The sequence below is a fragment of the Anopheles marshallii genome, chromosome 2 (genome assembly GCF_943734725.1).
Source record: "Anopheles marshallii chromosome 2, idAnoMarsDA_429_01, whole genome shotgun sequence".
NCBI lineage: Eukaryota > Metazoa > Arthropoda > Insecta > Diptera > Culicidae > Anopheles > Anopheles marshallii.
The window spans coordinates 25,263,371-25,551,728 of NC_071326.1; the positions used below are offsets into that span (position 1 = coordinate 25,263,371).

At 44.7% G+C, this 288,358-nt stretch overlaps 5 protein-coding genes across 5 annotated transcripts; 2 read left to right on the forward strand and 3 right to left on the reverse strand.

Moving 5' to 3' along the window:
- The first annotated feature begins 39,069 nt into the window (after positions 1–39,069).
- On the forward strand, positions 39,070–43,524 carry LOC128719753 (cyclin-L2). The gene is made up of 4 exons (XM_053813384.1): positions 39,070–39,345; positions 39,749–39,933; positions 41,981–43,093; positions 43,164–43,524. Exons 1-4 carry the CDS (start codon positions 39,070–39,072, stop codon positions 43,522–43,524), a joined length of 1,935 nt encoding a protein of 644 aa, XP_053669359.1.
- A 4,055-nt stretch (positions 43,525–47,579) lies between these two features.
- LOC128719189 (uncharacterized) lies at positions 47,580–162,786 on the reverse strand. The gene is made up of 23 exons (XM_053812811.1): positions 162,721–162,786; positions 157,431–158,504; positions 93,095–93,142; positions 89,918–90,268; positions 89,469–89,596; positions 85,591–85,815; positions 85,084–85,487; positions 84,866–85,012; positions 78,915–78,929; positions 76,545–77,084; positions 76,364–76,426; positions 72,054–73,128; positions 53,317–53,406; positions 53,033–53,228; positions 52,288–52,653; positions 50,643–51,731; positions 50,108–50,283; positions 49,215–49,331; positions 48,491–48,980; positions 48,222–48,330; positions 47,998–48,130; positions 47,821–47,919; positions 47,580–47,745 (listed from the first exon to the last, which is right to left on the reverse strand). Exons 1-23 carry the CDS (start codon positions 162,784–162,786, stop codon positions 47,580–47,582), a joined length of 7,167 nt encoding a protein of 2,388 aa, XP_053668786.1.
- Positions 162,787–217,046: 54,260 nt separating this feature from the next.
- LOC128717455 (ubiquitin conjugation factor E4 A) lies at positions 217,047–220,243 on the forward strand. The gene is made up of 2 exons (XM_053811443.1): positions 217,047–219,714; positions 219,783–220,243. The coding sequence occupies exons 1-2, from the start codon at positions 217,047–217,049 to the stop codon at positions 220,241–220,243; spliced, it is 3,129 nt and encodes a 1,042-aa protein (XP_053667418.1).
- Positions 220,244–220,849: 606 nt separating this feature from the next.
- LOC128719966 (mitochondrial inner membrane protease subunit 1) lies at positions 220,850–221,645 on the reverse strand. The gene is made up of 2 exons (XM_053813609.1): positions 221,544–221,645; positions 220,850–221,473 (listed from the first exon to the last, which is right to left on the reverse strand). Exons 1-2 carry the CDS (start codon positions 221,643–221,645, stop codon positions 220,850–220,852), a joined length of 726 nt encoding a protein of 241 aa, XP_053669584.1.
- A 24,433-nt stretch (positions 221,646–246,078) lies between these two features.
- Positions 246,079–261,769, reverse strand: LOC128709540 (peripheral plasma membrane protein CASK). Its single transcript, XM_053804546.1, has 11 exons — positions 261,737–261,769; positions 252,108–252,308; positions 251,774–252,007; positions 251,324–251,348; positions 250,886–250,998; positions 250,663–250,801; positions 249,400–249,453; positions 247,200–247,322; positions 246,963–247,085; positions 246,530–246,813; positions 246,079–246,258 (listed from the first exon to the last, which is right to left on the reverse strand). The coding sequence occupies exons 1-11, from the start codon at positions 261,767–261,769 to the stop codon at positions 246,079–246,081; spliced, it is 1,509 nt and encodes a 502-aa protein (XP_053660521.1).
- Positions 261,770–288,358: the final 26,589 nt, after the last annotated feature.

The following is a 288,358-nucleotide window of genomic DNA, read 5'->3' on the forward strand; positions in this document are numbered from 1 at the left end:
GAAAAAAAAGCGAACGAAACCTTTAAAAGGGATACATAAACCAAACGGTCCAAATTGTGTTACTCACACGCTTTCCGATACCTGAGCTGCTGCTGTGTTGTGGGTTTTACGCTATTTTTTGTACTTTTATGATGCACTATCGTCCTCTTTCGTGGGGGGTTTTCGGAGGTAAAACTCAGTCTACTCCACTCTCTCCTCCCTCTTTCCCAACCCCTATCGGCGCACAGCTCGGGGGGGGTGATAAATAATTCAGCAGCCAGTAGTTGCATCGTTCGTGGGACGCTCTGGATGCAAATGGTACCGCAAGCCGTTTAACAGCCGCGTGATCTCCACCACGTAGCAGACGGGGTGGGACGGAAGAAGAGGGAGGAACAGGCGGATAGCAGGGTGTCGTCAGTACGGAGCCAACCCGGTGACGAGATCCGCCAGCCAGCTAAGCTCCCCGTTTTGGCTTTGGCGCCAGTTGTCGGAACATATTGAGTGATGTTTTAATTGAAGCTGCTCGATTGTGCGTTTTGTGCATCCGCTAATCCCACCATCCGGCCGGGCCGGGCACTGTTTTTGACGGACTAGCTGACTGGATGACTGACTCACCAACACACAAACACCGCATGTTTGAAGGGTCCACCTTTTCCTTTCGACTCCCAGCTTTCTTGGGCCACTTAAGTGCACACTCAAAATCCCTCCACTCGGGAAGGATCACTTACGGATGATGGACGGGACTTCCCCAGTGACAGCGAAATGAACCCACCTCCCCCCCACTCATGCCGGGAATCTTATTGCCCTTGTTGTCTCCCGCTTTCACTCTCGAGACGGAACTCACGGACGGACTCAAGTGGCCACTGTCTTTCATCTCGCAACAGTACACACGCGCCACCGTGCCTTTCGGTTTGGAGATCCTACTAATTAACCGTCCTCCTCCACCCAAATACCGGCTGGTCTCCCCAGCTCCAAACATCCAGCGACTCAAGTGCCAACTGCACAAAATACAGCGGATCAACTCGTAGCAATGCAGAACATAATTTAATAAATTATTTCTCTACGATTAACCACGATTCGGCGCGATGCACAACGGCCAGTCCCCGGGCAATGATTTAATTGCGACGAATCGCATCTTATCATGCGAATGCAAGCGACATGCCCAAGTGCACACGACGGAAAGCAACGGCAGGAAAAGCATTTTCTTAATCTGAGTTTAAATTAGAGTAACATTTTCACCTTCTCGGTGATAATGCTGTTTCCAAACAACCCGAGTAGAGCGGAGTGCAATCAGGACTGACTCAGGACTCGTCAGTCAAATTGGCCGCTTTACCATATCATTTGTACAAATGCTAACTGCATTGCAAATACGTGCCTGGAGTAGCTTTACGTCACGCAACACTTCAACAGCCTGAAGGTGCCCTGCTAAACCATAAACAAACAAGCACGTGGAGTGGTACGTGGAGTAGCTCGTGTGTTCCTAAACATAAACATCGAATTAAACAAATTGCTCCTGCTATGGTGAGCGCAACAAAAATGGAACGAGTGCATGTCCCATTTCCATTCTACCATCGCTCGCTGTTGTCTAGCCATTTTAATATGGCAGGATGAAAAAAAAAGCAGGTCACTACCCTATTGGTTAGACTTCCCATTCACATGTAGCGTTCTGCGAAAGTAGTGATAAATATTGCATGTGTAAACGTCACTAAACAATGGCTAATGGTAACGAGCTGCAAAACATTGAGGCATTCGCGAAACATTTTCCACGACCGCCTATTCGCCGACGAGCTTTGTATTTCCGATTGTCTGAACTACCCGGAACCATTCGTCAGTGTGCGAGCGCACGTTGCGTACAAAAGGTGAATCCGGAAATGGAAAGACGCTTCCATTAACGAAATGAAGTGTCATTTTGTATGGCAAATAATCTCCTGTTTTTTTTTGTGATTTTCTTTTTCAAATAATGTTTCTTTTGTGATGTTACAGTTTGTGTGGAACGTTGAAACATTTTCATTTCCCTACCCACACCAACCATTTTGCCGGCTGAAACACGGAAGACGAAACACAGGGTGCAGGAAAAAGGATTTAATTCTTATTAAAATAGTGGATTTTCCTCATCGTTACAGACAAAAAAGCTCTCACTAATAATGAACCCTTAAATCCTGTGGGAGCTTCGGCAAAAAAAATGACGATTTTTCAACGTTCGCTTCCAATTCGTGACCAATCGGCCCGAGTGACCCTCTCATCGCATCATCGCCCGATTCCGGATCGACCAAAACAAACGAAACGCCGTAACACAATTTCAAACAACACGCAAGCCAATTAGATAAGAAATAAATTCCAATTTTATATCGACCAATTAGAGGTTCAAGATCAATCCGATCTGGCCGGTTGGGCAAACGCAGCGGCACCAGTGGCTGCTTGTAATAATGCCCCGGGCACATCGGAAGCAATTAAACCCTATCTTCATCGCCGCCCAAAACGTGATAGAATGAAAAACGTGCAGCTTTTTTCACCCGAATCAGCTCTCACTTGCACTGTGCCACCGTTCCGGTACCGTAAAACCGATGCCGTCCCGATTCCCGGACATACTTTCACCGACGGTTTGGGAGGATTTTTTTTCCACTCCGCGAATAGAGTTGGAGCTTCTTTTTTCCGCTCTGGCTGTGAATCCTTCTTGCTGTTGGTGGTGTTTTGCACGAATTTGATTCTTGTGATGGTATGCCGTTGCAATCGCATTTGCCGTCTGCATGGTTTGGTTCCTATGCAATGGGCGCTGAAGCTTCATTGGCTTCATGCGTTCCATATGCCACGGAGCGACCCGATCCGCCATCCGACCAGCAGAAGACGCATTGGAACTCCGCAAGAACCGCATATCGGAGAGCGGGAACATGGCTGGGACCAGACGCTCACGCCGTACAGTGTCGCATGCGAATAAGCGATAATCCAAAGTCTATAATAAAATGGAATTTAATCTAATGTAAATGTTATCGGCAAAATGAAAACGCAGCACATCGGGACCTGCCCGCCATTACTGCAACGTGCTATCCGTCCTGCCGGTGGCCATTCGTATCGCTTATCGGGCAGCATAAAAGTCAGCGGGATTATGGATAAAAACCGTACCCTCGGTGTGTGTGTGTGTGTGTGTTTGGGTAAGTGGCGGTGTATTATCTGCGTGATGGCAAGCGCACGATATCGGTGCGGTAAGCAACCTGCCAATGTAACTCGCAGCATGCTCGGTAGCGGATTTTTTCTATCTCTCTCTCTCCTTTTTTTGCCCGGAAAGAACACATATCGAACCGGATACACAAATGATTGGTAAGGGTTAGAAACCTCTGAAATATTTGTCGACCCACCCAACTCCGCTTTCACCCATCCCCGGGCTGCCATTATTCTCAGCTCGATTTTTATCACGGATTTACAATATGATCTCGGAAAGTGTTTCGTTGAAAGGTGAATTTGCGAAAATGGCAATAATGCTGGCAATAAAACAAATGTACCCCTTCCCCTACACCAGTGCCCTTGCCGGCTACCACACAAACATCACACCCACCACGGGGTAGCTCGCGTTAGCATATCATAAAACACGAACCTGCATTTTATCCGCGCGCGCCCGGAAAGTGAGTTAGATTTGGGTTTTTGGTGGAAAATCCTTTACCGTAATCTGTTGCACGTTTGCTTGCTGGGGGTTTTGTTGCAATTTCGTCTGCTCGTCTCTTCCAACCATTCTGTAAAACACAGAAATACAGCATTGAAAAACAAAAAACAAAATCAACACAAAATGAAAAGGTCTTGTGTGTTAACGATAAATCCCACCGTGAATTGCCTTCATGCATGCTCAGAGGGATTTTAAATCGTTTCCGCGGCGGTCCAGCAGTCAATGGTTTCGCTGCTTTTGCACTTGTTCCTTCACGACCAACGACTATCGTGGAATTGCGACCTCGTGGATAACTGGGCACTGTGCATTGACTTGATTGTAAATAAAAACAAAATTGCCCTCAAACATGTCATCCACATCTCTGTTCGCTAAAGTTTTAATAACAATTCTACCTGTTCCGGTCGACTTACTTCCCGTACCGCCTCCTTGCCCTATGCTTTGGCAAATATCTGCAATCTTTATAAATATGATAATGAGCAAAGTATGTTGTCAACGTGACATGAAACGAATATGGCTAATTGAAAAGACAAAACACAGCGGCGCACACTGGCGCAAAGAGCACACGAAACGGTGTAATTAATGAGATAACTTTCCATTAATGTCAGCTTCGGTGCATCGTTTTTTCCACTTCATGTTTCCATTTAGTACATTATTTTCACTGCTGCGAGTTTGCTTTGAAGTCGAACGCGCTAGTTTGGTGGAAAACGAACCATTTGCACTGACTTTACATTCCGTTCTTTCTTGCTCGTTCTTTATTTCCAGCCGATGGCGTGCGATCATGAGCAATTATTTTCGTTAAATTTATAATTCTTTTTACCCTGTGGGGTGGGAAAAAAGGAAAATGAAGGATCGATTTCCATCCCCTCATCTACCGCAGAATCGCCACACAAGAAGCAGAAGCATGTCCACTACAGCATCAACAAAAACTGTACTCAACGCCCTTCAAGATGCAAGTCGATCATGGTTCAGCGCTAACTGTTTTCAACCTTCTGTCCATACTTGCAGGGCTTCAGTTCAGTTCAGGGTTGTAGAAAAAACTTTGCAAAAATCAAAGAAGTCCCAAGGAAGTTAGCTTTCTTTGCTAACTCGCCCGGATTTTCCTTCCTGGTTGCTTGCGCGGCCAAATGGTAATTATCCCTTTTTTTCCGCGATCACATTCAGCAGCGCCATCGCTGAGAAGCTGCTGCCCAAGACAGCAGCACTCGATGTAAAGTATTATTAATTATGCTTCCTGGATGGCTTCGGAATATTTCATCCGCAGGCAGCGGGGTTTCGAGCTGGTCCACGCTGGTCCGTTTTCGCCTACCCGGAAGATACTTCTCGCACTAGCTGCACTAGTTATTCGTCCGATTGAGAAGTCGTATTGGTGCAAGAATTTGAAGGGTTTTCCTTAATGCTTTCGAGTTTTTTTTTTTGTTCTGCCCGTTCCACCGGCACCGATTCATTCCCACCCGGAAACGATGGGTATTAAAATTTCGAACAATGGATCCAAGCTGTCCCAGGATTCTTCACTCAATTAACCTTCAACAAGTCAAACGATTGAACTGGTTTAGCGGCGAGTTTCGTTTCGGTTTCTTAAGATGGTTTCGACTTATTTGACTTACCTTCGTTTTTGCCCTATTCCTACCGGCGAAGGTGTACCGTACGTGCTTCCATTCTATTTTCCCACCCCCCAGTTCATTGTGTCACACATAAAGCCTCGATCCCTTTCAGTGGAGTTGTGGGTAGGTGCTTGAATGGTATCCGGTTTGGGACACATTACGGAACTACATCTGGGCCACCTTGTTTCTGCACCACCAAACGGCTGGAGCGATGTAAAGCAGCTCGAGCATGAAACCAACCTTTTACTGATTCGTTCTTCATTTGCTCACCGTGTCCCTACCAGCTGGGAACTATCCGTAAAAATCCCCTTTCAATTTACAACACTCGAACCATTTGTTCTACAGCATCTAATTTGGTATTCAATTCCCATCGGAAGCTTCGGTCGTTTCTCTTCCTACCGCCGTGCGGTTGCTGCCCGCCCGGTTGTTGGTTCGGTGGGGCCGCATGCTGTCGTTTTGCGGGGGGTGAAGATGTCACACTTACCACGTGAGCCCGTCGTTCCACATTCACCGGTCGAAAGAATCCTGATTAGGCAAAACCTCTACACGGCGTTGCCCGGTTGGCTTCCAAACAACATCAAACAATGTGCTTCACTGTTGTGTATGTGGGTTTTCGCAAAAAAAAATAAACCTTTTTTCTCGCCCAAGATGCTACTCCTCTCGGTCGGTTAGTAATACACGTCAGGTTGGAAGCGTACGATTCACCAATCTATCTCTCCTCTCAATTGGTTCCTATGTTTCGCTATTCGGTCCAATCTACCGCTCAATTGATGTATTCCACCGTCTGTCCGTTCTTATTACGCTTCGGCTCCGGGAACACTTTGCTTCTTGTGTGCTTTCTTTAGCAGGAGTGTCTTTTTAGTTCCTTTTTTCCCAAAACGAAGGCAAAAAAACCAGGAACTGGGAAAAATTCATCACGGATCGAAATGTTTGTTTAGGAAAGCTTTTCCCTACACAACTCTTCCGTACACTCTTGGAAGTTTGGGTGGGGTTTGTTTTTGGAAGTGAAAGAAAGAGAGGAAGAAGTAGCCCAACGTGACGTTACAAGCGCTATTGCTGTTGCTTGCTTTGTGCAGGTGGATCAGTTCACGAGGAACGAGTTTGAGAATGACCAGCCTGTTAGTGTGTGTGTGTGCGTAGTTTTCAGCTTCCCAACTGGACGAACATTGAGAAAGAGTCAATTTGTGTACCTTTTGTGTCACCGTAGCTCAAGTTTATTTAAATTCCAGAAAAGCGAATTCCAATAACTTCCACCACTCCGCTGGGAACGAAGGAAGACTTCATAAACACGGTGCAAGTTTGATGAGTTTTATTTATTGGATATCCGTTATGGTTGCCATCCAAAAGGTTTTGTATTCAATTCTATACAAGATAACATCTAAATAACAAACTATTTTAATAGCCCTTTAAGTTAACTAAACACCCAAGCTCAATTATTTATATATTTCTTACACTAACGATACAAAACCCCCAATTGTGTCGATAGCACATTGGCAAAAAAGTTCAATCGTTGCAAAAACTACAATCACAGTGCTTCAGGATGTAATCTAACGAAACAGCAGACAAATCTCCACAAAGCCAACAGACAAATACTCCTACCGACAATCAGACCAAGTTTCAAAACCGTCTCGAGTGCTTCCGAGGTGCTTCAAAGCCCATTCTATCGGAAATGGTTCAATTGATACGAAAAAAAAAACCATCTCCGACCACCGGCCTAACCATCATGACAGCCCCATGCCCATAAACCTCCAAATCAGATCAATATTTGGTAATAACGTTATGATTTCATTTACCTTAAGCGCTACGTGAGTTTTATATTTGATAGACTTCTTAAGATTGCAATTTCGGCTGAACTACTTCCGAAGCAACGACATTTTACCGGTCCGATTGGGGGGAAAAGAAGAAAAAAAATGGAAACCCAGTACCTGAAACCAGCACGACGCAACCCGATTGCAATGTGGCCAATTACTACCGAACAGCAAACCATCATGTGCTTTAATCAGTTTAAGAACTTTTCCTCTACCACTGGTGACTTCCGTCTGCTATCGGCACGGCAAACGGGCACCATTCTTACGGCAGCACAACTAGTCAAACTTTAGTCATCTGCTTGCCGGCTACACTCTTCCGTTTTGCTTCTCCACAAGATATTCCGGCCCACCCCGATCGATGGATGGGCATCTTGAGATTTGAATTAATTAAACTTTTACGCCACGACAGATAAGCACTTCGCATTCACAAGTGGTTGAAACTTTTGCTTCCGGTGGCATCGTGCACCACCTGGCCATACCGGTCGGGCCGGACCAGTTTGACATCATAAGCGACTGTGCGGGTGGTTGACGGTGGTGGGGCCAGCGTGCACGACGTTATAAACTTTCGCAGCATCAACGCAGCATATCGTGCGGCACGCTAACCTGAGATTGGAACACATGTCATTATAAAAATACAGGCAAATGTCTAATTTATTCCAACACACGTGAAACAAACGCAATGCAACAAAAAACAATATTATGTTCAACGTCATACTTTCGATGCAAATAGGAGCGTAAGAAAATTTGATTGCAATTTCCATTATGGCCGAGTCAAGCACAAGCACCGTGCGGGAACTATTTGCAGTTTGTTTCATTTCAACCAAGTTTCTATGCAAACAAACTAGCCGGAGGCAATTGTTTCTTTGCTTTGATGAAACGAAGCGCATTCTGATTCGGGTTTGAAAACAACGAAAGCCGTACGGTTAATTTAGAACTATTTGCTGGCTTGATTGTTTTCTTGGCGTTTGATTGTGCTTTAAGGCTATTAGTCTGATTTGAAAAGAGTATGTTTAGCATCAATATCTATGTTCCAGGTATAATTAATTAAAATTAATTGCTTCCTAACAACCTTTCCCGTAGTTTTCCGTATCATTTAATGTAGAACAATTTTAACAAAGTTCAAAACTTTAATTAAAATTAAGCTGAAAAAGGTCGTTTAAACAGGGGGTATTGCACAGTGCTAAGAAACTCAGCGTGGGCAATGAAAGGAATCCAATAAGTTTAGTAAAAACTATTCGTTTAAACTCACAAATAACAGTCCAATAAGACCAATTATTCATGATGATATAGCAAAAAGGCTCACCGCTCAGAAGAAAATTCCCAAAACACTTTTTTGATGCATCGCAGACATCATTTTTCAAGCCTATTTTTTGATACATAATTTATTTGTTTTTCCGGTCCGGCCGCTTTACTTTCTTGATGCATTATTTAACACTATCAACAACCATGCGCCTCCATCACTTTTGCCTCATGAGTTTACCTAGTATAACATGTCTCCGTTTCAAGCACTGTTGGTCGATTCTAGCTATTGTGCCTTTAGTAAATTAATTCTTTAAATTTCGTTCACAGTATGTTGTAGGTGGTGCTTAGTAGCAAACAAATATAACCTTACCAAAATACAAGCCAAACGGTTATGAACCCTTCGTTACAGACACATTAGTTACAGTTACTCACCGTCTGCTATTTGGCACTGTATCTGAGTTATCAGACGCGTAGCCTCGGTTAAAACGGTAGCGTTATAGGCGCGACATTGTCTAATGGACTTTACATGTTGAAAGCTACCCGAAGATTCCACCGTCTTTTAAGTACTGTCTCCTCCAAACAGTAGAGAGCTTCCATCCACGCTAAGTAAGAATGGAATGATAACAAATAGCTTACATTAGGAAATATATACAATGTGTCTGTGTACGTGTTTGAAAACGCTCATTTTGGGCTTACCTGTGAAACTTCACTTTACCTCAACGAACCTGAAACACCAAAGCATCACCGGCAGCTTTCTGAGAAAACTCACAACAGACACTGCACTAACAGATTTGTCAAAATCCATGCAAATATGTGCTGCCATCTAGATCCGAGTCCGCCGTAAGCTGCTAACAAGATACACAAATCTCGCTGTAAATCAAATATCTAGCTTCTGACAACGCCACACTAAAACCAATAACTATTAATCAACGCAGATAGATACAGCGAGCATCACCACACACACACACACACAAAACACCAACACATAAACACACATCCGATTTCGACACAAGTGTGGCGCGTACCCTTAACCAAACACAACAATTTATCTAACTTTGCAATCTTAGCCAGCTCGACACACTGGCGTGAAGCGAAAAAAGCGGAAAGCAAGGACGCAATGTCGAAGCGAAACACAACAAGCAAAAAAAACCCACGCAACAGCAAGTTTTCATAAGTGTTTTCGCAAAATGATACAAGTTCGGCTCACGAGCAACCATCCGTTGAATCATATCAGTCATCATCAGCGTCACTTCGCTCGCTTCGTGCGACCGGGGGCACTTCCTTCGCCACATGTTCCCGAACCGCCTGGGTTCGTCTCGGCTAAAGGCACTGGTTGTCATCTTATCTGATTACAGTGGCAAGCCGGTTCCGTCATTCGAGTTGTACGACACATCAACGCCGCCGTGCTGACTGACACCGCTGCTAACTGGGCTGTGGAACAGGCAGAACCGAGGTGGAAGGAAAGAAGGTTTTGTTCACGCGGTTTCCACTGCGACACCGATCCACGTGCGGCGCTCTCGCCCGACATGATATCCCTGCTGCCTAGCGTGGCTGAAGGCAGAGCATGGTGGCGGTGTATTAGCATTGTAGATGAATTTACAAAATCCCTTGTCAGTTTGGCTGAGCCACTGTAGTGATGCGGCACCGTGCAACCTATTGTTGTTACATGGGAATTTCCCCCGACGAAACCACCTCAGCGACGCGGCAAGCAGTATGAGTTCAATCTTTACTAATTGTTACCCAAAAGCCTAGCTTAGAAAGCATCTGTTTTCAAACACACAAAAACAAACAGTTATTCCCGTCTGGCAGCTTCGTTTCATGATGCCAAACATGCAACTGTCACGTCATTAGAAACGTGTTGCTTTTACGGGAAACAACCTCCCTAGTTATCGAAACCAAACTAATGCATCGAATAGAGCTATTTTTATGTTTAGTTCTTGACATTCACACTTACTTAGTACTGCACGTGTCGTAACAGAGGTTTTTCCTGGGATGTAGCAGGATGCGACTAGTAAACATGCATAATTCAACAGTACAGGAACTGCCATTATACCAGCCACTGTAATGAAAGTAACCCAAACAATGATAATTACTCCATTTGCACATACACACACACATACATTGCGAAACAGCCTTTTCCCTGCACTCATTTCGTTACTCAATAGAGAGAAGGAAAGACATTTTCAAAGGAAGGCATCCTGCCATCGTAGCCATTATTCTCCTATCAACTCGTATGCGTTACGACTGGACGCACACGACCAGAAGGACTTATCTTTTGCGTATGTGTGTGTGTGTGTGTGTGAGCTTTTGCTTTTAAGTTTTGCTCCATATCCCCTCCCTCCTTCCCTCCCCTCCTCCCACTCGCCTCGCAACCTAATCACCCCGCCGAGGGGTTGAGATAAAGCTTATTTATGAAAGCTGCATCCCGGAAAGGATACGAAAACCGTACACCAACGACATTTCACTCGATGTTCCGCCATCACATTTGCCAAATGCTCATTGTGCTCACACGCGAAACTACCATACGGTAGGAGCCCGTGGGACGGGGGATAGTGACAACTCTTCCTTGCGAAAGGTCGCTCCATTTGATGTTTCCCATCCCAGCGATAAAGATGCCATTTCTTTTTGCGCTTTTGCATGGCGCTTGTTTGAAGCATTTGGAAACGGGGGTTCGAAAAAGTTTTGCTTAAATTTCTGCGCCTTTCGCCTCGCCTACACTCCGCCCCTCGGCTTTTGTCGAAAAATGCCCCCACTTACTGGTCTGTTTATCTCGAACTCGTGCAAGAGGTCCAGAGGATGACCTCTGCCACGGAACCGCCAGTACTGGAGCGATACCGAACGCACTGGCAAAGTCTTCGCATATCAGCGCATATGGTGTGCAACTGTTCTCACATCACATCGTGGTGAACAGTACATCGCACCGCCCCATATACCGCCCGACAAAACCCAGTTGCATTACCCGCCGTACGGCCAGCCATCTTTTTCGGTATGTCGATTTCATAAGTTTTAAGTGCTTTTCAAAGTGATTTTAAAAGCTTCCGGGAGTTTATGCACTCCAACTTTTGTGCACATTCTCCACCTCCAAGTGTGCCCGTAAGCTAATAGAATAGTTTTATCAGTTTTCTAATCTGCCAAGCCAACCAGCTTCTGCTGTACTGCCGGTACTATTGCCCCCGATGTCACACACGCATCTGCCCCAATTTGCTCGACGGTGTGACTACACCGGGTCGGGTTTTGCCTCATTTCGCCACGGAGCGCACCGTGAAGCTGGATGGAGTGTGCGATCAAGAGTGCCACTCTTGGGGTGTTTGGGAAAAGAAATCTGTTGTGCTTACTGGTGTAGCGACCGAGCGGGAAAACATTTCTCCGGGAGTCCGATCCGTACCGTGCCGGAACGGAAAGGGAATTCGTATAATATACTCGTATTAAATGCTATTGCTCATTAGCTAATGGATAATTTCGGTTTCCCGATTGTTTGTGTGTATGTGTGTGTGCGTATCTACATCGACGCATTCACACAGTCGCTAAAATTCTAGTGCACCTTGTGTGTGTGCGCGATAGTCACTGGAAATACATTTCATTAGCAATGGGCTGAGGCAACTTTCGGGAGGCTCTACATGCACACCATGTACCATGTGCCGTTATCTTCGCTTTCGCGGCATAAAAGAAGATTTTCCCGGGGTTTTTGGGGCCCGCCAGCAAATGGCCGCTAGCAAAACGCAATATTCAAAATTAATTTCACTCACTCTCACCCTCCAGGTCGTACGGTGTGGAGGTTTTTCATTATTTGCTCAGTTTTTCCACCTGCTGGGCATCGCCAGGATTTGGACAAGTGGAAATGGTTGGTACAGTGGCGAAGTGCAGGGGAAAGATAATTCCATAAATGATGATTTTGCATGCTGTATAGTACGTTCGCCATTTCACCGGAAAATTATTGCCTTACACAAAGCTCTTCGAATAATTATGCCCGCACAGCCCGTAATGGGAAGATGTGGCACGTGGCGAAGTATTTTTCGTACAGGAGTTCATCTTTTTTTACGTAAATTTATGTTCGAACAAACACGTTCAAAAGTGATGGTAAACTAAGAGTAGTAATAATCTAAATGACGAATACCACGCTGATAGGAAGTTGCACCTTTTAAACCATCGCAACATAAACGCTTAGTTGTAATATTGTTCACCAACCTCAAAGGCTCGCATTAAGCCGAATGTAAAGCACTGCAGACTGGAGAACTCTCTCCTCCCTATTGCACATTTTAGGACATGCCTGCAACATCGTCAACTAGCGATGTGATGATCGTAAACAATTTTACCAAGGTAATTGCGTTATCATGATACGCCTCCTGCCTCCAACGGTATGTTAAGTCCACATTATTGCTGCATACTCCTAAACCAGTGCACGCGCACACAACTGTCCATCCCGGATGGCGACCGGGACATTCTTATCAACCAGCAACCAAAACCTCGTCCCGATGCTGCCATGCTCCTGTTTGAAAGCGAAACATGCTTTCTACTTGCTGTGCGATGTAATCTGAATACCGTTGACCGCCCGTACCGTGACGTACCCGGGGCAGCACGTGTTCATGTTTTTCGCCTATCTAGCCGTTCGCAGCCATGTTCTTCCGCCATGGTACAAGCGCTGGTAAACTTTAGCTTAGGTTCTACCCGTTCCCTGCTCTCGTTACTGGCCTTGCAAATCGGTTTCGAAAGGTAGGCGATGTTAGTGTTCCCAACATCACAAAACGTCAGTAAGCCTGTGCCTCGTCGGTACAGGCGCACTCAGAGTCCCTTCTCGGTCGGATCCATTTGTATCATACCCCTGTCGTTGTCACCTTCTCCTCCCACCATACCAATGTCCCTTGGTAAGGCTCACTAGCGGAAGACCAAATGCCAGCCGAAACAACTTTCTTAGCCGACCTTGACGCCAGGAGACAGCGAAGCGAACCAAGAGTGTTAAGAAAAATAGCACCACATACATCTAATAATTTATAATAGAAAGAGTTTAAAAGCTTTATCTTGTTATCCAACAGCGGAATGGATGTTGCTCTAGCAAACAAAGTTTAATTTTTATTTCATCGATTTTTCCACTTCGTAACCGGCACCGTCGCTCTGACTCGTGGCAGCCCTGGGGCCACACAATCCCATCCCAGCCAGCACGGACCTCGGTGAGAACTTTCCCCGCGTTGCGATTTAACTGCTGCTCCGGGGAGGGCAAGAGAACCCGAGAATCCCATCGAGTGGGAGACACCCTACGTACACTGTTACCGCTTATCGCTTCGCCACATATACCCCACACCGGCCACGGAGTCAAACTTGGCTTTCCCCGGGCACCCTCATCATTACCGATCGGAAACGGACTTTTCCGACCTGCTTGCTTTGCTTGTGCCTTTCCCTTCTTCGCTTTTGCTCTATTTTCTCACGATTTGTTCCGGGTTTGCACCCGACGGTAAAAAGTTTTCTTAATCCTTACACCCGTTCTCCGGTCCATTCCGTCCCTTCCAGCTCCAGGAGTTGCCCTCCAGGGAAGGTGCAAAAAAAAACCCCTTCCAAAAAAGTGAAACGAGCAAAAGAGTAAGACAATAACGGATTACAATTTTTCAACAGCTTTCGCTTGTCGATTCTGGGCTTTCATGCTTCGTCTTCTTTGCCAGTGAAGCTGAACTGGTGTGCTGGTATTCCTGGTTGGCAATGGTTGATGCAATGCGCACAGAGCAACACAGGGTGCGGCCCGCTATATCGGGAAAAGGGATTTTGAAAACAAAACACCGAAAGTCATAAAAGCATTCTTTTAAAACATCGCATTTTCATGATTGCACGTCATCGAAGGGAGAAATTTATTGAGGTGCCGTTAAGCGGTGGGAAATCATACAGACACACACACACACAAACTCACTTTCGATGTTTTCTTACAATGCTTACAAGTTGCACAATACAAGGAATGTAAAGTACCCGAACAAACACAAAATACCGTTTAATTACTTATGGGGAAACGGCAACAACTCTTAATCTTTTTTCCCACCCCAGTTTGTGTTTGGCACCATTTTGGGTACGATCTTTTTTCCGTATGAAAAAGTTTTGCTCACCTTCCGAGAAGGAAGATTCTAGTGATTGTTTGAAGAAATTCCATGAAAATATCGTGCAATATTAAAACATTTTTTTCTACTTATTTCAAAATAAATGATGATGGAATGGAACAAACGTTCATCTCAAGTTTGTTTACCCTTGTTAATCGGTCTGCTTACAGGGATACACAACATAACTTCCAGTGAGTTATTCCTGGATTATTCCTGGATGGATCTCCTGAACCTTCCCAAGTAGTCTTTACCTCGCTGCATAGACAGTCTTTTATAATAATGAAGTAAATTATTCTTAGAATATACTCGTAATTTTGGGGTAGGAAACAATTGATTCGCGTTCAGTCTTTTTTTCCGGTGGCTAAATATTCATTGAACTGTGGCCCCGCCAATAAGGTGTCCAATAAAAAAATATCTATAAGGATTTAATTATACAACACGTCCAGCTTGGGATCAATTCCCGATTGTACCTTACCAAGGATGTCCTCTAGAACAACCAATAAATATCATTTATCGATGGGCAAGTGGTCACTCTGAGTATATGTCTGCAGTTCTTCAGGTTCGCTGGTATGTTTTTAATATTATCGTTTCGCTGGTGAATGTGTTAAGCAACAATCATAAAAACGCACTGTATTTTACAATTGTGGTAACTTAATATACTTAAAACATAATAAAAAAGGAGTTTTGCATTGTTTAAAATGAAAGACTACCATCCTAACTTAATTTATTGCGATACTTCGGACGAATTTTAAATGCACGCGTACCTCCATAATTGACATGATAGGTTAACGAGTCATATATCGTTAACCCACGAACCTGTACAAACATTAACCGATGTTGCTTTCAATTTAACTCCCTTTTTCTGGTCGCTTATTTACATCATACACATTTGAGTATTATCAACATCACACGCACGTTGTTTGTTTGTCCTGTATCGAGGCGTTGTAAAGCGATTTCACGGTGCTCAGCAAAATGAAAAAAAAAACGAAGAGTATACAACAACATTCTTTGCCAAATTCTAATTATGAAATCATGTTTTTCTAACCATGTTCACACACGCTTCCATCAATCCCTCGCGAGAGAAACAACAGTAGAGCCATCTTCGTAAATTTGCAACCATTAAAGCGATCGCTCGACGTGCCACCAATTCATAATGTCAAGGGAAGCGTATGTGTGTTATGTTACGTACGCCGCAATTCTAAGATATCACCTTCCGCGGGCATCCACCCCACCAAACCACAAACCTACCTCCCTGCGCACACACACACATATATGCTCCAGTGAATGCGACGAACCAATTTAACCGTACCGTTCCGTTACAAACCCTCAACACGTCACCAACGCTCAACACCGACAGGGAAGCGAAGGGCTTTTCATCATTGTCACACATAAAACGAAACATGCGTTCAACCGGAAAACTCATAAAATATTCAAACAACATCAATCAACCAGTAAACACACTAAATCAAATCGATATACCGAAAACCTGGCACGGCTGGCAGGCAGACTGGCTGGCTGACTGACTGACTACCGTAGCACTCTACCAATGGTTCTACGCTCCACGCTCCATTCCGGTGTGTTTGGCTTTGCTTCACTTCATTATAAAACATGCCCACCCAGTTTTCCTTCGTTTTTCAGGGCCAGCATGCGTTCTCCTGTTGCTGCCAGCGTTGGAGGTAGTCGTTGACTTTGCTTCTTTTGAAAAGTTCATCCCATCGGAGACCTACCCACAACACCTCCGCAGTGCGCACTGAGCCATATCGGAAGTGGAGAATAAAGTGGTAGCGCTATAAGGAAAGATTTCCCCCACAACCTTTCCATCATCCCGGTCATGGTCCCATGGAGCCTGGTGCCGTACAGAGCCTGTGCGTTGTTCACCGGTGGAGTAAAAATGGATTCCTTTTGTTTGCACGTTCTACACTACACCCGGCGCACACAGGCCCAGTTGGGAACGAATCAATCGAAAGGAATGTAAATTATTGATCTTATCCGAGCGTTCCGGGAGGCGGGCTCGGGGATAAACCGAGCGCCGCACACTGCACACACAATTTGAACTGCCTCCGCCCGGAATCGTTTTCTTCCTCTAACGCGTATATTAAAAGTTCAACCACACTTGAAACCAATTAAGAAGCACCACATATGCGTCAACGGTTCTTTCTTATGTCCGGACACAGTGGTTAAGGGTGGAAGGAATCAATTTTCCCTCCAGGCGAACAAATGGTTCTCACAGACATGCGTCCCACACTCGCGTACGGGTGAACTATAGGTGGGTGAGTTTTAAGCAAATCAATTAATCAAATCAAAGCGAAACGAACACTTTAATGCGCAAGTAAAGCGTTACGATAAGAAAAGATGAAAAGCTTCTTAGACTGTTTGCTTCACATAATAAAACACCTTATACACGCTAGCTACTTTCTAAATTCGAACCTATATTTTTTATTTAATTCGTGAAATAAGTAATGTATCGTTTAAAATCCGGAACGTAAATATATCTTATTAGAATTAACAAACTATCTGAACCATTCACAAGGATATCAAAAGGGTTGCTATTTCGATCAAGTAACTTAAAACTATTGTCTTAAACTAAACTCAAATCTCTAGAACTATTTTATCCATGTCATCAATTGTCTTGTTTTCACTAGCGTTAATTTATTCAGCTATTTCAGAGCTATTTTCAGCTTCAGACTCCAGTGACTGAAAGTCCAAACGCAAAGCAGACCAGTACTTTAATTCCATATTTTTCCCAATAAAATTGACTCGTTACAAATAACAATAAACCCAACCCTCCCACCCAAATAAACTGAAATAAAACTAGGGTTTCGTTGCACAATTCTAGTGGTTGTCTACATTACTTCGTTGAAAAAACGATTTATGGATAACAATGGAATGAAACAGATTTCCAAGAATGCAATAAACTCTGTCCAGAGCATTTTACAAGGAATAAAAGCAAGTAAAAACATGCCTGTGACACAACACTCGACCTACAGGAAACGAGATTTTGTGTGATGTGAAGCATTCGGGAGCATTTTTCAGATCCGTAAATGAAATAGTCGGCAACTCCATCGGGATCCTCCAGATATTATTTTATTTAATCATTAAATATTGCTTAAAGTTAGAAGAGATACTCTTTCCACCTCTGTAATAATTTATATTAAAAAAAAATTTAATATGATTATTTAAGGCCAGTATCACCCACGCCGTTTTGTTTCAACAATCTAACTCTTATTTATTTACTTTTGTCTAATAACATCATTGAAATAATGAATATCGTATCATTTCCTCCAATATTACCACTTTTGGTAAGGTTTCTCGTTTTGGTAAGTTATCAACCATGGCAATTCTTTCCGTTATTTTTTTACTCAAAACCAAAAAAAGTCGACATTCCTCCCAAACTGGTATAATAAGGCGTGCCCACAGTGTAAAATACCGAAACACAAAGCAAATGTCCATATCACATTATCGGAAAGTATTTTTCCACATCGGAGGATAGCTTGTGGTGGAATAGATGTAAAACAGCCACTAAAACGGAAAGAGATACTACTAGGATTCCCTCCCTCCCTGGAAGCTCACCGCATGCATAATTCTGCCATTCCTTTCCAAACAAAAAAGAAAAATAGAAACCCCTCAAGCCAATCCCGCTTTTATGCGCCCATTTGCAAACTCCAAACCCATTGCTGGGAAAATTAAAATCAATTCACTTTGAATTCGTTCCCCGTGGTGTGTACACCGCGTTCGAGCCGCCGTCACCATCACCAACATAATTGTCCATTAGGCATCGTTAAAAGATGGAGTTGAAAATTGTTCTGCTCACCCAGCCGGCCGGGGGAATGGGAAATATCCATCCCGGGCATAATGATGCCGTATCCGAAACGTGGAGGTTGGCGCGTTGCTACGCTTACGCTTACGCTGCCACCGCCAAAAGGATGGCGCATGCACAGAGCTACATTTATTCAAATCGTATTCATTTTATGCTACCGAGAAGACAATATGCTGCCCGAAGGTACTAAAAGCATCTAGCTCACTTGAAGCCCGTTCCCGTTGTGCGGCATAATGTTTAAGGAGGACATTTGAAATGGAGAAACCCGCCAGAACGTACATCCGATGCCGCACCCGGTGGCGCGTTCGTGTTGCGTGTGAAGACAAGTCTTCTTTCGCTCGTGATTTTCCACCTCAAGTAGTCCAATGAAGGCATCAAGAGTCGTGGCGCACATGTAGTGCATACGGGAAGGAATGGAACCACAGTACGCCCACGGACGAACAGGGACTAGTGCCTGCGAGTTTCGGTCGACCGAGGGTTCGGTGGAATGGTGATGATGATGGCAGTACTCATCCGGTGTTCGGATGGTATCGTTGTTCCCTTTTTTTCGGGTGGGTGGTGGGAGGGGGAGAGTCTCCCCCCAATTGCCCAAAAGACTCACCAGGGAAAGATTGGCAAGCAATAACTGCTTTTCCGCACATAAGATGGAGGACGAAACGGTTATCCCTTCACCATTATCTTCCCATTTCTCAATGGCCGATCCGGTGGACGCTGCCACTGTTGATGGAGAAGCAGGGCAGGCTATCAGTTTCCCTTGCCGTGTGGAGTTGAGCGTGTGGCCTACATCGTTTGCCGGCAGTAGCGATCTTTTTACGTTCTATATCTCGTAGTCGAGCTTTTTTCATGTTCTTTCGCCACTTCCTAGAGCAAATGCTCAAACCTCCCATCGATGCTGCATATACGAAACCAAGCGGATGGGAAAGCAAAAACCAACTGCAACTACCAAAGAATACACACACAATGCGATAGCCGAGCGGAGAGTGTGCTTTTCGTTGCTTTCGTTACCCTGCACTAAGGACGCCGAGCATTGGAACACGGGTTAAAGAGAACCTTGTTTATATGAAAATAACGATGGATGTTAATAATAATGTCATGTTCGTTGGGAAGGCCAACACAAAGCCATCGAGACTCCCGATCACCTTGCGGAGTAAAGTGTGTGCAGCTAGATATGACATCGGTTTTTGTTTCGCTCAACCGTTCCAACTTTTATCGGCCATGTTTCGATGGGTTGCGTGTTGCATTGCCTTAACAACAACGTTACGCGATATGAAGGTTATGACGAAATGGAATAAAAAACGACAATCACGTGTACATTGCAGGCAAACCATCAATTAATGGAAATATGTTCACCAACGACACACGTAACATGGTGATTGGCAAAAAAATGGAACATAAGAACTTTATCGTGAAAAACCATTCAAAACAAGTAAATTAATTATTCATATTTTTTCCATATTTTTCATACAAATGAAAGAGTTGTTTTAGAATTGACCAAATTCTTTATTTCAATCAACGCATAATAATAGACCCACGCGGCTAACTAATCCCGATCGGGATAGAATCCGTTTCGACTTTTCTTTCTTTCTCATCGCTTTGGCTGTCCTCGTAGCTTGACATTTAGCTTAGTAAACACAAGCCCACATGTGTTTAATAGGCCAGGAGTTAGATGAACACGCAACTTTCCGACCAAACAGCTTATCCCAACCGAACCGAAACCCGTTTCTAGTTTTTTTGTTTTGCTTTGTTTCGATATGTTGAAGTTTTAAATGTTCTTTCTGGGAGGGCAGAAAATGCTTTCCCGAAGGCCGGATACACACGCACACCAAATATGAAATCGGTTTGTGCGGGTATATATGTGTGTGTGTGTGCATGTTCCCTGAGAGACAAAGTTATAAACATATTAACAACCTCATTTCCAGCAGGATAATGGCGGTGACTAAGTGGGATGTCGGATCTGTTCCGTTCCGTTATTTTTTGTTCCCCGTCCCGACACGCTTTTCCCGATCCTCCCCATTTTCCCTTCGCATTTGGACCGGTGGCATAGACAACAAACGGAAACCCCGATGCTTTCGCTATGATGCTAGGCTACTGGCACAGCAGCACATGTTGCGAAAAGATCGCGAATTAGCTGTCAGAGTGGTAACCGAACAGAAACGAAACTTACGGCTTTGGAGTGATACACGTCGCTTGCCACGCTCTCGTTGACACCTCGTTGAGGGACTGGTTTTCCACTGGAGGAATGGAGAATATTTTAAACACACTCACATACGCAGTCTCGTTCCATAAATGACTACTTACAGTCGTGTTTTAGAAGTACTGATGTACTGTTCCTTTTAGAACGCAGGAATACAGGGGTTTTGAGTAAAATTGGCATTAAGGTTGAAGATAATTAAAGTTACCAAGCTCATACCTTTATACCGCTTATACAGTTGTGACATTTGTCGACCAGTTGATCATATCTGTTATCAAAAAAAAGGCTTGAAAATGAGTATAAAAATAACAAATCTGTACAAACAAAGATTTAATAAACTATAAGATAATGATTTCTGAAATACAAATCATTCATTGCACCAATCGAGAATGCATCTTTTCGTTCTGAATACCAAGTCCAGTTATTCAGTTGATTGAAGTTGATATCCACTTTCTTCCTACCAAGAACCAGGGAGGTGATGGTTTTCATGTTTTAGAATAGTATATAAAGATTTAAAAAATTTATTGTTCCGAAACTAATTTGTAGGCACTGTCAAATTTTCGGGGGGTGTATTTGGTAGCAGTAAGGACCTCATACGACAGGCCCGAGACGGAATCCCATCCGAACTATCTTATCTCGTACCATAGTAAGCACTGAAATTTCGGTAACATGGTAAGATAAATCGAAACGTCCAGGCAGTTCTGACAAAAAAATAGTAATTTGCGCGATACAAATTAAAAAATAGTTTAGTTTTTCATAATATTCACCAAGTAATTCTTTACAAACAATAATCCGATATGATCGTTTAGCATAACAGTAGATGAAAGGTTTCAAAAAGAACCAAACAAATTGTTTAACATGATACAAGCAGACATCAAAATATCGTTCGATGTCTGTTCGATTGTTTGACAGAAATCTTGTTAAAATATGAGCTTTCGCAATTAAAGTTACGCTACACCAACTTGAAAACCCCTGCAAACCGTAATGCATAAGATAAATACCATCTCGCACCACGATGCAACAATTTATCACTTATGGCATCCGTTCGAAAGTGTGTGCTCATGTTGTGCCAAATGATGGCCGGAAGTGAAGCTGTGGATGATGACTGCAACCATACGGGAAAAACGCTTTCGCCACGTCGTATCCCCCCCCACCGTACTGCTTTGTTCTCTCTAATTGCAGTCATCATAAGGTAAACAAATTAAGCTAATGGTTGTCTAATGTCTGTACATTGCTTGTGGCTATTGTGGCAATGGATTTGCATTTTAAGAAGCTTATTTTGTGCCGGAACTTTCCAAACTCAAATTGGGCAAAGTTTTTAAAATGCATTAAACACAGCCTTTATCAAAAAGCTTCAATTGCACCATCAAACGCGCATTTTGATCTTCGGTCAGCGTTATTAAAGTTTTCCACCGAGTGCATTCACCATTTATCGACGATTGAAATCGACATCAGTGAAACAACGGTTGTGCGCCCATTATTCATGCCTTTGATTTATCCTCATCAATTAAGTTTTCCCCCGAATTGCCGGCCCAAACCCAAAGCGCATTTGGTGGGTAAACGACACATCACACACACACGCACAGTCACACATACGCATTCATCAACGAGCTGCACGTGAAAATCGAACCGAATCGCGTACGCATATTTCGCCAAATTGTCAGTATAAAGTTTACCGACCACCCACAAGCTTCGTGGCGGGCGGTGGGCGAACCACGGCTAGGGCACGTAAGCTGAAACTTTCTTACCCATTAATTTATTCCATGTCATATTTAAACTTATCTCGTATTTCAATCGTGAAAATCAGCATGTATTATTCATTCACACCACGCGCACGCCCGTCTCGCGTACGGGGTGGGCCGCAACTCGTCCTTCAAACTCCACTCTCATGCGCGGTATGAGAGTTGTGCGGTCGTACGTATGTTGCTTGACGTGCATTCCAGTCGGTAGGGAACGTTGGGGAAATATCTCAAACTGTATTACCACCATAGGCGCAGGAGGTGCGTGTGTGTGTGTGCACACTCCCAAACGCGAGGAAAAAAATATTTTTCCGAGCGCCGAAAAACTTTTTGATTCGTGTAATTATTGTTTAAATAATTTAAGTTGATTTCTGAACATCACGTGAAATCCACCCATCCAGCAAGAGTGGAACATGGAAGAAGAGCAAAAAAAAGAAACAAGTTCCAAACGTGGATGGGAAAAAGTGTAGCGAAAAGCCGACTGTTCCGAGAAAACCAAACCCAAACAAAAAAATATACACGAATAAGCCAACAAAAAAGGAATAAAATCAGAATTCGGGGTAAAAATCAACGGTACAGAAACAGTGCAAGAAGAAAATAAAAATCACCATGGCGTTGCGGGAGGAACGGGAGCTGGGATTTTCGCGTTCCTCTTCCTGCCGCACCCTTCACCACGCACCATACCCGGTTTCATTGTACCGGGCCATGCATGCGTGCTTACAATTTTTTAATATATATATATTTTGTGACATTTTTTTCGCTTCTTTTCAGGCTTTCCACTGTTTCCTTTTTATTGCTGTATTTCATTTTACCTTTTTTTTTCTTTTGTTGTTAATAGGCTTCATGCACATCATCTCATATTGCACGTGCTGCATTTCGAGGGGCCTGGATGGCGGTCTCGCACATTATTTATTGGAAATTAAATGTTTCATAATTGACTTATAATATGTGTCGCTTTTATTTTATGCTTTCACCCGATGTTCCCATTTCTGTTCCATCACCGCCGGAACCGTCGCCCGTCCGCCTGGTAAATCCACTCCATCCATCCAAGCGGGAGATTTTCGTTTTTTGTCATTTGCAAAGTGTGGTTGCTGGTCATATTTCTAGCCGAATTTCGGCATGTTCGCGAGAGGCTTGTTGCGTTGGGATGTTTTATTTCCCTTTTTTACGTTTTTAATTTTTTTTGTTGTTGCTTTGGTTATGGTTCGTTGTGCCAAAGCGCGTTTTTGTTGCACCATCACTTTACCAGATGTACTTCATGATTATTTCTGTTTCGCTGTTGTTTGCCTTTTCCACATTTTCCTTCGGCCCCTTTTAATAAGCTGCTCACCGTAAAAAGGGGGCATTTTGCACTGCAAATGCTCTTGCGTTCATTTGCAGCCATTGTGGGAAGTTTTTGTGGGATGAAAACGTGCAGCGCAATGCATGTTCATTACAGCGTTTTAAAATGCTTGCGTTCACTCACACCCGGAAACGTTTTGCGAGAGGTAAAGGGCTTTCATAGAGCTTTTATTTTTTGTTGCTGTTCGCAATGATTTCCTTCCGCACAACGGACACTGATCATTGGGCACGGATTGGGCGGATTGGAACATTTTTACCAACAACCCCTGGCTGACGATTTGGCTGTTGCTTATATCAAAGCCAAACCTTGCATGTGTATGAAATGTGTTCTTCCTTTCAACAGTTGCAAAAAGTCCGATCCTTTGGGTAGACAAATTTGTTACTCTATCGTTCATTTGCTGCTTTCATGTTCCCCGTGTCCCTTCTCGCTGTCACGCTACGTACTTTTTTTTTATTCTCAATTATAGCGCAAGGACACGTTTTCCAAAATGATACGTACCGTAACCGTCAACCACAGGAGGCAAAATGGAATGAAAACCCCCGCTTGACACGGAATGGGTGCAACACATCGCAATGAAAGTTATTTATTATTAAAAATTTATATTTATTGCTAGCTCAATGATTCGCAAATTAATTCGATTCAAATAACGCTCATAAAACAGTACCGTGACCGGTACAGATGCTTTCGCGTTCTGCCACGCTGACGTGGGGGTTTCGGACGCAGAAAAATGCATTTCAAATTTTTATTTCAACGCTTACTGTGTATTTTTCTTTTATTTTTAATAAATGGATTGTTTTTTTTTGTGTCAGATCTTCCCCGTACATGTTTGGATGGTTGTTTCAAATGGAGATGATTTAATTATGATTTTGCCATTATTTGCTTTCTATAATGCAATTTAAATTGTTCAGGCTGAGCTACTTGCTGCTTGTTGGGAAATATTTGAAAATTTCCATTTTTGTCTTTGTTCCAGACTTATGACTTTATTATTAATTTTATCTGTTAGTGTGATATAAAATAAAATATTGAACAATACAAATTAGTTCAACTGCTGTTCAACTTTTAAGAAGGGTTGTTCTGAATTAAATAACATAAAAAAACATTGATTAATCATAATAAATCATAATTAACAAATACTTTTAATGTTGGTCTTACACTTTTTTGTATAAACACCAATCATTTTCATTTAAAGATTTACCCATATTCACATCACTAGTTATGTATCGATTATATTTTAATGGATAAATTACTTTATTGTTTAAGGCCATGAAAGGTTACTAATGTGGGAATGCAATTAACATAAGTACAACCATAATGAAAATTGGATATCATTGTAAGCAATCCATTTGCAAAAGAAAATAAAATGAATTAATTGAATGCTTTGTAATGATCAATGGCATTAACTAAAGTGCTCTAACAAAACCATCATAATATACCAATGGAGACGCCTAGTACTTGAGACTAGTGGATATTCGAGGTAAAGTAATTGCTTAAACCTAGTAACTTAAGCCTAGCATGGTATTAAGCCAAGAAGAAAGTAGATGATCTTCGGTTTATTCAGACTGTCATCCATGAACGTTACAGACAAAATTTCTTTCAAGAGAGATATTTCTTTGGTGGTATACGCATGCTGTCGGAAAATATTCTTTAAACAAAATCTAATACACGGAAAATGGGTACTTAGTTTGTGGAAAGTTTTATGACTCAAACTCCCCATATCTATTCATAAAACTAGCATGAAACATACCTTCATACCTTCTGATTACTCGTACTATTGTTCAAAGTGCTTTTAAAAATTGAAAAAGAATAGATTGCTTGCTGTTTTGTTACCAATACTGAATATTCCATTAACAAAGCACACCTATTTCTGCGGTTCACTATGCGCCCCTGGTATGATCTCTCTTCAAACGAACGCACTACAATGGCTCGAGTCCACTAACGCCCCAGTACCCGCTTGTCACCTACTTTTTAAAACCATTCTCCATGCGTGCGAAAGGATCCATTCAATGGTTGGCATACATTTTCATTTCGACACCATTCGCTACAGCACTTTTGTTACGTAGCCAAAAAGAAACGAAACTTACTATAGCGAAGTGCTTCAACCTTTAAGCTGAATGTGCGTGCAGATTCTACGCTACTCGGCTTACAGTAACTCTAGGGTGGTATAGGGAAAAAAAAACGCCATGAAAAAGAGTATCAATAGAGTTTTATTTATTAATTTTACAATACCGGCTGGTCTGGCCTAGGTAGCGAATCGTAATTCAATCGTGCTAACAAACAAACAAACAAAACAAAAAAAGCTCCCCGGTCGTACCGTGCGCTGTTGGTCGACCGTGGCATCTCGGTCGATCCCGACCAGCACAGCCCGGAATGTTAGCCCGGGGACATCGGTGGTAACGGGTGGGGGCAGAACAGGCACGACACCATGGTGACATTTCAAAACGATCGTTGTTACCTTTGTCGTCCGCACTGTTGTCACCGCCATTGTCGATGTAGCTGGTATCATTCCGGCACTATGTTTGCGCCGAACGATTCCATGCATCCGAGCGAACTGGCAGGCCGGTGAACCAGCGGTCGGGATCGGGAGACACCCGATGCTGTTGTGTACAACCGAGGCAATACAATCAGGGCACAAATGTTCCCGTACGCCAACGTCTGTGAGGATGGGACGGTTACGGTGGGTTGGGCTGGCGAGAGCAATGTTTGGAAGGTTGTTTTGTGCGCGAGTCCTTGTAGCGGTGACACCCCCAAAACCTCACCCGGCCGGATGCCAACAGTTCACTGCACAAACACTCAACTAACCGTAAAAGTACGCGCGCTCGTACACAAACACAGCGCACATGAGGCAGCGGATAGAAAAACGGCTTCCAGCAGTGGCCAGCGCTGGTGGTGGGCCGGGTCGAGATTGCAGGACAAAGTAGACGGTAATGCTACAAAATCGAAGACACATCAGGCCGGCCGAACTTCAAGGAATGCTACAAATAGCGCATCGGGGGACCCGACCGGACCGCACAACCGCGGCCCTCGTCCCAACCCAGTGCTCATGTTGTGGGGTATGTTTAAGGAACGAATCGACAGCTTTCAATAAACAGAAACCGTGAATGCAAATTTCAATTTCATCCATTCGGGAGCGTTGCCTTTGCACTCACCCGTTCAAGCTCTCCTCGCTCAACCACTCCACCATTGTTTGTGTTTCCTTTTGGCGACATTGTTTGCATGAACGGCAAAACAGTAGCGATACTGTGTATGCCTGGGTGTGTGGGTTGGTGTGCGAGTAAGGGATGCTATTCTAGTGCGGATTGGTACCACCGACCCCTGGCAGCAACAAATGGTCTGTCCTGGTACGCTCGGTACCGAATCGAAGCACCGCAAGCACCCAAGCACTGTCAAGCACCCTTGACGTGTGAGGAGAGTACAGTGACTACAGGGAGCGCGGGTGAAATTTGCATCTGCCGGACGATGGCATTCGATCTTCGTTTCGCCAACACAATACGCTAACGCTCGGTGCCGCTGCCTTGAGTCAACAGCTAATGATGGTGGGAGAAAATTCAATCATCACAATGAACACAACCAGGTATTCTTCGACTTTGCGTTTCGCATTTTTGCAGGCGATCAAATTGATTGTGAACGGAAGATCGAGCTCTCCATCACGAAAGCCCCTTTGATCGCACCGGTGCCAGTCCATTGAGCTAATTGTGAAACCGAGAATGGTGCTGAAGCGAACAGGGTGAACTGGAGATCATTTTACGGAATCAGTGTCATGCAACGAAGCGTTTAATTTCGAACAAATGGGATACAAACGAATGAGTCACGTATCACACTGAAATTCCCAGTTTGCATTAAGTAACTGGTGCTAACCGGTGTTTACGATCTTTTCTTTAAACAATAGTTAATTAATTAATTGTTTTCGAATTATATTTGAGTACTCAATCCTCTTGGGGGAAATTACAGGTTTGAAGGTCAATGAAAGACTACTGCCATACCCATCACGATTTAAACACATCATCAAACACCGTTGAGCAAGGGCTATGATGTCTGGCAATGAAGTTTAATAGGTATTTTTAGGGTGTTCATCTGGACAACGAAGATGTGGTAGGCCTAAATTGAGGTATATAGGTGACGACTGAAGATGGCAGTATATAGGAGTAATGTATTCCAGTACTCACATACGCCTCTGAGGCATGACCTTTGTCCAAAACTGACGAAACCCTCTCAGCAGCGTTCGAGAGAAAGATGCTCAGAACGATTTTTAGCCCCGAATGTGTGAAATGACAATAGAGGAGCCGCTATAAAGACGAGCGCTACGGGCTGTATGTCGAACTTACTCTCGTATAGCGGATTAGACTCGCTAGGCTCCGGTACGCTGGTCACCTCATGAGAATGACACCGGACGACCCAACCCTATAACGTCCTTTTAGTTCGTCCACATGAACAGAGGAGGCCCAAATATATACTCTGCAGAGGTTAACTTTCTGCGGGGACCTCTTGACAGCGGGCTTCTATGTGACTCTACTCTGCCTGCCATTAGAACAGATAAGTACTTCAGGTGATCTTGATGATCGTCACCTCTTGAAGCTCGATGCCCACCGCAGCCGCTTAGTCCACCCCATGAATGATCCACCTCTGAACATTACGGCTCGTTGGATCATTTCCAGCTCTGTCAGAGTAAACTCAATGTTATCTCCTCCTTTAAATATATTCATGTTTCAGTTATTTATTATCATTATGATGGTTCATCGCAGTGTTGATTGTAATTCATGTTTCGTCAGTTAAATTTCGTTGTATTAAAGTTTTTTGACTCGGGATATTGTATCTGAAGGTAAGTCTACCATCTGTCGTTTATTACCGTACGAGAATTATTCATTAGAATCGAATCTATAGACTGATTTGAGACAAGAAACCTTGCTTGTGATGCTTTTTAGGAAGAAATTTAATTACCTTTCTCTGAACTGATCGTCCCTAATTCGTGTTTCATTTAGCATCCCGGACAACAAACACTGTTTACCTTACCTTATTAGTCTCGTAGAAGGTTTTTTATTATTCCTGAAGTTCTCAGGACTTGCAAAACAATTTTATATCTACATTCGTGTACAGGCGCACCTGACATTGACCTTCGTTGCACCATACGTCTTCCAGCAACCATCGGCGACGGTTAATAATTTCAGCTTGCTACATTTGCCGCACTCAGCGCTTTTAAATACGCTAAAAATAATGCTCGCGTTCTTGGTAAATTCTTTAGCCTAATCGATTCCAGGTAACTGCACCAGCACACAGCCAACCTGAACCAGTGCCTGCTGTACGGATCAGGGTTTCGAGGTTCGGTTGATTGCTTTCATTTGAGATAAATTCTATAGCCCAGAAGCGGATTGCAGGCGGGCCGCGAACCGCTGTATCTGATATCACGACCGTCCGCCTTCATTACACGATGAGAGCCTCGAATGGCTCGAAGCGTTTTACCTTGAGCTGCTGCTGAGCTGGAATATTGGCAAAATTAATGAAAGTACATTTTCAAATCGAATGAAGCACGAGTGTTTGAGGGACAAAGCGGTAAGAGGAGGAAGGGGAAGGGACGAAGGATTCCCAGGATCGGGATACTTTTTATTCTTTCTCTCTTCCAGCCGGTTCCGTACGCTATGTTTCCGTTTCCGCGTAAATTAAGCGAGCGAACATTTAGAGACATCAGACGGAAGGACGCGGGGAACTAGACGGAAGCGGCTAAATAAGAAGGAAGCAACCAAAAAAAACCTTTTAATCCCTATCGGCGTACCATCCCGTCCCATGTCAGCTTTCAGCTCCCGAGACACATTGGGGAAACCCGTTTTATCTCCTCCTTGGGCCTTGCTTCTTTTTGCCCGGATGGTATTTGATGAAGCATTTCCTGTCCACCTTCCCTGGCCGGGTTGCCATCTTCCACCTCAACCCACCCACCAGACAATTGTCCGCCAAGGTGTGCGGATCTTTATTTTATTTCTTTTCCCTGTTTTTTTTTTTTGTCTTCTTTTGGCGAACGTTGTAACACGAAAATCGTGTAAAAGCCATCGCGACCTAGACGATGCTCGGCTAAGAGAGCTCATTTGGAAGCACTATTGTCAATCGACACACTGGCTCCGGTGCGCAGCACCAGAAACACCAAATTGGAACCAAATTTGGCCCTCAGGCCTTCATCAACCCATACCCCATGGGGGCCCTCCTCCGGGATGATCCAGAGCGCTGGGAAGATTATTTGCCGAAGATACGACAACATAATGGAAGACACCGAATGGATGCAACAGGGAAAGATACTCAAACCTCCCAGCCATGCGAAATAAACAGGGACAAAATCAAAAAGTTCTTCAAACGGCTTTACGAAATCATTGCGAGTGCCATTGTGCCTTTTTCGGAAGGGGATATATGTGTATTCGTCTGTTCCCCATGTTCCACCACACTTCCACCAGTCGGGGCTTAAAAACTCATTCATTACATCGTTTTCCGTTCCTGCTCAGCGTTGAATCATTGATAGGAAGCTTCAATTACGTTTGCTTTTTCATTTAAATAATATTAAACCCGAAGACCATCTCCGGGTATCATTCGTTTTACGCGTTCAAGGTTGTTGAAGTTCGCTCGGAATGGAAATACCCGAAGAGCAGACCAAATGGAACTTGGGCCTAACGGGAGTCACGTGTCGGTGGGATTTATTTTTATTACAACACTTACAACCAGCAAACAATTCAACAGTCCTGAAGCATGATTTCGGAAGTAAAACATTCATATCAATGGTTGGGAGTAATTCTGGGAATGCTTTACAGCTATCTTGGTGTGGAAGCTTTTCGTGAAATTTTATAAATAGTCATATATGAAAAAAAAGAATCACACCAACTACAAGAAGAAAACAATTATTGCGAAGTACCCGAATGACCGGTCTACAGCACGCTCTGCAGTTGACAATTCCATTCCCCAGTAATGTTCCAGAAAATGAAAGATTTTCTTTGTCTTCGATGGAAGCTCTTCAAGATATAATGTTATCGTGCCTCATAAGCTGAATAATTTGCCTCAATTAATTCGATTTCTGGCTGCTTTCGCTATATTACTATCACCAACTCATTAACCACGACCCAACGTTTGAGGATATCGTTTGCTATGTACACTGGCTTCCTGCTGTGCCTTTCATCGCCGTCAGCAAACAGTAACCAATTAAAAAAAGGGTGCGATATTTACCATAATTTTTACAAACCCATCCACCAAACAAACCACGCTCTACAGATCCAGCCCAGAACAGTCAATAATAGGGAGTTAAGAGCAACACTCTCGTCGAGTTTCCAAAAGTGGGAAAATTGTGATGAGGTCAGGACAAAACAAAACTACCACCAACGTGAAACGCATGGCCTTCGGTTGGTGGACGCGGAAAAAAATAATCCTTACTTACGAGGCGAAATAATTGAAGTGACAAAACTAAGGGGGCAGGGGTGGGCGACGAACAAAAATAGCCCGCGAGCTTGGGAGCATTAAACCGATCCATTATGCTATAAAATCACGAAACGAAGAAACGTTCATCCCGGCAAAGGCTAATTTGCATTGCTCGTGTTTGCTGATTCGCGAATCTTTAAAAATACAAAAAAAGGAAAGCTCCCTTTATCGTTTCTCGTCCCTCGGGGGGGAGGAAGTTCAGCCGAAACTGATCTGAAATCATTATGAGTTAAACCCTGCGCCTCGCTTAAGTAGCCCTCTAATTTGTTTGCCTGACCTGTTCGTTTGGGGTGGTTCACCGTCTGAGGGTGGGGTTATTTTTTGCTTCCCAACCAATAATCAAGGATTTTCCATCCTATTTTCTCCGAGCAACATGCAGTGAGCGAAAGGATATCGGTATTTGTGGGCTGTGTGTATGTGTGAACAAAAATGTTTTTTTTTCTCTCTTGCTTTCCCCCCGTTGCGCACGTGATTAAACGATAAGGAGGGTGGTTCGGCGCTCGAGTCCTTCCGGAAGAAAGATGATGAACCGTACCGTAATCGTTCCCCATTTCTTGCTAATACTCTATCCGGTGGGAAAACTCCATTTTCTGCGCACGGCACAGCAAGCATGAACGTCCGACCACCCGTCCGACCACTTATTGGACCACCGTTCATTCACTGCTAGTGACGCTACCGGGTCCGCCGGGTATTGAGAGTTTGTGTTTTTTCGTTGTTGTTGCCTCGTCGAAGATAATTCCCTTCCCGCCTTCCCGTCATCCGTTCGAGAAGGTCTTCCGCGATGTCATCACTCGTTTTGGAATTTTGCTTTCCACCAACCGGCAGTACACCGGTTCTGATTTAATTTGTTTCCCACCCATTCACCAACGTAGACCAATCTTTGAACCTTTCACAGGTCGGTACGGAACGCCGTCACTGTCTCGCCGTCTTAAGCACAATACCAATCGAACGGGAACTCCACCTCCGTCAGCTTTCCCCCGACGGAGAACTAAATAAAAATGGGTTTTAATTAAAACGCTGCTGCATCCGTTCCCACCAGGTGGCTACTATGCTAAATGATCACCGTTACTGGCACCCACGGTCTCTTCCGGTTGAGTACTGAAAGGAGTGCCATATCATGTCACCTGAACAGTGCTGCCCTCCCCCTTCAAGTGCCGGAAGTTGGGCACGGTGAACTGTGAACCTGGGAATGAACAGCTCCACCTTATCGATAACGACACACCGAAAAGTGGTGGTGGTGTGAGGAGGGATGGTAAAATCATTCCCCTTCGGGGCCAACAATCACAATGCTCTTGCTATCATTGACGAAGATTCCGACACAACACACCACGAAAGGCTGCTGGCATCACTGTAACCAGAGCATCACCGTCTTCATCGCTGCGTTCTAGTTCGATGTCATTTTATTTTTTAGATTTCCGCTTTGAACTTCATCGGTGCATTCGTTGCCATTTCGTTGCTGGCTGGTTGATATGCAAAGAATGCTTCGGATTACATAGGTGAAAACTAATTAATTTGTCTTGGAGAAAGCACGGTATGCAGCTAGGCACCATGGCGCTTTTTCTGGTGAAGATTCGCGAATAGTTCAAAAAGCAGGAAAAAGTAAACTCCATCCTTTTGGACTCCGCTAGTTTGAAGGTGGTGTGTCATCTTCCACCGTACATCGACAATGGATACCGATAACAATGCCATGATTGAAGACGCTGCAGTGCTGCTTCACTTCTGATAAAGGATTGTGCTGTTCTATGAGTAACATCCACATATGAGAATTGGGGCGTTTTGAACCAAACTAAGCGAAAAAAATAATGGAATAGCCATCAAAGAAAATCTTATTAAGTAAAGTCAACATTTATGGAGACTAGACAAAATGATTTTATCTCAGTGAAATTCATAGTGCTGCTACTTCTCAACAGGTGGCGCTGCCTCATATAGCAACACGTGTTTTTTCGTTTTTATTTTTATTTGCTACACCAGGGGTCGGCAAAGTGCGGCCCGCCACTGAATTTTATCTGGCCCGATAGGAAATTTTTAAAGACTATGAAAACAGCACGTAATTTCCACACCACGACACTAACAATGTATATATGTGATCCGTCATCGACATCAACTGTATTACATTTTGTAACAAAATTTATTTGGTCATCTTTTCGCAACCAGTTAATTATCGGTCGGTCTAAAAGCTTACTAAAGTTGTTTCCACGCGAAGTCCAGAGCGCAAAACACTGCGAACAGATTGCGAGTACCAGCAGAACCGATACGCCCCCCCTCCCATAACACGCCCTCTCAGCTACCGTTTCGGTAATGGTTTGGCCGTATTATTGGATTAATTTCTGGAATGGGAATAGAAAAAAAAACAACAAGAAAATTCCAAGAAACAAACCGCGCCGTCTGGCCAGAACTGTAGCAAAGGTCTACAGAAAGTGAATTTTATCCTTCCGTTTATATTGTTATTCTGGCAATCAACTGTTTCTCCTTGTGGGATAGATCCACCGTTTGAGGTTAGGATCTAAAATATTATGCTCTTCACTTCTGTGTGCTGTTAGGAAGAATGATTTTCCTCTGTATAATTTTATCCTTTAACAGACCCAAACCTTCAGACATTGTTTGAGAGAGGTTACCATCTGCTCAGATCCGAATGGTCTGTGCAAACACTTGCATAAGCATAAGCATAGCTAAGTTTATAAACAAGGTTTATAAACCTCCAGAAGGACCGAAGAGAACTCTTTGATTTCTAATGCCATCTCTACCGTGCATCTACACCTAGCGGTCTTCCCAGGTACGTTAGCAAGAGAACCATGGATTTTGGTCTCCCAAAAATCATTGTAATTGAAAGGCACGTTGGTAATCGTACCTGGGAAGTTCGCTAGGTGTAGATGTACGGTTAGGTTTTGCTAGATGCCTACAGTTCTAACTAAGCAGTAATTCTAAGCAGTTGCCTGACTGCTTTCGTAGTAGCTGCCGTAGAAGCGAACAGCACGAGAAATTCGAGAAAGTCTTCAGAGGAGTTTTTGTCAGGATGCAACCTGACAGTTAGCTACATGGTGTAGCTGTTTTCTTTGCAAACACTGTAGACAAAAATGTCAAACTCTTAACCTAAAATATACACATGTGCTTCTGCTCTTCTCGATAGGAAAGTCGTCCGTGTCGCCTCAAGCTTCTATTACATCCGAAAAACTATTTCAGGTTATGGGCCCAGTATAACCCAAACCTAGTTCATCTGTTTTTTTTTTTTTCTCATCGTAGTCTCCCTGAATACTGTTGATCCAATGGAAGAAGAAAAGAAAGTGTATCTTTTCGATGGTACGAATTTCAGCAACTGGAGCTTCCGGACGGAAGTGTTGCTGGAGGAGCTGGATCTGATTGATTGCATTCGTGTTGAAGCGGAAAAGGCTTTGGAATGCAAAGTATTGGCTACTGATTCGGCTGAGGTAAAGAAAACCAAGGAGGACCAGCTGAAGAAGAGGAAAAAGAAGGATGCTAAATGCAAATCGGTTTTGGTGCGGAATATTGCCGACTCACAGTTGGAGTATATAAAAGGTAAACAGACCCCGCGAGAGATTTGGACCACTTTGGAAAACCTTTTCGCACGTCAAGGAACATGTGGCCAGTTCTATATTATGAAAAAGCTTTCAGCGATGAAGTTTGTGGAGTCAGGTTCTCTCCAAGCGCACCTACTCGGGTTCGAGCGGATGGTGCATGATTTGGAAGCAACCGGAATCAAACTACAAGAAAGTTTGGTTGTGTTTTACCTGTTGCAAACCATGCCGAGTTCATATGGACAGCTAGTGACTGTCATAGAAACACTGCCTCCGGAACAAATGACGCTGGACTTTGTAAAGGCTCGTCTTCTCAGCGAGAGTTTGAAGCGAGAAAATAATGGAGAAATGAGCGAGAAGAACGATTCCATGGCGTTTGCTGGAAAAGCCCAGAAACATAAACTGAAGTGTTTCTATTGTAAAAAGTTTGGGCACAAACGCACTGAATGTCCCATATTAAAAGATCGGCAAGATAAGAAAAGAATGTTTGCACATGCGAAACCGAGAGCAAATTTCGCTGATGCAGAAAACCATGGTGGTGGATCAAATAAAAGCGTAAGTTTCGTGGGTGTGAGCAGGGGAAATACAGTTCCCATTGAGTCGAATCGTATACGATGGTATATCGATTCAGGATGCTCGGATCATCTGGTAAACGACAAGACGCTATTCGAAAAGTTGCATCCGTTGCAGAATCCAGTCGAAATAGCAATTGCGAAGGACGGTGAAACAATCGTTGCAGAATACACCGGTACAGTGAAAGTAATAACGCTTAAGAATGGTAAATATGCTACATATACCATTCACGATGTACTATTTGTTCCTGAGCTGAGATGCAACCTATTTTCGGTATTGCGTGTGGACAAGGCAGGTATGCGTGTAGAGTATTCGAACGGAGAAGTAAAAATTCATTGTGGATCTGACATCATAGCGTGTGGTTCTCTACAAGGACAATTGTACGAGCTCAAGTTCTGGAGATCGAATTTCGACAGAAACAAAGTGATGTTGACACATGGTCGTATACCGGAAAATATGGATTTATGGCATCGTCGCTATGGACACTTGAACGGTAAAAGCCTTGAACATCTTTTTCGTAAGCAAATGGTATTAGGAGTAAAAATGCCATGCGATTCGAAAGATTTCAAAGACATGAATTATTTCATGTGTAAACCGTGTTTGCTTGGTAAGCAAACTAGAAATCCGTTTTCAATACGCGAAGGAAAAAGATCGTCACGGGTACTGGAACTGATCCATTCTGATGTATGTGGACCAATAACTCCAATTGGAATATGTGGTATGAAGTATTTTGTTACTTTCATTGATGATTGGTCGCATTTCACAATGGTGTTTCTCATCGAATCAAAAGATGAAGTATTCAATATGTTCAAGGAATATGAAGCTCAAGTAACCGCAAAATTTGGGCAGAAAATAAGTCGACTTCGCTGTGACAACGGTGGAGAATATCGAAGCAAAATGTTCGAGAGGTTTTGCAAACAACGAGGCATCTACGTAGAGTGGACGGTTCCCTACACTCCAGAACAAAACGGGGTTAGTGAACGTATGAATCGAACTCTAGTGGAAAAGGCACGTTCTATGCTGGAGGATAGTGGTATCGACAAGAAATTTTGGGGTCAGGCAATACAAACTGCAGCATATCTTACGAATCGGAGCCCATCATGTGCGATTCCATCTGGTGTTACACCATACGAAATGTGGGAAGGTAAGAGACCTGATATTACTAACTTACGAACATTTGGTTGTAGCGTATTTGTACACATTCCGAAGGAGCACCGAAAGAAAATGGACGCGAAGTCATGGAAGGGAATTTTTGTTGGATATTCCCATAACGCATACCGTGTATGGAACGAAAGATCCCAGCGAATTGTGGTTGTACGTGACGTCATATTTGATGAATCTAAGCGATACGAACCGGTTTTTGAACGAAAAGCACCTTTTATGTATCCTGCAGCTGAGAATGATCCAAATGATAAAAATTGTGAGTCGTTAATGATAAATGATGATGAACCTCAAACATTAATTGAAGAAGAATCGGATGACGAATTCGAGAGTTTCTCTGAAGGAAGCGGAACAGCATCGGGAGGTTACCGTGATCAATCTGAAGCTGAGCCAGAAAGTAGTGAGGAGTCAAGTGCGAAGCAACGACCGCAAAGAAACCGCAAACCTCCTGAATGGCATAAGGATTATGATGTCGAGTTTGCGGCATATGCATTAAGTGCAACGGCATATGTGGAAAACGTACCAAACTCCTTGGCAGAAGCCAGAAATCGAAATGATTGGCCCAAATGGGAAGCTGCGGTACAGGATGAGATGTTTTCGCTGGAAAGGAATAATACCTGGGTTTTGACGAAATTACCTTTGGGTCGTACAGCCATCACCAGCAAATGGGTATTCCGAATCAAGAGAGGAATAAACGGACAACCTGATCGGTACAAGGCACGTCTAGTGGCCCGTGGTTTTAGTCAACGACGTGGTTTTGACTATAGTGAGACATATTCTCCTGTTGCGAAACTTGACACTATACGTACTGTGCTCGCAATGGCAAATCATGAGAAGATGCTTATACATCAAATGGATGTGAAAACGGCCTTCTTAAATGGAGAACTGCAGGAAGAGATTTATATGCGTCAGCCAGAAGGTTATGAAACAGGAACAGATTTGGTATGTCGTCTAAAAAGGTGTTTGTACGGATTGAAGCAAGCATCAAGGGCATGGAATGAGCGTTTTCATTCATTCGTTAAATCTAGATTGAGATTTGAAAGGAGTATGATCGACCAATGTATGTACATCTGGAAAACTGATAGAGGATTGGTGATCATGCTGATATATGTGGACGATATTATCATCGCTGGTACGTCATTGCGGCTGGTGGAGACGGTGAAGAACTGTTTGGCACATGAGTTCGAGATGACTGATGCAGGGGAAGTAAAATACTTCCTTGGTATGCACATCGATCATGACTTGAAAAACTGTGTGATGAAGATCAGCCAGAAGCAATATTTGGAAAGCTTATTGCAGCGATTTAAAATGGAAAATTGTAAGGTGGCATCAACTCCAATGGAAACCCACTTGAAGCTTCCTCGCGGTGAAGAGAAGGATCGAACGAATCAACCCTATCGAGAGTTGGTTGGCTGCTTGACATACGCTACGTTGACTACACGACCAGATTTGGCAGCTGCTGTTAATATTTGCAGTCAATATCAAAGTTGCCCAACGGATTTACACTGGACTTACTTGAAGCGAATTTTGCGCTTCGTCAAGGGAACTTTGGATGTTGGCTTAGTGTTTCGTGGAAACCCTGAGGCAGCGACGATGGAAGTGTTTTCGGACGCCGACTGGGCAAATGATCCTGTAGATAGGCGATCTATCAGTGGTGCAGTGTTCAAAGTTTTTGGGTGCACTGTTGCTTGGATTACCCGAAAACAACAGGTTGTCTCTCTTTCATCGACGGAGGCAGAACTAGCAGCATTGTGCGTAGCTGCATGTCATGAGCAGTGGTTGGTACGACTGTTGCGAGATTTAGGATACGATCCTAAGGAGCCGATATGTTTCTACGAAGACAACCAGTCGTCCATAAGAATTGCTGAAGAGTCGAAGGATTTTGGACGCTTAAAACACGTTGATGTAAAATTCCATTATCTTCGAGACTTGATACGGGAAGGAAAAATCTGTCTGAAGTATATACCATCTGCAGATCAACAAGCGGATATGATGACTAAGAGTCTTCCAGTAGCGGTTTTTCGTAGACATTGCTCAAGCATTGGTTTGGCTAACTGTAGCGGTTGAGCAGGGGTGTCAGGATGCAACCTGACAGTTAGCTACATGGTGTAGCTGTTTTCTTTGCAAACACTGTAGACAAAAATGTCAAACTCTTAACCTAAAATATACACATGTGCTTCTGCTCTTCTCGATAGGAAAGTCGTCCGTGTCGCCTCAAGCTTCTATTACATCCGAAAAACTATTTCAGTTTTGATTCAGCGAGTGTGCAAGCAGGAGCGAAATAGCGGTTAAAGCGAGCACTTCGAAATGTTGTATGGCGTTTGGTCAAAATATGGTGCTTGGGAAAGGTGGCGCTTGGGTTGGTCAAAATGTGGGGAAATCTGCTGAACAGTGCTTCTCTTTAAGACCTATATTTAGTTGTATGAAAAAGGTCTTAAACAGCTCCAAAAAACATTCAAATGTCCACCGACATGAATGTTCAATGACATGACCGAAGCTGTACAAATGAACTATGGCCAACTACCGTTGTAGGGCTCTATTTTCGCCCTAACACTTTTTAATTCTTTTGAGTGTTTTTATTCCATAAAAATGTCAATATCACTGAATTTATTCGTGAATGTTGTCCAAAAAAAATTCTCAATGATGTTATGACAATAAATACGAATAAATTGGTCGTTTATTCTTATTCGCGCTCTGTCCTCGCTTGTACCCGTCAAAAATGTAGCGTCAGTGTGTTGGTGAAAACGAAGCTGTCAAACAGCATACGCTTTGTTCTGCACACCAACACCACCACACCTGCTAGCTGACAGATCAAAAGTTGCTTTTTCGCGGAACGAGCTACGCTGTGTTTCCGTGTGCCGGAATTGTTTTTTCTCCCCCACTTGATGCGTAGTTACAGTGCACGTTGCAAATCATGAGCGTGAGTAAAACAATCACCGAAACGGTTACCAGCAACAAAACGGCATCGGCGGTAATTGCGGCACAAGCTCCGGCAGCAACGGGCCCGACACCCGTCCAGCGCCCATATGGGAAAATTGTGCTCACGCTCGAAAACTGTCTGCTTCCGGAAGTGAAGCTCGACCAAACCCCGTCCCAAAATGATGGGCTGGATCGGGAAACGGAAACGGATCTTCGCATCCTGGGCTGTGAGCTGATACAGACGGCAGGCATTCTGCTGAAATTGCCCCAGGTAAGATTGCTTCATCCCGAGCGACAGTTTCATAAGCGCCTCCGACGCCATCTTGTCGTGTGCGTGCATGTGTGTGTGTTTGTGTGAGTCAGTGTGCGCGAATGTAAATTTCAGCAGTATGAATGTGGTAGCATGTACGGAAAGAAAATCCTTCATTATTCATTGAATTAATTGCTATTTGAATGATTCACAGCAAACTTCCGTGGGCAATTTACCCAGCTAACGCACTAACACAGTTCCATAGACAGTGCTTTTATTGTGTTTACATGTCATTGGAAATGTCCTCCAGTATCAACTTTTGTCACTTTAAGGCTATCCTGCCTATACAACAATAAAACCATATTTCACATTATGACCGAACACAAAAGCGCAAGATTTTAAACAGTTTCTATTTCACTTTTAGGTTGCTATGGCGACCGGGCAGGTGCTATTCCAGCGCTTCTTCTACTCGAAATCTTTCGTGCGCCACAGCATGGAGGCGACGGCGATGAGCTGCATCTGTCTGGCGTCCAAGATCGAGGAAGCGCCACGCCGGATACGGGACGTGATAAACGTCTTTCATCATATCAAACAAGTCCGAAGCCAAAAGTAAGTATCCCGGGAGCCGATCCGTACGATCCGGTTACCGTTTCACTGTTCCGCAAGCAACACGTCTGCTGCTGCTGGCCCGTTTCGCTAAGCGACTTCTATTAACTTTTTTCACTTATAGTTTTGTAGGTAAGACGCTCAATCTTACTCAAAACTCTGTCTCCTTCTAAAAGCCAAACCCAAAGCCCAAAGCTTTGGGGAAACTCTTCCCCCCCAAAAAAAAAAAACAAAAAAACAAAAGATCAAAACTAAAAACAAATCAAACAAAACTACGGTCTGAACAGAACAAAACAAAAACCAAATCGCCATCTCTGAAACATGCTCTGCTGGGGCGCTGCGCAGCGACGAGTAACCCAAATACGGCCAATGCTCAATATACCCAGCGGCCAGGTTAGTTTAAACCAGTGTGATCAAGTGTCCTTAGCAACTGAATTCAGCCATCGTTAAGACAAATGGTGGCCTTCATCCGGAGCAAGAAGAAAACCGCCGGTTTATCCCGCTTGCCGATCGTCCGAATGTATGGCCTGCGATGTGTGGTACAGCGCACCGTTGACGAAGGTAATGCTCCTGTGTATGTGTTGCCTTCACGATTCATCAGCAAATAAACCGCCAAGGCCAACAAAAGGTGTACGAGCAGAGTGGAAATATCGAATCCATAGCCGGTAATCATCGTCCTTCACCTCTGGAACAACCAGCCGGTTCGGCTCGGAACGTGTCCGTGTCGTCAGTGGGAGAATCAAACACTTCAAGGAAGCAGCCAAAAGATCCCCTTGCGCTCTCCGGAGCCGGTGTGCACATTGCAAACGACACGAGCGCGCGTACAACGTACAATTGAAAATGGGGAGAAAAGTGGAGCAAAGAAACAGAAACCAACTCACCAACCCAACGGATGTGCACCGCCGCCTGGGGAGGATGTGACAGATAGTAGCAGTATATCCCATACTACGCTGTGTGGTCACTACTCTTGCTTTGTGTTTCTTTCTAACTTCTCTCTATCCCGAAGCATAGTATGTTCTCTCTCTTTTTTTCTTTATGTTTTCTTATCACACTGAACCATCCTGTACGTAAGCGAGCGTCTTTTAGCGCCACCGGAAGAAGGAGCGAGATCTAGCGACTACCGTGAACGTATGATTCGGAACCGCGAACGACATTGGGACGGTTTGTGGCCGACTGTGTGACGGTGTGTGCCAGAGAAGAAGGTGAGATTGGCTGGATGAATATGATCGATATTTTCGGCACCCGGGCAACCTTGGACGACCACGACGCCTTGCCAGGCAAATGAAGTCCATGGATGAGGCGCGCGAGCTAACACGATCGCCACCACACGGATACAAGGAGACCGGACACATTGATCTGGACCATGCGGTGATTGGTTTAGTGTTGTAATAATAAGCTTTTTAAGATATATTTTAGTCCTGTTTGGTTTCTACACGAATCCGACTGGAAGATGATCGTGAAGGGAAGTAATCGGGGGATAATGTAAGCGGGAGGAGCGGTTTGGTAAGTTGGCAGGTAATTTGTCCAATTCATAATGGACCACGTTGTGCTACGTTTCTAGATTTACGTATATCGAATATTGAGAGTATTGACTACAGTTACAAGTAAGGATTACGAACAATATCAATTTTTTTTAACAATAGTTTTAATAATTTATTTTTTTTATTTTGGCAATTGTAATGATAGAATTTTCATGGAATTCGTCAGTTTTAGGCAAAAATTTATTTGAAGAATCTAGATTATACTAAGCAGATTAAAATATCGGAACGGAATGTGTTCGAACGACGACAGTTCTATTCCATTCGCTAGATGAAGCGCATATAGCGGCTGGTAAAGCGTGTAACGAGATGCGTTTTTGTTTTGTTTTGTTTTGTTCGTGCAAATTTTGAACTCACCCAACCGGGAACGGTTCCATCCAGAGTGTTACAGAAGCATGCTTACGAGAGGCAGCCAGCTAAGACGCGCCACCGCGTTGTGTTTACTTGCCTTTTTCTTTCTTTCTCTCCTTACCCGATTGTTTTTTGCTATCTTTTCGCTCTCAACTGTGAAGGCCCATGATGCCGATGATACTGGACCAGCACTACATCAATCTGAAATCGCAGGTGATCAAGGCCGAGCGGCGCGTACTGAAGGAGCTTGGGTTTTGCGTGCACGTGAAGCATCCGCACAAGCTGATCGTGATGTACCTGAAGTATCTCGAGCTGGAAAAGCATCAGAACATGATGCAGATGGCGTGGAACTTCATGAACGATTCCTTCCGGACGGATGTGTTCGTGCGGTACCAGCCGGAAACGATTGCGTGCGCATGCATTTATTTGACCGCACGCAAGCACAACATTCCACTGCCAAGCAGCCCGCCGTGGTTTGTGATATTTCGCGTCAGCGAGGATGACATGTTGGATGTTTGCTACCGCATCATGGCACTGTACAAGCGGGGCAAACCGAACGCGGAGCAGCTAGAGGAAGCGGTAGAAGCTTTAAAGAAAAAGTATCAGGAGCAGCGCAAAAAGGATCGTCCCGAAGCTAATCCGGCGGCTGCTGCACCCACCGTCATAACGGTCGATCGGAACAATGGATCCCACAATGCATGGGGAGGTTTCATTCAGAGAGCCATGCCATTGCCGTTGAATTCGTCCGGCAATGCAAGCAACGCAAACAGCGGCGGTAGTAACGCGGCAACGGCCGGTGGTGTTGCTGGCGGTGGGACCAATGCGAACAGTAACAACGCCGGTCTAAACAACAACGAATCCGATGCCGGTGGACCGACGGCCGATGGGAAGAAGTCGCGATCGCGATCAAAATCGTTATCGAAATCTTCTCGCTCGAAATCACGCTCACCACGGTCGATGTCGCGTTCCATGTCACGGTCACGTTCGCGCGGTACTCGCTCCCGTTCGCGCACGTCTCATTCACGCTCACGGTCGAAAACACGCACCTCACGTTCACGGTCGCGTAGCGTAGTTTCACGCTCACGGTCGAGATCGCGATCACCACACTCGCCTCACTATCCTACCGAGAAGGGTGGCTCCCGAAGGACGTCGAAAAAGTCGCGTCATCGTTCCAGAACTCCGACGAAAATTTCATCGTCGGCCAAGAAGAAATCTTCCCGCCATTATTCATCCCGTTCTCCATCGCCCGAATCGCCTCAGAAGTACAAAAAAAGGTATGAACGAGTGGAATTTTATGTTTAAAATCAAGTACACTAAATTGATTCTCATCTTGCTTTGTTCTAGTGATAAGAAATACGATCGTCGGTCTGGAAGAGGAGGAGAGGACAGAAACAACGACAATCGTTACACCAACGGCTCCGAACGAGATCGTGATCGTTCGAAAGGGACGAGCAACTCGTTGGATCATTCGCGGAATCGCGATCGCGACAGGGATCGGATGAGATCGGACGGTGGTAAGGTAGGTAGTGGTGGTGGAGGAGGATACGATCGGGACGACTACAGACGTAGCGAAAAGGATTACCGAGGCAATGGGAAGCATGATAAATATGGCTCTAGTCGCCATAGTGATAGCAGCAGTCGGCATCGCTCATCCAAGCATGAGCGCGAACGATCACGAGACCGTGATCGAGACCGTCGCCGATAGGGAAGCAACGAACGCGAGAGTGTAGGACAATTCCGATCATACCGTTTCTAGCCCCGTTACGAAGTTTTTCATGCTGCCATGTATGTACGATAAATTATTCATCCTCTGTTGTTCTACAACTGTAAGTGACCGATTACAATAAGTTCCAAAAACTACAACTCTCCACTTACACACATCTAAAACTGGTGGGCCCATTCGACTGTGTGCGTTCGGTCGGGTCGAATGATTTGTGCCGAACATTAGCTTTAATTTAATTGACCGCTCGTTAGCCAATTACAGTACCGGTAACTCAATCGTGCGTGTGTGTCAATAGCGATGTTTTTAAAACACATTTTAATTTTTCTACAACTTTACAAACCACAAACGAATTTTGCGTGACACACAAAACGATAACAACCCATATATAGAACGATTCGCTCACCCATATAGCACTTACGAGAACTGAAAGCGGAAAGTGTTTGATAGGAATAGAATGGCCACTAGTAGAGCGATTCACCGTCGCGAAGGAAGGTACTTGTAAAAATAGGTTTATAAGAATTTCAAACTAAAGGAGAGCACTTGAATGCGTCGATGTGTACAGAAAAATTGGTCCTCATACTCAACAAAGGATACGTGAGGGGTCTAATAAAAAAAGTTAAAAATGTTATTTACAAATCTAAACAAGGCAACAACTTGTTATTATTAACCTAATTTACAACTTCATCAATATCACAATGAAGCGTTTTGTCTGTTTCCATTTGTTGAAATCTACGACCGCTGAGAACGGGAACTCTTTAAATTACGAACAATCCCATGATTTTCGTTTAAAACAAGTTATGATGCCAAGAAACTCTGACTCTGAGGTTTACATGATGTGATTTGTCGGTCATTCAACGATCCTCCAGACTTGCTATTCCGGATAAAGAGTTTAAGGACATACTGGATAATAATTTCAACGACGATAAGAGTGGCAAGGAGTGACTTGTGCTAGAGAACAGAGAATAATGTTGGGTTTTTTTTTAATCTAAATGTAAAATGTTGTTCCTTGCCACAACAGCTCCGGGAAAAGTGTGTAGAACGCTCTGAATGATGGTCGATGTTTCAACAATACCAGGTTTTATATTCATCAACAAAAGATATGACTTCAAGCAATTCTGGGAATAGCTTCGATGCGAACGAAAACAACGGCGTGACTACGTGTTTGATATTTGTTTAACTTAACGCCAAATTGTAAGTGGTGCCAACTATATTTATATAACATCCCAAATAGAACCAGCAACATGCTGTGAAACAATGTTGCTCGCGACAACATTAGACCATGCCCTTATTATGGATACAAACTAGATTATACATTGCATAAGTATCAGGCGCATCTGTAATGCGAATAGCATACCTTGACAGATGGTGTTATATACCATTTAGTAGACATGGTATATTATAATTTGCATTTCGTAGTATGATTTCGAGTCTTTTTAACCAAACACATAACACCGACTGTTTTAGTGTAAACCGACAGCAATGACAGAACAACATTTGTTCGCTGTTCGTAGTGATTGTTTATTATTTCATGAAATTCACTGTAAACTATATACATTGGTTGTTATTAATCGAATCATGCATGTGTTTCAATGTGTTAATAGTGATGATTTCCGTAAGTTAAGATCGCACCGAAACCATCGCACGTATAACGGTGAGACCGAAATCTTGCCGCACTAAATTGATACCGTTCGATTGTGTGATAGAATAATTTAGGTTACTACATAAGGAAATAATTTAAGACCAGCGTGATCATTTTTCCGCACGTGATCGAATTTTTGGGGTGGGCAGGGAAACGTAGACAAGGTAAGGGATCTCATCATTTACCTAGCTCTGGCGGAACCGAATGGATAGGAGAGGGGCAAACAAAAATAAAAGATCGATTTCTTTTAACTAAACAACAATAAAAAAACAAGTACATCTCTCTTGTTCTGTGCGCTGTGTTTGACGGCTTGCACGAGCTTTAGATAGGTGGCCCCTATTGCTTCTGTCTTACACTTTCTAGCGACGACTAGTAATGTTTTCTTCCCGTGGGTTTTCCACCTGCTGATATCCTTATTGTTTGCTTTTTCGAAGTCCATTATGTTCAACGTTTTGTATGCTTGTGTGCCGTTCAGAAGAAACCGTTCATGATTTGTTGGTTAGAAAAAGTGTGCTACGTTTGAGGTTATACGATTGCGACCTGCTGCCTTGTTGTGTGTTACGCCGTGAGGTTCTGAATCCTGATACGGTGTGTTATTTAGTATTAACATTATTGCTGTTTCCCTTACGCTCACTGGATTATCTGGTACATTGCATGTTTCCTTTGTCGATGAGGCACACCGGGGGGTTTTTTTTCATTTCATGAGCTACATGGTTACGTGTGTCTATTGAACTGACCTTTCTTCTATGTTACTACCGCCCCGTTACTCGATCTATTGCGGACTGAACCGCAAACTGTTTTTAATAAGTTAACATTCGATTCGGTTCCGTGTTCGTTATTCTCATTAAGTGGCGACCGTACATGAAAAGGGGTTTCTTTTCACTTTCTCAGTTACTAGTAGCACTTAGTCGTTCGTTTTGTATGTTTTTTTTTTGTTTTTAATTCTAGTAGTAACAACGTCCTTCTTTTTCCTACCTTTGCCAGCGAAAGCACGCAAAGCGAAAAAAAAAACATCATATGCGATAAAACAATTTCTTGCAAATGCTATAAACTTTCGTTTCGCTAAGAAACAATTCATGAAGAAAAGTCGGGTTTTTTCTATCGAAATGCCCAATTTAGTAGTGCGTAGACCAGAACATATCTGCTAGCGTGTGCTTCTTTGTGCTAAACACCCTAAAGGCAAGAAAAGGGGATCGAATAGTCATGGTGGTGTGTTCGATCACGTTGTTAATAAAAGCGTGCTTTGTTTTAAATGTTTCTGTTTCAGTTTTAGTTGTTTTTTTTTTTACGTTAGTTAAGGCAAACATGCAGTTGAACTTGTTCCCGATGTGGAGATCTCTTCCCGCCACCCACATCGTCTATTTTCACGATTGTTTGGTTCCACGTTCGGATTTTTTTTCGATGATCGCACGCAAAGTGAGCGAGACTGCAATGCCACGCGTCCAATCGGAATGAGTGTCCAACACGGCAAGTTTTCATTTTGCTACAACAAACCCACAGTGCAGTAATCTGTGTCCGTGTTAACAGGAGAAAAGAAAAGCTTTTGTTTTCGCATTCCTATATATTTTTTTCTTATACACACAACTGTTTAACAACGTTTAGTTTTAGTTCGGGAAACCTAATCCAATGCTGTTGTTACACCGGCTAGCAAATGTTCAACCATTAGCGCTTTTCCTCACGCTCACTGGACAACGCAAAATAAAAACAAAAAACTAGTTCGAACGTGCGCTCCGTAACTGTGACTCCGTGTCTGTCCGCAGACGGAGAAAACGACGGCATTGGAACAAGTAGTGCGTTCCACTACAAATTCGCGTACAGACAGAACGTATGTTAGTGTTCGTTGCTTCCTTTGTAACACATGCACGACGAAACTAGGGGTTACACGCGTCGGGCTGTTGCCAACCCCTCGGCGCGTCTACGGTATGGCTAAATTATAGTAAGTAATAATTACACAATTACACGAATATAAAGTATGGTAGTTGGCGGTTGCTTGCTGGCGAAAACAGGATGGCGCACAGTACAGCAGCCCTTGGCCGATCGATGCCGATCCACCATCCGGGGCGCTATCTCCGGCACCATCGGTTAACACCCGATTAAGTATTTTAGTATCCTCTTGCTTTCTGCATTCAATTGCATTTGTGCATATTGCGGTGCTGTGCGTGTTAAAATCGTTTACGCCCTGCTTTCTTTTGCGCTTTTGCTTAATAATGCACTGTATATTTTCGTTTTGTTTTATTAGTAAAATTTACTCTTCCTTTTGTCGCATTTGTTATTGCTTGTTTACGCTTGTGCGGGTGTGTATGTCAGAGGGAGAGAAAGAGAGTGTGTGTTTGACGGAGTATGCGTGCTATTACTACGCGTTTTTTTTGTTTGTTTCAGCTGAATCTCGGGCCTACTACTAGATTGCTCTGGTAACTGCTGGCTGCTGGCTGGTACCGGTCAGCACCTTGTTGGCGAACTGCATGATGGCCGCCGCCGGTTGCGTTGGTTCCAGCTCGCAGAACACATGACACTGGTTGTCCGCCGACGAGGGCGACCGCTTCGCAACGAACGCGAACATACGTCTACAGCGAGAAACAAACAGACGTTAGCAAAATTGCTTTGCACGTAAACGGTATCGCGCTGGAGGTTATGCTTACTTTGAAGCGGGAATATCTCCCGTAGTCGACTGAATGCTCCATCGACGATCGTCCGGATCGAGTGCGCAGAATGACACATTGTTCGATGGGTAGTGGCGTCTGTCGAATGAGAAGCATACAACTGTTAGCTGATCACGGTACGAAAGGGACCGAGGTTTGCGCTTAAACGATACCCACCTGAAGAACAACTGTCGCGTATTGTCGGTCAGTGTGATTCCCTGCAGTGAGGCCTTGAAGTGCACTTGCGTTGGTTTCGGCAGGGGTCGTAGCGCAAGCAACGAGCTGACTGCCTTCCTTATTGCTTGTGGTCCTGTACAGCAAAAAGGAGGGAGAGCAGTGTTTAGTACAGTGTTTGGATTGCTTCGAACAAGAAAAGGCTCGGACGTTCGGATCGTACTCACCGGTGAGTGACTCTGTATCGCAGGTGAACAAATATAGCACGTTACAGGCAGCACCTTGCTGTAGCAACTGCTGTTGCGCCGGTGTTTGATTCTCCAACTGTTGAAGGTCCTGTAAAACGCGAATAAAACCATGACGAACGGTTTCTTAGTATCGCTAAACCCATACAAAGCTCACTGTTGCCGTGTGGATTGCATACTTGCGGGGGCATTTTGGTTACGCACCGTGCCGCTGTATTTCCACCCAATAACCTTGTATGACTGACACTTACCATATCGGGGATGATCAACCGGCACGGTAAGGCTAGCGTAGTAATCGAATGCTGATACACCAGCGCAGACAGTGAGGTGAAGACGGGCTCGTTCGCACAGCCCTTCAACCGGACGCCCCGGATCGTCGGTTCCACCAGGAAGTGTCGCACCAGCTCCTCACTGTTCGGTCCGGTGTACTGTACACCGGGCGGTGGTTGGTTCACCTTCACCACCAGCCCGTACGCGTTCGCGAACGTGGTCGAATCGCGCACGATGAACGTACCGGGTGGCGCGTTGCGCAGCAGTGCGATCGCCTCCTCCCGGCTGATGTTCGGCTTGTACCAGTACTTGGAGGAGTCGCGGGCAAACTTCACGAACTGTGGTGCCACCTCCTGCGGTTCGCTGTTGGAGTTCGAGGTGGTTGAATTGCGGCGCGATGTGTAGCAGGACAGTGTTTCGTTCTGGTTGATGATCTCTTGCGCCCGCTGGTTGCCACTGAACAGGTCCTTGCTGTAAGCGTGTTGAGCAAAAGATGCATTAGTGCCGATGTTCGGAAGGATTGCTTGTTCTGTGTGGTACAAATCATGCAACGGATTCCCGCAGGTACGACGATACAACATTGGCAAAACAAGACACAGATCGGGGAGTTACATTGGGTTAGGCATGTGCTTTAGAGTGCAAAGATCACTTGTTAGGAGTTAGGTTACGGAGGCACACGATCCTGCTACAGTGACTTCTACTCACTCATAGTAAAACGTACATCCCTGTGCCCGTTTCTCAAGGACCGGTGCAACGCACTGAAACAGGGATGCTTTCGCAAGCGCAAGCTTTTCGAGCTGTTTGTATAGCACATTTTTTCTGCTGTCGGGTTGGAGTTTGCAGTCGAAAGGAATCCAAAGGAAGAGAGATTAACGTGGAAGTGGCACCAATCTATCTGCGACTACCGATCATGCTTGCGTATCATGTATGGTGAGCGTGTTATTGGGTGTTGTTTTTTGTGCTCGCGACCCGTGTTAGCAGTGATGCTGGCATCGATCCAATACGCCAAAAAACACACCCATCGTATCCACCCACAGATTAGTCGGTGGGGATGTGATGTAGTTGTGAGTGATTTAGCCATGCCCCGCACTACCATGTTAGCAAGAAGAATCGAAGAATTCTCCACGAAAGCAGCAGTGGAGAGATTTAGTCATGCCCCGCACTAGAATGTTAGCGTTATTGCAAGTGTTTCGCTTGAGTGGAACTGTGAACTATTCCGCCATGAAACGCCAACAGGGTGCACACAAACACAACTAACGACCCGTGGGCACAACAGCAAAAAAAGAAACCAAAATATTCTACGAGAGTGCAGCAGAAAATGGTTGGAGCGAATGGCTAACCTCACGTCGTAAGTTGAAACGCTGGATTTCTGGCTTCGTAGCGACCAAGCGGAGTTATATCTTCTGGAAAAGCCCACAGACCGGGGAGGGGGAAAACAAAAAACCCCCGACATCCCACAGAGATGTTCAGTTCAGGTTGTGAAAAGAATGGGGAAGAAAACGTGTGAAGGGTGTGAGTCGTGGTCGTGGAATCTGTAGTATGACTCCCGGTAGGCTCCAGCGATCTCGGTGGGAAGAAAAACACACACACACACTTACCGTTGTGATGTCGGACTCTTGGGTGGAAGAGCGGGACTGGAGGTACCGTTGCTCAGCCCGTACGGTGTGCGTGGCGTTACCGGGAAGGCCGGCGTTTCTGGGCGCGGCGATCCACCCATCGGTGAGTTGTCCGGTTCCGTTTCCGAGCGGTACGATGAGAACGATTCTTCACGTGCCTGCAACCAGAGCGGAAAGAGTCACGAAAAGACACACGTTAGTAAGGCACATCCACACTTCCCAACAGCGGTTGGGGATTGTTTCCGTTCCCGTTCGTAAACCTTATCGGCTAGTAATTGGAGCCGGGTGCGGCTGTTAAACACTAAATTAGTGAGCTTTGTGTGATGATGTCAGGTGTCCTCACACAGCAGGTACAACATTGAAAGCATGCACCTACGGGCAAGATGATCATGATGGGAAGCGGTAGTGAGAGTGAGTGAGAGTGAGTGAGAGACTCGATTCGATAAACACATCTCGCAGTCGTTGAAGGCTGTAAGGTATAGTGGAGTGACAGAGTGGAGAGCATGTTGAACGTTACCTGATCGCACCAAGAGATCGCATTGCTGCGTTCGGATAAGCTAGGCGAAATGGATGAGATGGTACTGTCGGTTTCGGAAGCAATGCGTCGCACATGGTTATTCATTAGTAACGGATGATGGGGATGATTGTGATGGTGATGCGGTGGTAGTTGCTGCTGCTGCTGCTGCTGCTGTATGTTCGGAGAGCTGTTCTGCGACTGCTGGTGCTGGTGCGACTGTTGTGCAACGGTTGCATCGTTGCTACCTCGGCTGGTACTGCGCTGAAGTTGCCCGGGTAGGTGGTGGTGCCCATTGCTTAGTGTGTACCCGTTCACCAGCTCGAACCCGTGGGCCGGATACAGCCGATAGTTGCCGTTCGCGGTATCAACCGACGGCTGCTGGTGGTACAGGTTACCATTGCGCTGCATTTCGGTCAGATCGTACGCGGCCAGGTTGGCCAGCACGTCCGACAGTTCGCTCGAGGGATGAAAGTCGACCGTGGGCCGCTGTTCCGCATAGCACCCGGTCGTGTTGGTGCGCCCCTCAATCTTGGCCAAATGCTCTTCCGTAACGTCACTCTCGAGCGCTAGTGAGGCGAGCAGCTTATCCAGCGCTAGCTGCCCATGGCCGATCACAGTGAGGGGCGTCGTGTCGTGACCATTTCGTCGCTCACCATTCACGACGGTGGCGCCCGTTTGGGCGAGCGGTTTCTCATCAACGCTACCATCGGGCGAGGACAGTTCCATCGGTTCCTGTTCGCCGGTCGGCGGTTTGTGCCCATTTCGGTGACGGTATTGATGGTCATGGTACGAGTCGATTAGATGATGGGTGTGATTATTAATGAGGCTTGCACTATGATTGCTAGTGGACATGGAGGAAGAAGACGAGCTGTTGGTAGTGACACTGGCAGTAGTAATGTTAGGGCTAATGCATGCTGGGCCTCCGCTTGCAGCGGTCCCGGCCCCTGTGGACTGCGGTTCCGGTGAGGTTGCAACGGATGCCACCACCGCCGCACTGTTGGTTATTTCGTTTAGCAGGTTATTGAGCTTTTCGCAGTTATCGAGATTATTCAGACTGTGTATGTTACTGAATATTATCTGTTCGGACTCCTACAGACCGTAGCGCAACGGAGGGGAAACACCGAAGAAAGGAAGAGAGAGAAAAAAAAACAAAAAAAAACAAAATGGCGATCATGGGTAAATGAGTCAATGAGTTTGGTGTGGCGATATTTTGTTTTTTTGGAGGAAATTTCCGAGGATTAGAAATGGTAAGGAAGAAGGGAAACACTAACTAAAGCACACAACATGGGTTTAGTATTCAAACCAAAGCACAAAACACAAATTGTTAGTTTTGATACACACATTTAAACACGAAACAAAAAGGAAAAACATGAAAGTGTGTTAACGTAAATGGAACATGGAAGATGAAAGGAGTGGTTAGAGTAGAATAATAGGAGTAAAGTAAGATCCAACAGGTACAGAAGATCGGTAGATATCGGTAGAGGTACGTGCTACCATTGGCACAGCGCTAGCAACGATCGAAGTAGGCAATCGTCGAGAAAAGAACCACACCGGAAGGACGCTGATAGATGTTAGCGGGTGGAGTTGGAGCAGTTACGTAGAGTGGAGTTCGGCTTCGGAGCTGTCAAAATTCTAGCAAACCTACCAATCGAACCTGTCCGTGTTTCGGAGTCGAATGGTCCTGTTCGGCAAGGGACAACAGTCCACTGCTACCGTTCAGGCTGCTGTTGTTCAGCTGCTGCTGCTGCTGATAGTGCACGCCATTGCCGTTGATGTGCCGATGCTGTTGTGGTGTCGCATGTGCCTGCCCATTGACCGGGCTGCCGGTGGCACTGCTGCTTCCGTTGACCGTCTGATGATGGTGCTGGTTGGTGATCGTGACCGAGGTGCCCGTGGACGGTGCCGGGGACGATACCGTCCTGTGCGTGGACGACGGCGATGGTGAGGAGGCTGTTTGTGCTTGTGCAATGTGACCGTGCGGTGAGGCATTCAAAATGGAGAGCGGTGCATTCTGAGCATACCGTGCGTTGGGGTGGGGGTGCAGAGTGTTTTGTGGTTACGAGTTCGAGCATACATGGGATGGATAAAATATTATGGTTGAATCAAAACAAAAATCATAACTCAAGACAGCTAATGTGCATTGAAATGCAATCCAAACAGAAATACTTCATCTCCAAAGGTGGCAAGCCATCAGACCGCTAAGTGAGCAAGTGCACGGGGCAACCACACTCACGAAACTGGTGCTACTAAAACACACACACACATTCGAACCGAAACGGAACGGTGCGAATGTGTGTTTTCCTTGAAGCTGGCATACAATTTAGAATTTTCAAACCCAAAGCTGGCAGATTTCCATCAGCCCACAAAACCCCCCTCACAACGGTACTCACCCCAATTGTCTGGAGCTTCGCGTTTTCGTGAGCTCGCTGTACCGCCACGAACGGCCGTTCCGTCGAGTGGGTCCGGGTGGTCGTAAGCGTGTGATAGTTCCGCTCGTTCCGTACCGGCGACAGCGTCTGGCTGCGTCGGTGCGTTGTGTTGTAGACGTTTTCGCCGGTCGGGAATGCCGGACTGCCATAGTTGTAACTGAGATGGAAAATTTGTGGTTTTATTTACCCTCCATTGGTCCTGTGTTTGCTTGGCTGTTTTGCCGGCTTTCCAGCATTTTACCTACCTAAAACTATTCGAATGTTCTCGCCGCTGCTGTTCCCGGCGGGCGCGTAACTTTTGCTGCTGAAGTTGCAACCATGACTGACCGGATATTCTGTTGATGAGAAGAACAAAAAAATGGAACGAGATTGTTCTTGATGAGATTGGAACAGTAGCGATCTTCTTTAGAAACAACAATCGAAAGTTCATTCTTAATAGAAATTTGGATCTTTACCAGAAACTTTTGCTTGTGTCGAAAATATGAATTCCAATTTCCCTTTAGATCCCCCTTTTATGTGTGTTGCCAGCGTTATGGTTCGTTCTAAAGCAAATTCCATGGAAGTGTACAGAACACATACTAAATCATTTTCTTTTTCGGTTTTGGCACAAATCCAGTCTGGGTTTTCCACCCCATACCAGCTTCGGTTTGATCCCAATTTCCCATTCAACGTTAAACATCAGCTTTCAACACAAAATCCGTACAATCCCTGGGGTAGTTCTTGCTAACAAGAACAATAAATCAACATAAGCTTGCGAGGCTTCCTAATAGGAATGCGTTGTTTTACCGATTGCATACTTTCAGGCAACAAAGCAGTTCAAATTTCACTTGCTGCCCGATAAAATGCCTCAATAATCGACTGTTTTGGGTCACATTTAACGAGATGAGACAAATGTTTTCACCAAAAGCATCCCAATCTGGTACACGCTTTATTCACGCATTGTTTCGCATTGTCGTCCCCGTTTTGCGTTGCAGCCTGTGCTCGCACATCAGCTCCAACTGCCGCTGTTCACCGGTTGGCTTCTTTGGCGATAAGAAAGTTGTGCACGGCACAGTTCGGAAATCGTGTAAATGTGGCACATACCGCGCCTTGTTGTCAAGTTGCCCTTTCCCCTGGCGTGTAGTGCGGCGGGGGAAACTGTCCGAAAAAAGAAAAAGAGAGTATAATGCAAAAAAAAAAAACGGAACGAAGCCCCTCCGTCATTTTCTTGACTAGCCCACCGTAAACGGCAATTGATGTCAACCGGACCGGGGGCCGATTTAACTCCATATGCTCCGCCGGTACCGCCGAGCGTCAGCAGTACGCTATCGGCTATGATGGACAACCGGTGTCGCCACCGCAACAAATGCACCCTAAGCTATTTGCCAGTCGTAATCGAACGACGTTAAAATTGCTGACCGTGATCGGTCAGCACTAAAGGTGGAAAAAGCGATATGTTGCTAGGTGCCCCAAAGGCACTGTAATTAGATATAAGCAAATACGAAGGCAGGCGCGACAATAGGATGTAAGAAACTTATGTGTAAAATTGCTGACCGCGATCGGTCAGCAATAATTAGGTATAAAACCCATAAGCTATGAAATAAACGGAGGCATTTCAACCCAAACGAAAACGAGTCAGAACTTATTGATCTCTAGTCGGCGTGACCTGCGCCTGTCTAGAGAAAAGCGCCGCGAGGTTAGCTTCGCGCACGCAACAAATGGTGGCTCCAGAGAGGAAGATCAAACTCTCCCTGGCTCGTTTCCTTGGCCTAAGTTCTACGCCAGTTTGGTGAAGTGACTCATCTCGGTCGGCCCGACGAAGTACAACGCGTAACCGTGAAAGTGTGACTGCAGTGCTAAGTTCAGCCAACCGATTTTACGTGATTAGTTAAATTTACGGCCCGACAAAGTGCAACACGCAACCGCGAATGTGCGACCGCAGCACTAAGTTCTGCCAACCGACTTCCCGCGAAAAGTATAACGCGTAACCGCGAAAGTGCGACCATACCCATAAGTTCTAAAACCAACTTCCACGCGATTTGGTAAATAAAGTACGTTCACAGTTCTAGAGCCAACTTCTACGCAAATTGAAGAATGGACGAACGGCCCGACAAAGTACAACGCGTAACCGTAAAAGTGTGACCGCAGTGCAAAGTTCAGAAAACCGAATTTCAGCGATCAGTGAATCTAAGGACCGCGTGAAAAGTGCAACACGTTACCGTGAAAGTGTCACAAAGATTCGCGTTCAGCCAAACAGTTCATGTGTGATCCAGTAAAATTCCGGTATCAATACCATAAGACCGCAAAGACGGCACCATAAGACCGCAAAGACGGCACCATAAGACCGCAAAGACGGCACCATAAGACCGCAACGACGGCACAATAAGACCGCAACGGCGGCATAATAAAACCGCAACGGCGGCATAATAACACCGAGACGACGGCGTTAGAGGACTGCAGAGGCGGTAAACAAAACGAACCAGTAGTGAGAGAGCAGCTCACGTGAGGCGCAAAGGTGAGCGGACGGCTCAACCTGCATCAGGTGGACAAGGTAGAGCGGACGGCTCAACCTGCATCAGGCGGACGAGGTAGAGCGGACGGCTCAACCTGAAGCGGCCAGCCCAGGTGAGCGGACGGCTCAACTTGCATCAGGCGGACGAGGTAGAGCGAACGGCTCAACCTGAAGCGGGCAGCCCAGGTGAGCGGACGGCTCAACCTGCATCAGGCGGACGAGGCAGAGCAAACGGCTCAACGTACATTGTGAAGAACAGCCGATAGTGAGGAGCTATCCACGTGAGTGGACCGCTCAGGGCGATACGTGTGAGAAAGCAGTAAACGACAAATAGGTGGGCGGACGGCCCAGCCTGCATCGCGTCGTGAAGAATCAACAACTGAAGTGGAAGACTTCCCCGTGGACGCGCTGTCCAGGAACCACTCACAAAGTATCTACAAATTCAAAGTGAGTAAAATGGAATATAAAAATAATCCTAACGGTCACTGCAAGCTTTGCAGTGACCCAGACGAAAAGGCAAAGATGGTAGGATGTGTATTGTGCGACCGATGGTTTCACATCACTTGCTTAGGGATAAAAACCAGCCAAAAAAATTATCAGTGCCCAAAATGTAAGGAGGGGGAATTAGAAAGGGATCGCACGAGACAAGCGTTAAAGGACGCAGAAAAACTCTTAAAGGAGTTTAAGGATGAAAGAGACAGGGAATTGAAAAGGAGAACTGAGGCTGATAAGGAAATAGAAAAACTACGACAAACGCTGGAGCACGAACAGACGATAGAAACACAAGACCGCAGCGACTCACAAGACGACATAAGACAGCTGACAGAAAGTATCAGCTCGATGGTTAAGGCCTGGACGAATTCATCAAAAAAAAGCCTTATCGAGCTTCCCGTATTTGATGGTAACCATAAAATATGGCCAAGGTTTAAGACTACCTTCGCTGAAACGACAAAGGCCGGCCAATTTTCCAACCTTGAAAATATAAACAGGTTACAGAAATATTTAAGGGGCGACGCTCTTAGAGCTGTCGAAGGTTTACTAATAAACCCTGAAAATGTTGATCTGATCCTACAGCGCCTAGAGAAGCTTTTTGGTAACCCGGACCAAATATATTCGGCTCTCCTTAGGGATCTATTGAAGGTGAAACAAGTGACAATGGAACAGCCGTCCACAGTCATTGATTTCACTAACGCCCTCCACAACATGGTCGACAATATGACCATTCTCAAACATGAGGGATACTTAAACGACCAGAGACTGATAAAGGACCTAACGGGAAAACTACCTTCGAATATTAAAAACAAGTGGATCATAGATACCCTTAAAACCCCAGGGAAACTAAAAACGTTAAGGGACCTTTCGGAATTTCTTAAAACATCTGAGGATCTAGCGGCAGCGCTAATAACAACGGAAAATAAGTATGACAAACAAAGCAACCATAACTCTCATCACTCTGTGGTCAGACCATTCAGAGAGAATTCTTGTCTTGTCTGCAATAGAGCGCACGAAACCACCTCTTGTAGACAGCTGATAAACAGTCCCATAGACGAGAGATGGAGAATCCTCACCAGAAAGAGAATCTGCACAAACTGTTGCAAGTACATGAACCACACCGCAGAAAGGTGCCGCCTAGCTCCACAATGCACAATTGCGGGATGTGGGCGAAGGCATAACACGATATTGCATAATAACAGATTTGCTGCCCCTGGCCCAAATCGTTTGAACTACCACCACCACTCGGCAGAATACCTTTTTCAAATAATCCCTGTTACCTTGTACAATGGAAATAACTCAGTAAGAACATATGCTTTCATTGATCCGGGATCCTCTACCAGTTTAATATCTGAAGAGATCCGTCTTCGTTTGAACGCGCAGGGACCAATAAAACCGCTATCACTCGCTTGGACAAATGGACATTACCAAGTCGAAGATAAAAGCGTGACCATAGCCCTTCAAATCCAAGGGACTAATGGAAGACTGCTAGATATCAAAAACGTGCGCTCAGTAAGAGAATTAGATCTTCCGAAGCAAAGCATCAACGCAGCCGTACTAAAGAATAGATTTGGACATCTAAAAGGAGCTGCCATTGAAAGTTACAATTGTGCCACACCAACGCTCCTACTTGGATTACCACACGCCTACTATACTCAGGCGATGCAGTGTCGTACTGGTGGACCAGATAATCCCGTAGCATATCTAACGCGACTGGGATGGGTCGTATTTGGCAAAACTGGTGAAAATTGCGAATCAAAGAATCACCATCTTTTTACCGTGGTAGAAAAGAAGGAAGAAGAGGAAAAATCGCTCAGAGACCTCATGAAGGGGTTCTTCTCTACAGAGGAGTTTGGGGTAAGAGCAACTAACCACCCATCCGGCTCAAAGAATGACGAGCTTGCCACCAAATTAATGGCAGACTCGTTAAAATACAACGGAGAGCAATATGAAATAGGCCTCCTATGGAAGGACCCGAACACTTTGCTTCCAAATAGTTATGATCAAGCTTTGAGGAGGCTAAAAGGTCAAGAAAGAAAAATAGCTGAAGATAAAAAGTTAAAAGAGTGGTACTGCGAGCAAATAGCGGACTACGTCAAAAAGGGATACGCCCGCAAGGCCACTCCCTACGAGCTGTTAGATACCAGTGGTAAAATAAACTATATACCACATTTTGTCGTAATTAATCATAACAAGCCGATACCCAAACCAAGGCTAGTATTCGATGCCGCAGCAAAAAACCAAGGTATATCCTTGAATTCAAAATTATTAGCTGGCCCAGACGCTACATCATCTCTCTTGGGCGTCCTAATACGTTTTAGAGAATTTCCGGTAGCCTGTTCAGGGGACATAAAGGAGATGTTCCATCAGGTGCGGATTCGCAATGAAGATCAATGCGCGCAAAGATTCCTATTCAGAAACTCTCCAAGCGACACCCCAGTTGTCTATGTGATGAACGTAATGACATTTGGAGCAACTTGCTCCCCGGCATGCGCACAATACGTAAAGAACCATAACGCACTAACCTTTAAGGAAAAATACCCTGATGCTACAAACGCAATAATCAACAATCACTATGTCGATGATTACTTGGACAGTTTCGACACCACAGAAGACGCAATTAAAACCCTAAAAGAAGTATGCCTCATTCATGATAAAGCCCACTTTTTTATGAGGAACATTATATCGAATTCTCAACAAGTAGTGGATAGTATTCCAGAAGATAGAACAACACAGAACGCACTCTTCCCGATCAACAATAAGGAGCAAAATTTTGAAAAAGTCTTAGGACTTTACTGGGATAAACACGATGACTTCTTACGATACAAATTAAAAGACTTTTCATCCCCAAAACTCTCAAAAAGGGAAATGCTTTCATATATTATGCGCATATACGACCCTCTTGGGCTCGTTGCAAACTACATAATGAAGGCGAAAATTATACTGCAAGAATTGTGGAAAACAAGTCATGACTGGGACAGCGAAGTGCCAGCCAGCGTCAAATTACAATGGAAACAATGGATGGATAGAATCAAGGTTGTCGAAAGCATCAACATTCCTAGATGCTACTCCAAAGCCACAGGAATCGAAAGAAGAGAATTACACGTTTTCACAGACGCCTCAGAAAAGGCGTTTGCAGCAGTCGTATACCTAAGGACCATAAACAAAACAGGTATTGACGTTAACATAGTTGCCGCAAAAACAAGAGTAGCGCCTATTAAACCGCTTTCAATCCCAAAACTAGAGCTCCAAGGTGCAGTACTCGGAGTCAGACTCGCCGAGACTGTGAAACAACAAATGAGAATTAGGACCACAAAGGACTATTTTTGGACTGACTCCAAAACGGTCTTAGCGTGGTTAAATTCTGACGCACGAAACTACAAACAGTTCGTGGCCGTTAGAGTCGGAGAAATTTTAGAATCTACTAACGCCGGACAATGGAACTGGGTTGCTTCCGAGAACAATCCCGCGGATGAAGCAACCAAAGTCGTTACAGGAAAATCAAAATGGTTAACGGGTCCACGATTTTTAAAAAATCACGAAATATCGACTCAAACTCAGATATTACATACCACATTCGAAGAAGTTAAACCTGTGTTGACTCACACAACTATAGTGAGGACAGATTGGAGCGCCATTACTACCGACTGGTGCTCTAATTGGATACGACTAAAAAGATCGCTTGCAATAGGCATAAAATACATGGAGTGGCTCAAAAGCAAATCAAACAAAACACCATTCTCCGCCTTCATTAGCAAGGCTACCTTGGATAAAGCCGAGCAATACCTGATAAAAAAAGCACAATGCGAAGCATACCCATCAGAAATGCTAAACCTCGAGTTAAAAAACCCAGTAAGCCAGAGCAGTCCAATACGTGGACTTTGTCCAACGATTGACAACGAAGGTATCATGCGTTCAAGAGGAAGATTAGAGCACGTACGATACCTTCAGTATGATGCAAAATATCCGATCATCCTCCCAAAGAATCATCACGTGACAAAACTCATACTAGTTTATTATCACGAAAAATACTACCACCAGAAATCAGAATCAGCAATGGTAGCCATAAGGCAAAGGTTCTGGGTGGTAGACCTAAGAACCGCATTTAAACACATAGTTAGCAATTGCCAACACTGCAAGAACGAACGCGCCAAACCGACTCCTCCACTAATGGCACCACTACCGGAGTGCCGGACCGCTGCAAGGAAAAAACCATTCACGCACACAGGCGTCGACTATTTCGGACCTCTTACCGTTGTCATAGGGAGACGCGTAGAAAAAAGATGGGGAGTGCTTTTTACATGCCTAACCACCAGGGCTATCCACATTGAGATCGCCTCGGATATGAGTACAGACACCTTTATAATGTGCCTTAAAAACATGCAGCATAGAAGAGGAAAAATTTCCTGTCTGTATAGCGATAACGGCACCAACTTTGTTGGTGCCGATAATGAATTAAGACGCCTCCGAGAAAGATTCGCCTCGGAAGGTATCGACTGGATTTTTAATCCTCCCAACGCGCCTCACTTCGGTGGTGCATGGGAAAGAATGGTAGGCGAAATTAAAAGTTTGCTACCCTTAACGGAAAATTATAAAGAAGACGTACTTAGAACAGTTCTAACAGAGATAGAATTTATCACAAATAATAGGCCCCTGACTCATATACCCTTGAATATAGAAGAAGACGAACCCTTAACGCCTGCGCACTTCTTGATAGGATGTTCCGGGGAAGCTGAACCCAACATTTCGGACTCCTCTAAAGCATCGCGTGCCAACTGGGAGAAGGCTCAAGCAATAACACAAGAGTATTGGACACGATGGATCAATGAATATCTACCTAAACTCGCAGTACGGGAAAAGTGGACAAATCCTACTAAACCTCTTGCAGTGGGCGACATAGTGACCTTCCCTGATGATCAAAAGAAAGGAAAGTGGAAAAAGGGCGTAATCTGTGACATAATTCAAGATAAAGACGGACACACTCGATCCGCACGTGTAAGGGTAGGTGACTACGAACTAACTAAACCTGCTGTAAAACTGGCCGTATTGGACGTAAAAGAAAAAAGAACAAGGGCTAACGGATTCCTAAATTGGGGACAAGTAAGAACTAGAGATACTGAACAAATCAAAAGGAAAACAGCCGAATTTGTAACCCAAGGACAAGCAAAACGATCCAAACAAAAAATAAGGGCGGTAAAATGGAAGCTCTCAAATTAATTACAACACTATGCGTTCTCGGCACTACAGTTAGTCTATCAATTGTACCAATACCCGAAGCAGGCATATTTTTCGACCTCATCGGGTCACTATTTCTACAAAAAGGAATATGGGAAACGAAATTTCACACGCAGACATTTCCAGACAACGATACGAACACGATTGTACTAATCGAGAAAAATCTCCATGTGGCCTTTGAATCGATCAATAACACCGATCCAAAACTCACTGCCCTAAGAAACACACTCCAGCGTGAATGCAGTTATGCGATTCAGCTGATTAGAGATTCGTTTCGATCAAGAACGAAGCGATCCAATGGAATTTTCGGTTTCTTGAAAGACTTGCTATTCGGAGGAGATGACGTGGATGAGCAGCTAGCTCTCCTAAGAACCTCCGAGGATGAAAAAATTATTCATGTGTCAGAAGAATTGGCACGCGCAAACAAACAACATGACCAAATGACGAACGAACTCCATGTGAGATTAAACGGACTTAATAACGGTTTGGACGAACTAAAGAAACAGTTTAGCATTAACAAAAGAGACGCGTTAACAAAGTTCACCCAAGAAACAATAATGCTAACGGTTACGTTAGTACAAGAAATCATAAACAAATATAACGCCATAGAGACAATCCCCTTTGGCATCAGTGATGAGGAACATATAGTGCGTAAAATAAATGAGAGGATATCAAAGGATCACATCGTCTTGGACAGGCCTCAGATAGCCGGCAAGAAAATAGAAAATGGAGAAATAATTTTGCTGATCAAAAACTCAATAATTCTCAAGCAACAGTTTGAAATGTTTAACATCATTCCGATACCAGATTTGAAAAAACTCATCACTATAGACACAACCCAGAAAGTTATAGCGATAAATGAAAATAATTTCCTCTATCCCAAAGAAACAAGTAAACTAAATGATACCCACTACGTAACTACCGAAACGATCATTCAAAGAAAACCAGACTGTGTTGCGTCAGTATTTCTCCATGAAAATAATGATCAGACCTGTAGCGTTAGGCAAACCGAGACAGAAATCATTGAGTTTGTGAAACTCAAACAATCAAACAAATTCCTCTTTTTTACAACAAACACAAGCGAAATTTTCATAAAATGTAATGAGACACTCACTCACCCAACTTGCAATGTTGGAATAATACTATTAACGCAAGATTGCAAGATCCAAACGCCCAAAATATAAATACAACCAACACTGGTAATTAAGGACGAGTTATACGGCAACTATTTCAAACCCCTAAACAAAATTATTCCAGATCCCGAAAAAGAGCATGACAAAGGAATGAGACAGACTTTTATTGTACCCTTGATTATTGTCTCATCGATCGCCACCTGCAGCCTATCGCTTTCAATAGGCTATATCATATATAAAATGTTAACCCATACGCAGAGTCCTCCCCCATTCAGAACATCAGAAGAGTTTGCATTGTAACACCTCTACGAGGAATTACGGGGGCGGGGATGTCGCCACCGCAACAAATGCACCCTAAGCTATTTGCCAGTCGTAATCGAACGACGTTAAAATTGCTGACCGTGATCGGTCAGCACTAAAGGTGGAAAAAGCGATATGTTGCTAGGTGCCCCAAAGGCACTGTAATTAGATATAAGCAAATACGAAGGCAGGCGCGACAATAGGATGTAAGAAACTTATGTGTAAAATTGCTGACCGCGATCGGTCAGCAATAATTAGGTATAAAACCCATAAGCTATGAAATAAACGGAGGCATTTCAACCCAAACGAAAACGAGTCAGAACTTATTGATCTCTAGTCGGCGTGACCTGCGCCTGTCTAGAGAAAAGCGCCGCGAGGTTAGCTTCGCGCACGCAACAACCGGACTGCTACGACTCCCAGGCACTACCACCATTCACACCGCTCCCTCCCCGGGTCGGACAGTGGACGCTCACAGCCAAAGGACAACAAAGTCCGTTATGATTTTCGTTTGCGCACAGCTTTTTAGCGCAAAAAGGGAAAAGTGAACCACGCACAGTTACGGCGTTAGGAATGTGGAAACTTGTTCACCTTCTGGTCGACCCGGTCCGATCGATGGGATCGCATTAGATTGGATGTTCCCTGCTTCGCTTCTGGAGTGCGGAATTTCCCATCGGAAAACAACCGTTCCGCACGACACCGCGAAGGTCGTCTATCGTTCCGGTGGCACAACGGGAAGCATATCCGGTTGGGATCGTATCAAGCAAGAGGATCCTGCCGCTAGCACACATACCTGACGATCTCAAAAAAAAGCGGTTGTTTCGCTAACAAACAAAGGAAGAATGCACGCAAACCGAGTGCAACCGGGCCATTGGGGCACATTCAGCAGGGTGCGCAGGTTAACTGCCTGCGATCGTGATTCATTCGTTTCCCGCTCCACACCACGGTGTTCACCGCCCACCGGGGGGAGGATGATCGTTTGGCTGTCGTGCACTAATTTTAGCGAACACACAAAAACACTAAACGAGAGCAATGGTGGGTCTGGCGCATGTGTAATTGTGATTGGATTAATCATCAGTGCAAGCACTATGTGGGGCGTTAGGGCTGGCGGCGGAAGTAGGCAGCTGACTGCAGATGTTGGACGCCGAAACGCGGACGCTCCCAGCCATCTTGGGCCGCAGTGCACTACGCAGTGCGCGAGCTCCAAGAAATCTGCCACCGAACCGGATTCTAAACGTAGAGCGCGCAGTGAAGAAAACAAACTCCTTCAAAGAACGCTTACGTGCGTGACATCCCCTCGAAGCATGGGATCGAGATCGAATAAATTTATCACCCTCTTCCGCTGGGTGGATGGAACGGAAGGATGGAAGGAAAAAAGTATGGTGAAACATAAGTTTTGCTCCACCTACATCACTCTTCTGCAGTGCGCACTGTGGCAGTAAACAAAAACGGAAAACAGCACAGCCCACGCGCACTTGGCGGGGGTAGTTTTCGGTGAATTCTGGTTTTTTGGATGCGAAGCGAAAAATGACCACGGGGACATGAGATATCACGGTGCGCGCGTCTATCAAACCGACCTCCGATCAGATCACTTCCGAAAGGTGGAGGTGACTTTAATCTACGATTGTGGACGATCGTCGCCCACTAGTGTCCGGTGGCCTTTCAATGACCCATCCTGGGAAGGGGTTTGGGCGAAGGTGACGTCGATGGGCAGGCCGGTTTTTGTTTACATTCTGGGGGCAGGGTGAAGAGTGAAAACCAAGTTTAAAAATAGCAGAGTCCCCCATTCGTCGCCCCATTTGCGAGCACATGATTACGTCCTAGGTCTGGTGTTCTAACGGGTTGGAAGGAATAGGATAGAAATGGCACACACACACTCCTACGCCACCGTTCCATTCGCGTGTCCCAACTACACCTCCACACGGGTTAGTGTTTCGTGTTTGACTTTTCGTGACGAGCAACGGGACGGCTCAACAACGTTCGTCATCTGCCAAACTCTTTACCACATCTTGGAACGGTCAATGGCGTGATATCCTTCTGCTTCGGTGGGCAGTGGACGTTTTCTCCATATAAGTAAAGTTTGATGCAAACATGGATGTAATTGTAATATAATAATTCAAGATTAAAGTAAGTCGATGTGGAACAGAACCCCGTTTAACAACCCTGTCCGCACACTCACATGGAGGACGCTACAAGACGTCACCTGGCAGATCAGATGTCTAAGCGTGAAAGAGTTCAACCCAGGTACGGACGGTCGTTTACGGTTTCATGGTTAGACGTTATTATTTTTACCACTCGCTTATTGCATCGGCTTTTTAAAATAACCTTTTTGCGCAAGAAATATTACCCGCACGTAGATGGTGTGCGCGGGTGGCGTCCGTTGCTCCTGGTACGGGACCTTCACGGGTGTGGGATGGCTTAAACCCCCGGAACTCCCGACATCGACACGGGACCGTCCAACGTCCAAATCTATGCAATTTGCCCACACTGTCCGGACCATATACAGGGAACAATGGTATTTGTGTGGCGGGCAGAATTTATTGGGCAGCTTGTTTGCTTCACGATCGAATCGGATCCTCACCGTACGATCATGTGCGAGGCATTGTACGGTACAATTGAATTCAATAAAGATGAACCACTCGAGGGTGGGACAGCGCTTTTCACAACATTAAGTAGCGTTATGTGGGTCAAAGCAGAACGCATCGCCATACAAATTACGGGGAGGATCCCTCGATCACCTTTAGATGGTTTGTGGAGAAGTTTTTGTAGTATTTTTGTCTATTTAATTGAATTAATTGTAAAACAAAGTAATGAGGCGTTGGATTTTACATTACATCTAAAGATTTTCTGTTCTAAAGATTGATGTTCTCCAAACTTATCTACAAGCTTGCAGATCACTGCAGTCGGAGATTTAGATTTATATCTTAACGACCTAAAGTGCAATGGAACATAATTAAAAGAAAAATAGGTCGATTAAAGCAGTAAAGCAGAAGAAAATTAATCACGATCGCGTCCTTCGGCTTAGTTACGAGGCACGGGCACCGCACAATCGCCCTCACCAAGGACTCTTTAAACGTGGGCACAGGCGCTCAGCGTTACTTCCGCTTTGCGGGTTCGCTTCTTCCATCGAACCATTTCTGCGCTACCGAGCGCGGTGAGATTGTTTTCAAGCGGTCTTTACCTAATTTGGGACCCGGTCTGGAGGTGAACCGGAACACCGGTTTTCTGCCGATGCGCGACGCACGCTCGTCAGGTAATCTAATCGAGGCGGCACAACGAGCACTTCCCTTTGCAGCAAACAAGTGCTCACCCCGCTGAAGGATGTTCAATGACCGTAAGGAGCAAGTGCTGGCCCGCAGAGTAAAAGCCCGAGGTCGGACACACACACACACACGGTCGGATCATGACGGACGGTGGGTGCGTGTACGTCTGGCGCCAGGCAGATGTGAATCTCTGTTTTCTATAATTAAATGACCATAAAGCATTCATGATACGCGGCAACCAGAGGTGTTTCCCTTAAATGTGTACGCAACGCTCGTTTATATGGTGGCTGGGGCTGGGTGTCATAGTGTAAACCGATTAGAATGGGATCGCGTTGATCGCGCCCATATCGAGAGCTGTTAAGTTGTTTAAAATGCAGCACAATCTTTCAACATGTGGCGCTTGTGGACGATAAAACGGTTTCGCGCAAAGTTTATTTTGCCATTAAGCGTTATTGCGTTATTTGACATAGTAATGTGTGGCCCAGTTGCAGGTTTGATCGGAATTGATCTGCTTGCGACGACCAGACAGTCCAGTGCTGTAAAGAAATACAGATCAATGCATGCTGGTTATTAGCATTTACCATTTAATTGGGTACTTTGGGGCGCACCAATAAAGCGGCTATGGATCGTCCTGTGCCACGTTCGATTGTGACTCGTTGGATGTTAGACCCTTCGATCCATCATTGTTTAGAGAGATCTTGTTTACTGGTAGATTTATTTGCAGCCCATCGTTGCGAAACACCGCTAGCGCATTAATTTGGACGAACTGGTCCCGGTAGATCATTCCCATCCCATTGTGTTGGGCATCATTTCATCCAAGTGGATCGATCGATTTCCTGACAACCTTCGGGTAAATACCAGTTTCACTGCGATAGGAGCAAATTAGTCGCTTCTTTAATCGACTGCTACGGCACAGGTTACAAAAACCTGACGGACGGGCCATTCTCAATGCCACACCGGGGGACGCCGCTGATCGTTGAACTGTGGCGCTGCCTGCGGAGAGCGCACGCTAAAGAGGAGCCATTTCCTATCCTTCCGGACACCGGCCAGACCCGGCCGGTGGTGGTAGGGGACAGTTTTTCCGTGCCGCTATCGGTGGGTTCACTCGCACGGGACCTACCGGGACCCGTTTGGGCACGGGAGCAACATTTGATGGCAGATGGCGCCTTCGCGGATGGCAATACACACAGCCACACACGCTGCGCCGCGCTGTGTTGTTCGCTGACGAATCAAGCGTTGCGTTGCGTCCATCACCCGTTCGCGCCCTTCGTGTGCCAATGTGGCAACCGCGGGTCGAGCGATTGACGGTGTTGCCGCCAGGTCGTCAAAAACGGCGATTTGTGATATAATGTAGTGGCGCGTCTCTATGGGACGGGGAGTTCCCGCCGATCCCGCTCTACGGGACGGTTCACGTGAGCGTGGTGTTATGCTGTTACGCTACGATATCGCACCAACCGAAACCATCGCCTTTACTCTATTTGTTTTGGTGTGTTCCTCCCGTGCACAGGCAAAGATGCCCATAAATAATGCCGCAGTGTGGCCCCCGCTCAGTTTCAGCGTAGTGTTCCCTTTTGGCTGTGTGGCGGAAGGGGCGGGGGGGGGGGGGGGAGTTAAGCCGACGCAAACACTGCCAACTCCATGCGGTATTGTGGCGGTTTTTGCGCTCGAGATCGAATTAATATCCGAAACCCATTTTTGGGCAAACCGAGGGTGCTCTCTCGTCTAGGCCACCCGGGGCACGATCGTGGCCTCGATCTGCTCGATCGAGAACTGCCAAAGTGGTTGGAGTAGCACGGGGATTTCTACTCCACCGCTCAATATCGCTCCATCCGTTCCCACCATTGCCCACAAGGTCTCCGCCGTCCAGCGTGGCCGGGGGAGATGCTCATGCTCCAAGGAATCGGAGGTGCCTCCCATCGTTCTACCGGGATGATTTACGTCTGTTTGACGTTTGGCTTAGCGTACGCAGGCCAGAGAATTGGTTACACACGAACCGATAATATCGCCGAAACCAGCAGCTGGACAATATCTTGCCCGGATAAGAAAACATTACGCCGCGACAATGTAACGTGGAGTTGCGTTGGAGAGCGCTTGTTTGTAATACACTTTTGTGCGTATGATGCAACTCCTGCACTAGCGCAACATGGTGATACAAAGTACTATTATTTGCGAGTGGATTGCTTTGGCGGGGCAGTTTTTATCGCTTAAAGTTAAGTGGGCCACCACTTTGGAAGCGTCACACCTGTTATCTCGAGGCGAATCAGGGGCAGTAAACAGTCGATCTTCACTTAATGGGCAACTATTGTTTCCAAGGCTTTTCAGAAATGTTTGGACAAGGAAAAAGTGCATTTCACCTGTACGTCATTGCACCTTACATAGTGTTGTACGTGACCTTGTTGTACTTACATTTGGGATTATTGTGCTTACGCCAAAACCCAACATCGCAAGAGATTAGCAGAGAGGTTTACCTGCCGAAACTGATAAGCCATGCAAACAGTCAGCACAAGAAGACTCCCCCAATGCCGCCAGTGTCCACATGCGTAACTTTGCACAAGACAAGACCGTTTATCGGCACACCACATTTGTCCTCCCACCCCCCGAAACTCCACTTGGGGATGGAATTTGTTTGTGCATTAAATCTGTTTCCTGTCTGGCGTGTTGTTGGTCTAAAAGCGTTGCCCGGCAACTTTGCCCCGAGGGTGTTAATGATGAAAGGCGCCCCAAAAAGCCGTAAAACCAAGCGTGAACGCTTGTGCGCGTCACCTCCATAAGGTGTTTGTCTTAAGTTCATCAACCAGTTTTGTGGAGTTTCTTTGCGTTCTTGGAGTTTTGCTTGCGTACATTGTATCGCGTCCACCAACCTGCGTGCGTCTTGCAGAGTCCTGTGGAGGCGTACAGCAACTGCGACAACCCACACACGGGCGCGCGCGTGCTCTCTGCGTGACCTGTGCGCTATCAACTTCCGATGGACGGGCTGGCTAATGGGCATCCCGGAGCATTAAAAACTCTATGATGGTGCGGTGTTGCCGATTTCGGGGCGATGATGCGAGATGTATATTGCCACGCGATCGGGCCAGTGGGTTAGGTGCGCTACCAGCTGTATGGTTGGTGCGCAACAAACTCCGGAACGTCACCGTTTCCTATGGCAGACCGTGGCTCTAGATTCGCTCTGTCGAGCGCAATTTTCAGCGCGTGGGTTATCCGCTCAGGCTCGGCAGGGCGAGAATTATTATCGATGGACATATTTAGAATTTTTATGAATGAATTCCCGCACAACCGAGCAATGCCAAGGTTGACGGTGACGGTGAAATCTTGGCGTGGGAAGAACGTCGATCGCATGCGGCGTGTTGGCCATTGCCGGACTGATCGAGGCGTCCATTTTTCGGGGATGGACCGCAGTCTGTCCAACGGGCAACAAAAGCACTCGGTACGTGCGCTTTGGCCGTACGCTGGCTAATTAAGCCGGAAAAACCTGTTTCCGAATCGGCATCTTTTTGGTGTGCGCGCTTGTTTACACGAAGTCGCCCGCAAACGACCCCCGCACCCCGGCCATAAATGCATCAAAAAAAAGACTGCAAGCCTCCGGTATGGGCGGGAAGGGAGAGTGCATTACATTGCCATTCCACGAGCCGACAAAGAAACAATCCCAACGTTGCCGGTGCCGAGATGCAAATATTTCTGTGCGCTGCGGGATGGGAAGCTGCGATTTGCGCCTACAGGTTTGCCCGCCAGGCATGGGGCCGGTTCGTTCAACTTGCTACCTTTTTTTTGCGTGCCATTCGCTAATGAGCCGATTTCGACAGCTATTTCGAACACCGACACCCCGTAACCGCTGCTAAGGTTCTCGCCGTTTTCGTGGTCTGCGCAACAGAAGGCTGCTGGGACCGGTCCAGCAGGGTTTGTTGGAGCCCAGTGAGTAGGCGCACCGTGCGCGAAAGTCGACATCATCGCAGTTGGTCAGTATGATGTCATGCAAGAGTTGACATTGCACAGAGCGGGTTGATGATTTCTTTTTTTTTTTGGTTATCTCAGTCTGCAGGTTGAATGATTCTTGAATTAAAGAGCCATTTTTAAGTACTCATCCTTATCCTTAAAGATGCCCAAAAATGAATATGTTGGCGAGAACCTCAGCCGGTAATTAAAAATCGGTAAGATTATTGGACGCGGTTGCTCTCTCGCACTAGGGTGGCCTTCGGAAAAAACACACCTTTTTTAGGTACGTACTCCCCACCCCGTGCACGTGTTTTGATACGTGGCCAAAACAACAGATCGGAATCGCAGCACATTACGCGCCCACTATCGCGAATGGTTTGTGCGCATGTCGCACTGCGCTACTCGATTTGCCCTTAAGCGTACCGCCCACGCGCGCAACCATACTCGTGCCGCGGGCACAACCGGGCAGGCACCGAAAGGTACCGAAAAGTCGTACCACCGCTAGCAGCACTGGCATCGTATGTTTACTCTTCATCATCATCATCATCATCTACCTCCAAACCTCCATTGGCCCAGGAGCGGAGTTTCCGGCCGGAAAGGGTGGGTAAGCGATAGGGGATTTGGGTGGAAGAAACGTTTGCCCAACCTTGAATTTAACGAAAGCAGAAAATTTGAAAAAAAAAACTAGCGCACTCAGGGTTCCTCTATTTATAAATTTTCTTTCCACTGGCGTGCGGCTTCTTCTGCTTCTGCCGCGCCACTACTGGTGGGGATCAGGGTCTGTTAAAAGGGATCAGGGCGGTATACTGGGATGGGATCGTAAATAGTTCACCCCACCGATGCAAAATGGACCAAAGCAAAACCACCCTTACTAACTGCTCAAACGATGGTTGACTTCGTTTGAAGCTGACGCTTGACGCATTTGGCCCGGCACGGGTCTGATCCAAGTAAGCCCTTTGCGCCCAAGAAGATATGGCCAAGTGATCCAGATGCGGACAACCAAACCTTCACACACACACACCCACAGGGTGAAATTGAAAGTGAAATCCTCTGTCAATTATTCAGACGACGATGGCCACCAACGGATAGACGTCATGTCGGTGCTCTAGCGTCCCGAAAAATTCTCAAACACCCCAGGTCAGGGTACGCGCTGTGATGCCGTGCTCGTTCGATGGAACGTCTGTGAACTGTATTTTTGGAACGCACAACCTCCATAACGCACCGCCGCGCTGGGGCTGGGTGAAGGATTCCGAACCCGCCCAAACGTCCACCCAGCGGGAAGAGTTCACATGGCCAAGGACACGGTACGTGGCGTAACAATTCGCCGCGGTATTTCCGCTTCCATGGGTCGCAGGTGCACACCTGCGCTCCGTGCCGACACAGCGGACGGCCATTACTCATGCACACGTGAAGGTGGCGAATCGGTTTCCCGCGCCATTGCGTTTGCGAGGTGGCCCAGAAGGTTGGTCGGAATGTTTGTCTTAACGCGACACCGTTCGGTTGGTTCAAGATGCCGCACATCTTGAGGTTCGGATCGTACGATCGTCAGGGGTGTTCATGTTTTAATTCTACCGAGGCACCGACTGGCAGGCCGAAGGTGGTTGAGATGCTTGGTTTTGTTCGCTTTTGTTGATATTGTGGCACGCATAAATTAGTGAACTTTCCACCCCATCATCCTTATACAGCTCACACAAACACACACACACAAATACACACGGGCACATATGCGGGGCCCCACTGTTTATAAACGCGCCACCGTATCATTCACCCGAAATGCAATGAGAACCGTTCCGATGTACTTCTCGTTTTGCTTCCTGTTTGCCTTTTCGGCGCACTTTCCTCTGCACATTATAACGCGTGAACATGGCACCTTTGAGACCTTACGGTCGTACCAAGTCCTACCAGGGCGTCCCCTCGTGGAGGAGGCGTAAACCGTGAAGGTCAATTTTTAATTTCACTCGAATTTAATTATAGGATCACAGTTTTCTTTGCCTCCCGGTTTGGGGGGAGGGCGCACACACACGCTTGGTTCAATGGTCTATGTACACTGTCGTCCACACTTTTCGATTAACTGGGGGGGTGCTCTGACATATGCACAAGACTTTGATGATTTTTGGAATTTTTCTCTGGACACTTACCCTTCGTTGGAGAACTGGCGCCCGAAGCTTCCATCCATCGTGTTGGAGCGTTTGAGCGGTTCGTGCGCCGGATAGCCGTTCGGTGTCGCGCCCTGCGTCGTCACCGTCTTGACGGTGTGATGCTGCTGATATGTCCACCGGCCATCACCGCCACTGTTGTTGTTGATGGTGTCGCTAACCATCATACCACCACCACCACCCATCCCACCGGGCGACTGGTCACCGATCGTGTACTTTTCACTGAGCACCTTTTCGCGCCGTTCGCGCAACATCTCCTCGAAGTCGTTGCGCGGCAGGGTGGCGGTTTTGCGCGTGGCCGTCGGGGTGCCGAGCGCCTTCCGCACCATCGACGGGCTCGACAGGCCCGACTGCATCTTGATCATCGTGGCGGCCGGCGGATGCTGCGGTGTCCCGCTGGCCGGTATGTTGCCGTACGTGAACGGACGCGAGTCTTCCCGTGCGTGGTACGGTATCTGGCCACCGCTTCCGCCACCGAGCAGTTCGTCGTCGTCGTCCGAGGTAAACCGTTCCGATGCTCCCGTGGTCGACCGTGCCGGTCGAGGATACGCAAGCGACTGATGCGGATGGCGCTGCACGCTCATGATGAGCTCGCGCTCGGCTGGCGTCAGATTATTGTTATTTATATTTTGCAGCTCACGTTCGCGAATCGCAGCCGATGCGTAGGCACTCAGCAGTGGCGTTTCGCGACCGCTCTCGCTCGGGGGTGGCGTGAGTGTCGTCGTGGTGCTGGACGTTTCGTACATGAGCAGCTCGCGCTCTTTCGCGGCCGCTGCCACCGACGGCGAGTAGTCACTCACCGTTAAGGGCGTACGCGCACGGTTGTCCTCGCGGGCTGGCACCGGCAGCTGGGCCGAATGCGAACGCTTGATCGTGTCGGTGTTGGTGTTGACGAAGTGATCGTTGGGATTCTGGTGGTGATGATGATGATGCGGCTGTTGGCGCTGTTGCGCTTGGTGATGGTCTGTTTGGTCTGCTTTTTGGCCAACGTCCGGGATGCCCTGCACGGTGAGCATCATATCGGACAGCAGATCGTCCAACTCCCGATGACGATCATCTGGAAAATTGACGTAATGAAAATAAACAGCATAAGTGGGAGAAATATCAGTCGGCACAAACGTTCCAACGAGCTGGATACTGTTTTGCCTCATCTAAAATGCTGGAGATGGTGGGATTGAACTTCAAAGACATTCTTTTGCAACAATACTGTGCGAAAGATTAGACGAGTTTCTTGAATTTCAAAATCCTAACACATGTTTTTTTGTTATATAATATGTTTCAACATAGTTTTAATAAAACCCTCTCAACCGAGGGTACTTCAAACAACAAACTCTGGTCAACGATATATAGTGTTTGCAGTCCGCAATTCAAATTGAAGTTGACAGGTTAATTGGATGCTCGGTTACATAGTTCAAGCGGCTGCTCGGTAGTGCACGGGAGCCATTTTTTTTTTTGTGTCGGTGACAATAATCTGGCACGTAACGTGTGGGCGCCGAAGAAAATGAGACATGTTTTTCCCTCCCCCTCGAGTGGTGTTGCGATTTCAAACATCCCGTTCCCCAACCGTGCGCAATGACACCTTGCAGCTGAAAGTGCTGCACGCTGCACTCAAAAACAGGGCGACCAGCTTAGGAGCGGCTCCAGTGGGCTTCCGCGCATCGGAATCCCACGACGGGCCGTGATCGCCAAAACTGAATATCCAACCCCCAACATCATGCTGCCATACGAAAACGGTGACGGAACATGAACCGTAAACGGGTGCGTTTTGTGGCCGCAAAAGGTGTCTCCCCCCCTACCCTACCCTCGGGCACCGGGTGGACTGGTCGGGGTGAGCTGGCCAAAAATGGGGTGAAAAAATAATGGAAAAGTCAAACCCCGGGTGGGGTGATCACACCATTTACACCTATCGGTGGACACCCACCCGTAGCAGTTTGAGGCGCGATCGAGTGATCGAATGCCTTTTTGCAAACGGTACGACAACAAGTCCTGTGCCGCGTACACTGGTAAGATACATGTAATTAAAAATCGTGAAATTATTCCAAATATGTGTGCGAGCTGCGTGAAAACATCACCGGTATACACATAATCGACGCGACAAGTGTCCTGCTGAATGGGGCGCGGCGGGACGAGTGAGAAGGGAGCAGGGATGGGAAAATAGAAAATTGTAGCTCCACGCATTGCAACCTCACCCGGATCTGTTGGGTTGCGCAGGAAAGGTGAGAAACTATGCGCGAGCAAACTCCCTTTTAACGCGTGCGTTTGTGTGTTTTGGGTTGCGCATGTCGTCAAAACTTCATTCCAGCGATGTGTGCGCTACAGGATGTATTAATTCATACGCTCTTGTTGAAGCAATCTTTAAAAGGGGCTTAAAGGAGACTTGAGAGGGAGAGTCCCGTTTATGGAGTTGCAATGGAAAAGCCTTGAGCATGGACGCGTTGATTAGTTATAAGAAGGTAAGTTAACAGATTACACAAGGACCGTCTCCATCTGAATTCAACCCTTATACCGAATTTTGCATGCAATGAACATAATGCAACGAATTAATTTTTCGTAAGCTCATATTCCACTCCTTTAACAGCGAAGGTTAGCGTTTCGTTATCGCAGAGAAAAGAAAAGTGTCCAGTGGAAAAAACCATCCAGAGAAATAGAAAAAAATCAATACGGCTTCAAAATGTATTAGGCGTTGCTGTTTAAGCTTACAAAATGGTAATAATGCCAACACCATTTTAGAATCAACATTTGAAACAAAACAAAAAAATCCCCAATGGTTAAAATATTTAATAATTCATGAATTGCGAAACCGTGGACCAGTTTCGACGCGGAACGTGAAGAAAGATATGATTTATGTTTTATCATGCCAGGGAAACTGTGGACGGAAAAAAGCACAAAATATCACCAGCAACGCTCAAACGCGTCGAGGTGGCTTGATTTTGGAGCAACCAGAGTGGAGCAAACTGTATAAAGATTTCACTTTCTTCCACAGAGCAGCAGCCCATCGATTGCACCCAATGCAAGTCGGGACGACATCTACCAATATCACTCAATCACGCCGGGCAGCACGGACAGCTAGCTGGGGACAATGCCGCTCGCCGAGGTGTTTATCGGGTGGCAATGATCGACACCCGGACACACAACGAAAAAAAACCCAACATCCAACCCAACCAACTCGGACGGAAACGGCACGGTATGGCCTTCCAAAACGTATGCAAAAGAAAAAAAACCACACACACACACACACAGGTAAGTGGGGAAAAAAATGAAAGCCCGCACTGAACCGGCTACCCTGCATGCGGCGGTGACGGCATGAGACACACCAGCACCAGCACCGGCCACACATTCCATTCCATTGGCGAAAATGACCCCATGGTTGGCACCGGCCTCCACCACCATTTCCAAGTATCGATGAAAATCACCACGCGGAAATAGGTGACATCTTTTTCCCAGTGCACGGCACGGTCCGGTGGAATGGTAAATAAGGACGAGGCACTTTAAGGGCAAACACGGCAAACCAACCCCGCAAACGTGCCGTCCGTGTGTCGAAACTGTATCGGCACAGTTAAGCTGAAAAAGGCGCTGACTTCTTTCGCTCGCAAACCCCCAATGTCTACCCATCGGTACGGATCACGGGGCTTCGGCGCGGGATTGATTTCTCTTATCGATCATTTACTTCCACTGGTAAATGTGCATCGGCCCTCCGCCCCTTGGTGGTAGACGAAGCGGGGTAGCCGATCATGGTAGTTACATAAATGGACGTACGAGATCATCGATTGGCGTTTTCGAGAGTTCCAAAGGTGCATTTGATTGCGAGCCCGGTGAGAATACGTGTGTACGCTGACGGGTACAACGGGAGCCTTTCGGAAGACAAGCTCCCATAAACGGCACGCCGCAAAACGGCAACCAAACCCCAGCCAGATACATCCCACTACGCAGCTCCAGAGCTCACCGGCTGGTGCCTGAAAGTCTTTCACCGTCTTCCAAACAAAGCGCATTACTGTGTTCCGCCGTGCTGCCGGGCCTGGGCGATCGTCCCGTGCGAGGGAACACTCTCTTTTCAATGCCGGAAAATGGAAGCTTGACTGCATAGCGTGTGTGGCAGAGGGCTTTGCGATAACCACATTCAGGCGTCCTTTTACGGTGACGACCAGCTTTCAGGTGGACCTGTGCATGGAGCGACCCCTCCACCTGCGCTGCCCATCGGAATCTCCCAAGGTGCACCGGTGCATTGGTGGCGGTTCGGGTTTTTTGGGGGAAAAACGCGACGCAGTAGCGGAATGTAACGGACCACTACCTACCTTGCGGACTAGCTTGCGGACTCGGAAAACTTGACGGTGAAACGCTCGATCCCTGTATGCGACCTGATTGCCAAATGTCCGAAAACGATACAGAAAAGAGAGAAGAACGTGGATGTAACAGGTTAGTGGAATGGAGCAGACGCGTACATCGGCGATCAGTCGATCGAACGACCCAACTTACGATTAACTGGGCCACTGCTCGAGATGCCCGAGTCCATGGACACCGTCAGCGGGCTGCGCACCGACTCGCGGCCATCGACCTGACCGGACGGACGCGGTTTGCCACTGGGCGCTAGCGTCACCACCCCGGGACTGCTACCGTCCGGTGCACCCGGACTTGCGCTTTGATACGAGCCGTAGCTGCTGTTCACACCGGCCCCGGACCTAACACTGTGCGTACTCTTGCTCTCGCTCAGCGCATACTTTACGTCCCCGTGCACGGAACCGTTCCCGAACGCGGGACTCACCGGTGGCGGTGCCACCGCAAACGGTACGGGCGTACTCCGGGGCGTCCCGTTGTGGCTCAGATAGATCGAGTTCGGTGTTTTGGAACGTTCCGGCACCGGCGGTGGTGGGCCGCCTCCGTTCGCTAGCAACGATTTGCCGTTGCTGAACTCGGCCGGCGGTGAGATGAGATGCGGTGCCGTCGGAGACTTTGGGCTCTTCAATATCGTCGCGTACAACGATCCATCCAGCGGACCTTGCGTATGGCCGGACTCATCTGGTGAATATAGAACGAAGGCGAAAATATTGTTGTTCACTCACGCGTTGTCAGATACTAAGGGAAAAAGCACACACACACAGTTATAACACACACACACACACGCTAAATATGTTAATTAAAAGCTGCAACGTAGGAAGAGTGCTGAAACCCGTGGAACCTGCCAGTGGAACCCATCGACGAACACTGGCCCAACCGAAACACCGACGGCGCTCGAACCGTCCACATCCGTGGCGGGAAATGAGAGAAACCCACAGATGGCCACAGATCAACACACATAACAAGCATCATTATTGTTATACCCGGCGACCTTCTGGTGCGTGCTTGTTCCCTCCCCATGGATTCGAAATCGGTCCTACTTCCAAATTTGGTCTACGCGGAGATCTTGATTACCTTCCCGTGCAGCGCGGTGACCAGCGGCAACGGAGGAACGGTTTTGCGGGCTCAAGCTGAGAGTAGGGAGCAAAACGCAGAAAAAAAAGCAAATAAATAAAAGCAACACATAAGTCAAAGTGTGGGATAGCATTGGCAACGGTGGGGCTCGGTACGGGATCGCAAAGAGAAAACTGTCCAACATTACGAACATCACGCGCGTTTGATGGGATCGGCATGCCGCGCACTAGGGGGGAGGAGTGGGTGGGATTATGATCGGCGCCAGAGTTGTATTATATTTAAATGGGGTACTCCAAGCGGTTTGAGATGCGATCGCATTTCAATCGTTGATCTGATGAGGGTAAATCTGAGCCGCACGTGAACGTTGTTGTACACCAGAGTCAAGACAAGACGCACGGTGTAATGTTGTTTCCAATCGTTCCGTAAGTTCGTCTGCCCAAAACGCCCGGTGACCGCAAAGAAAAAGAGATCCTCCACCCTCAAAATTTAAGCGACAGGAAAGAAAACTGGTTTCCAAACTGGTGGGGACTGTCCCGGTGGACGTGGGTGCTGGTGCATAACTAAAACAAAAACAAACACACTCAGAAATCAACTCGGTCTCAGCACAACCGCCAGGTGCCGCCGCCACCGGGTACACCCTCCCAGCCGAAAGTGGACATAATTGAGAATGATTAAGTCGATTATCGATTACAAAAAAGGAATAAAAGCGCTGTCACGAGCATTGGGGACTCGAGACTAACCTCCTTCAAATGTTCAAACCTTCGTTTGTTTGATGTGTGCGACATTTAGCGCTGGGTAATGTAAGTACAAGAGATGCAAAAGCTCATGAAAGTGTTCTTGTTGACGTGAGTGACAAAACTTCAAGTTACTGGTTAGCATCGCCTTTGACTGACACAGTGCTATGTATGGAACACTTGATGTAACCCCTTTTTGAAGGGAGGACTCGCCTTGGGAGGTCTCTTTTGTGCAGTGAATTGATTTGGTTGTGCAGTTCCGATGGCAAGAATTGATCCTTTGAGATATTCTGTCAACCTTTTTGATTAATTGTGGAATACTGCGTTCTAATTACACCCTTCGACTACGGAAGGAGATGATTAATATCCGTTTGTTTGACGTTTTTCTTGATAGGTTCCAAACCATAAAGGTGTTCTTTAAGAGAAGCAATGCAAAGATGCTTGTCAGCAGGCAGAGCAGTGAGGGTAATGAAAGCAAAATCAAAATATTAAGAAGAGAGAAGCATAACTCGGTGGTGTTTTTTTTGTTGCTGCTTCAGTCCATCCACTTGCACCAATGGACGGTGTCTCTGCGCCCGGTGCAACCCGGTGTGTCAGTACGCGTAGAGGCGTCCTCAACCGAATCCGTGTGCAAACCACCGGTGGCACCGTGCGAATGCAGTGTAATTAAGCATCCAAGCGAGCAATATATTAATCAATTTACCTTGTTTGGACCAACCTATGACGAAATGGTGATGAAGTTTCGTAGCCAACACACGGCCAATCGGTGGTACGAGGTGTACGGAGAAGCGATTTTGTGCCGAGAGCCCACCCAACGACGTCCCGGTCGCATTCGGTTCGTTCCGGAACCACCGTACACCGTACGCGAAGGCCCCACCGAGGGGCGAAAAATTTAATTTAGAAAATGTTGATCGAAATTTGTGTGCGCTCTTGTGGCAAAAGCAGGATGCGAAAGGAATCGCACCCCGGATGGGTAGGGATGTTTGATTTTATGAGACTTTTGGGTGGATTTTATTTTTTTGAAGCGCCCATTAACTTTTGAGCATTAAAATTAACCAACAACCAAAAAGCAATCACTCCATTTGGAGCTTACACGCGCACAACTGAATTCGTTAAACGCACCAATAAGACTCTCGTACACTGCCAACTTTAAGTCAACGGTGGAGCCAATTTAATCCCGCCCTTCCCCATTAGCGCACACCAAAAAGCCTCCCGGAGACATGTCTTCGATGGTCGTTTGCAGTTTGGTCAGTGGACACGAGCCTTTAAACTTCACGGTTGCTGCTATGCTGGCTCCACACAGATCGCTGGTGGGTTTAGAGCAGCGCAAAAAAACACCAGCCTGCATGTCGTAGGAATTGTCACCTGGGACGGTGTTTGGTGCGACCTTTCCGTTTCGGAATCAGCCTCAACACATCAGTGCACGGGCTTCGTGCCAATGCAAACACACACACACACCACGTGCCTGACACCGAGGGGTTGGCATATCTTGGGGGAACATATCGCGACAACTTCTCTGCCCCTGCAAGAACCGACAACAACTCCCATGCGCGACCGAAAGGTGCGTGGTGTGGAGTCTTTCGCTAGCGTAGGTGTGAACTGGACTTTCGCCTGACTTTGCTTCGGTCGCTGAAAACGTCCCCCGGGCTGCGACACTTCCAGCGTTACCGGGGAAGTGCACCGGTGGTTTTGCAATGGTCTTGTTACCGAAATAGAACACCTTCTTCCTACGGTGGTCCGCTTGTTGCCGTTGGATCGAACCCGTCTTTGGCCGTTTATCGCTTCAAATAAGTTAGTTGCATTCCACCGTAGAAGGAATTCAAACGTCAGTGTTGTCAAAGTATCAAATAATACAACGTAGAACTTTCGTATAAATCGAATACTTATTAATGGGAACTTAAAAAGGAATGTTTGGGAATGATAAAATGGGGATGACTTGGCTGGGTTCACCCGGGTTAAGGTGCCCTTTCACTGTTCGTCGAAGGAAATGTCTTGAAACTAATGTGAATTGTGCTTCAGAATTAAGCGTTCAATAGATTTAAGCAATACAACCTGGCCGTTCTTTATTTAATAAACAAATCGGAAATGACTGAACATCATGTTGTGCTGGACACAGTGGGCCAATCAAGTCACAACGATGAAGTCAATGCCCAAATGACCGTCAAAAATTGATCAGCAAGCTAAGCAACTATCGCACACCAAGCCAGAGGGTGTAAGCATGGAATGTATCCGGTAATTATTCAACCATTGCGCATTTAGCCAACAATAACAAATCACAACCGCGCGCAATGAGCAAATGTGTTCCCCAACAAAACGTTTTGTTCATAATTTTATTTATAGAATATTGATCGTGCGTCGGACCATTAAACCCGACCAAATGTTCCACAGATGGGCCACAATTTGACTGGCCAAATGAAATCATCACACCCCAAACGCAATGGTTCACATATTAACGATCTGAAATGGTCTTTATAGTTCGCTTATCATAACCAAGCGGAAAGGGACTGCACTGCGAAGAGATCGTTAGATTTATAGCGATAACCAACTGTTGGTTCGAATCGACAAGTGGTTTTGACGTCACCCGCACGGAAAGTGTACGTTTGTCGCAACATAAAGCCACTGTTTTCCCCCTGCTTCATTCCGGCTACTGAAAATAGACACCGCCAGAAGCATAAACGGCAACCACAGTCGTGTGCCGCTGTTGACTAGGACGGGATTTCTTTACAAACGTTCATCAAATCGATCATCAGTACAGTGGCTGCCCTTTACACTTGGCTCGAAAAACATAGTCAAAACGCACTTTGGGATCGATAGGCACCTAAGTTTGTTATCGGTGCTTCGTAAAGGGTGCGTTTCAGATACTTACACCGTAGCATTTTATCGCCAACTCTCGCGCTGATACACTTTTCACCGATGTAAAGGCACCGGGGGCTGATTCACTGTGCTGTGCGCTGTCGTTATCGAAAGCAAACGGGGTCCATTTTCACTTAATCAGACATTTGCAAAACCCGGTTCGGACACTACCGCACGCGCAGACTGGTTGTCTCGCATTATCACCGGCAATTCCCCCCCTCCCTGCTATGACATACGACGACACATTCACACAATCCGGATGCGTTAGACCATTCGCCCCATACTGTACGACGCGGTGACACACATTCGAATGATACCCAACCGCAGAACCGCAAAACCGTTGGGAAGGAACTCCCGAAAGCAGAACGCACTGCAACCGACTGAGGCGGACCAGTTCTCGCCGTACGCTGCGCACGCTGGGCCGAGAGCTGGCTTGTGTTTTCATCATCATGCGCACGGATGACTCGGTCTCTGGATTGCGTACCAAACGCAACGGCTCGGCAACACGAAAATGGGAGAGTCAACGCACGAGTTTTCCAACACTTTTCCTCACGCATGCACACACACGTTCGGTGCGCTAGTGTTACGGGTGTACGTGGCAGCGCTGACAGCAGCATTCCTATACAATACTTGTGTATGTATGTGTGTGTGTGCGTGTGTGGTGGGTGAGGTTTAACAGGATGATGACCACCCCAATGGTTCACCAAAGCAGATTAAGTTGATAAGTAGAAATGCTCTAGTGTGATGCCATGAGGAAGACTCACCACTGAGCTGTGTACGGGCGCCTGAAGCTATGCAAATTTGTAGCATATGTAGCCTTATTGGCACGTAGATCGTTTTGTGATCAGCAAATCAAACATCATCACTATCCACAAATAGATTCCAAACTTCTAAAAGGTTTGACAACTATTAAGAAGGCTGAAAGGCTTTAAAATATCGTTTAAATCAATAAAAATGTATTTCACGCTCGAATTGGTCCAATGAATGTGGCTTCAAAGACGTAAAAGACTTTACAAGTAGTTTGAAGCACTAATTGTACAAATGCATTCCGGGATCACTTTACAAAGTGCCCTGTTTATTTGTTTTCGTTTATCCACCAAAAATAAACACCTGTCGGAATTATTCTCATAACTCGAAACAATAATAATGCTCAAAGCAACGCAACAAAGCACGATTCAACGCGTGTTTGAGCAAACATTCTCACAAGCGCATTCTAAATCCGGGCTGTTGGTGGGCGTTTCCGCCGTTTATGATTGCAAAAACCCCACAAAATTCATGATGCTTAACAACGTTTTCCTTCGCCGGTGTTGTGGAGCATCGCGATGAAGCAATCGACATTTTGTTCTAGTCTTGGTGCGGTGCGGTCTGTACGAGAAGCTCCGAGACCGGTAACTGGAGCGTAACATTAATGTGACCGACCTACGATGTTGCCCCCGCCCTGTTTATTTGTTTAGGTTTACTTCATTTCGGCGGTGGATATTATGAATCGTTGTTTTTTGTGAAAAAAAAATCGATCGTGAGAAATATGAGTGTCTTGCGAAATATTGCTTTGCTCATTATGAAATGTCTTTTGATATTAGACATTCGCTTTCCTGCCTTCTGTTTGCAGATACGCTAAGCTTACAACCTTTCGTTAATCGGGTATCCGCAAGAAGCGAGAAAGGGAAACTAGCTATTATCGATTTCTAAGCCAACCGATGGCATAGATAAAAGTCAACAAGAACCCACCCCACCATAAGGCATCGGTCTGCCACACCTTCGTGCGCCGAGCTCACACACAAACCCCGTCGCGGATGAAGGTTATGCTCGCAAAACGGTCCAAGGACGTGCACGCGCTAGTCTTCTTCACCAACATCCTCATCATCGACGCTACTGCCGCCACACCTACACCGGGACGATCATAAAACAATCAATCAATAAATTAACCTTTTTCCGCAAACACACTATCATTACTGCGGTGTTAACCTTTCGCGCTATTTAGTGCTCCAATAAATCGATCGTAATCATCACTAGACCGTCACACAGCAAACGGTAACCGGGCAAAGTAGCACTAAATTGTTGCCCGTGGTGCATCGTGTGCAGAGGGTTTCATGCTGTCATTCGGCAACAATGTACGGTCGATATCGATCACATGCGGTGCCGTTTGAAGATGGCACCCCGGTGTGGTGGGTAATTATATTGGTGAACTCCTTATGCAGCGTGGAATGGAGGATTTGCGCTTCTTTAAGCTATGTATTGTTTAGTTTTTACGATAAAGTTCGTTATCTATGGAGGTATCGCACAGTTTTCGCCAAACACAACATATTATCTTCGAAATTAATCTTGCTAGTGATTATGTGATGCTACCGTTTACATCAAAACGTGTTCTAAAATTGTGCCATCCATTCGCAGTGGATCGAAACATTTGCACGAACATAATCTGTAAACAAGCAAACTGTCACCCATTAATGTCGCAAAGAACCATACGTTTGCGGCAAAGGAAACAAAGATGCCCGATTTCCGATCAAGTTGCAAACACCAGCTGTTTATCAGCCGTAAGCCAAACGAGTGGTTTAAGCATGTGCCGACGATTGATGAATCATCCCCATCATGCGCGTTCGGTATCGTTGTTGAACAGGAAGGCAGACACCGAAATAGCGCCCTTTCACGTGGTGCTTCTGTTCCGAAAATAACTCCTTTTTGCGTACACCACTAATAAATCAAACGTTTGTCAAATAAATAAGAGTGATTTAATTACGCACACTGCTCTGCTGTTGTCGTACTTATGTAGGGATACGTTTTTATTTCCTCAAATCGGTATGTGTGCGTGCAATTTCCAATCCATAAACGAAATGGATTGAGTTTCATTGTTTGCACCAAAAGTCTACACTTAAAATAATAACTGCAACTGTATGTTGTTCTCGTGGCGGTATGTATTATACTGCAGAATTAACACAACCATTATATTAAATGATCACCTCAGGTGAATCACATCAACCCATGTTTGTGGTTTAAACATGGTAGCAATTGAGTGTTTCGATCGGATCACTGGCGGATGAAGCTATTAATGTTGCTCTTTGTTTATATGCTGCTCGTGTGAACCAAAAGCTGGCTGCCAGCCCGGCGTGGGAAGTTGACAGGACATCCGAGTGTTGAAACAAATCGGATGTTTATTCTAGTCGTATTGTGAGGCTGGTGTAAGATATGGCGATACGGATAAGGTACGGACTTCAGACGAAAGCGCAATTGGTTACATAAGATTTAACATATTACAACTAAGCAAAGTAAAGGAAGATTCTAGAAGAATTTTTTTTCTACTAACTACAGAAACAACATAATTACAACATACTTTCAGGCGTGAAAAACTCAAAGCAAAAATTTTAAGAAGTAACGTTGTGCTAAATTTGAGGTAACTATTTGTGATAACTTTTGCGATACGTTGGTTTAGTAGAATTTGTATTATATTAATTATATTGTATTGCTAAAGCCGAGAAGGACGGCTTAATATATGGCAAAAAGCCGTCATAATTGTAACTAAATAAATAAAAAAAAAACATGTAAATCATTTTATTTAATAAAGTATTAATAGCTTTTTTTTCAACAACAGAGTTTGTTTAAAAATGTCTATAATAAATCCTTTTTGAATACGCATACCATGATTTTAGAACATAACAAACGACAAGCATCACAACATTTACGTCACGCACTGTTCGAATTATTCGCCTGAAAGTATGCAATTTGTGCTGCTTGTGGTAATGTCGACTTTTAGCACAACACATCGCGCTTGAAGCGAAAAACGAGGAAAACAAGAAACGCACTTACCTTCATTGATCGTTTCTAGATGATCTCCAGTTTCCACAATAGGCTCCTTCCGTACCAGCGGATCCTGGAAGATGAGCACCATGGACCGTTCGTTTGGTACCGTGTCGAAACAGAACGTCATCATATGCTCCGCTGAGAAGCGCTCATCTGTAAAGCGATGGTAGGCCAACAATGATTATTCACCGTTGGCGTAACGCTCCCTGACGTCCTTCACTTACCTTGGCACGCCAAGTCTAGATCTCCCTTTTGGAATTGTACTTCCTTTTCGGTTATGGCACATGTGTGAAATTGCACGGACGCGATCAGCTCCTTCTCGTAGGACGCCATGTTGTTATTTGGTATGATCTGGTAGCAGCGCACCAGGATGTCACCGCGCAACCGTAGCGGATGCTTGATCTCATAGATGAAGTGCCGCGTGGTCAGCGGTATGACGTAGATGTCGGACGTAAACAGGCACCGGACGCCTTCGAAGATTTTGATGAAACTGCGCCACTCGCTGTTGACGGTTATGGCACGATAGTGCAAGCATGGCGGCGATTCGACCCGTATCGCTTTCAGGAAGAAGGAGGACGAATTCAACTTGATCACACCCGACAGCAGCCCGGAGAAATATTGAATGTATCTGGTGGCAAAAGATGCGGCCAAAGCCAAATGGCAAATGGTTAGCATATTTGGTGTTGTTTCGTTGTTTCGACGCCGTGACGGTCGGCGACTAGATTCGTTACCTTTTGTGGGAAGGAATGCGCAGCGGACCGGTAACCGATTCCAGAAACTTTTGCATCGAGTAGATGTCCAAATCCAACCAGGTGGGTGTTTTACGGCCATTATCCGTGCCGCCGGGCGAAAGGAAATTTTTCGACTGGCCACTAGTCTGCGGAATGTTCGAGCCGCAGATTTTTTGATACTGCAGGTACGCTGCGACCGCTGTCCCGAGCCGATGTTTATCTTCCCTGTTAGGATGGAATGGACGAACAATACGAAAACGTTAATAAGAGTCATCACCCGATGCGGTGGAAATCCCACCGACGGTGGGATTGGGGCCTTCTGATGCTATGCTTTCAAGAACGGGAAACGAAAAATGCAATTCATGTAGCAAACTTCTGCCTCCTTTTCGTCATTCCCGCACAACAAAGTGCAACAAAGCGAACAAAACTGCACATGGTACGCTTTCAGGCGTGTTATAAATTTTGACACGTCAATTTGCAATACATTTCATCCTTGCGCGTCCCGTCGCAGTTTGCAAAGATCGCATTGAAAAGATCGTTATTAGGATAATTATTATTTACTGATAATGAAAGTTCGCAGCGTGACCCATTCACGCGAAACGCATCATTATGAAATCGATTTAGCGCTGGAAAGAAATCGGAAAACGATGCACCATAAAGACGGCTAATAACTATCAACATCCCGAACGTTGCTCGCATACTGCGATTGGAGCGCTTAAAGAGCGTTCGCTGACAAGTGAAAACCAAAACTTGAAAAACGGTTTCCTGTTGTGTTATTAAACGTGGCTTGACTTTTGTGGCGCAGGCGAGGCGAGGTGGCTTTCTTTAAGACCAGTGTAAATTAAAACGTTCTGCAACTGTTTTGGTTGAGAATGGATGCACAAATTACACAGTGCTTTCGACGGGACACGGTGAAGTTTAATGTGCTATTTCCTGTTCATATTTCGTTACACTTTAACACGATTCATGAGAGCTTGAAGTATTTTCGCAGTGGATTTTTGGTGCATACTCTTCACGACTGCTCGTCGTTGGTTTGTTTTTTTGGAGTAGCGATCATGAAGATAAGCGATAAATACGGTTAAAATTGACGGTCAGTAGAACACTGATTTACTTGACCTAATATTGTTACTCGTCGATCACCGTGTTGCTTGGCTAGAGCAAGAACTTTTTAAGGATTCGATCATCATTGAATATAAACGGGTAGTTCAAACTAGTTTTTCTATTAGCGCTTTGAAGATTGAAGCCTTATCCATTGCAAGCTTTTCATACAAATGAGTAAGTCATATTAGCTTGCAAATGTGTGCTAATATTGTTTTGTCATTTAATATTTCAAGCCACTGCTCAATCAATTTCAAAACAATGCAACTTAATGCTTAATTAACCCAGGTTGAATACCATAAATCGCCAGTCCATATACATAAACAAACCGTTCGCCATTTACTTGATTTTTTTTATTGATACTGTCTTAAGACTTAAACTCTTTAACTAAAGATATGATGGACCGCAAATTAAAGTGTTTCGATTGCATACTTTTGGGCGTAGAGATCCTACCCCGTAGTAATCATGTTAATTAAACGGCAAATATTTTACACCAACTGTACATAAATGTAAATGTTAATTATTGTTGTAGTCAATGAACGAAACAGATAATTTAGAATCAAAATTAATTATATGTCTGCGACGTTTAACGAAATTCTGCCCAAAACTCCTATTATTATAGCATACAAGCACAAATTCCAACCCAAAATGTCTGCTTCCGACCGTTAATCATAACTCACGGTTCACTCGCATGTTTACTCCTCTCCCAAAAAAAAACTGCTGTTCCTCGGTTTTGCAACCCTTCGCACGATCACCACCATCGCCGAATCGTTTGAATATGATTATAAAAATCAAACGCCCATTTCCGCCCAACGTTCCGTGGTTTGACTGAACGGGAAACGTTTTATTTCACCAAATGTGTACAAAAATATACTGTTTTTTTTTAACTTCGCCTTGAAGGAGTGCAAAACATTACACTAGAGCCAACATCTGCACCAATCGAACCCAACGAGATGGGTTTTGTGTGCAGTAAGTTTCTTATCATCCGACGGAATAGTTTGCAGTGCCGGCGGAAAATTGATTGGTACCGCGCTAAAATTGCCTCCCAACATTCTGCCTTAAAATCTATGCTCATGAATTATGTATGCAAGATCGCAAACCGTTCGAGCATTGGCGAAAGTTTACTTGTGTGCGGCGAGGGGGGCAAACCACTGCGCTGTGTTGATTTGCCGTGTTTCGATCGATGAACATCGCACCACCGCAAGCGCCAGCTTTGTTTGCATGTTGCATACGTTTTTGGGTAAGCGTGTCTTCCGCACTGGCACCGCCGGCAGAAAAGACAAAACAAAAGGTAGCAACAAATTGCCGTGTTTCTTTACCGTTCGATGGACGGTTGACGCCGGATGACCAGAAGCCGTATTCGTGTGGCCGACTCAAAGCAATCCCTTCTGCGCCAAGATGGGGTTGATGATTGACCAGCACCAGCTCCCTCCGAATGTTAATATTCGGACACGGGCACGTTTTCCCGATTCGGAGATTTGATTATTGTTCCTGCAAATACCACCACACCGTCATCAGTGATCGTCATCACCATGATCGTCGGGCAACATTGAGGGGAATATGTACGCGATGTACGCATGAAGCGCCAGTTCGTGAGCCGGCATATCGATGCCGGCGCGGTATGTTTGACTTTTTCGCGTTCCATCCTACATCCAGGCGATGTGGGGGTTGGGTTTTTGCCAACGGGAGAAACACAAAACCGCTTGAAAAAGAAACAGATGTAAGCCAATAAGCCGCTATAATGCACCGCTCGGTGCATTTACAAGCACGGTACACGCATCAAGCACCCGAGCCGGGTGCTTTCGTGCTGGATCCTTTGGTGCGGCTTTTGAATTGGCAGTAAATATTCAAATATGACACTCCGGGCCATTTTATGCTAATGGTCGTTCGTGGTGTTTCTGGTTGATTTTGTGGCTTACATTGTTCCGGTGTACTGTAAACTTGTGACAAGTAAGTGGGTCGTCAGAAGCTTGTCCATCAATAATAGCGGGAAAGAGGAGAATATTTTACTAGCTTAAGTAAAATTCGATAATATCCCAATATCCCAACCAATCAATGATCACCACCAATCAATTTAACAAACCAATCAACGAGACAAAATTAATTCAACGTTACAGTTCAATTTAATAAGCACTTAAGATACTGAATGGTTATCCCAAAGCCAGCGTCCATAAACTAACTTCGTCTCGTCATTCTTATTCAAATTCAAACTGATAGATTATTTACCACGAACCCGCCGTTCGTTCCGGTTCCGCAGTTTGGCCACCAGTTTGGAAACCCTTTAAGCGGCTTTGAAGTTAAATTCCGGTGGCTTGGGTAAGCATTACCCGAAATGGATGGTTCTTGGCCGAAGGTTAAACCCTTTTAGACAACACCGAGGATGATAAGAAAAAAATAAATAGATAATATGATGTAAAGGGCAGCGCGGTCCTCGAACCGAACGATCACTGACTGTTTGTAGAGAAAACATATCAGAAGAGAGTTTCGTTCGTTCTTTCATTTCCCACTATTTTTTTTTTGTTGTCGAATGGTCGAACCAGTCCACAAAACCGATCACCGTAGTCTCGAAGGTGGTCCTTCTCAAGTGGACATGCCCCGAGATGCCTCTTTCACATCACCGTCACGCAATCGCTTTCCCATCGACGTGACGCACAGACGTGAGTGTAGGATTACCTTCCCCCTTGGTAACCACCAATACGATCACCTTTCAACTCTGCCGAACGGCTCGGGAACTTCATGTAGAGCTTCCCTTCTCTACCAAAGCGCACAGACTTGCTCACCTGTCCTGCAGAACGACGATCTTTTCCTTTCCACTTCCCAGCCAGGAATCGATGTATTTGCACAGCTCGCACAGTTTCTCCAGCGTGATGTTGACGAGACGCGACTCGAGATCGAGTATCCGGTAGTTCTGGAACAGGGAACGAGGCATAAAATTAGAAGCGGCACCAAACAAACGCGCGAGTCGCTCGGGACAGAGCTAAGGACAGCGTCTGTCCGGGTTGAGCGATTATTAAGCGCGAGTTCTGTTCTGTTTTCGATCGAGAAACCATCCACTGCGTTAACGCAACATATTAAGCAGCTTATCCCGCTTTGCTGTCAAGTGTCTTTCAAACAGAGCTCAAAAAAGCGAGCCTTAAGCCTGGTGGATGTATTTAATTCAATTAACCTCGTTTTCTGAGGCCGCTGATATTTCGGCAGGAAGTTAAATCTTATCCAGTACGGTAGTTACCTGCTTATACTTCTGTTCCAGCATGTTGATGAGTTCGCGCTCGTGCTCATCGGCGGGCGGCGTACCGTTAGTGGCGTGCGGCGACGACGACCCATTCTGAAGCTGCCGGGCCGGTAGGGTTGATGCGAGTATCCGCTCCGCTACGTAGTTTAGCCGTATCGACTTGGGCGACGGTACTTCCGCGATCCGTGTGACAGGGTACGAGTGCTGCTGCTGTGGCTGCCGATTGTAGTACGGTTGAAGCGAATAATTATGGTAATGGTTGTTATTTACATGGTTCAGGTTTGTGGTTGGCCTAGGCTGCTGCTGCTGCTGCTGCTGCTGTTGCGCGTTGATCGTATGCAGGGGAAGCTGAAAGAGGTAGCGCCAGGCGAAGATGAAGAAAACAGAACATTAAAAGAACAAGGTCAGAGCAGCGAAAATGCCAAATTATTTTCGTGGAATACGATATGCAAAGGGATTTTCTTGGCAGATGCTTTCGTCCCCAACACTGCAGACAACAAACGTGGCGCCCAAAGTTGGAACATGAAACGTTTTAGATAACGATCTTTATTCCCTTTTAGGGCGGTCGTCATCCATTCCAGCTTTACTGTTGTTATTGCCGTTGTCCGATTGCTGCGTTGTTGGACGCTTTTAGCTCGATCCTGTCCCTAAGACACAGATACCGTGACGCACCGATTTTTCTATTTAATAGATTTATGACCCACTCCATCATCATCATCTTCAGACGGGCGGTCAGATTGCTTTCCCGATCGTTCAACGGGATCCCATGGTCCGTCATAAAATGTCACGTGCACGCAGAATCGGTTGAGAGTTTTGAGAATCAGAATCGAAACTGTCCGTATCTTCATCTGCTGGGTCCGTGCTCAGATATATATCCGATTCCTAGCCGGTCCTTTTAAACGCCAATCATAAACTCGAAACACACATCTCGTACACTGCGGGTCGGGGTGTCGGTGTGCGTGCGATTTCTTGCTTAAATTGAGCATCTTGACCGATGCCCGTTAAGCGAAGCTCACACAGGAAAGTAGCAGCCATCAAACCTATGAACCGATTTGCTTGCCGATTATAGATTTGTAGCACAGAAAGCGGGAAGACATACAACAGATCATTACCCGGTGCCTAAGCCATGTCCGATGTTCGGCATGACCCCAAAATAATGATCGATTGTGCTTTGTGGTTTTGTGATCGGGGAGCAACTAACGCAACGATGATGCGTCGTTTCCCTTCAACCGATCTTCAGTGGCAACCGCCCGGTATGGAGTGCGCCGGCTCAAAAGCGAAAGGAAGCACACCGCAAGGAAATTGAAATGCAATTTAGAGTACAGACCGAAATTGAGGCGAATTTATTTGATCAAACAAAATTGCTAACATCCTGCTACCACGGTTTCTTGGACATCTTGGAGAGTTGGACGAGTCTCTCAGGAGTTCCCGGGCGCATCATTGTTAAGCGACCGTAGCCGTCAGTAGTGTTGATCTGCTGGCAGCAAAACGTTCGATTCCGAGGGCGGATGGCAATGTATGATAAATTAGGCGCTGCTTTAGGTGGGCATTTCGAGGCTACAGTGCTAATGAGCACGCTTGTGTTCTTCAAACAGCACCAGCAATGATTGGCTTCGCTGTGAGAACGCCAAGGGAAAGTTTATTACCCAAACGAGGTTCTCTTTAGAATGTTTTTCGATTCTCCACTACACGAAGAAGCGCGTGGTAAAGTAACGACCAGAGACTCATGGATAGCATTTACATTTTACGATACTTTGTTAAGCTTCCATAATTCAGCGGGCCTACGAGGAAGTCAGTTTTTATTTTGCGAGGAAGCATTTCGCAAGCAGCACTTGGGCTGTACTACACGGAACTATTTCATTACCATAATTTATTGCTGAAATGTGTGAAACGGTTACAGACCGATCATAAACCGACTCAAAGGTAAGTTGGGTAATAGAGGGCTGCTGGTTGGAAAGTCGTTTTAGGCAAATCGGCCCAGGTAACAAGCCTGCGCCGTTTACGATGTACAATAATATGAACGCTTTATTACACACAGCTTGTTATCTAACTCTGATGGGATTTTTTTTTTCTAAAGCATGAAATTTCCTTAACCTTAAACGGGGAAAGAAAATGAACAAGCAAATGGTAAACTAAATTCCTCCTGTTTCGTACGTATGTAAGAATAATTTGGACGGCCATGTTCGAGGTCAACGTCAGCAAGCACCTTGACATGTTTTCTCTTTGCAATTGTCCACGGCCTATCGGTCGGACGGTAGGCTCCCCCTGTCTGTATTTTGCAGTACGTTGAAAAGTGAAATCTCGTCTCAAACGTGATCAGCATCTCACAGCATGGCAAAAACAAACAACAGTGCCCGAAGTGCATCAGCATTAGTGGCACGAGTGCCCACGAGTGGTTGTGTCATTGCGGAATTGTACATGTAAATGACATGATGAAGGTACGTGATCGCAGCCGTATCCGCTTTTACTACGGACAATCGAAAATCGGTGACTGTTGTACGTTTAATCAGGGATGGGGAATTTCCAGTGGGGAAGCACTGCATCGAATGGGCCGCCATTTGTGAATAATTGTTTAATTAAGGATTTGTTGTTCTACATTGATTGTTTGGAATTTATGCACAAGCCCAATGGGAAATTATGCACAAGCTTTCGAAATCATTCTTGAACATCTACAACAATTACTTTCTTTACTCCGTAGTACAAATTATCCTCATGTTTATTTTCTGACAATAATCAATCACACGAAAGTAACAAAATAAACATAAAAACAAAGACAACTGTACCACAACTAAATAGTGCACATCCAACCGACATAGTCTATTGTAGTTAATGGTGGTAATTTAAAACGATACGAATCACATTGTCCACATGGGCAGGTAAGACGTGGTACGACGTGTGAAGCTAATCGCACCTCCATTAAGAACGATCTGCTAGCACATTAACGCGCGCGCCCATGATCAACTTGCTAGCGGCAACAGCTTACTAGAAACATCCAAATTAAATGCTATACCAAATGATGATCTGTATTTAATTGCAGCTTGACTCCCGTAGAGGAAACATCACTATCTGGCTGTGAAAACAGGCAGCGCTTTGATGTTTGCAATAATGTTAGGTCCATTCAAAGCACGACCGTAAGAAAAAGCTCTCCCATAAATTTCTCCACAAACTACTTACCGAATTGTATTTGTTGATTGCTTGCTGTTCCTCTTCTCGGCCATTTTTCTGTAATTAAAAAAAAGCATATATGCGTGGCTTTAATCTCGTGTGTCACACTTCACTGTCAGCAAATCCGAGCGTACACGACGCAATTAAGCTGATCATCCTGCACAAATTGATTAGAAATTATGTCAACCTGTTCTCGCAGCTTTTATGCAACGTATCTACTACCTAGCTTCACCGTAAAGTCGATCGTTCGCATGGGAAGAGTAGCAAAGGGCTATAATACAGGCACGATTACGTTCGATCGTGTCATAAAAGGTGCAAAGAAGAGCAAGGTAGAGATCGCGCTAATGAAGCTAAAGCGCACGGTTAATAATATGAAATAAAACTGCAATTGCTATGGCACATCGAATGGAGATGCTGATTGAGGATGCTGAATTGCCTGGGATGAGCAACGCGATGTTGCTCACAGGTCGGAAGAAGCATAATAAGCGGAAACGCAAAACGCAAATGAAACGGAATTTGCGTGACAAATCGTAATTTTTAATCGACTTTATGCTTCGGTGGCTGGAAAAGTCATGTATTTTACGTAACATAGGTATAGACAAATGACACAGTAAAAATAAAAAAACTGTAATACTCGGGATTAATAATTATTTTGCGTTCGATAGGAACTGTTCTGCCTCGGAAATGATCAATTTAAATGCTTTTCGCTTTAAAAACCGGTTCATTTGTGGCTTCTTACGCCTTTGATGTCTTACGCATTGATCGGCCCTTAAAAAGGGTTCAGAAATTCATTAAAAAACTCCAACCCTGCAGCTAGTTTATCCAATCAGAGTGTGATCTTCCTTTTGGTGAACGCATTTCCAAATCCGAACAAAATGTGCTTTTTACACTCGTGATTCACGCATGTGCTTAACGGTAATGAATGTCTCACTTAGTGGTTATGCTTCCTTTATGTGTGCATGCTTTGTAAAAGAACATCGCGACGTCTCCGCAATATTCTTTTGCCATGCTGTGCGATCTTAATGATTACTGGTGCCAAATGAATGCGCTAGCAGCGCAACGATTCGTTTACATTTTATTACTACCAGGAGTAACATAAAATGCAAAAATCCTGCAATTAGGTACAGCCAAAACGCCTTTGCACAGAGGGTATGTTGCATGTTTATGGTTTGGGGTATTAAAAAAAAGGAAACCCAACAGGATAAAAACCGAAAACAGCGGCACAAATGTTTGCGAACCAAAACATTGCCTAAAAAACCCGACACGCAAAACCGACTGACAGGTTTATTGATCCTTGCCCGATCATTGCAGCCAACTCAGTTCAGTTATCGAGCATTCGCATGCAGCAAGAGCTGAAATATGAAATTCTTCGGCCCGTACAGGTTTTGCATTGTTCAAAAGCTTGCGTTAAACTGCATAAGGCTGCGTACGTGTAAATGGTGAACTGTCTTTTTTTTGGAGAAAAAACCAAAGATCACTAGGTGCTTTTGCTACACAGTTGTTAACTTCAAAGTTGCCATGTTGCGAACACGATCGCAAAATATTCCGCCCACGAGCACTTGTGAACTTCGTGCATGCGGAATGTGGAATCGAATGTAATCTGTTGGTCCCGAAGGCTTGAGGGTACTTTTAGCGTTCAAAGTTAAAAAAAAAAACAACAACAAACCTGCAATCTCATTGGGTACGAAAACTGCATTTTTTCTGTTCATTCGTCCAAATTTATGCCTCGCCAGAAGACAGTGTGTCACACGCAATCTTTTGGAAGCGGGCGGAAATGGACGTAAGGTGGTCGAAATATCACACTTGCATAAATCTCGACAACCCGTTGCGGTGGTAAAGTTATAAATCAGCATCACCGCAGGGCATTTCCGTGCAGCTAGTGTATTATTTTTGTAAGCCAGGAAACGCGGAAATTGGTTGCGATGTTTCGGTTTAATAAAAGGCCTTCAAAGAAAACGATTGATATTGTTGTCATTAATCATTAACTTGAGCAGAAATGCGTTTAAAAAATATAAATACCGCAGTACAACCAAGAATGTGTGATTAAAAAAAGTCCAACTAAAGGCAAATTGTCCTCAATAGATGGCGCTACTGTTCTTCATATGAAATTAATTATTGCAATTCTTGAGTATTTTTATGTTAAAGATATGAAATATTTTTATAACAGGTTTTTTTTCGATTTAAATTCAATCTTTTCGATCACTCTGTCTTCTTGTATCTCTGAAACATGTGTCCAGGCAATATGGACATAAAGGCCTCATCAACACGAACGGATTTGGTTCAAAATCATAATAGAAATGAGCTAATTTTAAGTAAAGCTCATTGAGACAAACCTCACAGACAGATAAATGAAAACGAAACTGTTTCAATATTACAGTCTTTCTGGTTAAGGAATCTTTAATTTTTCGGGAACTCGGCAAAAGATATCATGAAGGTTTCTGATAACACTATAATAACGATCGTTTAAACAAAGCGCCATCTAGCGATGACTCTGAGTACCTAGAAAAATATAGTGTTTTATTCTTAAGAAGCGTTATGCATCCTCTCCGATAGATGAAACGTGTCTTTTGGTGAATGTTTTGCATAATTCGAGCAATCCGTATGTACTTTTTTTCCTCATTAACCGAACGGTCACGCATGACATCTTCCCCCAATGTCCATTCCGTTACAAATTTATCCTTAACCGCAAGTAAGTCAATTAGCTGGAATAAAACAATCTACAATGGTCAAGCGTTGGACCGTTTCGTGTCGTTGGGGAAAAAAGGGGACAAACATTGCTTTAGCAGGATCAGCGTACATTTTCCAGGAAAAAAGATGCATGCAGCACGGTGAACGCAATCCGATGCAGAAACGTCGCGACGGAACAGCGTGGAACCGTTGGATCTTTCGCCTCGTCGTAGTGATCATCGTACATTCCCTGCTCGGCTTGTCGTACCGCCGTGAACGAAAGCGTCAACACAAACGGAAACGTAAACACACGGTTACGGGACGAAACACGGCACCGTGTATGTGTGGGGCGGACGTATGTTCTTCGGTGTCCGGGTGGTGGCACTTTTCCACCCCGCCGTTCATTTATTTGCCGGTGCCGATTTTCGCTTGCTCAAGCCAAAGTTGATATGTTTCCATATTCACGATCGGCTGGAACCGGTGCTCCCGGAGGGTAAGATGTCGCTGTTCTTGCACTTTTGCACTAAACCCGGACGATGGGTGGAAGACGCGGAGGCAAGAGAAGTGTTATTGCTTGCCGCTCTAACTACTGCCCATAAATTATCGGTCTTTCCTTCACGCCAGCCGATGTCACTGGAATGAGTACGTGCCGGATCATCAATCCATTAGAGGGCTCCTGCTCCTGCCTGTCCCCTCGGGGGGTGGACCGATATCTTTGTGACGTTATGAGGACGATTGGGTTTATCGCTTATTTGCTTGTAAAAAAAAACAACACTATACAACACCGCTAAATCACTGGCTTAACGCAAAACGATTCGCTCTCTACTGCAAATATAGCACGGACATAGAACTCACGACACAATTTACAACACTCGCACATCAAAGGCACACACAAACGACTGGCTATAGCGAAACAGGCGACAACGAAAAAAAAAACGAAAATAAATAAATCTGTCTATTTCGATTAGTGAAGGTGTTGCTGGGTTTGGTATTACCCGCTTTGGCGATCGTAGTCGCAAGTGACAATATTCGCACCTTTCGTAAAAGGCTATGCAAATTATGTGCTCAATTTGATCAACATTAACGGTTGGTGCCGTGTTCGTGGATGAGATAATGAAGCATACAGCACACGGTACACGCTTTTATGGCCAATGTTCCACTATTTACGTACATTTTTTACTATTATGTACGTTTCAGTGCAACATATTTATGCGCTTCATTTCCTTGTTGTTTCGAAATGAAATTAATATTAAAATTAAAAACGTCATATTTTCCCTTTACGAGTTTTCCTTCTTCTGCGACGAGGGTTTAAAAATAATTAAAAAAGCTATTTGCTTGCTTCGTATACAAAACATTTAAAATTCACGGTCAAAAATACACTCCACACATAACGCGCCGTACACTTTAGCGACATTTAATGATTCTTCTTCACGGCAAAATGTCTCTTCTGTTCAAACATATTTGCAAAAGGCGAAGGAACACATAAACACATCACTCGTTACGAGTGTCGTGGCGTTGTTGATATGCGTACGTACGCTTGTTCATTTATTATTTTGTTTTTACGTTTTAGCATCGGTTTTGCAAATTTTGATGTTTCTTTCTTTGTCATCTGTAGCTTCGCTTTCGGGGAGGGAAACGATTTCCCCAACTGTGCAAATGACATCAGCCAACGGCCAAATTTAGCCATATCTTCAACGCCAATAGTGAAACATGGAAAAGAAATCAGCTGAGCTAATCGTTCGCTCACACACGCAGATCTACGGAACTGGGACAAGCGGCACAAGACGATGAGCGCATACAGATTCACTAGCCGCAAATGCAGGGCGCGGCAAACCTTGTGTGCGCAACCAACGCGTCCCTTTTTCTTAAACAAGTGCCCTCGATAGGGCACCTTCAATGTGCGAGCGATGAAAGAAAAAAACCCGGTCGAATTAGTTGATGCCCGTTCGAGCTGGTTGTCAGAAAGGAAGAGGAGTGTGTATGTGTGTCTGTGGTTCACCATCAAACGATACCGATCGTGAAAGAACCGGGCTAAGGAAAGCTTCCATTGCACATTGCTCTATCGATCGTAATCATGGAGCTATTAATCACTTGTAACATTTGACCCACTATCGCACTGGCTCGATGTGTGCTGTTCCTTCCGAGAGGTTTTTTTTTATAATAGAGGGATTAATTACATTTTATTAACACTTCCACTATTTACACATGGGCTCGGTAAGTGCATTTCAACTGTGCGTGCAGATGAGGCAATGCAGGCGTGATTAGTGCGCAAACATGGCGATCGTTAACAGTCGATTTGAAACTGCCAACCCCCGGGAGAAAGGTTGTCCATCGCCTCAGACACAGGCGCAGGTGGTCACTTTCAACAGCACACTTCAAACTACACCTGCCAACACCACCCCGCGGGGCTGGTGTTAGTCTTCATTTTCAGCAGCACTAGCTGTCAGCAAACAGACACTCAATAGCTAATGTACACAACCCGATCCGAATGGGATTTGAATCTTTTTTGGATGGTAAGCGGGTTTTAGGATGGGCACACGCAACTACTACACAAAGATTAACAATTAGCACACCATTAGCGCCCCCTTTTTGGGGAGGACTATTTATCCAAAGACAACTAACAACGTCCATCGGTGGTACCGTCGATGGGCCGCGACCGGGGACATTGCGACAGATGCAACAGCAATGCAGTTCTCTGCTGCAGTGCGTAAGCAGCGCTCCCATGCCGGAACGAGACGCATCCACGGCAATCGGCACAACGCACTACGAAGCTACACAGTTTGGCGTCCTTCCAAAACGCTGGACGCTAACCGAACTCACACCACACCGTCTGCGCAATTTCGGGTTTGTTTCGAACTTTTAAATATATTAATCGTGCAATTTTCACTACAGTACCAATTCGTTTCACCAAAGACTGTTAAGAACACTGGGCACGTAAGGAAATAAATACAGATTTGAAACGAATCGAAACGGGAAAATGGGAAATTCGTAGAACCGCGTGTTGTGTTCGCGCTAGGACATGTATAACTGCACTGCGCTAGGTCAAAAGGAGATTCGTTGCCTTGTGCCATCCCGGGTTTATATGGTAACCCCCAACAAACTGTCCTCGACATTGCGTGCGAAAAGGACAACTAATGCAAGTATAAAGCACAGTGGAAACGATGCTCACACTCGACATGATTTACTTTTTGATATTAAATATTTATGTCTCTAAGAATTTTGTTTTGACTCTTTGAAAGATAAAAGTTTTATAATTACTGTTTAACGACCAATTATTTTCTTCCATGAAAAGAATTGATTTTTAAAACGCTTAATAATATTCCATCTCCGCAGTTGCGTGATTGTTTAGAGTTGGTTGGGTCACCCTGTGCACGCTGGCGTTCGGAAACGGCATCAACATACCGGCGTCGGGTTTGTTTTGACGGATAGGGAAGCATGCGCACGTGGTACGGCTAGCTTGCGGTTTTTCACACGCACACCTAGTCATCTCTTTTTGTTTAACGTTGGAAAAATACCGTGACCGATGGCAAAAACAAAAACACTGCCTGGGAGAGGACAAATTTCTCACCGTCAAGGACCTTTGGTGCAGTTCATCCCCAAAAGGGTTTATTTCTCGTGGGAAATTTGTTTGCGATGATAACAATTTTTCCCGCCAAAAGTTCTTGCAGGTGATAACAAAGTACCTGTTGCTTCGTAGCGAGGAAATTCGCATCTCCATCTATTAACGTACCTTTTCCAATGCACAATCTAAGGTTGTATCGTTTAGCTACAATTCCTCCTCGATTACCTTTAGCACAGATCTTGCGCAAAGTATGCACCTCGCTAGCAGCCCTCATTAGCGCGATGGAAATTAAAATGCAATCAGCAAATATGTTGCAGTTGGCGGCACGTATCAAACGCACCGATTGGGCGATGGTGCATTTTGTGGTGCGCCCGGGCAAAACCCACCTTCGCCGATCAGTTCCCTGCAGCGATCAAGCAAACTGCCGGACCGCGGGGACTGGAGAGTGGTTGGCTAAATTATTTGCATAGCAGCACGCAACACACTGCACTAAATCATCTTAACCTCAGCCGGATACTTCGTGATAAATAACTGCTCTAGACGAGAGGCTTAGATTAGTTCGCACAGTTCCAAACAAGTTTTATAAGCGATCGGTTCAATCGCGATCCGAGCCGTGCTCGATGGACTGATGGTGGTTACTTTCTGTCGCGATCGCTCGAAGATTTGTTTGTCGAGAAATATCACGTGAATAGTGGGTACGCGGGAAGAAATAGTAACACTGCCCACTAATTTATGGCATACCGTCGCTAATTCACTATTGATGTTTACTCTCTGTTTATCAGTTGCCAGTCATCACCGTGACCGAACCGTTGGCGCAAGAAACGGTCAAATAGCCTAGCGAATTCTCGTCCCAACGAGACAAACTGGCAACCTCACACTAGTGTCCATTGGTAACAGCAAAAAAAAAAAACTGGGGCATCAGATGGCGCGAATGGAGGTTTCCCTATTGGTGTCAAATCGCGAACTGTTTGCACCAATTAGCTGCTTAATTGATCACTCAACTCGGACCCCGATAAGGCCCCCCCCCATCGAGTCTTGGGGCTAATGATTTAAATCCAGTTCGCTTGTGGTAAAATCTTTTTTTCTCGAAGCAGGATTAGTCACCTCCCCCCATCTGTGGCTTTAAGGTGGAAAACAAACCTTGTCCGTGGGCTGGGACACCAGGTCGAGCTATCTTAATTGATCTGATTGGGAAGTTGGTCCGGTGTTTTGTGTAGATAAGCATGTACGTGCAAAAAATGGAATTCCATCGCTTCGAACGGATTAACATATTTGGAAACACCAATGTTGCATATGAAATTGACAGATGGTCCTGTTATGATTGGTGTAGAAGTTGAATACCAATGGGAAAAAGGAAAAGTTGGCGTATATGTAATCAAGCAAAAAGTAGAGTTTTATTAATTATGCAAATGAAAAAAAAAAATGCCGAAACAGATGTTTGGAAAATGGCAACCAAAGCGAACGAACCAATTCCTATAATGCTCCTAATGCCGCAATCGTTCACATTATCAAGAATTATCTAATAGCCACCAGATATTCAAATGAGACTTAAAGGTTAAACTATTTCCATCTCCACGCTCTCCGCACGCGATCGTCATTGCTATTAATGTGACAAAATGGCGAACTGCATCGTTCCCAGCATATTTGGCTTTATTTTTTTACTGCTGCGCATTATGATATTCTCCAAGAAAAGAACCAAAAATCAGAGAGAGAGGAAAACCACTCAAACCGGTTTGGGAAGCGAACGTTGAAACGGTCCATATTTCCGAGAATTATCTCCCGGCCGACACGCTCCTTGGAATTTGGGCAACGTCGATTTGGCGCGCATCCATGCCGTATAGGCCACGCCGGCAAATGTTTCGGGGCACAACAACCAAGACGGCCATAAACAACAAGATGTGTGATCTGTACGACATTTGCGGTGTCGTTGTGTCAACACCGGTCTGCATTCCTGGTGCGCATGCACGTACACAAGCGATCGTGCATGTAGCGAGAGGGAAGTGTACGGACGACTGCTGCCGCACTTGATGGAGATGCACTTCGATGACCTTGAGGGATGACGCTCGTACCAGCCTCACAATCCCTATCACCTGGTAGGGCGCACACTGTCAAGGCCATCAGCGACATCGTTTGTCTCGTGCGGTTGGCCGAACAGGAGCAGGTTGCCGACGGATAGTGGAAGACGTTGATTAACGTGCTCATTAGATGTCATTCCCTGCATCCGACGGAAGGGAGCAGCTGATCGTCCCGAGAACTGACGACGCGCACAGACGGTGGATAATCTTCATTGTTTGGTCAACCATTTTGTAATGGCGATAATATATCTTTCACCCTAACGAAGCTGAGTGAAGTAAGCCGGTGAGGTTTGAAGGAGAGCTTAAAGCTGATGCGAAATTCATCGTCGAGCACATACCTTTACCGGTGGGTTCATTGATAGGAACAAAAAACGAAAAACCACTTCCCATCTTCAACCATCACCAACAGCCCGTTTCATGAGATTGTTTGATGTTTGTTTGCAATCGGTTAAGTGCCAACGCCACAAGTGCACATGGCCTCATCGCTTATTGCACAAAACCCGGGCTTAAGGTTGCCGTGCGCTGGGAAGGAGTGCGCGTGTGAATTGACTTAGATAGTTGCGCATTGCGCGATAGCGGAATCGTACCCGCTTGCTACCGGAATGGAACGGCGAAATGTATGGACGCCTTGCCGCCGCATTGACTCATCACTAAAAATAGACACCCGATTCATGATGGTCAGTGGCGAAGGCGCAAGAATTAAGCGCACAAAAGCGATTTGCGTGTTTTGCAAAACCGTCGATTATCATGTTGCTGCGATGTTCCGCATTCTGGTTGGCCGGTGAATGTATTTATTTTTTTGCGACTAGCTCGACGAAAACGCAACTTTTCCATGCTTATTTAATTTGTCGTTAATTTTGCTTCTTTCTACCGCACTTCTTCTATTATGGGCAAAGATGGGAAACAAATCGTACCCTTTGTTGCCCGTGGCTTAGAGCTTAGCTTATCTGTGAGGTCTTCAGCGGCATGGTCAATTTTCGGGCGAAGGACACCACCACCACTGGGGGTCGTACATAAACAGAAACCGGTTCCTGCTGGTACTGTGCGCTGCCGTTGTCATAATTTTTCGCTGTCAGATCGTTAAAACCGATTTTGCATAAATGAGCCGCAAAAGGCTCGCTGGTGCGCTGAGTAGCAGGACCCCGCGCGACCCAAACGGTGACCCCACCACCATCAGGGGCGAATACCTGCATGGTCCCACTGGAACAGGAACCGCTTCATGCACGGGCTGCAGGTTGACACCGGTGTGTCGTGTCATCCCGATACTCCTGGTGCCCGGTATGTCATGAAACTTGCCAAACGACTTCAATCGTCGACACCCGCGCGGAAGGGAATCAACGGCTCCGCCGGGACACTTCGGGGTGTGGATGATGTTTAATGCAAATTTATTTTTTATCTTCCACACCGTTCGCACTTTACACACCGAACACCAACGGCTGCATCAGGATAGTGAGGCCCCTTTTGTCCTTCGCGAAGAATGGAGTATTCGCTTGTGAGTCGCCCGAAAGAACCGACCACATCTCGACATCGCCGCATGAATGGATTCTTAAATGAGGCGATTTTTCAGCGTTCGTTCGCTTTCGGCCAGGTTCGATCACGGTATTCAGCCAGCAAAGATGTACGACTCACAGTCCATTGGCTGTGAGAGTATGCTGAGCCAGCCGTTATCATGTTACGCCAGCGTACAAGTCAATTGCGACGATACTGACATGAAAAATGGAACGTCTCATGTTCAGCGACAGGGAGCGCAAACGCTGGGAAAGGTTTCCTTCAGGCTATCATCGTGCCGCTACTTGTTCGACGATCTCGAACGGGTTTTATCTCAAGCAGGGAAAATATTGATGTCCATTCATACAGATAATCGACAGTTAATGGGGATGTTCCAGTATTATTTTAACTCCCTTTTGCTGTATTAAACATTCTAGATATTGCGAGTTAAGAAATAGCTAATTGATTCTTAATTACACATTGATTCATCATGCTGTTTTATATTATCTGAAACTTGACGGCTTAAAGTAAAAGCAACAAAAACATTATCAGGTCTTTAACGTACGAACGCTCAACCATTTCATCAAATGCTTTTTGGTTGGAACTATTTATCAGGGTAATGTCGTGTTCGCCTGTCAACACACTTAGCTCACGCACTATCTCACGCATGATCGCTATTGATACAATCGCACTATCTCACGCATGATTGATAGTTCCGAAAATGTGTACTTATATGACGCATGACGCTAGTGGAATATGCCCCATTTGTTGGGATAAAATACTATGACGCATTGTAGGTGGTTCTGTAGCTGTTGTGTAGTAAACTGGACTAAACTGCGATTCGTTGACACTATGTCTGTAAATATTTGAATTTTTGTTTATTGCTATACGCAAGTAAATCGGCGAAAACTAAAGTATCAGAATCAACACTATGTTCAACTCCTTAACTGAAATTATAAACATTGATAGATCCTCATTGTGATAAATTGGTATGTTGAATCATTAGAGACCTCAATAAATATGGTGATTTCTCACAAGCCATAACCCAGTGAAGGTTTTTATGGCAGATTTAAACCAATATTTGTGTTGAAAAACGTCGATAATCGAAACATTAAACGCAAAGCTACACACTGAACCCCTGGCGCGACACAATCAGTAAGGACGTTTATCTCAAAAATACCGCTTCAAAGCTCCCATTACGCCTTTCAACACACCCCAAACGTCAATTTGGGCGTCCCAATCCGGTTATTTATATAAAAAAGTTACAATACATTGCTATCAGGTTTCCTCGTTTGAATTGGATTACGTCTCAACGAATCATGATTCGGCTCAATAACGACCCACCGATATCTACATCCTTCCTATCCCCCACTGCTACTCTCGCCGTGCTACGATCACCCCAAGCCGGTGACCCATGACATTGCGAAAGTCGTTCAATCAAATGCACCGCCACTCAACATTCTATTAGCCAACCAGTCCAGTATGCACACATGGGGCCCGCTCGCCGTGTCCACCAACTGGTTCGAAATGATTATGGGCTGCTGGCAGGGAGGCCCACCAAGGTGTGCCTTAATCAAGAGCAAACAAACAACCTTCCCTTCCGACGTATCTCCGGAGGTGACAGAAGCCGGTGGACCGTCCCGTTCGCTACGGTGCGCAAGCGACAATTAAAAGCAATTATAATCGTAAATTAAGCCTTCCTTTACTACTACCGCCGGGCAGCAACAGGTACGCGACCACCCTCAAGAAGAACGGTGGTGTCTGCTGAAGCAGAGGGTGGCTGTTTTTAATGTATGCGAACATAGGGCTCCTAGCAGCCTAGCAGTGATATTGTAGTGGTGACAGAGTGGTTTGATCAGTCGTACTTCCGATTGTGCGGTCCTATCGACTGTTTGCTAAAGCAACTGCGAGCCACACGCTTATCTGAGTCTGAACACTTTTATAAGTGGCATGTAGTAAGATACGCTGGAAGAAGTCATGCACACTAATGAATGGTCATCCCCGGGCTAATAGAAGGCATCACTGATGACACGTGAATTTATTGCTGCCATTGCCTTGAACGCGTAGACAACGACACTCCTTCATCGGAGTGCGACAATATACGGAGCCTCAGTCTAATGCTAGTGATTTGCAAGCTGCATCTCTAGCTTTTAAATGGAACATGATTGCACCCGGCACCCGGCAATGCGCTGACATCACTGACGTGATCAAGAATTTTGCGTCTCACACAGATCATCATCGTGACCCATCCGACGTATCTGTTCATCTAGAGCGGTAGTTAATTGCTACACGGTGGCCCCACGCACACGCCATGTTACACACAAAGGTTGCGCGCCCGGCGAGGGTCTGCTGCTACTACGCTGACCTACGCAGTACAAATTAATTGCTAGAATCATAAACGTGCGATCGTGTGCGATAATCGTCGACAAACACTGTCGACTGTCGATTTGCTACGCAAAGTGACACGGGTGCTAATAGTAACCTCAAATCAGCGGTATTACAGGGCATCCCCCTATAGTGAGCACCGCGTCGAACGTGAAGTCATCGGTTTCAAACATTATATGATCGCGTAGCGCCACACAGAGTACCCGCTGACCGAATGCCGAATGAAGCACACACAAAAAAAAGAACATCCCAACATCAGCATTTACAGCATTGACAGCAGCTGTCATGAACTTTTGACACTTGCCATATGCCCGTGGACGTATCCAGCGCTGGTTGGAGCTCATTATTCATCTCGCCCCGCTCTAGCGATGCCGCGTGGATGCCACCCAACAAGACAAATGATTGGACCGGGGACCACCATCGCGCATACGGACAACCTGCGGACAGCTTGCAAATTTGTCCAAACATTCGACAACAAAACCGTTTTGTTAGGTGCGACAACAAAACAGAAAAAAGGAACCGAATCCTGTTCCCCATACATTATAGACACGATCTTTTATGCGATCCTCGATAACGTAGGGGTTGAAATTGATCATATTTAAATGTCATATTACAATCCGACAAAACTGTCCATCTTGTTTCGGTGCAAAGAATCGCTCGTGAACAGCGGGTCCATCAGTGTCATTAACCTGCGAAAGAAAATCCAATTTCAACTTCATCATGCTCTCGGATCAATAATTCAAACCGAAAGAAACCGGTTCTAAGGCAGGGCCAGGGCAGGGCTATCAATCATTGATGACCACCACCGGGTCGGGTGCTTCAGAATGCCACACCCGAAACGGAAAGGAAATCCCGGTCCCGGTTGGGTAACGACCTCACACAAGTTTGCACCCGCTCGTGACACCGTTTGCAAGTTGGGGGACCTGCGACTCTACGGTTTTATCAGCTCCCGAAGAATGACCTTGTGGAATGCATAATATCCGAAAGCTCACCCTGCTTCATCCTTCCGCGCAGTGGCTCGGCAAAATCTGGAAACGATCCGAAAGCAATCAAGCGCACCAAGGAATGTGGCCCGAGGTCGTGAAGACCGCGAATCCGCTGCTGATGTGCATGACCAGGCCGTTTGCCTGCGAGCCGCGAGGAAAGCTGAAAAGCTTTTAAAATCAAAACATTATCAAATGGGGGCCTTCCTTCCACCCGGAGCAGCCGGCAGCAGCGCACCCGGGAAGAGATTTTCATAAAAGCCAATAAAGCAGAAGCGAACGAGCGCGAGGTGTGTCCATTAAAACTCATCAGGGCTAATGATTGGGTCGCGTGTCCCTTCGGATTCACACCCCTCACCCTGGTACGGTTCACCGTGCCGCAGGAGTAATTAAGCAGACCCTTAAAAGTGGGAGGAAGTACAAATGGGAGCCCTGTTTTCCCAATCACCTCACACGCCGCGTTCGTACGCCCCGGTGGGAAAATGGTAATTTGACACTTTTGTGCGGTAAATCCCTAAAAAGGATCGTTTGTCGTGTGTCGGCGACACACCGGCCAAGGTTTCGGGATGTCGAATTGATGCAGAAATTTGCACGAGCTTTAAAGTGCCTCAAAGATGGGTGACTGCGTGACCGCAAAGAAACACGGCCGTGTCGTTGGCGTGAACTATTTAATGTGAACCATTCGTTTGCGGCACGATCTTGAGCATTGAAGTTGGGTTTTGTGTTTGAAGTGACTCACGGCGGCACAACTCATTGCTTCAGCACTGCCGGCCAAATGTGTGTCTCATGGTTTCATACTCTGGTGGATTTAATTTATGCTAAAGATGGTAATAACGGCGGCACGGTATCATGTCTAGCCATTATTGGGTTCACCATTTGCACAACCTTCAACAGTTTCCGCAATTTGTTTTTCATTTCGAACAGCACTGGGAGAAGATTTATCGATCGCACTTACCGAGCTGTGTTGATGTACTGTATGCAGCCCATTTATTGACGTACGTTTACTTGCGTTATCTATTTGTACGGTTACTTTAAAGTTGACCAAACATGTTTTGCTTCCAAGGGACACCAATATTTAGGCAATATGACTCAACTGAATGACTGAACATACATCCGCCACGTGAATCGGTGGATAAATTGATACGAGAGTTAAAAAAAAAAGGGAACGCCGGTAATTATCATTCGATGCTGTGTTTTAGAAGCATTGCTCCATCTAAACTCTTCTCGCAGTTCGTGCGAGACATGTTGCCTGGCGGACAAATATCGCATCGAAGGCGAAAAATAACAAGCGAATAAATCACCACCCGGACCTATCCCAAAAACCTTCCCCCCCTTGGGGCGTATGGGTCAAATCAAACCAAATTACTATCATTAGCCCGTACGAGGTGAGGTGAGCCAGCTGGCTAAGATTCGTCCCTAACCACGTTGGTTGCGAACCTGCAGTGTAATGGCGGTACGGTGGGAAAACCATTTAATAATATTAAAATGAGCAGCGATGCCGTTTGCGAAAGGTATGTAAGCCTTCGGGGGAAGATATTGAATATCAAACTCATTACATTATGCAAGAGTGGGAGCGTAATATGAGTGACTGTTGATGTGATGGAAGATTTATTGAAGAAGGACCTTTGATGACAATTTAACAGGAGAGAATGGTTAATTTTCATTACTATTCTAAGCTACTCTTCATTCGTACATTTTAACACACTTGGGCAATTACTGTGCGGAGGATACTGTGAATGATGTGAGCATTTATTTCCAGATGCTACACCAGACTTGCAGTATTCACGCTTTTTAAATGAAAAATTTGAACAAGACTTCGCTTCCCCACATCTCAGGCGACTGACAAGACACTTGAGTTATGATACACCAACCACCAAGGTACCACGTGGTGTTCAATTGCTTACATCATACACACTTACAAGTATGAAAGTCATGTGGAAAGAGCAATAAACTAAACATTCTACCTTGCCTATAAACACTCGCCCCTAGAGATGGAGAGAGAGTCTTCAGCGAATTGGAATTTGCATTCCAACTGTCGTACATTAACCATATTACCTTTCCCCCAAAAACAGGCTGCTGTTCAGTGCTGCAAACCTTTGAGGCTAGAGAAACCAAATTTTACAACTATTATTTGCCATCTCAATGCGCCCGAAAAAAAAAGGCCAACCCCTGGCCAATTTCATCTTCCTACCAAAGGTTGTTTGCTCCCTCCGCTGCTTGGGGTGGAACAAAAAAAAAGACCTAGCTGCGGTGCTTGTAGAACCACATGTCTAGAGACCAACGATTGGTAACGGGCTAAAAATAAGTCCAAGTCATGCTAGAGCAATGTGCGCCAATACCCGCATCGGTATGCTGGAGTATTCGGGACGAAGGTATATCTAATTAGTTCGCTACTTTGCCAGACACGTCCGTGCACGGGTGCTTGCCGAGTGGCCGTGTATCATTGCAGGATGATTCTTCCAGGTAAGAAAGGTTTCTATTACCCGTGTGTAACTCCTTTTGATAATAGAATATAATGTGTATTTTTTTTTGTTTTTGCAACGAATAATGGTAAGAATAGAGCGTTGATTAAGTTTTAAACCTGATAAGCAATTAGTTTAACGATTTAATACAGCAATTTATCTTGTGAATTCTACATTTCGTACGGTGTCCTGCACCCCTAAGAAATGGTTGTGTACAGGAAGCAAATCCTCAACCGCAACATACGTTTCCCTCTTGACAAACGGAAGCGTCATAGAACCATTGGAAACGGCGGTACCAAAACGGTGAGCCAACGACCCAGAGGGGAAACGGTGAATTGGCATCGTTAGCCGCCCCTAGAGGAAGCCGCTATAATGTCCCACAGCCGAACAGCCTCAAACATTATCATAATCACAGTGTGCGCACACCTGGACACGACCATTTCACACTACATCATATGATTCCCGCACCGTGTGCTCTGAATGGTGCCGTCTGTTCATCTGTGCGCATCTTGCCCTCACCTGGCAGGCACAAGATATGGTTGTGTAGCGAGACAGTGGCGACACTGACGGCAATCAATCCATCAACGCTTGCTTATCCGTTGCTGTACGGCAGGACACTTGAGCGTGAGTCCTTGTCACGTTTGTCAGCGGTGAACATTCGCGTGCGCGGTTGCGCATGTTGCGATAACGCGCTCCGTGGTGCTCCACAAACCAATATGCAGCACAATTGATTGATGAGTGTGGGCTTACATGGTGGAAATTAGACGCACTCCAGTCCAGCTTGTCAAAGGTACATCGAATTTCTGTACCGTTTAAAGGTTGACATACGGGTTCCATGACGGGTATTTCTTCTTCTTTAACAGTAAGAATCTCTGTGGCGCCTGTTTGGAAATGCAGTCGGACATAACCTTTAGATTGCTTAAAACACAACACAAGCCCGATCTTGTGAAGATCGAACACTATCGCTTATCTGCGATCATATTTTAATGCATCTTCAAGGACACGGATGCCGGTAACTGTCAGGACGTGCCTTCTCAACACAAGGCAACACCTATATTTCTTACGTAAGGATGATCTTTGCATCTTTGTCCGTACCACAAATTCAACGATCGTTCCCAGGTACAAAACCCAGGCATTCCAACCTGACAGGCCCGGTTTCGGTATTCTTGGAACGCGCCAGGCGAAGCAGCAAAGACATTTACGATCACCAACCTGCTTCCCTGCAGATCGACGCCTACCTTCGTTAGCGTTAGGATCGTAGACACCGTTTTGCCGTGTTATAAAATCATAAATTCATTTCCGTTCGAGTAAGCTTCCGAGATTCTTCTCTTTTTTTCTTGGTACAGTGTACATAAAGCAGCAAGAGAAACAAAAAATCGATATAAAATGATTTGTTTTATTTTTTCCTTCACGATGTTTTTTTTGCGCACACAAAGTAATATTGATGCTTTCAGCGGGCACATGAGTGATTTTTTATGTTGCTTATCTAAATGCAATCAATTCCAATCAAGGGGTAAGTCTTATGTGAACGGGAGCTTTCCGGTTATGAATATGAAAGGGAATGAAGCTTTAAGGCGGAAGAATGTTTGGAACACATTGTTTTATTTACATTTGCCCTTCAAAGTATGGGGAAAAAATAAGAAAAGTTAACTTAAATAATTTTGTATACATTAAGTTTCAAACAACATGCTGAAAAATCATTCGGGTTTTTTGGTTTGTTAAAACATAACTAAAGCATAACAAAAGTTGATTGAAAAATACAAATAAATAATTCACATTGTAAGTACAACAGCTCAAACAAACAGTGCAACGAACCATCAAAACCACAGTAACAATTTTAGCAAAGCCAACATCACTCACAAGAAGAAACTTGGAAAGGAAAAACAAAAGCAAAACAAAAAAAAGCAAGGGTGAATAACAGTCAAAATGTAAAAATGGCACGAATGACAACATGCCTTGTCGGTCAACTGGGCAAACATATTTTGTGCGTTTGTTCTTAAGACAACAGGGAGAACCGAACGCCACACCTTAGGCAACTTTTGAGGAAGCAGGCTCAGGGAGTCGAAGAAGAGGAACACGTCACAAGGCAAGGTTCCAAATTTCCGTCCACACGAAGACATAACAAACCAGTCGTTCGCTAGTTGGAACGTGATTTGCATGGTTTATTAGTATTTAAGCGTATCGGTTTTTTTTTCCTTCCTTCATTCGTCTTTTGAAACATTAGCTGTGTTTGCGTCAACTGTTTGACCGTAAGGAGTTTTGGGACATTATCGTATGGTATTTGCATCAGGGGACCCACTCATTCCCAAATCCTCCCCGAGCCGAACGGACATGACCATGTGTAGATCCATTCAACACGTGGGAAATCGTGGCAGTTAAGATGTGTAATGTGTATAATGCCTGCCTTCTTCTTTCGGCCCGTGTAAACGAGTCCTATTCAGACATAACTTGTGCTTCTTGGAAATTGGAAGAATTGTTTTCCGTTTTGTTTTGATTTGTTTTTGACAGGTGTGATTAATTACGAGTTGCTCCGTAAACCCCGCATACCCGAAGCCGAAGCTGATTAAGCGAATAAAGTGGTTTCCTCCCGGTATCGCATAAAGGGAGTTTGGGCAAACGGTTGTTGGAATGTTTGAACCTTCCCGCATGCGATGCGGTCGATTGGAAGGAAACAGTAGCTCCAACAATAATGCCACACTGGCTGGGAGCAACACACAGCAAACAAACAGCAACTCTGTCTGAGATGGTGCTCAATGAAAGCAGAACCGTTTGTTGAAGTTGTAAAGCATGACCCCATCTGAAGATACGCAAAACGCCCGCTGGCGTCCCATTTCGACTGACATTAATTAATTGTATCACATACGCGCGCAAAGAATTGCACACATGGAGTACAGCTCAGAAAAAAGGATCTCTTTCACACACGCTTGGGCAACGCACTCCTCAGTTGACGTTAAATGGACAGAATGGCGACTGCGGCGTCAGCTTTAGAAACGTAAGCGTTTGTAGCGCAGCCGAGGCAAAAAGATGCATCTTTCAGCACAAAAAAAAAGAGATATTCACAAATTGAATTCTTCTCCAATAGCCGATGTGCATTATGGAAGCAGACTAACAACTAACAAACGAAAAAAGAATGAAGTATCTTTGCAATTCTTAACGGCGCAGCTATTAAAAAAAAAAGGTCCGTGAAATTGCTTCCCAACTACGTCATCAGTGAACCCTTGCTGCAGTGCAACCATTGCCTGTTGCCATAATGCACACCATGTGCATGGCAACTGTTGGCCAAGATTCCTCCAAGATCCTAAAGATTTTCCTCGCCAATGCAATCACAAAACCGAACTCTCGACAAGCTCGAGGATGACGAGCATCAGACGGTCGCTTTATGTTGTGCGCGTATTTGTTGCGTCCGGCCGTTTCAAGACCGTATGACCCCACCGTTACGCACCCATATACAAACCGGCCTGGTAGTAAAAGTGATTAGTAGGTCAGTTGTCGGTTACCCGGTCGGACAACGATCTAGTGGGTGGGTGAAGCATCACTCTGGGACATTCACGTTGTACTGGTACATGTCGTGAAAGTGGTACCGATGCGTGTTTTATGTGCACAACATCCAACCACTGAGATCCAAGACTTCTCGGCCTCGAACGATCTTAAAGCCGAGTCTTACAACAACGATATGACGATACGATCATTGACTTTGCTTACGTTTTCCACCCTGCACGCTGTACGACAGAATGTATTTACACTTTCCTTTTCGAATGGAAATGAAAAGCGGCCGAAGGCACGCAAGGATGATCTATTTCAGTAGTTATTTTCCTACAAACTATCTCGGAGGATGACGCTTCATCTCGGAGGATGACGTTTTCCGAAAAATAGTAAAACATTTTCCCAAACTCACACACAAAAACAGTCGGGCACATTGATGCTTCACATTTATATTCCCATCGCTCTGTTATTGGATCGTGCGCTGTGGAATTGTGTAGAATGGGTTGAATAATTAAATGCATTTGCTTGTAAATAAACAGTGCATTTCACCGCCATTATGCAGTTACAACCCGCCGGGACCCGCCGACACCCGCCATGGTAGCCAAAGTAAACAAATGTTCCAGCCAACGGAAGATCATCCATTCTAACACGGACGGAAACGCAGCGCCCCCCGAGTTAGGTTTTGCCACTACAGAACATGGTTGACATTTTTCGTACATTTCGTGTACGATATCTTCCCGGTGTCCCTGTTCGATTGGGGTGTCGAGCGTGCGTGGTTTAAGAATTAACACCCCGACTACGATGATGCGGGCACTGCTCAATAAGTCTCGTTTCGTTTGCCCATTTTTCTGGACGCTTTGCTGCTCGTAGTTCCCAATCAACCGTACCTTGAGTGTGCTGGAAAGACTGAATGACTGCGAGTTGACTCTTATCATGGTGAGGCTGGGTTGCGTTGGCACGATGCGCTTTTGGCTGGATCGATGGTCTTGTGGGCAGAACTAACCCTTGCCCGGTTGTGGAACTCGTTGCTTGCTCAGCGGATTACCCTTCACGAGACGGGACGTGAAGATGCGAGCACGGGTTCACTCGGGCATCGCTCGTATGTGCGGTTACTCAGCGACTCTGCCGACAGCTCGTAGCGCGCTAATCAAGCAGCGCCGCGTCACCGCTGTACTGGGAAGTATTCTGTTTTAGCCAACGACTCTGATAAGCATTCCACCGTGTTGTCACTGATAACCGTAAACGCAAGACACTTGAACGCACTCGGTACAGAATTCGCGAACGTTGCCTTCGCTCGGACTGTAGTTGGGACTCCGCCAGAAACGGCGATCGATTGGGTAGTGTTGTGTTGAGAGAGTGTTTCAAAAATTGATTTTGCCCCGTTTTTGGCGTCGATTTTTGTTTCACCCTTTTTTATTGGGTGCTATCAACACTACCATACACACACACGCACACGCTCACACGGCCACTTTGATAAAGATAGCGCATAACGTATCGAACGTTAAAAAAGGGCACAGTTGGATTGATTGCTTCGATAAGGGGGTTGGAGTACACTTAGCACAAATTTTAGTAGAAATGGGTTGTTGTTTGCACGTTATTTCAAATTAGTGGTACACGGTGAAGCGCATTAGAACTTGGCACGGTGTACACGGTACGACCAAACGATCACAGACGAAGGCAAGGGAAAGGAACTACCGGTTGGAACGGCATAGGATTCGCAATTCGCAACCACTTCCAGCAAAAATCGATCCGACTGGTTTAGCTGCGCGGCACGAAATATCCACCAGCCGGGTTCCACGCACAACAGTAGATCGATCAGAAATGGCAGGACGGAACAACTGCACAGTAACGCACATACACCAAGGCACAAAGCACACGCGAAGAAGAGGGAAAGAAGAAGTATTTAACACACACGCACACACACGCACACGCTCTACACCCTAATTACATGATCTAGGCTTTTGTAAATCTTTTCCCAATCTGCTCCATCCGTACCGAATGGGGAACAGAACACGCTTCATAGGTCGCGAAACGATAAGCAAATGGGACGCGCGCCCTTGCAGTACGTACGATCTGTTCCAAAGTTTCTACACGAATGAGAGCGCACTGTGCTCTCGCGGTCCGCCGGTGGCAGGATGTTCAAAGCTTCTCGTGATTCCCCTGCTGCACACCAACGGCGGCGTGTAAAACCAAGGGTGTCAAACTTGGTAATGTGCATGGGAGTAAATGTTTTTGAATAAAATTGTTTTCTTTCTTTTTTTGCGCAGAAACATAACGGAATTGATTGTTTTGATTTGATTTTAACGTAAAAAATTCGAATAAATTGTAAACATATTTCATATTACATCAATTTTTAACGAAATTAAAATTTAATAATAATTTATATATTTAATTTAAAGACCAAGATTTTTTTATACTTTTATTTAAGTTTCTATTAAATATAAAACACAAATTTAATTCGTTTTTAATATGTTGTTCAACAAACAAAAATATCGTGCATACCATATCCATACACACTGAATTGTTGCGATTTGCTTCAATTGTTGAGGAGCTGAGAAAGAGGTTTCAAATGTAATATTCATTTTCATTATTGCATGAAATATTGAAAATTCGTTTTGCCCGTAGCATAACTATATCGAATCGTAAATTAGTCATTTTGTCCTGTCCGATCCAAGTGGTAAAAATATTAGCGATTCAAATTACTTTTTTTATCGTATTCCATGGAATTAAACATTCTGATCGATCAATAATTTTCTTATACAAGCAAATTCTGAGCTGGTTAGCCTTAAGAAATTGTTCCATTTTTAAAGAGTTTAAATGTAAAGGTAGGACAGACCATAAGGCAGGACCATTCTTCAAGAAATAAAACGAATGGTATGATAATCTGACAGAACGCAACATTTTGATGCATTTTAAATGTCATCATTAAAACATCATGCGATCTCAGTTTAATGTATAAATCATAAAATAAACTGTTGATATAGCATATAAGCTTAAAGCACACTTACAGCCCATGTTTATAATTGAGTTGTAGTTAATTAAAGTCAGTGGTAGTCATTAAAACATCATGCGATCTCAGTTTAATGTATAAATCATTAAATAAACTTTTGATATAGCATATATGCTTAAAGCACATTTACAGCCCATGTTTATGATTGAGTCGTAGTTATTACACATTCATATTTTATACTGTGTACATCCGGGATAACATGCTCTTGCATTGTTCGGAGAAGAAAATGTCTCAAAACTAAACTGAAATCTACTGTAGATTAAGATTACAATAAAATTAAGCAATACGGCCCGGCTATACATCACGGAATGGGTACAATTGAACCAATCCCATTGCTCGAACGCCGTCGAACACCACAGAGTTCGACACCCTTGACGTAGGGCGATCAGCCGTCCGCTCTCTCTGCGCCATACGCACCCCCGCATCATACCGTTCCTCTTTCTCTCTCTCACACACTCCCATTCTTTCGCTCTTGCCCAACGGCCGCTGGTACGCTTCAACTCATCCGCTAAAAAAACTAACCCTATCCCACATGTGTTCCGCTTAACGCCTGGGAAGGCCTGCAAGCCGACACGTTTTACAACATCGATGAGCCTCCACAAGATGAGCCTCTTTTTCGCGGATCGGTTTCATTGCCCTTTTTTTGTGTGTGCGCCTGATTCGGTGTTTTATTTTCTCTCCATCCTTCTGTACGCGAGTTCGCCAACGGCAACCCTTGCCGTTCGTTCTGCGCGGAATCGCGTTGAGGGTTGCGTTTTTGTGTGTGTGTGTGTGTGAGTGTTTCGGTGAATTGACCACCAGGTTCGGCGCGTTGGGGCCACGGGGATCATTTCTTTTAATGGACGAAAGTTTATCCATGGGTCCGATGACAAGCAAGCCAGCAAGCGAAAACGGGACTGCGCGCACAGCAAAACCGCTGACCGCGATCATGCTAAGCGTGTTGTACGGGGGTAAGTGAAGAGAAAGAACGAGAGATAGTGAGAGAGAGAAGAGAAGAGTTTACGGTTCTTGCTGACTCTTGCCATTCTGTGGATCATTATACGAGCCCTGTGGAACGATGGTTGTCTTGTTGTGCGCTTTTTTTCGTGAAAACAAAAAAAAATCACACATACACTACCGCACACCCCACTTGTGTCGCAACCCCCAATGGATAAACCGTCGTTCGTAATTTTCTGTTTTCTTCCGATCTCCACTTGTTCCGCATTATTGCGGTCTGGCACTAGAATCGCACACGCAAATCGCTTTCTCACGTGCTCATGACACTTTCCACAGCAACGCGCCAACAGCCCGGAGTTTGGGTGCGGGAAAACAAGAGCCTCCCCGACAGCGAAGGAAAACCACCTTCGAGGTAAGCAAGCGATAGACGATCCATAGCGGTGGGGAGATCGATGATGGAAAGAATTCACCAGAAGGTACATGTTAGGACGGCGTCCATCATTCGTATGAAAATACTTCGCGTGTTGGTCGCGGGAGGAACATTTCGTTCCCTTTCACGCGGTTTCTTGCACCTTCTCCCTGGATTCTGTGTGCAGCCGCTTCTTTGCGGGCAGAATTGATAGCATTCCCCAACCAGCCCAGCCCGTCAAGTCAAGTGGATGGGAATGAGGCTGAAAAAAAAACCCGGGAAGACTGTCGAAATGATGGAGTGGGCATCAGAAATCAAGGGATTGAAGCATTTTACATTCGCGAAAGCGTCGTGTTTCGAGTGCCGTTGAGAGCATCAAGGAAGCAAAACGGCATTACCCACAAACGCACGGGTCAATATGATTGAGTGAAGGGAATTGTAAACGTTGCCATTCTTTGGGCAATAGAGAGTAAACAAATGTGTGTTTTTTTTTGTATCGAGTATGCGACTGGCAAACAACTTCTTTATCGCACTCGCTGCATGCGAAATGAATTGTTTCGATACACCGACTGCAACTAAACGATAATGTGACGGTTAATTGCGTTGCAAATTGCACTTTCGTCACCTACAGTACGCTTAAACCTTAGCAGCGTGATGGTCAAGGACGATAGCATTAAACATCTAAGAATTCATCCAAGTACGCGCACTTTAGGTTTATTAATATATTCGCGCAGAGTACAGCGAGACAACCACAGCAGCGATGTTGACGCCAACAAAGGAACTACAAATTATTGCCTCGATGCATTAGCATACCCGGCTATTTATAGAAAGCGGGAAAACAAGAGATCTTCTCGAAAAACAAAATTCACTCTCATTTCCTGTCCCTCGGAACAGCTGTTTCGCGATTAATAACGCGTCTGCCAGCTCCGCCCGTGCTGGGTGGCTATTGCAACCATCGTGCATCTCGCACACTTGAACGGTCCCCCGGTTAGCCCGTTGGGCGCTGATTCATCCTTCAGCAAGGCGCCTTTTTTAACGCTTTCAGCGGGCAAAGCAAGGATGACAGCCATTTCTACGGTTCGGTGATTATCGATTTTCCGATCGAATAAATAAGTAACAAAACAGGCGTGGAATTAGTTTTGTTCCACCTTTGCGCGGTGAGGCAAAGCTACCACCCATCTCAGACTCAGGCGGTTACAGAGGATCGGACCAAAAGATTAGTGCGCCCTATGATTTATGTCAAGGCCGAAACAATACCGTCGAAGGAACGATTTTTCTTGGTGTTGTGATGTGATCAGTATTGCACAAATCACATACCAATGGCGCGTTTGCCTGTTGGTTGATCGGCCCTACGATCGGCCACTACCCCCGGGGGTGACACGTTAATGCAATGTGATGGATGGCAATGTCGGGAATGGGCAGTCAACTAAACCCCAACCAAACGCCACGAAACGTTCGTACACCAGCGAACAACTCGAACACCGTTATGGTACATGCGAATGGAATTCGCAACACCCCCTCGGTTGGGGGTTGGTGGAACGGCGGCCTATAGCTGCATCTGGAACGCATAAGTACGCTTATAAACCCCGATCCGCCATGAGATCATGGTTGCAAAGAAATTATTCCAGCCTGAAACTCATCTCACTCAATAACGTTTCTTCACATTCCTTCGGGTCCATCTAATCCTACAATGTTGCGATGTTTAGAACATGGCGATGACACTGCGTTTGACGTGTTTGGTGTAACGTGCAAACGCCCACAGCTCAGGTTGGGGATGTTAAAAAAGTATTCAGGCTCTCTTTCACTCGCTTGTAGCATTTACTCCCACCCGATTTATCCGTGCTCGATGAGAGCAGCGTTCCACTTTCCACGCGGAAAAGTACTTAGGGCGATGGCAAATTACGAATTCACGACTCCACACCTAATCAATCATCTGCGCAAAAGGTGGCAAAAGATGGTTGGGTAGCGAACACAAATTTGCCTCCCTTCTTTTACCACACCACGAGAGCCAACGATAGCAAAGGGCTAGTTTATAGGAACCCATTTCGGTTGGGATGGATCGCTGCCGCAAAACAAAATGAAATTTAATTATTTCATTATTTTCATCTTAGTCGGTCAACGGAGTTCGGTTCGTTGGCCCGTTGTCATTATAGGGAGGTTTTTCCAACCTTTTTTCCCACCGGCTTTGGTACTGCAGGATTTTACATCATTTATATCGCAAACAAATTTGATTAGCAAAGTTGTCGAACAAATTGCAAACCTTCCAATGGCTAATGGTGTTGCTGTGTGGTTTAATGCGAAGATAATGTTAACGCGTAAATAACGTATAAAACATATACAGCAAACATGGATAGGAAAGTATTGGAAAGGACTTTCTCTCGCTGGAGGGGGGGAATCTTTCAGGCCGGCCAAGACAGTCGAAGGTTAATACTACACCATACGGTTCCCAACAACTCTGGAACTATGTCGTATTGATGGATCGATTAATGCCGTCGCCTAACCTGTCCAGTATCAAACCGATACTAATTACAAGAAGCTGTCAAAAACGTGCCCATCATGGACCAACATCTCGTTTCATTCGACATCTCCCTAACGGTTAGCGGCCTTCGGTTCCACAGCTAACAAGACATTCTTACTATACCACGCACAACGGAAGGGAACGAACCTTCCCATCCTTCTGCCATCCTTTGCCGGTGTTGCGATTAATAATTCAATGTACTGCTTTCCACATGGCGCGAATTAGCAGCGCGAAGACTTACGACGACAGGCAGCCGTCATCATTTTCATCGGCAGCGCATCATCGTCGCATTCTTCGCAAGCCATCAATTTAGCGCGGGAAAATGCACGGTTTTGCGGTCCCCTGTCAAAAATAGCACGAGCCATGTCAAACAACGACGACTACTCCATCCAGGGCGTTGGGAGAGAGACAAGAGACTGCGAAGATTTGAGCATATAATGTGTTGCGTTCCATTGAAAAAAAAAAGTCGACAGCATTCCAGCTTTCCAACAGCTGCGGCACGGGAAATACTCGCGAGTGAAACGGGAGGAATAAATATCCGCCCGTTTGGAAGGCAAAGCAACATAAAAGCCACATGTCAGCGGAACGATGAATCAAAATGATTCAATCAAAATAGATTATACGTAGTCAGGGGTGTATTGCGTATCTGACAAAGCTTGCCCTCGCACACGGCAAGTTCGGCCGGTGAACCTTGGTGAAGTGGTAGTTCACCCAACTATAGGCTCTGGTACACTTTCTTGGTACACCTTGGTAAGGTAACGGAAGAAGAGACACATAATTACCGTAACCACACCGAAAGCAAGGCCCCAAGATGCTAAACGAGGTGTCTGGCAGGATTTTATTGCACCTCGGTCCTCCGAAACCCTTCCGGGCGGAGTTGGCGACCGATGATTAGACGAGTCGCTGTTGGCCAGAGTTGGTGTAAAGCCTTCTGAGGGAATCGGTGAGACTGGGATGATGGTGTTTAGCACCCGTGGTCTCGGTGAAGTTAGTACTTTTCCAGCCAACATAAACCCGGTAAGTGGGAAGTTCGATCTAATCTTTCACTCGGTTCTGCCAAAGGTCGTGGTTAGATTGGTTGCCGAAAGCAAGTTTCGCGCTTTGATCAGTTAATAGAGAGAGGGAGAAAGAGAGTGAGAGAGGGGCTGCGCTTTTGCAAGAACCACTAATCTAGCCCTGAAAGGAGCCCTTAACCGTACCGATGTGGATGCGAAACTGCGGTACGGTTAGACGGGACTTATTACTCAATCGAAACCTGCCAGCAGCGAGCAGGTTCCCCGAGGAATAAAAACCACCGTATAGGATGTACGGAATTATTTTACAACACTCATTTCAAACTGACCATCCCTCTGGACGGGAACTGACCATCCCGTTTGGTGGAGTTGAAAGAAAAAAAATTAAGGTCACGTGAAACGTTAAACATTGGAATGTGAGCGCGAATGCAAACAGGAAAATAGATTTACGACCATCATAAGTATTTTAAATCATTCGTAATTCGCAGCATCTCACAGACGACAGCGAGCAGTAACACTGGCGGTGGTGTTTTACCTACTCACCCCATCAGCAGCAACACAACTCGTTTACCCATCGCACCGTGTATATAGGAAGACGATTAATGCTTCGCAATGGAGCAGAATATTATGAACCCCGGTGCCACAGAACAAATGGATGCACGCAAGCTTGTAAAAACGCAATATAAAACATCCCGAGAGAGCGAGCGAGAGTAATCACGGCTGACAGCGCCAAAGGAAAACACTGGCCGTCGATCGTGATCGTGACGTGAGGAAAAAAGACATTTAATGTTTTTACCACCATCCATACCGGGCAATTGTACAATAAATTATAATTCTGTCAGTTTATTAGTTTTCGCACATTTGCCCGCTGAGCGACTCGTCGTGGTAAACGCACAGTAGAGAAAAGTCAATTCGCTGGTTCGCCTTTCCCGATTCCACAGTACACAGAGGACATTATCTCAAGTGCGAAATTCACCATGCTTCGGGGTTGATTGGGTGCCAAAGCCAAGGTATTTGTTTTTTTCTTTTTAAATCTCTTTAGGGTTGGTTCGCGAGTGGCAACGCATCATCATGCTACCACGAATTAACACTTCTCCGCAGGGTCACGAAAGAAAATACCATGAGCAGGGTGATTGTAATGCACGATCACGGAATAGTTCCTTTTTTTATGGGGCTCATATCCCAAAAGCCACAAATGGCAGTGTGCAAAATGGGTGAACTCTTGCCGTTGCGTAGTACCGTGGCCGGTAGGTTTAGGTGGATTTGATTAATTATTTGGAAACCGTTTTAAAACATCCGCATCTGCGAGCTGACGTCATCGGGGTAATGGCGGTGATGACAGCACGATGCTGCTGCTTGCTTGGTACAGTAGTTTTGCTGCTGTGGAATGCCAGAGCACACAAAAATATCCATGACGCTAGCAAGACTTACTAGTCGTTAGGTCTAACGCTGCCGAGCATTACAACGAGCAATCGCAACGCGATCGTACCGTTTGGACTTCAATTCTTCCATGTCTCTTTTTGGGGCACTTTCAATAACTGCTCGATTGAAGATCAGCTTAATAAAATTGATTCGCTTGGTAAACGCAAGGATGCTCATGCAGATATGCAACACACGTCTGTTAGATCACTCCGACCGCCCAGCGGATTGCGTTTGATGTTGCGTCTACGTCCACGGATCCGATGATGATGCAAAAATTTTCCAATTGCAGTAGATTATGGAGGCTTACATGCGTACAGCCTGTCGATCCCTGCCGACGGAGGTAGCTAAAGAGGCCCATGATTAATAGTGCACTATCGAGAGTGCATCGACTAACGATTCGTTGCCACTTACGGAGTGTGAACTTGTTAATGGGTCGGCTGGTCCGTGATGTGATAGCTTTTACGTGACGTATGCTAATCGGTTGTGGCGGTAGCAATCATTTTTCAAACCGGTGTACACCTTCTGGAGCGCCAATAACTTAAACATGTTTATTACGATCACTGCACACATACAAAGTGCTGCATATCAAAACATGTACAACTGTTCGGAATTGGCAAATGTGTTACCTTTTAAATGGATTTATTGAACATAGGCAATATCATTGGCAGTCAGTCATGCTAACGAGTATCTATACGTTTCATTTACTATTGTGTACTCACAATTTGTGTTTGTTAACTTATGGGAGTGGATCAGTCTTACCTGAAATTAAAATTGAAAACAAGAATTTATTATTTTTGTTGTAATTATTATTATTATTGAAATATAATTATTAAAGATTTATATATTTGTTTCTATAACTACAGCTATAGTTAGATTGTTTTTTTATTTTACAATTCAAAATAGTGATTTTCAGGACGTGTGACTTAGTCTATATGATGTATACAAATAAATTATCAGCTAAAGAGAGTGCATCAGCAAGTTTGGCAACCAAGTTCATGAATTTCTTAAGATTTTTTCAGAAGATTCTCTGAAGATCTCTATCTTAAAACAAAACATGAATCGATAAGTCTATATAAAGATTCGCATCTTTCTTAAGATTCAAGAAACTCTGAAGATATATGAATACATCTGCGCATATTTAGAAATACTGTGAATATAAGAATATCGTCGAACCAACAGAATGTTTCTGGAAGTCTATTATGAATTTTTAATACTCAATGATTTTTAACCTATTTATTCAACTATTTATATCCTAATTCTCTACTATTTTATTTTGAAGGTAAACGAACGTATCTCTGGAGGTTCCGCAATTGCTTAAAGATTAATTTCACTCTTCTCTTCTCAAAAGACGCAAGCGCAACAATAGTTTCAATATGTCAGTTAGAATTTTGTACCAAATCAACCATTGTTGCTCGGTGAGCGAGTGAAATATAGGGGTAAACCTTCTGTATATTTGTCTTCCAAACAATTAAATGTACGACTTTAACGATATATTGTAACATTGTATTGCATTTAAATTACTCCCCTTTCGTAGCACTTGTATGATACAAAGCGATTAAAATTGTACCAAAATCCTTTCGACATCGTTGGCTACCTGTTTTCTTGCACTCCAAGGTAAAGGTGCACTACAGTGTTAGGATTTATTCCACAAACAATAAATAAGCCAACAGACACAGTTCGATTGTGACCGTGCCAAAATGAGAAAGTACAGCCTCCCGATACATTTATCATGCACAAAACGTGTTACCTTTGTTTACACAAGCACCATTAGACGGCGGGAGCTAGTGGCGATTCCGAAACAGTCCAACCGCGTGCGTGGGTTGAAACGTATTTCAAGTTCCGTCTAGTTCCTGGCTTGATTGCGACACTCTAAATGTGTGTGTGTGTTTATGTGTGTGTTTAGCAAAAGGTCCATAGAAGAGGTAAAGAAATTCTCCTGATGCGGGTGGTTTTCGGTGGCGCAGGAATGTGCACGCGATCGTGTACTGGATGATGGTGGTGTTGCTAGGTCTAGCAAGGCGATATGTTGATTGCCACGTTAAGGCAATTGCATACACGTACATGACGGTGTGAGCGTTTAGCGCTCCCAGTGCATATCCTAGCCAGCGAATTTGGAAGAAATCTCACTCGTCGTAGTTCGCCCGCCCTCTCGGGGAAAGCGGCGGAAACGAAACGAACTTGACCGCCTGAAATTGGGATCTGTTTACACGGGGGAATAGGAACCGTTAAATACGACTTGCAACCGTTTCCATCCCGCACGGTACAGTGAAAAAACCGCCTGCCCTGCCACACCACAGCCGGATGTGACGGACGCTTGGCCTACCCCGTAGGTTCCCTTCGTATTGAGCAATCGGTTGGCATAATCTCAGGCATGCCCGGGTGTGATTCGTGTCGTTTTTCACCATTACGCGAAACCGTGCAACCACGCACCATTTATCCGAAGGTAAACAGTTAACGCACTTTAATCAACCAGTCAATCAACGAAGCGGCCTCCGTTCCCGCGTCAGCGTTGGCTTCGGATTGCCCATCTTTTTTTTTCTCTTGCTCGCCCGTTTCTGTTTCCACTTGGATGTTGCATAAAACATTCTACCATTTGCTATCGGTGCTACTACTAGCAGCCGTATGATGTTCCATTTCCTTCGCGGTGACCTCGAGAACGGCTCTCGGGCTGTACTGAACGGTTCGTCTTAACTGTCTTGGTTCGATGGCAGATCGGTGATTTGGAGTGTGGATCCGCTGGAGGGTGGTATCTGTGATCTCTCGAGGTCACGTGCTCTAGTGTTTGTTTGCGCACGATGGTCTGCTTGACCGCCGGGACCATTAGGGTATCCGCGCAGGAAGAAAGGATTGTGCAATATAGACAGATATTTGGAAAATTGATGTCCGTTTCCTCTGGCAACTGGCAATTATTTCTTTATTACGATTTTAATATCAAAAAACCGAACGAAACTTTGTGTGAAGTTTAAAATGTGGGATATAAAACTAACCCCACGAGTGCATTCCATCAGTAGCAAAACAGTTTACAGAATTACTCTAAATCAACATCCGTTATGCTGTGCCGGTTCCGCATCACTATTCCCCAGAGGTCAAGCTCAAATGACACTCATTACTCAACACATCTTAAACACGGCCCCGCGGGATATACTGGTCCGCATAATCGGTTATTATAAATCACCACCATTTTCGACTCCATTTCTTTCATCCGGCCGTTTATACGGGAGAGCCCTTTGAATGGGAGAAATTGACCTTCGGATTAATTGTGGCTTACTGTGTGCCGCACACGGTTTGGCTACCGGGTTCGAAGTACGCGTGCCACCCATGGCGAGATTGAATCTTACCTGTACCCGCTTTGCACCACACGCACGCGGTATGGAATGTGAATGTGGTCGCGATATGGAGCTCCATATGTCCGGGGTTTCCGTGGTGGGTCAGCAAAAGTAGAACAGACACCACCCGTGCGCATGCATGTGACCGGGCCCACGAATACTCGTGTGCATATGTGCCAAACGATTTATCGGTGGAAATGCGGGAATGTTTGGCATGGGCTGCAGCAAAAACCGGACCAGCCGATTAATGTGTTGGGTAGGTTGGAATTGTTCACCTCCCCTATGGGACCTCCGGCGATGTTTTGGGTGGGAAAAGCCGTTGGTGTAGCGCCTGTTGCATGCCCCTAGAGTTGTTACTCCATAGGCCAAGTACGAAAATGTGAGGATCATAGAATTAAGATACTCCTTTTTAGGTTTTGTAATTACTGCACACTACACAACGCGCGCTTCGTACAACATTTTTTCGCTACGCTTTAAAACTGGTTGGACATCCTCTGTTGCCGTTTTGCATCCGTATACAACTTCATTTACCGATGGGAGTAAACTCTAACCGTAGCTGTTAAACGGTGATCAATTTAACGATCGACTCCAAGCTTTGATAGCACCCATGAAGTGACATTAATGGACGTCATTCTCTTCTTTTTTGCTCTCGCTGCAGGGCATCTTCAGGGCGACCTCCAACATTGGTATCTTCGATCCCGTTTTAAGATCGTTTTAAGAACCTTCAACCAGCAATACGAGTTTTCCAAAAGAAAAACCCGTTCATTTTCGTACTACCCGAGAACGATCGCAATGCCGACGGTTGGAGCAATCGATCTTTTTTTTTCATTTCTCTCGGTCGTAAAGTTTGAACCCATGGAATCCGGTACCTCTGACGCATACCAGAACACCAGAACGAAGGTGGAAAGCGTGAGCAAATCCTCTTCGACCTCTGCTGATTTCATGGAGTTCATTGCTGGGACGCACTAATCATCTTGCCTGTCGCTCTAAATATAGTCGTCAAACGGTTTACGGTTCATCATTAATCTGCGTCATTTTGCAGGTTGCCACCCAAATGCCCGGAGAATAGCGTCGGGCATGTTATTCGCCCGGGCCCGATCCAAGCGGAATATCATCTCAAAACTGCTGGTTAATGTCCAGGAAAACAGAGCGGCATCCTTTTCACTCGATCGCGCAACCGTACGATCGTGTTCCGAAAACTTCGAAAAGATGTTGATTGCCATGCCGATGCCCAGCTCGGGACGCTCAATCACGAACGGTTCGGGAGCTTTGGGTAAAGCTTTTCACTTCCTTATTTGACTCAATTATTCCTGGCCATCTGGAGGTAGATTAGGCTGGCATTATGCTACCCATATAAGGAAACATACAGCCGCACATCATCACTACCGTTTGCCTTCACTCCTCGGCAGGGCAGGGACCACGACCATGACCGAGGTTTGATGGTGGTAGGGAAAGAAAACAGGATTAGCTAAAACCGAGCTGGTCCGATCGAGTGGCACGAACTGGGGTGCCTAGGCCAGTATTCAAAGCGCGTTCCAAAATCCGACCACCGTCAGCGTGCCGAGGTATCGTGGACGAGGTCGTCGTCAAAGGTCGTCGATAGGTGAACGTCGAATACCTCCTATACCCACTCCAGGGGTGAAATTGGCTCAGCGCTAGAGTTAAGCTGCCGCACATAACTGTTACTCACGCAATGCGCTCGCGCAAGCGATTTTTAAGAAGATCGATCCACCCAAGAGTAATGGATTTCGGGCTGTTTGGTGTTTGGTTGTGTAGGCCAAAAAGAAAAGGTGATTCTTTCGTGGATGACCAACGATACAACCAAGCTGAGGTGCTTCTTTTGTGTGATTCACACAAGTTCAGTGTATGCTTACGGTAAACATTTATCTCAAAAAGATGCTAATCAAACTGAAGGCCTGCGGCGTTTGTAGACGGTATCCTCTTCAAAACAATCTCTGCGCCATGATGAAGTAATCTAAACGTTTTACATTACTCATACTTCACGCTCGGAAATACCCTTCGATAAAATTCCCTATCGAGCTCAGCGAGCGTTCCCTTCACATTTAGCCTATCGTAGACGTGCGAATGTCGATCTGCGAGGCTTTTCATTTTTCCCGAACCATTCAAACTTCAGCCGGGATATTATCGTGCTGGAGCGTTTGCAAGGTACGATCCCACATAACGGTCCCACAGCATCACAGAGGAAGCCGCCCGTAGATGAACCGACGCGCGTATGCCAACATTCCAGCCCCGGCAAACACGATCACGTTCGACGTTTCGAGTCCAAATGTGTCAATCAGGTGCGTACGGGTGCGGGTTGTGAAACAGGGGCGATGCTACTGAACCGTTTCCCCGGTTCTCTATCGCCCGTTGTACGGTTAATCGATCCTTCTCGCTTTCGTTCCCGTGGCGTACTTCGGGTTTTGTACAGGACGGCACGTAGACCTCCTAACTCATCAGTCATGTCACGGGCAGGCTATCGGATCTGGGATGTTTGTGAGATATCCGAGTACAGGGGGATCTTCGCCGATCTTTCCTGCTGCCCCGATGTGCCGGTGTTACGGTCAAGTTTATCATGTAGCTCAACCGCTCGTGTCATGTTCACATTGTTCAACAACGTTAGTCCGCGCAGAACGCTTGGGCATCTTACGGGGCAATCGTGTGCCGAGAAAGTGCACGATGATGATTTATGTAGTAGTAATGCTACGTTTAACGACCAGCAGCACTGCGTAGGGCTTTTCCTTCGTGCAGTCGGTAATTTTGTGAGCAAAATTTACTGAGCGATTGCACTCAGGTGCCTCGGGTCATAGTCGATTTTTCGCCCTGGTACAAAGGTCACGAAAGCAGAATCGTGTGTCAACGGGGCTAGACGAACGCAACGTCAACACCCTCGCCCTATCAAAACAAGAACAAACTCCCTAGATGTTGTTGTTGTGCAGCCAGATGATGGAAAGCGTAAACCCATCATAAATCTAACCGTTGATCATGCATTATCATTTCAAGCAATTCTTTCACTGCCCCGCTGACACAGATTCTTGGGTGAAATATGTGCAAATAATTGCAATGGCAAGATGCAGACTGCAAGATTGACGGGTTTGCATCGTCATCGGTCGGGCGTGATCGTACCCGGCGGAGGTGACATTAAATCTTTCAGGTGAAGACGGGATTATTGTCCGGCGGACTCGGTGTGATGAAGAAGTCTCGAGTACCTTTTTGACACCGTTTCACCGTGGGCAAACTGTTTACCGCAACGTTGTTTGCAATGGTAGGATAACGAATTCAAAACCGTGGCAATAACAACGTAGTGAAGATGTTTCACATTTTAAACCAAACTGAACTGGTTAGTGTAAGTGCATTCTTTGAAAGGTTACGTTTCAGCGTCAACTCGTACAGGTTGTGTCCCGCTGCTGGACGGTTGACTCCCTGGTGGGATTATTACTACTGGCTGGCTACTGGTAGCTCCTGGGGAATTCGTTAGATCCCCAGCTGAGCATTTCAAACGATAAGACATTCGAAAGGATTCATCAGCCCTGCTACCATAGTACCGAACCCGTGTAAACAGTTGCGGGAAAAACTGTCAGCCAGATATAATTTACGAGTCTATTAACGAGACAATCAACCGAGGGCGAGACAATACACCAGAAGTGGTGGGCACAACCATGTCGGCACAATTTCTTTTGCGTCTTCATTCAGAAAACCCACAGGGATACAGCAACGTGGAGCAGAAACGGCGAGCGTTAGCTCCCTGTTGCTTTGTGGGTCGAAGTCAAACTCAGATCCCTCGCCATGGTGCAACGGGCAGAAAAGGCAGCCTTTGATGCACGGATAGATTAAAATCTTTCTAAGCCATTTTATTTTTGCAACAAGCCCCGATCTTCGATGGCAGCAAACAGTCCCGCGAGTGATTTAGATTCGCTATAAATAAAGCATCCTTAACGTACAAGATAAAAGCGAGTTATATTGTCCTGTTTGATCATGTGATAATGGAGAATACGGTAAAACAGAGTCCCGTCGTCGAATGAGGCATGTTGTTTTGTTTGTCTCCGATAGCCATCGTTGGTCGGCATTTGTTGTTCGTACCGCGTGTGATAAAAGCACAACTTTTGCCATCAAGCTTTAATCGTATGCGCACAGACCCCGGAACTGATTGGGTCGTCTAAGTTATTAAACGAAACCACCTGGGTGCTCCTTCGGAGCAGAGGAGTGAGCAGATTTGCCTGGACCGAAGGAAAACAGTTCACACCGTTGTGCGGACAAACTTTGGCAGTATCATCTCAACCGGTCATCTCCAAAGCTCAATCTTCATCAGCCACAAACAATTGTCGAAGCGAACGGGCACGATTCATTTGAATAATAGATGTAAATTACTAATGGATAGCGTTGAGAAGCTTCATGGCTGTGAACAACAAACAGAAACTAGTTTTCGATTTCATCGAAACACCAGCCGCTCCTTCCATTATCACACACGTGGGATAAAAGCTGTTATAAATCCCTATTGGAACAAAGACAAGCGTCATACTATTTTATCAAATTCGATTTGCTAATGACGACATCATTATTAATAGATGAAACGCTACTTCATGTCGCGGATTAAGCTGTAATATGTTTCATAGTGAAAGAAGCATATTTTTAGAAGCGGAAATATTTGTCCGTAAACTAACTTACGTCATACAACGTTCGATAGGAACATTCAAATCCAGTAGCTAGAATAAAAAAAATACCATAGGTCGCTTCAGCCCATCAACGAACTGACCGTTCTGTAGCATAGCCGATGAAGCTCTCCAATAGAAATATTCCCATACAAAAATACCCATCTTCTCCAATCACACCCATATCCAATGTATTTTTGAGCAACCCGTTGTTTACATAATTCCGTGCTGCTCGTCCATCCCCAGTCCGCCCACCCACAGACTGACCGGTTTGCTTTTTATTGATCCTACAGCTGGGTGAGCACAGATTAAAACATAAAAACACAACTACACGGCAGTACACAGACAGACACAAGCGCGGTCACAGAGCAAGAACAAACGCAGAGCAATAATGCGCATAAGATGGGTGGTACACACCGACTGGGTGATCGATTTGTTCCGGCCCTAGACATACCAAGCAAACATACTGTGATGCCTTTTAAAAGTTTTTTTTCTCGTTTCTTTTTTCCCGTGAGCCATCTCGTTTCGGCTGTGGAAAACAAACAAGGCGTTTTCGGGATGGGGACGAGTTTCCCACATCTGTTTCACCCACTGCATCTTAACCCAGCAGAATGGGATGTTGGAGGAGATGAGTTAAAGCATTAGATTCTGCTTCCCCCGATCTTTCCTGTAGTCGTTGCTTACGATCGTTTACTTTTTAACGTTCGAAGGCGACCAACAACACGTTTTCCCTTCGAGATACGTTTCCGCTGCCCATGGTGTAGGAGGCGGTAGATTGTTATCACAATTTCTATCGTGGCCGAAGGCCGAAATGTTTTCCGTGGATGTGAATAAGGACGCTTGGAATGTTGGGTTCCACCGGCGAGCAGATCGGCACCGTAGTCGGTCAGTTTTTCGCTGGTAAAGGCTTTTTCGCTTGGATCGCATCAGTGGGCCAGTCGGTCAGTGAATGGTCAAGCCCAGGGCGAGCCGATGACCAAGCGCCAGCCGCGCACCATGCATCGACAGTACCGTGCTTTTTCGATGAAAATCGTGCAACAATACCCGCCCGATACGTACATCCCGTACCACGCTGTTGGTTAGGAGGAAAGTGATTAATTTAAGATAAATTTTCCATAAAGTGGAAAGAAGGATGAAGATAGAAAAAGAAAACCACCAAACCACCTCAAGGTGGTTTCCTCAACCGCGTGAATGGCGCGCGCGAACGGTGAAGACAATTTAATTTACGTAAAGTTAAATCGACCTACCACGAAACGGTGGTGGTGGAAAATCGCGTAGAAAATTGCGCCCAAGTAAAGGGAAAACTTGAACGGAGGATGTCCCGCTAATATGCACAATGTTTTGCCGCTATCGGTGGGCTGGCATCGGTGGGGTATAGGACATAATGGACGCCGTGAAATCAATCGCTGCCTTTATGGTAGGAGGCAACACCGAGAGTAATGCGAATAATGAGTGAGTGGTTTGGTTGGCGGCATGTGAATTAAAGGAAATATAACCGTATATGGCTTCCGGAAAGGTGAGTGGAAAATTCTTAACAACCAACAATACGCGATGAAATTTTCTGAGAATTATTTATTCATTGCAAGAAAGAGCTTTTATTCTAGTTCAAATAAGCAAAGCACAGCCTTTTTCCAGTTTAAAAATTATAAATTTAAACAATAGCTCGCATCTGGACAAACATAATAATAAGATAATTAAGAGAAGTACACTGTGATTAAAACATTTGCAAATAAACTTTATCATTAACCATTGTATTACAAAAAAAAACATATTTAGAAGTTATGAAAAATTAATCTCGTTAGACCACTGTTTAACGGCAAAACAGTTAGCTAAGACACAGCTAGCAAGCGTTTCGTTGTTGGCAGCGCCATCTGTAGGAAATAAATCTTACTACGGGATGCTAGAAACGCTTCACATATGCAGTTTTCCATCACGAAACGTAATCTGTGGTTGCGTGGTTCTGATGTTAGCAGCATTTTCATTCTTTATGATTCTTTATTGAACACATGAATGCACATTAGCTTCTTCTCCATTTCATCAGACAATATTTCCAATCCCACCAACAACAAAATCAATTCTGCTGTATCAAATTACATCTCTTCTTACACATTTATTCTCCACATCCATAATGGATGTTCGTTTCGAAGGGCTACAAATGAGCCATCGTGTTAAACGACTATGTCTTAATGCACGGTATAAACTTTGAAAGGGTCCACTTGTGGTCATTTCGATTTTCCATCACTCTATCACTTTACGGCGTGTGGAAGGAATTACATCGCCAACCAGCTTCGTAGACTACGAAACCACACAACACGCGCTCACGACCTTCATTTTCGTGGAAACATTTTAACGCTTCATTTCGACCACCATAAAACCACTCCGTCCAGAGGACCCGACGTCTTGGCTAGTTCTGACGGTTCCCTGTGCTCAAGCTATCCGGTAATAAATTGTCCGGAGAACTGTCCATCAAAGAATCCGAACGTGGAGGACACGTCATGTGTCACTTGATAGCCGTTCAATTTCAATCTGTTTGATCAGATGAAACAAAAACACAAGCCCTTACCATTCGTAATGCTGTAGCATTGCTGACCATCGGTTCGATACGCTCAAACGCGGGTACCGTAAAATGGCTTATCAATCGCGTGACCGTTGACCGCACCCTGTATTGGAGACCTCCCCAAAAATTCTTTCTCTTCCATCCCGGGGCGCCTACATACAAGCCGGTAGTAAAATCGAACTGTCAAACCGATGTCAATGTTTCACTTACGGGCTACATATAGCCCGCGAACTACCGTAGTTTTGGGGGCTTGTGAGTAAACCTAAGATATCACTGCGAGCAGCCTGGAAGGCACCGTCTGGGCGGCTTTTACAACGCCTTGCGAAAGGTAAACAAACTCCCCGGTGTAACCTGAGCCGAGCTAACCGTCAAACATTGGCCAGAGGCCCCACCTATGCTATACCTTACCACACGTACCTTGCGCAGCTCAACCCGAGCATACTCGGTCTCATCTAGGTCACTGGCGACGCTGCTGGCGGTATCAGTAAAATCACTCGTGTCACTGAACTCCGACCCGACCAGATAGCACGGTTCGTACGGGTACTGTTTGCGCCGAATCTGTACACCGGGCGCCAACATTCGCTGCGGTCCTGTTGGTGGCCCTTTCGGGCCATCGTCCACTTCCCGCAGTTCCGTGCCGGGACCAATGCTCGGCGTAAGTGTACTGACCGATTCTACGTCCGAATCACCGGCCGTCCGGCGATCTATCTCGTTGGCCGTCTTGCACCGCAGATCATTATTGTTCGCTTCGATCACGCTCGTTCGGAACGGTTCCACCTCCGAGTTCGGCCGATGATGGAAGTCCACCGCCACCTGTATGTCCTTCTGCACACTGTCCGGTTCGTCACTGCTGATGACACTGAACGTCCGGGACTGATTGTTGGCCGTACCGGACCCATCCGCCCCACGGCCGGATATATCACAGACCTGCACCTTCGTTTCATCCTGCTCGGCTGCCCCGATGTCTGGCTCGTCTTTGGTTTCTTCCTCCTCGCGCGATACTTCCTCGACCGCTTTCAACTCCAAGCTGCGACGATTTTTGCGCTTCTCGGCGATTTTGCTCTGCCGGCGTGGGATGCCACTGCCGGCCGGTTTGCGCGTATCCTTCGCTTTGTAGGTGTTGGGCTTCTTATGTTTGCCCAGGATCGACTCTTCGGGGCTGTCGATCACGAGCGCCTCGTTCACATCACACCGTGGCTTCGGAGATGATGGTACACTGGGGGAAGTTTTCTTCGGCGAGCGCTGTATAAGACCCACCACTAATGGGAACGCGTACAGTACACCGCCCTTGTCCAGCTGCTGGAAGATTAGGTACGAGGTATCCGTATACCGCGCTTTGCGCTGAAAGTATTATGGAGAATTGGTTGTGTGTTATGGAAACGAGTTTTTTTCGACAGCTGAAAACCACTCCAAATGTTCTGTACTCGACGATGTGACCATTACAGCGTGGGGATTTTTGTACAATTAAAGATGCTTTGGATCGCATTGAGCTCATGTTGCCTCTTGGCGTAATTGGGAAATCACCCAGGGGTAATGTAATTGTGGGTGGCTCGGTGGTGTATTGATAGCGGAGCCGGTCCAAAATCCCATCCGAATTAATCCTCCGTACGTAGGACTGAATATCGAACGTCTATACTTTAGTATCTGGTGACAGAATACTGTTTGTCTGATTGTTGTCTAATTGTTTCACTCTCATGGCAATCTGTTAAAAGATGACAAATTATGTCTTGAGTTCCACAAAACCAGCCAAGTGGAGGAGGTGCTTTGTACAGTGAATGACCATGAGTATGTTTGGTTTAGACTGAGTATACCGAGCGACTTAATTAGCAGAGGATGAAACTCAAATCCGGCCTATTAGTGATAAGCGACAACCGGGGAACCCGAGTCAAGGACACGATTCGCGAGCTCTTTGTGTATGTTTTATGTTTTTGCGCGGAAAACCATATGTTTCAGTCGAAGAAAAAACAGCTGATGACCTACTGGTTGTTGAATTGCGTTTCTGTTTATGACTAGACCCGATTAGTGCCCAACAGCCAGTGCAACGTAACGTGACACTATCTGTACGAGGAGGGATGAGCTCATGGAGCGTTCGTTGCAACGGAATGGTTTCAACGTTTGTAACAAAGATCGAGATTATTCCGTATTGAAACTGAGTTTTTTTACCCCTCAACGAGCAGCCAACGTAATTAATTGCATATTTGATGTAAGATTGGGTCCAGCTGTATAAACTCATCCGAAACCACGATGTTCACGACGAGCTAATTCGATTCAAGCTGGCGACGAGAGGATGAGAGTTGGACGGGACAGGCGCTTGAGGGCGCCTTACGATGAAAGCACGGGTTTATCTTGCCGCTACCATCATGCAGTGCATCTTCCCACTTGTACCCTTTTGGGGTATTCTTCTCTTCTCGGGCCACCATCGCCAATAAAATGTGCCAATTGCAAAAAAAGAAAAAAAAACCATCTGCTCAATACATTTCACATCGTTTAATGCATTTTTACTACGCTGACCACACGCACGATCCACAGCGTCCGAACGGCAGAAAAACACTCACTCGGGTAGTTTATTTTTCTCTGCCACGCATCGAGACATGTATCATTTTCTTATGCTGCACGGTCCTATGCTAGCGGACGGGTGATCCTTCAGCATTGGGTGACCCTACGCAATGCTTTCGGGCATGCGGCGCGTTAAAAGAATTCACATCCTCAAGTGAAATGTCCACAGACACACTCGCACACACACACACACACGGAAACAGGAAAGGAAAATACTTTATTTAATGGCTTTTGGAGTTTGCTTTCGAAACAAGACACAATTTTCTCCGTCTTGCGAGATGTGCATCAGCGAGTACACGTATGCATGGGAGTACATTTTTATCGTGATTCCATCCGGCAAGCGTTTCAGGCGGGCCCTGTTTCTCCCTGCGTTTTGGGTAAACCATGGCTTTCTCACGACTAGAATCATCACCAGTTGTACCGCGAGACCTGCAAGACTGTATGTGGCGCGCCGTCCCAAAACGCCTCCAGTCACCACTAACGTTGGGCCAATCGCTGGCTATCGATTTTAGGTAAAGTTCAACCCATCGCCTTTGTGATGGGGTATAATTTTCTAACATAACGCACGAATGCATCCCCTCGAGTGTGACTCAATTGAGCACGTTTGCATGATTGCAAATCGTACGTGAACGGCGACGAAATGACCATCTTTAAGCGAGTTGGGTAACATCGTTTAATAATTGCTAATTGGTCGGTTTTGGAGGGAAAGCTCACCATGCATGTCCTAACTTGTGTCATGACGTTCGCCTTTTTTGGATGCCAGTTTCCAGCTTGCATTGAAAAGCTTTACTTTTGGACGTTGGACGTTAGTATATTTTAAAAATACAAAAATCCTTGCCAGTTAAACAATACCACCGCAAAACTAATAACGGAAGCAGATGAACCAGCGCATATGCTGCATGCTAAACCAACAGTTGCACTCCTATTCCGCTTTCCATGCTCGCCCGGGAGCGACATTTCACGAACGAAGTCTTGTATTTTTAGAATAAAATTTAAACGATTTCCGACGATTAAGTGTAACCACCCGGCACGGGCAGCTACCCGCGCGGCTGTCACGATCCGGGCGCTAGAACGATCTGGCCCGAAAGAAGATACAGTCGATCGTAAAGAAATCAACATCATCGTCACCGTCTCGGAAGATGATCGTCGCCTTCGACCCCCAAAGGAAAGTGGTTCGAAACGCATGGAAAGGTAAGAACGCAATGTCCGGCCATCCAAACTCACACACATTTAACACGGGACACGGTGCTCTCCCGCATTTCTCTCCACCCCACCTTGCCGGGACCAAATTCGATGCATCGGGAAGTGAATGAACAATATTTATCTTCCTCGAAGCAGAGAAAAAAAATCTCCCCAATGTAAACATATTACCAACATTATTATTATCTGCCTTTGCGCCCTTCCATCCTTCCGCCACCCTTGCGGTCCTCCCTTTCTGATGCCGCTTTTCCGGAATGCATTTTTTTATCGCGTCAGCTTAAAACCATCGAAAAACTCGAGAATTACAAACGTACACACGCGCATGAGCATCTGCGCAAACGGGATTTATGCACTTTACCGGTTTTGTACACGCGCGTACAAAACCGATGCAATGTGCGGCTCCTTGTAATGCACCCGCTAGCCCGCAACCCACTCCCAACGATGGGCTCCCTAAAAGTCTAAACACCAAACAACAAGAAACATAAGACAAAAAAAAAAGCCAACACCAAACCCGAAACTACTCGCCCCGGCAGGGCATGAAAGCGTACATTAAAACCGTTTTCCTTTTATCATGTTTTCGTGTTGTTCATCTGTTCGAAAACGGTGTACCCCTCGGTGGGAAAGGGAACGGCCGGCGCAGCGGAGAATTAACTTGTTGAAACAAAGTGTGAAGTTAATAAATTTGTAGGCCTTTCCGTCTTTCCAACCGGCTGGCCTCCCGGGTGGTGGCACATGCACTCGCGTTCGACATTATGTTTTCTTTATCATAAAAATGATTCTATTTCCTTTTATCTGTCGGGAGGGTTCGAAGGAATCTATTCTAACGGGGGAAAATGTGTATTTTTTTATGCTGGAGAGCAATTGGGATGGAAACCCCTTGACATCTGAGAAGGACGGTTTTTGTATCTGTGGCAGGTTTGGTGCAGCTTGGCGGTTGGGATATTTGTCATGAAAATTTCGAGATATGAAAAATGTGTCATAGACACAGGATAGCTGATAGGGTTCTAGTCGGGAAAATGTATATTCTACTCATTTTCCTTTCGTTTGGGTCTACAAATAAGTTTAAAAGTAAAAGAATAGTTATCAACTTTGTAAGCAATTACAACAAGCGCATGAATACTAAATTATAGAAACATCATCTAAAAATAGCACATCTCACTTTTTTTTCGAATGATGACAAGCTTTCCACGATGAGAATCAGATGAGATATTTCGGCCAAGTGTTGATTTTTTGAAGAAAAGTAAATGGGATATTCTTCACGACTTGCCAATTGCCAAGGTTAGTCTAAACTTGGAACCCATTAGACACAATTGTTTCGAGCGATGAAGAAATCTCTCATTCCAACACCTTACGCTAAAGTCGATTGATTCACAGATTGGCTCGGTTTGCTCGTGAATTTTAAAGGGAGCGAATTTGTTTTTCTTTGCAATTCATGATTTACCAGAAATTTGGGAAAATAATGATAGTTTCTGATAAACAATCCGTTGAATAAAAAAGTTACGCAACAATTCGCCACAATCAGTCCACCAGTTTGGGAGAAAAGTCACTCGAAACTTATTTGTACACCCAATATCAACGTTCGCATTCATAGGACAGGAAAAACGAACCATGTCCGCCACAAGCACGGCTAAGCACAGAACACACATCTGGTGGTCTCCAGTCTGATAAGCCACGCGTGTGTAAGTGAATCTGGAAAAAAATGATGGATGAGTCGGCTTTGCATCGCCAAAGTGGTGCTGTATGACGTAGTGCCAGCCTCTCGACGTAAACTATAAATCCCGTGCGACATTAACCGAGTGGAGAGTGTTTGAACTTAAAGGTTTTGTGTTGTTTTGAGTTGATGGATGGTCATGGTCACAGTATTTGGAGTACAGAACATTTTATGAAGCGGCTCAAAGTGGCCAATCCCCCCCAAATGCCTTTCCGCTTCGTGCATACTTACCGAAACATCCATTATTTTGTTAGCAGGCAATATCACAACTGTCACTACACTGATAGTCTTTCTTCGAAGGCAACATTTTCATGGAAGGAAAACCACACACACACTCGCGCACAACTTCACTGACACACCGGTGTAAAAGTAGTGAAAAGTTTCAGATCGGTTTATTTTTTCTGCTGGCAACAAGGTACGCTAGTTAAAGCACAAGCACGAATAGCTGCAGTACGATAGAAAAGCAATTGAATAAATAAACTACATTTCACACCTTAACCTCCTTTACGGTGATCTAGCCGCGCCTTCGCTTCCCAATTTAGCAACAATCGAAAGAGAACACAAATTTAAGCAAACACAACACTAAACAACCCCCCGCAATCACTAGCGCGCGGTGGAGCCAATTTCGCCGTTCGTTTGTTGCGAATTGCAGCACACTAGAAAACGAGGTTTTGCCACGCTCGACTGCACGTGGGTTTCGCCAAGTGGGCGAACTGCCGATTTCCGCATTCTGGAAGGATTTCATTCACCACGCCCGGTACCCGGGCTTCACCTCAAAGCTTTGGAAATTGAGTCAATTTCGTACATAAAACTTCACTGCCAACGCGAGAGAAAAAGGAAAGGAACAAAAAACAAAAAACACCGCACACCAACACACACATTATCCCTGATTTGCCTCGATCGATTAGCATCAGTAATGGCTACTGTCAACTTGTAAATTCATCAAACGGGTTGTTTGTCCACTTATTGCTTTCATTTTGAACAGTTAATACTACCGTGAGATGCGCGGTTTTTTTTTTGGGGGAAGTGGTTTGTTTTGCTGTTGTCTCTTTTGGGGGAAAGGCTCGATTTCTCCTGCACAGGAAGAAGACAACGGTTGTTCAAGCGACGAACGCCTCCACCATGCATGTGCAGTGGGACGGTGGCAATAGAGGCTCGCCGTTTAGGGCCAGAAGCGAACGAAGGAGAAAAATCTCGTCGGATCGTTTGTACGATCACCTAACGTGCCATTCTGTATCTGACACGTGTTTGCTATACTGGAAAAGCAAAAAAGACACACACAAACAAACCGAATAATCTTCCACCCCCAAACAGAAATGACCCAAGTGGGTGTTTACTGCTGTTGACTGATGGTTTTATGAGAGTGCCACTTTTACCGCAGCCGGTGAAATGTTTCATTTTGTTTGTCATTTCATACACATATTACTAAGATTGTGGTTGTGGGAAACACCCAGCAGTAAAATATTGAAATTGGATGCCATATCACGTGCGATTATTAGCGTCTACGCTCCGGCTGCGTTCTAAAACACTGTGGCCCTACTCCTTCCTCCATTGCAACCCCAGTGCAATACGCACACCACGTTGCTGGCCGGAGTGGATGCGTAACACTTATACCCCTTTTTTCCCTTCTTCCTCCCAAATACAGCTTCTCCATCAAACACCCATTCCCGCACGCTAAATGTGTCGAATGGAGCTAAATTTAGGCAGACGCGTACGAAAAACTTCCGATGCTGGCCAAAGATATGCAGTGTCGCCGCCTCACGTCTAATTTCCGACGTTACGCCGTCCGATGGGGTGAGGGAAAACGAGGAACAAAAGGTAGAAGGAACAGGAATGGTGGAGTTATTTTTGGGTGGAAAACCACCGTGTGCGCTTTGTTTCCGTACAACGCAAACTCCCGTAGAGGGGTGGAGGATCTCTTCACTAGCTGCACAAATTTATTTGGTGAGATTAAATTAAGTAGGTGAAATGGATCTCAGGCGCCTCGCCTGCAACGAGTTAGAGGCGACTTATAGCGGCCCATAATAAAAAAGCATGAAATATGCGCATGGTACCCGAGCGCACGTGTGGTGCCAGCTGGGGTGGGTTTTGTGTCTAAAAGCGGTTGTAAAGGTTGTCCTCCCGCTGCAAGGTAAGACACATGAAGGCACGTTTTATAGGAGCTTGCTATCAAACAGACGTACAGCAAACGGTTTTGCTAAATTACTTCAAAGACTCTGCACTGACGCTGTTTATTTCCAGTACGGTTCACAACCCACAATTCGCTCACGGGTCGTGGTCTACGATCACGTCACCAACCTGTTGGTCTCCTGATTCTCAACGCACACTGCTGTGCTGCGATGAATGAGAACGGTCATAAAACAGCATCGTACATGTGGCGGCATACGACTAATCAAACGAAAAACACAGTCCCTTACCGCGATGATACGATCATACGGAGGCGGCACGGTGGTTTAGTGTAATGAATACGAGTGCCTGTTACATCATGGCGCAACCTTACTGGCAATGGCGTAGTAAGCCGCTTCGCCTGAACGATTATTAACTCCACATTCCGCCACACACTAGCGCGCGCGGGATGACGGATGGATCTTTTCCGATGCTGGGTGGTGGATCACCTACACGCAACCACCCCATCGCCGGCCAGGGTGGCCACGCTCCGCTAGACCTTCAAGATGAATAAAACTACCACCCCGAAAAGAGTTATAGTTCGCAATTAGACACACTAATCTGTACCATTTCGGTGGACACCATTCCTTTGCCGGTTCGGACATGGACCCCCCCCCAAAAAAAGAACCCCTTTTTCGCCTATTATACTGTCGATTTTGCTCAAGTCATCGAAAAATGATCCAACTTCTAACGCACTCGATTGCGTAGACGCACAGCAGCGCTGGATGAATGATGTCACTTGAATGTGGCACCGCGACAAGTACCCGTCATCTCGAAATTATCATCGCCCGGGCATTAATCTTCGATGTGAAATTAAAGTGAAACTCGAAAACTGACAGCCGAATCCAATTAGCCGGTGTTGCTTAAAAGTGCGTATGTGTAGTACGAAGCGTTACGGTGAGCGGGACCGAAGATGGCTCTGCATATTGGTGGAACAAAACAACTCACACTTGGCAGTCCGATGCGGCAGAGTGTATTAATTGATATTTCAAACAGCGGACGATAAGTCGCTGTAGGGGTGGAAAGATCGAAACCCGATCGCTATAGGTCACTCGGTAGGTCAGATGAATTACAATGCTCATGACGGTGCACGATGCAAGATCGCGGGATATGGGAGTATATCCTGCACTGGGCACGCTTGTGGAACTTCCCGCTGTGAGTTGGGTTTACCGACATGTGTTTATGCCATTTGGTCGATCAGTATCGGGTAAAGCGTCTCCCCTCCCTAAGTGCTCAACAACATACTTGAGCAATTAAAACGGATATTATTCGCAACGCTTTGTGTCCTTCGCGTGAACTCTCGACAGATAGCTGCATTCGCAACGCTGCTGACCGCCCAATGCTTCCACGCGGAGAACGATCAATGTAAGTGATTGTTTATACGGCGCGGTAGAGCTGTGACTTTGCGCTTTCTTTTCATCTCGTCAACCATCGGCTTGATCAGACCTGACCGGTATTCAATTAATCAGCGATGAGTGCTTCTGTTGGGGATAATTTTCCCCAACGCCTTTGCGCGTGGCTGATAGCCCGACACAGCGCTCCGCCTCAATGAAAGTGGGAAGGTGCAAATCAGCGAAGCGGACCCAATGCTATGTCCACTTTATCACACTCACCGTACGACATCTGTATAGTGACAACCATGCTCACGACACAAATTAAATCAGACAAACTGGCCGCGAACGCTCTTGAAAAGCTTCACGCGCTGACATTTGCAAAAGCGTACTGCCAACTTTGCACGATCGATGAGGTGTTTGCCATCGTGATAAGTTGCAGAAGAGCGTGACTGCTTCTAGACGAGATTTAGCGTACGATGTTGCACTTTTTAAGCCCTCGGCCCTCTGCAACGCCATCCAAATGTCTCACACACGTACGAGTGAATGACACTGCAGACGCCTCATCTGCTCCTCCTCCAGGTTGGTTGCGGTGTACCGAGGCAAGGGAAATACTTTTGCTAATTACTTGCACTAGCGAAATCCACTATCTCACGTTCTCATTTTTATGGACCAATTTGTGTCGGGCGTGATGGAAGCCACACCAGTGTCACCTTTCTGCACATTCGCGGTGAGCCTGAGCCTCCAAAAACTGGACCAATGTTGCCGCAATGTCTGGACCGCAGCCACCGGGCGGGTGGGTACGATTAAAACCGCAACCCTCCCCCCTTGCAGCGCATGGTATGACAGCTGCAAGCCACATTTCGAAACGTCACGTAGCTGCGCCAGTGTACCGTAAATATCCTGCGCGATAGCAGAATCTCCACCGATGGTTGTGGTAGATCGGGCCTGAAAGAAAGATAGATCGCCTATCGCGATCGACCAATTACACGTGCTGCGTGGACAGAAGCAATGAGCTTGAATTAGCCTTCTTCGAAGGGCTGCACACGCGATGACCCCGGTGGGCTTCTGTTACAAGCGAACGGCCCGTAAAGATCGCGAATATGCCGATCATTCTACCGCATCATCAATCGCGATCGTGAAACCGCTGATTTGTTTGTAAACAATGTGCCGCCGGCTGTCGACCCACGAGGCGTAGATCGGTCTGGGAAAAAAAACCACCCGATGCTTCGAACAGAAGTGTATGCAATAACAGCAACAACGACTGGCGGTTAGCTCACACCGTCCGTTTGATGTGTGAACGTTTTAATTTGATTTGTTTTCATTTGCTGGGCCATTCAGCCATCCTCCAGTTTGTAGGTAAGATTAAACGAAAACGGAGTCAAGCACGGATGAAACCTTTCTCCCGGGGGAGTGAAACGCCATCCAGGAGAAGCCCTTCGGATGCTTTCCCGTTGCTGTTGTGGGATAAAACGGGGCGACAGACTCTGGGCGAGGGCAAATCGGCAACATTGGCGGCAGTTGTGCTGCATCAGCAGGAAAAGTAACAGCAGGCCAGTGCAACCCCGTTCGAACGAACGGCTGCTGGTGAAATTTATTGAGTAAGATTCTAATTGAGATAGGGGAGCCGGTGGTGTTTGGGAGTGAACCGTTGCGCAGTGCTGTTTGCATTTACCAAATGATACTTCAACCCTTGAACAAAACCCCCGCTAAGCCTACTTTGTTTCCTCCCGGGAGGCAGGGCGATGCCACCCGGGCCGAGATCGGAACCCATAAAATTGCCATCGTTTGCTCGAATGAACGCGCACTCGCACGCCGCTCGTGAAGCGAATCCGAAAACAAACGGATCTCTTTATTTATTTTGAAATTGATGATCATTAATAATTCGGTATTATTAAAGTTCATTTGCTTCGCTCCTCGACGACGCTCGTATCGAAACTTTGCCGAGCTGATGGACGGGTTACTGCTGCACGAGGTTGCTTCTTAACTGGCGAACAAACAAAACCTTCCGCAGTAGTATGTTGGTCTACCACCATCTTATGCTTGGTGCTGCTGCTCGCTTGGTTGGCAAAAACATTGGCTTCACGTTTTCCTCAACCTCAGCAATGCCACAAACGTTGACGTGGAGGGAACGGACAAAACGGGTTTCCGGAAGCCCTCTAAAAAAGGGAAGTAACGGCGAGAAATAGGTCCCGCTTCGGAAGGTACACCCGACCTGTACCGAGCAAGTCATTGATAAAGCCTCAATTATTAATCACAATCTGGCACGCAAATAACTGTGATGCAGGTTAGGGCTTTGCCCTTAGTTGGAACTGTTTTATAAACGAACTTGGTGCGGTAACGCTTTCTTCCGGTGGGTAAGTGAGCATTGCTGGAAGACCTAAACCGAGGCAAATGGGTTAGGGCACTGCGGTTTAAGTGCACTCATTGGCGGTTGATGTCAGAAAGGTTGAAGATTACCATACAGAAGCTCATCCATTAAAGAGTTGATTGTTGAGACGATCCCCCGGATAGTACAACACTTGAGATGAATGCTGTTCTGTGCTCGTCCATGTAGGTCAGTCTCAACGATTTGTTGAGCGCTATTCTTTAGGGTCACTTACTGACTTGCTAACTTATCTTATCGGTGCGATCTGATCGCCTTACGGCTCTGGTATGTAGGTGTTTTGTGGCTAAACGCTCTCAGAAAAGTGCTCTCGTTGTGTGGATATCGTTGTACCCACGGGTTCTACTGGACATATCCTCCCACCTTAGAGACCGCAACGTAGTTTTAGCATGGTTGTTTTGATTTTGTGGACAAGGCGATATCGATCAAACTGAGTAACCAAGAGTTGTGTGTGAGCCTTCTGCACAATACTGGAATTGTTAAGCAAATATTTTCATTCTTATGTTCTTAGATGCCAGTGGGGACGCACTAAGTGTACAGAATCAGGTCAATTAGTACACCAAAACATAGAATCAAAGTAAAGGGAGACAACCTTCAAAAGTGCTATCTTTTATTCTAAAATTTCTTATAGGATCTTGTGAAAATGTTACGCTCGTTTTATTCTTTACCTTGTTATTTTGCACAACAGTGGTTCTCAATCTCGAGATATACAGGCACGATCGTTTGACGCTGTTATACACAAGTATCTTGGTTGACTTGGTTGACGAAGAAGGTCGATTCTTGCATTATGTTGTACAAACGCCAGTAGAAACTGTCTATTTGATGCAAACGCTTGATAGGCAACAAAGCAAATCTGCTACAGTTTTCTTTCCTTCCATTCTTCCCCCATCTTACATTGATATTCATCAAGACATGGTAAGATTGACATTCATTTCGTTTGAACTTCTTCCCTCAAAATAAAACCTTTATAAAGCTATAGAAAACTTTGAAGTACCCTTGCTAACCATCGCGACCAAGTTCGTTTGTGACTAATGCCTTCAGCAACAGCAACAGCTCTTATCACTCCCAGCAAGTAAACACCAGCAAAATCCCCCTTTTTACAGTTGGATCACCTTGCATTCCCCCCTATCAGAATAACCACTGCGCCAAAAAGGTACCGATAAAAACGTTACCCTGCTAGCGTTACCGGCTACCAAGAAGCAAATAATTAAACTATCCACTCCGGCGATTGCCCCACGCGGTCAAATATTTGCCACCTTTTGCCAGGTTTGCGCCGTGCAAGACGTTTCAGCGTGCGGTGCCTTGGCGAGCTACGAAAGCGAGCTGGGCAGAACGAGTGCTTCAAAACATCGCGTGCAAAGGATGGTATTAATTAAATTAAGTCCACCCCAGCCGTCGCTCGGTAGTTCCACGATGGTTATCCCGTAATGGTGATCTTATCTTCTAGGTTATGCGGGACACATACACTGGCTTTTGTGGCTTAGCGGTGGTAACATTCCTTCACGCGTTTGCTAATTTTCTCTCGCCACCGTCTCTATTCGTGAAGTTTCACATAATGCCAAGGTAATAAGACGTTTGATTAATGTATTGAAGTCCGTCAGGTCGGCAGGAAGAGGAAATGTCACGCAAAATATAATCGGAAGTGTTGAATAATCCTCGGAAAACGAACATCATCCAACGGATGGAATGGTTAATCAACAGCTGTGCGATTGGAAGCAAATTCCACTGATACCACTATGTGATATCGTCAAAATAACCCACTCATTTGATGATGACTTGCTTTACTTTGAAAATCCATTTACTCCCCGAAAAACGCCTGCCAACCCGTCTGTCAATCATTCGGCCGGATTATATTTGCACCACCAATTGGGCGGAACAAAATTATTGCTAATTGCCCCAATTTTCGAATCAGATAGTTGTGGAGGTATGCTTTTCCACGTCGACAAAAAAAAACAGAGCTCACGGAAAGATCTCAAAACCAGCTGAAGCATGTAATAGGGCTAGTCAGTGAAATGATTTTAAGAATTGTTTCCACTTGATAAGCTTCTTTAATCATCGGAAAACAAGTTTACCATCCAAACGAGTTGGATAGTTATCTTCCTCAGACACGCTTCGCTTCGTAAGCTCTAAAGCGTGTTTCGATTGTCATAACTAACTTGCTTTAGCTAATACAAGCAATAGGAAGGAACAAATCTCTTCACCAAAGAAACATGGCAAACAAAAGTCAATCCAAGCATCGATCAATTGATCGATCGAGCGCCACTTGTTACGCCGCGTCCTAAAACCAGCCAGGTAGCTTCCAATCCCGTCGTCCACCGCTAATGAGCTCGTTACAACGGTAAGGGCCAAGAATTTCCTCCTGCTCCCGTGTCTGTTCGCATTATTTTGTTGCATTATCGTGGGCTGTTAGCTGGCTCACCGTGCAACAAAAAGAAACCACGATGATGGGCGTTTTGGGTGAATAACTTCACGACCCACGGGCAACCGGAGCGGACCCGACCAGCTGCGAAAACAAGCGCCTCGTTCGACACCCCAACCTGACAGCCTGTTCACGCTTCACAGCTCGAATGTGTGTGTGTGTGATTGTCCGTTTGTCAGTGGTCGTCCTTGAGATTAATTAAAGCGAGAGCTTTTCTTATCCGCCTGCGTCTGGAGTGGAGCTTTTCGGAGACAAGTGCCAAGTGGCTTCGAATTCCACGGCCAGCGGGCATACAAGACCCACGATCAGACCAGACATGCTTTCATACGGTAGCTCGTTCTTAAACAGGGAAGAAATGTGCTCAAAAAAAAATAATAATAACACAAAAATAGTCAAACAAATCATGGTAAACGCATAACGAGACTCCTGCCCACCTGACAAGGGTTGACGTGATGATGACGACGACATTAACTACCAACAATTTCATCAACAACATTGCATTCATCAACTTCACCGTGCAAGGAAGGTGTGTATTATTTTTTTTTACTATTTTTTGGTCATCATCACCAGTGCCACACGGTGAGAGTCCCCCGGACGAGTGTATAACAAATACGAGTGACCTAGCGGGAGTGTGTTTGCAAGAAGTTGGGAAAGTCAACAGCACATGCCAGCACTTGCCGGCAGCCTCTTATGCTCTCTTCATGGTCTTCATTGTGCCGAAGCAAAAATGTTGAAGCAACAAATAAAAGAAAAAAACACACACACAACAAATGCTTGTAACCATTGTCCAAACAGTAGCAGCTAAATTCGAGAGATGTCAAGGAGGTTGTCGCCACGTTCCAACTCCTCCGAATGTTTCACCCTCCCAGTGACACGGCCGTACAAACATGGCCCAAAATCGTGTCCATTAAATCGTGCCCAGCGCATGCAAAGCACTAAAATTATTAACGAATAGCTGCATAGAATGAATTCCAGCGCCTCGACAAAACTGTGCCAACGGGGTATCGCCGTGGATACAAGTACCCGCTCTCGGTACAGCACGCGCGCCCCTATCATCCGCACAGAATCCGCCTGTTGGATTGCAATTAAGTGAAAATTCTTCATACCGAACACAGAGAACGGCGTTTACGGAGAGAGTGCCGCCCCCGTTGGCACTCGTGCAATAGTCGCGTTCGCCATCGAATGCAAATTGTGTCTGGAAGCGTGCCACCAAATTCTTTCTTTGCTTCCTTCCTGCGTCAAAACATCACGCGACGTCTAGCCTGCGGACGACATTCGGGGCCCTTGTTCCCGTTGTGGGGGGGGGGGGGGGGACCGTGTAGCAATTGACGTTACCCTTTACGCCAAACAAATCACCGTACCGGTTTGTTGGGTCGAGATTCATAGAACCCACGAAATGGATTTTCGCTCGCCGCAAGCCATAGCCAAGCGAGGCGTCCTCCTACACCACGCCTGACAGCAACACCCATCGATCATCACGGTCCCGCCCGGGGGAGGTGTAACTTTAAACCTTTTTTTCCCCCGCAAACCCATAACCTGACGATGGCAATAAAGGTTTTCCGGTGGAGATCACATTTTCCACGCGAAACGTGCCTCCGTTCGGAAAACACCAAAAATGTGGAACGTGTCGGATGAACCCGGAACTGAACTGTTGGTGCCCGGTGCTGGTCTAAACATAACCTACATTCGGCACCCCAACTCCGTCTGGTGCGACTTCCGAGTGGTCAGTACTTCAGGCAGAAAGCGTACGCATATGTGCTTCGTAGAACGCTATTCACTCGAGAATGTTTGTGCATGGCGTCGTTGTGCAGCACGAAGAGCATTGCTTCGGCGTATGCAGGAGCAGCAAATTCAACCATACATAATTTATGTGCCACTGTAAACATATCCGCAAAACGATCCGGCATTGCGCCTGCACATGCTCCGCCACTGCCCAACCTGTGCCAGCACCGGGGTGTCCTCGTTTACCTCTGGTGTCTGGCGACATTCAAGGAGCGACTGGCGTCTCCAAATCTCCGGTACACACGGGCATACGATAAACATTGTGATTAAAAGTTCTTTGGCCCTTTAGACCTCTTTTGGGTGATGGTGAAAACGGTGCACCCGGCGCCCGGAGATGGTGGTCCGGGAAACTTCAGATGAGTGCTTTCGTGCTCCTCGTTGACGAGCAGCAGAACAAGTTATCTGGTGCAGTTGATGGTTAGAAGTGGCCCAGCACACACACACACTCACACATACACGTTAACCAGATGCTGCAGCGGGCACACGATGAAGGGCCGTACTTAAAAAAAGTTCGCTTTAATTTTAGGGATTATTACCCAGTTCATCTTGGCGTTGCCAGGTTTTATACGAAGTGACTATAGAAATAGAAGGGAATTTTGTGCTGAAACAAAGTAAAAAGCCAAACAACTCCTATTTTCCTATATCTGTGCCGCGTACTGCTGCAATACACGGCTTCAGCTCAAGCAATGAAGCGATTCCAGCAGTTACGAGCAGTAAGTCCAAGATAATAAGAGCAATTTCGTTAATCATACTTTAATGAACCTTGAAACTAACACTAGCGAAGAACAACAAAAAAAAAGGCCGAAACCTCAATCATCGTTTGCCACCCTTACCAAAAAACAACCTTGGGCACCAACAGTTCAATTCGATAAGGATTTTTGGTTTTCCCAGTCCTGAGCTATGGACCCACACATCGGATTGCCGGATGCCGCCATCTCGGAATGGTACGCGGGTGGGTAGATAATTGATTCCGAAACTTGTTTCTCGCACCGCACAATCGACCCATAAGGGGTGGGGTGAAGTCACGTTTGGAAATGGCAGCAATACCATGCTAGAGCGGCCACCGCAGAAGGGCTATAGCTCGGGATGATTATTAGCGTGCCGGAAGCTAAAGATCTTGCAAGACCTTGAAAGAGAATTCTCGCGGGAAGACCAAAACCCGAAACGTTGAAAACAAATCAGTGCTGTGATTTGAATGCCCTGGCAAGCACAACCTTATCGCCGTTTGGCGGAATGTTCGGTCGATTCGTTATCACCTTCGACGGGTCTGTCTGTCCGTGCTTGTATCAGCTGCCCACGGATGGGTATGATTCGAAAAGTAGTGTTATCTATTGAACATGTCTTCGGGATGTTGTTGGTGTGTGCGAGGGTGATGCAATGCTGAGTACTTTGATGTGAAGAAGTGTAGACAGAAAAATGGACCATTTTCTTCCAAGACTCTTTTCTGGGTCAATCTGTACGTAGTGTCTAGCTTTTTAATTAGCATTAGCCCACCTTCTCAACCCGAGAGCATCCTTCCCCAAAAGGTCTGAGAACCACAAATCAGAGGATACACAACGCGTCGCAGCGTACGGATCCCAGGGACCCCAGGGACGCCAGGGAAGCAATTTGGCGCGCTCACCAGGAACTAGCGACCAGAACGCATCGATTTGTCAACGGTTGTCTTGCTCCGCTCAGCTTTTTATCCAAAGTTCACCCCGGACGCCACCAGCAACACACATGAAAGCGTGCCGCCAACGGCAAACCCGTGTCGATGAAGGAAATCGTCGAGACGGCCGGTGCGCACCATTAGGGTCATGCCCGCATACGACATGACTTTGTCACTCTCGTTTGACAGTGCCTGGTTGGCACCGGCACAACCGAACAGTGCTCTACATGTTGTGTACTGTGTGCGTATTTCTTTTTTAAACCCCCAGGCTTGGTATGCGCGTAAGTACGGCGGGTTTCTTTTTTTTCTTTTCGCCTGCCGTCTCCTTGATCAGTTGGCACCTTGCTCACGTGCGGAGCGTACACTCCGGCTGGCTCAGGTGAATGTGCAACGGTGCACTTCTCGGGTGCCTACCGGGAAGCAAACGCACAGAGTGTTGCCAATAGTCTCGTTCTAGGAAGCATCTTTATTTTACCATACACACACGTCCACGCGTACCAGAAGGTGTAGCAAACGGTACCGGGCGCGAACCATCGCTAAGAGTCAACGAAAAACGATGATTTATGGTGACGTGACCGGGATTTTTTGTTTTGTTTTGCCACCATGGTGCAATGGGGTTTAGAGACATTTGAGGCGAAAGTATGTGCACTACAGCAACCGCAAAAAAATACACCTCAGCTAGTAGATAAAAACGCTTTTCCTTTTACAATGAAACTCAAACCAGTGCGAGCATTGTACATGTTTCCCCCCGGCCCTACGGGCAAACTGAAGCTAAAATCAAACACGTGCTTTCACGCCCCGTCTTGGCGTGTGTCCTACAAATACACACGAGGGCCAAAACTCGCAGTGCCATACAGTGTCACAGGCATGGTCAGAAGTGGCCGCCATTTGTGTGCGATTAAAAATAGAACACCTCAGCGGTGGACTTCAAATTTATTCCGCCCGAATCGAGCGGTTCGAGATGCGTTTGTGGTGCGAGCAAAAGTTGCATTTGAAAGCAACCGAAACTGCTTCCATTTAGAGCAGAACGACACATAAAGGCCACATGTATCCACGAGTGTGGGCCATCATTAAAATCAATGTCCGAAAACGCGAAACTTAACACCAATTAATCGAAAGGGAAGACATATGATATCTACAGCCGAGAGTTAGAGCTAGATCTTCCCAGCAACGATCGCCAGTGAAAAGTCGATCGATCGATGGTGCTTTGCTGCCTTTTTTTTTATTATGATTATCGAACGTACCGTCATCCGCGGAGTCCATTTTTGGGGTCGCGGTAAAGATGAGTTTCGAAACTGTCCGACCAAAAAAAAAAAAAACAAACTGACCCAGCTATCGGCAGCCCACGCGCGAACTCACGCACGCACACGGTGACAACAGGAGTCGGCGTGTGGAGTTTCAGGTGGGTGGGAATATGCTTAGGATCGATGGCATCGATATGTTGGCCCAACATAAACATCATATAGACGCGTTCCTTTTCGGAACCGTGTGCCGCATCTCGGGGGATCGTACCCTCGATCGCTCGCGATCACTTTCGATGATCGGTGTGTTTTTACTTTCTTTTTCTACCACCGCCCCTGATTGCGGCCCCCGTACCTTTACGCGCCTACCGGGTGCGTTTTGTTTTTTGGTTTGCTTTGTGTGTTTGAGAGGCTTTTCTCGGTTGATAACGGTGTTCCCTTTGGCGTCATTTCTTTCCTTCATCTCGCGTCGGTTGCTCTGACAGCGGGCGATCTTTAGCGTCCCGGCCGATCGGCCGGGGCGTTTGCGAAAGTGGACTTTCACCCTTGGGCGGGCGGCATATGGCTTCGGTAGTCCTCCCGAGCCTTGTTCCGGAAGAATGGGAATTATTCACCGAAAAAATACAAACACACACACAAACACGCGTTCGCAGATTTCAATCACAGCCTGACGCTAACTGACGCAATTAATCACCAGCTGTCATAACGCCTGTCGACGCCTTGTCAGGAAAGGGTTCGCACTTCCTTCGCACGCGCTCTACGCACCGAAACACGTACAGTTGAGGGGGAAGGGTCGAAGGGGAGTTGGATGAGCGAACGGTTTGCGATCGAAACCTCGTCAATGAAGGGTTTAGCGTGAAGACGCGCATTCGGCAAACATGAACCCGGGGTACGATCATAACAAAACGCTTTAATCACACACACATGCACACGCACCAAAATGCCCGCCCCAGACACGGTTTTGCATTATTCGCGTCTGTGTTGTGGCGGTGTAACAACCAAACTCATCACCATTACACAGCCGTCCGGTCACACTTTACACGGAATATGTTGTTTTCGAACATACGATCGATAGCACTCGTGCGTGAGTGTCACAATACAACAAACAAACTTGATGTCGCGTACGGTGTATCGATCACTGAAAGATAACGATAACGCAAATATGTGGCACTGGTGGTTATGATTACACTGCATGCTGTACCTTATCACACACAAACACAAACACACAGTCACACCTGCACATTTACACCATCCACTTATCAGCGGCGCGCGAGCATGTGAGTCGATCTCGCCAAAAACATACCGCGCGCGCGGTTCAACCCCAACCAAATACACGCACACGTACTTTTCCTCGCTCTCTCTCTCTCTCTCACTCTCTACGTTTCGTTGCACCACCTTCCCACGTGTGCCCCTGTGGCGGCCGCTACATACGATGCCGATTTACCAATGCAAGCAAGTGTAAGTAGGTGGCCAGCGAACGCGAGAAACAGAAAAACGAACCCAGCCGCGGCAACGAATCAAAACAAAATGCGTCTCCATCGCGTCGTCTTGCTTGGCGAGAGCTCGCGCGCTGCTAAGAAATGCTCACGGAATGGAAAGCACCATGGGACACGAAATGGTCATGGGTGATGGTTGAATAAAAACAATTGAAAGCAATTCGTGGTCCAAAACTAGCAACAGTTTTATTGCTTTAAACACAACTTTAAAGTTCCTCAAAAAAATCTAAATAATTCTTTTTAAATATTTTTAATAATACCTCAAATACATGGCTTAAAATAATACACATTTGAAACTCATAATGAGTTAGAGAGGCGAATGTAGTTTCAGAAACTCTAAACCTTTATAAATAAACAAAAAAAAACTCATAAAGAAACAATACAACTTTTTTTAAATAAACAAACATTAAAATAATAAATCAAATATTTTTAGAACATCGCATCATAAATTAAATTATATGAAAATCATATATCTTACCATGCAAAAATTAGTATTTATGTTAAATCAATTCTTAGAACTTATCTATTTTCTTAGATATTGGAAGAAACCTAGAAGGATATTTGATGTAGAAGGACAATAGAGGAGCCGCTACAATAAGGAGCTCTACGATGAACTCCCCATCTTATAAAATTAGACTCGTCGGGCTCTAGTGGGCTAGTCATGTCATGAGAATGACACCAGAAGGCCTAGTCCGTAAAGTCTTTTTAGTTCATCCAATCGAGCAAAGAAGGCGTGATAGGCCCAAATTGAGATGGAGTGATGGCGTTGATTCGTCGCCAAGCAATGCCGAGATATTGAATTGGCAGACGACAATGCTGGACCGTGAGTGGTTTAAATGACTCCAGTGACAGATCAAGACCGGTTGTTGCTTCGGATCACCACAAGACCGAGCATGTATAATTGATTAACAAATTCATTTTTAACCAAATTACTTTTTCAAAAAATAAGCCAAACCAAAATTCAGTTAGTTCCAATGATTATAAGACAAATTTACTATTTAGATAAATACCTTATCTCAGTAATATGTCCCCCGCGGTCTCATAGTGTGCTCGCGGTGTTCCGAGTACATCTCCCATGAGCATACAGCCATCGTAGTCTCTCCCTTTATCTCTCGCTCTCCGCCGGCAAAGTGCTGTTCGGGGTCTTTTCTTTTCCGACCGCACCATGCGGAGGTGTGCATCGCTGCCAACGCTGTACGATCGAAGGGTCTCGTCAAGATGCAGCGCCCCGACATTTCTTTCTCAAGGGCTTCCGAACGTGGGACTGTTGAGAGCGCTCAACAGCATCCTCCTCATCGACGCCTTTACCGAAGGAGCCACATTTCCAGAACCCTTTTATGTTTTGGCTGCGGAATGCTTAGACGAAACCACACATAGCAACGAGGGAGAAAATCCCATCCGCAACAATGCATTTGCGAAGGGCATAGACGAGAGATCCGCGTCCTCCGCTCTGTGTGTGGCATTTGTGTGGCAGAAGCGGAGGCACAGTTTTACGAAAGTGAACGAAAAAAAGGGTCAGCCTCGTAGGCCGTGTCAGTTCCACACAAACGAAAACTGTCCGCTGCTGACCACGCGGAGGTGGTTGCGGATCTGGCGCGCAAGATAGTATGCTAATCGGTTTAACATCGGTTGCTGCGACGAAGCAATCAACAAGTTGAACCGTCAGCTGAAATGCAAATGCCAGGAGTTTAGTGAAGCGCGGTCCATAAGTCACCGTCCGCAAGTGATGGCGTAACAAGACGGAGTGGACTGGTATGTAAATTAACCGGTAAAGATGCCGCCAGATGGATTAAACGATTGTCCCCACTACGAAGCGTTACAATCAATCACCAATTGTATCTACCCAAAGTTTATCAAAAAAGTGCTTTATTAAGGTTTTTAGAAAACATAAGTTTCGAACCAAATACAAACTACGTTTGAAACATAAAACAACACGAAAATAAAAAGAACGTCGTTACGAAAAACAGCCACATACTGCACCGAAAATGTACCAAAAAGCAAACAAGCGAACCGAACATCACAAACCAGATCGATCGTTGCCGATCGTTCGATACATTTTTTTTGTGCCTTTTCGTGCCAGTCGGTGTGTGAAGAACGATACACAACAAAACGCAACCATCCAGCCGCCACCAGCGTGTGCGGCGTCAAATGCAAAACGGCACATCCGTTCGTGCTTGAACGTTCCACCCCTTCCACGGCTCGCTCTTCCGGCATTCCGGTTGGATGCTGCGCCGTGTGGTAAAATATTCTGTTTGTGTGTGGTGCGTATTTGCTTTACCGCACCGTACACAGCCAATACAGCCGCACGCTGTTTGCTTTCGGTCGGATTAGTGTTGAAACGCGGGAAACTTGATCTACACGACAGGAAATTAGTTTTTGGATTAGACGGGCCCCTAGAACGCGAATCAAACCGACCGATTTTCCCCGACGCCACTGTTTTCGGTAGGCGGCGGACGCGATCGTATCGTGGCCGGAGTCGCGGCTGTTGGGTCCGGCCTTTTTGGGGACGCCGAGGACCGCAGCAAGTACCGGCAGCGTGACAAATCGATCGGCGATGGAATGCTGCACTGCCGCGAGGGCCTATAAAAGGGCGGATCCGGTTTGAAGGATCCACCGCATCCACCGGTGGTGGATGGGCGATTGGTGGTGGATGATAAGTGCATTTATTTTCGTTACCTTCTCCTGGCGATGTTGCTGTGGCGTGCCACTTAACAACTCTTTTCGGAACCGTCTGTGGGCGCGCACTTCACATCGAAGGGATCCGAGAAGGGAGGGGGGAGGGGGTGACCCTTGGTGAGGTGGTGTGTGTGCAGCAGTGCAATGCAATTGAAGGAACGTTGGAGAATCCCCAAGGAAGCTCCAACATAACAATCAACGTGTGGTTCGGTGTGGTTGTATTTTGTGGGAGCGATTGTCTTAAGTGCAGTTCCGACTCAGGAATAGTTGGAAGTCGCGTGCTAAAATAAGCGCTTCCTTTAAACTCAGCACTATTCGACATTCTCTCGCCCCTGCAGCGTGTGGGTGTCTTGATGATTTGATTCGAAAGTCGAGGAAACAAAGTTATACAAATGATCGTGAGGTCTTACCGCGACCTCACTGTTTGTTATTGAGAGTTGTAGAAAAAATTGCACCTTTCAATTAAAACCTCAACGTAACTATTGAGCATAAAATCATCCCCCGCATGGAAAAGGTTGGGGAGTTAGCAGCTTGGGTGTGGTACATTGAAATACATATCGTACGCAAACGTAGCCCGTTCCCACCGTTGACACACTAGAAAGTGAAACATAAACCACCGAAACGAAACTGCATCCCGACCAACCCCCCTGTTTGACCTCAACCGGCGCGCCTCTGCTCCTCCTCTGTACCAATCGACGGCACATGAACAGAAAGGAAACCATAAACATTCGCCACATTCATTCACCAGCGCTTAGACGATGCATCTTTGCTTAAGAGAAAACGAATCGATTTAACATCTTGCTTGGTGTGGCCGGTACTGCTCCGCTTTTCCTTGCGGTCGGGACTGTCAGTGTTTTTGCGCGTAGAGCCCTCCGAAAAAGGGCCATAGCAAGCGTAAGCGTGAGCGCATACGGATGAAACATAACACTTCCTACCGAACATCCTCCCCCATTCCAGTGCAGTTCCATTCCACCGTTCCAGCCAGCGATCTTGCGATGCTCATCGAAGCTGGAAATTGAAAACTTCCCGTGGATGCAAAAAAAAAGTGCATTAATAAGAACAACGCACGGGCTGAAACGGAGACTGATGCCCGGAGGGAATCCGTTGGGTGGGCCCCAATGGGATTGATAACACCGCAATTTTATGAATGGCAAACCGCTCGTCCCACTCCCGGGAAGCGACGGAACTGGGCAAACTGCATAAGGTACAGCCGCATCGATGAGTGTGGTGGTTTGTTTACCGGTGTAAGTTTTGTGTTTTGCTGTGCCGGTTCATTCATTCGCTCGATTCGGTCTGTGCTAAATCATTCATTCGCAAAAAGCCGTAGTACACAGCGCTATACCCGACAGTACATAATTCACGGGCACAGGCATCTCAGGTGCACCGAGTATGCCAATGTGGGCCCGTGTGCCCGTAGACTGGATTTCCTTGAATGGTAAGCCCCCACTCTGGTCTGTCGAACCGTAATTTGTTACGAGCGGCACGGTGATCGGACGAGGAGCCCGGAGGTGTTTGTGCCTCGTACCGATTTCGATTGTCACCCAGGGTGTAGGCGAACCTGATCCGGCCGCAGGACAAAAGGCGGTTGGATCGAATTCATCCGGCCGTGTGCGATGGTTGACGGAAGACAGACGCAACAGAATGAGCGCCAGCGATTGGGCCCCTCTAGTCTCGCTAGTCTTACGACGAATGACTGGCACCGTGAAACTTGTTTGGCTAATTTGCCCTTATTTGTAAAGAAAATACGCTCGGATATCTAATAATATTTCAAATGCAAATAAACCCATTTCACATCTTAATGTTGAGCGGTTAAATTTTAAATTTATGACTAGTGCAACGAGTGCAATTTCAGTTCGACAGTCATCAGTGAAACAATGAGGAACCACCATCCAAAAAAGAAAAACAAACCACCAAACAAAATACACATGCATTCGTGGTCGATCGTTCATGTTTGCTCACCGAAAAAAAAAGAAACCCGTTCGCCCGTTGAAATGGCCAACGAGCAAGTCACGACGGTAACAAACTTTGACGTGTTCTTGATTGTTTTTCATCCACGCCCCGGTCCGTCACCGCCCGTAAGTTCTTATGCTCGTGGCAATCGGGCGGATCATCGAAATGGATGCAAATGAACGAACGTACAACCTATGTTTGTTTTAGCATAAAAATCACGCGAGACAGCATCAGCAACGAAAAACAACACAAGAACAATATTGACAACTGCTAAGCAAATAGTAAACGCAACGAATGGTGAGGGTCGCCAGAATTTTGCTGGAGGTGGCAATTGGATGCCTTTTTCACGCTTGGTAAATGTGATTGTTTGCATACCAGTGATATGTGTGCAATAAATTACGATTACGAAAGCACTTGTTTAGTGATGAAGTTTCGACATCTGAAGAGAGGTGTGAGTGTTTAGTAATATTTTTTCAAATACATTTTGTTGGACGTAATATTAATATTAATTAAAAGTTGTAAAAAAATTGAAATATTTAATTTTTGTTGTAAATAACACCTACAACGCATGCTAAAATATGAATTTCAAAGGGGTAACATTGTTGAAAATGGTTTTGGAATTTGTTTGCCCACGCTTAGCATTTCTATGAACCATCGCAACGCTTCGCGACAGCGCCATCTATTGAAATTACCGTGAACTATCAAAGCGTTGCACAGTGAACGTTGACCATTCAAACTCCGTTCGTTTCGTGCCAACGATTGCAACTTCTTTTCTTAAGTATTCTAAATTAATACGCAACTTAATCTCTAAATCATTTGTGAACTATGTTTCACTTACCTTTTCCAACCGCACACACTGCTGATGGCAGGTGAAATCACACACCACGCACCGTAACCCAATGTCCAGATGTAAAGGTTTGTGGCACTGCTGGCATAACCGATCGTACGAGGGTGGCAGAATTTGAAAAATGTGCGTAAACTTAACCGCCTCCACACTAGCGACCGGCGGTGGTTCCACTAGAAATCGAGTAAACTTTTTAGTGTCCGCCAGCAGCCGTAACTGGGCCTCCCGGTGCCCTTGTTCTGAGGCCGGTGTTGCTACCGACGCCGCTGCCGCTCGCGTTGCCTCGGAGCCAACGTTCTTTGGTGTGAGCGTGATGATACGAGCGTCATGAAAGTTCTGACCACGCTGTGGGTTCGCGTTCAGCTGTCTCAGTATCTGGGTGGGATCCTCGTCGATGAAGGGTATACTTCCTTCGCTACTACCCGGCACAAGGATTTCGTTCTTGTTCTCATCCACCTGTGCGCCGGCCTTGTGTTCCGTCCGCCCTGCCGCATCAGCACGGTCGACACCGTCTTCGCTAATCTTAATCGACGGCACAATATCATAGTTCCCGTTTCCGTTGCAATCAATCTCGTCCGCAGCGTTGGACGTGATGCTGCCATGCTGGTGGTCCAACGATACGTTGCCACCGGTTTCCGGCAGCTTCACCACAAGCTGTTGCGTTGCTGCGGTGGTTATTCGACGGTCCGGTTTCGGTGGTGGGTCGCCCCGGTCGGTCTGCTTCCGAAGTGGCCTTCCCACTCCCGGGGGTCCATCCGGCTTCTGGAGTACGGGTTCATCGAAGCTGAACTTTACCGTGTTAAGGTGGCGTGTTAGCTTGTCGTTTTCGGTGTTACGAGTGTAGGTAGTGCTTTTGAGATTCGAGGACTTGAGACGTGACTTCTGGAGCAGCTGCTGCTGTAGTCGATCGCGCCCGGCATCGTTCGGTGGTTGCGTTTCTTCGCTGCTTTCGTTGTCGAAGTCGGCGTTCGCGTTCGGGGCCAGCAACCGTTCCTCGAGTTTCTCCGCATCCGATAGCAACGGACGTCTAACGGCGGGAAGCAACTGAAGCTTCTGCGTATCGTCCGGCTGGTGAGGGGTGAAACGATTCGAAATAGAAAAACATTGCCATTAAAAATTAAAACATTGACAACTCAAGTTAGCAACAAAAAAAAACTAAACGTGTAACTACACGAGAAAACGTTTTCACCGCAAGAATGAACTATAACTTTCATCGATGTTAGTTTTTGAAAGGTTATTTTACCAGTTTTCCTTCGTTGCATAACCCATCGCTTCGACTTTTCCAACCGCTCTACGACAGGGCAAATTTTCAATCTACAATTTTCCGGCAACAGTTATCGGGGACGGAACAATTGCGCTCGCTCGTAAATTTCCTGTCCGTAACAGATTGCAGCCGCCTAGACGCAAGGAATACCCAGCATGCCACCCGGTCGCCAGTTGACCGGTCAACGAGCGATTTGGTCGTTTTCTGGCAACCATGCCTGTACACTCCAGTGAAGGCCCGAGTGTACCCCAAAATGCTCCACGATAATCAGACATCGAACGATTGGAGAATGGAGATTTATGGACACTTACGACCACGACACGGGTCCGTGGCAACTGGTGGACCACTGGGCGAGTGATTAAAAAGTTTTACCCTCGGTTCTACCCGAACCAGATACGGGCTATGGTGGACCGACAGGGTGCACTTATATGGTGCGAGAGTTTTGAACGCTCGATGTGGTCCAGAAGATGATACGTGCCGGGGAACCAGGACGGATATTATTTGTCTTCCTTTGAATTATTTGCAGTGGAAAGTAAAATACGATTTGCATAGAGAAATAGATACTTTTGGATTGTTGATAGTACAACTGTCTCCGTGTGTTTCTTACTCTGCTCGTTTACCAAGAGTTCTTCAAAGTTGCAACACATTCTCCAGACAAACGTTGCGTACTACCCTTCGGCTCTAGTTGCGTAAACGAACGCACTTCAATATTGAATATCCATCATTGTTAATGCGTGTAGGGCCGGTTTTATTGATTTGCGGCGTGCAACAGCATAAATTGAGTTTAAGTGATTTGACAGCCTGTTCTGTGACAGCGACAATAATCTTGACGTGCCCAAGCGTTTGGATTCATTGAGGACCCGCCTGCAACTTCGGCACCCTGTTTGTGGCCTTTGTTTTGTTCTAGGCTTCCGACGGCGTTACATCGACACTTGCGGGTTGTCTTTGCGATGGTGGTTCCTTCCCTGTAACGTGCTTTCTCCGGGGCAGAGCACTTGTTTCAACGGTATCGCTAAGAGCCAGTGTAAATCTGTCGTCACCTTTCCGTTTGCGGGTTGCCCTTTTTCATGCCATGGGAGAGCTCGCTCCAACTCCCGGCTTCAGCTGATACAATAAACTTACACGTGACCCGGAAAAGAACGCTTAGAGGAAAAAAAACACTAGAGTGATACATATGCCTCCTTCCTTCTTTCTTTCGCCCTGACACAGGGATCGCGCTTACGAACGCATCCCATACTGACGGATTTAATGGAAGCAGCAGTACCGATAATTGATACTTTCTTTGCCTTTTTCGCGGTACACTCCTGCACCGGTAGATAAATATTTGCTTTCGCTTTTCTTTTTTCAAGTAGCCTTCTGTCCTTCCCACGCCCTGGCACATGGCCTGCTGCCTCGCAGGGTTGGAGCAAGTAGACAGCCGTCCGATTTGATGCATCGTTGCTTATGCAATTAGAATTTTAGGATGGAAACCTAACACCGTACACTGGCAGCGATTGTGATGCAATGCTTATCCGTAGCTAATCCGACATATCCGTCAAGAATAGTTCGCTTCCCGACAGCCAGGAAGGTAGGTTCGTTTCGATCGGATACGGAATCTCGCTGGGGTTGATGGAAAGGGAAAGTGTAGAATTTCGAACGCACCAGTAGGTGGAAAATATCACAGTGGCCGTTTGTTTTTGTTTTGCCAAACGCAACTCCATTCATTTAAATGACTTTTGGCCTCGAATTTTCGGGATAGGGAGACACCCTTGGTATGTGCCCACACGGAAGCACCATCTGCTTCCCAATCCACCGATGAGCCCAACATCTAGTAGATCGTGCTTGTGCGTTCGTGAAGATCGGGAAATAAGATAAAAATTAAGACTAATTGAATTTTTCTAAACCATTCGATTTGCACACGTTAGCAGGATCTCACCCATCATTCACCCAATGGAACAGCAAGAAAAAATGGCCGCAGAACGATGATTTTCGCTCTGCTTTATGGTGGTGAATGTGTTCAAATTCATTAACGTGTTTAACTTTCCGGAACAAAGTGTAAGTTTGGAAAGTTTTTAAAAAGCGTATTCCTAGTATTTCTTTTTTAGTAAAAAAGGGTAGAAAGCTTATTATTGGGTCACAAATAACGATCAAAATCAAACAGTTCTTGCGTGCAAATCGGACATTTTATAATGCGAATAAAGACTATTCGCAGTAATGGCTTAATTAAATGAAATGTTATCGTTAGCCACCTTTGCCAAACCTTCCTGGTTTCTTTATAGGAACTATACTGGCTTTACAGACTTACAACCAAATAAAGCTTCAACAATAAAAAAAAATCGCAAAGATCACAGCATGTCCTATCTAGCGAAACATGGCATTGTTGCTAAAATTTCCCACATCCGTCACCTGGACAGCTGAAGAATTGGCGTTGAAATTTGCAACCTTTGTGGTTTTTCGTTTCCCTAACTTGCTCTTTTTATTTTCTACCCTCACTTCTTCTCCAGCGGACAGCTTCATTGGCTTCACGCTGTGAGTTGTGGCAAACAAAATATGCTGGCGTCACTTTACGAACCAAAGGCAAATGGTCGACCGACTGTAGCGATGGCCAACTTCTATCAGTAACCGATAATTGGATAATGATTCGATCGAACACTGCTGACATGTAAGCTATGATATATAGGACCCGTTAGGACCCGATGGGATTGGGTCTGGACTCGTTGCAATGAGCTTACTTTCTTCACCACAGCCACCAAACCGGAGTGGACCGCATCGGCGAGAGTACAATTTCCGGCAGGCAGTTTAATGGGTGAGCAAAAAACACACACGAACTGTCGGTTTGCAAACCAACAAACCATACTGCACACAGCAATATCCGTGCGAAAGTGCTATGCAATATGTATTACTTTGTGGTTTGTTGCATGCGGTTCATGATTTAAAGATCACGACCACAAAGTATGGTGGTTCCTGCTTTTCCCAGCAAATCTGTTGCATGTTTCCTTTTTAATTTCTACCGTTCGTATGCGATTGTATTTACATAGCCAAACAAAAGGGAAATGTTAAAAAAGAACATAATTAAATCATTGATCTCAATACCTTAAATTTAGCATTTTTCCTAAAAATTGTATTATTTTATAATAAACCAATTAACAAATCGAAAAAAAGCTCGTTGTAAGTTTTAACCCATCTCTTAAATAAATGCCAAAGACAGGCTGCTGCTGTGTCCTATGCTGCCTGTAACTGTTAATTAACTGCCAAGGATGCACATAAATTAAAACATAACAGTGATTTACACTGCAGCATCGCCATTTTTTGCTTTGCCACATCCTTGCCTTAAACAATTGTAGAAAGCAAGAAAAATAAAAACAAAGCTGAACCCACATTTTAAGCTTACCAAAAAAAAAAAGGAAGCCAGCATAAACCAAAAATCTAGGTCATTCACGACACCATCCCAGCGCAAGGCTGCATCTACCGATCCATACTGGCATGGTACCGAGACACTACAAACGGACTGCACCATCGTGAATGGATGATTGTTGTGAATGGAAATTGCAGTGCCTGTCATTTTCATTCGAGGCAGGAACGCTCCACCTACAAGCATGTACCAGCGATGGCCCAACATTATCCATCATTCCGAGGTGGGTGTGCGGGAGAAAATCATGTTTTTTCCTTCTCCTTCTTCTGTCCGGATGTGTGTGTGTGTACTTTTGAGCGCTTGTTGCATAAAACGGAAGACGGTAAAAGAGGCTTTCGATAAAAGGGAAAAATGACAGAAAAAATGAGATAACGCAATTGAAGGTGTCCAGCATTAGGTGACAACCAACGCTTGCATATGGAGTGTGCAATTATCTGTACGCGACTGTTTCGCCATCGGGACGTACACGAACAATGTACGCGCAAAACAACTTTGTTTCCAAACAGGGGACACACAATTATTTCACTAATCTCGCACAGTTTAATGATCTAATTAATTGCTCTCATAAAACACTTGCATTAATGCAATAATTCTTCTTTATTTATACGCTGCCCACCCGCCATACTTACGCTCAGTATCGGACTGCTGATTTGGGGACGTTTTTTCTCCTTTGAGCAGAGGCAACCCCACGGCATCTTACGGTGGGTGGAAGGGTTGCCACTGTGCACTGATTACTCTCACACTCACGGCTCACGGACACTTTGCAGGGTTCGGCAGGGAACGGTAGGCACATACGTGCAACATACAACACTGCCAAGTCTTTTCCGAATGTACATCACGAACGGGCTTGTGCCGTTTCATTGTCTATTGTGCTTTCCCCAGTTAGGTGCGACAGGTTCTGTTGTCGAGCAATGATCCAGTTTCACGCTGCACTATCACCATCATTGCGTTTACCGGGGTTTGTTGTTTCCTTGTTCAGCTTTGATCTCTGATGCAATCTGTCAAGGAGAAAAATAAAATAAATTGCTATAAAATTAGTTTTACTTAATAATGCACATGTTTATGGGATAGTAAAACATCTTTTAATGCATTGAAAATGAACGTCCATCAATGATCCTCAGGGCTTACTTCCACCGTCCAAATGTCACAACAGTGGAACTTCCGTACACATAAGCAATTGAATATATGAGCTTATAGGTATCATAATGGAGCACTATTCGCCATGCAAATTAACAGCTTCATGCATGAACAGACCTTCTAATGAACAGGTTATGCAGCTTTTATTACTGTTTCTGCATATTATCGAGTAATGTGATTTTAATGAATCGTAAAATGTCATGTTCGCAGAAAGGAGAACGTTTATTCACGCTTAAGTTTTATACTATGAGTGGTGTGAGGATATTGATGTGCTATTAAAGTGGTTATTCAACTAAGTCTTGAAAGGGCAATAAAAATTGATTGGAGCTTATGGAAAAAACACCTCCAAATAAAATCCTAATAAATGCCATTTTATAAGTTGTCTAATTTTTTTACTAAATTGATACTCATAGTGCATCAATAACTGAACGAAATTCGTGTATAGAACTCTCCTGTCTAAAGTCAATCAAGGCATTGTCAACCTAATTTGCTGTGTAAGCACTTCTTTTGGCTAGATAAACAAACCATCTGCTAGCGCTTTCTCTGCCCGTTTACCCAACGCCCAACTAATTGCAACCTGTGCATCAATACGTCCAACCCACTTCGCTTCCCCTTTGGCAAGAAGCTCACCACACACTTTCGATGCAAATCCAACGCGATACGTTAAGGGCACTCGACATCGGAAGGAGTTTCGAAGTTATTCAGCGTTAATGCGCGAAATGTATATAAATATGTGCATTGCACGTACTGCAAATTCTGTTTGCATTAGATGATTTGCTAGTGACAGCCAGGCAAATGGCTTTGGAAGGCTTAAATCCCATTCGGGGGGAAGTGTGTTGAAAGAGGATTTGTACACACCATTATGGCCGTCGAATGGTGTCGATCGATGATGCATACCCATCATCACGTATCTGCATTTATGCTGGTGCCCTTTTGTTGGGGATATTCATCGTCGGTTGGATTGGCACGTACCGGTACAACCCACTAGTGGGAAATGCATAATACTTAAGCGGTAAACTGATGGTGATGATGATCATGATGATTATAAATATGCGGCCGGTAGCTAGGCAGATTATGATCCTAGATCTTCCCAAGCAAAGAACCGAGAAGAAACAACAAAAAAGCCCATCTTAGATTTTGCGAAAAATATACATGTATGGGAGACACACCGAGAGATTAAATCATTTCCAAGGAAAAAATAACATCCCAAACAGTTTGCAAAACAAATCGTTGTCCATCGTGAGGAAACATACATTGTAAAAAGGGGAGAACAGAATAAGGAACATCTCAAGCCTAACTAAATCTCTTTACCCGCCACATTGAACGTCCTCTCCCTTTGCGTTCCAATATCTTGTTTCCCCATCTTGTCTACCGCGCCTTCGCGTATGCAGTTTTGCATTTCTATTGCCATTTGTTTTGCGTCACACACGACATCCAACTCCTCAACTTCCCAGATTTCCATCTTCGCTCCATTTGCTGACCATCGGCGCTACCACAAAATCACATATCGTGTCCACGTATCGTGCCCGGGTGGTGCAGGACACACGTTTCTAGCCATATGCCATCGACGGTACGGCTAGCGGATGGGACCTTTTGAAGAGTTATTTGCTTTCATTTGTCATGCGCGGTATTCCAATCCAAGCAGGCAAAGGAATTCTGCATGCTTTGTCGCTTACAATTGCATCGAACGTCGGGAAAGATGAGGGTGCGCTGCACATTAGTGATGTCTGTTGGCGGTTTGTGGCTCTGTTCGTTCTCAAAAGAATCACAGATACACACACGTACACCGGTCATGGGACATGGGAGTTGGGAGTTTGGAAACATAGTACCGTATCGCTAAGCCTGTACGAAAATCTCAGCGGTATAATCTTCACGATACACACATCCACTTCTCGTACGTGTCGGTGGTGGGCTTTCGGTATCTACACGGTTTAGGCGAGGAAAAGCTACGTGCACTTCAAACGTGCTGGCTCAATCTCATCTGGTTTTGCGATTCGTGTCGCACTCGATGGCACACAGCGAACAGCGACAGCTCGTCCTCGGATCGATCCACCACACCAGACACACCGGGATTGACTTTTGCTGTCAATACATATCATTGTTCGCTGGCAGGCTGCGAATGGTGAAGGGCCCGCGTTTCCAGAACACGTGGGCTGGAGAAAGTTTCCATCCCAGGGCTGGCAGTTCCAGAGCCGCTTCCATCGTTCGTTACATCGTTACAACAGCTCTGTAATCGACACACGCGGCTGCATTGGAATTGGAAACTGCAGCTCCATTCCATTCCCGGGGAGTGCTTCCAGAGTGCTTTGGTAATGCTACATTTCCGGCATCTTCAAGACAAAAGCTATCAGCGTGGGATGATGCGATGTGGAGCAGCGGCCGGGCCCGTCGTCAGCATTCGATTCAGGTAAATCGTAAAAATAATACTGCACATTAAACGTTTCGAAACGGGGCACTTCTGAAGGGGTTTTGGAATGTAGTTTGAAGAGCCTGTTTTATGTTTCAATTAATGGTTGAGCGAAAAAAGGGAAACGCACAAAGGGAGTTTAGTCAAACGAAGCACATGATAACACAAAAGGGGCATATTTTGAAGACAAAATCGTTGGAAAATCCATATTCCTTACTGCTTTTTTATTCCAATTCTTGCTTTTAATTAATTACGTCATTTTGTTTTCCACAAAATATTACTACCATGTGTGTTGAAATAACAAAAAAAAACACCATTTTAACAAGATGAACGATTCTCCAAGTGCGGATAAATTGTGACTTAATCATGTGCAGCGATTCGTTAATCCCCAACACATGAAAATCAGACGACGCATTCCACACAAAACCAGAACAATAAAACCGTTTAAACTTGAGCGTAATAAATGTTCACACTTCATGCAGCTGACAGCTGACGGTTGGGGATTGGGATCGGAAATGGAGTATGAAAAATTGAGCAAAAAAAAAATTAAGCATTTGTTTCGGTGATCGGCGATCCTTCCCTCGTCTGCTCATCCTGCCCACCGCCAACAGATAACCACGGCAGCAAAAAGGAGAACAGAACAAATTACTTGCACATTAAATGCTCATCTATCAAAGCTCCGGTGCGGTGGCATTGCCACGCGAAGAAGTGCAAAGTGGTTTTTCACTTTTGTTATTGCTCTCGATTTCATTTTCGGGGCGTTTAACAACACAGCGAACCTGGAGCCATATGGGTGCCGGTCGGTTGGTAAAGGAAATGCAATACCCATCACCGCCGTGGGTGCATGTGTCGGCCTCGAATGCACAATTTATTGCATTTTATAACTCATTCCAGTTACTGGTGAGGCGAAAAAAGAACAGAGATGCCTTTCTGGCATTCAGGGCGAAATATATTGGACAGCAATAAATAACTAGCAGAACTTCATCCTGCCCAAAACGCAAAAGGCAAGACAAGAACGGCAAAAGCGAAATGCGTGAAAGGATATGTGAAAAGAATCTTAATTTGGAACACATGATCAAAGAAATTAAACAATATATAACCATCATCTAATCAGTTTTGTTTCCGAAAGAAATTGTACGCAACAGTGCTATCGGGAAGATCAGCTAACAAAAAGGTTCGTGTGTGGGTTTTTTTCCAGAATGGAAGATAATTTGACTCGTTTGCGTTAGCGTCATTTCAGCGGCGGCCGTTGACTGTGCAACGGCCCCAAGCAGTGGGTGCAGCACAATTGTTTCAAACTAGCGCGGGAGTGGAGTTTTTATTTTGATGACCTAACGCATGATTCCAAATTCAGCTCACGGGAAATGAATTTATCCTTGTTTGTGCGGTGCTCAGGTTGCGATGGTTGGTAAGATTTTAATCAAAACACGCTTCAATTTTCTCTGCAAAATGAAACGCATTACGTTTTACGCTGATGAAGGCTATCTGAATGAGCTATCGGCAAATACAATTTGAAAATTAAAACCATTACTTCAAATGGTTTGTGTTATTCATCAAAACGCATGAGTCATACCGATGGTGAGATACTGCTGAGATAGTGAAGCAATGACTTTATTTTAAACGAAAACACAAAGATTAACATAATAATAACCCGGAGTACCGACAACTGTTTTTTTTTTTTTCAAACCCTAACCGGTCAATGTTTACGTCCAGCAATGGCAGGGGTGTGATTATTTCAATCAACATCCATCAATTAACTAATGAGTGATTGAAGCCCCACTAGTCTAGCGCCAACCATATAATTGGGCCATGAACGTACTAGGCCGCTGCGGTAGACCCACTAATAATGGTAGGCGTTTGCGGGTGACCTTCCAAATTAATTTACAGACCACCAGCACACAAACAACGCACAACCGCTGACAAATCGCATCTATCCGGTGGTCGGATGTATGCATCCAAAGGGTTCGCCCGCTAAATTCATGCAAACAAGCCATAAAACTGTTGTTCTTGAGACCTCCCAGTGACCTACCCAAACGGGCGTCCAATGATCGATGTCAACCGGACCAGGGAGGACAATCCGTGGCTCCGATGGTGGTCGGTGACGGCGAGTAGTTTGCCACTTCAACCGCAACATCGATAGGCGATCGAGCGTTACTAATGACAGGGGAGCGATTGACATTCGATTTGAAGCAAACGACATGCCAATGATCACTCGTCAAGCAACAATGGCTCTTTGGGTGGCTTTAGGAACCTTCCCAGGGGATCATTCGCAAAAAAAAACACAAACAACCTACGTTCATCTTGTTCGGAAACTAATGAAACAGATATAATTTTTAGGGCAACTTTGTTTACATCAGAATGAAATTGCTTCATTTTTGGTAGGAATTTTGGCTGCATCTTGGATGCAGTACTATTTGGTAACTGAGCGCCTTACAGCCAGTTATGCAATTCCAAGAATGGGTTCCAGGTTTCATCTTCCACTTTCTGTGTTTTTAGGCCAAACTCGTTCCGAAAACTGCGCGGCTCCCGGTGGCGGTATCGTCGTTGGGCAATTTTCCCACCCAAAGGAGGGGGAGCATAAACGTAGCCTCCTCCGATGTAACAGTCAATAAAACAAACGTTTTGTTTATGCAGCACACACAGGCGAGCCCGTTGTACGCGACGCATAATTAACGTACCCGCCCGCGACCGACGACGGAAAGATGGGATAAGGAGTGTGGTTGTGTGTTTAATCGAGTTTTCGATCAACTGCACCGGGTGCCCCGGCCGTAGACCAAGGGTGCGTTCGGACACTTTTCCGGTGCGATTGCAATCGCAGTCCGACGGGGCAAGCCAATGCCGATGCCCGAATGGCGACGCCAGAGCATTACCACCAGAAACACCCGTCCCGTGCATCTCGTGCGATCATTGGCGATCGGGAAGTTCCGTGATGTTCCTATTGCTCCGGCAGGAAGAGAATGTGAAATTCCAGTTAAAAAAGCAACACATGTATGTGAGATGTGTGCTTGTTCTAGGCTAGAATTTCCCGCGTGTTCCAATTTTGCCCACCGACGCGCCAATGTTGGGGCCGGTGCTCCTTGCGTGCATTACGACGTGCTCCAAAGACGAGTTAGTGCAGTTAGTGTGGTCGTTTGTGGCGGTTCGAAGAATGCAAACACTGCCGCTTCGTTTTACACCATCGTTCGCGTAGAGAGTAGTCCAACCAACTATTCTCCCTTCCTATTGCCGTGGCGTCCCGTTTTTTACCACGCTAGTTCCCTCCCCGAACACACACACACAGAATGAGCCGAGCAGATATAACAAATTATCGGCTGCCGCAGGGTCCATTCTGGGGCTGAGGATTGGGGTCTGGGTGGATGAAAGAATGTCCAGCGTTGTATCTTTCAGAACTGGCCGCGTCTGGTAATGTAATTTTTTTTCATGGCCCATATGGCGGTACCGTGGAACGCGCCTCTGTGAAATTGCGGAAGTATGGCGCACACTGGGCCAACGTAATGGACGGATCTGATGCTTGAGAATTGGGTCAGCTGACGTTGGAAAAGAAACAAGCGGAATGGATTGCAGCAGGAAGAACGTTTGGTGGGCCGGTATTGGTAGTATCACAAGGAAAGTAAATCTACATTTCCGGGATGGCTTCTGTTCCGTGTCCGTTCACGACAGGAACTGGAATTCTTTAGATGAAAATAATCGAGAAGTATACCAAAGTACTTAATCTATTTTAAAAATAGAATCAACAATCTTCCCTTTCTTTTACTCTTTAAAATTCCAACTTATTCAGGGTGCACTTTCAACTTTGTACTAAATTTTTCAATACTTTTCCGAATCCAAAAATTTCAACGAGAAAAGATACAAGCAAAGGTAATAAAGATTTATTGATATTGGATTATTATGCTGCTTGACTGATCCTGATGTGAAAAGTCTAATAAAAAACATAATTCGAAGTATGTTTCACTTTGCATTATAATTCATGTTTCAAGAAATGGTAAAAAGGTTGCGAGTTGCTCTTTTCGTCTTATTCGATAACCAACATATCCTATATGCCTATGGTGTATTTCTTTAAATTAGGGGTTTTTCAAATTATTCCCCAAGGAAATCATAAATTTTCCACCCAACTGCTGTCCGTTCCCTGTAATGCTATTTTGGCTTATCACACCCTATCCAAAACGCCCGGCAAGAAGTTTATCATGCCAAAGCTACTCCTCAAAAGCCGCTTAACGAATCGCTTCAACAGTGGCGCATTCGTCATTATGTCTATACCTTTCCCAAGATGGATTTGTTTTCATCCGCTAAACTTCTTCAATTAGCGATCCAAGCCAACCATCAAATGGTTGCTACAATGTAGTACACTGGCCCCGATTGTAAAACCTTTAAAATCTTGGGTCACACTGATGGGGACTATAATTTATATGATTTCTGCCCAAAGTCCCGGCTTGAGTATGGGGGTTGCCCGCCGCCTTCGGTCACCCAGCGCGGATTATGATTTATGTTCCTGGGCCGGGTCCTGAAGCGTGGCTCAACCGCAAAGGAAATTGATATTTGATAGGCTATTATTACGCTGAACACCTTGTTGAGGTTTGGTCGGTTCATGTGAGTTTACCATGCTACGGATTCCAAAATAGTCGTCGTCAAACGAAAAGCTCCGTAACCGTGGAAAAGTTCATCGGATCGGTTCAAGTTGTAATCGATTTAACAGCAACGTCAGGGGGTGTGTTGAGTGTGTTGGTAAGATTGGAAAGAAAATCACTGCCTACTAGGCCCGGAAAGGTTGAGTAGATCCGGGTTGGGCATTGTGTGAAAACACGAAATGAGCACAGGCCCGATGGTTGGGTGACACTGTTCCGGAAATGGAAAATCGGTAAAATAAGCTCACTGCCTTCACGATGTATGGTGACGCTTTATCGGTGTCAGTGCCATTGGCGGCGGCAGTCGGAAAAAGTTGGGTTACCGATCCTTCCGTACATTCGCTGACTCCTTGCGTCAACACGGTTGCCGCGCTACGTGCGGGTGCGCTCGAACAAGCAATCGAGTTAGCGAATCGTACTCAACCGCTCTAATCCTTTGCTCACGACCTGGTTACGTAGCACCAAGCGGTTGTTATTACCGGTACGGTTCGATGCACTTCCAGGTGTTTGCTATTGCCAGTACAATTATAAGCTCCCAACATATCCACATGCGGGACAGTGGAGCACGCGGGGTGAAGAAAACGGAACCAGACGAAAGAAAGAATCTCAGCCCATCCCCCCGTGAGAAGGTGCTAATGGACGTACAAATGGTGCGCTTCGGCAGGAAAAGACATGATGTACATTTATTTTCCATTAAAAAATTCTTTTCATTTCCGATTTTTTTTACGAAATCCAAAACATTTCAGAATTCTTCAGAACAACTCATGTCAAAGAAAACATGTTAAAGCAAAGATTATGTTACACTCGTAGCCCTCGGAGGCCTTCCTTAGTTTAAAAATTAAGTCATAATGTTGCTTCTTGTCGGAGAGAAGGGATCTCCAACAGAAACCTTGTAGCTCCAAGCGTACATTACGATTTGATTTATCATGCATCACATACAACGTTAACCAGGTGTCAGAAATTACTGATCCGTATACGAGAGACTGATGCGGTGATAACGTCTAAGCCGCAGATAAACATAAACATACAGAAAACGAGGTAAAAAGCTCCCCAATAAAAACCCACGATAAAACCAGCAACACCAGCACGCTCAACGCTTCCAGTAGCAGCACATCCTCACACCATGTGCCGTGCGCTTGCGGTGTCTAACGCGTACCGGCAGGGTTCACAAAAGGGATCGCGTAATTAATTACCAGCCTACCACTAATGCAATTTTGCATTGATTAGGGCATCCCTGCTCCGATCCCCGACGGAGCTGCGTACGTCGAGCCGAACTGTGTTTACGTGCTCATGCTTTTGCACTGTGACGGTATGGCCAGCGTCCCGACCGGCACGCTCTCGCAGCGCCACGTCACGAAGTTAGTCACGGATTTGCGACATGTTAATTTGGAGCGATTGTCACACTTCGGTGTCGCTACCGTGCCGTCCAGTTTCTGGGCTCAGTGGTTCCTACCCTGCCGGGAAGATAATTAATGACTTGCGCGAGGTGAAACGCCACCGTCGACAGGCACACCCGAACCCGGCGTCCGGCAGAAGGACTGCGGCTTATCTGAGATTTTCGGTCCAGCCATCGAGCTGGAGCCGTAATGCTCAAAATAACTGGTACCCTTTTCTTTTTGCTGCAAGCCACCAAGGCAACCATGGCGCGTCCGGCATTGCGACGGTATTCAAATCAGCGTTATCTGATAGTGCGGGAACAGGTTGGCAGGCGGTTTGTTACAAGTATGTAGATGCCGTGTTTCGATACTATCAGCTGAAAGCGATACATGATGGAGCAAAGATTACATCTAATGTGTTTCTTATTTAAATGTATCACACTGTTAAAGGAATGTTGTGTTAAATAAAGCTCAAATACTTCATTCTAAAGGTTTGTCTAAAAATATAAAGCATATTCGATAAAGAATGTACAGTTTTTTAGACAAGATTTAGAAATACCACCCAGAACGTTTGTCTGGTTTGTTAAACCAAGACACCAATCCATTTACTGCTGCCTTTAACACATGTGGTCATGTTTATTTACTTTACATACCGATTGGCCCTTTACAGTAAAACCTCATCATCTACACAGCATCATTAGAAAATGAGTTTGGTAGTTTTAGTCAAATTCTTCCCAACATAAACTCCATTAGAACGAGTTTGTTTTGCAACCATGCGCACCATCTTGATGAATCCCGATTCGGATCGTCTACACCGACGTTTATGTCTAAAAATTCTTCACACATCATTGCTAGGTCAGCGCGGCTCAGATGTTCGCTGCCGAGGTTATCGTGTGGTCCGAGACGGGACGTGTTGAATTTGACGGAAGCTTGATGGAAAACAACACGCTACATTAAAGAAGCGTGCTACAGCAAACATCGCGCATTGCCAACCATTCGATAAATAAACTGTGATTATCAGGCCCTCGGTGAGATGAAGCTTTTGGCTAGTTGTGAGCAATGTTGGAGGTTTTGTTTTAGGCAACAACAAAAAAAAAACATTTTTATTGAAGTGTGTAGACTGCAATTGGAGGAAGAAATAAAAGTAAAACAATTCACACAAAATTATCGATCGCCACCCTGTGTTTCTGCAATCAACATGTTGAATCAACAGAGCAACATCTCGGTGAAAGCAACCGTCTGTTGGAGGGGAAACATTAAGCGCAAATGTGACGAAAACTACCAACAGCGGCAGCACACGACGACCCGATAACTTAATTATCCAAAGCGCAATTCGATAAATAAAGACAAATCGTAACAGCTGCAATGTAGCATCGACCGTACCCATCGTTCGGGAAACCCTCCTATTGACCTACAGGCCAAATCGACCCTGCCACCCCTGGAACCACAAAATGTGCAAAATACAAAAAACAAAAAAAAAAACCATTAAACTTTCAAGTATCAATTGGCGAACGGGTATCGTAAAATGGCAAACCGGCAGCGTTACCTCCCGCGGGGCCGAGAGAACCCATTTCGGGTACCCGGTGATCCAATTCCGGCGTCCGTTCCATCAGACCTCAAACGGCACCGATCGATGAGGAAGCGCACAGCGTGAAATGACAATAAAATTTTAAATCAAATAAATTACCCCCTCGGCCCGGTACCAGGGACATCAACAATGGTACGGTGCTTCCGCCACGCACCGCAGGGATGCCGATCGACCAGCACCGAGAAACGTGACGTCTCACGTGGAACAGGCCCGGTACACAACCATTACGCAGAAGACCACGTTTTTCGGGCACGCCTAATTGCGCGGGTGTGCATTGCGTCGAGATCGTACCGTGTATGTACACATACACACACACACACAATGCAGGCCGCGGGTGGTACTGGGACCCGTTACCGCCGCTCGGTAGGGCATTTAAATTGAATAATCACCCTCGCGCTCGCTGTTGATATTTGTGGCCTCACCTTTTACCACCGCCGGTGTGATGAACCGCTGCCGTTGGGATACAGCGTCACATACGGTTTGATCTTCACAGATGCATTCGCAGATACTAGCGGAATGGGCCGATTGTTGGTTGGTTTGTGCAGGATGGTGTAAAGAGGAAAGCTGATCAAAGAAATACAGCGATGAGCGATAAAAGAGCAAATATGTTGGGATTGCGCGAATAGAAGGTCAACATCACCATATGATTTTCTTACGTTTCTGTTAAAACTCTGTTCTGTACAAATTTTCTAACGTTTAACTATGTTGTTTGTCTCTTCACAACGTATATTCCTTCAAGTTGACTTGAATATTTTTTATCTAAACACCAATTTCCTAATACTAGTCAACAGATATAATTCAATTCTATCAGGTTCAAGGTTCAAGAATATCTTAAAATTGTATTGTAAAATGTATAAAATTTTTATAATATATAGCAAATTGTCAGTGGTCTACCGCAAACTTTAATTTTGATTTACAGAACCCTAATGAAAGAGTGGTAAAAAGGACAACTTATGTCGATTCAATACAATTCTATATCTTCTATATTTAAAATGATTCTATGAAATGCTTCAAAAAACCAATAAAATAAACCTAATCCTATTAAATAAATCTATGAACCATAATATATTTCTAAGAAACTTCCTTGCATTCAGAATACAAGTAATTATTTAAATTTGTTATGCACTGTACCACGGGGTAGACTCAAAACTTATAACAAAATTATATATTTTTTTAGAAAATTTAACATTTTGGAATAAGCACACGATGGGTATTTTGAATATTTTTGGTAAATGTCAAAACATCTCTCAATGACCTTTTTTCTCGTTGTTCTGAGTGTATGTTTCCCTCTCAATATCTACAGTATACAGATATTTGCTTTATTTTTGTGAAAACAATCACACAAATTGTGAAATACAGCAAAATATCATATTCAAATTGACTACCTCTATATTAAATCTTCAATTCAAGTTGAAATGTTATTAATTCGTGAAACAAACTTTTGATACCATGACAAACTTTTGCTATGTTTTATAGGGCCTTTTGTCAAATCAACACATCAGCGTCTGTAATCAACTGCAGGAGCTCTTGAAATTTTCAAACACCACTTCGAATCTGTTTTACCCCATTCCACAACTGCTAATGACACGAACGTTGCAGAGCCCTTCACGTTCATTTGCATCTTTCGCCCTTCATATGCATACGCTCGACGATCCGTTAGAATGGTGGTGCAAACACGATGATTACTTATAGCTAAAGTACCCAAAACATGCGACCAGATCTCCAGATCACGAAGCGTTTCCCGCCATTCGGGTTGCTTATCCGTCTTGCACAAAAGCAGCAGTAGCAAGGAAGGCTGATGCAATGGAAGCTCAAAAAGACGCATTTAATGTGCAAACAGCCCATCGGACATTTGGTGAAGTTGTCCAGTTGGCCAGGATCGTGGGTTTAGCCCTTTTTAGAGGGCGCGTTAGTGCAATGTAGGTGATACTCTTGACTAATTTCGTTGGCACGAGCGTAGGAGTGCCCTTCGCAATGGGACATACAACACAGTACCATTGCATTCGTGTGCCTGCCATTATTGCAGATGGCCATGGACAGTAGAAAGTCCATGGGCAGCTATTTGAACGTGTTAGGGTCATTAAGGTGGTACAAGATTGTAGGGCTATTGTTGTGCCAGTTTTCCCCCTTTGGAATGCCAGAACCGTTGCAAGGAATTGTCGAACAGAAGCAAAGGAAATAAATGTCTGTCGGAGCGCGCACGACGTGGAACACAATGTGAAAAATATTTTCGCGCGAATGAATGAAAAGGAAAGGTTATGAAAATATGGCACAAAAAATGGCGAAAGTTTCAAGCTGCAAACTCTCGAAACTAAAGTGCACCCGTAAATAAATAACGCCTTATATGTGGTCCAGCCGCTGTTAAATAACTGCAGAGTAACAAATTTATAGCTCATTACGGACGCTTATCAGTTAAACATAACTCATAACACTAATTTGTGGCCAAATTTTATTACAAGCTTTGCTTTCTAAAATTGATCCTTAAAAGCACAACCATGCTTTTTTGTCCGTAGCTGCATATAGCTATTTCTCACTCCTTATGAATGGCGTGCCAAAACAACATCATGCTACAGCTTATCATGCACACTTTATCAGTGCAAATCGTATAACCTTTCGCGTGTTGATCGGTCTTCGGGCACACCGACCGCCCCAATTCAAATGGGGCGTTCACGGCACTAAGCATGAACATAATTCAATTTGGTTGAAAGTAAAACCCAGCGACCGACGGGAAGACGGGAAAAAGCGAGAAAACAAGAACCGCACAGGCGCTCCCAAGCAGCTCCACATTAAAACGGTGTCGATATCATTTAATCATCTCAACCCCCTAAAATCGTTCCTGCCAAACACCGTGCACGCAACCAGTTTTATTGCTTCTAACAAGCTGCCCACAAAACCGGCCGTCTGTTGCCACCTTTCCAAAGTCAGCTGACCAGCCGGTGGAAACTCCGGGCTTCGGCTAATTAATTCCTCAACACTGCCGAAAGCGAGCAAAACAAATGACAGCTAATAAATTTGACACGGACGCGCTCTGCTCGGCGCAGCTTTCGGTGGTATTTTTTTTTGTGAATGGCGTGTTTAAAGTGTCGATTATGCAACCGAACTGCACACCAAATTCCAGTACTGCACCGGCCGAAACAACGCCGATGTCCGGATGGTGGATAATTTATTGAGCGAATAAAATCACCTGAAAGGAAGCCGTGAACATGGATGATTTTTTTTTTTGCAAAATACGTGACCGAGGTTTGGAACAAAGTGTGTGAAACGGAAAGAAACCGTAGAAGAAAAGGCACCCCGGTTAGTGGAAGATGCAAATGCAACGACAAGCAGGCCATGCATTCCATTTCGTTTCTTGTTCTGTTTTGATTCGTTCTCGTATTTTTTTTGTACACATGCAAAGACTGGAAGAAACAGTGAAACTGTTGAATGGTAATCATTTACAACCGGCTTTGTATTATTTGTTTGTTGTTTATGCCCACTAAGATTGGTATCAATAATCGTCTTGATACATATTTTATGCAAAAGACTGCATCCAAATGTGTCGACCTTACCGAAGGTAATAAAACCAACAAACATAGATGTAGAATTGGCGTTAGCTTTCGAAACGTTTAATAAACAGACAATGATATCACATCTTGAGGTGGAAAGCAATTAAGACAAGAAACTGGGAATAGCAAAACGCTTGACTATTGTTCAAGAAAAAACCATTTATTTTGCCCACTTTAACCGACCACAGAAGGTCTCCATTCGGCTGGCGGAGATGAGAAATGGAGCAGATGGACCGGTGTGCGCAAAGACGACACACTTAAACGCCGTAACATAAAACACCAAACAAACTGTTCACTTCGCTTCGCTGCCCGAAGCAGTTTGATCTACGGGCAGACGAAGCGGCGCAATAAATTAACCTCCACTTTCCAGCTCAACTTCTGTTGTTTAACGAGTTATTTATTGGATGCAATACCATCATGAGGCTTAATTGATTACAACGTTGCATCCTCCGCCCCTGGTTGGAGTGGAGATCGCCGGCCCTGACCGTGGCCGCTGTGTGGAGCACGTTCAATGGGTAAAATTCGCGTAGCACTTTTTGCGCCGCGACCATTCCCCGTCCACAACTTCCCTCTGCAACGCAGGCAGGCGAACGTATTACGATAATTATTTTGAGATAATATTTTTCCACCAACCCCCCAAAACCCAAGTGCCGAGCTTGCGGCACTCCAGAAGCTGCCACCCGGTTCCAGACGATCCCGCACACCCAGTGCCCAGTGTCGCGCCCGGTTTCGGGATGCAATCGGAAACCTGCACGAATCGTGCAATCCCTTTGGTACTGAAAAGCCACGACCTATAAATTACGTTACCCGTTCGTTCGGATGAGCTCCGAAGGAAAGCGTGGGGTGGAAGCTTCAGCTGGGATGGTTGTGCGGGAAGTGATAGCATTTCAATTAATGTTAAGCTGTTTGCAATGGGTTAGCGCGATGCTGTGGGGCTTTTCCTTTTCTTTTTTTTTGCAGGCGCAGGCCGGTCCCCAACGGTGCTGGGCGATCAGCGTGGAACTCCATGGTGGATATCGCGTCTAGTGGAAATGATGAGTTTGTTGGACGAATGTTGGAGGTGGCCGGTATGCGATGGTCTATTGAAGAAACGATTTATAATCAGACCTGATCGGAGCGGGATTGGAAATGCATTCGCTAGCGAACGATATAATTACGGTCTTTAACTTGTTTCCGAGCGGTCTGCAGTGAATGATTGACGAGAAACGTTTGAGTTTTATGCCAGCAGACACTACCGCTCCGTGAAAGGTGGTCGGAAATGACTAATAATCTAAGTCTGCAACAAAAACCGCAAAATAGAATCACCGCCAAGAATGGCTATATAAGAAATATTCGCCATAAAAACGGTTGTACTTCATTTGCCATTCTTATATACTTTATGAGATTAAGCAAATACCAAAACAAGCAACATGTTTCACTTCATGCGTTTTGTTATCCTACCGGCCTTGAAAATCTACAGCCCAAACTAGGCGGAAAGAAATTTGAACGATTTCTTACGGTTATGCCACATCCTTTCGTAGTCGGCGTTAAAGCGCACCCGCCTGTCTGTTCCGCACATGTCCAACGAACGGAACAAAGTCACACCGCAGCTAACATATTCCGGCAATCAAATCCGATCCTCCGGAGCAAACAATAAAATATGTATTAGCATCTGCGGCATAAACGCGTACAGGCCGTGAACAAGGCTGTCAAAAAAAAAAACACACACACACACAGTGACACTGAGCCGTCGGTCGTCTCGGACCTCGTCCGGACCTCTGGTTGATCTCGGGAGCGGGGTCTGGTCGTCATCAAACAATTCTGTCCATAAATCATACGTCCCGCTGAGTTCCGGGCCCCGGGGATGGAATGATCCGTGCATAAAGTGCTTAAAAGATTTATATTAATAATGATAATGTGTGAAGCTCACAACCAAATCGTTCCCCGTTCGGCCGGAGCAACACTGATTCAACGCGAATGTGTGACGTATGCAAAGGAAAGGAATGTGATTTTTATGTTGCGTGTTGCGTGTGCCCTTGGCGGTGGCTCTCGGATGTTTAAGATGTGTGTCCCTTTTGATACGCGCGTGACCGAAACGATAGGAATGATAATCATGATTACATGTGGGAACAATTGTAACGTTTAAATTATGCTGATTGTCAACCACTTTTTTCTAGTTGTGCTGAGCATGATACAGAATACCCAGCAAAAGGTTTCTACATAATAACTATCGTACGACTTTTGCCTAAACTATCAGCTACAACTACAGTTGGCTATACACACTAAAGGTTAAATATGAAACTTATCTGTAGTGGGGTATCCAGAAAAAAAGAGTTGCTACTCCAAGAAAATACCGAAGCGGTCTAACTCCCAACATAAGATGTCACAATTTTCTTATGCTTAATGTCCATGGGGAGGTTAAGTGCTGGAAAACGGAAACGTCAGCACGCGCTCATATTATTCCGTGTGCGTCGTCTTCGATTCAAACGGAAAAGCATGACGTGACGCTTATGTTGATGCACACTTTAGGATCATTAATTCTGTTCTTCTGCTCCTTGGGGACAAAACGAACATCTTGTCGATATGACGATGCGCTGACCGTCGATTGAATAATTTATCATAACAGGCTTAGCCGTTTGTACGACTAGTAGGGAGTTTCCGTGCGAATTTGGTCCCTTTGGTCAGTTTCCTTCGGAAGACAATTTTAATTAATGCTCCTCATTTCTCGTGCTTTGTGAGCAGAACCTGATGGAACTGGCGAAGAGCTAATATTACCCACAGAGCTACAAAAGCTTTTGAAAGAGTTATCAACATGTTAAGCTAGTTCTAGAAAGAACCGTAACCATTGTGGTTACCTAAAAAATGCTTCCCCTTATGTATCTCGCTGTAGCCTTGTTCACCATTTTACAAGGATAATTATAAAGTAAGTGCACACCTCACGTACATCGAAATCGTTTCTGGCAGCGTTAAAAGCAACTCCAACATGCCAACAAATCAAACATGTCCAGGCAAACGAACACCCCGACCGAAGCCGGCAATCTGGAAGCCGGAGATTTATTGATATTTGTAACCGTAGATCGCAGGAAAAGGTATCCTCGGGTCCGTCACCTGGATCAACACGTATGACCTTCGGGTGCTGTTGAAATGAAGCCATGCTAGGCAACATCACAACCGGTTTCAAGTGATGTAGAACGTTTTGCCGGGACGCTATGTAGCTTCGCACCCGCTGAACGTAAAGGTGAAAATTGAGTTGTGGGCTGATATTATGATTTAATCCATATTTTACCATTTTCTCCAGCGTAGGGCCATTTACTTCGCCCGTCATGCTATATGTGTGTGTGTGTGGAAGATTTATACGACACTGAGCATAAATGGTGATGGTGGTACATACGGAACGCAAAGTAGGTGCAGATTTATGAGAAAGTGATGAACTAAAATTATAGGCATGTGCTTGAGCTATCTTACGAGCAAGAGTGTGTCGTTGGAACTATGTGTTTATTGAAGGGGTGGAATACGTCTCGGTCAAATAGTGCTGTTCGAAATGTTCGACTGAACTTCACGTTCGGGCTGGGAATAACTTTCAGTTGGATCCTGCCACTCATATGGTGGCTTTTGCTAAGACTTTTTCTCAAGTCTCGTAGGTTTGTGCGTGAAACTTCTCCCGGGCCTGCAAAAACCTGCACAAACATCACTCTCATTTTCTGCAGAACGGTCCACCGAATGCAGTCACATTAATAATGCATCGAAAAAGCGCAAAATTGCATCCCTTCGCAGAACGCAACCTGTTGTGTACTGCGAGCGAGAGCGGAGAAGCTGTCGACGCCGTTCAAGACACACAGAAGCCACACTAAACGTTCGCTTTGGACCGATTCCGAATCGGCCGAAACATACAATTTAGCTGCTGCATCGCAACAAAACCGGTTGCTGTTCCTCCGGTTCCGATGCAATCGAATGGAATAATTTTAAACTTCGTCACGTTCGGTCCCACCCGCCCCGATCAGGGCAGACGGCGCACCTCCACGCCCTATCGGATGCTTGAGTTCATTCATAAAACTTTCCCGTTGCACAACGACTTTTGTGTTTTGTCCTTTCGCACTGCCTGCCAAAGCTTCCAGCGGCATGCGAAGGCGAAAGAATTTTGCGATAATTTTCACCCCGCTCGTTCCGATCTTCGATCGGATTGTCTTCGTGTTCGCCTGCTGCGGGTTTGTTGTCGCTTTCTTCGTATTTAACCGGCAGGAAGCACATTCTTTCACATCATGCTGCAGCTTTTGCAGCAAAGACGGAATGCATCAGGCCTATGGCATTCGGCAAAGAAGAATGTTTAGGAGAGGACGCTTTTCTCAAACGCTGTCGCTGTTAAACGATTCCGCGTGGATTGTTTTGTCGTGGTGCGGTGAAGGCCGTAGCTTGAAGTTATAACGACACTACAAATACTTTTGTTCTTACTTTTCGTTTTGAATACTTACGAGGCAGCTGGATTATTTGCATGAGGGCACATCATAATGCTTAGGATAATAATAGTTAAACAAGAATTGGTTAAATAATTCTCGTTTAAGCTGATCAGTAAATTCTCTTCCAAACGCTGCACATTTATTTTCTAAATAAATGTTATCGTTTTATGAAAAGGTAACAGAAAACCTGTTTCCACTTTTTACTCCGATTTGGCATTTTTTTCGACGGACCGCATCACGTACAAAGCAGATGGTTAACCGTGTCAAGCAGAATCCTTCTTCGGTGAAGGCTTTTGCTGCGACACAGAGTGTGGGCAAGCTGTGCTGAAACTTTTTCCATTTTAACTCCCCTTTATCACGATAACACATCGGTTGACATGGTTAGGGAAAATAATGCTGCATATGCGCAGAGGGAAGAAAAACAACAAACCTTACACACGCACCTACATACCGGTTCCAAACAAGAATCCTATCAAAACCATAAAAGGACATGGTTGGACGGGTTGGGTACAGTTTTCGGTAAGTGCGTAACACCGGAGGCTACAGCGGTAATGTTGGTAGTTCGTCTCGGTACCTTCCAAGGAAACCGTATCTGATTGCAAAAAGGGCAGAAAATATGTCACCTGGCCGTAAAGCTAGCTTGATCGATTCGTAGAATGCGCAACAGTTGTGCGATGGTGGCTCCCTGTTTTTACTTTCACTTGTTTTGCAGTATGAGAAAATAAAACGAGTTCAAACAAGTGCAGCGATTGATTTATTATCAATCACTGCTTAACAATTACTTTTCAAACGGTGTGTTAAGAAATAAATGAAATAAATAAATGTAATGAAATAAATGAAATGCAAATATTTCGAATTGATATTTTAACAAAATATTAGGATCTCTAAAGTATACATTAAATAAAAACGAATGCGCAATGGACAGCAATACGAAAAAGAGCGCAGAGAGCAAAAAATCAAAGAAAGAAAGAGTAGCAGATAGAAGAAAGAGAGGAGTATTAGAACAAAAAAGTGGAAAAAATAAGAAAAGATAGAATTATTAAGCAAAAACGAAAGAAACACTAAGCATTAATGGGAAGAAAAGAAGAACGGTATAAACAGAGAATCAAAGAATATAGTGGGTTGTTGTATAAAATAAAAAATAAACTTGTTGTAAAAAGCAACTATGAATAAAATAATGCGTAAAAATAATATGGACAAATAAAATAAAAGGAACATTAAAAAAGGAAAGGCAAACACAAATGTATACAGAGAGTAAACAAAGCAAAATTAGCGAAAGAATTTTGTGAAATGTTTGTCAGCAATAGTGGCTCGAACCTCGATGACGTTAGCGTGAAGTTTACGAATCGATCGGACTCGTACTTAGGTACATCTCAACATCTCCGTAAACATTCGTTCACCTTGGCAGGAACTCTTGACCTTACGTTACACATACTCCAAACTGTAGCTTACTACACTCTGCAGCGCTTAGTTCACCATTAAATAATTCCCTTTCAAAAAGCATGACTTCAAAAACGCTTCCCTTAGCCTAATGGGCGTCGGTATTTATGTAAAATTTATGTAAATGATGTATACGTCTTTACGGACCGATTTGGAGTCTCTCAGAAGCCAAGTGGTGTTGTAGAACGTACGTATCCGCCATCCGGGTGAAGCTACCATTATTATTGATTATGCAAATCCGTCGACACCGGCTGTAAACATAAGGTGTCATAATTCGCTCTCGGTTTCCTTTCATTTGTTCATTATTCGAGTCATCATTTTTATTGGATGCTGTCATGGCAACGATGGGTTAAGAGGTGGATAGAAACAATTCATCTCAGCACCCATGTAAGTAAATCAATGCTTGTGGTCCATTTGCTGTTTTACCGTTCTCTGTTTCAAACGTAATTTGTTTCGTTTCGTTTTTTTTCGTTTATTTTTGAACTATTTTTCAAAAATGGTGTCAAATCGCAAAGAAGTGGCAAATCCCCACAATTCCACCAAATCACGAGTCAATCGAAAACGCCCGGAAAAGGTTGCAGCAGCCAAACGCGAAAAATCGAATGGTACCGGTAGAAAAACTATTAAAAAGCGTTCGCAACCAGCACCATCCGGAGTGCTACAGGCAGCTCGATCAGGCGATCGACGAATCGTTCTGTTAGATGCATGCAATATATCGCATACCTCCAATCGGTTACCAAGGTTCAAAACCGAACTCCTCTCGAAAGCGATCCAATTTTTTGTGGACAGAGGACACGCAGTACACGCTGTCTTTCCCCGATTTCATTTATACACGAGGCAGTGGGACGATGTCGACCGGCTAAACGGGCTTTATCGGAAAAATTACATTGTTCCAACACCGTGTAAGGAATACCCAAACCCCAAGTCGCAAGTGTACGACGATCGTATTCTGATGGCAATTGCCGCGAAATACGACTGTGCTGTTGTTTCGAACGATAGATTTAGGGATATGGCAAGCGAACATCCAGAATGGGAACGAGTGGCGCAAAACCAGCGCATCCCATTCGACTGGGATAGCACTGGAAATCTACGAATTCCATCTTATGGCTATAATATATTGGATCAATAAATTGCTTGTCACACGCAATACGCAAAATTATTTATGTTTGAGTGTGTTAATCCTTTTCGAAGTAGATCACAAAACGCCAACAATTTTATCACAATTTGAGTATCAAGAATATAGCTATCAAGCGATCGAGCTTGAAGCGGAAATTATGGAATGTCTCAACTGAGGTGCTACGCGTTTGACTTCAATGCATATTGTTACACTGTACGTGCAAGAATGTACACAACGGTTTATTCCAAGCACCATAAATTGATGTCACGTCAGTGCTAGGAACCCAGTGAAAGATTAAACACTTTCCTAAAGCAGCAACTGTCACGGGTTTGCCCATTTCCTATGCCAAGTAGGGCATTTCAAATTAAAATCTAATCATTTTGACAATGTAACGCTACTAATCAAATTAACGTCAAATGTAAAACTTTTATGCAAATTAGCTTGCCATCTCCAATGACCCACAAAAAGTGTTGGGTCGAGCATGTGAGCATACCGCATCTCCATTGTTGCATTCAAACACAGCTGACAGTAGATAGAAGCGAAAATCGAATCAACCGCACAATGACCATTGAACTCAAATACTAGGTAACCGTGGAGATGGCTGAAGTGGAGCGCATTTGCTCTCCTCCCATTAAATCAACTCTCTTTTTTGCTTTGCTTTGAGTACATGTTTTGATGGAGCATAATGAACGAGATCCGCCCAGTTCCCGTTCGATCGCTCTAAAACCGAGGAAAGGGCTACTAAGATCAAATTTCCCCAATTGCATAGCTGCACTGTCATGTTCGGGAAAAAGGGGTCTCTGGTCTCTAACAACCGCTCCGCTGCAGGTAAAACATTGCAGCTACGGCCCAAAATTGCTTTAACCCAAATCATTCAGGGCGAATCGTGATTTTGAATCGCCAATGAAGAAGTTGAGTTGAAAGTGTTTTGAAAGAAAGGGCTCAAGAACAACGAAACAATAAACACACTTCCAAAAATGTGAAGGAATCGAAAAAGTGGAGCCTCCAGTGCGAATGATTTGTTGCAATGAATGGTTGAATGGATGGGTGGCCGATAGCGATCGATTTGTAAAACGTACCTATGGTGGGACACCGAAACTAGCACACCAACTGCTGGTTGAAAGGGCGATGTATATACGAAAACTTTCATCCAGAACGGCGAAAGAAATCTCTTTCCCGTTAGTTGGATGGTATAGCGTTGCAACTGGCCGTTCAACGTCCGAATTATCTTCGACAATCGACCGGAAGTAACTGGCGTATGGCGTGGATGGCAATACACCTTCCAGTCCGCCCGAAAAAAACAAATCTTTGCTGCACTGCTGTAACGGCAGAGTTATCTAGGAATTAACGATCCTTTTGCGGCATAATGAATGATGTTTTGGTTTTGAGCGTACCGTTTCACTGTACCGTTGAGCATAAAGTAAACAGCGCTGGAAACGCACTGGAATGCGCGGGTGATTGTGGCCATCCGTAGGTTGCTTCACCCAGGTTCACTTCCGGCACTGTGAGGTCCAAAACATGTTCGCCGCTCAGTTTAGTCGTCTGACGTGATCATTCGAGTGGTTTTGAGTTGCAGATATGCTTAATTATGTTTATCCTTCATATCAGCGCAACCTTCCATGGACTTAATACACCTGAGTTAATCACAGCACAGCGATGCGATAACAATGTTGTTGATCGTGCTATCATTCCAACGACCTCGAAATGGGTGAGTGTAATATAAAAATGATAAAACGCCAATCGTGTTGCGTACGTCACGTTTTTGCGTAATGTTAGAGCATAGCTTAAATTTTCTTCATTCTTTCCTCGGTGAGTTCGGTTTCCGTCCCTAACTTGCCTCGTTTAACTCCGGAAATGAACGTCAAACGCTTCCCAGTATCGTTTCACCATCGCGATATGCATACGGGGACGCAAACTTCCCGGTAGGTCGCGAAAAAAACGGTGCTTTCAGCAGGCTGGGCTGACAAAATGGCACCGATTCGGGTGCCAGTTCGTCCTGTAATAAATATGCAAACAATTACCTCCCGGCACGATTGGCGGCATCCCGCCAATGGGGCAGTTTATGTCGCCGCAAGGCGCCAATGCACGACAGGGTAGACAAATTTAAATAAACCTTCCATAAATTGGTGGCCAGTTTTTCTTAAGAAACCCTTCCGAAGGCTCCGATGCCAATCTGTATGCAGTTGTTTTGGTTCGATGTAGTTTTTTTTTACCGATCCTTGCATGTTGCATACCTGTGCACAAGGGAAAGAGAGAAAAAAAGAAATAAAATATTAACGAAAGTGCATAAATCATCGTTCGAAGGTTGAAAGAAAGGAATCGACAAAGGAGAAAAAAAAACATACAATTAAGAAAGAAACATTCAAGCGGCTTTTCGGTTATTGTTATCGGCTTGTTTGAGCTTTTCATTGGAATCAGCATTTGCACAATGCACCGACCAAACATCAAAAGACATTCAACGAATCTTACCACTGTTTCAATTGTGCTTGTACTCAACTAGCGGTTCCCTCAGGGTGGTAGAAGCAACACTATTCTTATCAGTTCCCGTGTCTCCCCATACCGTGTGTTAGTTAATGTTTTCGTAATTAACACTCTGATAGCCTTAACTTCCAGATTCTCCCGAAATGGTCAAACAAGTGTCCCGACACATGGTATGCCCATCGAGGAATGGCGAATTCGCTTCATGCGGTTGCGTGAGTTTTGCCAACCTTTTGCCTTCCAATAATCGGCCGACGCTGTTCTTCCACCGACGGCACTCAGCCGAAACAAAGAAGGGAAACGATTGCACAGGTAAGCATTAATTTGCGGCACAATAAATCGCGTCGATCATGTTTACGCTCGTGATTACGCGCCCCACACACATGGCTACGTGCCACCGCTGTATCGGTGGGTCCATTTTCGAGGTCCCTGGAAATGCCCAGAAAAGGTTCATGGGGCCCTTTTTATGTTCCCTTATCGAATTGCCAGCGTGAGGAAAGTAACATGCCTGATTGTGTGAGATGTATGTTTCACCATAGCCCAGAAATGGACATCAATAATTGAGTATTGGAGAATGAAGTCATCACGCGCATAAAACAAGGTTATGCGAATCGTTCATTTTATACCAAAGCTTTTTATTTCCTTCGTACACTACGGTTGTCCCTTTTCTGGTTGAGAGGTCAGAAATTTTAGGGGTTTTTAAGTCACGCGCAACCATTTACCGAAAGTGGACAAATGACCAAACACCAATCTATGTGTGCACAAAAAAAAAAGACATGACACGAAGCCAGTTGGTGCCTCTGCGGTTCATCAAATATCATCATAATCACCCACCGAAAACCCTCGAAACGATCTAGTCGGCGAGGGCATTTAGGGCACGAGCTTTGGGTACTTTGTTTCGCCGTTTTACGAACGCGAACCAACCGTGTGGTGTACCTACAGCAGAGCCGCATCACGTCAGCAGCACCAAGCGCGATGAGGTTGCTCCTGGAATACTAAATGCCAACACGCTACCGATCATGAAGGTGGGGATGCTGGTGTGACAGACGGTGGTGGTTAAGGGCAGGCCGATAAATCCGACGTTTGACACCTCTACGGTTGCGTGCACTTGACTGACAGCACACGTAGTGGGAATACGGCGCAAAATGGGAAGAGAAGCACTAGGCGTTGTAACAAAAAGGAGGGATTTATTTTTTTTGGCGAACGAAAGCCGACTGTCACACGTCAACATGGGCGGCGGGTGTTTGCCGGTTTGCGTGAGAAAGATTACAGCTGGAGTAATGCTACCGCTAGTGTAATGATATTGACCAGCAAACTTCAACGCGCTTGCGGTACAAACGATATACAAAGCAGGCAATGCTCTAAAAAGGGTGTTTAAATGGTAGTGTCCAATATTTCTAACTTATTTTAATTGGATTCCCAACTGCTTTCACTAGTAAGCTTACTTCCAATTCCCTCGAGCTGTACACCGTTTAAAGTACCTTCCATACCACATGTGCGTTCGGTTCGCTGAGCTGTGCTGCCTGATTCAGCGAATCCTAATAAACGATTCCCAATTATGTTTGATACGTGAGGTAATTTGCTTTGTTTTGTTAGCGAATTATAATCAAACAGCATGTTTTCACTCCTACCATATTCGCAATGATTGGCAGCAACACTAGAACGCTACTACGCGAATCGAAACGTGACTCAAATACCCGACCATTGAGTTTATTTAGTAAGCGAGGCAAAGAAATTATTGTTTAATGCACACTTGGCAGCACATTAATTGGAGGTCTGGCTTGATATAGTTAGAAGCTTTTACCGCGCATCACAATTAAGCGAGATCGATAATCGATCGCAACCGTATAGTAGTAAATGTTTAAAAATACCTCACCCTTACACGGGCGCTTGGAAGATGAAACGAAATGCAGCCCGCGCGTAATGATAGTGGAGTTTTCATCCGATCTGCTGCTTAATATGCTATCATCATAAATAATCATTCAATTTTGCTTTATCGGCTCTACTCATACAAAGGGGAGGCAAAAGTTGCTCCAAACGCTCTTAAACTGTGCGTTCTGCGTGTGCGTTTTAAATTCGTTATCGCTCAAGAAAACGATGAGCTTCTTAGGTTTTGGATGACCTCCAAAAGGAGGATACATGTTTGGAGATGTTTCAGTGTTACAAAACATTTTTCATGCTTAAACACGTTTCAAATTACCATACCATGATGTACCTTCCTGAAACTAATATCTTCGGGGTTGTTTTTCACTTCTTACTAAAAAAGGGCTACTAAAAACATCTTCGCTACCTACATCTTGCTGCCCACCATATGACTCGTTTTGATCAGAGCTCCATAAAACTCCACCACGCTTGGGTCTCTTGCTTGAGGATATTGATCTGAGCAGTGGAGATGAAGATGCCGGTAAAAAAACGGTATCACCACCCGGCCACTATGGTCACTATGGCACACGGAAAGCTGCCTTTCATACCATAAACGGACTGTCACACGTGGTATGATTCCCGGAAAAGAAAGTAACCGTAACCGTAAGCGGTGTGCGCACCACACCGCCAACATCGTCACACAACCCTTGTCAGCGGAGATTATCTGGGACCGCGAGTGAGACACGGCAATGAAGATGAACATAAATCATGTATCATGCACACACGTGGGGGCTAGAAATATTAATTACACATTCAACTTCCTGACAGTGCCGCAGCTCGAACGAAAAAAAAAAACGTTTGCCCCAATGCCGTCACATTGGGCGCGCGAAGAGTGTTGGCAGGGATTTATGTTGCAAGCCATAAACTGTACAGCATGATCGCGAAGGTTTTCCCGATCGCACGCGCTCTCTCTCTTCTTCTCGCCGCAATGCATTATCAGAAACGCAAAATCTTCCCCCGTCCTTCTTAGCATATCGCTAGAAGAATGCATGTTTTAGACTATTTTCTCCACGAAACCGATTGAAACTGCGCCACGATAATGATGTATTGTTACATACGGCCCGCAATGATCGGTTACACGTTTCCGATGGAACAGTTTACATCAGCGTGATTGATGATCTTATATTGCCTTATTGCTGACAACGATCGCACGTTGCCCACCGTCAGCGAGACGATCCCTCCGAAACGGAACGCATAGAATGCTTGGAAACGGGACTTTATGCAGTCGGCTTCAGTCTTAGAACTGTGGCTAGTCATCCAGCCCACTGGCTGGCCACCTGTAATGTAGCGAGTGTTTCGAACCCCCATCTCAGCCGTTTGCGCATTGCATGTTGCCTTTCAAAAGTATCAATTCAATGTCTCTACTCGACCACACCATTTAGCGCTTCTCCCTCAATGCGGGAAACCGTTTTGTTTACTCGAATACTTCAAATTCCCATGACGGTTGCCGTTTCTGGGAGTTGCCTGCTGCTTCCATTTCCCTGGCCAAAGGGTTTAAAGGGATGAAGTCTTGCCGTTTGCTCGAGACGAACCATTAGAATACAGTGCTGAAACAAGAGCGCATCTGTTGCGCTTTTGAAGAACGATGCAGACGCATGATCCCGACACGTTCCATTACCCGCGGAACCGGCCGACCTGTTCTCACCGGTTCTCCAAAGCAAAAGCAATCCCAAGGGGTATTCTCACCGGGAATCGGAGGAAAGATGGAGCGCTAGTGCGCTTGTAATTAACATATCACATATTTTTATGGGCTTTAAACCATTCATCCGTACTATCGGAATGGTGCAAGGATGGTATGGTGCTAGTGTTGGTGCAGCAGTAGCGACCTCCATTATGAGTGCAACACTCTAAACACAGTGCGTCCGAGTGGCGCTAAAAGTAGAGAATCTATCATCCAATTGATTGTTCTAAAATCAGAGGTCTGATAGAATGCGTTTCTTTCATTCCCATCCAGCTAGTCCATCTCGACCGTTTCGGACCATCACAAAGAAGAACCTCGTTGAAGAGCATCATCTCCCGGCACACTGCAGATGGGCAGCTTGCAAGCCGAACAGCATTTTGATTGACAGCGTTCAACGAAAAAATCCAACTCATGCGTGGATGCCCCCGTGCGCCGATGCTCCTGCAAGTTCCCGAAAGCAGCGGGCCACTTTTGGTAGCACTCCACGCCGCAAGAGCGTAAGTCAATCACCGATCAAGAACGGCCTCGAGTGGGTACTCGGGATCACGCATAGTTTAAATAGGCAACGATTTATGCGATTGCTTCTTTTCTTTCTCTCGCTTGTCGGCAGTGGAGTTCCTCTGGCCTGGTCGGGTTTGAAGTATTTAAGACCATCTCAAACGTTTGGGGGCGCACTGTGTTTGGGGAACCACTTTTTTTTTAATAGAACCCCTCTAATTGGGCTCGGTAAGTTTACGAGCATGGTACGCAAACCTGCGATTATATATGCAATCCCGAATAGGAATAGCGTTAATCGATTAAAGTTGTAATGAGACTTATTTAGCGCCACGTGATATCCGCATCCCATTTTGGGGTATTTAATCGTGATTGGTGTTTCTCGTGAAGCGTTAATCCGCTCGACAACTAATTGCTTATTCCAACGATGTGCAAATGGTACACTCCGCACTCTGACGCCTTAAGAATGGCTTATTTTTAAGGAAATCAGCTCAAAATTTAGCCTCCTTCAACCACTTTAGCGTAAGATTTGGAGATACGCAATCATTTCCATGACAAACGTTCGAATCGTACCGGACCAGTAAAAAAACGGTCTTTCATAGATGATAGAGATTCACGCCACACGCAGACGTAGAAGCTGAAAATAGTTTATGAAATTAAACCCCAAAAAAAAAACCCCCGCCATCAATTTGCCAACCGGTCTATCTTTCCGTTGCAAATAAAGCAAAAAATACGACCCATTACCCGCAAGACGTACGCGAATGGGTTCGGCTGCGACGTTTATGCCGTTCCATTTCGTTGCACATTCCGCGACGCGAAAGTCTCACGAGTCTTTAACCCATACCTCGGAACGGTACGGACGCGACCTAGACGCGATCCAGAATAGCTGACAAAAATGGGAATATCATTGGAGGAGGGCAAACAACGACAACAAAAAAAAAATCACACGAAATCTCGCAAAAGGCGAGGTGATGAGGTGTATTTTTCACTGCTGCTGCCGCTTCTTTATCCAAAATTAAATTTTTCACCCATCAGCCCATGCGGCGGGTGGGCACACGGGTACCGAACACCGTACACGTCCGGACGTTGCTGAGCATCGTGTCTAGCACCAGCGATCGAAACCGCCCGTCGACCGTCGGCAGTCAATGATGGTCGATTACTTTCTACGCGGTTGCATGGTGGTTCGCAACGGCGTAAAGGAAGCATTTATTTTTGTGGTTTGACGGAAAAATAAATTAAAGAAAATAAAAGATAAGCGCTAAAGATGACGCAAAACTTTAAATTGATTTTGGGGGTTTTGAGTTTTACCAGACCAACCGTTTTCAAGTGCACAGTGGAATGCGTCTGTGTGTTTGTGTGCGAATGGGAAAATAAGAATTATTCTTTGCCAAATCAATTAATAAGAAAATTATTTCCAAATTAACAAATCAGTGTAATCACAATGATCAAATAAAGAATTACTGATCACTTCTTTTTTTACGACCCCTGCAGCATTCATAATAACTCAATTCCATGTTAAACCCATTCATTAACTTTCGCTCGCCACAGTGTGCTTATGGCGGCAGAAAACATCACGGCCAATGTTGTCATTTAGGAACAGGCAACACCCACGCGGGGAAAAGCTTGCTTTCACCTCCCAGTTTTGGCCATTCGTTACACTTCAACCCTAACGCGCCATGCTTGGTGGCAATGATTCAATCTTCAGCTTGACTGGGCAACATCATAATAAAAACCATCGCATTCATTTAAAATTTTATGTTTTCCGCAGGCAGCCTGCAACAGATTGGACACGCTTGTATGTGTTTTTTTTTCTCTCCCAGCCTAAGCACGCCATAATAATCATAACAACAGCAACAACAACGGGCCAACATTCAATCGACTTTAGACACGTAATCTTGCTTCCACCCCGCCGAAAAAGCGCATGTAAATAATAAATTAATTTCCAACAGTCAACACCACTGGAGCACCGCAACATATCTCCAATAGTAGGCTGTGGCCCCACTGGTCTAGCTAACACTCAGTTGCTTTAGAACACCCCAGAGGGGCACCCAGAGCTAATCGCTTACCCGGCAAGCCACTTAACGAGGGCAAGGGAGGGTGACCGTTAAGGGGAGGTAGTGTTGTGTTTAGCATAATTTTAATGCTCTCCATTATGCCCGGTTGATGGTAAGGTTAATTTGCATAAAAATCTGTAACAAAACTAGTCGTGTGCTCAGCGGTGTGCTCACTCGAGGGAAGTGTGTCTGCCGTGCGTGTAGTTCGTGTAGCAACGAGAAGGCACCTAACTACAAAACTTTTCAGATCCATCAAGCATGATAGTTAACAGAAACGAAGCAACAAACGATGGCTATTTTGGAGTGTTCGTTCGACTATACGGTAATAATAGTCACAGTTGTCAGACGGCTAGTGTTAGTTTCGATGGCTGAGAGCCATCACGCTGGCATTCCACCGCGTGCCCAGTAGAGGAAACGGAGACGGGTTGGTGTGTTTGTTTCTATGCCATCACAAAAAAAAAAAAACATCACAACCCATCGTAATAGGCACCCAGGCCGGGGAGGTGGCACAGCTAATGGTTGATTATGATTTATTATTTGGACAGCGTTCTGGGCACCAAAACCCAACTGCGCCTAAGTACCGGGGTGTTTGGCTTATGGACGCAATTGTACTCGGGGTGTATAATTCACGATTAATTTACATTGCTCCAGCATCTTTCGCGTGTGCCCGCGGGGTCCGCGTGTTAGGGTTTATAGCAAAAAACGGGGTTCGTCGTGTCAAATTAACACGATGGATTCGGCGTATGATTGGGTGATTTAATATGCATTATTTATGTATGGCTAATTGAAACAAAAAAATGCGAGAGGGTACCTTTTATTGTGGTGCCTCGATTCGGTCGGAACGGGTGGGTACAATATGGACCGTAATAAAGCACCGTTAATAAACGGATTTAATGGAGCTACAGTTACAGCTGAATGGGACAGTTTTGTTATTATTTTGATCGAACATCCATTAAGACAATCATGCTAACATTATTTCGTTTATCGAGCTGACAGATGGGAGATGAAATGGCAAACTTCAATTGTATACCATGAAAAAGATTTAGGTATTGGTAACTGATCGTAGCAAGTAATCTAATCGATCAAATCTAATCTAAAATCTGTTATGCGCAAGCACAAGATCCACCACTAACGATCAAATCGTCCCAACAACTTCAGTTTTACACACCCAAGATCGAACCCATGCGTATCAAATCGTTACGTTCGGCCAATTTATGACACCGCCCCAACGTCACTCGACCGCAATTCCACGCCTGCACACATGGAATTAGATTGTGTTTGTTCTGCTTCATATAATTCCCATTGATGCAGTTTTTGTAATGACCCTGCGCATGGAATCCAACCCGTTCGGAAGCGTGCGGTAACACGAGAATGTTTTGCAGCTCACTAACCGATCGCTCACCAGTTGTCATTGCGCTGTGCACTTCCTTCAAGACGGTTCAGGGCAGGTAACCAAAGCAACCGAAAAACTCCTACTTGAGTGACCACGCGTCAGCTGCATTTCAGCTGTAATGATTTGCCTCTTTCATACGAACCGTTTATCGTCCATCTCCGATGGACGGGAGCACCGTCCCGGACATCCACCCTTCACAAGCCCTTTCGTTTCAATTATTTATCGCTAATAAAAAGCAATATTAACCACAATAAATACCACCGGCAAGTGGCCCCCACAAGAAAGCACCAGCATTCGGCGACCGTACGTATTGAAGGGAAACTGTCCACTTGCTGTCACCGCCAACTGTCCGACCAAGACGATTTGAGCTGTCGCGGCAGGAACGTGAGCTCCCGGTTCTTTCTGGCGGTGCATGCAAATTAACCGACCGAACCCCGACGTAGGCGAAGCCTAGCTGACAGGTACGCGCTTTGATGATTTCTGGGAACGACGCGAGGGTTTTTTTTACTTTCCCAAAACAGGCCGGCGCTCCTACGCTTACCAACCCCAAAATGACCCTTTTAACAAACGCATCCACAATTACCCTCCCGTTCTCTCGAGTGCCAACAAACCCTCGACCGCCTGTACGCATCATTCAAAACCGGGGTTTTGGTAAATCCGTGCGGTTGTGTGGAGGAAATTCATTGACGTTGCTACAACGTGCTCCCCCCAGACAGCTGAATTGGGCGCAGACATTCCAGTGCGTTTAACCATGATCACAGCTGATAAACATCAGCCTTCTTCCATTGCGTTATGAATATTGCCCTTCCCTGGAACGCAACAGCACCCGCTCCGTTCGCATTCCGTGCTGGTAATTAGACAGCGCATCGCTTTCACCACCACCGGTACTAAAGAAAACGTTCGAACCGGCCGAGAACTTTTCGGACCATACCGAAGACATGCCCCAGCTATCGAGGTAAGGGTGGTTCGTCAAACTGTACGATCATGTCAAGCACTGTGTGGAACATAAACTTTAACCGAAAAACCACCGTTACCCACAACCCTTAATTTGGCGGACCATGGCGGACACACGACATAACGAACCCGTATGGTTCGGCTGGATTCGTAACCCACTGAGTTCCTACCCAGGCGCTTTAGTACGTAAAAAAATATCACAGAAGAAGAAGAAAATAACTACTGAAAAGAAGAGACCACCAACAGAAATGAAACAATATTTCTACAATAAAAAGTAAACCCACCAACCCACCGCAATCGAAATCATCATCCCGGGGTGAGCATATTGTTTGATCCGGTTTTTTTTTGTCTGTGCTGCTTTCGCAGGAGTAGCTTTGCATTTTATAGCAACTTAATTAAACCGTAAAAATATTATCTTCCCACTTTACGACGGGCACCAGCATAAGCATCATGGGCTGTGGAGCTATTTCCACCCATGCGGCGATGGTTTGCTAGCTAAGAGCTGCCCGGAGCAGACTGCCTTCCAATTGGTCATCTAAAATGTATCGGACTGTTAAATTACTTGTTCTAAACTTTCGAAACCAATTCCGATGGGTTTGCTATAAAAAAGTTAATTAGTGTTTTTTGTCTATTCTGCTGCGAGATTTCGAGATGGGCAAAATGAACTGAAACACATCATCCCCACGAGCACTGAAAGCTAAATCATGTGTTTATGCTAACTAATGGTCACTAATGTTTGTTTCCTCCTCGCGCCAATTTGTTGTGCTAAACTGCTTGATTAAATTTATTACTTCCTACTAATGACTTCCACATTTTTCACAATCAAACTCCGATTCGAAAACGCCGTTGCCGTGTTGCTAATTTGGGGCAAGTTGATCGCAGCACAATACGACGCGCGGTGAAGGAAAAGGAAACGAAAACAACCGCCACCTAGCACAACTGATGCGAATGCTGATTGAAAGCATCAGATAATCAAGCTCTTTAATAAAAAGAACTGACCCGATGTGCCCCGAGGTGGCTAGCAATAACATCCAAACGACCAACGAGGTGATAATGGTTTGCCACACAAAATCTCGTGCAGATTCGTACACCTGAGTTCGTGCAACACACAGTCGCTGGTTGCCCTTATCTCCGGACGAAAATCTTCTCCACCGGAAGACACGAGCACCGGCAAATCTGTGCTTACCTGTATGATATGATTGCGAACGAGAGTGCGTTACGGTGCGAAAAGAAGGCCCAGAGCATAATTATCAAAGCACACTCCTTGCTGGGGAGTTGAAGGGTCTCGCTTTGCCTACTCTCGGCAGCATCACCGGCTTAACGATGTACCGGCATAGATGGGGCTCCCCATTAAGGGGCATCTCTCGCTAGGCATTCGGTGCGTACGTTTGACTAGACAGAAGTATTGCGCTTCTTGAGCCATGGTTTAATACCAACTTCAAACGAACGTTTTCGCAAATTTCGACTTGAAGAAGGGTTTTTGTGTACGCGACCAAAGCAACAAACAACGGATCGTTTTTATCTCCTCCTCCATTTGTTTGCCAGATCAATGCTCAGTTTGTCCAATTATACCGGATCAAGTCTCCCGCTGATATCTCTCCCTCGGTCTCGGAGCCTTCCAGGTGGAAAACAATTTAACCGATCGAAGGAAGACAACCCAAAAAAAAAAACCCCGCCAAAGACATATCTATTCGATCAGTTCGATCGCACTGCAGTGGTCGATTCCAGCGTACCTTGTGTTTGCCAAGCGTGTTTGAGCGTGCGCGCACCCCTTTTGGGATTGTGGGACCAGATCAGTGGATCGGTTCGGCAACTGCAAACTCGGCGCTCGGTCTCCAAATATCAGATAGCGATCGAGCGAGCTCTTAGCTCCGGTGTTATTTGCCGGTGGATATCAGTATCATGGCATCGCCGACCGCCAACGTACGTGGATCAAAACGGTTCAATTCCACACGTTCGATTCTCACACACAACTGCAAGCCACCGGGACGAACGTAGGTGAGAGGATGATGAATGAATAAAAGCAATATCATTATTTATACAGCCACAAACTAGCTGCTGCGAGTTGGTGCTACGCGCTAAACGCCCGCGATTGGAGGAAACGAACAAAACGGTTCGGTTTAAACTGTAAGATCTAAAGCGGAAAATGTGATGCTTAATAAGGGTTAAGGATAGGCCAGCGTCCAATAGAATAATGGTACGCATAAAAGTGGATCCGCACATTCATATCGCGATCTCGGGTGTGACAGAAACTGATCCAACCCGTGCTCCGTGCCGGGAAACGCGGGGAAGCGATGGATTATCCACCCCATACCGTGCCAGGAATGCTGGTACCGTGCCCGGGTATGGCTCACGGAGCGAAAGATTAATGATGGAATTCACATTAGGTAGCGGTGGGAAAATTGTGTCGTTTCGTTTACTATCTCTCTCTCTCTCTCTCGATCTCTTTACTAAGGGCCGAAAAATCCCGCATAGTGGATTACCATTAAGTAGACTGTGCGTTTGAAAAGATCTCGCTTTTGAGCCCGACGAAGAACAGAACAGACGCATCGCTCCACTCCTGACGATCGTTAACTGACTATCAATAATCCAATAAACCATCGCCGGTCAAAGCCGGGAAAGCTTCTGACGGTTCCAATCGGACTCTTCTTTCGTTCCGAAAGCTTTTTATGCTTATGACAAATTTATCAACCCACGGAGACCAGCTTCCTGGAGACATTTCACCCAGTTTGATGGATCAATGCGTCCATCGTCATTACTTCTGCCCCAGTTCTAATCTCACTAATGCCTCGTCGTTTAGATATCAGATCAGATGATGCTTTCTTTGGAAGCATTCTTCAATCGGTTGTCTTTAGTATAGGTCGCGTATGTATTTTATGTTCGGACAAGGCGACAATATTTTTAGACATAATTTCGACCGATCAATACCAAACGCATTACAGATGTCAGCTTTCTTCCGGAGCATTCCATTTAAAAACTTTTCTTTTCACCAAGAACAATAATGTGTTTCGTTACAATTAAATTGCGCGGAAAAGTGCGCATAACGTAAATATTAAACTTTGGCTGCTATTTTTCCTCTGGTGAGCCAACATCCAATTTTCTTTATTTGTCCAATTCGCGAAAAAAAAAACACATTGAGAAAGCTTCTCTCCTGTTTTTCATTCATTGTTCCTAGAGCTTTTTCTACCCTTGGATTTTTGTTCGCTTTGTATCGCCGTTTCCACTTGCCGCGTGGACACTTTTGGGGCATGATTTATGAAAACACTTTTCTCCATCTTCATCCATCGCCTACTCCGGGGCGCGGATAGCGCATTATGAACCGTTCCAGACCACGTGGAACGAAAAAGGAACCGGAGCATGATTTATGAAAAACGCACGCTAGCCAACTTTTTGGTGGTGGTGGTGGTGCCAAAAGCGATATAATGAACCGCCAAACAGTGCCGCCCAAAGGAATGGTGCGTAAACACTGCAGACGGGCCTGGAAGCGTCACCTCGCAAACGGTGAGAGCGACTGATTGCATCTGACACCGAATTTACACGGCCCGATCGTGACTGCGTTTGAAGGGTGTCGGGCGCCCAATTCCCACAGGACTCTCTCTCTCTTCCCTGTCGCTCAGAACGGTACCCCCAAAACAAACACTGTCCGGAACATGCCAAATCATCACCTTTTCTTTTGCCGCAAGATGGAGAAGGTTCTTGCGCTGTCGGTAAGACGACAGCAAAGAGACGAAGTGTTTTGGCTTTTCGGTGTAGCCCCAGCCAGTCCCGGTGTTGTGACGGTCAATTCGGAACCGCGGGAACCACCAAACGCCGGCCCCAAACATGATGAATTGTGTGCCGGGGTGTGCTTTAACGATCCGGCTGAAAGCTGTTTACCCAGCGCATTGTTTGTGGGGTTTAGGGAAGCACATTTATTTTGCTCACCATATTTATAACCATGTTCACACATTCCATTCCAGGATTAGCAGAGCGGGTTTACAGCAGCACGCAGCATCCGAATGTTATTAAAGCAATCTAAACATCTCGAGCAATCTTCCCGCTTCGGAAAGAGGTGTTATTAAGCAGTGGGAAGCTTAATATTGCACTTCCAATATCCTTTGGTCCAGTAAAGCACAGGGTTGCACCAAGATAGAGCGAGAGAGAGAGAGACAGAAACAATGACGTCTTACTCCTTGCGGCTTAATACCGCCCTTCAGTAACGGCTTCATGGTTCCTGGCGGCTAGCAATTGCAGCCAGGCACGAAGTGAAAGCGCAACATCAAACTCGTCTTACAAGTCCCTCGAGGAAATGAATGTTTCGCTGGCACAATAAAATCCCTGGTCAGAAAAGATGTCCACCCACTGTGTGCGGCCCGTTTGCGACCGTCCACGGTGGTGTATGGCACCGTAAGGATATGCTGCCGCCGTGTCTTTTACGACACCGTACGATTGCTGAGCTGTAGTCACTAATAAAAGAGTGTGTCTCACGCCGAGTGTGACACGAGGAAGTGGACTGCAGTAGTAAAAGGGACTGGAATACGTGTGACTGAAGGCCATGGCAGGCCATGGCAGCTGGAATTAGCCTTCATCATTTGTACGTAATGGTTGTTATCGTCTAAAGCGGCGAGGGTATAAAAATGTTATCAGAATACCTAATTTAGTTCTACGCTTAGAAGCCTTTTTTCTTGTTAGCGTTTAACACGCACGAGAGGAAAATGAATATTTTACTCCATCTTTTTCGGGACGTTTTTCTTCCAAACAAGTCGCGCTGTTCAATGAAGCTGTTTCATTGTATACAGTGAAACAAACATACAAAAAAAAAACAGACACTCCTTCATAATGTAAAATCAATTTATCTTGTTTTTTTCTTCCAAGTCACTGTGGTTTCCAGCAGAGAACCAGAAGCCAGCAACGGATCACATTACGCATCAGCCAGAACGCTCGCTGACCCGTTAAAGAAGCGGCGTATGTAACAAGATATCAGATTAAAGGAATGGGCAAACAAAAAAAAAAAACCAACAAACTTCTTCAAGGGTACTATACTGACAATTGAATCGAGGCTTTTGACCGTGGCCAAACCTTCGGGAATGTCGGGCGTTGTTTGATGTTGCCCAGCGCTTGGTGAGGTTCGTGAATTTTCCTTCGCGATTATTAAACCATTGGAAAATCGTTGCTGTTTTCTTTCATTTTTTGATCCTCAACTTTGACAAACAAAAGTCCAACAACTTCGTTCAGAAATCACTCACGGTTTTAGTAATTTGTAAGTAAAAGTAACAATCAATATTTTTAAATTTAATTTAATTTAAACTTTTCTACCGCTACACACTGCGGATACCGAGAGCAAACTTTTGTTTTTGTCCCCCTCCCCCCAGGGTTTTCCCTCTATTACCACCGTTCTTTCACCTTTCCAATTTTACACGGGCGCCCGCCCGTTCTTTCGCCTCTTCTGCGGCAAGACACGGCGACGCGTAAACCGTAACGAGCGTGACGCAAATGGTGCATAACCATCCTACCCCCGGTGGCGTACACTACACAGCAAACAAAAAGTACAAAAAGCCAACCAAAAACGACAATGCAATGTCGCACTACCCCGTGGTGGCGTCAGCTGGCTCTTCTTCAGGGGCGCAAAAATTGGCAAACTAGTTCATAATCCCAAGCGAGGCCACCGAAAATCCTCTACGGGGATGAAATTGTTTCCCCGCGCACCGTGCGCTTGGGAGAGTTTTCTGGCCGTTTGCTTGCAGCAACTGGGTGTCCCCGGTTTTACAATCAGCCGCGGTGAAGATAGAACGAACACTGTTCCATTGTTACGGCGCCATCGGACAGGGTGCGAGCGCATCGTTCCATTGAATTGCAGCAGTACGGAGAACCTTACAACATCGGCCATTAGGAGACATGCAATCGTTTGCATTGGAGAAGTAGGAAATCATTGAGGCGCTGTTATTCCTACATTTTGGAGTGGAAGTTGTCTAAAGATGTAACAAAATGTTAGTGACATGAAAGCAACACTGCATTTCCACATCTTGTAACCCCAAAGGGATCGACAACGTTTGCTCACGTTGCTCAACTCACACAAGCCAAACATTTATTAATTGTTTTCTTGAAGAAACCGCACGACACCAAACATAACCACCGAATGTCGGGAAGAAAGGGCCACTTCCCAGAATTAATCACGCACCAATCAGCGTGCACCCGGGAGAATGATGCGGGAGATCAAATATCGCCCCGTGGTGATCGGGAAGGAAAACGAACACAAATTACACAAAGCCCCAAAGCTACACGGCAAGAACAACCGGGGAAACATTGTTGTAACTCCGCGGCTCAAAACTCAAGCCGTCTTGCCATACCGTTGTTTTTCGGGGTCGCAAGGAAAGCAAAAGGGATAAAATTAATTTACTGTCTCGCAACACCGACACTCCGGTTACTTGTGTTTCATCGCTTAATTTTGATTGACACAATCAGCAGACGGTCCGTCGCTTGGATCAACCCCTCCCCCCCTCCCAACTGGTGGTTGACCAAGGAGCAACCCGGGTTCGGCTACCGCGCTACTACGGCACGGTAAGGATCTTCTGAATACGATCAAAAATCTAGCATTTGTTTGGGAATTCGATACGCTTCCAGTGGTGCGGGCGATTGCCGCTGCTTAATAGTCACACTTCTCCATTTATCATACGCCTTTTAACGATTGTTCATTTCACGATAACTGCTGGACATCAATTTTATGGGCGTTGCGTACCCCGTGTGTGTTTTTTTTATTGGGAGATTTGAACGATTGCGTGCGTTTGGGCGAACCTTTTTGCATCTCTAGCGTCGAGGGGCACTGTGGGCCAGGCGAGCGATGTGTTGGTGTGTGGTATGTGGAACATGCATCACTGTACGCACTGACTTTGTAGCACGATTTCGGACGTAGTGTGAAGAGGAAAAAAGAACCACTACCCAACGGCACCCTGTTCGTGTCTCAAGAAGACGCAGAACGCACAAGGACTGCCAGAGAACCCGAAAGTATGAAAGGTGACTGCAAAGAGACGCGTGAGTCGGAAAAAGGTAAAATAATTGATAATGAACGTGCCCGGACGGATGATCTTCGATGCCCTTCCTTGCATTGCGGCTTCAGCAGGACACAGCAACGCGAGGGATACGAACATTGGACAGGGAGGCAAACCAAAACCATACCAAACACACCACGCATTATTATACGGGCTCATCACGAAGAAGTCATTTGTTATGAGAACACAAATGTTGCGCCCGATGTTGCGCCCGAACTTGCTGCCCAACCCCATCACCCGGATGGAGAAAAGGTCGCGAACAGATATAGCATATTTTAGCCATAAAGTTCACTTTGCTGTAGCATATTTTACTTCTTACCATGTTTTTTTTTTACATTATTTTCGTTTTCACCCCAGCTTTTTGACGTATTTTGGAGGGAGTTGCGTTTTTCGATCTCGTTGAGTGGCATGGCTGCGCTCTCTGCAAGGTCAGTGGCATGTCCTGGCCGTTCTGTACGGGTGTATCGTATTATTATTTCCACTGTTTTAACATGTCGACCAGCAAAAGGGCGTGCAAAGGCTGCCAACGATTTGCTGCACATGTCGAGTGCATCCACCGTGAGTCATAGGCACACAACATAGTAATGATAAAGTTGCGTCTATTGCTTTCATCTGGTGGAAGAGGAAACATATCTTGCAATTAATTGCCATCCACTTGTTTCTTTCTACTTCCCCCCATCCCAGATACCCTACCCAGATGGTGTTCGCTTCGTGCCAATTCCAAAGGCAAACAAACGTTGCAGAAACAAATCATAATCAAAAAGCTAGATTAAGCTTTAATGAAAGCTTACCCATGCCTACCGCGGCCGGTATGGTCTACGGAGATTGTAAAGCCCCGGAACAATAATCACGACCACATCGAAACAAATCTCCAGACACAACACCATCCTTCCGGTCTGCTGGGTAGTAACTTTTATTTCAGCGTCAAAGCAAAAGCCCCAACCAGAAATACGGACGAACCTCCGTCGACTGGTGCAGCGTGTGTGCATGATTGCACACCGAACCAAACCAGCGCCAGATAGGAAGGATTAATTTCCGGTCTCGCCTTGCCTGGGCTGGTGGCACATTCTTCTTCCTGGGCTGGACAAAAAATAGGTGTACCACAGCGGTTCGGTTCGTTGTACTCGTTCTCGATTCGTAACAATGAAAAGCCCCAAAAAAATACTTAAATGTGGTATTGTACCGGCAGAATGGTAGTGAAAAACGCGGATACGACACATATTTGTGCCCAAAGTTTGGCATTGTTTTGTGAGCATAAAGCATCGTTTCGGTTAATGGAACGTTTAGCACAAAGAGAGTGCGCATAACGAATAAATGGTGGTTTGTGGTTCGTATTTTGGCATTTTTATTAATGAGTGCCGTGATGAATAGCAAGATGTGCTAGTTCTTTGCATAGAAAACCAAGCTAGAAATAATAGACCAGGGATTATTTTAAGCGACACTCAACTTTTCTCTTTTTTCAAGCTAAAACTAAAGAACTTTTCTACGTGCACATTAACTGGGACATTCACCAGAGACGCCAATAACTACTGTCTGGGTCGTTCGGTTTCATTCTCATGAGGTGATCAGTCCATTGCCATATTGGTTGAATCAGCATAGAATCAGTTTATGAGGCTTTCTACTTCATTGTACTTGCACAATTGAGACACTAATACAACCTGATCGGTATCATGAACATGTGCCTCGGTTTATCGTTTAATACACTGAGGATCATCTGAGCTTTGCAGCAAAGACGAACTTCTACAAACATCTGATAACAACTCGTCTCCTACGTTATAAATTATAAATCAGCAGCGTTTTACTTTATAATACTTTTAATTCAAAAATAATAATAAAAAACTTCTAAGGTTTAGCGATATTTTACATGAATCATTCGTAACGTAATCAACCTACCCTTGAGTATGGGAGACATTGACTTTGGAAATTCAAATCCAGAAGGTGTATGTATTGTTGTGTTATCTTGCACCGGCATTTACTACTTTGCTAACCCTACATTATGCCTGGATGGTCAAAGCAGTAACTATATATAAACTTTATAGTTCTAGAACTTCCTCCTCCTTCTGACTCCTAAGAGATATGGACCCTGTCCTCTAGTCATTTATTCATAAGGTATGAACGAATAATTGAATTTAAATTTCTAGAATTCTTTAACTTAAATAATCTAAAAACATATTAATCAACGTTAAAGATGTTGTGAAAGAAGCGTTTCCTACTGGAAACAGTCACATACATGCGAGTTGTGTTTTCAAGATGCATTTGGTCATTAAAGAACTATCGATAAAATGAACAAAGCTTAAATTTATCTTTCATTCTGCTCAAAACACAACCACATGGATATTCAATAGCCGTTTGCGTGTTTACCAATGTTTATCGATTTTGTCGATCAATCGTTCCACAAAATGGACATCAAAACAACACAACAGCTATCAGCATCCTTTGACTAGCCATCGAAACGCAACCTTCCTACCCGCCTGCGACCATCTTGTCCGACAAATTGTTACATCCCAAAATAGAAACAAAACAACAACAAAAAAAACACATCAACCGACACAAAAAGAAAGTGATACCGATATTTGATACTTCGCTTCATCGCCAACCCGAACCCGAGCGGAAGGGAGCTTAGAAGCACAATGTGCCAACACGTGCACCATCCGATCAACCGTCCAATTTTCGATTCGCAGCAAGAGAAAGATAATCGCACGCTGGCGCACAAAGCACAGTCCGCCCTAGCGAAACACAAACCGGGCAGACCGCTCCGCACGCACGCAGCATGAAACCACACTAATGACAATGTTTCAGCTTTCGACAGCTGACGAAAAGGGGCGGCAAAAATTCAAAGGACCCACAACAACCGTACAGATTGACCTTTTACGGGACGAATGAAATCCAGCAGCAGCATAACATATGCTCGATCGTAACAGCATCTTGAAAAGCGAATCAACGTACGCTGAAGAGTGTGGGGTTTTTTTTTGCGTATTTGCATACGCGATCACGATCACGTGCTGATAAACCGGGAAGGATCGTGGGAGACTGGTACGGTATTTGGAGGCAAATTGGATTATTGGGAAACCCTTTCGCCGACTTCCCATTTTTGGAGTTGGCAAATCGAAAATGCGTGAAGTACGAACTAATCTCAACCCCCTGCTCCCTGCTGACATGACCGAGAAGGTGATCTTTATCTGAAGGGGGCGCATTTCGGAGGTGAGTCGGTCGTTTACCTTCGGCGCGCGTTGCGTCCTGGGAAAGATCTGTGTGGATACATTTCAAAACCGCCCAACTCGCACCAAACAAAACCGGCAACAAATAATAACCTTAAACGATTGTATTTCATTCGAGCGCCATTCGGACCGGCGGTATCGCGTCAGACCGGAACCGGAAAATTAATTTGATTCGCATTAATCGCCAGTAATCGATACTTGAATGGGCGCGCGCGCGCACACACACGCACACTATTTTTGGACTTCGATTTTCGGTTCCTGGTTGATACTGGATTCATTTACCACCGGCGTGACCGCCGGCACGGTTGCACAGTCATTGGTTCCCGCCGAGTGTCACAAGGTTAGTGCAGACAGCAACAAAAAACCACAGACATGCCCTTTCTAGGTCAAAACCATCAAAATCAACCATTTCAAAGGACGGCCACAGCGACAAGTGTTGATCAGCAATGCGATCATGCGCAAAAGTGGGCACCTTGCTGCGTCACCCGGCATGCCGCACCGCACACAACCCGCATGATGTATGCTAATTAAATTGGAATTAATTTGCAAACAATTTTCAACCAGTCTGCTCTGCAAGGGGCTATTTTGTGGTTTTCATTTTCACATTTGGCGCCTCTTTTTTTTTTGTTGGACTTCCGAAGCGACCCCAGCGGAGATCGAGCCAGCGAAGCGTTTGAAAAGCTTTTCGCATAATTCGCTCTTCTTCGCTTCGCAAAAGAACGTTCGACAGTTCGTGAAATGATTGATCGTGATGGATTGAAATCAAAATAGTTGCCCCGAAAGCATAAAGCGGTGCTTTTACTCAATAGAGCCAGTGATTTTTTTTCTTGTGTCTGTGGCAGTTTTGTCTACTTTCGATTGATCGATTGATTATTGGTGGACGTAGAGTAACAACAAAACAGACCAACAGAAACCCTTTTTCCATGATCGTGCGAATGTGTGTCCATCGGAAGTATGAAGTCACGAACTGAAGAACTACGAACTTTTGGTAAAAAAAAGCTGATGCTCCAAAAAAAAAACACAACAACATATTTTGCATAACACTCCCTACCATTTGGGAGTCCCTTATATAAACAATCTAAAGAAAAAAAAAAGGTTCTCGATCACGCCCTAAAAAACGGTGTTTTGGGAAAATTTATGCAGTTGCTCAAACAAAACACTAAACCAGAAAATAACCCGAAAGTGGTACCCGTACGAACCACCTTAACTAAACTTCAAGCTCCTACAACTCAAGCCCCCCTGAGAAGGCCTTAACCGAAAGCATATATACATCTCGTACACACACATACACACACGAGCGCACAAACGGGAGAAAATAGTGTCGCACCGAAATAATAATAAAAAAAAACGGTTCGCCTGAGGTATCATTAACATAATTTTATTAGGTTGCACGATGGATGTCGATGCTGGTACACGAATAAAGTGGTGGGAAGAGTGGTAAGAAGTGGAGCTCGGGTGGTTAGGGGTGAGTCACTCCCCCTTCCCCCCAAAAAAAGGGACCAACTCACGCGTTAAGGGTGAGCAAAGGGGGTGTGTGTTGAGGTGAGCGTGAGTTTCTGTTCCGTACTACCTTCTTCACCTAGGTCACATACAGTTTTTTTTTTTATTCCATTTACTTTTCCCAATCCAAATGAGACCCGTCTTCGTGTACGCCTTTTTTGTCGCCATTTTTATGGCCATACATTCCGCAGCGCACATTCCGGTGCGCCATTGCCCCATTGACGGAGATGACATTTCCGTGGGTCCCAAATCACGAGCTTTCCCGTGGTAAACGACTCCCCCCTTGGCTTTCGTACCATGTTGGGGTTGGTGTGTGTGTATGTGCAATGTTCCGTTGGCTGTACCCTTCATCTTTCACCTCCATAAAACCCCCTTTTCGTTTTTGGCGGATGCTCTCAATTTCTCCACCCAATTCAAACGACACATACCGGCCGCTGAACGGGGTAATTTGAATTTCTTGAGCAACGACGCACGCCAACAAGCGCCCGGCGGAGGACTCCGAGTGTTCCTGTCGCTGGTGATGAACCGGCGACCGGTGGCCACATAAATGGCAGCGTTCGGTGCTGATACGCGTTTAATGCGGATCGTAAATTATGACCTTAATAAGGTGGAAAAGTTGACCAAACGGGTGATTTATATGGTGCCCGGTCACGTGGCTTATCGTGGACGGGTTAGTCATTGTTATGAATTATTATTCAATTACACCACCGGGGCCACCGATGTGAGTATGAGTGAGAGAGAGAGATAAAAAAGTGATTGAAAAATAGGCACTCGAACGACATTCATCTCACTAATATAACGTGAAGAAACCGACCACACACGGCACATCAAAGCGGCAAAGTACAGAAAAATCCGCACTACACATCTTTATTATCGTGTGACACAATATTAAGTCATCTTCTCGGAGGGATTCGACCCAAAACCTTCTGCGTAACACATAGCTGCCCAACAAACGGTGATGGGCTCAACTGCAATGACTTCGTAATAGAGTCAAACCGTTCTCGTGTTTTTATGGGAAAATCCCTTCCCAGCAGGTCCCGAGAAACTAAACCGAGAGACCGAGTAGTTCATAAAAAAAACACACACACACACATACACCAGTTCACAGAGCCACTCACACGAAGACCTGTTTGCGCTTTATGGTGGCAATAAAGATCACCATATCACTTAAAAGCATGTGTTTTTACCATTTCCGTATGCATTTCAATTAGGGAACGGATCGCGTCCAACTTCGGGGTGGGAGTTATATTGCAATGGTAGTATTATGAATGGTTTGACTTTTTTTTTACTCAAAAAGAACGGGCCAGGTCGTATTGCGTATAACAAAAGGTACCTTAATCTAAGATGCAATTCACTTTCGCTTGAAGACATTTCCTTCTACAAACAGAGAAAGATCACCTTATCCCGGGTGTACTCGACCAAATGGTTTAACTTACTAAAAATCCAACGTAGTGTTAATGAAACGTGCAAAACAAATGAAGCAAACGGCTGAAAATAAAGCGTAAAAGGTTTAAAAATAAGCATAAAAACACCGAACGATCCTTGCACTGTTATGTTGTCTTTTAATCACAAAGGAAAAGGCGTAAGCTCCTTCACATTTCCGGTGCTTTTGCTTGGTTGGCCGATGCCGTTTTTTTCCAATCGGTAATTTGAGCTCGTTCGACATCACGAACCCGTCCACAAACTAATAGTTCACATCCGGATGCATTCCAGGCGAATGGTTTTTTGGTTTGTTTTTATGCCTCTCAGTCAATCTCTCTCACCCAAAGAAAAGAAAAAAAAAAACAGGGAGCGACCCTTGAGGAACAGCGCCGATTGATACGGGACACGGTTGTACACCATCTGTTTCAGGTTCGTTACGGTTCGGTAACTTTTTTTTTCGCCCCCCCGTTGCATCGCTGATGTTGATGACTTTTACACCACACCATACGGGCATTGCATGCCCCGATGAGAGCGAAGCATAGGGAGAGATATTTAAACAGTGGAAGACCTTGATCCTTTATCCACCCTCGCTCAGATCGATGCAACGTGCGTGCCATCAACAATCAACAGTTGCCGGGATTACTGTGCCCATCCTGAGGAAGGGCCCCTTTTCCAAGTGAATAAAGTTGTACCTCGAATCCAATCCGGATGCTGCCCGGTTTATTTCTTGCCATTCGTATGCCATCGGAACCACTTTCAAGGTAAAGGTCACCGTGATGACACGGTGTGGAGGACGTGCTGCAGCTTGTCATCGCCGGATGTTCCGGACGCTACTCGAGTGACGTTTTTAGCTCAACTTTTGCTTTTTTTTCGGAGTTGCTGTCGAATCAGCTACCAGCAATCAGTGCACGGCATCAAACATTATTCTAATTATCTGTCCCATTCATACCTATCGGGCGGTGCCAATTATTCCTCGCCCCACCGGTTGGAGCTCGGTGCGATGACGAATGGTGGAAGCAGTTGCATCAGCACGTTAGCAACGCTGTGTGCAAATTGCTACTACCCCGTGGAACCCATTCGGAGCGTCACACGGCCTTACGTAAGAAGTGCACGATCGTATGCAGTTGAGTGTTTACTACAGCTGGCCCCACACACTTCCATCGGCGATTCCCCAACCTTTGCACGTTCACACAGCCACACAGCAGCTAGAGAATCTCGCAGTGGCCACCCAAGGAATGTCGAGCTCGGCTGCTGAGCTCATCGATCCGGCTGCCCCCGGTACTAATTTGCGACAAACGATTGACATCGTTATGATGACGATTGGCCTTGGTATCGTATCGAGAACCTCCAGCTGATTGCATTTACCACAATTTGATTTCCGATTCCGATCCGACGCCCGCTGATGGCGAAATGAGGAACCAAACCGGCACCAAAATCAGGCGCGTCCGAAACGTCCCATACCGGGATGCGGCTCAATGTCATTCCGCGTGAAGACGAGGGTTCTACGGCGCAATCCGTTTATTGCGCCACATCGGTGCAGGTTCCATTCCGTGCCAAACGAAAAACGGAATCCACGACTCCTGCTGGATCGAATAGGCGAGCGAGATGGAGCGAAAATCTAGCAGCAGCCAAATGCGCTGTTGAAAGCCAAGGGCCAAACCGTCTCCCCGCGCTCGCGCACCAGCTGGAGCTGCTGGAAAACAGACGCACATTTTTGTAATTTATTTATAAAAATAAACCCCCAAACCGCTCCCCTCTTCACCCTCCTCCCCTCGGTCAGTTGATGTTGCAGCAGCTTCGGGTTGCGATCGAACAAAAAGGGCGCCTTGGTTCTTCTCGTAGGGACGTCCGATTGCGTCTTCCGTTTTTTTCCCTCTCTCCCCGTTGTTATTTCGAATGCCAATATTTCATCAGCCATTGCTGGTTACGCATTGGGGTATGCGGTGCTGCTGTTCTTTATTTTTTTTTCGGGAGAACTATTTCCCTTTCGTGGATATAAAGAAATTACCCAAACATTCCGAATCCGCCCGAGGCCAACTTTTAATGATGGAAAATCATTTACAGATGTCATATGGTGCTGTTCGGGGTGGGCAAGTTAGAAATCGAAAACAAAGCCAGTACAACCAGCTACATCATAATTAAATTAGGAAATACAGCCTGTCAATTTTACAGCCTGTCAACGATTGATTTAACGCTTGGGAAGGGAGGCGGCATGCTGGACCGGGACAGCAAAACTCTCTGCTCGATCTGTTGTGGTGGCGCACTTAATTAAAAAAAACTCCCAAATGCTAGCGATAGCGAAACTAATGCTAGGCAAAACTATCCTCCACAAGCTTTGAAGTGCTGCCCGTTGTCTTCTTCGGCCCCATCGCGTTGGGGGTCAGTATCAACGCAAGCGGGTCGCCTCGCCAAACCGAACAGTAATAAATGATAACCCTCTTTTATCGAGCCATTTGCTTTCGATGCTTTACTCTTCCCGCGATCGAAGGGCCACGGACGGGTTTTGGCCGATTTGCGTGCTTTGCATGCGTCAGAAACAAACCACAAAACAGATTGCCCTTTTAAAATCGCCCGATTTGCTGCTGTTTTTCCACCAATCCGCGTACAACTATGACTAAAACCTTGGCTTAACTGAAGCGTGCTCCGGGAGGGCATGCAGCACAGGGTGTTTGATGTATCACAAATCCAAACAGTTCAACGATTAGCGTACACCGTGTCACATTTATTTGCGATGTTCGGCAAAGCTAGTAGGCAAACAAATTGATCACCAACGGCCAAAAGGGTAAGGGTAAATAAGGTTCTCGAAGGTAAGTAAGGAACCGCACGGTAGCTTCTGATTTGCAAGGGTGACATCATCGTTTTGTTTGTGAGAAAAAAATAGAAAACTAAACATATAGCATACAAATGTTTAAATTCAATATGTTCCAATAAATGTTTGGTAAAAAAATAAAGTTGTATAAATAAAAATTAAAGATGTTTAATAATAAAGAAGTTTTTATTTATGTATTTTGGAGAAAATCGTCAAAGACCCATGCAAAGGGAGATACATAACAGTTCTACTGTATCTTTGTTAAGCGATCATTTGCAATCAGTGATGTACTTTTAGGATAATTCCTATTTAAGCAGTACTTACATCACTTTTATATCAATTTATTTTTAGTCACTAAAATGGGTATTTAGCAACTTAAATACAATAAAATATCATTTAAAAAATAAATTACAAGATTCATTCAATGATAAAATTTTGGAATAAACTAACCGCTGCACTATTACCAAGCTGTGGGCTGTTTTGATGTAATTTTTTATCATACTATGAATGTTTACAGAGTTATGACTTCGGAGGTTTTGCGGCACCGGTGTCAACTTCACAAACATCACAGCTAGTATCAGATTCCACACGGATCGTTCCGACGTAGACTGAATATCCTGCCACGAGTAATAAAAGCGTCAAGCAGCAGTAGCAACTGAGAGATCAAAATCTCCGAAATTGAGAGGCAAAGATGATAAAGACTTTATATTATCACCTCAACACATAATATATAATAATTCTATCATTGTCTATACATTAGTTTGGAGGTTGTTTTAAATTTATATTAATTCTCCCGTTGAATAGTAGACCACAATGTACATAGCAGCTTCTCCGAAGGAGTATCTTTAGAATTTCTACTATTTTATAGCCACTATAACCTAAAGAAGGGGGCGGCCCGGTGGCATGATGGTAGCGGCGCCGGTCTTCACACGAACGGACCTGACCAAAATCCCATCCGGGCCAATCCCCCGTAGCAAGGACTGACTATCCGGCTACGTGGTAAAATAAGTCGATACGGCCAGGCCGTTCTAACGAAAAATATAAAAAAATAAAAAATAACCTAAAGAATGCTAGGACTGTCACTTCTGGCTTTCATTGACTTTATGACTTTATTTACATGTAGCTGGACCCGTGTTGGGTACCAGGGATTGGTCCAGTTGGGATTTTATACATATCCTGTCCTGTGAAACCGGCGCCACTACCATCGCCATGTATTTTCTGTTACCATATCATACCCCTGGAAGTGAAATCATACTAAGAACAAAAAAAAGCCCAAATTTACCCTTGAAAACTCCATTTTTACATCGCATTTTCACCTTGAAATATGTTTCTCCGAAAATTGAAAATCCCCTTTTTAGTACATCACTGTTCGGTGTCGTTCTCTACCAGCACATTGATAAGTGTTAGAAGTTGCTTAATTTAATATGGCTAACAAACAGTGAAATGGATTCGTAAAAGTCTCAGTATTTGGTGTAATCCAACAAAATCAGCTATGTGGTTAATAGTAGTTCTAATTGAGCCTCGAAGTGGATTGAGAATGGCCCGGGGCAGTCCGGTGGTGTATTGGTAATGGCAGGGGGTCTTCACACGACAGGACCGGTCCAAAACCTCATCCAGGCGCAGGACAGACTATTCGGGTACGAGCAAATAATATAAAAAAAAACGCCAGATATGACAACCCTAGCCCTCTGGAGGTTGTTGTGCCGATAAAAAAGAAGAATCCTCGAAGTACCTTGAGTTTGTTAAAAGAAAAAAGTAATAATTAATCCTTTTTCTACATTAAATTTGCTCCATTTCTATATTTAAATTTGCGAGATTGCCATTCAAATATTCGCCATAGAACATAGTTCATGGGTTTTGGTGGTTTTTGAGACTCTCGATGCCTTGAACTGGAAGTTCATTTCTATGCCATTTTCGATAGCGATCTCAAATATCGATTCTTTTCATCAAAATGATTTTAAAATTTTAAACATCAACAGTAAGCGAATTATTCATCGGTAACTGTTTGCATTGGTAACAAATTGAAACCCATTGTGGTATGTTTGCTTGTTGTTGCTTTAGCCATGCCACAAAAATAGCAAACATTTTGTACCGCAAACAATTTGCAACGCCTAGAACATACCTAGAACGCTAGGATCATGCCAAATCTCTGGGGGGGAGGGAGCAAAAAAAAGCACCACGTCGAAAACAAATACCCTCTCGATTGACCTATACCACAACGCCGACGCACGCCATGATGGATTAGATGATACTCGAGAGTTCGTGGTGCGCAAGAGGGAACAAAAAATCCCAACAAAAAAAAAAACCTTTCCAAACACCTTGTTGTTCCGTCGTCGATCACTTGAAAACTTGTCCCGTGTGCCGTTTGATGGAACCTCTAGCCGGGACCTTTACATTCGCCTTATTCCCTCCCAGCATATCTTGCCACCGGATGATGCTGATGCCCGAGATGAAGTGAGCTTTCATGTACGCCTCCCACCACCCCGAAAAACAACGCGTGTGGAGGAGCACCGTCTTAAGCGGTCCGGTTTGGTTTGTCGCCCTCTCGGTTTGCTGTGGCTCAAGGTCAGCAAAACGTATGCTAGAAGAAGCCCTACAATGCGTTGTGTGTATGGGGAGGGATTTCGAGCTGGTATCGCGTTCAGTTCCTGTTCCACAGGAAGGAGTTGGAGTTTTTTTGTTCTGTTTTGCGAAAATCTCTGCACCAAACCAGCGAAGCAGTAAAACGTCGAATTAGATTAGACATCAACGAACGTAATGGGAGCAACATTTTGGGCCCGGGGGTATTTGGTGACTCTGGTTCTTGGCCGCCCCGAGCCCTGACGCCCATCCAAGCTTACCGATGTCGATCAGGACGAAACAAGGATTCTGGACGGGGTGGACTTTTGGGTGGGTGCCGTTTGCTAATATGAAAAACAAACCTACCCAAATGGTCCGTAGCACGTGGAAAAGGATTGAGTTCGAAAGAGAGGAGCAGATAAAAAAAAACAACAACAAACGGAATCCTTTCGCTGTTCGTTTCTTCTCCTACACATAGGAAGTTGCCGGGAGGTGTTAGTAATACCCAGCCCGCTGGTTATTATTCCGATACGGATTTGGTAGAGAACCAGAACCCATTTCGACATAAATGCACCAACAGACCAAGAAGCGTTGGTGGTGATGATCCTCTGGGCCCTGAGAAGCAGAGGATAATAGAAAAACGATAGAGAGACGGAACAGAACCTTCCCATATGGGACGGTTAAGCTTCATCTCGGCAATGAAGCTGCGGCCGGGACATGTGTGTTCGTCGCTTCTGTATCCCACACACACACACACACACACACACACACACGTTTGCGCCGTCCCGCAGCAAACCCCCGAGGACGGCTTTCATGTCAAAAATCCGAGCATGACTCTGGTTGCCAGTTTTGGAGGTGGCACGGGCAAGGCGAAAGAAAGGTTTGGGAAAAGGAAGACAAAAAAAATACCGGGGATAGAATTGGAAAATGCTACACCGCAAGGTGTCGTCAACGGACGGTGCGTTTAAAAAGGAAGCCAAAAACAAAACTAGGTTGTAGGAGTTAAACGGCGAAAGAGACCAAGGGACAAAGTAGCCCAAAACTCGAACCCGGATGTAAGGAGTTGTTTTGGGTTCTTTGTTTTTCTTTCTTGTGGGACAAAGGCAGGGAAAGGGTTTGTGTTTCTTACGGTTGAAAGTGATCAATTTTTGATTTTTTTTTATGGTTGAGAGGAATCTGCTCCTTTACGTACAAACCGTTCGAATGTTTTCCTTTGCTCTTCACAAAAAAAAATCACACAACACATTATCAAACCCCTTTTCCAGCACAAAACGTTGGATCATTTGCGATTTCTTTGATGAATCATGATTACCGGTAGTAAAAAAGTGCGTCTAAAATAAAATTCCCTTTTTTTTGTGTGTACTGGACCGGACAACATTCCGCTGGTTTGGTGGCAAATCTTCCCCATTTAATTGCCATTTCGGTTCGATTGCGCATTGGATGTCTCTGGGGCTTCTGGGACAAAACAAACCATAACCGAAACACACTATCAGCTGAACTTTAGAGCAGATTTGAACAAGCTGATTAATGTAACTGATAACGAGAACACGGATTGGGTTACAAGTGCTGATGATTGATGCAGCGGTCATGCGGTCTTACAACTTACCTTTTCAATTCTGACGATCGACCGTTCGGATCGGTTGCTCTGTGTTGTTTATTCCGTTTTCGATTCATAAACACACCACATTACCGCACACTGTTGATCATTGGCTGAGCGGTGAGTAACTTTAATGGTAATATTTTACCTTCTTACAACAACGCACTGGGAAGTAACAAACAATCAAGGAATTTCATCATTAAACCATCTTTTCGCTAGACGAGAGAAACGACCATGTACACAAATATAATCACAACCACTTACAGCTACCAGGCGCAAAATTATATTAATTAAAAAGCAAAGCACTGTCACGATGGCGGTAATGGTTTGTTGTTGTTGTGTTTTTCTCTCTCCCGTTTTGGTCAAGAAAAACCATTCGCCACGGATTCAACAACAATCGAAAAGCGTTGAACCGTTCCGGATTTAGAAGGTTACCTACCACCTTGCTGCTTCTAAAACCGGCATTCAAGCATTACATGGAGATGATTTTCTTCACATACAAACTCTTTTTTTTCTTTACATTACACACACACACACACGTACACACGACCGTACGAAGGACACTGCCGAATTTTCAACCACTCGACACTTTACCGGTCTTTTTCCCTTTCGCGAAACCTTGACGGTTTAAACGCGGATGAGCAAGGTGAGCCGAAGCGTACACGCACTTCTCGTACTAATAAAGCACAGAATCGATCGTATATTTCGACAACTTCGTGCACTGATTTTTCCTAAACGTGAAAAGCATACGTTAGCCGTTTTATTATTTTTTTATTTTCACTTGGCATGTGATCTGTGACGCACAGTTTAGCGCATCAACAGAACCGCCTGTATGTCGGGATTCGGGGTAAAGCTCAAAACATTCCAACTCATTGAATAAATCTAAACACAACATACGCGTACGCGAGCTTTCGGCAGCGGGCACCAGCGTGACTCTTCTCGCGCACACGCATGCTCCATACACAACGGTCGGTCGCAAACTGAGTTTGAATCATTCTGGTTGGCGAGCCCATCGGTTGGGTTGACCCTAAACACAGTGGGACAATTACCAGAGCAAGGGCGGACAAGAATATGTTGTTATCGGATGTTCGGTTTGCTTGCTGGAATTGTGGACAAAGCAAGAAACGATGCGAAGAAAAAGAGATGAAAGAGACTTCCGTGATAATGTATTTGAAAATTACTCAATTTCTTCCATGTACGAACAATTCTATTCATGTTGAGTATTCTTTCCAGTTGATTTGTGTGTCTTATCCCATCTATTTTTTGTGTGTTTCGGATTTGTGATATTTCTGTACTGATGCAATAAAACAAATACTGCCTGCAATTGTATGCGGTGACTGTTTTTTTAGGCAGACAACTATTCCATGGATCTTCAGAATTTTATAAGTCTTTAGAGTAGCGATTCAAAACAATCTGTTGGATTCATGAACCAGAATCAAAACTCCCCATTTGTTTAAATAAAAAAAACAATATTAATTAATTTTGTCCGTCCATTTGCGAGAGTGCTACATTTGCTAGATTTGCGTTGCTTTGCGTGAGCCGTGTACATGGCGCTTCATATTGAATGAAAACATCGAACGCAATACATTTGCAAACTAGGCCATTATTATGCGAAGCACAAGAATAGGAAAACTTACGGTTTCATTAGCATTCTTTACGAACTAATCATTAAAATTTCCATTGTTTTAGATAGATGCACCAGTTGTAAATTCTTTGATCGTTGCATTTTCATCGCTTGCACGAACTGTCAAATTGTACCTGTCAAAGCATTGCAATGGACGAACCCGCGCTACACATACTGTCGTTGATATTTGGTGGAAATTGACAGTTGTTAATTGACAAAGAAAAATACGAGAAAAATTACAACTCATTCGTCTCGTCGTGAAATTTGGATGAATGGAAACAAAACCAATAGGACCGAAAATGTGCACCAAACTGTGGGATTAAGGCAAAAGCTACCATAGCCATCGTATCCACGCATTCCACGTAGTGCTGCCCGAACAGCAGTGTGTTCATACTTCCTGCTCAACTCTATTCCACACGGTATACACATCCCTATTGTGGTGGAAGGTGGAAGGAGGATTTGTTCTTTTGATCGTGTGTTTTTACATTGTTTGTCCATTCGCAGTTTCGCAGGTAGTAAGAAATTCGTTAGTTGGCCCCCGACGAAAAGGTTTGTCCAATGGCAGAAAAGATGGATACATCACACAAACCAAACCCGCTCGAGCAGAAAACCAATGCCCACATAGAGAAGGTGTTTCTGATCACGCTGAACAAGAACCCGCAGAAAAACAAACAGCTGGTGTACGTGGAGGACGTGGCGCAAGGTGTTGAAAGCGGGCTGCTCGATCTGGACGTGCTGGAGCAGGCACTGTTCGAGCGGCTGATGCTGTTCAATCCATCCGAGTATCTGATACCGAACAACATAACGACGGCCGAAACGCCCCAGATCGCGGAAACGAAAGCCATCCTGTATCTGTACGGGTGCTTCGAGCGCAATGAAAAACCAGTCGAACCAACCGATAGCGTAGCGTTGGACAACCAGCGAAAGATGAAAGCGCTCATACTGCGCAACGTGTGCACCTCCCTCAAGCAACCGGAACTGTACGAGGGCCAGAACCTATCGAACCAGGTGCTGGACATTTTCAAACAGTCCGACACGGACGATTACACCGTCGCGGCACGGTTCGTATCGGAAGCGGTGAACGAAATCTTTGCCGATTCGGAAACGGAATCGGACGGGTTCGTCGTGATACGGGGCATATTTGGGCCAATTTTTGTGGTCGTCATGAAAGCGCTGCGTGCTGCCTCACTAATCACGATCGAGCGCTGGGTGATGCCGTTCCTGCAGGTGTTTCCGAGCGACAAGAACAACCCTCGGTTGGCGCTCATTTTTCTCGGCTACACTACGCCACCGCCGGATTCGGACGGTATTAAATACTCCGACTCGCTACTCGGTCAGCTGCTTTCGCTATCGATCATGCCGCGCAACCATAATGGACCGTACGAGTACTACGAGAATCCGCTCACAACGAACCGTTCCGCGGTCGACAGCCTGTCGTCGAACCTGTGGAACTACACCAAACTGCACCTCGGCCGGATGCATGCGTTCGTGAAAAGTTTCCTTCTGCTCGGGGGCGATGTGCGCTCAAAGATGCTCGACTGGATCGGCAGATGTCTGCATGCGAATGTACCGCGCGGTCAGATCTGGAACACCCACCACGGGATGGGTATGTTCGGCAACCAAACGACATCGCCCGATTCGTTCAGCATCAATCTGGCCGGTGTGTTGCTGCATCTCTGCCAGCCACTCCTCAAGCCCCAGCTGAAGGTGCTGATCGTGGACCCGACCTACTGTGCCGTTAAGGAGGCGGACAAGGAAACCAAAGCAGTGCACATGCTCGATGCGGAGAAGGAAACCTGTCTCCTGCCGCTGGAAGATGACAAGGAGCAACGGCTCGAAGCAGACCGGTACAACTTCGTGACGGAGTGTTTCTTCATGACGCACAAAGCGATCGACCTTGGGTACCGCGTATGCATCGAGAAGTTTTTCCGCATGAACCGTGAGCTGCACCGGCTGCAGACGATGTACTACGACATGATGGCACAGAACGGTGCGGACGTACCGAGCGATCTGATGCAGATGGTATCCTCCCAGATGCAGCAATTCCTGTGTCTGCAGAATGTGCTGCTGGAACCGGAAACGGACGAGCTGCTGTTGCAGTTTTACGAAGCATCCGCCATCTGGCTCACACAGCTGAGTGCCCGTGACGCATCGCTCATCGATACACTCGATCGAGCGAAAGGTTTTTCACCCCAGACACAGCAACCGGTGAAGCTGCCCCTGAACGGTGTGTCCGTTTCACGCGTGCTCAAGTGCATTCCCGAGTACATCATCGAGAACATTGTCGGTTATTTGCAGTTTTCCCGTCACTTCGACAGCCGATCGCTCCGGGTGGATGTGGATGCGCAAACGTCGATCTTCACGATGATACTGATATTTATGGGCAGCTCGGAACGTATCCGGAATCCCCATTTGCGGGCCCGATTGGCGGAAGGGCTCGAAAGCTTACTGCCCAAGGATTCGGAACCGGCCGGGTTCAGCCTTAGTGCGACCCTCTTTACCAACCATCCGCACCGACTCGAGATCATTCCGAACCTGTTGCGCGTGTTCGTTAGCATCGAGATGACCGGGCAGAGTGTACAGTTCGAGCAGAAATTCAACTACCGTCGACCGATGTACGCCATCATGGACTACCTGTGGAAGATCGACGAACAGAAGGAGTGCTTCCGTGCGCTGGAACGGGAAGCGATCGAAAACATCGAAGCGGAAGATCCGCCCATCTTTTTGCGCTTCATCAATCTGCTCATTAACGATGCCATCTTTCTGCTGGACGAATCGCTGAGCAACTTGCAGCAGATCCGTCAAATGCAGGGTGCACAGGACGGTGGCGAATGGGAATCGTTGGCACAGAACGAACGGCAACAGAATGTGGCTAATCTGCGCAATTTGGGCATGCTGGCACGGTTCGACAACATTCTCGGCCGCGATACGATTAACATTCTGCAGCTGCTAACGTCCGAGACGAAGTCGATCTTTTGCCACTCGTCGATGGTGGATCGGGTGGCGGCCATGTTGAACTACTTCCTGCTGAACCTGACCGGACCGAAGAAGGGTAACTTTAAGGTGAAGGATAAGCGCGAGTTTGAGTTTGATCCGGCCCGGACGGTGCTGGAGATCTGTCGAATCTACGTAAATCTGTGCGAGTGTGATGCGTTCTGTCTCGCCGTGTCACAGGACGGTCGGAGCTATAGCCCGCAGCTGTTTGAGTACGCGGAGCAGGTGCTCAGTAAGTAGTTCTCTTTGCTTCCCTGCGGATATAGTAAGATTAATGGGATGTTTTCTGTTCTCTTTTAGCACGCATCGGTGGTGGTCAGTTGATTGGGGAGATGCAAGAATTCTCCCAGAAGGTGCAGCGTATCGAGAAGCAGCAAAAGATCGACGAAGAAGCACTGATTGATCCACCGGACGAGTTTCTCGATCCGATCATGTCGTCGCTCATGGCCGATCCGGTCATACTGCCCAGTTCGCGCATTACCGTTGACCGTTCGACGATTGCGCGCCATCTGCTGTCGGATCAGTCCGATCCATTCAATCGATCACCGCTCACGATGGAACAGGTGAAGCGAAACGATGAGCTAAAGGCCAAAATAGACGCTTGGGTGCAGGAGAAACGCGCGAGTCATGCAGCAACGATGGCTGCTGCTGCTGCTGCTGCGGCAACCGGTGCGAGCAGCGAACAACCAACAACTCCCGTTACGCCAACGGCGGCAGTAGCGATGGATGCTGACGAACCTGCCGAGGAGGACCAACAGTAGCGCGCCAATAGTCGTTCCTTCCATTAGCCCAATTTGAATAATGCTACGATAAGCCGCTCGCGAGTCCTCCTCACAGGTTAACCGTCGCTTACAGCAGTCGCAATTTTCATTGCCGCTTTGGTAGGTGCTGCCAGCGAGATGCTTCTGGCACACATAATGGCGCTTTCTGTTTTTGGTTTTATATTCAAATTTAGTGTAGGTGTATGATTTGTTTTGGTTTTAGTGTTTTTTTTTTAAGAACTCTCAACTATAACTTCACCACAAACACGCGACGCAACCGGTGTATACGTGTGCTCTGTGTGTATGTACGTGTTCGAGGGATGGGGAAAATGTATCGTAAATTTAATGGCACCCACATTAGCTGTGTAGCAACGATTCACGAAAAACATCCTTTAGTATGCAATAAAATAAAACAAGTGAAAAACATCGAATATGGATGAGCTTTTCGGTTGTAATAGTAACGTGTTCCGGTGGGAAGGAAAAGAAATATTGTTGACCGGAGCATTACTTTCGACTATAACTTACATTAAATTTAATATCTCATTTGAACAACATGTCACGGACACACGGAATGCGCAGAACGATACAATCGATCGCGCCAAACACTTAGATGAATAGTTTAAACTCACTCAAAGGCCACAGACGACAGACGGCACGGCTTTTCACCAGTCCGATCGGTACCGGACCGTAGTTGCGCGAGTCGGAACTGTTCTGTACATTATCGCCCTCGATCCAAAGATGACCCCGGGGCACGGTAACGATGCTCGTCCTCGGTTCCGGTGGCATCTCCATTTCCATCCCTCGACCATCGCTGTCCATAGCGACACGCTGCGGTTGGTTCGCCGTGTCCGGCATTTTCCTTTCCGTTTCCTCCACCGAATTGCTAACGTAATCGACCTTTTCCCGCAGCTTGACCATGGCTTCGTAATGCTGGTGTGATTTGCTTTTCGGTCGCTGCTCATCTGCATGCACTTCGCTGCCAACATTCGGTAACACTGCCGTGTAGATGGTGTACGTGTTCGACAGTGGGTTTAAATTGAACGACGCCCGCGTCATTATACGATCACCCGGCATGCCGATAATGCGCTTGCACACGTGCTGCACCGGATTTGTGGGGCTTTTCGTGATGATTATGTCGCCCCGCTGTAGTTTCGCGAGCCTTGGCGTAATACGATCCGTGATGAGCACATTGTTTGTCGTTAGGGTCGGTTCCATCGATGGGCCAACGCACTGAAAAGAAGCGAGTACAAGCTAGCAACTACTTGTGGATGATTATGTAAAGAGTGTCCGACTAGCTTACCACAACAAAGTCCCCGATGTACTCGAAAGTGCAGTGTGTAATGCAACCATACTGTACGATATAACCGCAGACACCGAGCGCTTTCGAAAGGAATTTAAACATTTGCAGGAATTTTGCTTTCTTCCAGCACGGTATTCGTTTCGTGGACTGTTTGCTGCGGAGTGTTGTTTACATTGGTGCCACAATAACAAAAAAGACGATCAAACGTCAGGGGCGGCGATGTTTCGCTGGGGGAAGTTTAAACGCGCCGGTTGATTACTTGACTAACACATGAACGTGCGATGTTTTCGATTTTCGAGCGTTGTGTGCAGATGGCTCGAAGTTTAAATATTTGTTTCAGTTTAAATAAAATATCCATTTCCATTGTCCTCCATTAGAATGATCTTCTTTTCTTGAATGCAGAAGAGTTAAATTAGTTTTCATCCCAATACTGCGTGTTTTGACTTAAAAATTAAAGCTTACACGTGTAGCCCGGTTTTCAGAAATAGGGGATTAAACAACAGAAAAAAATGATAAAACGATCTTTCAATAATGCCACATATATTTTTCTTGGAAAAACAGCAGGTATTTTCATACACATGCCTTGTTTTGAATATCTGCGATTCATAAATAAAAGTTACAAGCGAATAAGAACCCCTGGTCTACACGTGTAGCCGGTTACCAGGAATTCGATACAAGGCACTTACAAATTTTCATCGTTTCATTCGAAAGATTTTGAGAAAATGCATTCCTTGAACCCATTTACTTCGAGATGCATTTCTAAATGTATTCTTCATACAATTTGTTACACATTACACCTCAGAATTGTTAAGAATCGATTTGCTTTGTTTCTAGATTTTCGTTCATGCTCAAACGGAACAAAGTTTATACCACCCACGAGGAGACAATCATTCCGGTTGCCTATGGTAACTGTGTTCGAAGAATGCGAAACTTGAATATAGAGTGTTGCGGTCAGCTATTCTCATCTCAAGTTTGGAATGTACAAGTTGAAAATGTGTGTGGATAGTTTTTGTTGCTTAACTTTAACTTTTGGACAAACTTTTCCATGCACTCTGGAAAGAATGTAGTCCTACTTACAGCGCGTTTCAGGTTTGACATTCAAAGAAAAAGATTCCCTTAGCTAAGCTACAGCATCCTATGAGCCTTTTGTCAATCAAACTTAAAATGAAATGGGTCAAGTGTGGTATCAAAAAAGGGTATTATCACAGTGAGCTGAGGGAAATGAATACGCACACTCTTTTAACCGTAAATCAAAAGACGGTGACATGGCGTTGCGCGAAAGATTAAAAGGTGTTAGAAAAAAGTGTGTATTTTCCGAAAAGGATCTGTTCCGTCCATGCGCTGTCAGTATGATGGCAGAACTGTGGCATTTGTCTCAATTGTCGAAAACCCACAAAACGAAGGCAAGTTTAGTGTTATTCCCTGCGAGTTTTTTTTTCCCGCCACAAGTTTCAGGCCTGTGCCGCAATCAATTATTTTTGTCCGTTCGAGTTGTGCACGTGCCTGTTGGGACATCGTAATCGATAGATGACAACTTTCGCGTGTATGTGACACTGCGTGGATGGGCATTTTCGGGCACAAGTTTCGTTACTGTTTTCAGATTACGGAGAATTTCGTGACTGTGCGTACGCAAACAAACAGGCCCGCGTCTTGACTTTAATCCGAATGTATGGCTTATTTTCTCCCGTCGGCAGCTCATCGCTGGATTGTGTTTTGTGCGGGAGCGCCTAAAGGTATGCAAGGTGTTTCTTTTTTTTCTTGTCCGTTAGCTGAAACGATCTTCGTGGAATTCCGAAATCCGTCAGCTGGTTAAAAGTTGTTTAATTGTTCCTTGACTCCTGTTACACCATCCAAAGCTAAAAATAGCAATTGCATACTTTTAGGCGTTACGAATCTACAATTTGGGAAATTTGAGTCGTGGGAAGTGGTCGCCACGACTTGCTAAGCGAATTGCAAAGTGAAAAAACATGAAATACATTCCTTTCCCTTTCCATACTTCCTACCACCGGTTATTTCCGTCAATTAAGTGACTGAAAAACTTGGTGTTCGTTTAATCCACATGGTTGAAGACGCTAGTTAAGCAATCACAAAAGCGCACTGTAATGGTACATCCTTATCAGAATCACCGATATTGTTACATTTCGGAAGCATTTCCGGTCGTGTATGTGTGTGTGTTTGCGGAACTGTTTATCTCGGGACCGGGTCCAACCGAAATGAAGCATTGTAAGAGATGCATTGTCCTCGTTTTTCCCATCCCAAGGCACCAAACCTTATCGGTGTGGTCAACGGCAGGTCAAAGGTTTCGCTGGTTTTGGCAGTTTGACAAAAGTTTGGTCAAAATACCAGAGCCCGTGCCCGTGGTAAGTGAGTGTGGAAAATGGAAGGAAAATCAATTAAACCAGGATTCGAGTGCAGCAATGCGACATCGACGGCAGTGTTACTTCTTGAATGCGGCTCGCTTGGATGAAAAGTGGTTGAGGCGACCAGAACTTAAAAAAAAACACTTAAGCTTTCCGTCTCAGGCTGGACGTGTTTATGGGAAGTTTAAAGCTCCGATAATATTGTACGGATTTACACCGGCAGTCCCAAAAGCGAAAGTGCTTCCGAGGATCGCTTCGCAGATATGTGTGCGGCTAATAACGCGTCCGAAAGGAAATAAAATTCAACGCTCGCAAAAGCAAAATCCACCCACATTCAGCCCCGAAATCGTACGGGGTGTGGGCCATATCGAAGGGTAATTATTTATTGATGTCAGTCCGTTAAGCTTAAAAGCTTCTATCACTGGCTGAGCGGACATTATCGGGATTCCATTTTGCCGTTCAGATCCCACTCTGTGCAAGTGGCCAATTTCTTCGCGAGGATGACGTCGGGCGGTCCTTCTTCGAGTGGGTGTTTTTAACGGAAAAGTTGCTTTCGGTGATGGAAACAGGTCGCTCTCGGATGGGGAACGTGCCGTGTTTCTAGTAGTGTATGGCGCTATGTTCGAAAAGTTCCCGCAATGGATTAAAACCAGTAACGAGCGAGCGTAAGGCAGCATGGCCTCGAGGAAAATTGAGCTGAAAGGCGGTTGCAGTTTGCCCACAAGAGAGGCAAAACGGTGGGTGCGGTGGAAAGCTTCTTAGAATCAATCTGAAACATTGAAAGAGTTTTCCGGATCAACTGTAAACGTGGTTTTACAGCACGTTTAGTTGGCCCTTACCACTTTGAACATTGGACAGTACAGCGACCTCGATCATGCATACCATTTCCCGAGCAGTTTTCCACTCGTTTGCGAAAGTAAACATCACAGCATGCTTTATTTAGTAAACTTTGGCATTTTTATGCTCGAGAAAGTGTCGCGGAACTGTTGAGGTTAAATAATGATGATTAATTTACGCCCGCCCGGTGGTTTTGGGATTTCTTCACGCTTAATTTTATTCTTCCATGCCCGCACTTTCGAGCTTCATAAGTTCATCAAACCGACATCCCAAATCCCACATCCAGTCGATCGACTCTTGTGTTTGTTTCGATGGTTAAAATGCCAACCCGCTTTTCCAAGACATTCGGCAGGTTGGCTTGATGGCTTGAGAAAGGTTTGCCTTCGACCCCCGTTATGCATTAACAATCAACAAACCCTTACCCGGTGCGGTTCCGCCGGGCACAAGTGGCAAAAAGAAAACCCTTCAACGAGAGTTCGATTTGAGACTAACCAGTAGAAAATCAAGCATCGATGGCAAACAAATGTGCCGCTCAATGAAAAACACCCAGGGCAGGGGTCGTTCGCATTCAATCCAAAATGAGCATGTTTGGCATAGTGGGACGGGAGCTATCCCTTCCCAACCCGAACGGTTCCGTTTGTGCTTGTCGGGCTAAAGATGGAAGGTTGAATTGATGGAAGGAATAGACGGAACGAGTCAAAAAAAAAAGAAACTCACAACCACATCGGAACTAGTACACCTTTGTTTTTCCTCGCTTAATCAACCATAAACGAGTGGTGGACTTCTTTGTTCAGAGAGAGAGAGATAGAGAGCGAAAACTTTGTGCCTAGAATGGATGGTGGCTTTAAGGATTACGCAAAAAACAGACCAACCGCTTTTTGACTCTAGAAAGGGAATTAAATATTTACCAGGATGCCCAGCAATAGGTTTGCAGAGTAGAAAAGAAGCGGAAATAGCAAACAAAATTAAACGATCATTCATGATGGACGTGAAATCATGGCGTTGGTACGTTCGACCTGTTTGGATGCACTTTGTTCTTCCAGTGCAATAAAGCTTAACCGTTCGGGAGGGAAAAATGGGGTAAAACTGGAGAAGAACACTTGCATTCGTGGGAAATAGTTTACGAGGAAGTATTAAGTCATGGAAACAGTGCTTCGCAAACATGTTGAGACTTTTTGCAATGCACAACAAATAAGACAATGGCAGATTGCATACCTTCAGGCGTAATCAGCGATTTAAAAAAAAACGCCCGAAGTTAGGCTACGTGATACACAGTATTACCTCAAACAAAACAGTGCTTAGTGTTTCTTTTGCCAGTTAGCACCATGGGATGCACTCCTGTGCACCTGTAATACTTCTTTTTTTTTAGCAAATTGTTTTTTAATCGAGAAACTTTGAGAAGCAAACTTACCGTTGTAGATTTTTCATAATGAGCTACCAACCTAACTTGGGTTTTGCTCCGCACGCTAATGCTTGGTTTAATTAGCAGTATTTGTTTATTTATTTATACTCGTGCATTACCCCGTTCCCGGAGAATGTAATTGAAAATGGGGCCGGGAATTCATTTACACGATCTCCCCACCATCACGAAATCACATTAACATTTTTTTTCAGTTCGTTGAAGCGTGTTAAGTGCAAACGTTTACCCAACAATCGATGATTGGGATGGTGGAAAATAATTATAAAGCAGTTAAATTTATTAAAAATAACTTTAACTGGGTGTACTTCTGCCACCGAAGTTGGTTCGCTGTCAGCTTAAGCAACGAGGTAAATTCAAATAATAACTTCTGGGTGTGGAGAGTTTTGATAAAGCAAATAAAAAACAAAACAAAAGTAGTCCCTGTAATCGGTAGCCGTTTGGCAAAATTGGAAAACTTCATAATGTGAATGCAAAAAAAAAGGCCCACAGTTAATGAGGTAATGAAATCAATTAATTTTTTTAAACTTCTCTACCATTTTGCTGACGCCCGTAGGCGTTACGCCATTTTTTGCGGTAATGACCAAAGGTACAGTTGTTTTTCCAACGCCTTCTTTTTGTTATCTTTCATTTTTGCAATTAAAATCATTATCACACTGCTACATAGACGAGTGTTTTGTACCGTGCTGCATCATTGGTGTGCACAGGTGATGCTTTGTTTCACGTGTTTTGTGTGCTTTACTATCTTTCACACTACAATATTTGAGTGAAATTTGATAAAATTGTTCACGTAATTATCACACTCTTATCACAAACGCTTTACAACACTTTTCCACGATTTGCAACATTAAACGAGGGCCAGACCGTGCTTCCACTGTAAGCAGTACGGCAGACGTTTAGGTGTGAACGGTAATCTTTTTCCATTAGCATAAAAAATAAGCCCAGCATCGGTAGCAACATTTTGACGATACATTTATTTCCGTTTCCTGTGGGTGGGTGGTGCGTTTATGATTTGCTTCATCGTTGCCGGTGGCCTTGGAAATTGAAAAAATGGCGTAATGGAGCGGAATCAAAGCACATGAAAGCGGCGAAAGACGGCGCCAGAGAAAGCGGAAAGCGGAAGCATGAAACCGATCGGATGCGGGGAGGCCGTACAAAGCCTGCAATTAATGTGGCAGACATCAGCGCAAAAATGACACATCCGTGATTGAAATTGATTGTGGCTGAAAGGCGAACGGGGGCGGGCCGAAACACCTTCGCAAACTGGTGTTGACCGCGCCGTACCAGTTTCTGAAAATTTCTTTCGTTAAGTTTATGTTGCTGTGTTAAATTTTATGCGCTCGATCATTGTTTTTCATCCGCGGACTAATGCCGTTTGATTTCGAAACATTTCCAATTTATGCACCCATTCCAATCTCGTTAAAACGCTTAGCGAAAAATTTATCTCTATTGTGATATGTTAATCACAAGAAAACTTCACCACAGGACGGCTTATTCGCCAATTTTCGTACCATCGCGTGGTCTCGAATATTTATGGCATTATGAAAAAATAAACCATTGATAACGGGGAAACACGCTTGGGCCGGGAAGCAGGTCGTTGTCGACTCGTCGACTGCCCCTGTCTGAGGATGGTACGGATGGTGGGCCGCGGTTAAACGAATTTTCTTATCTGCTTCCCAGCATCGGGTCGGGTTTTTAATTAGACGACACTCGCAACACTCGCTGCGTATGATATGCGACTGGTGATGTTTACGGCGTGAGTGTTACGTTTGTCAGCCGCGGGGTCGAGGTTGGCGTGCGTTCCACTGGGAAGCCCACGGCAAGCAAGCTTTTGACAGGCAGAGGCTTTAAGCGTGCACAGCATGATGGCCTTGTGTTGAGCATGAAGAAATGGACTGAGCTAGTAGATGTAATTTTTGGAAAAGAAATATAAATACAAATTTGAATGTCAGGTAAAATAGTAAAATTCGTGTGATTAAATTTATCATATCATGAAATTACGCTTTAGGTTGGTTTCCAATAAATGTATGCAATGTCGAATATGTCACAAGCGTACAAACTTCTCTACAAATTAACATTTTCTCCATCTGGGTTTCAAGAATCATGTTTTCAAGAGATTTACGTTTTCGGCCTACCAGATAAGCGTCACTTTTCAATGGATTAATTTAAACAAAGAGACGTAAAACTGACAATTTAAATTTTTTTTAAGAATTCCATTCACCTTTTTGAAGTACAACTTGCAGATCTATATTCATTGTCATCCCAGGCTTAACGACTTCCATCCCAGGGGTTGGAAATCATAAACCGAATGGCATGAAAGTTTGTAATCCTTCTAGAAATGACACTAGAGCTAGAACATTATCTTCTTTAGGTCATCTTCAGAAGTCGAGGTATCTAAAGAAACGAAAAATTCAAAACTTTCCCCCAAAGATGTTTGCTTTTTCGAATTGGTTTCTAATTTTTGTTCCAAATTATATACTACCGCTTGTCTAGTATAATGATATTATATTGCTCATTTCTTTCAGTCGTTTTTTTTTTGCCAAACTTAGCTCACCAGAAAACACAACATAAACGATGATCATCAACCCACACAGTGTTTCTGGCACGGAAAGCATTCTTAAATCATCATCTGATATCGTTAAAAACAAGCTGGACAATATTGTCTATGAAGTAGAGCTGCAGCTATATGAGATTTTATACGCAGAGATGTGAGGGGTTAAGCAAACATTTGAAATGAAAAATAAGTTTTTCTTTAATTTATTAATTTTATGGGATTATGTTGGACATATCATTTGATTAATATTGAGGATTTTAATGTGTTTGCGCCTAAATGTAGATTAGCAACATATAAAAAAGAGATTATTATTCATAGAACGATAGAACGATATAGCGGAATCGATTCTGAATCGTGATATTGTATGTAGTGTCCTACACTTGTCGAACTGGGTTTAATAAGAAAGCAGTTGCCTCCCCACAATACGATAGAAGTCATGGAGTTTGATGGTGGAATCAAACACCACAGGGATGAATTTTCTCGCACGATCATATGTATATCGATCAGAACTGGGTGAATAAAAAAAGGGAAACCCTCTACCAGCCACCGCTCTAAACACGCTTGTTTTAGTTGATCCATCAAAAAAGGTCAATTAACTATCGGGTTCGATAAGGCAATATAAAATCGATACCGGATTTCTTGCAATCCACATGTTGTTTTGAAATGGGATACGTGCTGCTCTGCTTGGTTTTCAATCGAGCGTAGAATGGATTGAAGGAAAGGAGAGAAGAAAAGGAAATAATCCAACCCCGTATCAACTTTCTAATCGCATCTCCATTATGTTCTTTCATTAAATGTATGGATTATTTTTCTTCATTTCAGAAATGCACTGACACCCAGCAGTAGTTCTCGTGTGTTCGCATTAGTCTGAGGTATGCTGGAACACACCCGATCTCCAACACACACACACACACACCTTCCAAAACCACCCCGCAGCACCGATATGTTGCCCAGTGATTGGATGAGACATTCAACGGTAAATGGGAAGCGTGTTATCTTTATCCATCCGTTCATTACCGCAATTGGAAGTTGCGCTGCCAAGGTGGCAAAGGTATTAGCCCCTGGTGCGGAGGTTTTTTGGGTTTGTGCTGACTAATAGAATTACCTTTCCATTAAAACTGAGTCGTCTGTCGGTATACTGCGAGCTGCACGAGCTGATGTCTCTGTGTGTGTGTGTGTGCACCGTTCGTGTGAGCCGAGCAGCAACAGCACAATTCGCAGCGAGCTTTTTACGTGTGCGACCATTTGCAACACGCTTAGGATAATCACTTCGCATGCAAGTGGGGCAGTATTTACGATAAGTTTCATACTTGTTCGCCCTATCCTTTCGCATCTCAAACGTGCTATAAAAACAATTTGGGCTACACTAGATGTTTTGGGAGTGACGCAAATTGTGCGGTTAGTATTTAGTGTTTTAACGGGCATAGGAACGCGAGTGTGCTCGGTAAGGGTGCAAAGTTTTTCCATCAGCAAAACACGCCGATGCTCGCAATCCATTCTTCCACACTGGATGTTTTTCTTTAATTTCATTCATAGCACCAGAAGCAACAGAGCTGGCACTAAATTTTCATCACCGTGCAAAGATCAAATGGATCATTGTTTGTTTGCATTTCACGTTCCATCAACGTGCAACGTGTAAACAAAAGCGTAGAATGTAAATGTAACAGTTGCGCTGCCTTAAAGTTTGCCCATTTCCCAAATCACTCCCATTCCATTATGGTTCGAACAGTTCAGCAAGCGCATTACCTTAAATTGAACGAAATGCAACATCAGGCCAGTTTGGTTATGCTGCGTGTACATAAAAAGCTTGGCAAGACGGTTTGAATGGCAACCCAGTCGACAGACCACTCGTAAACAAACAAATTACACACTTGCAATGCCTTCTGGGTGTGCGTTGTAATGCAAATTGCATACTTTTCGGCTGCGTTGACAGAGTTGCGCCTAAAGTTATGCAACTTGAAAGTACCTTATTATGGCGTTATTCATAGCTCGTCTGTGTGCTTTCAGCGAACCTGTTCGGCTGGGCGCTGAACCGACCGAGCTACTTTCGCACGTCCTCAGCTTTAGCTGCTTTGATGAAGCAATCCATTAGCGACCGTGTGTCTGCCTCACGGCAGCCGGAACCATAGGAGCAAAAATCAAGCGGTGGTAAACTCGGTAAACGGTAAAGGTACGAGTTGGTGATGAACACACTTCGAACGTTAACTTTTACTTCCAACCCAGATCATCGATTGCACAGTCAACGTAGTCGCTGTATAAATGAAATTTGTCGAAGCGTCGAACCGATATGACCAGAATGGGAAAATGCACTCGGTTTGTTTACGTTCAGGTAGGGCAAGAGTTCTGACAAAAGGTTCACCCATTCAGATAGAATGGCTTCACCCGGTTTAGATAAGAATAGGTGATGAGGGAAGACATTTCTATTCAAGAGAAATAATAACCTTTGCACGTGTAAAACATTCCCAAACATTGATGTAGAATTACGCTCCAAATATCTGTTTGTACTAATGAACGTGATCAATTGAACATCAATCCTTCATATTATTTGACAAATGTGAGAAACATTATTAAAATGTCATCAGTTACCTTTCCTTTTCTGCCCACAGCCCTGCTAAAATCACATTAGTTCGATTGACTTCGTGTTTGCATACTTTTAGGCGCTTATAATGTCTCAGATCTTACAGCAAGGAAGGCATGAATAATGAAATAAACAAAGGGAGAAAAGATAATGTTAAGCTTTTAGGAAAAAAACGGGTGTAAATGGATGTTCCAATAAAAAAATCATACTTGGACATTTTATTCGCTAGCTTCACTGAATGATTTTCAAATTGAATTCCACTAACATTTATTGCATGGCTTCCCTATCACCGTACCGTACCGCACAGTCATCGTTATAAAATGTTATTACCAAAAAAAACACCAAAAATATCACATTTCGCACCGGGCGAAGGATTTGAGCGTTTGCATGCAAATAAAACTAAACCGAGAGCAAAACAACGAGCGGGGAAAAGTGATCCACAATCAATAATGATGTGTTTTACACCTTTGTCTTCCATTTGCGCCGAGTGTGTGTGTTTGTGCACGCGCGTGTTCTGCATTGGAAATGTGTTAAACCGCATGGGAGATACAATGAAAACCACGTTTCACCAGCAACCAGTCATGTTGACAGTACGCGCAACCGAACACCGGAATGTGTGATGTTCGGGACGTTATTTTCCATTTCCTCGAAGACACTGCTGGCTCGTATGCTGTGGGTGGGTGAAAACAGATCAAGAACCATCTTCCTTCCCAGCCCACTAGTGGCGCACCATCGATTTTCACAGCACAAAAGAGACGCACCATGGACACCGGATGTGCCAGTGGAGGTGCCTTTAATAATACACAGGTAATTCCTGCACCATTCGTTCCCATGCCCGCCCGATCAAAAGCAACCGACGGAAGAACGGGAACGATTTCACAGCGGGAGCGCCAGCACTGTGGCCACTCTGCTGCTGGGGGGTTTTTTTGTTGTGCACGAAATCATCATCATCACACACCGCTATTGTCCTGCGAACCGAAGGAAAAGTCGAAGGTGAAGTTAAAAATTCCACCTATGTTTGTTTGTTATTGACTTGCACGAGATCAGTACAAAAACGATGCCGTGCGCTTGGGTCATAAGTCGTGCGAGGATTTTGTCCCCTAATACTTGCCCACTGCTGTTCGGCACCACAAAAGGAAGCCGCTCGGAGGGAAAGTTTCTATGTGTGCGTGTAGAGATTGTTTAATACCGTAGGCTTGGATTGGAACCTTTTTTTCTCCAATGCTCCGAGATTGAAAATATTCGGTACGAATGAACTTTGATTGTTGAGTGCTTCACAACGACTGATCTTTCGCAAATGGAAGGCCCTATTGCTCTTGCCTTTTGGTCGTATGGATTCTACACCAAAAATGTGCAATATTAAACTGTCCTGCGGGTGAGAAATCGGACCAAAACTCCCAACATCCCATACGCAAGCTCACAAATTGCTTAAACACAGCCTACTTAGTTGCACCCACTGACAGAAGCGAAACCGGCACGCAATGGAACAATGTGGTGCGCCGCAGGAAAGGACATTTTCTTCAAGCAAAAGGATCTCACCTCGAGGTGAACCCCACACGACGGCATAATCTGTCGAGCATCCGCAACAAATGGATCCGGTCGACCTGTCCCAGCTCTCGGCGCACATGAGTACAGCGGTACATAATTCCCTCCAGCATCGAGCACCGAGTGGTAATAGCGTGATTTGGTGTGTTTTGATGGTACATGCCGCGCCATCACTCACGCTGAACAATTCTCAGGTGTCATCGGAATGTCGTGATGGGGCCAAGGTGAAAAGCGGAACAATTCTAGTACGCGCGCGTGTGTGTGTGAGGTTTCAGGTGTGCTGCAGTGTTCCTTTCGCTCGGTACCCTGTCACGAGGGTACGTGTTTCTGCCATTTGCCGAGACGTTTTCGTCGTTCTCGACGCTGCTTATCAGCAGTCATGTGTCGTGTTACGGTGTGCTTGAGTTTGTGTGCGATCACGCTGCTCTTCCAATCGCGAGGTTTGTTTTTCATCTTGCCCAGGCACGGCAGATCGCTGGAGGGTAAATTGTGTCGAGCCTGTCGCCAAGGGAAACCCCTTAAAAGAGGGAGGGAGGAAGGGTGGAAGGGTAAGACACCCGGTTGTACCTAGTTCCGGTTCCTCACCGTCGAGAGTTGGCAACGCTGCCGACTTACTCTAGTAAATCTTCATTAGGGAAAACGCGATTCATACATGTGCAAAGACAGAGCCACAGCCTCAATTACGTCTGGTTGGGTTTCGTCGGAAAGGTGAGTTGAAAAATTGCAACCCGTGTGTTTCTTTTTTTTTTGTTGTTCCCTCTCTCCAATTTATTTGAACGCTTTGTTGCGCGGTTTGTTGAATGAAGCGTGTCTTGACAAAACAAGCGCCAACGAAAGCATCAGAAATTCCAGTTTGATGTATCGTTCGGTGAGGCAAAAAGGCGAAACCCCTCAACACTTTGTGCAGTGCCTTTTTGTTGTTTCTTTACAAGCTATTACGTTTCATTCGTACCGTTTTTTTTCTAAACTGGGTAAGATTAATGATCACAAAGCAAAAATGTGTAAAGTGTTTTGTTCTTCAAATTTAAGGTGGTAAATAGCATTTCGTAAACGGCGTGAGTATTTACGCGTATGAGAAGTAAAGTTTTTCAAGTGTTTGTACCCCGTTCAAAGACATTTAAACCTAATTAAATGATTTTCCCTTGTGTTGATGTGTTTACCATGATTTGTTTATTTCATTTTCTCGTGCGTTCTTTATAAATCATGTACTGTGTTTTTTTCTTCTTGGCTCGTTAGAGAAACAGAGAAATTACTGCGCTCGTGGCAGTATTTATAAAATTTTCTCCCTATTAGCGAAAGCCTACAATGCCAAACATACAACAGCATGCGTGACTACAAAGGGCTGCATACACATTTTTATCCTAAACAATACGTGTAACTTCACTTAACTTATGCAACAAATTGCAGTCATCTAGGCGCCAACGAGTCCAAAAAATTACAATTACAAGATACATGCTTCGGTGAGCATTGCTTAGGTGGCCAAACCGATGTGTCGATACATTTTTTCTAGAAAACATTAAACTCACTTTATTAGTTTTATTATTCATCTCCATTCAAATTCAGTTAATTTTAATTTCATACCTTACACCCGTTTCATTGTATTTGGGGTGCACAGTTCCTGAAAGTATGCAAAATGAATTTAATCAATAACTTCGTTAAAGACCATGCGGTTCGCATACTTTCAGGCTTGTATAGCAAAGCAACAGTACGGTAGTTCAGTAGTGCAGAGTAGATAAGAGCATTTCACGGGAGTGATTACTACACATTTTTCTACTAAATGGTAACGAGTAAAACTATTATTGTTGCAAGAAGCTATGAAATAAAAAATGATAGAACGGAAATGGAATGAGGTTAGACTTCACACTTCGCAACCTTTTTATAGCATACTTATTTGCTTTATATCTATGCGTATGTTGCCTGATCCCTGTATCTCTCACTCACGTGGTGCTGTATGCTTCATTTCGCCCCAGAGAAACAGAAGTTAGCCTTCACGTATTTCCCTTGTCCGATACCCTGTTACCATTCTGTTGCGACAATAATAATTATTATAATGCACCTTATCAGCTTCTCGGGATGCAAACTCATATACTTGTAGTGCGTAAACATATTCTTTATCATATGATTAAAAGCAACAATCACGTCTCATAGCTTTTCAATCAACATAAATTCCTAAAATCCGTGATTTTAATAATCTTGATCGCATTTTTCTAATATTCGTAGAAATAAAGCTTCTGCGCTTGACTTACTTCCGACGGTACGCAAGGAATCGTGTCTCTCCAGTTACATTTCTCTTAACGGTGCGAGTAATGTGCTTCCCTTCCATCCTTTGCAAAACAGTCAACTTTGAGGCGAACAGCAAAACCTTGCAGCTTTCACAATAATTTCCCCATTTTACTTACCTTTCCTACCGGGGCGTGCATACTGGCTAAGCAGAAAGTGTGGTAAATATGGGACAGGTTTTTACCACCACACCCATGCCCATAAACATGAAATCAAACGATCCTACTCCCCACAGTGACGCCATGTTGTACCTTTGGGGGTGGGGGGCACGGTTCATCGTAGCTTCCGTATTTTGTAGTCCGTAGTCATCGTTTCTGCTCGGTATCTACACCGGCGTTTGTATGCACAGGTTCACAGGTACCGGGAGCAGCCAGTAACATCACCGTGCACTTAATTGTTTTGCCAAATAATATTGTGCCTTGTAGCTGTCGAAGCGTGCAGAGGGATCAAAGTACAAGAATGCCTTACGCTAACAGTGACCCGTTTTCCACATTTTGCAGTGCCGAAACGGGGGGAGAGAGAGAGTGAGAGCGAAGAGTCAAATTTTAGCACCAGCGTTAAGTTTCACATTTCACGGCTGAGAGAAATAATTAGCCACCGGACGACGACCGATGTGTTGTGCGGCTGTGCATCAACACTAGACTGCCCCGGGGGTAGCAGCAAAGCATCGTTGTTAATAAGATAATTTGCTGCATGGTTTACTCGTGCGCATCGATGCATTAATGTTTCATCCTTAGTGTTGAGCGGATAACAAAACATTTGCAGCACCGTGGCGCCACTGATTGGTGGTAAACATTTATTCTGTGTTTCCCTCTTTTGCATAATTCAATAGTACAATTAGAGTGCTTCGAAGCGGACCCATTAGGGGTTGGGACTATGTTGAATAGTAGAAAGCTTTTTAAATAGTATGGTCTAGACTAGAAACAAAAAAACCAACATAATAGATGTTCTTTAAAAAATGTTCATACATCAACTGGAAAACTGAACTCCCTTAAAAACATTTTCACTTCAAACCGTACAGTTTAGGCTGAAACTTTTAACCTTTAACAGTAAACATGTTCTAAGAGAAGATTGTTTTTAGCTCACATTTCGCCAAATACCGATGCAGTGAGTCGTAAAAGAGCAGCTAATCTAGTGATTGCATGGAATTAAATTCATTACGCAAATCTTTTGGTGCCTTTTTTTTATTCAAGCTGCTCCACATCCGCAAAACACTGCCAGCATCTGCTCCATCTCGAGCAAAACGCGGATCTATCATCCCCATGCAAGATCGCCGCTCTAGCAAACAAAATGTGTACAGTAACCTTCAAACGGCGATAAACTTTTAGATTCAAAAGCAGGAAAATTAAAGCACCGCCGCCGAACGTGAACGTTGAAGAAAATGGTCTCGCTTTGCCCATCTCGGTACCCGGTGCCGTGTGCGTTAACTTTGGCTCCAAGTGTGCGCGACACAACAAAACACCAGGCGTCTCCATTTCAAGATGGTAAAATTAATTTTGTATTCTTCGGTGACGCTTCACAGTACCCACCCCTGGATGTGCATGTGTGTGTGTTTGTGTGTGTGCCTAGGGTTTAGGACCTTCTTATCACCAATCTAACCGACCGGTCGGTTGGCAGGGAAACATCCCATGTTGCTTATGCATTGAGTCCATTTCCGGCCGGATTGCTGAAATCAAATTATGGCACGGACATCAAAAAGTGTTGCCGGTGGGCTTACCACCGTCAGGCGTTTAAAGCTGCCAATTTATTCGCCCGGTCACGAGCATCCGCTTTTTTGTGCGACAGCGGATGTTTTGGAGCTGGAAAACGTTTGAAGAGCTTTCGTGCCCCAAGGGATGCTCGTGCCGGTGGTGTGTGTCTAACATTAAAGACCATTTGCTGTCGGGCAATATGATAAATCAATTGCATTCACTTGCAGTGAATCATAAATTAGCACGCGTCCGCGTACACTTCCCCTTCCTTGAGGGGGGCCGGGATGTTTTGGCAGTGGGAAAATAAAGAACCGATGAACGATGAATCCAATTAGCGCACATAAGCACAACCCATCCGCACTCAATCCATGCTCAATCAAACCCATTCAGTGCCGGTGCTGCCATTCGGTGGATTCCAAGAAACTGGCAACCAACGCCTGAACGGAGGCCACAAATCACATAATTTGCGCCCGCACACACACGAATTTAGCACCGTTACAACCATCTGCTTTTCGAATGCCAACCAATGGCGCTCGCGCGCTCCGGCTTTTGTGTGCTCAAAACGGACGCCGGAAGCGGCACGAGTGCGCAACCGAGCCTCTTATCAGCGTGCTGCTACAACGATCGATAGGCGCAATCAACGCAAATGGCCACCGTTGACGCCGGTTATGCCTGCGAAACGCGACGAAACCGACGGACGAGCGTGAACTTTCTTTTCCGTTTTTCCGGCCCCGTGTGCCCAGCGTTCGGCAAAGTGTGTGGGTTTTTTTTGTTTTTCATCCCATTTCCGCTATTATACGTTTCCGTTGGCACCGTGCACGAGTAACGAGTTGCTGCTGCTACCTTGTTGCCGATGCGATACGTACCGCACGCACGCACACGGCGAAATTGATACGCTGGAACGGTATTCCCGGTGTCCTCCCGGTTGACGCCCGCCAAGGGAAGAACGCAGCGCAAAAGTGGACGGAAATTGTATTCCGATGGAAATAAGATTCGAACGGGGAATCGGTGCGTGCACGAGTGAAATTTTCAGCACCAACTCAGAAAGGAAGTCCTGTGTTTTTGTGTGTGTGTAGCATCGACTCTTTTGCTTTCTACTACCGCGTTTCCGGTTTGCCCAACATTCGGCGCGTCAAACCATCTTAGCGTGGTGGAGTTTAGCGTTGACGAGGCCTACGACGTACCTGGCGAAAAAAGAGACTCTCGTCCACTTAGGGACACGGGAGACACATTCCTCAAAGGAATAGTAGCCCCGAAGAGGGAAGGTAAAAAACAACCCCCGTGCAAAAAGGTCAGACCATAAATGCTAACGAGAGTTGTCATCGAAAAAGGGACAGTTTGCTTCATCGTCTTTTTTGTTATACCGGGGACATTTTTTACTTTTGTCGGTTCGGTTCCTTCAAAAGCAATGTAAACAAAGCGCGTCTTGTGTGCGCATTGTGACACACCCTGTGCTTGTGTCTTTGTGCAGTTTCGTCTTTGCAACAAACGTGTCCTGCTGAAGGCAAGATTAATGTCCCAGAACGCACAGGTACACTGGTGGACGGGACAAAATTTGGACGAATAAAAAAACAGGGAATGGAATGTTGTGCAAACATTTGCCTACTGGGGGGGAATGAAAAAAAAATTGAGAACGTTTGGGTTTGCATGTTAAAGAATAAATATCTCATCGCCGGTGGGAAATATCGGAATGAAAAATGCTCCTGCAAGGGATCCATTCTACCAATAAATAAATAGTATGGTAAGAGAGAAGACACACAATCATGTGAATGTGACTTCCATTTATAGAGCTGCAGGATTTATTAATGCCATTATTAATGTCTCTATTTCTATTGAAAGCGTATTCTCGGTGGGTTCGCAATTCAACTGAGCGAAGCAACTGTTAAGCTCTATTTGTCATAGACGTGCGCTGGGGGACTATCGATGCACCCGTTATGCTGCCATGGATAGCAGAACATGTAAAGCGAACCTAATCCAGACAGCGTCAGTTACTACAATAAATTGAAATTAGGTGTCATTCCGTGTGGATTAAATGACTCTTCCAGCTCTATGAGCAGTGTGTTATTAGGTTTATTGAAGTATTTTTACTTCCGAGAAAATATAGCGTCATTTAGGGAAAGACTAAGCGACTTAGATTAAGGAAATCTGAGTGACGGCCTACCACCGCTTAGTTCATGGTGCTTTGCAACTTATTGGAATGGGCAGTTCCGAACAATTGTCGGGCGAAAACTATCGCCCAAGGTGATATATATATTTTAAGTTGAAAGTTATGTTATAACATTTCTTCTGCTAGAGGGCACTTCTGAAACACATGTTAATTGTCCATTTATTTACATTGCGGATGAATGGCTAGGTCCTGCAACGTAAACCTTAAATACTAAATTTAATTTAATATTTTGCATTTTACTTAAAATCTGAAGGAATATATAAAACCGATGTACGAATTTGTTGGTTTCTGTAAAATGAAATTATACGTCTTTGTGTATTTTTTAATATTTTCTGAGCCATTATTCAATGTTTTTAGACGAATGGAGGCGCCTAGTGGCGTATGCAAAAAAAAACTATTTTATAATAACTTTAATACTTCAAAAAAGGATCAAATTTCGAGAGCACTTTGAGCAGATGATTTCCACTACTTTTTAGGACTACAACTTACCATAATTGACGGTTCAGTTTAAAGGTGGCAGCAAGTCCGAAACGAATATAATTAAGGTGTCCAGGAAAAACTACTGGAGATAGTCGGAAACAGAACGTCTAATATCTTCAAGGTAAAGATTGCCTTCCAGTCATGATTGCAAAGTGACTTCTGAATGACAAAAGGAAGGATTTCTTGATGGCGTTACAGGTTTAGTCCCCCATGCCCAATTATAGGCCGTTTTTAACGCAGTATTAATTCCTGTGAAGTTACTCCTTGGGGAATCATGGGAATATTCTAGAGAGGTCCCCAAAATGTTCATCTGATCAACCCTAAATCGTTCAACAATCAAACTATATTGTTTCTGGGCACAAGTGTACCAACAATCTGTAAAGTCTAGAGCTTTGGACGTATTTTGGAACTAGTATGATGCCTTCACTAGCATTATGGTGACGATCATTGGAGAAGAGTACGTGATTAATTGAAAGTTAAATAAACAAAAACCACCAAGCTGACCAAGATAAGTTATGTAAAACACCAAATAAGGTATTGTATACTAACTTGTAATGCTTGTCACAATATTAACTTGATTAACTCCAGTGATTATTGGAATTCGTGAAGAGAAACCACAACCTTAACAGGAATATGAAAGAAGATGCATTAATTGAATAGCTTTTAGAGCTTTTTTGTGCATATTGCATACATCTAACAAATCTTCTGAAAGGTACATTTTATGTAAAATATTTACATCGACCTCAAATTGTACAGGAAACTATCTGCATCTCCCACGGCAGATTAATAACCATTGCCGTTTCTAACAAATAAGCAACCACTACACAGAGCCAACGGCATGCTTACATGCTTGTAAATATCTATCATTTATGTATCTCATTAGAAAGCGCTTGTTTTCTATAAAAAGACCACCAGTTTGTACTTGTTCCACACACAAAACGAGACACAAGAGCAGATGCCTTGTACGAAAATAATTGTGCACACCGAGCAGTGCGAGCTGTCAGTTGCAAAGACCTGCCCGTCCAACCATAATAGATGTGCACTTCCGCCTCGGGCAATTTTAATTTTCTTTCTCCTGCATTGCAACATTGTAACTCGGCCGCAACGGCAGACACGCACCGGTTGAAGGATGCATCTATTTCATGCTGCCACCCTTCCAGAATGCCAGGACCCGTCGCCCCCAAAGGGAGAGAGAGAGCACTAGTTCAGTACGAAATCAATGAAGGCACGCCCGTCTAAAGATTGCGCTCTAATTACGGTGGTTGACGCTGGGCAAACAAGGACCGTAGGCAGAATTGGTTTACTTTGCTGTGCCACTATTTGGCCGGGGGCAATACCGACGTCCAGGACGACCGAAAAACACTGAACCACCCGGTGTCTGGCTGGGATATGAATATTCATGCCAGCGTTAACAATACCACCGACACTGCCCGCTCTGCTGCAAACTGGAGTAAACAGTCTTGCGTTCGTGGCCAAACCCGAGGGACGTATCGTCGGATGTGCCGGACGAACCGTGCCGATGTCTACAGCGAGACGTGAGGACCATCCGCACGGCTGCGGATCGATTGTGCAAATTGCACCGGGACGTCTAAGCGTTGCGGTCGTATTTCATACCGGAGGCGGCAGATGGAAAGAATTGTGCGGTTACGCCACGCTACAGCAATATATTTATACACATATCCTCTCGGGGTGGCCTCGATTCGACGGATCCGGAAATCGGATCCGAACCAGCGTGACGTACTGCATAAAGTATGACGCTTAACGTCACCGCGCACTTCGGATGCTGGTGGAAAAGCATCCAGCATGCCCGCAGGCTAGGAAAACGATTAATCGGCACACATTCCTTGCATGGTGATAATCCACTACATACGCATACTAACCACACGCTAAGATGCTTAAAGATCCACTACTGAACACCGGGGGGCTAAAGTCATCACAGCACGGCCATGTAAGAAAAAACGGGCACACATTCGGTTGGTTTATATTTTTTTATATTAACGTCACTTTTATTAGAATTTTTTCATCCAAAAACAAAATAAACTAGTAAAATAATACTTTTACAGTAGAGAGTTCCGAGCTTCACAATGTTTAACTTCTCCCTAATGCTTTACCTGCACACACCCGCCCATTGCATTGGTTTCCCAACTGGTTTGCATTTGTGTGAGTGTGTGTGTGGGTTGTTTTTGTTTTGTTTCATTTTGTTTATTTAAGTGTGTCTCCTTGTTGGTTTTTATTTCCCCGGTTTGCTAGCAGCGCGTTACGGCGCCCGTGCCTATCGGGCGAACGAAAGGGAAGAGCGTGTTGATGCGACACATACGCCGTGCTACTAATTTGTTTTGTGTTCTTTACCTTGTGTCTCATCTTTCTTGCCTTTGCCTTTAAGTCACCAGGCACTGTCCCAGCATTGTTGGGTACACAACAAAAAGGCAACAGCATTGGGGCTGTTGTTGTCGCACTGCCTTCTTTTGCGGTGTACGGGGGTGGTTAGGTATTGAAAATTTAGTTTCGCTTTTAAATTTGTTCGGGTACCAAACCACGGTTAGCTGAATGTTTTTTTTTTGTTTGTTTTTTATTACTGTTTTTGAATTGTTTGCCCCACGTCGGTAGCAGTTTGTGTGTGGTTTTGTTTATGTTCTAGTATTTTGTTTTGTTTATTTCAAATTCGTAGCACATTTCTTCTTCCACCACTTTCTTTTACAAACGTTATAAGAGGGTGTGAAGTTATGTTTGTTTTTTTTGTTTGTTTGTTGGTTTTGTTTAATTTCGAGAAATTATCGTTTTTATTGTTAAGAGTTCGTTTACTTCGATTCGCAAGAATTTGTCTGTTTGTGTGTATGTCGTGTGTTTGTGTTTTTCTGTAGTGCGCCACGTGCTACTGTTTCACCTTCGCTTGTCAATATTATATTTTTAAAACTTCACTTTTATTGTATACACGGATTTCACACGAGGAAGATTACACTGCCGTCCATCAGGGAAGAGTGGGGGTGATCACTGTGGTTTTAACGATTTGGTTTTATTTTTTTGCGAAAAATAAACGCTACCAAATTAGCTTCGTTAAGATTGTTGTGTTTAGATCTCACTGCTTGGTACGATTTGAGTTATTTTTTAACTTGCTTGGTATAATGGCAACCTTTGGCAGCCCAATCGTTTGGACGATTTACTAATAGTGAAACGCCTAAAAGTATGCAATTCACCAAGAGGCTGTTTCGAACAGCTTTCGATCACATAACTTTGGGCGTTACAAAATTCACACAAATCCAAACGAAAAGCCGCCAAGGTTAGGCATACACTGTTTGCTATTATCTTTAACCAACGGTCCTGTTTGGTTTTGATCGTTTGATCTACTTTTTATGAAACGCCAGGTAAACAGAAAGCTAGGCTCAATATTTTTGATTTCTTAAACATGTGTGTGAGTGTGCGAGTATGCGTGTGAACTTTTCTCATAAATATAGACCTTTTTCACTTGTAGTTTGATACATGCGTGTGTGTTTGAGTTTGTTTTTCCTTTTGGGTTACTATAATTGCTTTCCGTTGGTAGTGAACTCTAGAGATAGAGGTTTGTTTACTTTTTTTTTACGGCTAGTCGATTGCGTTATGTGCAAATTTTGCGCGCAGTACCTCCGGTACTTGCGGTTCTGGAGTGCTCTTGCGGGCTATACGTACCATGCCCCTTTGGATGCCTGGTAGATTACTCTATCCGTGTGCCGTTCGTGTGACGCACTTTGCTGTCTAGTGTACGTGTATTAGCGTGCCTTGTGTGTATGTGTGTGTGTATTGCCCCTATGAGTAATATGTTTGATTGTTTGTTTTGTTCCTCTAAAACATGTAGATGACCAAACGGTATCGGCCCAAATATATGTCTTTAGGTCTTTGCTATAAAGTACTTCGTAATGGTGTAATACAAACGGGGTTGAATTTTCCACCTTTTTTCGTTTTTGCTACCGCTTGGGATGGGGGCAGGAAACCAACAATTGTAATGGTTTGTTTTCTGTTGCTTTTCAATGTGCTAAAGATTGTTTCGAAATCCTTTGCTCTCCACACCCACACACACACACATACCCATAAAGAGAAGCTCTTCGGTTACATGCTCTGCAGCTTCACTCACATCGTATTTTCGTTGCGGCCAGCTGTGCTAAAATGCAGGTTTACGATTCGATTGTGTCAATGTTCCGTTCCATTGTGGCATTGTTTTGTTACGCTTTCGTACCATTTCAATGGAGCTTTTGGAATGTAGTATAGAAAGTTTTAAAACCTGATTTCATACACTTGGATACTGCAGTCCCGCACTTTGACTTGATGGCTGTTTGTTTCCTTTTTAAAAGTATATCTGGGGGATATCGATGTGTGGGTTTAGAATGCTCCAACCAAAAGTGTTTGGGGATGTACCGTGTGCAGTAGCACGAAACTTTGTAAACGTGGAATAAGGTAGTATGGCCCAGGTATTGATTTCTTTGTGCACAATCTAACCAAGGCGGTTTCGTATTTCGTATTTGTTTGTGCGTATGTTTGTTTGCGCGTAATTTTCAACACCTTTAGAAGCTGACCGCATTTGAGCAATGCAGGTTCGATGCTTAACAAACACATCCTGGAAAATAGCTTGATGATATATCGTTCCAATGCGGAAAACAGTTCGGTAAAGCTCAACCCATTTTGAACACAAAAAAAGAAAAGATTAATAATATGTTGAATAAAAACAACTAGCTTCGACGACACCTACTAGCGAAATTTATCCATGGAAATGTCTAGCAAATTATTGTAATCCTCTACCTCGTTTGAAATTTACCTGGAAAGGTGCTGTAAGATGTGTAAACTGTTTGTTTATTTTGTTTCCCTTTCTACTATGCCTCTCTCGCTTTGTATTTTGTTGTTCAGTTGTCCATCTATAAGTGAATGAATGTTCAACAAACTATTTGCCTCTCACTGCGCGGTTTGGCTTCTCTTTGAACTGGTTTTACTCATATTCTCTTTAGGCAAAGTACCAACGGATTGACCTGGATGGGCAGCCGTAACTGCATCCTGTGTCTGTTTGCCTCACATGAGCCATCACCACCATCTAACTGGTATGTATGACCTCACGTTATGTTTTTTTTTTGCTGCTCGCCCACTACAACTACTACTCCAGCTGATTTGAAATAACATTTAACCCCCCGGGATTTGTTGAAACCCCCTTTAGTTCAACCCGTCCCATTCTAAGCCTATATAGCCACCTTTTCTTTTTTTTTGCTAGCCGTAACTGGTTGTGTTCTCCACCACTTTCTCCGAATATGCTTCAAATTACTAGAAAACAAAACACACGAAAACACATCGTTAAACGTTTTTTTTTCTACACCCAATTCAAACGTAATAAGTTCTCTCACCTATATATGTATGTGTGCTTTTTACTCGCTCGTCAATTTTTGTTTGTCCTTTTTTACTGCTTCTTCCGTTTTATTTACCCTTACCATTCGATTTTGTTTCTACTGTCGTTTGGTTTGTTTTGTTTACTTTCTTTGAATTGCAAATACTCTTGAGTTTTAATTTCATTCGTTCATTATTATTAGCGTTATTATAATAATTATTATGAATTATGTTAACATTTGTTTTTCTTTTTTCATTTTCAGTTTTATTTTGGTTAAGATTAAATCTAACTAATATTTCCACCGCTTGTTTGTTTCACGTTCCAGTAATCGTTTGAATTTATTTGTTGTTGTTTTCTGTTAGTTTTTTTTGTTTTGTTTTGTTTGCTTTTCACGTTTTCTTTTGTAACTTGGGTTTGGTTTTCCTTTCACTTTTATTTCTGCCGCTGCTGTGCTCTTTTTGCGTTAGTTCTTTTTTAAAAAGAGTTTGTTTTTTAGTTTAGTGTGTTTGTGTATCTGTGTGTGAATGTATCTGTGATCTGTGTGTCGTTAATTATTATCTTTATAATTATACTCCTTTGCAGTTTTGTGGTTGTGTGAATGTTTGCGTTTTCTATCACTTCGTTTTATCTTTTTTTTTTTTGGTTTTCGTTTTTTTTTTTATTTTACTTTTGCCTTTCGTGTAATACACCGACTTCGCAGGTAAAAACGTGTTTCACAACATATTTATAATGGGTTATGTAAGTGGAACAAAACAAACCACTTAAACATACTGTTTAAATATTTACCTAGGAGGTGAAAATTTTCTTTTTCAAACCAAATTACTATGTGATGTAAACGGAATTAAAACATAACACTTATATTGAGCAAAAATAGAACTCCAATTCACTACAATGGGTAATTACGATATAAAAATTGTTAATCAATGTTCGTCTGAGGGAACAAAATCTTTGGAATAACATATATTGCAGCGGATGGATGGTGTAACATAACAATCGAAAAATCAAATTTGTACATCCACCGGTTTGCTAGAGCAGATAACACACTGCACTGCATTGCCAATTTGATTTGATTCGATACTAAACACTAAGAACCGCATGCACAAAATTAACCATTAGCCCGGCTCTGTGTTTCGGTGTACGTACCACTTGTAACTGTGCAGTGGTTTGTTGTTGCGCATTTACTTCCGTGAGGTACCCTTAGCCCCATTCACTTAAGATCCAGCTCGCAATCGCATTCACAATCGCACTCATCCTCCAAACAAGCGGGACATTCTAGCTCACTATCTTGTCAGTACAGCCAGGACACCGGGACCCACTGGGCGGTCGAATGCACCTTGTCGATAGCGTTCTCCAGCGTTGCTATCGTCTCACCGATGTCGTTGTTGACGATGGTCAGATCGAAGAAATGACCGTACGCCTGGCGCAGCATATCGGACTCTTTGGCGAGACGCTCGAGACTACCGTCGTACTGTTGCACGGGTGCGGTGGAATTAGATGGGTGACAATTGAGGGTATATTATCAATCTTGCGGTAACTGTCGCACTGCCGAAACAGTGGAGCTTGATTTGCATTAAATAATCGACTACTGTAGTCTGAGGCTGAGTCCCAAAAAAACAAAAACACAAAAAAAACCTTTCCAAAGAGCAGTATCTTCAGCAGTAGTGTGCCGATTTCGTGGAAGCTCTCCTTGTTACATACTAAAAACGAGTATCATGTACCAGAAAATGGTTTCTACTTACGTCGGCGATGTTTTGCAGCAGTGGCGCTGCTATGAACACAACGTACGGCGTAAATTCGGCTGTTCGAAGTATTTTTAAGGCCTGTGGTTCCACGTCCAGTATTGCCATCTTGCCGTCCGCGTGGATGCGTCGTATCGTCTCCAGCTTGGTACCGTACATCGCATCCTCGTGCGTACCGTACTCGAGGTACTCGTTGGCCGAAATATCCGCCATCATCTCATCGTGTGATATGAAGTAGTAGCTTCGCCCATTCTCCTCATCCGGCCGTGGTGGTCTGGTGGTATCTGTACAGTGTGAATGTGCCCCGGGTTACGCAAACCGGACAGTAAAACGGAAACGTTTAGTCAAGACCATGGTATGAACTACGGGTGCTGGTGGTGAATGCACACTTGAACATCGACTCAATTACGGTTCTTGCGGGAGACGAACTTACGTGGTATTGGATAAGCGTATTTATCCGGATATTTTGCGATGAGCGTATTTTTGATATGACGTCGTCCTACGCCGTGCGCTCCGAGCAACACTAGGGTGCGTCTTTGGAAGGCTGGATCGCCAACTGTGAAGAACACACGGATACACGACACAAAAACACATGAGCCAAATTGCGCCAATCAACGCATGACCACACGACCAAGGGCAACCAGGCGTGCGGAATGGTATTTCTACTTACTCGGTACTTTGACCACCTCCTCGTACGTCACCAGATCCAGCTGATCGAAGACCGCATTGTGTTTCGCCAAATATTTATCCCGACACTGTTTCTTTTTACGACTAAATATTGAGCAATTAACTACTTTGATAGCCGCGCGGTAACCGTACGGAACATCGCACGAAGGACGAAGATGGAAAGCAAGAAGAAATCAAAATGCTTGATTAGACATTTGATGCTACCAATTTGCATAGATTACATTTTGATTAAAGCGAAAGATAGCTGTGTTTTTTTTAGATATATCGATAGTATACTGGGACAAGGGCAAAGTGCCAAAATTGGATATTCTCTTTTTTTTTGGGGGGTGAAGTGTGTTGAAGTTGGAAGTAAAACCAAAATGGTGAGTGTTCGTAACGCGCATAGTTGAGTGCTGAGTGGATGTGTGCTTGGGAGCAAAAGCTACTGAAAATAGATAAAATCTTTTACTACACAAATTTGTGCAAACAGCTTTCACTACACCGTTGGTCTATCACATAATTTGAGACACAAAAAAAAAACAAATATGGAGTCTACGAGTAAGTTTCCAGCGTTGTACAAAGGTCGACACCATTGCTGCATTACGGACAGCAATCTCGTGGGAGCTATTGATTGGTTCAACATCTGTTAATATTCCTAATATTATTATTATTTACAAAGGAGATTATGACAAGTGTCATGCGGAGGAAGGTATTATAATCTTTACTATGACGAAAATGATGTCGGAGATCGGTTGATTGCTGCAGAAAATTTATTTGGGAGAAAGTAGGATAACGCTAAGCATGCCAAGTTCAGTTAGAAAACTCAATCGACACCAAATATTAACCGAATCGTTAAAAAAACGCTAGAAACTTACTTGTACATCCAATGCGAATAACGAAGAATAGCATATATGCTCTGATTTTAAATCTGAACTAAATTCTGCCCATTGATTGTAGTGCAACTAATAACTACAGAGCTATTCAATTTATATAGCACAGGTACTACTGTTCCAAAATCTTACTCAAGCAAATCGAAACGTAGATGGAACAAAACAGAACACTCAGAATTGCTAAAAGCATTTGTATTAGCCTCTGATTGATTTTAATGAAGCAAGAAATTCGTGAGTGAAAACTGTGATTCAACATGCTTTTCTTTGCCCCGTTTGCTACGGACGGAACAATCGGAACAATGCAGCAAATGGCCTATAGTTTGTTCTGCTGCATAAGAGTCTCCCGCTCAAATCTAGTTTGCACAGGGCCCTTAGCGAAACGCTGGAACGTGCCGGTAGGTGAATCCACTACTTGCTCGGGTATGCTTTCTTCTGCTTGCCCCCGGAACGGATTATACGATCGATGAAAGAACGTAGCTGCCCTATTGTCACGTTTCGGCAAGAATGAAATGGCGCGCCCAAGACGGTCCACTACACTTAAGTGCTGCAGCTTTGAATAATGATTATGAGGCTTGCTCTCACTCCCCGACGCGTGCGGGTGAATGCTGCTGACCATCAGCCCGAAGGCCACTACTCACAAAAGCACAATAAATATCGTGCGCCGAAATGCAATCAACAATCGTTCAAAGGCAGGGAAGGGAATACATTCGATTTAGAGCAACGGTCGTTTATCACTTTGTGTTACAATAAATGGCGTTCTGTGTGCGCCGAAGACAAGAACCAATTACTCAACGGAAACAGTTCCAAAATGAATTATTTTTGTTTTCGAAAAAAGTGCAATTTCAAACAAGTCTTGGTCTTAGTCAAATCTTCCTTCAAACTAGTATTGTATAAAACATCGTATTTCCTTAATTATTAAAAAATCTAATACACAAAATTTGAAGACAAGCAAACACATCTACATAACCACAAAGCGGATAAGTTTAAAAAAGTGTCATGCTGAAAAATAAAACTACTTTTGGTTGTGGTTTGTGAAAAGGTATGATGCAAGACAAGCCATCAAACATGATTTTCTAGAGAATATGTACCAACAATCATTGCAAATACTAAAACAATTGACAAACATAATTTAATATCACACGCAAAATCACAATCAAATGGAGTGGAAAAATCAAATAAATACAAAAGGTATGGTAGGTGTAAATAGCATTGTCGTTTTCAACCGATTACAACCGGCGAACACGAACGAAAGTATGCAACGAAAGTAATCATAATGGTGTTTTGCAAATACTTTTGCAAAGACAGTTCCTGTACCTGTGGGTCCTTCACATCCTTCGGCCTGTGCTGAACAACCGGGCCCTGCTTCTCCTGTTGCACACCAAAGACGCAGTCGATGAAAGTGATTTTCAGAAACAATTGTAAACCACGCGTTATCGATCGTATACATTTGCGATGGGATTGTTTTGTTTCATTATAATTTAATTTTAAATATAAAACACGAAATATTGCGGGCAGTTTGGACGCCCACAGCGCTAGGTACGTGTGGATCGTGGATACGCGTTATTCGAGTAAAAAGGTTTTGGAACGAACGACAACAAGTTTAAAGCTTACATACTGGAAAAGACTATTAGGAGAGCGAGATAATGTACAGATTCAGGAACAAAGACGAGTTTTGTAACGGTTACAGCATGGAGACTTTAGTACAGTGTACAGCATAAGTACAATATGTTAAGCATGAAAACAAACCAGTACACTAGACAAGAATAACGAATTGAAAAAGAATAAAATGCACAGAAATAACGATCATCGTAATGTAAAATGATACGATTATATAAGAAGAGAGCAAAAGAGACGGTTATTAACATCCATTACATATAAATTGGAATTGGCATATAAAAAAACCAACATTAATGATTAGTGGGCTGCTAAAACCATAAATCAGTTACTTTTGGGATTTTCCAAATGGAAAGAGAACGAAAAAAAATAAACAAATCACAAGTGGATAATCATTCTCACATCGATTCGGGATTGATATAAAATGGAAGCGTTTACACATAGAAAAAAAGAAAAATAACAGAAAAGAGGCACATCGACACATACACACGCATACACACAAGGAAATGAAACAGCATTAACGATTGTATAGAACACATTGAGCCAGTAACGATGGGTCGAGATATGAGGAATGCCTAAATCGTAGTGATGGTTGTGAGCTTTGTGAGCGTACTACAAGAATCTGTTGTATTCTATGGTTAATGGGTAGTGTGTGTTGGATATTTGGTAGTGAGATATGTTTTATGCTGTACTTTTACAAACATTTTCTTCATAACAGACATTTGCCAATACGCTGACCGGCTATAATTTGCTTACGGTAAACATTTTTCATCCAACCAATAATGTGCAAATTTCAATCACAACTCAGATGGCTTTGGTTGCTTTGGGTGATACGGCGTAAACAAATTATAGTGTCACTGTTGGCAAGCAATAACCGACGTTACGGCCCGGTCTAGAGTGTATTTAAAAGCCCAATCCCGGTGCATGATCTAAGACCGGGTGCCAATCGGCTCAGAAGCTTACCTTGTTCTTTGTGGGATTTGTCCGCCGATTGGCAGGCGATGCGCCATTCCTGAAGCTCTGGTGAGGGTATCAATCCGGCTGAACCTCCCGCAGCGTCATGCCTGGCCTGCCACCAATGATGATCGTCTTTGCTAATAATCTGCAATACACCCGACAGCGGACAAAGCAAAGCGGTGAGTTTAAACAGGATATCCCGCACCGATTGGTTGCGGAGATTACTAACCTGTAGAATATCACCGACACGGAAAGCAATCCCTGCCTGCGCACAAGGTATCAGCTCGTCGTCCAGCGGGTCATAGTCGAACTGTGCTCGTACGAAAATCTGATCAACCAGGAATTGGGTAGAGCGAAAAGTTTGTTTGTAATGATTGAATAATTAGCTAGTAAGAGATATTGGATGAACAAATTACAGTGACTTTTCCTCGTACGAAAATGAGCGAAAACGTGAATCACAAATCGAAAACAATGGAACAAATTTACAAACAAACCAAGAAATTGATCCCGGGGAAATGAAATTAGTAACTCATAAAACACAGAACCAAGCAGCAAACGTAAAGGGAAATCTCAAGCAAACGAGCAAACGCAACAGACAAGAACATGATGTGTTTGTGTAATGCGACGAACGATCAAGTATCGTACCGACGGAAAATACTTACTAAAACCGGTGCTGGTCTTATCCTGAATAGCTGCTCGCGTGTTGCGTTCGTATTTCCGGCATTGAAGGAAGAAAATACGGTAGGCAAAAATCAAATTCATGCGTAACGGGGGATAAAAACCGGAGACAAAAATTGGATTTCTACATGAAACATATGTTTCGATAGGCTAAAAATAAACGACGAACGATGCAGAGACTCCTTGCGTACCGGTGCGCTATAGGATTTACATCTGTTCGGGGGCTAATAAAAGCTCTGTTTTGGGTGTTTTGGAGAACCCGTCACGTTCCGAACTTGACGGGCAGGCGGCCAAAATGGCTAGCAAGGTGTGAAAACCTTTCGCAAAAAAGATTCATCGCATCTTTGTTTTGTTACAGATGGGATGCGAGATTTTTTTTTGCTGTCCCTGTCTCTCTCTCTCTTTGTTGGGTTAAGACTACACACCCACGGTCACTTACCTCAACCGGCGGTGGGGCACTTCTATATGAAGGAACTATTTTAAAAGTAACAGAACCGCGCGCGTCCCGCAGCAATCGCTGTAATTGACTGACTGTTTGATGCTGCACTGGCTGGCCGTTGATTTCCCGTATCTCGTCGCCCACGTGCAGCGTGGCCTGCCGGTGGATCATGCCACCGTGCATGATCCGGGCCACGATGCACCGGCCGTCTTCGGTCATCTTCAGCGTAATACCCTGCCGAGCGAAACAAAACAACAGTGAATCGGGGGCTCAGGGCTGAGTGTGTTTCGATCGAATGATCGGGTTGGGTTGGTCGCCCCTTGGTTTGGCTTACCATCGGTTCGTCGGTGTTCTTCTGGAACTGTACCAGCCGGACGCGCGTAACGTGCTGCAGTTCTCCGGCGTCACCGTTGTCGATTTCATCGTTGCCGCCGTTCAGGTAGGGCGCGATCGGTGGTGGCGTTACACGAAGCGCTTCTTCGCCGTATACTTCCCTAGCTACCACGTCATGCGTGTGTAATAGAGCCTGCCGAACGAGAACCAGAAAACAGAAATGCCCGACGGTTATCGGGATATCAGTGCCGTGGTATGCCGGAATGTGATTATGTTGCACGGCTAGGGAAATTGATAATGCACTAATGGAGTACCAGTCCGATGAATGGCACTTGGCAGGCAATCGCGTTTGTAACCCACCGGGAGCGAACACGATGCAGCTAAACGCAAATTAAGGTTAACTTTTGTTGACGTTGATATGGTTTTGGTGCTGGAATTGAAATGCTAGTTGCACCGTTGCACCATGAATATATGGACGCAAGGCGAACAGTCAGTGGAACAAATGTCACAATGTCTGTCAATAAAGGCACCCCACACAGCGCCTGTCGTTTACATAATTGCATCGTGTACGGAACCATCCACCAAACTTTGCAGTGCACTTGTACGCCGGAGTGGCTGCTTCTGCTGAGACAAGCACTAGCACAGAAACGAATAATAGAATTCTGCAACAATCCACTCCACTGCTTCTCTGCACGGTTTTGCAATGGGACGATAGTTACGATGCCATTCACAGCGCGCCAATGCAGTATCGGAACGATTCGGTATTCGGTGGTCGGTTGCAGATGTTTGCCAATCGTACCAAAACTGCAACAAATCCCGAAGTTATCGGCATGGTAACAAAATACGTTTCAAATCGAACTCAAATTCTTTCACCTGAATAAGCATTAACGTGCGAAACCTATTCGAACGGGGCAGCAAAAAAAAAAAATGGACCAAAATTTCCCAAACAAAAGAAGCTCTATAAACTGTATAAGCTGATAAGATATTAAAAGAAGGTCGGAAAGCGATGTGAAAGAACGGCACATAAATTCAACTACTACGAAACAGTACCAGATTGCGAACCGATAGTACGGTACAATCAAGTTGCCAAGGGTACAAACGTCGCTTGACTGAATAATCTTGGTTTTCATCAGCATCGGATCGGAACCGTTCATGTTTGAAACCTCCGATTGCGAAAGCGACAAGCGCACAAAGTTAATTATACGCCTTCGAAAGCATTGAGGTCAGAATGTTCGATTGATTGAATAACTGGGACCGTGATGGAGAATAATGCTGATGGAGGTAGGAATGAGGCAATCCTGTGGAACGATGAAAAATGGTTCCAAAGCGATCATTTCCCATCTATTTTTCTTTTTTTTTCGTTTGCTTCTCAAAAGATTTTCCACGCAAGAGAAACTTTTGCGATGTATCCCTCGAGACATGAATTATGAGTCATTACTTTATGGATACGGTTAATCTTGATAGCATACTTTACACATTTCACACTATCAGCATAGCACCGACGCTGACATTCAACGGTAACATACTACAAGGGCGCTCAATTTCGAGTGTCTGCTCCGTCTGTTCCAATTCAAACATCCTCCAGCACTGTCATGTAGACTTGCATGGTAAGCGGCGTGCACTCATCTTGCAATTTGCCTCTTAACAACTCCCGGGGTGTGTCAGTGGGTAGTAAAAATTTGCATTTCAATGGAACTACCTCCGGCGTTCTTGCCACGTTTACAAACGGTGCACACTATCGCACGAGTGGAGATACATTATATCGTCAGCATAAATCTAGACTTAAGGCTGCTGCTACGTTTGTAAGAAACCCGGGCCTTGGGTCGCCACTCCTTACCCAATCGATAATGTGGGCATTTCTCTTCCGTTTCTTGAACAGCACGTTCAACTATTGTCAGCAAATACAGCATTATGCGTGTGTGAGCGTGACGTTAGTTCGATGTGCGCTTAGCAATGGCGAACGATTGGCTTCGGCTGTGCGCGTTGTGTCAGTAAATAGTTTCGGATCATGTGGTTCCGACAGCAGATGATGACAATCCAATAGGAAATGGATGCTCCCGCTTGTTTCATTCTAACTCGTCCAGCATGCTGCCGGGCACCAGTGGTGTGAGGCTATGCTACAAACGGAGCGGTAAAGTAAACGACGTCTTGAATTTTACATCATTACAAGGGCGCACGGAAATCGAACTTCATGCTAACTTTGCATACGTACGCACTGCCAGAATAAAGCGTCGTAGTGTAGAACCTTTTTGGGCCATAGGGCCCTCCAAACCATCTGGTTAACGTATCGTTTTCGAAATGATTTACGATACCATAGTTACACACTGCATCGGTAGGATGAACGCTGTTTGGTGGTGCTGTGCTGTCGCACTACCATAAATTTTCAACAAATGCCAACAGTGGTTGTGCAGCTGGAACGAAATACTTTTTTGCTGTGTGCTGTCGCCCGCTCAAGCTGTTGCTGTTCTTAACCACATGCGCCTGAACTACCTACCGGTGGTTAGTATTGTTTTGCCCTTTACGTTGCCATTCACTCGCTCACACAGGACGGCTGCTTTAACGCGGCTGTGTAACGCATTTAAGTGATCCAACCTTTGACTGCAAAAAAGGAACGAAGCACATAAAAACTCTAGCCCACAGGAACAGGCGGTAAAAAAAAAACTGGGAATAAAATGTTGGACAGCTTAAAAATTTAATGCCACCCTCCAAAACAATGCTTGATTGAAAAAGTTTACTTTTTTTTTGGGGCGACCGTCAACATGTTGTTACATGCGGTTGTGGTATTTTTTGTGGGTCGTTTGACATTTTTTACGTAACTTTCTGTCGACCGTTAACAAAAAGTGTTGTAGTAATATTTAACAATGCATTTTTTTTTCAACAAACTACCATGCGTCTCCATTTTGGTTTTCAATGCAACCTATGTGAAGCACCATGCGTCTCCATCAGTTTTTGATAAAACAAAACTGAATAATGTAAATATTTCGTTTGAAGCGTTTAACGATTAAAAGGTCCTCGAAAAAAATTTCGCTGAACAGCAGACATGCTAGGTTGGAAAATCCATTACAGTCTGACAGCTCGAGAAAAACGGCAGTATCGGCGTATAACGTACGTTATACGCTCTTCATGTGCACGTTTTACAATGCTCATTTTTATACACAACAATGAAGCATAAACAATTTACAAAACACATCTTTCGATGCCAAAATGTATCTCATTGTAAAATTTCCATAAAATGGATAAAAGCTTTCCTTGTGATGTGTTTTTTTTCGAGTTGTCGTTTGAAAATGCAATCACGAATGAATTTCGATCGCAAGGATGGGCTGAAAAGAGCCATCAAATAACTGCAAGCGGTAAGGGATGAAGGAACTGGGCGCCAATAAAAATGCAACCGTGCTGGAAATTCTGATTTGCATTTCACAGAGGCACGGGCAGTGCCATAAAATTCTCTTTTCCTTATTTGATATGCGTATTTGTTTTCCGTTTTGTTTGGTTACTGAACTCTACAATAGATGAAAGAACGCAAAAAGCATTCGAACCAACCCGAAAAAAACAAACATGAGGAAAAAAGCCCATCACACTGAAACCTTTGAGACTTCAACCACATTTTCCCTTAATTTACTAGGTTGATTTCAACCAACAGAACACAAAAAAAATCCATGCGAACACAAAAATGATTATAAACTGCCTGGGTTGCGAAAGAGTTATTGCGCTCATTATCATGATGAAAGATAATGCGGTTGGTCATCTGCAGTATAAATGGTAACAAACGCAAAGAAAAAAAAAAAGCATGTCCGTCCTTTTATTCTACCGAGACATCATCATTTTCCGCCGTTCATTTGTCAAAAAAAAAAGAGTGTGAAAGGATTTTGGCGCTTTGCCGATTGTAATAGAAAGATGCTTAATATTTCCACACACCTTTAAGCGAAAGGGCGTGTGCATGCAGATCCATTAGCTCACATTGTTTCGCACCATTTGGTGCCGGTCTCGTGCATTTTGCTTTGGCGCGACGCGGATTTTGAAAAAGTCGCTTTATTATTGTTTTTTTTTTCCACATAGCTCTACGGCGGCGAATACGGTAGACGCGGACAGTTCTCAGTCTGGGACACAAAACCCGTTCTGTTTGTTGAATGTTTATTTTGTACTGTTTTTATAGCACCGCTGTGCTAAGCTGCGCCCGAGGAGAACACGAAAAGCTCATCACCGTAATGATCCATTAAGTGGCAGACTGGACTGTCAAAGGGATCAAAGTTGCAGCATGTTTGTGCCACTGAAGAATAAATGCCAAGACTCAGACCTTAACACGACAACAAATCGAAATTTAATATTATAGTATTTTTCGTATAACAAAGGTAAATCATAAAAATGATGATCTAAAATTGAGCGATAATTATATCAAGCACTAATTTACTCTCCTAATCCACAACGGAGCTGCCAAGCAAAGAGGAAGCACATTAATTGGAACAGAAAACTTCAACGGGGGAAGAAAAAAAAAATTAGTGGCATGTTATCTTCACTTCGGTTAAAGTGGACCGGGAAAACTTACGAACTAACAAGGAAAGTTTTTGTTTTTCGACGTGGCTTCGCGCACGAAAGATTGCTCGAATTCCGGCGGCTATAGCTTCCGGCTTCATGCTGCTCTGGCTTTACCCCGTCTAAATCCCATTTTCGGCTGCGCATGAAACGCTCGACGGCCGTCCAGCGCGGGGATGTGAAGCAAACGATAATGAGTAAAATTAATCAAAGAAACTGCTAACGACTGCACGGGGGCAACACTTTGCCGACAGCGCAGGTAGGTCGGTGCACCGGTGGCCCTCGTTACATTGAGATGGGAACGCTTCGGGGAGCAGTGGTGTCGCCATTTTGTTTCTTGGCCGAAAACTCTCCCAGCCGAGGGAAGGAAAGTTTGTGTGCTGCCCAACCACTGCGAGACTAAAAGGTAAACTTGTTTCTGGATAGCCTCGTTCACAACGGCTGTTAGCGGTCGATTAGTGCAACGATCCAGGACACGGGCGCAACATTGCCCAATGGTTGTAAATAATAAATGTTCACCAAAGAAAGTACAAGACATGGAGTGGTGCAACAGAAACGTTTGTGCAGTATACCGGTATGGTCGGAAAATCCATAATCCACTTTCGGTATTAAGAATGCAGAAGAAAAAGTATTGTAAAGTGGTAGCTTTTTACAGAATAATGTTCTGGAAGGAAATAAAGAATTCCCTTCTACACATTACACTATTGCTTAAAAATGTAATGTAGAGGAAGTAAATAATCTGTAAGATAATAAATTTTCAACTTAAGCTACATCGTTTAACCAAACGGCGCACCATGGACATTCGGCAAACAGTTAACCGTTCGGACAAAGCAAACATAATGTCCACCAATGGTTGTACAAAGAAAATGCCTCTCGAACAAACGGACTGCAGTTGAACGTTCCGTTCGAAAGCGATTCATCCAATGGCAGACTGTAACGTCCACAGAAAAGTGTGAGTTAAAGTAGCGATAAATTGTCTAAACGTATGGTCCGTATCCACGTTCGGGCGTTGACCAGTTAAGCAAATTGAGAATGTTGAAACGTTCTTTTGGTTTTCTTTTACCCCCCTTCCCCCCCTTCCAGTTGGCAAATATTTTCACACTCCACAACAACATCAAAGCACGGTTCATGGAAAAGCCTAGCTGTGTTTACACGTGCCATGTTTAATGTTTTATGAGGACCATGCCCTACGGCTGGAATTTATTTAGCGAAATTGCAATCCGTGGTTGCAATGACATGGATTTTAATATTCCGAAAGGATCTGCGGGGGGGGGGGGGGGGGGGGGGAAACATTGGCTCGAGTGTGATAGGTTTTGAGTTTGTAGTTCATTAATATGAAATGGATCTCGCTGCACGAAAAAAGTGGTTGATCAGCTGCGATGGAAAGTTCAACAGATAAAAAAGATCAAAGGCACAAGAGCATGAACTAGAGTACAGATGTTTTTATAATACTGTATGATAACGCATCTTGGTAAAGAGCTGTATCAAAAGCGTAGGTTCTCTGAATTCCAACATTTTACAATCATTCATATGTTCCATTTGTGTACACACTGTACAGGAAACAAGTGACATGATAATAATCTTGGATAGAAAAGTACCAATTTACTGATTAGAATCGGTAATTAATTAAACTCCCTTTAGGACTACTAGCTCGACGCAAGACTCCTACTTACACCGCTAAATTTAGAGCTTATGGTTACTCTCCCTAATAGACATAAAGAGAAAGTACAATACCACAATGGTTCCCACAATCGAACATCCATTTACGGGTATAATTCCCACAGCTGAGTTACATTGTGCCCAAAAGCGTCATGGCATTATGCTACTAGCATTTCATATTTCTCCATCACCGGACCGAATCCTGTCGTCCTGTTGTCGACTGTCGGGATCATCCAAGCATTGTGAGGCATTGTTCGTTTTCCGTTCACCCAGCTGCGGGACAATGACCTGTGAGGCATTCAACATCACACAAACGCAACAAGCTGCCATGATACCGCTGGGATTAACGGCTCACGTACGAACATGTCAAATGTGAAGGCTTAATTTAGCAATACCAAAGGATGGATGGACCCAGAAGGCAGATAGGATATAGGGTACGACCCTTAGAGGCGAAACGAAATCGAATAAAGAACAGTTTTGGCAGAAGCTATTTGGGTGATAGTTATTGCTAAATTATGAGATAATTATGCAATCTGAAAGTGAAACACGCTATTTAAAACAAGTGTTTTTCGTCCACCACCGAAAGCAAAGTAAACACACCGATGCAGTGATAAAACCAACAAAGAGCAAATGAAGTGAGAAAGTTGAGCGGCCAGTGAAACATTAATTAACGACGAACGGTCATCGCATCGTGATTCATTTTTAAGCATGTACAGGTTGTTAATGTTTGAATTTTGCATTTTATTGATTCGCAGAAAGCGGGAAATACAAGCGCGAACGTAATACGTAAAAGGTACGCATGAAGGCTCGAGTTGATTAAAATTGGACGAACCCTTGGACAAATTATAACTCTCACCGAGCGATCTATAATCCAGCACCCTTCACTTAATTTCATTTCACTCATATCATGCACATTGGTCCAATTTCTACTTTGTCCACTTCATCGCAATGAGTGCGTGTTTTGAGTGCGCTACTACACTTGAATTTTGCATCGTTCGATCGCTCATGCTCGTGCATGCAATCAAAATTGATAAACTTTAATAATTCGTCAGAGAGGTAGGGAAATACAATTATTAAATAAAGAGATATGAAAACTCAGCACAGATACAAAACGGTAAGCGTGTCAAGGAGATGATTGTGGTATAAAGTAAGCATATTCATAGTGGTTTATCGTTTATTTAAGCAAACGCACGTAAACCAACAATGCTTCATATGCCAGGCGCGCAGCCATTCGCGACACGGTGGATGCTATACAGTCACATTCCGGGAGGGATTTTCTAAACTGTCCAAAAGCAAAATGTATGCAAACATTATGCTCACTGCTGGTGGGAATTCTCATCATAAAAACTCCAGATCAAGGGTGGAAAAAATTTACACACAGCCACACACATTCTTCACTGTGTACGTTGCCTGCTGGGTTGATTACCACCCAACGAAGCATCGGATGTAAAAAGGATCAAGCGCACCCACTTGGACGGGCGAATATGGTTCATACATCATTCGTTTATAGTCCCTGTACGCATATAAATAGAGATTAGGCTGTTGTAACTGTCGAAACTTTCACCAACTCGAATCAATGGAAAGTTTTCCCACATGTCATCACGAAACTTTTCGCTTTCCGCAAGTCAGGCAAGCAAGGCGCAAGATTGTGTGTGTGTGTGTGTGTGTGTGTGTGTGTGTGTGAGTGCCGGTGTGCGCAAGGAAGGAAGAAATATGTTTATAGAAAATCCTTCTATAATGCTCTTGAACACCTCAGTGCATAATCGTACATTTTTTGTAAACCTAGCAAAAGCACCAAAACCAGGGGACTCAACTTTTCTACACATCTTCACGAGCTGCTGCACTTAACAGGCGCTCGCACATCGTGTCCCGGATACTGAAAGCAGGCTAAACATTTTACACACTTTCGTGGAAAAACATTTTCATTTACGGGTGATAATGATGATGCCGCTACAAAAGCAAGACGTTCAAGCAAATGTGTGCGACCGGAATGAAACTTTTCACCGCACGTGGCAAAGGACACGCTTCGGTATGGTCGCTGTTAGGGTCATAGAAGAGTAAAAAAGTTGGTTCCTCTTTGAAGATAAGCTATTACTGCGTCTTTAGTTGCGCAAAAAAAAGGTTATTACAGTGTCCTATCTGATGCTGTGATGAATCACGCCGCACCAACGATTCAAAGCGTAACCAATGGGACTAGTTTTTCATTTGCAAAACGTGTTGCAAATGATGGGATAGCGAATAGAGAAGGGTGTGTGTGTGTGTGCCTACCGTGATAATTTGCTCTATGAATATTTATGAGCATCGTTTAAGCCTACGCCAGCATATGACAAAGATTAGTAACTGTGTTTTTTGCCTTCAAACAAGCCACGTGACGGTTTTGAGGTAAATTGTTCTAAAAATGGGGCACTAGAGTTGAAGTTGGGATGGTTTACAAAAGTACTCCCCTGGAGACTATAATAAAGACGTTACAGGAAAAAATAAGTGTTATTAAATATGCTTCTTGGAATGAAATGGTTTTTATCTACCTTTCAAAATTTCAAATAAAGGGAAGTGGGTTAGGCAGTTCGGCATTTCGCTAAGAATACTTTTATGGAGTTGGAAAACTGCTCCGAAATTTATTATCATTAGTATCTTTCCATCTGGTTTATCTCAAGCGCCGTATCTGCTTCATGCATATCATTTCAGTACCAAGAGCGGTGCGAACATGAAACCTACCATTGTTCTTTTTACAAAGTAAAAATCGGTACGCTTTTCATAGATGATACATAAAATTGGGCAGGTTTCACATTTCAATTACATGGTGTTGTTGGTAGAATTGCTTTACAATTGCAATCTGAATTCGTACAATAAAGTTTAGAACAATTGATTTATTTAATAATTTAATTTAAAATTTATCACTCATACTGAGCACGGTTTGATAAACAATGCTTAAAATTTGTATTCTCGTGTATGTTTTACGTATCGCTCCCATGAGATACAAAGGGTGATTGTACTTTTTGCTCGTTCTACACAATAGGCATGCGAAAATGTACAGTCACTTTATGCGGGTACCGGTTTGATGAAAATATATCCGCAATTTCACACAGGGACCAACCACTCGCCAACCACAGTAATGTGCACGGCGCCAGAAGCTAGGATATGTTCCAAATCCATCCAATTAAACTGAACCAGCTTTGTTGCCAGGGGATTTTTGTTCGCCACTCTTTTTGAAAAAACGAAAAAAAAAAAAAAACAAAACACAAAACCACTAGGAAGAGAATCCACTGAAAAGCATTTGCAGAAACATAAAAATGGCACAAAGTTCCGTCGAAATCACGAGTACGGGACGAATGTGTGCGGGAAAAGTTTCCATGAATCGTACGTGAAATGAAAGTGTCCTTAACAAAACGAATACCCAACGAAGATCACTCCCAACCAGAAGGTGAAACCAAATTCGCTTACTTTGTTAAGTTTGATTGAAAATCCAAATATCATAATTCATGAAGTTGTTTCATTTGCCGCCTGCACGTCTTCGCGATGTAATCCGTTAGTAAATCTGCGCACCCTACCACATCCAGTATCCACGGGCAGGATGGTAAGGGGCGGTCGAATTAAAAACTTCTACACAAAAACACTCCGCCATGCCATCTCCCACCGCGCGATACTCTCTCACTCGACACAAACTTGTGGGCTCACAGCCATTTAGAAGAAACACTCATATTAATATTTACACACATACACACACAATTCTCACATTGCTTGCCAACAATTGTGGTGAATGCACATTGTGGCGTGTTAAGCTAATTATGCAAACGCTATAATGCAACACACAGCGGTGGAAACATTTGCCTGTAACACCAACCACAATTGCAAATACTACCGCTAATGGTCAACAACTAAAGAACTGTAAACGCGCGCAGTAGAACTTAAAAACCACGATTGTGGCAAAACCCCGAACTCTGGTACGGAACAAGGACACGTTTCGGCTGCGAGCGCGGTCGTCAAACTGAACGACGATTGATAAGAAACATTTTAGCAGGGCCCGTAAACATATTCCCCGATACCAGCACGGGAACTCACCGAACTCATCCGAAAGTAGCTCACGATTAAGGGAGCTCTCGAAAGCTTCTCATTCGGTTCAGAACAGTTTACCAAAGCTTTCCATGAAAGAAAAATTGACAGCAAGGATTACGTAGAGAGAAGTTGTAATTTTATGGTAAAGTTCAAGCCAACACTAGCCTTTTATACTCTGAAAAGCTTGGTGTCAGCTTCGAACAAAAGAAAAATTCCATTTTCTCGTTCAGGTTCTTGATAAGGAAAGCTGCTATAAAAAGCTCCAAATTGTATCATCTTCTCTTTCTAGAGGAAAAGCTTTTATACTGGGTAGGAGCTCGCATCAGGATGCTATAAATAAAGCTTTTGTATAGCTCGTGAAAGCTACCGCATGATTTAATACGTTACGTTCGACTGTTATACAGGACATCGTATAACAGTTGTAAGGTAAATTGAATGTTTTGCTGTGGCTGTTTTTAAATGGCTGAAAGCTTCATCTACCCGTGTTATTTTTTTAAACGCACTGTAACTAATTTAATTGATTATACTAATCCTACCTCTTGAAATTACAAAGTTTGGTGAAATGGAGCTCCAAAAATATCAATTGCAATGTTAGCTGTTTGTTAATATTTCATCAAAATATTTTACGTTCATATCCATGATTGGATTTACAACACAAAAAGCGTGCGCCATTCTAATTGATTGCTCGCAATGAAATTTTAAACCATAAAAGCAAACACTTTGCAACATGGCACACACATCCGCAAAACGCAATTTTCACGGCGAAAAGCACTTGTACACGCACAGATACATTTGAAACACAAGAAGAGTCTATTTTGGTCCTCGGCACAAACGATAGACCTTGATTATGGACGGTATTGCAATGAAATATCCACTCCTAAGCAATGCCAAACCCACTGCTTTACGACGTGACCCAACGGTGTGAATGCAGTAAAGTGCACAAAGCCAAACAGTACGCTCGGTGATTTGATGTGGTACTCACAAGGCCGTCGAGCATATCCCGACCCCGGTGGCCAGTGCGACACAAAGAACCAAGTATGGTGCCTGCACGGTGGCTTATTATTGCATTTACGAAGGTTGTAAACATGGTGGATGCTTTAAAATAACGAAAAAAAAGGACACAAACGAGCGACTTCGAAACCTGTGGAGCTCTGGGTGGACGGTGAACACCGGTACCGATCGTAAAATGAATGGTTAAATTGATGTAACGGTACGGTAGATTAAATAATCAACTTTACACCATTTCGATGAGCGTTGTCGAGCTTAAAGCCGAATAAGACGGGGTACCAGTAGAGGAAGACGAGGCCGTTGGAAGAATTTGCCACGCACGATGAATGGAACAGTGTCAAAGACACAGTCTTACAGTTAACATTTGAATCGAACGCCAAATATTAGACTGCACGACCGCGTCCCTGCCAGAGTTAATCGATTGCAATTAAGTTGGGATAAGCATGACGTACAGTTGAACCTTGTTTGAACCTTAAGTAATGAGTGGCAGCAAAATGGTGAGAAAATTATTTAGAAGTTAAGAAGGGAGAAAACTGAGGGCCATTAAGAAGGATTGAAAGCAGAAAATAAGCAGCCAAAAATTATTGAAGAAATTCCAACGATTTCTGTCTAAATTCCACGATACTACTCAAACCAAATAAAAGCCGTGCTTAGTAGACAACAACGCGAGAGGATTGTTGTAGCAACCATTCTCATACTCGATTAGGTTCATGAAAAACGTACAATCCAAATCTCATGATATTCTAGCTAGACAGATAACAGCGATACACTTCTGGTGGTGAGCAAAAGCATAACATTCACTAGCCTTCAGATTCAAAAGATTGGCTAACTACGGAGCTCAGCCGAAAGACTAAGACAACAAAACGCTTTATATGTCACTGCATCAACAACATTTGTTTTGTTCAATACATAAAATTGTTTAAAAATTATTTCTACCCTGCGTAACAAATTATTGTTAACCAAAAACAGGCTTGCAAAACAACCAAACAACACAATGTAAAATCAAATGAGTGATCTTGGAGCTCAATTACATAATTTCCCTAAAAACATCATTACGCTCACAGTAGCAACCATTACTCGCTGCGTTTAAGTGGTAGTGATGAATTATTCATCGCAAAAGGTAATCCGGGGTACATCATTTATCGCACCATGCAAACGATTGCAAGCTTAGCGTATGTCTCAACTTCGGCAACGTTCGTTGCAGTTACAATTCTGTCAGGATCTTAGCATTTTACCGTGCAAGTTTCACCATGCTGCTTTCGAGAGTGAAACAAACAAACACAATCTTACCACATTTCAGCTCCCTCTTTCTTCTCATGTTCGGCTTGAGCATAATAGACAAAAAACACTGTTGCTCAGGGTGGCTAGCAGCGGCACTAATATCGTTAAACCGTGGAGAACGCTGCATGGGATTGATTAATGGAGAACGATGCGAAGAACTTCCGCGCGCCACATAGCCAACGTGGCGCAAAAAGGACACCATAAATCATTCGACCGTTTCCGCCACCCACATTAAGCATTGACGCCCAACCCGGTTCCATCCGCACTGCCATGCAAACCGCATGGTTAAGAGCGCTTTCCTCGAGATATGTCACGCGTTCCAGTGTGCGTTTCAAAGGAAAACCCATGGGCACATAGAACAATGGCAAATGAATAAATTATTACAAATCAAATGCAGCTTTTCTGGCAGCGTTTGGTTTCTGAAGTGTTTGACAGACAATCAATGGTACTGCATTTGCATATAACCTTTGGCGTCCAATGGTCCTGGGAGCGATTGGAAGCTCGCTGAAGGTGTTTGCCTCGTACAATGGTCGAACAAAAGGCTCATTCAATTAGGACCAATTTATCGTACCATTAGATGTGCGAGTGTGAGATAAGCGCAGTTCCATCATTTATGCTCATAGCATAATCTGACAACCATCAATAACATCTCGCTCGATCGTGAATGTTTTTTTCCCTCTCTAAATGGTAGTGAAGTAGCGAAAATAACAACAAAAAAATCAATCAACAACACACATAATGTAGCAGCTACCGTTGTTCAATGGGATACGGTTCGATGGGTATTCGTGTTTTTTTTCTCTGTCGACACTCTTTTTTCCTCCCGGTGTGTCTCGTCCGAATCAACACGCAAAATCGTGCACCATGATCCACTTTTGATGCGGTTCGTGTGGTACGACGTGTGCATCGGTGGAAAATCCACTTAACACGCGCACCACCACAACACACATACACACACAATCTACAACACAGCAAACCGAGTGCGAAGCAAAGCTCATGCATTCATCTTCTTGACTTTAACGCAATGAAGAGGATAGTACCGCAAAAAAAAAATCGTCCAAAGTTGATTTGCATGTGACAAAAAAAAACATGCCAAACTCGACGGCAAACCACCAAACGAGAATGTGACTATGTATCGTTCCAATTGAGCGCTTCTTTCACTATTGGCAGCTGGGAAAACGGCAACCAGAGATCGATCCTACCTTGCGACCCCCTGTGCGGTGAGACAAAATCATTAGCATTTCGGGTCGCAGGCAAGCTTTCGACTTCTCTTTCATTCTTAGGATTCTTCGTCTGTGTGTGTGTCTGTGTTTTTTTGTTTGTTTTCACTTTTCAAACAGCCGATCGTTTTCGTGACGTGCAAAAGGTCCCAATGGAGCATGGAATGCAAAAAAACATGGTGCTGGGAAAAATCAATCATTCGCACCATCGGCCCCATAGCTTTACGAGGGACCATCTTTCTCTACTCTACTCCCATGGTGTTGGTGTGTGTGTGCGTAGAAAAAATGACCATCGATGTTGGGCACAGAAACAGCAGAACGAAAATTTACATTTTCCACCCAGACTTTGATCCTGCTTGGCTGGCAAACATGTAAAATCCATTTAGATTATAAATTTTTCACACTGCCCGTGTGAGCAGTAACAGAATGCGCCCAAAGTATTTGCTGGTACAATATTTTGCCCACAACATGATAATTTTTATTGTAATGTTTTTGAAGTTTATTGTTCTGTACTGTACTGTAAAACAAATTTCTTCGAATTGCGAAGCTTTCGTTTTGCTGAGTTTCCACGAAAGAAAATAATAATTTCCTAAGAAGTTGGGGGAAAAATAGCCGCTGTGCATGCGCCAGCTCGAACATCAGTCGTTACTGAAAAGCGGATGTCACACCCGCACCAATCTCCTACCCACACACCTGCCCGTACGATTATCGCTGACAGGTGAAATGCGTCCGAGTGCATTTCGGCGCAACCGGAAATGGTGAGCAAAATGGACGAAAAACGAATGCTTCCCTGAAACCCAAAAGCTGATGCTTTCAATATAAGCTCCTTCCCTTCCGTGATACCCACCAGGAACACCTTTCTTTCCGGGTGATGTGCGCGCATCATTAACCCGCCCGTAGGCAGCTATCATCGTGCGGGAATAACGAAACGGTTTGATTGAGTTCTCGCCGTCCGGTGTCGATGGAGCTGCCTTGCCATTTCGGCAGAATTAAGCCCTTGCCAGCGCGGCCAAGCAAAGGTCAGTGTATCCGTCAGCGAATTTTACCGTTTACTGACACGGAACGGAGTTGGCATCACACCGGTGAACGGATGTGGATACCGAGACGGTGCGTATGCGCCGCTCCATTTGACCGGACCGGACTGCTACGTAGCAGCAAACAGACAGTTTAGAAATTGCATCCCAGCGATTGTAGCGATCCCGGATGCCCGGGAAGTCCAGTGGAAAGGAGCGCTGTAGAACATGAGCTGCAAATGTGCAACCGTGTAAGCGTTTATGTATCTGCGAGCGTAAGTCAATCAGTGGGTTTTTGAAACACCAAAACATGAAAGGTAGGATAGGATAGGTAACAGTGGTACGATTTGTGACAAGCAGCTGAACGATCAGCCCGGTACGAACGTATGGAGCATTGGTAGTTTTAATTAATTGCAACAATTGATAAGATGACTACCGATGACACAACATTGGAATCATTGGAACCCGTGGAATGCAAGTGTCGTGTAGAGTGGGCAAGATTGAGTGAAGCGTTACTAGCATTAATTTCCCCGGGGATCCATTTATGCTTAGATGAATTAATGCGCACACGGGGAGCTTTGATCTGCCGGGCGAGGGACGCAGTGTGACCGTAGTTGGGATGGAGAGGGGGCGGCGGAGGGTGGGGGGACCTGAACGGATGGTGGCACGAAAGTAATTTATTTTGCAACCGCAAAGTACCACTTCGGTGAGCATTTGGTACACATCAGCAGCGAATTCAATCAACCTCGGAGAGTATTCGGTGTAGCAGGTCAACAGGATACACGCTATCATATACACCGTGAATCATCACTTTAAAAGGATGGGCACATTGTAAAACGCACCGTTGTATATTATTCCAGAAGCGCTAGTGAAAGTCCCGAAGAGTACCTTCTTAAATCAAGCTGGACGTAAAACTTTGCGGTGGGTAAAGCTGGCACCGTTAGCATTCCTTTATTGAATCATAAAGAAGTAGCCACACGATAACAACAACAACACCGTCATTAGTTTTGTTTCAGATGGTGCGCAAAAGGTTCTTGGCCGAAACAAAACACGGGATAAAAAAAGCCCCATAATTGACAGGTCCGCAAATCGTCAGTCATACACCTCCGACGGGTAGTAGGGAAATTGCAAACGTAATCCTTATCCATCATTGTTACGGGATTTATTCGATTTCTCTCTCCTTTTTTTTTGCTTCAACTCCAGCGAGCTTAAGTACCATTGTGCCCGGTGGAACCAGCAACAGGCTTTATCGTAAACGATGTGTTAATTTTATGTTCCATAATCCACCCATAAAACAAATGCGGAGGTTTTGTGCATTTTTTTCTTCTTCCTTTGGTTGATCCCGTAAAACTGTGTAAAAATGGCTGTACAGCGGTAAAGTTTTTTGGTAATTTCCGGTCATCCAGGGTTTCGCTATATTCTTGATGAAAGTGATTGAGAATCTTGACCCAGGCAGAAGTACCTGAAGAGGATGTGGTTTGGAAGGGGAGGGAGGAATTCGTACAACGGTAAACACTATACGGGAGAAAGAGAGCAAATCGTTCGTTTATTAAATAATAAATCAGCTACCCGCCGCTTTCGACTGCTTCCAGCGATCACCCCAAGTTCAGCTGCCTCAGCGTGCTGTTTGCCTGCGTTTACGCCCATGGGACGGTTTGCTTTTCCCCGGAGCTATGATTTTTCATTACTGGAAGCTGTTTTCATCCTGTTATGGCCTAGACCAGCACCGGATGAAGCACAAAACCCCCTCTCGAAAAGCACGGAAGCACACGCCGGTTCGCCCCCGAGGGGAATAAACTTATCGACCAGAACAAACGTTACGCTGCTCTCAGGGCCGCCCGCCTCAATCTTCGAATCCAGGGGCGCTTAGTCATTGCTCAGATTGCTGTGACCATTGGGTAATCACTACCAACGTTTTAGCTCATCGACGAATTAGTGAGGCGAGATCGCATTTTATAGGATTTGAAATTTTCACCGAACGCCCGCGTTCGGCTAAATGTCGGCAAAATGGTGCCATACCGCTAGCTAAGGCTGCTCCCTCCTTATGGTCACAATGCCAGGGACCGCGGCACCATACCATACGATTAATTCGATAACTTTGAAGCTGTGTTTCTGCGTTGGTTGCTGTTTGGTGGCAACGCACCACTCCCCACGGGCTGATCCCATTAGGCTAATGATGGTGTTAATAATTTCCTATAAACGCAACCAGTATCTGTCGCTGTTGTTGTGCTTTTAATTCGACATTGCGTCGTGTGATTTGTTAGCGATTTGCACATAAATTAACCAAACATCGTATTCTGCAAAAAGCAGTGCGTATCGGCCTACGCTGGGTTGGAGCGGGATCCCGCGGATGCGGAAGTTAAGCTTATCATCCTTTTGTGATGCTCCAAAAGTGAGCACCAACGGACAGAATGGAACGAGGACAAAAGTTTTTTAATCAAACGCTGCTTGCGGCTCCCAAGTGACACAAATTTAAAACGTGACATTCCGGGTGTGATGCAAAACGGGGCCAAGTCCTTGGAGAAAATGGATAACAAAGCAAATGATGCCGAATTCTTAAGCTGGTTTTTGCATTTGTTTTTTTTGCGCTGTGTTTGGTTGGTTCCCCTCTTGAGGTGCAATGTTTTTAAACCACCGCGGTAAGGCGACATTCAGGCGTCACCGAAACGGTACGGGAAATGGAAAATAAAATATAAAATTCACGTTTTCCCAATTGCGTGACTTCGTGCTGTCGGTATTAATAGTTTGGCGATGATGAAGGCACCGGAACGAGAGCCAAATGTTGTGCAGGAGATTATTTTAAAACTAAGTAATATTTACTTTGCACTCCGGACCAGCCGGAGATTAAAGTGGTGTTTTATAGGCTGTCCATAATGGAGGCCCTAGGAACGTAGGGCATCCTTCTTACTGACCCATTCGGTATGGGGAGAATCGTTTTTTCTATAAACAAAAATTCCATCGCATAATCCGGGCGAGCAGAAAACGATGCAGTGCATTTAGTCCGTTCCTTTTTATGTGAATGTATGATAAATTCATTATCAGGTATTTGACGGCCAAACTTGTGTGGCAAATAAAAACCACTATCAACAAATATCCTCCACTCAGGAGTGGACCGGCAGAGGCATTCATTCTCAGGTGGTTTGTAAAATATAATCGAACCTACATACAGCCCGACAGCGCATTGCAGTACGATGCTATGGCTCCAGGTACGAATACACACGCAAGTAACGCAACGCACGACACAGTTTTCCCACACGCGTAACTTTTTCGTTTTGCTTAAAATAACCAAAATCTAACGCGAATGGTGCGAAGTTCATTGCAGCTTGCCATTTTTTTGTCCCCGTTTACCGTACGCGAGTGTTGGCGAAAAATGGTAAAAGCTACATGTCCACGCATTTTACGACGACGATGAGTGAAACCGGGCGAGCTTGTACTCACGGACAGATAAATAAATTCATGAATGGGTGTGCAAAAAGCATTACAGATGCACAATATTTTTTGATAAGATTTACGTTTATGAGTGTTATGGGCGGGCAAAAACGAAGAGTTTCGTTCGCGGAACCGAATGACCGTAAAGTGGGAGAAAGAAAGAACAAACCCCCAAAAGCATTGGATTCGCACTCGCATGGGGAGGTGTGCGTACGCATTTAACATTCATCCTCCTTTCTGGATTGCTCTGCGTGGACCCATTAAATGGTAACCAAATTGTTATAACGTATATTGTATGCAACAACAAAAAAAGAAACAGAAAATGAATACGAATTTCATACTGTTAAAATAATTTTTCCCGTACGAAAGGAAATAAAAACCCGCTACACGTCGTACTTCCGCGTGGCGACATGACTTACGGTGCTCGCGAGCAGCACTTCAATAAATTATTATGAAAATATAAAACCGCATAATCGTCAGATTTGGGATCGTTTAAGCCCATTAAAAGCATGCAGCAGTGGAGGGTTGAAATAAGCTTCCAACATTTCATAACACGATCGTTCATAGGTATGCGCGGGGTGAAGGTTCGCGGTCGCAATGCCTTACAAACCCTGCCCCTGCTTCGCAACCTGCCCTCCGATACTGTAATCTCTAATGATGTGGACGATAAAGTAGCAAAGTTCATTAAACGCCAGAATACATTTGTATGTCATTTCGAATCACCACCGCACGATTCGCCTGCACCGATAGCACACGGTTTGTCGGGTAGGTTGATGACAAACGGATCCATAAACATCAACAGAGGCACGGGTACGGGTACTTCTGGAATCAGCCGGCGAACCGGACCAAACAACCGAGAGATGACCGCCGCGAAGGTGGGACGAAACGTGAAATCAAATCTATATTGCCCAGGAAATGCATTCCGCTCGTTTGGTATCGTTTTGATCGATAATAATGGTCATCAAATTTTGTTGTGTCCTTTCCGCGTTTACAGCCCCGCCTTCGATGGCCCGACAAGGCTCCATTAGGAAACACTTCAGTGGTCCAGTGATGAAATTGATGTCATAATCGGATGAAAATATCGAGCGCGAAATGAAATGTTCCGCACAAATCATACAATCCACTCGCTGGGATGAAGGGTATCGTGTGGAATGTGTTCCATTTAAATTGACCATAAAGAATAACAATCCGTCACACGCGGATGAAAAAGAAATCAGCTTTCTGTATTCGCCAAAGCATTTCTAGCGTGGAAGCGGGAAGGATGAAAAAAAAACAAAACAACGAAGGATACGCATCTGAAAATATAAACAAAACGATGCTAACGTTCCAATTGAACAGAGTGCAAAAATTGGACCAAAATCAAAATCTAATCAATTTGTTGCTCTCGCTCTTTTTCGCTTTGTTTGCCGTGTTCCAAATCAAAGCACACATTCGCAGTGCCTTCCAGGTTTACAACAGCAAATCAGTCTCATTCTCTCTTCGTTAGCATATTCACTACATCCACTTCATCATCAGGACCAGAGAGCCGGGCATTGATTGATTGGGGGAAAAAAATAAAAAAGAATCGGCTTGTTCGGGAGTCTTCCAGTCTGTTCCACCAGGCACATTTAACAACTCACCGGTAAGTGTTAAGTGAGCTGGAAAAAAGGACGGTTGTATAAATTGTGCCTTCGTTTCCATCGGTGGCTAGGAAAGAAAAAAAATAAAATGCCAAAAAATTTCGGACTTTGGTTCCTTCGTTGGTCAATCGCACACAATCCGATTGTGACAGGCTTCCCCGCTAAGGGTGGGCCGCTGTTGGATGGCTATTTGCTTTGATTATTTGGAACACTTATAGGGTCTCGTTAGGTAGTTGAACCCGAACGTTGAACTCAAGTTTCAATTTGACAAGACCGAATTGTTCTCCGTATACTCCAACAGCTATAGATGCAATTAAATTAAATGCACTTTAAAGTTAGCAGTAAAATTACTATCGAAAGCATGACAGTCGTTTATCGTCACCGTCGCACATTGCACAAAATGTGCACATGAATTTCAGCATAAACCTTACAGCAGCATCATGCTGCAAATTACCAAAAACACTTCATATCGATGACAATATCACATTTTTTTTAGCGTCACGAACCGACATTTGACAGCAGGCAGACAGACACGGGAAAGTATATTGCATGACGTTGCAAACACAGTGTCTCGTACAAAAATGGAACTCAATGAATGAAGAAAATTAAGCAAAGAAGTTCAAAATCGTACAAGAAGGAACGTTTTGTTGTCTGCCAGAACGATACTTTAAGCTGTCGATGTGCGAACCCGACACATTCACGGATTTGCCGCTAGCTCACGATCCTATCCTAGTTGATTTCGGCGTAGCTAAACAGAAAAAAAACTGGCAGAATAAATAGTACGCGCCACACCGGATAGACATTCGAGAGGGAAAAGGCTTCAATTTGAAATTTATTGCAAGCAGCAGCTATGGAATGTGACTCTAGCCCCGTGGAACGCGTATGCAACGGAGCCATTGTGACACGGGGCACGGGGAAATGGCAGGGGCCACCAAATTTGTACCTGAAGAAAAATTATGTGCTAAACATAAAAGACGAACATACCAAATGATTTCACCCCATGCCCGTAAAATCGTACCGTCGAACCGGGGCGCTTGCGACAGTGCCCCACACACATCTCCGAAACCGAAGCACGAAAAAGCATTCCACCGGCACACGATCCCGTACTGATCTTTTCGACCCCTCCCGAATTTGTTGACATACCGACAATGGTGGTGGAGATGGATGCGGGTTGGTTGGTTGGTGCTCCCGATTGTCCTTTGGCACCGAGCAGTGTTGTGATGCGCCCCGTGTGCACGTACTTCGTGACACGATTTATCGTTTCGGCCATTTTGTTACTGCTATCTATTCCGTATCTCATTCGGACGCCCTTTCGATGCTTCTTCTTCCCTTTCCGAATGGCATCTTGGTTGTGGCTGTTAGTACGCTATGGAAGTGCTACACAGACAGCCCAGCGCACACAGGAATACCGTCACAATATTGTTCTTTAGTGATTTTTCATGAAACTTTTGTTCGGTTGTCTTTTTTTTTGCAGCGTCTTGCACAATGCGCTACAAAATAGTGTCTGTAAGGTACGGCGAGACTACAGTGCGATGAAATAAACAAGTAAAACTAATAAATTAGAGCCACATCACCACCTAATGGAAGACGACAAGTGGAACACGAAATGCTACTTAAAGCATACTTTTAGTTGCATTTGTTAATATGTGTTTAAAATAAGTGATTTTTAACTGGCACGATGCGAAAAGGAGAGCGTTGCAGTATGACTCTTTAAAAAACAATATACCGAGGTATTAAAAACTGTATTGTTTGTATTAAAAACACGTACTTAAGAGCTTTCTACACAAAAGCCAATATATCAATTTGCTTTGCAGTGAGTAAAAGTTGAATTGTTGCATTCTATTTATCGAACTCTCAGTATGTGCACCAGCTGAATCACAACACATAAATTGTCAGAAATATGTTTCGTTAGAACTCTGGCAAAATCTCCGCACGATCGGCCCCAGTTGGATAATGCCTAACTGATCCGAATTCTCGTTTGTGCGGTCGAGATTCAATTTTTGTGTCACAGCAGAAGAACAACACGCATCCTAAAAGCCGAGGCTAAGATGTGCGCCCACAGGTATACCAATAAAATGTACAAAAATTCCTTCTTTGATTTATGAGGCACGCAATGAGATTGCGCTTTGAGAAGCACAGAAGAACACAAAAAAAAAATCCATCAAGAAAAACGAGCATCCTTCCGTTCCGGGTTGAAACAGTATGTCTTAGAGCGCGATTGCTGCATGGAGCTCGGTTTTCCAGCTTCTTTTTATCGGCTTAGTGCGCTATTTACGAGGTTTAATCGGTACTGGTTCATGTTCACGAGTGAAGTAGTGGTGCGCCAGGAATTGATACGGTGGAAAAAAAAAACGGCACAGGTGGTAAAATGGCTTTCCGCGTGCGGAATGTTTGCTGACCTACCTACGGAACCGTAACCCATGTTCATGCCAGCAAATATTTTGACGCAGCAAATTCAATGGAAAATTTATGAAGCTTTGCTCAATTACATTTCGAAACGGGCAACTCGTCCAACTGTTGAAACAAAAGAGCTGTACAAATAATTGTCCAACCATGCTGGCAAGAAAAGGGCAGCGTATCATGGGTACGATATGGTTAGAAGAATGTCACGTCACGCTTAAGCCTCTCAGACATTGCGTTTTTGGCGCCATAATACCAACTAGACATATTGTACGGGATTACGGAACCACTCACGTGCAGCTGTGTTTGAAAAGTTGATCGCAGCGAAGAAGATGAATAGGTAAAATGTTTGCCAGAATGCTTTCGGAAGGACAGAGTGACGTGTGGTCTTCAAAAGAATGCCACAATAAAAGGGAGATTTGCTCCAGAACTTTATTGGTGGTTCCTTCCGAAACAATTTCGAAGAACTTGGACAGGGTTTTCATGTTTTTTGGAGTTTGTACTATAAATAAAGTTTATGAAACGTCAAGCATCTCCTGAAATCTTCTTCTAATCTTCTAATCACATTATTAGAAGGAAGCGTACCAGTTCAAATGACTGGTCCGGAAATTATAGTGCCTTTTAATGGATTTGGATGGATGGATGGATTTTAATGGAAGCTACCATTTGGTGAAAATGCAAGATAAAAATTAATGTTCAATCAATCTCTCGTACCACTATTATGTATCAAGTACCAAGCATTAAGTACATTAATCTCATTAATAATACAGTTAACATAATTTAATTTCGATAAACATCTTTCATTGTGTAATGTATTCTACGTTACTAGTGTCGTCATACGCAGTGCAACAAAATCTAATTACTACTCACCAGTCGAAGGAAACATAATATCTAATTGTAGTAACAACCAGTTCACTGTTCATGGTGTAAGATGACCACGCCAACTTTCCGAACCAACAAAACGGAAGCTTCAACTGGTTGCGGTACGGGCTGATAAACAGCACAAAAGCCGTGCGCGTCCCCAAGTAGCATCCCATCCAGTTTGCTTGCATCTGCAAACAATGACATTGCGTCCTTCTCGACCACATTTTCTGTTTGAAGGAAAATTATCATCCCAGTTCCAGTGGGTTTCCGTTTCTTTTGCTTCTCAGTTTCAAACAGCCCTCCTCATTTTTGCCGTGTCTCCGATCTGTACACAGAAAATGAGTCGATAACGACTAGCTAACGATCTGCGGTGGCATTGGACTGTGGGAGGAGCTAGGCGAACGGGAAAATTTTTCTTTTTTGGCCCGTCGCAGCTAGCTGGCTTGTAAACAACGTATGCTTGAGTTAACAATGATAGCAACAATAACCATAACAATAAACTATTCCCGAAAAAGGACCACACCACGCACCCAGAAGCTGCGCTGTTGTTGATACAAAAACATGAAAGTCTCGCACTGCAAACATGTACGGGTTGGTATCACTTCCTGCAAACCATCACATTTTCTTTTGTTTGCTAGTGTGTTTTCGGTTTTTTTTGTTGTTATTCGTACCTTTCTTACACTATCTATCTAACAATAAGGAGGCACCTTGAAATGGACATTCTTATGGTCATTGTCCAGGGCAACATTGAAACGGTTCCATTTGACGTATTAAGGAAACGCCTCCCGTTTCTTTCTCAAGATGGGATACACACATCTTGAATTTATTAACTCTTGCCAAATGAATTCCACGCAACAGCACGAAACAAACAGGAACTCAACACACATATACGCACACCGATAAAAGGAATATGGCGTTGATAATTATGCCGGAGTATGCAATAGTTTGCCTGCCAGCTTCCCATGTTGGCAATGACGATGTCGGGGTTGGGGCGTGAGTTGCAAAATTACCGCTACCGAACCTGAAACGCCTAACTTACACGGATCATTTCCCCACGAGCGAAGGATTCCGAACGATGTGCTGCAGGAGCGTGTTGGGTTGTCGTTTTTCAGGCTCGTTGAATACCAACACGGGAAACGGACTGGCCCGAGGTGGATATAATTCCTGTGCCATCATGTGGTAAATTTAACGGCTTAAGAATTCAACCATCAGTTGTTAAACCGGGAGGAATAGGAATTAACGAGTGCTTTTATGCCCGTGCGAATGGCTGACGATAATGGTTGGTTCGTCCACTTTTACATTCCTTACAAGTGACAAACGGATTGGGTAAGAGCACTGCATTACAAGCATCATTAACACTTTTTTGTTACTAGTTTTCATGATTGCTTCTACAACTGCTGAAGACCAATTATACTACACAGACGAAAAACACACAGGTGATTAAACATTCGCGTAGACAGAAAAAGATATCATACTAGGTGAAACAAGATTGGAACATCCCGGGCAACATGATTGAAGATAACATACGATCAAGAAAAGTATCCCAATTTTCCTGATGCATATAATTAAGATAAGATATGTTCTTACAAAAAAAAAGCGAAAGATCAAACAGACATGTCTGATAAGATTCAGTAATTTGATGAGAATCAGGATTGAATCATGTTGTCATGTAAGCTTTAAAACTATAATCAACATGAAAGCCATGAAAAAGTCTACTTTTCTATCAATTCCGACCAATATTTCTTCAATAAAGCTCACGAACCGAAAGTAATTCAATGCCGCGAACCGTCCCTGGCGCAAAAGCTCCCCAATTGCTTAAAATTGTAGCAGATCCGATTTGCAGGCAGGCAAAGGTTTGTGCTTGTGAAAACATACACATTTCACCGACAGTGACTGATGAATGAGTCAGGATGGATAAAGTAGACGGAAGAACCTTTGGCTGCTCACTCGGTACAAGTAAGCAGTCGAGGAGCGTATCGGTCCGAGGGAAACACGACACGACGTCGGGGATAGAGCACCAAAAGCGATAAAACTTTATATCTACCCGGGGTTTCCCACTTTCTCCAACCCCCTAGCGACCCACCCCCGTTGGCCAATTTGGTCTATTCACTCGCCCACCGAACCAGGACGGGACGGATCGGTAAGATAAGATAATTTCCCGATCTCACCACACCGCATGCGGCAAACGTGGCCCTCTCCCTCGTGTCCCACTGGGCCGCATGGGTAGGTGTTTTAGATTTTTCAACCCTTCACACATACACACACACACACACACATAGTGCCACCAGACGCTCTTGGGGTACGTTCCAACAGCAGCAGCAACGTGTTGGTTTTAATGGTTACAAAATTTAATTTAAATATGCAAATATACTCTCTTTTGATACATGTTTCCGAACCGTACCGGTATGCACGCTTCTTACACCGTTTGCGAAGCGAGTGAAGAGTTTCATTATCACTCGGTGTTAAAACGCACGGGACGGAAGTACGGGGAAGCCGGAATTGGTCGTCCTCCTGCACACAGGATGAGCACGCCGGCACGAGTAAAAAGTGAGAAGATTAATGGAAGGATGCAGCAGCTACGGGGTGAGTTTATGGAGTGAAAATATTTGATGAAGCACCCGGTTTTTCGGGGGGAGGTATTAGGATCATCCTCCGGCAAGATGGCACGATTCGACTGGCAGGATCAGGCGACGACGGCCAGTCCCGGGTTATGTCCGGCCGTAGTCTTGACTATTTCGGAAGTGATAAGATGCTGTTGAATTTTGGTAAATTATGGGCGACTTTCAGCTGGAAGCGACCGGCAAAACCGGGGGAGGATGCTGAGAAATCAGCCGTAATGAACACTTTTCGCCGCCCTTCGTCTTGTTGGTGTTGGTGTGGGTGTGTGAATGAATTTTGATGATTGAAGGTAAATTTTCAAGCATCAATTTACCATTTCATCAATTTGGCCTCAGTTTGAGTGGTTCGCAATTGCAATCGGATTCTTTGGGTGGTGTGGTTGATAATGAACCTGCAGAGCGAAGACCGCAGGAAAAATGTGGCTTTATCTTCTCAAAATCAAAGAAATCAAGTGATTACGCATTCACATCTTATCTGCTCGTATGTTCTTCCGCACCTTTGTTCAAACCGGGTGCTGCACATTCTTGACATAAGTCACAGTTTTTGATGATATTCATAATAATATGTAATGTATGCAACTCTTCAACGACTTGGGACAGGTACAAGTTCTCGCATTTGTGAAAATGTTTAACCTTCTATTTTGGAACCAACATTAGCCAACTTTTGCCCATGCTTGTCTTCAGTGTCTGCCCGCACACTCGTCGACACACCTGTCCGTCCGATTCGTTTGTATCAACAGCGCTGGAGAGCAACAGTTTGACCTGGAATTTCTTCCCAGCCACGTAACCGGGACCCGATATGGGTAACTTTATCGAAGTTGGACGTTTGTTCTTGCACGTTTGTCGAAAATGTGACAGCCGAACGCTCGTTGCTCTCACCTTGCGGCGAAATTGCGTGCTGTCTCGATCACGTTGACGGGTAACTTTCGTTTTTCGTTTTGCTCATCACCACCATGTTCATCCCTTTTTTTGCTGCAATGCTGCTGTTGGGTTAGGCAGAGTTGTTTTTCACACGAGTGCTGGTTTACCGCAAAAGTTTTAATCTTATAGCGTGGTACGTGTCATCGTGTTTTCGTGCCTGGCACCTGGATCATGCAGAAGGAAACACCGAGCAGTTTCTTTCGGGTCTTTGGCAAATGAATAGTCCCTACCAGGGGAATAGATCAAACATGCCGCACTACTTTGTCGGGTTTTTGCGGTAGTGATGCTTGTGGTGTACGGCAACTTTGCAAAGATGGATTTTGGCAAGCCGAAGGAAGAGAATATGAAAAGCTGCGGTAAACCACATGTAGTTTAAAGCGAGAGAACGGTACAGAAAAAAAAACACTCACCCGACTCGATGTGGTTTTACCGTTGATCAAGTTTGCTTTTCAAAACGATTTAGTTATCTTCAGATTGTCCGCTTTTTGTTCACCCCGAAACCCCCGTCATCCCTCGGTTGGCTTTTATTTATCCGACCCCTTTTTTCCCACCCTCACCCTCCTCGCAAAAAAACCCCATACAAAACCCACTTCTATCATGATTATGATGATGAACCTGCCGCGGATCGGGTAGGATGATAATATGATTTCAGCTTATGTTTTATGCATTTCCAACGAACATCAGTCTTTGCGCGCGCGTTTTGTTTGTGGTTTCAATGTATGTGTGTGTGTGTGTGTTTGTGCGTTTTTTTTTTGCTTTCCACTTTCCATCCCCAAAAACGGCACAAGTGGTTTTGCTCCCATACCGGTGGACCGTTGTACCATTCGTCTTTTTCTCGTCATCCTAGAATACCATTCTTTCCAACGCAAACATCATCTTCACAGTCGTGACTCGCACCGGCCCACAGCCGGGTACGGGTGGAAAAATTCACAAATTTACCCCTTTTTGTACCTTGTGTGGCCATTCGTTCGCGTGGGCTTCACAACTCGCAAATCAAACGAAACGAGCTACGGAAACGCATTTTAAAGCTATTGGAGTGCAAAATAAGAAACAAACAGACGTAAGGACGTCGTAAAGCGACCTTCTGCGAAAGGAAGAGAATGTTTACGACCGTCCATAAAAATGTATATTTTATGAGCTTAAATTAAAGTAAAAAAAAAAAAAAAACACGGGAAAGAAATAGAACATTTGTCCAAAGCGCTGGAGCATCGTAACGTTCGGTTTTGTGGCTGGCTAACGGGGGGAATCGTTGTTGTGTGCGTTGGTGCGGTTGGGCGTTGGGTTGATTTGATTTCTGCAAAACTGTGGACATTATGATGCGGCATGAAAACATGCCGTGCGGTATAAACAAACTCATCGAGGAGCGGGTTCAGTTTCTGCTTCAAAACCAGATGCTCCAGGGTCTGGCACACACGCGCACACACCCGCAGATGGATAATTGTGTGAATTTAACGCTTGCTTACCACAAAACTTTCAACTACAGTAACATGCCGGTCATAAACTACTTTCTTAAATTGGTTTAGCGCATTAAGAAGTGCGAGATCTGTACGTCTTAACCATATCAGCCCAATAGTGGCAGTGTGGTAGTAAGCCAGTTTAGTTTGATAGTTGTAAAGTCATAACCGACGGACGCGGTGGGGCAATTAAATAATTGTGGTATTTTTGGTCTGGAACTTTTGCCGGGGGGCCTAATAGAATATGAGCGAGACGATAACGCCGTGCGATGGCGAAATGCGTTAAACAACAGGTACATATCAACCCTAGAACAGCAAATCGGCAAGGTATGTGTTGATCTATTAAAAGTTATTTAATGGCCGTTGTTTACAGATATAACATGCTTTCTGTACATACACAACAGCAAACTGATAAACAACTCTGCGCTTTTGTCGGAAGGAGCTGGAACGGTTCGGGCGAAACAATTTGAAGATTGCACCACAAAGAACGCTGTTAACATATCTCCCATCTGGCATTGGATGATGTCCAACACCAAAAAAAAACCTTGTTGGTTGCAGGAAAAGTTTGCCCGTTCGTGCTACGTACGAGTGAGAGATTAAATCATCCCATTGAAAATTGGTTGTCTAAGAAAGTTGCTGTGTGCTGGCCGATCGACTCACTCATATTGCACATCTTGATATGTTGCCCCGAACATTACCCGTGAAAGCAGCCACAAACTGTAAAGCCAAATTGTTTGTTAGTTTTAGATACGGTTTTTCTAGCCCAGTACCACATTTCCAAGCAAGACTCCTGGACCGAGGTCGAACCGTATCCGAGCAATCCAGGGAAAAAGGGTTTGCTGATTTATTACAAAGATTTATGTGCGTGTGCTCGGGTATGGGTTGCACTGGATTTTACCATTTCCCCGGCAGAATAAAGGTCAGCGCTACCAGCGCTACACACTTGTAAATATAGTTTTTGAGTAAGGTATTAACAATTCCTAAACCCACGAACAGATGGTAGTGGGTACGGCTGGCAGAAAGGACGGGGACGGACGGCCGGACCGGGCCCATCTTCGTAAGCTGCTTTCGGTTCCGGTTCAAGCAAGGAACAGAGCTGCGAGGTATTTTTGACAGATTTTTGGATACAAAATCAGTTCAAAATTTTCCCTCATTACACCTCCACCGATGCCCTTCGCTTCTGAATCTCCTGTCAGACAATCAGGTCATGCTGGACCGCACCGGGAATTCGAAGAACCAAGATATAGGAAAGATGTGGAAGATTAATTCACCACAAAGCGGATGAACGATGCCGAGGTCTGGATGTCATTCGCTCGAGAGCAAGGTTTTTAGGGGTGGATTAGGCAAAATGGTGCAGTGTGTAACCTTCCCCCCAAACTCGCCGCACGTTTGCAAACGCTCGGACCAGTACACAAAACTATAGATTCAACAAAATTGTTGTTTACGATTTCAGCCCGATGGACACAAGCCAAACAGTATCTGTCCGTTTTACCGCTGGCTTATCGTTCCGGCAAAACCTCTTCCGAGTGTATCTCGGAAGATGTGAAATAAGGTTTTTTTATGCTTTTCCCTCGTTTTGAATATCTGATGAAAGAAGTTCTCGAACATTTGGGGGAGAAAGGCGCTTGTGAAGGATTAGTTTTACCCGATTCCTTCGATGGTTCATGTATCTTTCGCCGAAGCAGGATTTGCGTCGTTAATGGTCGGGTTCGGGTGGGTGACTGAATCAAAAGCCGTCCATACATACCTGGTGAGAGGGAAGAAATGAAAAAAAAAGCCAGAAAAAACTTTTAATACAGTTTGATAAGCAGATTAGATAGGCATACGTTATTGGCTATGACAGGTGTTTAGAAGCTGATGATAAGGCTTCAAAAGGTTCACACCAACTTCGATGCGAACGGTATAAACAAGATTAACTGGTGGCTGTAGTATGGTAAAGGAACCTAAAAAGTTTGTTTCATGAATCGCGCCATGAATTATTATAAGAATAAAGAAGTGCTCAAATTGGGTTCTCCCCGAATTGGTTCGAATCAAGTCGTTCACAATCCGTATGATATGAAATTTGATTTTTGTTACTGATGTGCGACTATGACAGCTTAAGAAGCCATCATAAATAACTATCCGCATGCTACAGATGATTGAGACTATCTTACGTACCACAGTTAAAGCGACCTCAATGTAACCTATTTTTCTCAGCAGAGTCACCTGATATCCGGATAATGAAGGGATTGTAGGTCATCGTTTTCTTAGCAAAAGCCAGAGGCTAAAGCAAAAGCATAGCAAAACGGAGCAAAATAAAAGCGACCGGCTAAAAACCACACTCGTTTGGCTTTCCGCAAGGTTGAATGGGATGACTTTGACAGCTAGATCATCAAGCCCCGTCCCGAACCGTCCCGGGCTGCATAAAAATGGCGAGTGATAATATTAATAATGGATTCATTTAGATCCACATCGCACAAAGCCCCGGGTACCGTACCGCCCGGTTACAGGTCCCGCTGTCGGTTGGGTTGAGATAAAGAGAGAGCAAGTTGAGCCCTTTATCCCGATACCATCACCCAGCCCAACCGCAAGTAAGGCAGGATGACAACGGCCCTGTGTTCCCGAAGGCACTTTCCCGGTTCTTTTCAAACGTGTTGCAGAAAGCGAATTTTTTTTTATCTTCCACTCTGCCATCGGTTGCATTTGCCGAAGGTGACCTACCTAGACGGCCGGGTCGTGCGGCCTTTCGGACCTATTTCCGTTCTGGTGGCATTTTAATTTCACCTTCACACTACTATTACACCCTACATCTTTATGCGGTTTTACATACCGGTCGGGTTATATCCTGTGGCGGTGAAGCGGATCGTTGAATGTTCCAATTTATTACGGATCCCAACATATAAACCTTTGAAGGAGATGCCTTTCTGTAATACAGCGTTAATTTCTGTGACTGTGAGTGTGGCTTTGAGCAGCACGAAACAATCGGGAAAGTCTTTGTGGTAACTGTTCTTTTTTCCAAACTACTTAACGTACATTTAGACAACCGGCTTTCACAATTGGAATGATTTTACCGAAGCTTCCGTGACAAGTTCTTTCAGCCACACGTACATCAAAAGTGATTGACAGCGATTGGAACGTTCGACACATGTTTAAGCTGCACGATGGCGCTTGAGGGCACGATTTCTCGGGGCCGATAGTATGACATGTGCACGAGATAAGCACAGGTTGGGCCTTTCACTTTCCACTCGTCAAGTTACTTTTCAGTTTCAGCTGAAGGACGGATAAGTTGTGGTAGACCGCAATATTGCATAAAATGTGTCGTCTGTACAATTGAATTTGGTGATGGATTAAAAGTGACACATCGAACAATGCGAGCTTATCTCACTGGAAGTGTACACAACGTCGACTGTATTTGTACGCTAATATGTTGCTGATTGAATGCATGCATAAATCATTCTTGCTGCACTAAAAATTCATCTTACCAACTACCTCACAAAGGACAAACAAAAACAATAATTTACCACACAATTAGCGCAACGCTTCTAAAGGATGCGCCACGAAACGTTCGGAACATGCAGCGCTGTTCGCGGTCACATGGTTGCACGTTTAATGCGCGGGGCGTTACGATGATGATTCAATTAAGCATCAATTGCTCGCACGCTTAACATCCGACCAGCATATAATCGAAATACCCCCATATCGCATATCGTTATGTGTGCCCAAATGTACCATCGTTGCACGCGCAAATGGCCAATTCGCAAGGCCACAGGACGAGGTTCATATATATTGGTCGGATCGTCTATACAGCGGTACCATCGTCAATACAGCAGTTGGCGAAAATTGCAATCAGCATAAACTGCTGGAACACATACACTCACACATATCGAAACACACATATGGAATGTTCACGTAAGCTCTTTCCAAAATTCATACCCCCCTTTAGCCACCCCCATATCTCTCCAGCCCCACCAAAACCCAAACCCGTGTTGCAATCGCTTCGTTCGATTAATTAGTGAAATAATTCATTATACAATTATATTGATTAGCTCGTAACGCCATATTTGCTTTCGGTACCGTTTTCGGTACGGCGTTTCGGAGAGTTCCGAATTCTATCCAAGAGACAGTCTCGTAGCGCACCGTTCGGGGATTACTTTAAACCGTGGCTAAACCACTTCAAACTCGCCGGACAACATTTGGACGGGAGTTCATGCTAAATTGGAGCACGCTGTCCGCTGTGACCGATACATTTTCATCGGTACATTAAGGTCTGGCATTGGTAAATTTTTCCAAGCTGCCAAGTTGCTTCGCGATCCCTTGTGCAAACACCACCAACCACCGCCGCTTCCCTACCTTTTCTACCCCACACCGTGGCTGTTATGTATGTATGCAGTCCCGATGGAATATGCATGGATAGAGCATCGCAGAAATGCATTTAATTAGAGGATGAATTATTGTGACAACATTTGCTTTTGGCTAAAGATTTACTGACCAGCATTGGAAATACGAACGGGCAAACAAACTGCAAAACCTATCAAGCAAATTTAGGATGATCCGTTCAACGCAATATGATGCCGGTTTTTTGAGAGAACGTTATTCATCCCTTTATGTTGCGGTACTAATTCATTTAACTAAATGAACTTTACCCATTTTTGCACAGAATAAATGGCTGCGTAATTCGGTTAGATTGTTCTGCGTTTTAAATACGTTGTACGACCCCCGGTCCATTCGGAAGACACAATTATACGCAAGATATTGGGAAACCTTATCAACGGAAAAAATAATGCTGCTAAATTAAAAAAAAAAACAAAAGCATCCGAGCTGTTTCATAAATTATGTGTTCTCCACCTCACGTGCATGATTAATGATGTGAGGTAAAAATGTGTGGCATTTTTAATTTTCTCCATTTTGCAAACCCTACTCAGGACGCTAGTACTGCCGTGCGGCCATAGCTCGACGCCACACTCGGTGTGCGATAAGAATGTGGCACCGTTAACCGTTTGTTTCGGGGGCACTTAGAAGCACCCTTGTTTGCAGTAAGCGTTTGCAAATTCTTTTTCAAATAACTTGGAAAATATCACCGAAGGTAAATTTCGCATCATGACAAGCGTTCATAAACATATTTTGCTCATTATGTTGGGCAAACGTTTTACGAAGTGCTTGAGTTATGGAGACAGTAAAAAAAAATATTACCCTACCGGACTGTCGCCAACTAGTGGTTTGTGCTTAGTGTGTGTATTTTCCGCCCCGATACACGCCTTGTTGAAAGGCGGATGATTACATTACATCACCTCATTTTGGCCTCATATTGTGGTCCACCTCTTTTGGATCGTTTCCAGTAGCGATAATTATCAAATCACATTGTTCCGGTTTCCCATCGATGGTGGCTATTGTTGTCGACACGCGAAAACATGAAGATGAGCTTAACGAAGGACAAAGGTGCCAATCGATGATCATGCTCTACAGGGACAGGGAAAAAAGTTTGCGGGACGATCACGACGATTGGGTGGAACAAGCCAAACATAAAACCATCGAATTGAAAGCTGTTTTTTTGGAATTATTTGCACTGTATATGATCATGGTTTTCAATTTGATGTAGTCAGTTAAGGTACGGTCTGCCGAAAAAAAATGAAATGAATAAACCTTTGGATTGCAATTTTCAATGAAGTTAAACTGGTTTTTATGATCTCGTATAAATCATTTTTGCATCAATATTTGTTTTCTCCTGTGAGTACAATTTATTGTTTTAAAACTTTTGTTCTACAAATCATTAACGTTTTCTGTTTTCCCATTAAAATGGGCCTAAACATGTGCAAAATAAAACAAAAAGTACATCTTCAACTTATTCCACCCATTCTAATTAATCTTTTTGTTTGGTGTTTACTTTACTCGGATTACTTCTTCTACCTAATGTTCCATTTCATTTGAATAAATTATGCCTATCCCATTGCATTGCGCTGGGCATGGTGAGTAAACAGCGGATATCCGCTGTTTAACAATTTAAGTGCGCGCTCAAGTGCTCTTTTTACAATCATTTACGGTTCTAATTAGCGCCACGGTCTTCTAACACTAGAAGCGTTCTATGCAACCCATCAGGCCTATGTGCGAACGAGAAAATCAAAAGGTACATAAGCAGCAAACAGTGCAGATATAAGGACCCTGCTTTACACCCTTTTGGGTTACAATTTTACCCGTAAGTGTATCCTTTTTTTTCTTTTTGGTTTTGATCAACCAAACCTATCCCCGGACTGTAATTTCTCGGAGAAGGAGAACTAGCGGGTATAGGTTGCTGTTGTTGTTGCTTCATCAGATACCCTTTATGCTAATAATTTCAACAAACCTCCAGCAAACCCAGAAATAATCCTTTCAGTTGTGAAATTTTCACTTCACTGCGCTTAAATGGTCATCGAAACCCGGGTTCCGAGCAAAAAGAGTACAACATTATTTAAACTTTTATTTTGCAGGAATTGATAATCAGATGGGGAATTTCAAGCGCAGAAAAATAATTGTTTAAATTCGCTTGAAAGCTCACCCTCATCATTCTAGACACAATGTTCATGGTTTCAATAGCACATTTGTGTGAAATTAATTGGAAATAATTTGCAATACATTACGAATAAAATTCTACGAAACCCACTTCAAATCAGCTCGCAATGCATGTAAAGGTTTTTTTAATGTTTTGTAAAATGATGTTTTATTTCAGTTGATGTACTGAATGCGTTCAACATAATTGTGTCATCACACACAAAAGAGACAAAGAGACGTCCTTTTAATGAAATTTCCATGCAAATGTCATGTATATCTTCCGGAAATAACATGAAATTAAGTAGAAAACAATCCACTAAGCCTATTAAATAAAAAAACATTAATAACGAAAGATCAATCTGATTTTTCGGAAACCAACATAATGAAACACTCAATAAGTTTACTAGAGTGCAAAAAACCACATGAAAAAAAACATAAACGGCAATACATTCTATCGAATCTTTCAATAACTGAGGGTAAAAAAATTAAATTCAAACACTGTCAATGCGTACAAAGCTAAGAGAGGAATTTTTCAAGCTTTTAAATATTTTGACCATACTTCCCTAGGCGTCACCATTGTTTACTTTTCCTAGTCCAGCCAACGCATTTTGATGCGCTCATTTCTATCTGAGTTGTGTTTAATTTTTCACCCTGACAGCAATTGTCCCTTTTTCGGTCCTGTGCTGCGTCGGACGGACAAAAAAATACATAGCTTCGCATAATTTTCCAACGGGCAACTTTTGAGCGTCAGTATGCTTCACTTCTATAGCGCAAATGCTATCTGAAAATTGTTAATTTTTCATTTCATCTCTTGCGCAGAAGGTGGTTGGGAAAAAGCAGGTCCCCCTTTTTTTACCTTCTTGTCGCCGCCGAACGGTACGATTCGTCAAACGCACATCGTTACAGAACAGGATAATATACTCGCAACACTATGTGCAACTTTCGCAGTACCATGGCACAGAGCACACGGATGTGTCATTTTGCGAGTGGATCAAACTTTAATTGAATTTTGATAAGGATCATATGCGGCTGGGAAAATTTGTTGCTACCTGCTGCTTTTCCACTAATGCCCTTTTCCTTTCGTACAGCATGCGCATGTTCGGTGTAGGCCGAAAATGTGGATCATGATGAAACTTCAGCATTGCATGCGGAGCCGTTGATAAATGGATAAAAGTGTCGAAATGATGCGAGATATTGTGTTGCAGCTGGATAGCACGGTGGATTAGCACGGTTCACAATTATTTATTTTCCTGCGCGATACAAGCAGTCCAAATTTATTTTCCGTGTCATAACAGTAACCATCATAGTGCTTAAAACGAGACGGTGCAACGAAAGTGACCACGCATGCACAGTTAACACCAAGAATTGGACTCAACATTCAATAAATCGCTCAATATATTGCCCTAAAATGATTGCTTTAAGGGCGGACGATTAACGGCGACACGCTCGGAGGTTATCGAGTTGCTAAAACAACGTACGTGACATACCATCCCTGCCACCACAACCCAAACAAACGCAGTTCACTTCAAGTGTGGAGACCTTTTTTAATATCTCTCCGGCCCTCCCAGGGCCACTATTGATGTGCGGCACTATCTGTCGCCACTGCGTCACCAACCGGGGCCGTCCCGCCCCGTGTAACCAAATGGCGAATGGCTAATAGTTTTCGACAGTGCACGAAAACCGGT

Coding starts and splice junctions, on each gene's coding strand:
- LOC128719753 (XM_053813384.1), top strand. CDS start 39,070: ATGAGCGTGAGTAAAACAATCACCGAAACGGTTACCAGCAACAAAACG. Junction 39,346..39,748: donor TTCTGCTGAAATTGCCCCAG/GTAAGATTGCTT, acceptor TTTCACTTTTAG/GTTGCTATGGCGACCGGGCA. Junction 43,094..43,163: donor CCTCAGAAGTACAAAAAAAG/GTATGAACGAGT, acceptor GCTTTGTTCTAG/TGATAAGAAATACGATCGTC.
- LOC128719189 (XM_053812811.1), bottom strand. CDS start 162,786: ATGCCGTGGGGTTGCCTCTGCTCAAAGGAGAAAAAACGTCCCCAAATC. Junction 76,427..76,544: donor GAGCAGTGGCCCAGTTAATC/GTAAGTTGGGTC, acceptor TTTGGCAATCAG/GTCGCATACAGGGATCGAGC. Junction 52,654..53,032: donor CGAAGCTCCAGACAATTGGG/GTGAGTACCGTT, acceptor CGGTATGCTCAG/AATGCACCGCTCTCCATTTT.
- LOC128717455 (XM_053811443.1), top strand. CDS start 217,047: ATGGCAGAAAAGATGGATACATCACACAAACCAAACCCGCTCGAGCAG. Junction 219,715..219,782: donor GTACGCGGAGCAGGTGCTCA/GTAAGTAGTTCT, acceptor GTTCTCTTTTAG/CACGCATCGGTGGTGGTCAG.
- LOC128719966 (XM_053813609.1), bottom strand. CDS start 221,645: ATGTTTAAATTCCTTTCGAAAGCGCTCGGTGTCTGCGGTTATATCGTA. Junction 221,474..221,543: donor ACATCGGGGACTTTGTTGTG/GTAAGCTAGTCG, acceptor GCTTCTTTTCAG/TGCGTTGGCCCATCGATGGA.
- LOC128709540 (XM_053804546.1), bottom strand. CDS start 261,769: ATGATATTTGGATTTTCAATCAAACTTAACAAA. Junction 247,086..247,199: donor GGAGGTGGTCAAAGTACCGA/GTAAGTAGAAAT, acceptor TGTTCTTCACAG/TTGGCGATCCAGCCTTCCAA. Junction 246,259..246,529: donor TGCTGCAAAACATCGCCGAC/GTAAGTAGAAAC, acceptor CCCGTGCAACAG/TACGACGGTAGTCTCGAGCG.